The following is a 264,253-nucleotide window of genomic DNA, read 5'->3' as shown; positions in this document are numbered from 1 at the left end:
CTGACCAAACACGGTACTTGGAAGGACCTGGATATTACGTTGCAATGGCTCAAATCTCTGCCCCACCGGGCGAAGTTGTATGTCCACCGCGTCCTCATTGTGTCATACACACGCTGAATACACGTGTAGCGTCATAGCGGGTAACCATGATGTGGGCAAGGTTCTTCGTAGTATTCTCTCACATATGCTGAGCCCCGATTAGCTCTGCCTTGATGCCCAATACAAGGAAAACGGCTCTCTGCGTCCAATCAAACCTCGGCGTCTCGACGACAAGGTGACTTGCGGATACTGAATGCTATAAAATGTGAAGCTGAATCGTTGGGAGGGTATTAGGACATCACAACCGCGCAGACCCGCATTCGCAGCAGAGCTACGCGCAAAGCTGGAATTACCTACTTAGAGTATCAGTCTGCCACATATACTGCTCGAAGCGGGCGCACGTACACCATATACGGCTCACCGGTAAGTCATCTTTCCCCGTTGCTAGCATTCCTCCTCCTCATCACACCAGTGCAGGCTGCGCCGTTCTACTCGCTCGGGGCGTTCCAGTACGCCGACTCAGGAGCCCAGGTCGTCTGTGACCAAATTCCTGCAGGAACACATATTCTCATGACTCATACCCCTCCTCTTGGTATCTGCGACCTCACTAAACGCAACAAGAATGCTGGATGCCCTGTGCTCGCCGAACGCCTCACCCGCGACGATCTCAAAAGCTGCAGGCTACATGTTTTCGGTCACATTCACGAAGCACGCGGAGCCACGTTGATTGGACAGTCTGAAGACACTCCATGCAGGGTGTCGGTTAATGCATCACTCCCAGCCCTCCAACTTCCCATAATTGTCGACCTTCAAGATTGATTGTCTTCGTATATCTACATCATCTCATGTATCACGAACTCTCAGCGACCATATACCCCCATATACCCCCGCCACGATCAAGTGGTGAGCTTTTGTCACGTGTCCTCCCGGCATCTTCTTGAGTTGACGTGGGCACAGCCCTCCACAGGGTGCATATAATACCCGCACCCGGGACGCTTGCGTTGCAAGCCGCGATGGAAATACTCCCACCCGAGCTCCTCCTGTACATCTTCTCTCTCGCTGCCACTGATGGTGGTCCAACGTCACGCTCTCTCGCTTTGGTTTCTACATATATCCACGCTGCCTCTACGCCTGTTCGGTTTCATACTGTCGCACTCAATGGACATCCCGCGCAACTGAGGACGTTCTTCTCCCATCTAGACGCGGAACGCGCTCGTAGCCTCGACTCTCCTCCACTCGTTCGCGGCCTGTACGTCAAGTGCATCAACGGTCCCCATGAGCCCGTTCAGCGACAACAGGGTGTCATGTCCACACACGATCCGAAGCGGACGGATTTTACTCAAGCAGACGAAGAGCAGTACTGCGCTCTCATCACATCCCTCCTCAACGAGGTTGCGCCTACCCTCGACACTCTTACGATTTCATTTCAAACCCCCTTCCTCAGCACACGCGTCCCTCTGCCGACATTGTTCCCGAGGTTGCGGGAGCTCTCCGTGGTCGGCACCTATTCTTCATTCTTCGATACCACACACTTCCCTTCTCTCCAGCGCCTCTCCCATCGCGGCGTGACCGACCAAGTCCTCCGCCTACCATCCTTCATCGCGCTAGCTCCAAACCTCACCCATCTTCGTCTCTCCCACTTCCGCGCTGAGAGCGTGGAGGGCGTCTTCGATGCCGATCAACCAAGCCCGGAGTCCGGTGAGGCGCTTGCAATCTCGTTCTCCCCAACGTCACTGATCCTTCGGTACGGCAGCCCCCGAGACCAGGGCACCCCCGCGGTCGTGGAAGATGAAGAAGATCATCCTCCAACCCGACCCGCCCATAGGTCTGATGTGCGGGTTCGGGTTCGCGCAACGCCGAAGCTTCCTCGAGCAGCTCGAGCAGAAGATCGTGGGCGCAAGTGTGCCGGTGTACCTCGTCCCGCCCCCTCAAAGATGGAATACGGAACTGGACGCGGAGCAGATACTGCTGGAGTGGAAGGAGCGCATGGAAGGGGGCGTCGGCGGTTGGAGCATACGGAAGGCTTGGGCAGGGCCGCGTGGGCGACCTAAATGGGCTTGGTAGCGAGAGCCCGCTCGGATTCCCCGTCAAGACATTGCCAGAATTCATCCTGCACTGTCGGATTTCCGCTCATGGTTTATTTGCATGCCTCTCAGTACCTCTGTGAACGACGGCCATGTCTGCCCAATCTCGCGTTGATCCCCCTTGCGCCAACAGCGGAATTCGAAGTTCGCGCACACGCCCTTGTTCTGGCGTTTGTTGGTGTGCGTCTTCGCCTTCACGAGCTCAGAGTGGGTTCAACGTCGCAGCCAGCAACGTCAATATGCCCACACAGGTACTACAGAATACAGAGAATGCATACAAGTCTATAGATCCCATGAAGAATAAAAGGAGTACTCGACCCCCGTTCCACGTCCACATCTTCTCTCCGTGTCTCCCTCACAACATGAAAATTGGCTCACTCGTTATGGACGAACCTCTCCCCACACCGGCTCCACCCCAGAGCCTGCACTGGCAAAGGCACGCGCCAGAACTAGGCTGGCGACCTTGACTCATGTGTTGTATAGGAAGCCAGCGCTCGAGACATCATCAACCCACCCACGCCGTTCGCCATAATATGAATGGTGTAGATGTACGTGCCGTTACAACTCAGGTCCATGATCCTGACACTGGCTCTGGACAAATATCGGACACCGTCGCGGCCGTATGTAGCTTTACGTTTGGCCCCATGGACCATGCCTTGTCTCTTCGTGTGCGTCCGATATCACGGGCGGAACGACAGGAAGGAATGGACGGAGGAAGGAGGACGCAGGGGGCGAACTGGTGGGCGGGATCGTACTCCGCGATCGCCGCCGCCTGCATATGTCCTACCGTGTGGTCGCTATCTCGTGCTCGTCTCGCACGCCCGCTGCGACACGACATAATACAGATCTTGGATGCTTAAGAACCCGTAGTTGAAAAGGGAAGGCCATCGTGTGAGTTCCGTGCATGGTTTGGCGTCTGCACAGATGGAAGTCTTCACCAGCAACAGAGAGAGTGAAAGCTTTTTTTGAATAATAATGCAAAGAGTCATCGACCTACAAGTGGATAGCATAGCGTACGACGTGCAACGAGGGCCGTTCGAGAGCGCAGCGCAAAGCAGAGGAGCACACACCACCACCCACCCGGGTCCTCACGCCCATGGTCCCCGGTATGTCCGACAGCAACATGCACGCCTCCAGCCTGTCCCCATAGCGTGTATACGTCCCCGCCCACGCCTTCGCCCACAGCTCCATCTCCTCCCTAAACACCCCCCAAACTCCGCCCCGCGCCGCCTCGCGTTCGCCTCGAGCTCGCGCATCGGCACAAGCGCGTAGTTCTTGTTGTCCCGCGTGAACGGCTTGACCATCGTGTAGTGCACGACCCGGAGCTCGTCGCGGATGCCCTCCCAGAGCGCCCTGCTGCGCTTCTTGATCGCCAGGTTCCCGTTGTACGCGTACGGGAGCCGGAGGACGTCCTTGGCGTAGTAACGTTCAGGAACGCCTGCTCGGCCTCGTGCTTCGCGTACGGCGCGCTCGCGAGCATGCCCACGAACTCCCTGAAGCGCGCCGAGTCCGGGCGGAGGAGGAGCACGCCGGCGTTGAAGTGGATGCTGAACCCCTTGCGGTCCGGGTACACGTCCGGGACGGCGGCGAGGTCGTACGGGAGCGCGAAGAGCTCGTCGAAGTTGCGGAGCGCGAGGGTGTCGGCGTCGAGGTAGACGACGGCGTCGGCGCGGAGGGCGTCGAGCTCCCAGAGGCGGAGCTTGGTGTACTGGTCGAGGAAGTGGGGGAAGACGCCCTTGCCGTCGTTCGGGGGCGGGATGCGCGCGACGGGGTGTGGGGTGAAGCCGGTGGTGCGCGCGATGCAGAGGCCGCGCGGGGAGACCTGGGCGGGGATGTAGAGCATCAGCAGCCGGGCGGTGGTGTCGAGGCGGGAGAGCGAGTCGCCGAGGGCGGCGACGGCGGTGGCGAACTCGTCGGTGTAGAAACCGGTGGCTATGACGTTGCCCGAGGCGTGTATTGGGTCGTCTAACGCGAGGGCGGCGGCGTTCACGAGTGTGTGGTTGTGTCTGGACGCACGGGGTCAGCACATGTGCTGCGGTTCGGGGCCCTGGACGATGCACTTGCGAAACAAAGGCGCAAGAGCAGAGTGCGAGTACTTACAATGACGTCCAGTTGTCAAACACGAGGGGTTTTGGCCATGTTACGAGGGTGTAGATGAGGACGAAGGTATTTGACAAGACGGAGACGAGGATTATCCACACAAGCCATCCCCAATTCCGTGACCTGGAATCCACCCCGATGGTGTCCAGCGAGAGGCGAAGCTTGAGCTGCGCGGTGCGTTGCCAACTCCGCATTCGTGCGACGAGCGTGTCGTACGGACTGTGTCCGTGCATTCGTGGGCGTCCGTGATCGTGGGTGGACCGGGAGCGAGGGTGGGCGAACGGGCTCTCCGCGGGACCAGTGCGGGCCCGGGTGGAGAGAGAGGAGTGGGAATGAGTGGGGCTGGGCGAGGCCTGTGAAGCCGGGCTCAGTTAGGGGAGGGAGGAGAGGAAGGAGGACGGCGGACTGGGCGTGGTGGGGGCGGGACGAGGACGGGCGGAGGCGGGGGATCGCCATGGCAGGCCTGGCGGTGACCGCAGCGCAGCGCTGTCAATGAGCCGGGAGCGGTGTTGTGGGCGAAGCGAGGACGACGTCGGTGTTCAGTCCCCTTCTCCTCGATCCGGCACGCCATAGACGCCCATTCACGCACGGTCTCACTCGGCCAGGCCACTACCAAGCGACCGCCGTCCAATTAACACTGCTACCATGGGTTAGTCCGACTCGTCGTCATCTTCTTCCAACCCAACGCTCCCCACAACCTCGCTCCGCACCCCCTCCACCCCGCCGTATGGAGGTGGGTCCCGCGCCCACCGTCCCTCCAGCCAGTCGATCCGACAGAGCCCTGACGCAGTCCCAGACGCGACCAGCGACGCCCGCCCAAGCCCGTTTCCGTCGTTCCACACCACACGATGAACACCGACCTCGGGCGGCCAGGCCGAGGTGGTGTCTGCCCCGGGCGTCGCTCCGGCAGCGTGGCGAGCTTGCCGATTTTGAGTTTCCTGCGGACGCACGTGCCATCAGCACTCGGCGGTCGGTAATCGGGACAGAGAGAAACGGACTTGTGGCAGGAAGTTCTCGAGCATCCGGTACTCGCCCAGCGTGCGGCTGTAGTCCAGTTGGTAGATCTTGTGTTCCAAAAATGGCTATCGGCCGGGGATCAGGGCGACACAGCGGGAAGATGTACGTAGACTTACCACAAGACCACCTCTTCGAGTCGACCTCAGCGTGTTGGTAGTGAGCAGTGAGCCGTCGGTCGCGCCGATAGCAAGCTGTGGATGATGCTCGGAAGCCGCCAAGCTCTATCACGGCCGCAAGCATGAGCGTGACGCAAGACTCCACAGGCTTATTAGGACGTACCCATGCAGGCCCACCCGGTTCCAAGACAGTGTGTCCTCGCCCGAGCGTCACGGGCGAGAGCGAGTAGGCTTTGACCATGTTCTCGTGGTCTATAGTTATCGTGCTTCCCGAGTACGTCGAATAACACATCGCGGTGACCACATCTGTAAGGCGGTCGTCCATCAATCGCAGGTATAGAAGCGTCGAAGTGATGCTTACCGCGCGTCCGGTTGAGTACGACCCCAAGCATGTTCCGTATGTCGGTGACACTCTCCACACCATCGTATCCTCCGCTCGCGATGACAGTCGGGCTACCTCCTGTCACTTCTTTGCTGGCGTTGTATTCAGGGGTGCGAACCCAGGCGAGGCTACGAATTGCAGACTGGTGCGCGGTGAAATAATGAGTGGGGATTAGCGCTTCAATCAGCCAGTTGGACGTCAATGTTTGCTTTACTGCGGGCATGATGGCCAATGCTCACACCCAGTAAACCCAGGACCCATCCTCAGTGCCGCAGCGATATTGTAGACAGCAATGGAGCCTGTGAGAAGATGGCGTGGGGTTGTTAATGAAGTGAGTCTGTAAGAAGGGGCACACAAACCGTTGGCACAACCCGCAGCGACGAGTTCACTGTCAGCCCAGTCCATACACCACAGAGCAGTCTCCTCAAGCTCAATCCGAAGAATGGGTTGGGTGAGCTTGACTGTTGATCGCCGTCAATATCGAAAATTATTACACCAATGTGTAAACTCACCGAAAATCGGAGTATTGGCGGGATGATCGACCGCCAACTTGAGCGCGGTCGGGTCTGGAACGGTGTAAAACGAGAGAGAGCCGTCCCCGAAGGTTCCGGCAAGTATGCCCAACTTTCTCGGCGCGCCTTCGGGACCCTGAGGAAAAAGTGAGCCAGGTCTTCGCCAGGTAGATGTCCCACACCCACCGTGTTCGGATCTCCAGAAGGAAGAGGACACCACTTGACTTCAAAAGCTGGCCCACCGTCCACGCACAACACCATTTCACAGCACATCTCGCCACGATCGTCAGTAGAGCTCTGTCCGGCACTGTCTACGTCCATTGAATCGGTGTCTGTAGAGGGGCCTAGAGACCATATCTGGATGCACCCGGGACTTGGTCGCTGTATGCGCGAGCCAACGGTGGGGGAGTAGTCAACAGAGGGAAAGGGTGCGACAGCAATGAACTGTTTTTGACCATGATCTGCCCTATTGGTCAGGTCTATAATGGTGTGGCTTGGAAGGATGCCTCACGTTTTCGATCTTCTGGGTGTGTCGGGCACCAGTCAAGACCCCACACAGGACCTCCGGCGTTGAATACATGCGATTTGCTCTCCGAGAAGAAGTGCGCTGGAGATCAACCTTAGTATGCGAGCTCGCAAAGCATCCACTAGACGTACACATCTTGATTGCATCGAACACTTGTAGCTCTTGTCGCGCCTGCTTATTGAGTGGTCCAAATGAACATACAATTGGTGGCACAGGATTTCTGCCTTTATTTGGGAGAAATGGCAATGCATCCCTTGAGAAAGAGTGACCTGGTTAAACTCTCGCACATGTTGACTACATGGAACTTACTGCTGCGAGAGAACTTGGAACTCGCCCAGAGAGACGTCCGGATATACGCGTGGGCGTAGATCTGCTTCCGTGATTCGCGCGCCGCCGTGCGACTCCTTGAACCAACACCTGTCCTCGATTAGCTCCCAGAGAGGACCGGGGCCTGTGTTATACCCCCAAGACTTGTTGACGCGCTCCGCGATCAGGTTAGAGGCGCCCCATGCGCTAGTTTCCGCAAGATTTTCCGGTCCAAACACCGACGGCGGAGAGGCAAGCCGTTCGGCTCCGCCTTCTCTGCGATACAGTCCTGTAGAGCGATGTCGGTGATCCTTGTTGGGCAGCGGAGCATGGACTTGACGAGAGGAGGCGGATGCGAGGTTCGCAATCGACGGGGCTGCCTTCTTTGATGCCGCTTTCGTCCCCGCCTTCTTGCGTCGTGGAGCAGCGCTGATATATTCTTCATCGAGGACCGGTGCCTCGCGTGTCGACGCCTGGCGGCGCCGTTTTGAAGGGCCGGCTTCGTCATCCAACCCATCTTCCTCCGGGTCGAAGACCATTTCTTCATCTTCATCGTGGTGATCTTGCGCAGCTGCGTTATCGTCGAAGTCACTACCGCTGAGCTCGCTGTCAACATGATTCGAAGGACCGGCGTCGTCGTCGTCTTCTCCAAGACCTGCGAGCTCGGCGTAGTTCGGACGAGACTTCCTAGTCCGTAGTTGCCTAGACATCGTGACACATACAGAAGACCTAAAGATGTTCTGCGTTAAAGGTATGCATAAAGTGAGCATTAGTCCGCACCTAGGTGTATCACAGTCGCAACGAAGTTCGATCGGAGCTTTCACGGACTCTTTTTGTGAAGAAGACTGGAATTTCTCGGAAGCTGCGCCGTAGAAAAGCGCTGAAGAATCTCAAAAAAAACCTCTTCACTCCGCGCAGGCAAGGTCCGAAGTCTCGGGGGTGCTCGCCCTGTCCGATGGTGGTTGTGGTGAAAGTTGACCTTCTGGAAGCGCCCAGGATGACGGGGCCACGTGCGGTGCATGGCTCCGAGAAAGTCGGTGCTTGCCGGTCTTTCCCCACATCCCAGCAGACTGCGTTGACCAACATGACATTCGCTCCACTCTGTCGCAAGCAATGCCCCCTCCGCCACGGCTGCCCACCTCCGCGAAAGCTCTCGTAGTGCGCAAGTCTGCGAACCCCACAAAGCCCGTGTTCCACGACGCGGTGATCGAGACACGGCCCATCCCCGCGCTGAAGCCTGGAGAGCTACTGGTCAAGGTCAACGCTGTAGCGTTCAACCACAGAGACGTGAGTCCTTGTGCAGCGCTCGTCGAAAAGCTGTGAAGTTTGAACAGGCTACTTTGGGTCCGTTCCCCAGTCGTGGATCCGCAAGGGGCTGTATCCTGGCATTGGATTTGGAAACCCGTTCGGGACGGACGGTGCCGGTATGCTGCGCGCGACTTCGACGGCGGTTCTCCGAGCTCACGGGGGATTCTATGGCATGCGCCAGGTATTGTCGTCGCGGCAGCGGACGTGTCCGATCCCCTGCTCAACAAGCGCGTCTTCTTCAACCCCACGCGGGGCTGGATATCCGACCCCGACGCCCCGGAGACAACGCGAGTGGATCGTTCTCGCTTTTCGAGCCGTTCACTCACGCCATGGGGGGCAGCGTGACCGCGGTTGGGGCGTCCGCGTTCACGGCATTCGGCACGTTCGCCGAGTACGTCGTCGTCGAGCGCGAAGAGGTCCTCGAGACCCCGGCGCACCTCGACGACGTGCACGCTGCCGCGTGGCCGCTTGGAGGCCTCACTGCGTGGAGGTGCGTCTCTTCTCCCGACCGTGTGCAAGTTGGCGCAGCTCTCTCCGAACATGTGGACATCACTGGGCTTGAGTGTGAGGCCCGCACGCGCGTGGAGCTATCATGGTCTCCACTTGCTGTCTACGCCAGAAGGCGTGCTGCATCGGAGACTGTTGCGTCGAATGAAACAGATAGCACCGAATTATGCCCACTGACATCCGGAGGGCCCAGGGCAACGATGATCAACGGCGGCGTGGTGTCCGGGGACAACGTGCTCATAACGGGAGTCGGCGGCGGCGTCGCGCTGCTCGCCATGCAGCTCTGCGTCGCCCGCGGCGCAAACGTCTACGTGACGAGCGGGAGCCCGGAGAAGATCCGTCAAGCGGTCGAGCTCGGCGCGAAGGGCGGGGTGAGCTACAAAGACAGTGCGTCCCCATCCGCCTCTTCCGCCTCATCCGCGCGCGACGCTGACCGTCGCCGCGTGCAACGCAGACGGCTGGCCCACACACCTCCGGAAGCTGCTCGACCAGCACGGCGGCGGCCTGCTCAGCACCGTGATCGACTCCGCCGGCGGCGACATCATGACCAAGACCTCGCCCCTGCTCAAGCAAGGCGGTCGCGTCGTCGTCTACGGCATGTGCGTCCTATAGCTTCCCGGGCCTCATCCCTCCAGCTTCTCCATCCCTCCCCGCTCACCCAATCGCCCCCAGGCACGCGCACCCGGCGGTGACGATGACGATGCGCGAGGTGATGCGGAACCAGCGGATGCTCGGCTCGACGATGGGCTCCCGCGCGGACATGCGCGCCGCGACCGCCTTCCTCGCCGCGCACCGGCTCGTCCCCGCCGTCTCGCACGTGCTCGACGGGCTCGAGGCTGCCCGCGAAGGCTTCGACCTCCTCGAGCGCGGCGAGCAGTTTGGCAAGATCGTGCTCAGGATCGGGCGCGGCGCGGACGAAGCGAAGGCGATGTTGTAGGAGTGCGGCGTACGCCGTCGGGCGACGGTTCCACGCGGAATCCGGCATGCACAAGAGCGGTCCGTTCTAGTTGCATACGACGTATGTATGGCAAAACAAGAAGATATGTGCAGCGACAATGTGCAGACGAGGTAGATACATGATATCTGAGCAACATAAGGGTAGAGACCGTGGTCATGAAGTATGGAGGCATGTACAACGGATAAGATTGCAGGCATGGGGAATGACAACGGCAGACTTCGATCGAAGTGGTCCGTGAGACGGCCTTCCTTCTAGCCAACGCGAAACCAGACACGATTGCGGTCATACCAAACAAAGTCCCCGCAAGAGATGATTATAAGTAAAGGAGCACCCAAAAGTGCGTTGTCGAGCATCATGAGCACAGCAAGACGGAGCGACATGATAGGCGTGGCACCGCATCGTACGCGAGGAAGCATCCACAACGAGAGATCCCCGTGTGCGCGACCACCTCAGAACAGGTCACTCCCCGGGAACATCTGACTATCCCCTCCTTCCTCTTCGCTGTCCTCCAGATGGCGCTGGCTGAGCGGCATGCGCGACCCGGAGCTGGCGTACGGGTCGTGCTGAAGCAGAAAGCCCTGAGGCCCTACCTCCAGCTCCGACGGTGACGGGTCGGCCTCGAAAGGATCTGGGGTCGGCTCTCGCCTCTGAGGCGCAGGGGCCCGCTGAGGGGTGCGCTGATGCGGAAAGAATGGTGCGTCCTCTTCGTCCTCGTCCTCTGGTGGGGGCGATGTGGGGAGTGGTTGTCGCCTGCTTTCACGTGGATGAGGATGAGGGTATTGTGGCGCAGGTGGGGCACGAGATTGTGATGTCTGAGCTGCGCGGTGGCGATTCTCGTACTCGAACTAACGTGCTAAGTGTCACAGGTGATCGAGACGCTATAAGGATGTTAAAGACCACTTACAGATGCGAACACTTCTTCCCTGCGACGCTCGCCTGCCTCCTTGTCGATACAGTAACATATGTAGAGGGCATCCGCACTGGACATAAATTTGAGCACCGTGAATTCAACAAAAAGAATGAGCACGTACGTGTCTTTCACGAGACCTATACAGAAGACACCGACGAGAGCGGTGACACCGCCAGCAAGTAGTGACGCGGACAACGCAGAATCCGGAGCCCCAAGCGTATGCGCAACAAACAAGTATGTGATAAGCGCAAAAGGGAACGTCAACGTCAGCGGAGCAACTGTGAGCAGCGTTAAAGGAGCTATAGGAAGCAAATCAGCATGTTGTCAACATGGTGAGAGCTATTCAGTACTCACGCTCCGTCTTAAACCGCCGTCGGTAGTTAGCCAACGACGCGCTCTCCACCGCGCCCGTCAGCGCGTGCGACCTGCGTGCGCTTGGGAAGAATGCATCGCCTGTGAGACCGGTGTAGATGAGAGCATACGTGCTCAATGAGCTATTTGCTGATTCCAAGTAGCTGACTGCCATCCCAGCGCCAACCGTGACGATCCGCATGTATGGGGGGAGATACGCGGGAAGGGCACGAAGAGCCAAGATAAGAAGTCCCATGATGCGAATGCTGGTAACAATCAATGCGGAAAGCACGATCGTACCGATGGATGGTTGAGAGGAGCGCATTAACGCAGCATGGATGGTATGCGTGGACGCTGGAGGCGTAGGAGGTAGAGAAGGGCTGAAAGGCAAGTCAGACATAACAAACGCGGTGAAATCACAGGTACTCACTCGGAGAAGTACCATGCACCAATGACCCCCGCACAGGTAACGCGGAGCAGCCCAATCCCAACTCCCCATGTCCACAAACAGACTCCGATCGTGCCTGCTATGGCCCAATGCGCCCACTCTCTGACATGCCACGCCGACCGTGGGCCGTCTGAAGTAGTGAAGCCCACCAAGAGGAGCCGGAAAGCGAGAGTTATGAAAGGAATTGACAGCAAGAGCATAGCCAAGAGGACTGTGGGAGACAATGCGAGTAGGAATGGGTTCTCCATGAGCAGGCGAGTTGTGAGATTGAGCAACGAAGACGCAGTGTGGATGTCGCGGGGGAGGTTGAGGAGTCGCCGTCCGGTGAGAAGCGCAAGGACGAGCGGGACAAGGGAGAATAGTCGAAGTCTGTAGACGGACCGTCAGATGTGAGCGGTATTATCGGCGGAAGGATGTGACGGCTTACCCCCATGTCTCTCCCCAAGTGGGCGTCACGTTGTTGTCCCACATAAAGCTACCCACGAAGGCCCATACCGCGGATATGAGCAATGTCGCGGGAATGAAGACAGAGGTTGCGATCATGACAGGTTTGACAAAGACTCGGAGGAGGAATATATGCACATAGCATACAACAGCGCTCACGAAGGTCAGGATCGTGAGAAGTGGGACAGTGTGTAGTAGGGTGGTGTAGGGGAGCCTTGAAGAGTTGGCGGGGACACGGATGAGGAAGAGGCTGAGAATAGAGGAGAAGAGACAGATGCCGACGCCTGCCAGCCACACAGCGGTCCATGTAGAGTCATTGAATTTCCTGCGGTTGCGGGGAACATATCGCGGGTCGGGAAGGGAGAAGACATCTACAGGGCGCGTGCGGCCGTCCCGAGGGAGAAGGGACTCTGTGAGGGAGAGTGCTAGGGAGGTGCGAGGAGGCGGAAGAGGTTGATGAGACGTTGCTTGTGGTGGACGGGTGTGGTGGGGAGAGGGGGCGCGGGCGTGGAGGATGTCGGGGGGAGGGCCGGCAGAGTCGGAAGAAGAGTTGGAGGGGGACGGGGATGGTGAACGAAGAGGAGAGGCATGGGCGAGCCAGCCTTTGCTCGCACCTGCATCCGAGACCCCTAGGAGAGGGATAGAGGCAGCCTGGTGGCGAGAGAGACGTGGGTCGTCCTCGTCGAGGCGGAGATATGGGTCGTCCTCGTCGTCGCGGTGCGTATCGCGGTCCCTGCGGACTGTGGCTCGGCTCACGTTGCTGGTGTGTAGATGGGGGTCGTCGAGGTCGTCGAGATCGGCATCGCGGAGATTGCCTGCGTGAGAGCCATTGTCGGTCGAAAATGAGTAGAAGAGGGGCTGAGAGGAGGACAGACTTGATGCTCCGGTCTGCTGCCTGTTGAGAAACTGGGATGCATAGGCCGCGAACGAGGCGGCCATGGCAGGTGGACGTCCGTAGGCGAGCTCAGCCGGAGACGAAAAAATGGGCCAGCGTGGAGAACGCGTGAGCGAGTGGCCGCGGGGACGGACGTGGGGGTTGAGGTGAGGGTTACGTAGGCTTCGGTTGGGCTCTCGGACGCAGTCCTCATGGCACGCCATGCCACAACAGCACAGGCCGCCAAACTGACTCCCCTCCGCGCAAGCACGCCGACTTTGTCGAGCGGGCCCCTCCGGGCTAATGTACATTTATGTGATTTCGGTGGGCAATATGCTCGCCGAGGTCGAGGGGGCAATGCCAGTGCACAGATATATGCATTGATGAGCTCGCGGCCGCTGGGATTCGAACGCGTGGCGGTCGCATGGCGTCGAAAGCGGCCCAGGGGAGTGGAGCGCCGACGCCGGCGGCCAGACGCGTATTAGCCCTTGCAGGAACCTTTTGATCGTCTCGCCCTCGGCCCTCGTTTCGTGCCATGTCTCTCGTCCTCTGAGGCACCCTCCGCCTCACGCCTTTCTCTCCCTAACCTCCACCTTCCCCCTCCCCCCTCTCCCCGCTCGCCATGGCTCCTCGGCTGTGGAACGACGACGTCCTCCTCCACATCCTCGACTACCTCGCCCCCTCGTCGTTCCCCGCAACCCGTGAGGACCGCCCGGGGCTCACCGCCCTTGCCCGCTGCGCGAGGTCGAGCAAGGCCCTCTGCGACCCCGCCCTCCGCGTCCTGTGGCGCCAAGTCGACTCACTTTCCGTCGTCTTCGGCGTTATTCCCGCCTTCCGGCCCATTGTCCACGAAGACGGCTCGTTCATATACGTGCGTTCCTTCCTTCTAACCATATGTCTCCTCCGCTGCTTCCAGCGCCCAGTCGCGCCCACACTTCTTGCCCCTCTGTTTGCCACTCGGTGGCGTACCGCTCCGCCCCCCTCCTTGGCTTCCCCGTCGGTGTGACTGCTTATGTCCAGGTCACAAGTCGGGCAGCTGCTTTAACCTCAACGCTCGTGGCAGTCAAGAGTTGCCATAGGCTGACCCAGCTTCTCTTAACACAGGACCTCGTCGATGAGATTGAAGACTCACAGTTTTCCCGAGTGCGCTACTACGCTTCCTTCGTAAAGAAATTGTCCCATCGCGCCGACTTGGATCGAATCCCTCCCGCGGTTTTGGGCCGGTTCAACTACCTGTTAAAAGGCGCTGTGCTCTTTCACAGGCTCCTCAACTTCCACTGGCACCAACGGGTTCTGCTCGACTACGTAGATATGCTCTCCCTCGTTCCCCCAACACTCAGAGAGCTCACCCTCGGTGGCATCCTCTCCTCCGGCACCGACGCAATGGCGCTCCGAATGATTGACCACCACAGTGTCTTCGTAAACATCATAAACCAAGTCGCTCCCCAGTTGAACGCCCTCACCCTGTCCGGCTGTATCCCCTTCTCCTCCATCCTCGGTTTAGGCAGCCTTCGTAACCTCCAGTCTCTCCGCGTAATCAACTGCTCCTCCCATGTACTCCAGCCGACCCACGTTCCCTTTCTGCAGTCGTGCGCCCTCATGGACCTCAAGGAATTCTGCATCAACCTTACTGGGGATTCGGATGCATTCGAACCAGACACATTCGAATGCGGATACAGCACGCTGCGCACCCTCCGTGTGCACGGCAGTCTTTCTCTCATCACACGTTTCCTCTCCCACGTTTCCTCCCCCGACCTCGCCGCGTTCAGCGCGTTCGTCTCCCGCCCCGAGAACTGGCAAGAATTCCGCGACGTCTACTCCACCCTCACCACTCAGTTTTCGTCATCACTGCGCTCCATCAGTATCTCTGGACCATGGACGGGCTGTGCACAAACGCTGGAAAGCGTCGGCCCTCTGCTCACCCTCCCCCGGCTCGAAGTCATCAACCTCGTCGGCTGCGGCGTAGCGACGTCGCTCAGTGAACGGGACGTCCAGGCGATGGCGCACGCATGGCCACGACTCCAACGGCTCACTCTCCTATACAACGCGTTGTCGAGGTCCCTCCCCATCTGGTCCCTCCGTGCATTCGCCGAGCGTTGCCCCGACCTCCACACTCTCATCCTCTCTTCTATCGACCTCCGCACCGCCAGTTCACCGGCCCCCGTTGGCACCGACTCGTCACCGTTCACCTCGAACCACATGCTCAAGCACATGTGGCTCACCGGCGATGTCGAGGCCAACGGCGTGAACGCGATCCATGTCGCCCGCGCCATCGATAGCATTTTCCCGAGCCTCGAGCTCGGTCCGTTCGACTGCCCGTGGCATCCAACGTGGAACGCGCGCAGCTTCCGGCGGACGCTCGAGTGCCTGCAGACAGCCAAGGAGGAGCGGCGGCTGGAGCGGGCTGCGGGCGTCACGCGCGTCGCCGTCGCACCATCACTGTCCGCCCGGGTGCCCATCATCACGCCTCCTGTCGGGGTCTTGTCAGAGGTGCAGGGCTAAACGTACCCGAGCGCCACGGGATTCGCACCTTTTGGCATCGTGCCTCCTGGAGGTGGGACTCCCGCCGTGTCTCACCACATGCAGTCATCCATCGCACCGGTTTCTCGGCTTCTTAGATTCCCCGGGTTGCCTTCCGACCCACATCGGACCTCGGCTCGGTCCAGGTCGCGTACAACCCCCGCAGGTTCCAAAATCATCTATCGCAGGCACACAGCATCGCTCATGGTCATTATTGGCCATCATTCATTCATCTGCTCGTTTATCGCAATCATCCTCCTACCCCGCACAACCTATCTCATGCCAGCTCGTAATCGCAGTCTCCATCCACCTCTCGCATGGTCGAGCCCTCAGACCTCTTGTATCAACATACTCGTATTTTCCGCCGTCTCCGTACATGCCGTCCTGATTGCATCCTGAATTAGCCACCACCGCATACACACTCTCTTCGTTCTCGCTACTCACTCTCCCTGCTGTATATTGCGCATTTGTTTTCTCCTCTGCTCTAGCTCCTCGTTGTCTTACCCTATCCGCTCGTATTGCCCCCGCTGATTGAGTACACATACGATCTCGTATTGCTCCCGCTAACGTATATGCTGCTCACTTGTACATGACTCTTCCCGGCCGGACCGCTGTTTACTTACCACCTGCCAACGCTCTAGCATCGACCTATCCTTGGGACTGCACTGACGCTATATCTCGTACTCGCTGCCCCTCGAACCTCACATCGGACGTACGTAGCGCGGCACCTCGTCTCAAGTATTACTATCTTGTACGGCCGACCTCAGGTCGACTCTAATATAACATATCATCACGTCGCCTTCCGTCGCCTTGCCCTCTCGAGTCTCGATCAGCTCGGTGTCCGCGTCGAGATCAACATCAGTCCGTTAGACTCGCGCAAAGTTTAAGTCTAGCCGATTTCGTCGACCCGCCATTGCCCGATGCGGGCTAGCTGCACCCACTCGCTCCGCCGCCCGGCAGCTCGTCCCTGAAGCTACCAATCCACCATTCGTGCTTGAACGCCCAGTCGTCACGGTCTCGTTCTCCCCCTCGTCTCCCCGGCCGAGCCCTCAATTCGTGCCCGCAGCAGCAGAGGTGCTCAACAGGTCCTGCTCCATGATCGCCTGTATCATCGCGCTCCCGACCTTGGTCGCCTCCTCGAACCGGCTCTCGAAGAAGGCCGCGGTGTGCCCGAACCGCTGCCGGTAGAGCGCGAAGCTCCCGAAGCTGATGCACTGGCTCCACCCGCGCGCGGCGACGACGAACTCGAGGTCGTCCGCGCGGTGCGTCGTGTTGTGCAGCGCCGCCGCGAGCGCCGCGTCGAGCCGCGCGCGGCTCCGGAACAGGTGCGCCGCGACGCCGATCCAGAGCCGGAAGAGCGGCGTCGCCGCGAGCTCGAGGTGCTCGAGCGGGCGCGTGCCGAGCGCGGCCCAGCAGTCGACCATCGCGAGCAGGGAGAGGTGCGAGTTCGGGGGCGCGCCGCCCGCGGGGCTCGCGCGGCCGTCGGGGCCCGTGCGCGGCTCCCGCCCAGGGAGAAGCGGTCGAGGAGCGCCTCGGAGAGGAGGATGGGCGCGCGCGTGGAGGGCGTCGCGGGCTCGTCCCCGTCGTCGTCGGTGCCGGGGAAGACTTTGGCGCGGGCGTCGTAGATGCGGGCGCGGAGTGCCGCGGCGTCGCCGCGACCATCAGCTTGAAGATGTCCGTCGTCGAGCGCGCGTACTGGTCGATCTGCGTCCGGGCGGAGGGGTTGAGGATGGCGAGGCCGGCGTAGACGTGCCATTGGTTGCTGTAGATGCGGAGCATGATGTTCACCTTCACGGTCTCGATCCCGCCGACGTAGAGCCCGTGCTCCCAGGGGTAAGACGAGGAGGAGTGCCAGGCTGTACCCATACTGATAGGACAAAAGGAGTGAGACAGGCGAAGGGAGGTCAGACGAAGCAACGTACCTGAGGAATGCGGCGTGCGTTACAGCCTGGGTGTTTGCTGTGACGACGTCGTGGTCTTCGTACGAAAGATAGACGTAGCGCGACTTCAAGCAGGCGAAGATGCCCTCCACCAGTTTGAGATGATCATCAGAGGCTCGGTGTTTTATGAGGATCTACGTCGAACATGAGTTGCCTCTCTTCCTAAGAAGCTATCACACACACCAATGGCTGTCCAACGGTGGAGACAGTGGGGCCATGGAGAGAGTGGCAAGAGACGATGTGCACATCTTGAGGAAGGTATTTCTCGAACGCCTCCTTTTCAGGCGCCTTTACCGAAATCTGGCCAGACACGATCGCGCCCACTTTCGTTGCTGTGGAGTAAAGTGAGCCAAGCAAGCAACATGCGTGCGTATAACACACTGACACGGTCCGTATTCAGCCACGACACGGTCAATGAATTCAGCTTCAACGCTGTACATGATGAAGTCCGAAACACGGGACACCAAGTGCCCGTCTTTCAGGACATGCACCCCCGGGACGTCTGCACACGGCACGTATGAGTCCATTAGACTGACCAGGGACAGTCTCACATACCTGCGAACTTCGCTTGCAGCGCTTCGTACTTTGCCGGCAAGTCGCAGATGTAGATTCTACCAGTACCCAATCAGCCTCTCTGCGAAGTGACGCGATATGCAAACCACTCACTTTTTCCAGCCTGCTTCGGAAAGGCGGCGCGCATACATACTGCCCATGGCGCCGACGCCGATGAGCCCGATCGCGGGTTGCTCGTCCACGGGCGAGTCAGGGGTGACATCAGGGCGGATGGTAGTCATCCTGATACGGGAAGTAGTGCGCAGCAAAGGTGGTCAGCCGGTGATGAAGACTACATGATGACCGCGAAGGAGAACAGAAGACGTGGGTATAGTTGCCCATATGTGAGAGGGAAACGGGCCCTGTCATATCGTTGTTATGCTGTCTGAGAAGCTCGAGTCGAATAGCTACGACCAGCATCTTTTACACTGGCAGGCTCTGCATTCACCGCCGACAGGAAGCTGGCGTACCTGATGGTTGTTCAAGTCACTGTGACTCGACGGGATAGGGCGCCGAGTAAGTATCTAGACGGGTTAGATGTGCAACCCTACCGTCAGTGACGGTGGAAGTACGCTAATGCGGAGGAAAGGAGGTTGTGTTCGAAGAGAGAGAGAGAGAGGGCAGTGCGCGTGTGCCTCCATCGTCACCCAGGGCAAGATGACGATCGTAGATTAGTGCGACGTGTGTTCTCGGCGGAGGCCCCGCGTTTTCAAGCTCCGGCCGAGGAACGATACCCAGCTTCCCGCACCAGAATAACACTTCCCAGCTGCAGCTCGCCTTCGGGCCGGACAGTACTGGGACCGCAAAGACGTCCTCGCGTTCCCGCAGGTCATGAGACAACAAACACCGCTGGCCCCTCCGACCTTTTTCCAAATTGTGGTATTAGTAGATACAGGATGGACCCCAAGGGGACTTTTGCTTCTTCCCAAGGTAGATGGTGGAAACCAACAAATACATGTGCCCCGACGGAAACGACGTCAGGTTGGCGTATGGTAACTAGTGCGTGAAGCGTAGATAATGGTCAGTACGGACTGGTATCCCCCAAACGTGGGAAGGTTGAGTTTAAAGGTCGACAGCAAATGAGGTGCACAGAGCTCATTGCTTTTTAGAGGCAGCATACGCTTCACGCAACGTGGAGTGGAGGATCTGCTCGTGCAGGGCCTTGCCAGCGGGAACCTGCAGTAGGATCAGTACCGGGAACAGCACAGAACATGCGAGTGACATACCATAGGGAACACATGCTCATTCCGCTCAACCACGCATTCCATCAGAACGGGCTTCGAGTTATCATACTCCAGGAACTCCTTCATCTTCGCCGGGAGATCCTCAGCAAGCTCACAGCGGATGCCGTGGACGCCCATTGCCTTGGCGAGCGCGATGAAGTCGGGGTTCTTCATACGCGTGTGAGCATACCGCGCGTCATAGAATAGATCTGTCCAGCGCTCATGGTCAGCGCATAATCAATTTCGACGGCGTCGTTGGAGACAGACCTTGCCACTGGAGCACCATGCCCTGGAACTCGTTGTTCACCACAAGGAACTTCACACCGATTCCGTGCGTCGACGCCGTCTGGAGCTCCATCGCGGTCATGCTGAACGAAGCGTCGCCGTCGATGTCGATGACCGTCTTGTCGGGCGCACCGACCTTCGCACCGATGGCCGCAGGAACACCGAAACCCATGGTCTGCAACGCGTACTCGGGTCAGAACACGAAACATATACTGGAGAAAACATCCAACGTACGCCAAGACCGCCGGACGAAACGCAGGTGCGCGGATGCCTCCACCGGAAGTGCTGCGCGGCCCACATCTGATGCTGGCCGACGCCCGTGGCGATGATGATGTCCTCCTTGCGGTGCGCCGTCTGCGCGTCGAGCTCCTCGATCACCTCCTGCGGCTTCATCGGCGCGCCTGGCTTGCTCTTCTCGTACGTGAACGGATAATTGGCCTTCCAACCACGGATGTCGTCAAACCACGCCTTGCGCTCCGAGCCCTTGATCAGCGGCGCGAGCGCGGCCATGTTCGCGACGACGTCGCCGAGCACGGGGATTGACGCGTTCACGACCTTGTTGATGTTCTTCGGCTGGATTTCGAAGTGGATGATCCCGCCGCGGCCCTGAAGGGCGGCCGCGCGCGCCGCCGGGGCGAACATGTCCACCTTGCCCGTTACCCGATCGTCGAACCGCGCGCCGAGCGCGATGATCACGTCCGCCTCCTGCATTGCAATGTTTGCGTACGCGGAGCCGTGCATCCCGAGCATATGCAGACTCTTTTCGTCCATCTCGTCAAACGCGCCAAGGCCCTGCAGCGTCGTCGTAACCGGAATGTTGCCTTGGTCCGCAATCTGCTTAAGCAGCTTCGGACCGAGGGGGGAGGAGAGAACGCCGTTGCCGGCGTAGATGATCGGCCGCTTCGCCTGGTTAACGAGGTTCGCGGAGGCATGGATGAGGGCATGGTCGATGGCTTGATTAGCTGGCTGCAGCGGGTTTTGAGGAAGCCCGAGCGGCCTGCCCGGAGTGGTACTTTTGTAAGGAAGAGGGGTCTTCAGGACGGCGGCAGTGATGTCCTTGGGCAGATCGACGAGGACAGGACCCGGTCGTCCAGAGGTCGCGATCTTGAACGCCTCGTTGATGCGGCGAGGGAGCTCGGCAAGGTCCTTCACCAAGACATTCCACTTCGTGCATGGTCTTGAGATGCCGACCATGTCCGCCTCTTGGAACGCGTCGGAGCCGATGGCTGAGGTCGCCACCTGACCACAGAACACGACGAGAGGAATGCCATCACTGAGCGCGTCTTGCATCGGGGTCACGACGTTGGTCGCGCCGGGTCCGGAGGTGACGAGAACGACGCCCGGCTTGCCGGTCACGCGTGCGTAGCCCTCCGCCATGTGTCCTGCGCCCTGCTCGTGTCTTGGGAGCACGAAGTCGAACTGGGGCGAGTTGTAGATGGCGTCGAAGACGGGGAGGATGGCTCCGCCGGGGTATCCGAAGATGTGCTTGATGCCGTGACGGACCATCATCTCGTGGAAGATCTGGCCACCGGACATACCAACGAAGGAATGGTCGAGGTAACTTTCGGAGGGTGAGGGAAGGGACGGTGGGGGGTAAGGAGTGTTGTTTTTTGTGGGCAGCTGCTGGAAGCCTGGCGCAGGCTGCGGACGGCTACATGCGCATGCTTGCTTAACGCCGATGGACGAGGGAGCGTAGAAAAGAGACAAGGACGTACACGGAGCCGGTAGCAGTGGCCTCGCGGGGGCTTGACCTGCTTATGTTCCGTGCATGGGCTTGCACCCGCGACTTGGCGTCGAGCATGGAGGCACTGGAGCCAGCGACGGTGGAGCGTGCGCGCACGAGCTGCGCAGGCGTGGCCGCCTTCGAGGCGCACGACACGCGGATCCTGGAAGCGGGCAGAGACATGCTGGCAGCGGCGGCGACTAGGGCGGCGGCAGCGAGAGCAAGGCTGAGCAGTGGGGGAGCAGTCCAAGAAAAATCCGGGGCACGGCGGGCTCTTCGCAAAATGCACCTCACTATAAACGACCCCCGAGTCATTCCCTCCACCCGTCACCTGACCCGCTCCTCACTGCCCTTAGCCTAGGGTTAGGGCGACATCAGGTTTCCCGTTCGAGCGATGAACGCCGGGCCGAACTTCTTCCGTGATCTGGTCCGCAGCTTTCCTCGATGACCGGCTTTCGGGGCTCTTTTGGGGATCCTGCTCTTTGCAGAGGTACTATGTATGTTGTGTGGTGAACAAGAAAAGCAACGAGCACTCTGGGAACGACCCATAAGCGATCCTTCCCTCCGACGCACGACACCCGAATTGAATTGAAGCCCCCATGATGCATGGGCCCTCGGGCTTTTGTGTTCTGGCGACTATATCTAGATGCCGATGTGCCGGCGGCGCTTATCCCGGTTCTGACTCGCTCCTTATGTGCGTAACCATAAAGGGAACAGAGTGCACGGAGGGGCAAGACAAGACACTCTACGGAGGGTGTATATTCGTGCACATAATAGGGAAGCCCTTTATGTACTTTACGAGTACCCAAGCACGGCAGCTCCGGAAGAAGACTTCATGACATATATATATATACTTTGGGTGCCCGTCTAGTAACTGCGCTCATACGTACGAGCCATGCGAGTCGGTAGCAGTCCCACTCCGAAATTCCGCGGAACCCCCGAGTCTCCCGGCCCGAGCGTCCCCTTCATTACGATGTTCTTCTATGCGTGCCTGCGAGGTTGCAACTGCCGGCATAGGACGTGTACCGCGCGGAGTGGGTCGGCCAAAGAGTATTCCCAGTGCTAAGTACGCTGAGCACCGGCTGAGCGCGCCCAGCCACGCTCAAGCAGCGCTTCGATCGACGTCAGAACTCCCACGCCAACGATGCAACGGAGCCGATCGTCCGAGGCCCCTCCTGCCTCACAAATCCCGTCCTGTGGATTGGGAGTGCGCTTGGCTGTGGCAACGAACCAGAGCGCAGATCGGCCTGGGCGCGGGCATGTCGGAGAGCACGAGGATGTCCTCGTGTGATAAGATGAGTCTATGATACAGGTCATTAAATGAGATGGTAGTACAACAACACGAGCATGGTGAGCTCCCGCGGCGGGTGGGGGCGCCGACATTCGCCTGCAGTGGCGGAGGCCGAGCGGTTTCGTCGAGAAGCGCGGATGGCTCGCGCTTCGATGTGACGCGGCAAGGTTCTTCGACACGAAGGAGACCCGCGCAAACGCCCTTTCGTGAGATGCCGGCTCTAGGGCGGCAGTTCTGTGAGATTGAGGACTCGGGGGCTGGCAGATACGGGCGCAAGCGCGGTAGCAGAGCGACAGACAGCAGGCGGAACTGCGGACAACATTAGTACCGTACTGGCACCCCGAGAGTTGGAGGGCACTCACCCTTGTGCGCGCGCGTCGGCGTGTGGTCATTGGAGCGGACACATCGCCGAACAAGTCACTTGGCATCGCGGAGATGGGCTTGTGTGGGCTGAGCGTCATTCAGAAGCTGGCGTTAAAACATAACACGCAGGGTTGTATTTGCATGCACCCGACACTTACCGGTGAAGGGGACCGCGTGTACGATGCTCTAGAAGCATACGGACCTCTCCACTTGTGCTCGGGGTCGAGGGGCGGGTGACTGCGGGTCGAGGGGGCGACCTCGGGACGAGAGTGTACGAGCTCAGCGCGGCGGCGTCTTTGTCGCATCTTGATGAAGCAAACGATGGCGGCAACACCAGCAATCATGAGAGCTGAGGGAATGTGAACAGCAAGCCAGGCAACAAGATCCAGTGCGACGCACCCGACACGACCGCTACCGCGATAATCCAGCGCCCATCGAGATGTCCGTCGGGGCCCTGTTCCTCCTCCCCTGAATTTGAGGCACCTCTGCGGGGGGGCACGTTAGAGCAGGGGGTGTGGTTAACGAGGGCGACCTTACTCCTGAGGGCCCGCTCGTATATGTAGCGGTGCGGCAGAAGCGGTAATTGAGAAAAGGCATAGTAGCAGGATGTGTGCGCTCATTTTGCTGGTCGGCAGAGACACCACTTGGACGCGAGGAGAGGAAGCAGCGTGAGTGAGCAGAGGAGCGGTGGAGGTATGATACGGATGGAACGAGGAGAGGGCGAGCCCGGACGGAAGCAGGTTATAAGGCGAGGTCAAGCATCGAGAAGGCCCTTGGCGGAGGGCAACTATAAGAGCTGGAGGGGATTCCCATGCGCGCCAAGGGCCTCAGCGGTGGACAACTTGGCAAGCCAAGAGATCTCTCACCAGGCAGAGGACTCGCTGCCGTGCATGCCGCGCGGGCGCTCCCGGCCCAGGCCGCCCCTCCGAGCGCTCCGACGCCGCGACGTGTGCCCCATTCGGTACGCCACCGCACCAGACGAGCCGCCGAGTCTGTTGCCAAACCCTTGTCCGACTTACGGCGCGACGAACGCCACATAGAACGCGTCGCGGCGGTCTCTAGTGCTATGCGTTGCTGGGGCGAACGCCGCTGAAAATGTCTTTGCATGTGCTGAAGGTAAACCAGCGAAGACGGAATTCAAGAAAGCGCGGCGCCAAGGCGAGTACCTCTGTCCATTTCCCTCTTCAATGTAGGCGGCCAAGCAACTCGTGTATCTCCTTGAATTTTAGGATGACATCGGCTGGCCGTTTCTTTCACGCAGCCAACTGCTTCAAACCTTCCTCAGAGGCATATCCATAGTCGTCATCGTCTGGTAGGCGTCAGGTACAAGCAGTACTACAAATTGGTCAAAATCGGGTCACAACAAGAAAAAGGGAGCGTCCTCAAAATAGATGGCCTGGAGGGTGCTCAGAAGCATCTCAGAATGCTGACGCTGCTGGCATCGCGGGCTAAGTTGCAGACCAACACTTCGAGTAGCACGCTGCCAGACCAATGGTGCTCCATCGATACAATTGTGTCGAGTCGAAACATGACGGCATAGGAAGGGCTAAAGTAGGGACTCTTACAAAAACGAGGTATCTACTTGCATGCTTAGTACCAGTGCATGGGCAAATGGTGTAGTTGGTTATCACATCCGCTTAGCAGCATCGAAATACTGGATGCGGAAGGTGTTGGGTTCAATTCCCAATTTGTCCAGCTTTTGCATGTTCGATGCTTTTCTCTTTGTTTTCGACAACAATTCTATTGATCATCTGAGCTATTAGAGCTTTTTCCATGTTTGTTGTAGGCTGAGGAGCAGTAGTCGAGGTACAGAAAACCCCCAACATGCATCTGGTGATAAGCGCCCGTCACGCTCGTTGCGTGTAAATCGTCCACGTCGCCACCTTTATCCGGCCACTACCTTCAGGTTTGTGCGAGTGGGAGGCCAAAACATGTTTACGGCGACAGCACGTAGCACTCTCAGGACCACCCTTCGCGCTCCTGTTGCTCCTCACAGATCCTTCAGCCAGACAAGCTTCCGCATGGCTGCCGCGTCGTTCATCCAGCAAGGCAAGAAGGTTCGCCGTCTGTGATTCTAGCTTGCGCCGAGGACCTCCACGCTGACTCCGCGCCGTCCCCGCGCCAGATTGTGGCCATCGGCCGCAACTACGGCGAGCACGCCAAGGAGCTCAACAACGCCATCCCGAAGGAACCGATCATCTTCCTCAAGCCTACGACGAGCTACCTCGCCTCCGGCGGGAACGTCGAGATCCCCAACGGCGTCGTCGCGCACTACGAAGGTCCGTGCCTCGCTTCTGGCGCGGTCTTGTGCGATTTAACCGGCTCATGGCATTTTGCATTTGTATCCTATCGCAGTCGAGCTCGGCGTCGTCGTCAGCAAGCGCGGCCGGAACATCTCCGAGTCCGACGCAGAGAGCTACATCGCCGGCTACGGTTCGTCTCACGCTCTCCTGCCGCCGCCGTCGCCACCGAGCCCAGTTCGCTCATGATGCACCCACAGCGCTCGCGGTGGACATGACGGCACGAAACGTGCAGGAGGAAATCAAGGCCAAGCGTCTGCCCTGGACGATTGCCAAGGGCTTCGACACCTTTACGCCCATCAGGTATGCCGGCGCGCCCGCTTGGCCCGCTTTCTCGTCTGTCGTACGACCCTGCAGACGTCGGGACGCGCTGACCGTTGACGTGCAGCGCGTACGTGCCCAAGGACGCCGTGGCGGACGCCGCGAACCTCGGCCTGACTCTCAAGGTGCGCCCCGCGCCGCGACGTCGCGCTCTCCCGTGCGATGTTTCGGAGTCTTGGCCGGGCCCGCTGACGCGAGACGCATGTCGTCGTGGCATGTGCGCAGGTGAACGGGACAGTCCAGCAGGACGGGAACACCAAGGACATGCTCTTCCCAGTCCCGCGCCTTATCCAGCACATCTCTACGATCATGACGCTCGAGGTGCGGCCCCCGCTCCGGGCTGGCGAGCCACGCTCATCCGCTTGTCTGTTTCTGCAGGAAGGAGATCTCATCCTCACGGGCACGCCGTCCGGCGTCGGTCCTGTTGTTCCGGGCGACAAGGTCGCGTGCACCCTCACGGACAGCACGGGCAAGTTGCTGGCCACGCTCGACTTCAACGCCGTGCAGCGGGAGGGAGGCTATCTTTACAAGCCTGAGTAGAGTGCTCTGTGTCTGAATTTGCTCTATAACAAATCGTGGTACGCTACTTCGGGGCAGTGGACTTGGAGGTGCAACGTTCGACATGGCTCGACGGAGGTCTGACAGGTGGACGAAGGAACAAGTTCTACTACACGGAACACGAGGCGATAACACAGCGGCAGAGTACAAATGGTACAGGTGGTCTAGTTGTCGTGTCGTGCAGTCCGTTCGTGCTCGTCCTCTGAGATCGGGTCCTCCGTTCTCCGTTCAACTTCCTCCATTGACCCGGCGCTCGATACGCTCGCGAAACTCCAGCTATCCGCGCCAGTGGGCGTGAGAGTGCCTTCGTCTTCAAAGGAGCTCGTGCTGGCGCTTTGGAAGTCCCCAAAATCACCAAAGGATTCGAAGGCACTCTCGTTCATGAAGTCGTCAGAGGTTGTGGTCGCGAATGAGAATGGGTCGTTGCTTGGCGTGGCAGCAGTATCAGAAAAGGGTCCAAAGGCATCCTAGTGGGAGGCCGGCAGTTAGACACGTTGAGCATTCAGACAGCATTTACTGACGTCATCGAATGGATCTTGGAAGGGCGGCTGAGCGGATGGGCCTGGAGCAAACGAATCCTGCCATGGGATCTCAGCCGATGCGTGTAACAGATATCGCGGAAGACACTTATACCTCGAAACTACCACTTGCACTCAGCGGTTTGCGATCGCCGTCGTGCTGGCGCGCGGTGACTGGCGGAGGTCGTAACTCGAAGCGAGACTGCGCCAGCCAGCCTCCATCTTCGTCATCATCGGACCCATCGTCGGCAGACCCCAGGTGCTCAGACTGCATTTCGTGAACGAGGTAGTTAGCAAACTAAGCGCCACGACCGTGAGGTAAGAACGCGAAAAGAACCAGTGCAAGAGGAAACGCTTACCTGCTGCGGCGTTGAGCTGAAATCGTCGTCTAAAGGCATTGAGCTGAAGTCCGCGCTTCCTTCACGTCGCGAGGCGCCCCGCTTGAATTCGCCCTGGGGCTCTTCTGTCGACTGCTTCTGCTCTGCTCCGGACCGGCCAGGTGCGGATGTTGCAACATCAGCCTCGTCGACTTTCCACGACGCCGCGCCATTCCGTATTGACGGGGCCACCACGGGCTTCCCTCCACCGAGCAGACTGGTATCCTTTTTCTTCGTCTCTTTGTACCGGCCGGTGACATATTCGTCCCATTCGGGCTGGGGAGCATGTTGCGCAATCTGGAGTCGGAGGTCTGGAGGGAGATGTTCAAGGGCGCCAATTACGTCTTCTGAAATGAGAGTAAGGTGACCCATGTATCCCAGTCTGACCCCTTTTGGCTTTTCGCTACGGCCATCTCGTTAGGCTTGTTTCCCAAACAGACGCTTGACTTACCTCTCCACATCGTTTCGTTTTGACCCTTCGATGATGCGGTGCATCAAACGCGCGTCCCGGAAGAGCGAAACAGTGAGCTCTCGATTGGCACCGCCATCGACACGTCCTGTTAGAACCTGGTGTATGAGGTCGTACACAACGCTGTGAAGGAAGTTGTTCCAAGGGAACTCAAAGAACAGGTCCTGTAGTGACGCGTCAGAGATGACCCCATATTATACAAGAGCCGACTCACCAACAACGTTGACGCCATGTTAGCCTTTAAGAAACTCTGCTTCAATCTCTCTCCGAGCACTGGCTTTTCACCCTGTACCTCCCTCAACGACCGCCTGACACTTCTTCGGGAACTGCTCGATCGCGGCCGTTGTTGAGGCGTATCCGAGTCCGAACTCCATAGGTTCCGACGTTGAGGGAAGGAGTTGATATCACCAGGCGAAGTAGATGGAGGTGGACTGGGTGAAGGAGACATTGCCATAGGCGAAAGAGCTGACGCGGGAGAATCTCTGGGCGACTCCGAACCCTTGTGCTGTGAACCAGTCCCTGGAGGATCGTACATAGCGATCTCCTCCATAGCGTCGTCATCTGAGCTCCCGGGTTCATCCGCGCTCATGTCCTCATCAGAGTCTGTCAAATTCGAGGATGGGGCGTGCGAAACCGGGAACTCATGTGTTGACTCGTCGTCTTCCTCGTCATCCATACCGTCGTTGTCTCCACTACCGTTGCCGATGGCGATGACTTGAGCTAGCTCTTCCAGGCCCGACAAGCCACCTTGTAGGCGACCTTCAGAGTCGTACAGGTGATCGTACTCGGAGGGGCGATTGAGAAGAGACATGTTTGAGCAGTGGAGTAGTTCGGCGTAGAGTTCGCATATTCGATACCTCTCGAAGGTGAGAGGTGGGATCGAACCCAACGTCGTCAAGACGGGGCCTTGCTATATGCACGGTGAGCATCCACCGCAAGAAAGGACAAGACCAATCATACCACGGATCGGGGTTCCTTCAGGAACTTCTGGAGCTTACTGAGATGCTCACACATGAGGTCTAACACAGGCCCCAGGTGAACAACGCCCATGCGGTTCACCATTTCCTTCATGGCTGTCTCCAGGTTTTCACGCGCGCCATCCGGGTTCATTTGGATCTGTTGCTGGACCTGAATGAGGCGTGTGCGGAGGGTGTGGAAAAGGTAGGGCTCGAAATAGTCGGAGTTATTCTGTCGAATGAGCTCGATGATGATACATATTGATTGCACGACCGACGACGCTGCCGACTCTTGGGTAACTGCCGAGCCTTCTGAGGTGGCGGGGTCGCTCTTGAATTCGTACAGGATGAAGCTGACGAGCTTGGAGACGCTGTTTCGGTGTGCAAGTTCCCGGGCGAAGACATTTGACGCGGGAGGATGGGACAAGCCATCCGACATTCCTGCAGCGGGAGAATGCGCAGCCATGGAAATGATACCCTTGATGAGCTCAGCGACGACTGTATGCATGTCGGGACTATGCGCCGGGGACAAGAGGCTGATGAGGCGAGACATGAGGTTCTCTCTCGATAGCCACTGTGTGTCTAAAGGTAAGAGATATGCATAGGAGCGCACCGAGCAAGCATGAAACGACGTACTTCAAGGACGCCCGCCCCGGCCGGATGCTCGTCTAGTTGGATGATCCTCACGAGAAGATCTGCGAAAGGGGGGGACTCTATATGGTGAAGAATCCGCTCGACAATCTCTGATTGGGCTTGGATGAATGCCAGCATCTATAGGCACCTCCGCTCAGGACAGGACGGGGACGGGGACGAGGAGCGGTGGTAGCTACCTCTGCAGGCTTCTTGCTCAGGAACGCAACGTTAACCTTTGCGAAATGTGCCGCCATCATGACCTGGCTCCGCATCTCCTCCGGGGACTTGTCGAGAACTGTCTCCCAGAAAGGGACGAGCAGCTGCTCCTGGTTGGCGATGCACGTCTCGACGATGGACCATATTTCGCTGCACAAGACCTCGGTCGCAACATACGGGTACCTCCACGGAGGAGCACACTCCTCAGCCATCGCTCGCACCACGCCGACGCGCAAACGCAGAACTCACTTGAAGCCGCCCTTCTCGTCGCCCTCGATCTGCCCCGTCACGTAACCCAGGAGGCGGTGGAGGACGTCGACACGGGAAAAGTAATTGATAAGCTTTGCATTCTGCGCCTTGCACTCCTGCAAGAGGTCGTCCTCGTCGAGGATCGCCTCCAGCGAGACCTCGTCCTTAGCTAGAAGCTCGTCAATCGCAGAGGCATTGTGGAAGCCGAATCTGCTGACGGGCTCGATTCAGCGGGCTAACAGAGGGTGTGGCGCCGGTACCTCCAAAACATGCGGCGTCACGTCGAGCAAGAAAGACTCGGAGAACACGGGCGGTACCAGCAGGCAGCTCAAGGGTATGGTTGTGGCACAGACGGAGACAAGGCGAGGTGGGCGGGAGAGACAAGGCGGGGTCGGGCCACTTGCTGGGGGACTCGACCTGCCTATTTGGACAGGCGGGACTCCCCAGCGCGGTGCGTGCACTGCAGTCTGCGTGGCTCTGAATGGGCGCCCACGCGCACTGAGGACGAGGAGTGGATTGTACGTAACGACTACATGAAAGCGTGTCTACAACGACCTCAATGCAACGTCGATAGCGGTCGCACACTGCCCGATGAGATTGAGTGAACAAGATTGATCGACGATTGAGTTGTGGGACCCAGTGTGCCCTCGAACCCCCTCCTCAAATCTCCCGAGGCTACCGCACTCCGGTCAGAAGGGCAGCATGCACAGTGCGCGACGCTGCTCTTGGGGCGCTGCACAAGATGTTCATTGGGCTAGCTGGTTTCAAGAAGTGAGCCGGCGCCAAGACACCAGTCCTTGGAATACATGGCGAAGACTTGGCCTGCGCCGGTGACCGGCTGTGGTTCCTGGAATGTTACACGCATCCTGGAGTCATCGATACTATTGAGAGTGTAAGAGATTGCCATGTGTACCAAGAGAACGAACTGACCGATGAATTGTGGCAGCACTCGCTGAAGACCTCTGATATTGGATCGTCCCACGAAAGCCTTCCGCGTCCAGACCATGAGGTGGACAGTCCTCCCATATCCATTTCCAGTTGTCGACTATTGCAGTCTGGAACTTTAGTGACGGATGATCGCTGCGATACGTGGGTCACCGTGGTCAGCATACATATTGCAGACAAGTACTCACGATCGTGGAACAATATACAGTGCGTTCTTCTGTATATCCTTCTTGGCTACGAACATCGCGTGTTCTTGGCTGGCTAGGCGAGCACGTTGACCGATGGTGTGCGTGAACAAGCCCTGGTGCTGCCCGAGAACTTTACCAGTCTCAAGATGAATGAAAGGCCCTGGTTTCGGGACCAGATATTGAGCTGCCACGCACGATAATCAGTATGTGCGAGCTTTTCAATAACGATACACATGGCTCACACAAGAAGCTGTCGAATCTACGTTTCTTGCCGACAAAGCAGATCCCCCTGCTTTCATCTCTGGTGGCGGTGGGTAACTCCCATTTCCGTGCCATCTCGCGTACCTCCCCCTTCTTGTACTGGGCAAGGGGAAAGAGAGTACGCGCAAGACTTCGCTCGGGGATGGCCGTCAGGAAATAGGTTTGATCCCTACTCGCATCAACGGGACGACGGAGTTGCGGACGAGGTTCCATCTTGCTGTATGCAAGGAAATTGGCCATGTTTGGAGACGGGAGGGCCCACCTCTTGTCCGCGTAGTGGCCTGCGTACACGAATTTGGTGCTGGCACATTCGGGAGTGAGGTTATGACACTCACCTGTAGCTATCCACGCATCTTTGGGCTTGATGTGATCCATGAGCGCGCCGAACTTCACCTCTTGGTTGCACCACACGTCTGGATTTGGACTGAATCCCTTCTCCCAAAGTGCCAATGACGGCTCGAAAACGCGCGTCCAGTATTCGCGCGAGAGGTCGACCTAACGAAGAGAGTGCATACATGAAGCTTTAAGGTCCCCATGAACGCGGGCACGCACCATCTCGCACCGGATCCCAAGCAAGCGGCAAACGTCTCGCACGTCCTCCCAGTCTTTCTTCCATTCACAGCCATCATCCGTGCCCGACTCGTCTCGAGTATCCCAGTTGCGCATGAAGACCGCTGATAGGTCAAAGTCCTGAGCTCGAAGGTCAGTACCATCGAAGCAGCGTCTCGAAGAACATACTTGGTCTGCGAGAAGCTTAGCAGTCACAGACGAGTCTACGCCTCCAGACATGGCCACCACGACTGCGCGAGTACTAAGGTAAGCTTCCGCTACAGGACATAAGACAACAGAGCTTACCCCGGTCACCTTTCTTGGGTACTTGTCGCGTACCATATGTACGGAGAAGAGCCAAAGAGCGCAGTGCTGAGGCGGTCCATCCTGACATGGAGTGTCTGATAGTCACGAGCTCTCCTGCGAGATATTAGAGAAATATTAGGGTGGAGTAGGGGCACAGGTGCCCCCGGGAGTAGAGGAACCAGCTTGGAAGCGGGGTGACGGACCGGGAAAGGAACGGGTATGCCATGGGCGCCACGCGAGTCGGCTTCAGCTTTTCAGCTTGCCACCCCTCCTCCTCCACCACTTCCATCCTCGACCCCCCCGGCCCTTCTTGCCTCTGCTTCTCTGATATCCGGGACGCCAAATATCCACATATCCCTCTCTGCGAACCATGTTCAACAAGCCGCGGTCTCAGCGCAGTTCTGCTGCACCAGAAGACGGCATCTCTGGCTCGAATAGACGCGCACGACGAAAAGAGAAGCAGAAAGACGCAGAGAAAGACACCAACGCCGAAGCGGGCCCCTCGCGCTCAAACGCGGACGCACTCCCCAAGCCATCATCATCCTCCAGAACGTCTGACAAGACCGCAGATGGCCCACCGCATGCGAAACACGATCGCAATCGCTCCGCCACAACCGCGTTCGGCGAGGACGACTTCGTCCCCTTCGTGTTCCCCGACGATCCAACAGAAGGTCACCTTTCTGAGCGTGAAAGCTCGCCTCCAGAGCGCGAGTGGGACCGAGGCAAAGCGAAGGGGAAGGGGAGGGGGAAGGAGCGGTCGCGGTCGCGGGACAGAGGGCGCGAGGACGGCGCGGGCGCGAGCAGAAAGCGCAAAGCTGTCGAAGTCAGCAACGACGATGGGTACGCAAACAAGAAGGAGCGCGTCGCTGCCGCGTCACGACGATCTCCCTGGGCGCGGCTTGTAAACTGGGAGAAGTGCGTGAACGTCGCAGAGATGTATGTCGCGTTTGGACTGCGCGCTCGCGTTTCGCTACTGACCGTGCTGTGGTAGGCTTCACGAGGAAGTGCGGGCGTTTGTGGATTACATGTCACCAACGCCGCAGGAGGACGAGCTCCGTTCGCTCACGGTCGCAATCATCGCCAGGGCGGTCAAGCAACATTTTCCAGACGCGCAAGTCCTCCCTTTTGGCAGCTACGAGACGAAACTCTATTTGCCGTTAGGGTATGTCACCTTATGTTTCACACTCGCTGCGTCGATCTCATTCGTCGTGGGCTGTAGAGACATAGACTTGGTCATCTATGCAGATTCGATGGCCCGTTACGACAAGAACGCGTTGCTGCATTCTCTAGCAAACATCATGAAGAAGAACGGCATCACAGACCGAGTAACTATCATTGCGAAAGCTCGCGTACCTATCGTCAAATTTGTCACAAGGCATGGGCAATTCGCGGTCGATATCAGTGTCAACCAGGGGAACGGTGTCACCACGGGCAAAATGATCAAGCAATTTCTGCAAGAACTTCCCGCTCTCCGCAGCCTCGTCCTAGTCATCAAGAATTTCCTCAGCCAGCGCAGCATGAACGAGGTGTTCACGGGCGGCCTAGGCAGCTATTCGATCGTCTGTTTAGCCATCAGCTTCTTGCAGATGCATCCTAAGATCCGAAGAGGGGAGATTGATCCGTCACGGAACCTCGGAGTGCTCGTCATGGAGTACTTCGAGCTCTACGGCTCCTACTTCAACTACCAAGAAGTCGGGATCTCCCTGCGCGACGGCGGATCGTACTATAACAAGCGGGAGCGAGGCTGGTTCAATGTGTCAGAGCCCAGGCTCTTATCCATCGAGGATCCCGGCGACCCCAGTCTGTGGCTTGTCGTTCATCACAGATCGCGGGCGTAACTGACATGTTGTCTATCACAGCGAACGACATCTCACGCGGGTCGTACAACTTCGCGCGGGTACGGACGACCTTCGCTGGGGCGCACAACATCATGACCGCAGCGGCGTTCACAAAGGCGAGCATCGTTAGCGCACGGAGAGAGGGACGGATGTTTCACTTGCGGCCAGCGAGCTCGGCGGACTCCGAAGAGACGAGCATCTTAGGAAGTGTCATAGGCGTGACACAAGAGGTGAGCGGATGCCGGAAGGGATGATCAAAATCAGCATTGACCATCACTGCAGACGATCAACCATCGAAAGGTGGTCCAGGAGGTATACGACCGCCAGGTGTTACACCGGATACTGGGCGTGACACCAAAGGTGCGGGTGACGCTGACGGATGCAATTAAACCATCCGCGAAAACGAACTCGCGCACAGCAGAGGCACAGAGCGTCGAGTCGGCATGGGGCGAGGCGGACATGGATGTCTCATCAGACTCCGACTCGTCGTCGTTGTCGGACGAGGGGGAGGAAGAAGAGAGCCGATACGAGATAAAAAGCCGGAGACCGCCGAAGAAGCGTCGACGGACAGGAACACGGACGAACGACGCTCAGCCTGCGGTATACACCACGGATGACGACGACGAGGCGCGCTCGCCCGAGCTGCTTGTCTCGTATCGGCGGGCGGGAGATGCGGATGGCGTTTCGGATGAAGAAGAGGTGTACAATATCTCAAATCTGGATGCCGAGGGCAAGGGCGGCACACGGGCGGAAGCAGCTAACCGGCGGTCGTACTGGCTATCGAAGGGGATGGCATCTGCTGAGAACGAAAATGGGGATGATTGATTGTGTCGCGGTCACAAGACTGAAATGGAGTTGGATTGCGAGGACCGAAAAGGTCGCCGGCGACGGTTGACATGGCTGCTGAGGATGGTCTGCGAGGGTGAGAGGCACTCGCTGTACTGGCGTCGGGGCTGCGGCAAGAGGCCTCGAACGGGGAAAATGCGACGGCGCGATGGGATGGAAGGCAGTGCGAGTGATTGTCGGATGTCGGACAGACAGGTAGACGGAGGAGGGCGGAGCAAGCGAGGCGCCCGGGCCCTGACGGAGCGAGTGATGCCTCCAAGTTGCCACGGGCCAAGGGGGACGCTCGCCTACCGCCGTGCTTAGCCTTCATCACTTCTTCCACCATCACCTCCCTGCCGTTCTCTCAGCTCGACCTGTAGGCCATTGCAGTCGCGGGTCGCTCGTGGTCTTCGTCGTTGTCGTCGTTCTTGCGTTTTATTTCGCCCTTCTTTCAATGTGAGTTGTCCCACACTTTGTTTTCCCCGCGCGCCAGGCTCAGCGTCGCCCCGATCCCGGTCATCCAGGACTTCCACCAGAGCCCCCGTTCCCCCTGTCGATCTCAAAGCCCGCATCGCAGCCCTCCAGCAGCAGCAATCTTCCAAAGTCCAGGCCGGAGCGGAGAAGTCTGGCTCTCAAACCCTCCCTAAAGCCAATGCCGTGACTGGCCCGAATGCCTTCCGCGATAGGATAGCGTCGTTTGAGAAGCAGGGCGCGGTACCGAAGCCCAAAGGCAGATTTGGTTTTGCGCCCCCTCGCGAGCCGGATGCAGCCCCGTCCCGGGCAGGGGAGTTGTACGGTAACCGCGTCCCCGGCCTCTCTCGACCGCATATACCCGTCCCTGCCGCTGGAGGCAAACCCGACAAACCCAAGCCCAGGGATCGCAGCATGTCTCGCATGGAGCTTGATCGCTATGCCTCCATTCAAAGTCCTCCGGACTCTCCGTTCGTGGCCTCGGACACCGGCGACTCTGCGGGCGACATTCTGTCCGACGGCGATCCGGACTCGGCGGGTTACTCTTCCACGCAAGCTGATGCGCAGCAAATCAGTCTTGACGCTATGCTGGCGGAGGTCAATGCGGAGCGGGCGGCGGAGGCAGCAAGGGAGGAGGCATGGTTAGCAGAGGTCGCAGCGGCTCAGGCACAAGAGGTCAGCGAACCTGTCCCAGAACCAACACCCGAACCCCCTCGCGAGCCAACACCTCCCCCGCGCGAACCTACTCCAGAGCCGGAACCTAGCCCTGCTGCGCCTGAGATTGCGTCGCCTGCCATCGTAGTGTCGCCCACCTTCGACCTTCCTACCCGTACGTCCGATAAAGCAGCTTCTTCCACGGCATTCACCGACGACGACGATTCTATCTCAGCCGACCAACTGCAGGCGTCCCCAGGATTGGATCCTGCCGTCTTGGCTGTCATTGAAGTGCTTGATCGTGCCACACAGTCGGGAGATGAAGGTGCTGTTTTCGTTCCGTCTGCGGTCAAGGAGCAGCTGGCGTCAATGAACGTCTCGCAGGAGCACCAGAACACGATCGCCGATATGCTGGATCAACTGCTTCTCCAAGAAGACCTGCTCGATGTTGCTACCCCGGTCAAGCAGCGGTTCTCGCTCACGGCCTCGCTTTCCTCAATGGCCGTACGGAGCTATCTTGCGCAACAGACCGAACAAGCGGCCAATTTTGCTGATGCGAAGCCTGTTGTCGCTTCAAAGCAGACTGCTGTCGTCACTCAGTCGTCTAGTCAAAATCTGGATCCTAGCTCTCCCGTCAGCCCCGAGCCTGTGTCGCCCGCCAGCGATATCCTTTCCGCCTACATGATTTCAACCCCGGCAATTCCCTTTGCCCGCGCCCTCCCTGCCATTCCGGAGGCCCCGGATTCTCCAATTTCACGGCACCCTCGCCGTGGCACGTTCGGCATGGATTCAGACACTACTTCCCCTCCTTCCTCCGCACCCATTCAAACGCCCAGTGATGCTGGCAAAGGCATCCCCCCTAGCGCCATCGCCCTGAAGAAGGGCAGTTCTCCTCCACGAGTCGTCTCCCCTCCTCTTTCGGTTGTCATCCCGAAGCAATCTACTCCTAAACCTACACAGGATGATAATGCAAGGATTAACGCTCCATCAAACGTACCCTCTCTTGGCCAAGGCCGTCCTCTCCCTTCCATTGGCTCACGACCACTTCCTGCACCTGCACCTGCCCCTGCGCATGCCCTACCTCCCCCTCCTGCTCCCGCACCATCGCAAGCCCTGCCTCCCCCTCCTCCTGCTCCCGCGGTGCATTTGAACAACTCCGATGCTTCGTCTCCCCTTTCCAACTACTCCCCCAACTCTGCCTATTCCGACGGTACCTCCCCTTCGTCGAATGGTCCAGTGTCAAGGAAACCTTCCTCTCGGGGTCGCAAGACAAACATATCCCCGATCGTCAATGTACCATACGAAGAGCCGGTGCTCACACCCATCGAAGGTCGCAAAGGTTTCCACGCAGTTGTGCACGAGAAAGTCGTTGAGCCTACGATGAAGAGTCGTCCCGCTAGTGCTATCATGCAGTACACCGACATCCCATCCCCCACGCCTATGAATGCGAAGAACATGAGCGACCTGGCTGCTCTCTTCGTCGACGCTGCCATGCTTGAGAAGCAGCTTGAATCCGGCCGTACACCCAGGAAAGCGCTTCCGAAGCCGGCAGAAAGGCATAAGGCAACTCCGCCGCCGACCGCGGCTCGTGCTATGACGCCTGATCGACGAGGAACTCCCGAACGCCATGGTACCCCCGATCGACCCAGGCCCACCCAAGACCTGCCTGAGTCGCCGGAAGACCCATTCAGCTTCTCCCGCCTCTCGCAGGACCGCTCCTCGTCTTCGCGGACATCGTCGCAATTCAATCCCCATCAGTCTCAACATGAACCGCGATCTTCAACCTACGAGAGCCGACCTTTGCCTAGTCGCCCACCGTCGGACCGGACAATTAACAGCAAAGCCTCGCGTCCGTCTATGGACCACGCTCCCTCAAGAGACCGCACCCCCTCAAGACCGTCCGTGGACCAGTCAGGATCTGCGCGCCCATCGGCGGAGAGCTCCTCATCGTCACGGCCGCACCTGCAGCCAATGTTCCTGAACGCGGATCCTAATGCCGTGCGGATACCTCTACCCGCGCGGCCGAAGAGTGCAATGGCGACAAGCAGCCAGCGGAGTGCATCTTCTGCACCAGCTCCTGCGCCAAAAAGTCCTCCAAGCAACAAGCAGGGCAGCACCGGTTACCTGACGAACCTTCTTTCGCGAGCCAAGAGCTCAGGCAATCTTCGCGATAGTGCTGGCTCGTCCTCGGAAGACTCGGCCTTGCCGCCCACGCCGCCTTACGACGCGACAGAGACCGCATCCGTCAGGAGTTCAAAGATGTTCAAGAACAGCATTTCGCGCGCGTCCAACTTTGCGGACAGACTGTTGCACAGAAAGGATGGTAGCAATCAGAATGCGGACGTTGCCATCGCGAATGGAGGTTCATCGACAACACTCACATAGTATGATTTGTGCTCACGCCTTGTCATTTCACAGATGACGATGATGATCAGGAGTTCGGCACGCGTGGGTCCCGTACACTGCGGCCCCTTCCTCTGCCTCCCCGTCCAACGCCGCCCCGCGGACTGCCCCCTCCTGTTCCCGGTGGGCCGCCCAACCTTGCCTTGCCACCAATTCCAGGACAGCAGCAACCCTCCGGCCCTGGCCTGCAGCGTCGCGGCTCGTGGAGGTCCTTCGCGAGTGTGTCCACCACTGATATCAACGAGGCGCTCAACAACGTCACCGTGCATGATGGCGCATCCGAACGCACACCCATCGCCCCCATTCCCCGCGGACTGCCGCCCGGGCCCAACGCATACACCCAGCCTCGCCCCGCGCCGACACCCCCTCTTCCACCGCCGAACCAGCCCCTCCCTCCACCACCAGGCGAACCTCTCCGAGCACCGTCAAGAGGAGTGTCCGTGCGTGGGGTTTCCGGAGGTGGGTACGGCCTGCCGGCTAACCCTGCGTCTCGACCACGGCCGAAGCAGCAGGGCCAGCTGCGTTCGGGGATGATATGATTCCTGAGCGAGGTCCCCCGCTCCCTTCCCCTTCCCCTCCGTTAACGACTCTGCCTCCACTTCCCTCCACACGACCTGCCCTTCGTCACGCTCTCGCTCCCACGCTGCACCCACCCCGTCTCGCCGGATGGCCCACTTATCTATTATTGTCGGTCTCTTCCGTTTGGTTCCCTCGCTAGCTAGTCAACTGTCCGTTGTTCACCTCCCCACGTATATCTATCGTACCCCCACACCGCACCGCTCGTTGGAAGACTCCCCGCATCCTCATGATGATCTGTGTACAATGCCCGCCCGCGCCCGCGCCGTCTCGCATAGCACCCTCCGCCACTATGTAGAACCGGATACAACCCACTCGCCCCCCTGCGCCGCGCGAAGGGCCCGGGCGAGAGGGGACCTTAATGCGCGTCCGCCGCACGCGCCTTGCATGATATCGTCCCGTCGCATCACGAATAGCACTATATCTCGCCCTAATGCGCGGTCGCCCTCGGGGACGTGCCCATACGTCTCACGAGCGGCACCGGATATGATTGAATACACGCATCTTTGCTTCTCATCGCCGTGCGTCCCTGATCTGGCTGGCCCGGCTGACTCTTGCGAATCCGCCTCATGCTTCGGGATTTCCATCAGGTACTACGGTTTCGTGCTCCGGGTTTCGTGCGCGGTGCGCGTGCTGGCTTTGGGAGGCGGGCATATAGAATCCATGAATTGGCCAGGCTCAATTGCATAAAACTACGACTACGTGGATAGTATACACGGACTACGGTGCGAGGGCCAGGGTGCATGTGATAGACTGCGAAACGGTAGAAAGTACACGGGACTCGTACAGTTCAAAGAAATGCTGCAAATAAGGCGCTCAAGCGTGCCAGGCGTCGAAGGCCAACGCGCGGAGAAGGTGATAATCACGAGTTCGCTATTCTCTTCCGTTTCTTCGGCTCTGTCGAAGGCTCGGCTTCCTCATCGGATGCATGTGCGTCCTCCGGCGCAGACTTGGAGCGATCGCGGGACCCAGACTCCGACTCCACTTCCTCGTCGTCGGCCGCTTCTTCCGTCATCCTGCGGGCTTGGGCGAAGAAGAGCTTGGCGTCACGGTCGCATATGTTCTGGATGTAGTAGATATTTCCTAAGGGTCGAAACCCACTAGTGAGGATGCTGGACGAATGGCAAGTGTGGCGCACGTACCTCGAGGGACCAAGAACATGCCGCCAGTTGCGAGGATGAAGTTCGTCTGGTGAACACAGAACTTCACCGCACCCTGGATAACGTAGAAGACCTAGGACGGCCCATGTAGTGAGCGATAAGTACTCCGGTCTAAAGACAGACGCAACGTACGAAGGTGTTGTCCTTCGTGCTCTTGGTCGGTTTCGTGGAGCCTGGCGGGATAATCAACTGCCCAGCGGCGAGATGATCACAGTCGCTGAAGACCTTCTGGAAGAAGAAAGAGCCTTGTGCCGCAGCCTTCGGTGAAGTCATCTTGTCGGTGAAGGCGACCCCTGCAACATTCGTCTCATTCCCCAACTCCAGTGAGAATGAGTCCGAGGATAAACTTACGTCGTTTGACCTCCTTGCCTTCTTTGCCGTACTCGAGCACGGTGCAATGTGGGTCCGTCTCGTCGTCCCAGCCCTCCTCTGGATCGTAAACGAGGAACTGCTGAGGTTCCGCCTCGACGGTCTGGCTCTTCTTACGTATTATCTTCCGTCGTTTCGCGCCGAGAGGTTGGGGTTCAGGAACGGGCTCGCGATGAATTTCCTTGATGTTCGCCACGTAGCAAGGACCATTCTCTCGACGACCGTAGACGACCTTCTCAAGTCTCCACCACGCAAGAGGCGCATAGTGCCTGCGCTTGCTGCGACGCAACCCTGTCGCATCGGCGTCGTCCGGCGAAGCTGAGCCCACAGAGTGAGCTCGGCACGCATATAGAGGCAACACAGACGGACGCACCATCTCTCATAAGCTCCCTCGTCGTGCTCCGAGGCACCTCGTTCTCCTTCCGGTTCTTCTTCGATGCCCTCTCCTTTGTGGTCTTCTCCTTCGTGGTCTTCTCCTTTGAAGCCTTCCCCTTCCCTCCCTTCTTCTTAGGTGGAGAAGCAGGGGGTGGTGTCTCGTCCTCTTCCGGGATGGGCTCCAATTCCGCTTCCTGGAGCCCTCGAGAGATTCGGGTTCCATCTCGTCGTCGTCTTCTCCTTGGTACACGGCGCTTCCCTCTGCTTTCCCCGAGCCTTCGCACTAAGCGGACGGTCATCGTCGTCCATGTCGACATCTCTGGGCTCGTCCTCAAGCTCGGATGGCTCCCGAGCCAGGTTGCCAAAGCTCTTCCGACGAGGAGTCTCTTGGCCCTGGAACTGGTAGCGTGCCGCATGAGGAGTACGCAACGGTGGAGAGGGCTGTGGCGGATAGTCATCTTCCAACTCCATCGACGCCATCCCTCCATCATCGCCGTAGTCCGGCGCGGCAACTTCTGGACCCTCTTCCGAGCCCGGTGGATCCTCTTCCGAACCCTGTGGATCCTCTTCCGAGTCGGCAACAACAGACTGAGAAAGGCGCGAGGGGATAGAGGTTCGACTGTTCTTCATGTTGGATTGTGACCGCTTCGCGGCCATGAACGACGGAGATGCGCGTGGAGAGGGGACATCATCGTAGTTGACGTCGGACGAGTGGTTGACGGGCCTGGAGGATGAGCCCACGCGCGGAACGCTGGAGTTGAAGGAGTTCATGCGTGTATGCGCGAAATACGCGGACGGACCACGAGGGGTGCCTAACGCAACGCGTCAGGGGGTAAGGGGAACGACACAAGTGGGTGGCAATACGCACTCTCGTCCAGGTCCATCGACCGCTCGCCGTAGTCAGAGTCATCGTCAATCACTTCCTGCTGAACCACCGGGGTCTTGGTGACGCGTCTCTTGCGTGGGTTATGGATGCGGAAGGGGGTGCGCGCGTCGGCCTGGTCAAGGACCTTTTCGAAGGGCTCGAATTCGTCTGTGTGCTCGACGTAGTCGACGGCCATGCCGGTCTTCTTGCCATGCTGAAAGTCATCCGCGCGATACGGCACGTACTTCTTGGGACCATTGCGTGCGCCGAGGCTGCTCTTGCGTGCAGAGGGAGGCATGGCGGTCGTCCGTGGAGAGGGGTCGATGCCGTGACCAGTGACCACCCTGGCCGACGCGCTTTGTTTGGTTCGATTTGACATTGCGAAATCTAGGCGCCCGTGTACCCCGCCGCTGTCCTCTCCAGCGCTATCTCGATGAATACGTCCGATCTCCATCCATGTCAAACTTGCTGTCCGCATTGGATCCCGCCTGCGCAAGGTGCCTGCCAACTACTCGTCGAACCATCCAACCGCGACTTCCGAAAGGCCTTTTGTCCTCACTCTATCAGTCATCGACTACGATTGAGGGCCCAGCGGGTGCCCGAAGTGATTCAGGTCAACGAACACAACGATGGCCCATTTTTGCCATGAACTATCCCCAATAAATATATCGGCCTCTGGGCCTTTCAAACAGCTTTACCATCCGCCTGAAGCCTTTAGAACGACCCTGGGGTACTGCCACGTTCACATACAGGTAGCAAATAGGTAGATATCAGTAGAAGGTGTCTGCAGCATCCAGCAGAATGCATAATGTGCTATTCAGAACGTAAGACTCCCGTCAGAACCCTTACACGCCATCACCTCCCTCTCTCTTCTTAGTAAGAGTGCGTTCACTCGGAATATCAGTGTTCAAGTCAAACAGCAAGCCAAACCCACGGCATACGGTGGGTCCATGGCTTTGCCGACTTGCTTGAGCGTATAATAACAGCACCGTACGTTCATTGTGCAATGCATATGAGAGAAGTCACAGTAACATCGCAAAAGCTACTCACGTCCGCCTCTGGCTCCTCGAAGATCAGCAAGCATCCACGTCCTTGGTCAAGAACGCCATGGAAGACCTTATCGAGGATCCTTTGTGAAAGTTCGAACATCAAGAAGAGTACGTACTTGAGGTCCAGAGCTTGTCGACTTTGGCCGACCTGTTGCCCAACGTACTCAATCTCGACGACACAATGAGGCTCCACTGAGGTTCTGCTCGAGCAGAGTGCCGTCCAATCCTGACAGGTGTGTCCTAATCGGAGTGCTCAAGGAGAGCTGTGCGGTGTTCCTCGGCATCCAAGACACTCGTGCGTGCAAGGAGGTCGTCCGTACCCTATAGCTAGCAAAGTTCCGCTTCTGGCGGGCTCGTCCGATCGCGCGCATGCTCTCCGCATCGCACACCTGCGCATGTATGGACGTAAGCTCGATCACAGAAGCGATGTGATGTTTTCAGGCTATCGACGACAAGGTAGGTCCGCCCCAAGTGACACGAAAGGACCAAGTTGAGCAGGGGCGTGCACTTGATCGCACCCAGTGCACTCGGGCCGTCCTGTGTGCTCAAATCCTCGAACTTCTCGTAGAAGTGGGATCGTGCGGTGGTGTAGTCCTTGTTTTCTGCATAAAGAATGCCGGACTGAGGGCTTGGAGGTGTGGTGAGTAGTAGATCGCATTCCTCGCTGTCCGCGCAGAAGTCAGCTCCATCTGCGGAGCTGTGCACCAGTTCGCCGAGTTCAAGTACTAATAGTTGTATATGCGTACTTTTGATTTTACTAGGTTCCTAGTATGCGCGACTGTCTAGTAGATGGAGATTTCCGTAAGAACCATCATGTCGTCTAACAGCTTGAGCCGGCGAAGAGGATCTCAATCAAAGCGAGGGCAATTTTGTATTATGGCTGCGTGTCCAACTGTCTGGCGATGTGAGGCGTGAATATATGCGCTGAGTGAGGAGAGATGCGCACTCACAACAACCCGGCGCTTCCGACGCGTCCACTCAAACACCTGTCGGGATATGTTCACGTGTGCTATACTGTGACCCCTAGTAGCCTTCGCGTAACCAGCCAGCAGCAGAAGGAAAACAAACCAAATAGTTAGTTGTACACAATCAATGTCCTACGCACAGTACGTAAACGGTATCACTAAACTACAACCACGCCACGTATCTAGCGGGTCAGAACTGGAGAGGAGGATTAGCATGGGCGCGACCGCAGATGGAGAGCACCTCGACTCACCCGGACTTGGTATGAGCCGCTCGCCTTGGTCAGGTACCGGACCCATTTCACGCTTTGATAATTACTCTTCTCGAACACTTTCAAGAAGCGCACAATGAGCCCCGACGCCGTGAACATCAAAACCTGGAAATCGACGTCGATGGGTGGGCGCGCCCAAACTTGTCGGTTTGTGACACTAGTCAAGGCCGCATTACCGGTGAACGTCGCCTCTTGTCCACCTTGTATACGCGGGATCCTGGGGTGAGGAAGTATACCGTTAGCGAATCGCGTGACGAGCTCAACAGAGGCTGCCGCTCACTTCCAGACTACCACATTCTCCGCAGGCACGTACTTCGCCTTTCCAATAGCAACCTTGCAGTCGACGGTGGTTGTGTTCAGGGGTGTTGGTATCCTCACGACCACGTTCGTCGCCGACAGCTTGTTGTTGAAGTTGGTCTTGACGGTGACCACGTACGAAACCTGGGATGTGCCAATCTCGTTCACAGTGGGGATGACCCTGAGAGGGAGCTTGACGTTCGACGTTGACCGGTACTTCATGAGCTCGAACTCGCCGTCGGGCGGAACGAAGGAGATGGTGCGCGTGGAATCAAACTCGTCGAGCCGCACGCACTGGTGGAAGCGACAGTCGTCGAGCTCGACCGCATCACCTCCTCCACCGCGTTCGCTCTTGTCGATGACCAGCTTGTCATTCAATCCGAACTTGCACTCCGGCGTCCCAGTCAGATAGGCACGCATGAGGATATGTCCGTCAACGTCGGCACGAAGGACGGTACCTGGAACCAGTTGAACGCCAAGTCTTAACGCATGAGATAAACAAATGCCTCTTACCCTTTGCGCTCATGCTCAGGTTCACTGTCTCGACAACATCGACGAAAGCTTCGTTCTTCTTGTACTTGACGTCGCCTCTTCTCCAGCTCGTAACACCAGTCGCTTGCGTTGTAATCTTGGACGACTCTTCCTGCGCTGCCGTGAGCGAGAACGTCAAATGATTATGAAAAGCGGCATACCGCAGCAATGTTTGCAGACACAACACTCTCGGTGGTGATGTAGGTCTTCAGGGTATCCGCCTCGCTATTCTGTGGGTATCCGAAATCGATGATTTCTAGGAGGCAGAGAAGGGGGAGGAGGCCTTGTAGCTGATGTCTCAACGGAAACGTGACAAAGACTCACCATCAATGAGCTCGTAGATAAGAACAAAGTTGTTCTTGACCGCCTCCTCGTCCACCTTCCCGAAGTACGCCTTGGCAATTGAAATGAAACGGTAGCAGAATTCAAAAACGAGAGCGGCGTTGGCATTGCATCTATCGGGGAGCATGGTAAGGTTGAAGGAGAGGGGATGTGATGTCCGGGAAAACGTACTTCGTAACGGCGACGACATAGAGGTTGTTAATGCGCACATGGAAGAAGCTGGTAGAGCCTAGAGTGATGATGGGGGACCGAACGTCGCTGTTTGAGACGACTTGTATCCGAAAAACATCGGCAATTGATCGCCTAGAGTAAGGGCAACAAGCTTGAGCTGAAATTGCAAGGTAGGAAAGCGTGGAAATCGTTACTTCAAGTCTGTGCGGTAGAGGCGGGAAATGAGGACCTGGGCGGTGTAAGAAGGATGGTCCTCAGTTGGGGATTGGAGACCGTACCTCGCCCTTCTGGTTGAAGATGAAGAAGGCCTGATGGTTGCGTGAGCATTGCCTCTAGTAGGTGTGTGCATACGCCTACCGAGATCATGGTGAGGGATGTCCAAAGGACCAAAGCCTGGCTTCGTCCGCTGCCCACCCTCCGCGTTGCGTGGGGCTTTAGCGCTCAAGTTTTCGGCCCGGACGGGTCCGCTACAGTCCAGTCCGGCGCTTTGATCAAAGATCTTGAACTGCAACGACCATGTTCACCCCAGGCCCGCTATATTAGTCTCTACCAACGTATCAGGCTTCGTCCCATCGAACGAAGTATTAGCGGCATCTGTACAGCTGATCCAAATGATACTATTTAGCGTGGTCACTGCCGGATGACGGAACATTCTAACCTGTTAGGAAGGCGGTGGTGAGTCTTCAACTGCCCGAGATAGTTCCGCGTCTGGTATCTGACCATGCACACCGATGTCGGCATGCACCAGAAGCGAGAGTCATCAGATGCAGACGCATAGCCTCCGCGACATCCGCGCGGGCCCCAGGGCACGTGCGTATTTCAACCCTGACTCTCGTCCTTCTTCCGAGCTTACCGAACTTCTAGTGGCATTGTTCTGAGACTACAGCATCTGTTTCCCAGGTCTAATATTAAGCACAAGGCTTTCGGCCTTCGGCCTTTCATCGGAGTCTCTTGTCGGTGAGCAAGCTATAAGGATCAAGGCGGGCGCGATATTTACGTCTCGTACACCCCGCTCGAAAGTACGTGTTCACACACTTGCAGGATTGTAGCTGATTCAGAGAGATACTCACGTTTTCCTTCTAGCTTCTAGCGTAGGCCACCCGAGACTAGTCCCGCGCCACATTCGAAACGCCATGTTCTGGAAGGCTTCTATAGTCCTCGTGGCAGCGTCTGCGGCCACCGCAAAGCTTACCTGGGGCGAAACCAAGTTCCTGTTTACGTTCGGAGACTCATACACCACCGACGGCTTCAACATCTCGGCAGGCGTGAACTCGCCAACCCCGGGCTTTGTGGGTGCTGTCCCTGAGCTGTTCTCTCGCCGTGTTTCTCACGCCCATCGGGTCCCACTAGACGTCTTCCAATGGACCGAACTGGGTGGAATTCCTGGGTGAGCATCCCGCCATCTGGCCCAGCCAGCCCCTGACACCCACACGCGCCCTTCGTCCTGGCCAATCAGGTGGCACGTACAACGTGACAAACACGAAGGTGAGGGCCCTGCTTGCTGTGGTTTGCTGTGCGAGCTAGAAGCCGGACGGAGCTAACCGGGCGGCCATGCCACAACAAGGTGTTTAACCTCGCATACGGCGGTGCGACCATCGACGCCGCGCTCGTCGCCCCATACTTGCCTACCGTCCTGTACGTCCGCCACACCACGCGCACACGGAGCAGAACTCATTGAACTTTGGTTTGAACGCCCTGCGGCGTCCGGCGCTCCGCATCTGCTTCCCTGCACCCCTCGCCAGCTCAATCGTGGACCAGGTCGGGCAGTTCCACGACATCTTGGCGTCGAAGCCCGAGGGCGCCGAGTGGCAGAGCTCAGACAGTCTGTTTGCCTTCTGGATCGGCATCAACGACGTGGTAATGCCCCCTCGCTTTCCTTTCCTGCCTGGCGCCGTGCTCATCCGCCGCATCTCGATAGGGCAACTCTTACTCGTGGGTGTGTCTATGCCGTCCCGCACGGACATGAACCTCCGTCTGAAACCGCCACATCTGCCGCAGACGAATGTGACCCAGTCCTCGTTCCACGCGACCCTGATGAATAGGCTCTTCGGGCAGGTCTGCGCTATCACGCTTCCCAACTCTTCACAGACCTAACGTGCGACGTCATTGCCCGCAATGCGCGTCTTCCAGGTCGAGGAGCTGTACCAGGATGGTGCTCGTTCTTTCCTCTTCCTCACAGTTCCCCCGACGAACCGCGCCCCGCTCTTGATCGAGCAGGGCCGTTCGGCGGTGCAGACCATTGCCTCCTCGCTGGCCGACTATAACGCGCAGCTTCAAGCAGGCGTGAAGGCGTTCCAGAAGAAGCACCATGACCTCGACCAAGTCACGGTCTTCGACACCCGTCCGATTTTCAACACGCTGCTCGACAATGCCAAGACCTTGGGCTTCGTCAACTCCACCGGATTCTGCGACGCGTACCAGAATGGCACGCCCAACCAGACCACCCAGACTGCGCCTTGTGCACCCGTCTCGAGTTATTTGTGAGTCATTCCGTTAGGTTTACTGAGTCGCGGCCATTTCGCCTCAGCGAGCTATATGTCTCACTCTCCCCGCCCTGATGCGATTACTCATCCGAACGTTCCCATCGATCCAGCTGGCTGAACAGTCTCCACCCCCTGTTTACGGTGCACAAGTAAGTGAAAATTCCCGCTTGGTTTCACATCTCCGTTAACAACGCATGTCCCCATCGACTGAACAGCATCCTCGCGCACGCAATCTCCACCGTTCTTAGCGCTTAGGTCGCCGCAATACGCATCCCTGTCGTAGACACGCTGTGTCCAAAGTGAATGCACCCGCGTCCAAGAGAGCACACACGCTTTCCGAGATGTCCGTGCCATCCCGGGCCAGGCAGCCCAGAACCTCCCTTGGGATACTAGCATTTGATTCAGATCGCGCTTCTCCCGTCGGCGTGTTGAACGTTGAACGTTGAACCCTGTGTTCGCTGTCTGGAGATAAGGTGCGCTCTCCTCCCGAAGGCCGAGACTGCCGTCGCGCGTCCATCTCGCCTGTCACTGTGTGCGCACGCCAGCGCCCTCCCACAATATTCGACACACCGATGGTGGCCGTGGGTGTGCATGGGTTGGACGCCGCCGTCCAATCCGTCAGAGTTGGGGCCCCATCTCCGTGCGCAACACGCGGGCCCACATGCAGGTGCCGCCCGCCCACCGAGCATGTACCGCCCCGCCCCGAAGTCGCCACGCACGGGCGGGCTTGGAGGTCGCGTGGCCCCGTCTGGAGACGCTCCGCGTCCGAGCAGCGAGCCTGGTGGCTACACGCGCCGCCCACTGGTCCATTCAAACGCCGCCACCGTCGCCCTCGAGGCCGAGGCTGTCTGAACGTTCGAACACCCGCTTCGCCTTCGCCGCCCGTCAAGCCCGCGCCGGGAGGTTGGCGGGGGGGCCGCCCTGGGTGTTCGACGTCGACGTCGCCCGGTCGATGGCAGCGCGCTCGGGATCCCCGCGCGCTCGGAGCTTGTGGCTGAACACCGAGGCCCGAGGCCTGAGGCCTGAGGCACGCAGCGCGTGCGAGGTCCGAGTCGTCCGACAGTCGACTTGACGGCGCACGTAATAGGTGCAACCCCTCTGCTCAGCCTCGGGCGGCGAGATGTGCGTGTGCAGCCTTTATGTATATATTGCTTGCCCACACGCCGCGCCTACGTATGGACAGCGCTGATATGTGCATCATACATATACAGTGCCATGCGTGCCTGCGCACCTCCCCGCGCGCCTGCACCCCCACCGCACGAGGACCACGCGAAACAAGGTGGCGCGAGCCCCGGGACACCCTCCGATCTCGGACCAGCACCGCGCTACAGGCGCGGGGAGGGGAGGGACTGCCTTGCTGCCGTGCCCGGGCGCGAGCGCGAGCGCCGCCCTGGGCCGCAAAGCGCAGACACACGCATACGTGCCTGCAGCCTCGCGCCGCCCCCGGGCCCCGAGTCGGAGCGTGGGCGTATCAGGTGCGCGTCCGACGCAGGCCGGACCTGAAGCTTGAAAGTTGAAGGCCCGAATCCTCCTGAACGGCGAGCTTGGCTCGAGCGCGGCGGCGTGGCCGGTTGCCAACTCGACGGCTCGACTCCTTATTATTAAGTGCTCGACGTTGTCCGCACGGGTCCCGCGGAGCAGAGCACTTACGCGGGGAGCCGCCGCGGACCCGTCGGGCCCGGCCCTCGTTCGCATTCCCGTGGTGCGCGCGGCCTGGACGCGTCCGCGGGCGCCGGAGCTGATCACCGCGCGCAGGGTCGTTCTGGGAGACCGATGGGCATCTGCGGGACGGCGGGGCGGAGAGAGGATGCTTACCAGGCCGTCGTCGCCGCCGCCGCCGTGACGCGCCGGGCGGGCCGTGCAGGAGCCAAGTAAGCTCGAAAACACGCCGTGCATCAAGATCCGGAGCTGCGCAACGTCCATCGACTGGCCTGCTCTGCCGGGAGCACACAAGACCCCTCCGAAACCTCGCGCCCTGGCACACGACGGTCGGACGAGTGAATCGATCGCGCCGTGCCTCAAATTCTGTCTCATTTTTCGTACGTACGAAAATGGGCCTGCGCTAGCCCAGCGATGATCGCGCTCCCGAACTTTAGGCCTCAGGCTCGCCCGCTCGCAGAAAAAAAAACAGAACAGCGACGGAGACGCCGTGCATGGCCCATATCATCCAGGGCGACAGCGCCAAAGCGCTCGACCGAGCGCCTAACTGACACTCGCGGCGGCGGCGTCGTCGGGCACGGAGCTGCGACATGAACCTGGAAAAAGAAAAAAAGACACCGTACTTCGATCTGCGGCGTGCCCGAGAACGTCCACCCCGCGGTGGCCACCCGCTTCCGTGCGCGCCCCGAGACCCAGCGCGGCGAGCCCGCGGGGCGGCGCGCGCTGCGGGCGATTATCTCCACCCCAGCCCGCTTCCAGACCCGGCGGCGCACCCCACGCTTGTTTGGCATGCGGATTCGGAGTCGCGGTCGCCATGGCGGCACGCGCGGACGAGCGCGACACCACGGGCGGGTCGAGCGCATCCCCGCGGGCTTCGCGCGGCGGATCTGCGCGCGCGGAGCAGAGCAGGTGTCGCAGCAAGCTTACAACGTCCATGCGAGAAGCGTCCTCCGCGCACACCCGGGTGACGACGGCGGACGCGCCTGCGCCCGCCATCCGCCGCCGACTGCGGTCACCTGGGCAGGTCACACCCGGCGGGATGGGCGGGGCGAGCGCGAGCGCGCGGGCGGGCGTTCCGCTCACCGCGCGCGGTGGCCTCGCTCCTGCGTCCGACACGACCCGGAATGTCCATCGCGGCCCGGGCGGGCCTGCGACGCCACGCGCCACGCCACGCGACACCATCCGTCCAAACCGTCCTGCCTAAGTGCAGGCTAAGTACTCCGTCCGCCGCGCGCCATGCTTGCGTTTCGAATCTGAGTTCGGTGCCGAGCCCGCTCAGGGTGCACGGCTGATGTGCACAGGCCCCCCGTTCTCGCCACTCCGAACCCGACAGTGGACAGAAGTACGACTCCGGCGCAGAGCTAGCGCCGGGGACACCTTAGATCTATCCCTTCCGCCTGCACCAGCCCGCCCGCTTGCAACCACACGGCGCGCCAACCGGAACCAAGAGGCCACAACGCTCGCGTCCGCGGGCGCTATAGACGTCGTCCGTCGCACCGTTGCACTTCGTGTGCGTATATATTCCGCCCGCCCGCCCGCAGGCGGCGGCGGCGGCGACCTATAGCTCGCGCGCCCGTACCTGATCCCACAGGACGGAGAAGGAGGTGACGAGGGGCCGGGTCGGGTCGTGCGCGCGGCGCCGCCCTGTGGACACCTGTGGGCCCCGCTCGGGTCGATCGCGTCGGGAGGCGGGATGTGCTCTGCGAGAGGAGTTTGATTAACCCCCGGGTGAAGGGCGGGCGGGCGGGCGGCCAGGGCGTCAATCTCGAGCCTCGAGTCTGGACCCTGGCCGCCACCGCTCCCAGCTGGTGTGCTCGGACGCGCTGGCCGTCCGGGCACCTCTCAGCACGCCGGCGGGCTGCTGGGGCGTTGGGTGCGATCTGAGCGGAGGACTGACGGGGGCGCGGCGCGAGCGGACGGCCCGGAAGGGATATGTCGAGCCCCGTGGAGGTTGGCGAGGGAGTTGGGTGCCTTATGGAGCCAGGTTCGAGCACCGGCCTCGGAGAAATGTGGCTGGATATCACACCCGTACCATCGCGGTTCGCGAGGCAAACTGACCATGCTAAGAGCGTTGACGACCGCACGGACACCCCGTACGGTGCCCAAGGGCGAACATCTTCATTTCTCCCGAACGGAGGGTAAGTGGTTGGTCCTACGGGGGTTGACATGATTGATTGCGCGCAATCTGCACACCGAAAGTGACGTGCTCGGCGTGCGTCCGTACGTCGCACCTCCGATCCACGGCGGCAAAGCATCGTGGTCCTCGGACGAGGGCCCATGCGCGAGCCTGCCGCCTCCTCCAGCGGGGAAGAGGAAGACGAAGATTGGCGACCCAGGCGCCAGCATACGTACCAACGCTAGCCGTGCACGCAGCCCGCCCGAAGCAGCAGCCAAGCCTCCCACGAGAGGAGGTGCCCCGGGCGCCAGCGAAATCCGAGGACTTCGCTCGCCGTGCTAGACAACGCCTGCCCCCCGACATATCCGCCTTGTTCCTTCCGGGCCCGAGCGTCCTGCGGTGCGTGCCATGATCCGTCGCCATCGCCGCGAGATTCGCACCGTCTTCCTCACGGTCACTTCCGGCCTGGAGGGGCGCTGAGCAGCGCACACATCGGTTAGTCGGAACGAGCGCGGACGGTGGCCGCCCATCTGCCCAGCCACAGCGGAGCGGCCTGAGCGAACAGGCTCGTCGCCGCGTGCATGCACCGTCACAGCCGCCACGCTGCGCACACCTCATGGGGGAAGATGGGGGGAGCGAGAGCGAGATAGAAACATACATTGCGCACCAAAATTTACCCCCGCCGACCGTGAGGTGCGGAGTCAAACTGCAGGAGGCCTGCCACTTGAGGTCCCGGAGTTACCCCGATCAAGTCGGTCAGCCGGGACACCGCCATTTGCCGAAGGTACCGTTCACCCGGGCTCGGCTGGACTCACCCGGTTACCTCGGCAGAGTCGTTCGGCCGGACTCACCTGGTTTTCCCAGGGGAGTCGTTCGGCCGGACTCCCCTCGTTTTCCCAGGGGAGCCTTTCGGCCGGACCCGGTTGAAGTGGGTATGGTGTATAGTATGTGTAAAACATGTTGTAGGGTGTATGTAAGGCTTCAACTAGGTAGCTTGGTTTTATAAAGGGTGGGTAATGGGGTATAGTATACCACACAAGTAGGGCTGGGGTGTGCTACAGCACAGAACCCAGTCACCAGGGGCCAGCCGAACCCACCCAAGCACATAGCAGCTGCCTTTGTGACCTCTGAGATGAGGCAGGTACTATCTGACATAAGGTCTGGCACAGCGAGCAGGGTCCAATGCAAGCAGCAGACCACCAGGCAGTGGTGCAGGCCCGACACTACACCAGGTGGCAATGGACAGATGGCCGGCGATAAACAGATGGCCGGCATTAGACAGATGGCCGGCACTTGGCAGTGGATGGATGACCGCCGGCAAATAGACGGCTGGTGATGCGGCTTGAAGCGGACCGACTGTCGGCAGTGGAAGCCTCGGACCGGCCGCAGCGGAGCGCCGCCTGACAGCGGTCGTGCATAGCGCCGCCTGATGGCGGTCGTGCATAGCGCTGCCGCATCGGCGGCTGTGCACCGCCGCCCGCGCTCCGAGTGATCTGAAGTGGCCGCCCCCCCGACATGTTTGTATTCGTTCTCCGCCGTTATTCGTCGTAATAACGTGCGAAAGAGCGCGTTATGTGCGTATTGACGGCGCGAATAAAACGTACCCTGGAACGTTACGTTCCGTGCAGGCGCCGGCCCGTGACGTTATATGGAAGAATGAGGATGAGATGGAGTATGCTGACATTAATTTACATCGGATATATGTATGCATACCCAGATATTCTTCGCATCATCTGTGGCTAACGAAAGAAGCAAAAAGCGTGGATAGATAGCAGAAACTCGCGAAGATATACTGTTTTGACCAAAAGTGTGGTTCACATGTAGGTGGGCTTCCATATGTTGGGATGGAGGATAGATATTGCATATCTGTAAGCTTTAACATTGATTGTAGTGTACACAGACCAGGAATCTATGTTTTTGCGCAGACAGATTAATAATTGATGGTACAGTGCGATATGTCATTTTTCAATGACATACACAATATCGATACAACATGCGAGCTCATCACAGCACACAATAGCAGAACAGACTCGCCTTTACAGCAGCTTTCCAACGCAAAAAGAATCTCGAAATTCCGACAGGAACCCATGGAGATGTCACACATGGGCTCAGAATGCATGCAGTGGTCAAGTCGTACCAAATCACCAAGCACACGAAGCCACATTCTGAGCCCATGTGTGACATCTCCATGGGTTCCTGTCGGAATTTCGAGATTCTTTTTGCGTTGGAAAGCTGCTGTAAAGGCGAGTCTGTTCTGCTATTGTGTGCTGTGATGAGCTCGCATGTTGTATCGATATTGTGTATGTCATTGAAAAATGACATATCGCACTGTACCATCAATTATTAATCTGTCTGCGCAAAAACATAGATTCCTGGTCTGTGTACACTACAATCAATGTTAAAGCTTACAGATATGCAATATCTATCCTCCATCCCAACATATGGAAGCCCACCTACATGTGAACCACACTTTTGGTCAAAACAGTATATCTTCGCGAGTTTCTGCTATCTATCCACGCTTTTTGCTTCTTTCGTTAGCCACAGATGATGCGAAGAATATCTGGGTATGCATACATATATCCGATGTAAATTAATGTCAGCATACTCCATCTCATCCTCATTCTTCCATATAACGTCACGGGCCGGCGCCTGCACGGAACGTAACGTTCCAGGGTACGTTTTATTCGCGCCGTCAATACGCACATGACGCGCTCTTTCGCACGTTATTACGACGAATAACGGCGGAGAACGAATACAAACATGTCGGGGGGGCGGCCACTTCAGATCACTCGGAGCGCGGGCGGCGGTGCACAGCCGCCGATGCGGCAGCGCTATGCACGACCGCCATCAGGCGGCGCTATGCACGACCGCTGTCAGGCGGCGCTCCGCTGCGGCCGGTCCGAGGCTTCCACTGCCGACAGTCGGTCCGCTTCAAGCCGCATCACCAGCCGTCTATTTGCCGGCGGTCATCCATCCACTGCCAAGTGCCGGCCATCTGTCTAATGCCGGCCATCTGTTTATCACCGGCCATCCGTCCATTGCCACCTAGTGCAGTGTCGGGCCTGCACCACTGCCTGGCTGCATTGGACCCCAGTGCTCCCCGGTATGTCTGTCCTCGGACACCCACCTCCAAATATCAGAGGTCTTGAAGGTGGCTGCTACATGCTTGGGTGGGTTTGGCCAGACCTGGGTGACCAAGTTCTGTGCTACAGCGCTACCCATGCGGTGTATACTTCATAACTATCAAACCTGGAGGCCTAATTGATCATATGAAGCCCTACATACACCACACAGCATGTTTTATGCATGCTACACTGTATTCACTTCGACCAGGTCCGACCGGGCGGCTCCCCTGGGAAAACCAGGGGAGTCCGGCCGAACGACTCCCCTGGGAAAACCAGGTGAGTCCGGCCGAGCCCGGGTGAACGGTACCTTCGGCAAATGGCGGTGTCCCGGCTGACCGACTTTGCCGAGGAAAGCCGGGACATGCACTGGGCCTGCGCAACGCTGGCAGCCGGCGCTCGCCGTGTTCGGCCCTGGCCTGACGTCTGCGAACAGGCCGCTGCAGCGACCCCCCGCACCCTCCGGTGTTCGAGGAGCGAGCTGGTGGTGCCCCTGTGCGCGTGGAGGTTCCGCGCAGAGTCTGGTAAGAGGTCGAGTGTGGGGGAGACCTGAGTCCAGCCTTGAGGTCCGTCCGTCCGTCCGTTTGTCCGTCTAGGGGAGGCTGGGACGAAGAAGACCTGGAGAAGTCAGGGACGCCTCCGCCGCCAGAAAAGCACTCCTTGGCCTTGGCCCCGGGTTTGGACACTGCAGGGGGCCACAGAAGGGGGTGCGCGAAGCACTGGACGGTGGCGTGCAGCTCGGTGGCTTGCTGAGCACGCCCGGGTGGATGTGGCGTGGTACTTGGAAGGTGGTTCGGGTCGCGAGCGTGAGCGTCGGACGTGGCGTGCGGAATCGCAATAGGCGACAGATGCGCGGCCACGTCGAACCGCCGTCGAGAGCGCAGGGGATCAACCTGCGTCTGGCCCGTCCCTGAGCCTCGCCGCGTCGGTGTAACGGCCCGCAGGCGTTACATTGCCTCACGGACTCTGTCTCATGATTAGATTAGATATGTTCTGTTTGATGTACTTTGTTCCCTGATCTGGTATGTCTACTGCACGCCTCGTTTAGGTACTTTCTCGTTCGCATCACACCCGGCCTCGTGCTCTGATAGATCGTAGATAAGATACACTTGTACTCTGTCACTTATACCGGCGTCCGCGCAGTCTGGCTCCCCGCCGAATCAACTCCTCTTCTTCTGCTCCCCACGCTCCGCTTCGTCCCTCGGTCCCGACTGTCAACCCCGTCGTCCGGCCATTACAGTTTGATTCGGCCGCCTCTTACGACACCCCTTCGACCTCTACGTCCCACGACCTACGCTTCTTCGGCGCCCCGCACTCTTCGCTCGCCTCTCTAGCCGTCCCGTTTCATGTCCCGCGTCGGCAGGACAGATCGTCGAATCCGACTGCCACCCTCCGAACACTCCGAAGAAGAGTTCGAAGAGACCCACGAGCAAGCCATGGACACCGACAACCCTCCGGTCAACCCACCTCCTGATGGCGACAACCCTCCACCAGCCAACCCCGATGGAGAGGAGACAGCCGAGGATAACGGGCCTTCACCCGAAGAGGTGCTCGTGAGCATGCTCCAAGCGGTACGTACTCTCCAACGTGAATCGGTGCAGTCCCGCGACGGGTTCAAATCCGTCCTTTCCAAACTCGAATCCCTGTCCATCCGCCGCGAGAACACCTCCGGCGTCTCCTCAGGCGGCTCGATCAAGTTCCGCGACCCCCGCACATACAAGGGGAAGCAGGTTGAACTTGAGCCGTTCCTCGAGGAGATCGACATCGCTATTCGGTTGCAGCCCCGGCTCAACGATGGCGATGACGAAGTTAAGATTGATTATTTCATGCTTTATCTGGGCGAGATGCCGCGCAATTGGTTCTCTGCGCTGCTCAAAAAGAATTCCCATCTGCGCGATGATTGGGAAAGAGCACGCGAGGCGTTTAAGACGCGGTTCGAGGACCCCAACCTCGAGTCGAACTACCTTGCCAAGCTCGAGGCGCTCACGCAGACTGGTCCCTTCATGGACTACGCGAACAAGTTCGAGGAATACCTGCCGTACGCCAGTTGGGGCGACAGGTACGCCATGGACCGGTTCTATGCGGGCCTCGATGATACACTCGCTACACGTCTCGCGGGTGTTCCTCGCCCCGAGACTGTCGCTGAGTGGATCCCTTTCATTCACGACATTGACAAGGACCTCCGCGTCCATCTCAAGGCGCGCGAGCGTCGCAACAAGGCGCAGAAGCATGCGTCGAGCTCGAAGTCTTCGAGCTCTGCGTCCGGCGCTACAGCGTCCGGTTCTAAGTCGGCGCATGTTCAGAGTGTGCCCTATGTTCCTCCGCGCAACAACGACGTCGTCCCTATGGAGATCGACGCCGTTAGGACGCATTCCAGACCCAGCGCGGAGGAGCGCGAGCGGCGCCGCCGCGAAAACCTTTGCTTCTACTGTGGCCAAGGCCCTCACCAGCAGATAGACTGCCCGAACATGTCCCCCGAGAAAAAGGCCGCGCTCCGCGTAAGGCTGGACGCTCGCGCGAGGGAACGGGCTGCCACTGCGCCGCAGGGAAAAGCCTAGCCGGGAGACGTTCACCCGTCCCAGCCCTCTCGGCGAACTCAGGGACTCAGGCGCCCCCGCCGATGGCTGGCTCGCACATGCGGCTGGTTAACGGCGTGTGGGTTCCCAAAACGCCTGCTGGCGCACCTCATTTCCGTCTCTCTTCTCATGTCCATTCCAATCCCACGTCTCCCGACCATTTTTTCGTCTCCGTTTCCCTCCGTTTCCCTAACAGAAAACCCATAAACACTTATGCTCTCATCGATTCTGGTGCTACGACCTCCTGTATCTCGCTCGTATTTGCTAACCGTCACAGCCTTGCACGTCGTCTCAAGCCGACACCCATCCCAATCACGGCTGTGGACGATCGTCCGATCGCGTCTGGGCTCGTGACCCACGACGTGGTCACCAACCTCCATGTCCACGACCACTCCGAAACCCTTGCCCTCAATGTTGTCTCCGTGGCCTACCCCATCATCCTCGGAGCAGACTGGCTCGAACGCCACAACCCATCCATCGACTGGGCCCGCCGGCAGCTCTCACTGTCGTGTTGCGGCGCCGCCTCAGCACGGCCTGTCTCGCTGCGTCGTACAGGCATCCTCTCCCCTCCTACGCTCGCCTCTCCCCTCCAGTTCGTCGCTGCCGCCCGCGCCTCTTTGCGCGACGCTGCACGACTCTCCACGCTCAAGGACGAGCAACTACAGGACGCCGAACGGCCTGATCATCCGTCCCGTCCGCTCTCCTTCCAGAGCCCCTCCTACGTCTCCGCTACGACCATCCCATGGCACTCTCCACGCCCTACGACCCCGCCGTTCTCTCCTCGCTCGGCACGCAGCATCGGCTTAGGTCGTACTGCGCCTAGCGTCGACGCATCGGCCCCGCCTACCATGTCTACGCCCACGCCCACGCACTCCGGCATCGGCTTAGGTCGTACCGAACCCGCTCACGCTCATGCCCACGCTCCCGACTTCGGCAATGGCTTAGGTCGTACCGACTCCCCGTCTCCTACGACCCTCCGCATTTCCACGCTCTCCGCCTCCAGCTTCGCCGCTGAAGCCGCTGGTCAACCAGTCGGCGTCCTGTGGTACCACGAAGGCGGCTCACTTGGCTACCGTCTCGCCGCGTCCCGTCTCGCACCACCGCAACCACACCTGACGCCCTCAGACTTCGACGACCTCGGCTCCGCTGCAGACCCCGACACCGGCGACGACTACCTCAAGCATGTGCCCGAGAAGTACCGCGATTTCGCGTCGGTCTTCTCGCCGGTCGAGGTCGAACGTCTCCCACCTCACCGGCCCGACTTCGACATGAAGCTCGAACTCAAGCCTGGCAAGTCGCCGCCCAAGGGTCCCCTTTACCACCTTTCTCAAGAAGAACGTCGCGTTCTATTCAACTACGTTGAGGACGAGCTTCGCAAGGGGTTCATCCGTCGCTCGACGTCGCCCGCCGCTTCCCCTGTTCTTTTCGTCAAGAAGAAGACCGGCGAGCTCCGTCTTTGCGTCGACTACCGTGGCCTCAACGCAATCACGAAGAAGAACTCGTACCCCCTTCCCCTCATCGACGACATCCTCGACCGTGTTCAAGGTTGCAAGGTCTTCTCGGTCGTCGACCTCAAGAGTGCCTTCAACCTCATCCGCATACGTGAAGGCGATGAGTGGAAGACGGCGTTCCGCACGCACCTCGGACTTTTCGAGTATACTGTTATGCCCTTTGGTCTTTCTAACGCTCCAGGTGTCTTTCAAGGTTTTATTCAACACGTTCTCCGCGACCTTCTCGACGTCGTGTGTGTCGTCTACATAGACGACATACTGATCTTCTCCCGCACACAGGAAGAGCACGACCACCACGTTCGGCTGGTGCTCGAACGTCTCCGCGCGGCCGGTCTCTTCGCTAACGCCAAGAAATGCGAATTCGACCATGCGGAGGTCGAGTACCTCGGCTTTCTCCTTGGTGCGCGCGGTGTGCGCATGCATCCGCGCAAGCTAGAGCCGATCGCGGACTGGCCGCTGCCGCGCTCCGTCCGCGACATTCAGTCGTTCCTTGGGTTCACTAATTTCTATCGTCGTTTCATAGATGGCTACGCACGCATCTGCACGCTGCTTAACGCGCTCACCAAGAAGACCGCGCGCGACGTGCCGTTCGAGATGAACACTGCGGCCGTCAACGCGTTCGACGCGCTCAAGCAAGCGTTCACTACGTCTCCTTTGCTTCGCCACTATGACCCCTCTCGCCCTTGCACCCTTTCTACTGACGCTTCAGACTTCGCTATTGCAGGTGTTCTCCAGCAGCCAGACGACAACGGGCTCCTGCACCCGGTTGGCTACTTCTCGCGCAAGCTCACCCCCGCCGAAATCAACTACGAGATCTACGATAAAGAGCTCCTCGCTATCGTAGAATCGTTTCGCGACATGCGCGCATGGCTCATTGGTACGCCCTCTTCAATCTCTGTTGTCTCCGATCACAAGAATCTGGAGTATTTTATGTCTTCTCGCGTCCTCAACCGCCGTCAGGCGCGCTGGGCGACTTTTCTCTCCGAGTTTAATTTTGTTCTTGCTTACGCACCCGGGCTTAAAAACCCTGCGGATGCGCCCTCGAGGCGTGCGGACTTCGCGCCTCGAGAGGGGGATGACGTCCTCCAGGTCAACCGTAAAGTCCTACTGACGTCTCAGCACACACAGGGAATTTTCGCACTTTCAGACACCTCTGGCGCTCCGTCCGCTGTTCGAATCGCCGCTCTCAACACGCTCGAACAGTCGTGTCAAGCACGAATCGCTGCACTCACAGCTCTCTCCGTCGACAACACAGACTTCCTCAATCAGTACAAGTCCGCCTTGCGCGACGACGATGAGTGGCGTGCCGCTCAAGCTCGCGGTGATGAACGCTTCACCGTCGACGGTGCACTCGTTTACCATGATGGTTTGCTCTATGTCCCACGCTCTCTACGTGCTGATATCGTCTCGTCTCGCCATGACGCACCTACAGGTGGACACGCAGGTCGCACGCGCACGCTTGCTCGGCTGCGCGCCGACTTCTCGTGGCCCGGTATCGTGACCTACGTTCGCAGCTACGTTCGTGCATGCGACGTCTGCGGTAGAGTCAAGACGCCTCGCCACCGCCCTTTCGGTCTCCTCCGCCCCCTCGACATCCCCGACCGGCCTTGGAAGGGCATCACGATGGACCATATCGTGAAGCTCCCCTCGTCGCATGGATATGACTCCGTCTGGGTCGTGTGCGATCGCTTAACGCGATACGCGCATTTCATCCCGTGCAACGAGGCAGCCAGTGCGCGCGACCTCGCATGGCTGTTCCTTGACCGCATCTTCCGCTACCATGGCCTTCCGGACTCCATCGTCTCCGACCGCGGCGCAACGTTCGTGTCCCGCTTCTGGCGCGAGCTCAACCGCCTCCTTCAAGTCGACCTCAAGTTCTCGACCGCGTACCACCCGCAGACAGACGGTCTCACCGAACGCACGAACCAGACGCTCGAGGCCTACCTGCGCGCGTACGTCTCATACCAGCAAGACGACTGGGTCGACTACTTGCCCCTTGCCGAGTTCGCGTTCAACAGCCACCAGAACACGTCCACCAAGCAGACCCCGTTCTTCGCGAACTTCGGCTTCAACCCTGTCTTTGCTCCACGCCTTACCGACCCGGTGCTCGTCCCTTCTGCTGCCGATCTCGCAACGCGCCTTGCACGCATCCACACCGAACTGCGCGCTGAGCTCGCGCTCGCTCAAGATCGTCAAGCGCGCTACTACAACCAACGTGTCGCGGCCGCGCCCAAGTTCCAGCGCGACCAGCTTGTCTGGCTGCTGCGACGCAACGTCAAGACCACGCGTCCCTCTGGCAAGCTCGACCACCGACGCCTCGGCCCCTTCCCGGTCGAACGCGCGCTCTCGGACCTCACGTACCAACTCCGCCTCCCCTCGTACCTCTCTCGTCTCCACCCCGTCTTCCATGTATCCCTTCTCGAACCCTATGCCGACCCTTCCGAGTTCCATGCCCATGCCACGCCCTCTCCCTTCGGTCTTGATGACGAAACCCATGCTTCCCTTACTATACAATCCATTCTCGACGCTCGAAAGACTGGACAACGCTACGAATACTTAGTTCGATGGCACGGACTCTCTGACGACGACGATTCGTGGATTCCCCTTTCCGATATTCCTACGACTTCCAATGAACTCTTAGATAGATTCCATCGTCGCAATCCCCGCGCTCCTCGTCCCCCCGACTCCGTACTTAATGCGACCGCCCGTACCACGTTCGACGAGCCGCCCGTTGATGCTGACGCCCCCGCTTTGCCTTCTGCTCCACAGGTCCCGCCGCCCTCCGCTCCGCTCGCGTCCTCCGTTCCGCCCGTCCCTGCCCCTCCGCACCTCGCCCCCGCTGTCCCCACTGCCCGCGCTCGCCCTCCTTCGCCCGCTCCCATTCACGCGAACCCTCGCGTTGAATACGCGCCTCCGGCGCAGACCACGCTCCGTTCAGGACGTGTCTCCCGGCCGCCCCCTCGTCGCGACGCGTAGTAGCGATGTCCGGATGGCTGTTGGCCGGAATTGCGAACCGCTCGGACGCAGGACGCACGTTGCGGCGTGACTGCCTATACGCTAGGAGTCGCGCTCGACAACGTCGCGCTACTCCCTTGAGGAGGAGGTAGTGTAACGGCCCGCAGGCGTTACATTGCCTCACGGACTCTGTCTCATGATTAGATTAGATATGTTCTGTTTGATGTACTTTGTTCCCTGATCTGGTATGTCTACTGCACGCCTCGTTTAGGTACTTTCTCGTTCGCATCACACCCGGCCTCGTGCTCTGATAGATCGTAGATAAGATACACTTGTACTCTGTCACTTATACCGGCGTCCGCGCAGTCTGGCTCCCCGCCGAATCAACTCCTCTTCTTCTGCTCCCCACGCTCCGCTTCGTCCCTCGGTCCCGACTGTCAACCCCGTCGTCCGGCCATTACAGTCGGCTCCCGCCTTGCGGTAGGCAATTGCCCTGGGGCGTGATGGGTTGTTCGGTATGGGAGCAGCCAGCGGCGGTAAACGTGCGGATGGTGTGGCGTGTGCGGGTCGGGGCAGATGGCGGCGTGCGGCCGTCCTTGCTCGGTGGTGGTGCATTTTCCCGTGCCTCGTCGGAGTTCGCGGCCGCGCAGCTGTGACGTCCAGGGGGAGACAGTGCGAGGCAAGGCAGAGCCGCACGCTCGGTGGGGAGGGCAAGTCTGGCGCGGTGGTGGGGTTGGACGAAGTCCCGGGCGCAACGTGGCCAGCCTCGAGATGGAGGCAAATCAGAGGGTGAGCGCTGCCGCAAACGGCCGTGCCGTCCCGACGGGCTGCGCGGGAACGGCGCCAGTCGGGCCTCCCTGATTCTGGACGGAGATTGTGGACGTAGAAGGGCGGCCTGGGAGCGCGTTGGCAGGATGCGTCGACGCGATGGGGCGGTCGCTGCCACCCTCGCGCGCGGGGCCTGAGCTGGCCCGAGCGACGTGGATATGTTGGTGTGGGCGGCGGCCCTGGGCCTGGTCATTTGCGCCTGATGCATGACATTCCTGTCCTTGGCAAGAAGCTGCACCAAGGAGGCTGCAAAGGGGTGTGCTGTTAGTCAGCGTCGTCATCGGAAGACTAACGCACGAGGCGACGTCTGCAGGCCCAGTGACGTTACCCACCGCCCATTCTGATTGCTTAGCTTCTTGTCTCATGTGGGCGAGTCGGGAGGCAAGGTGTCGCTTCACTCGCCAATCCCAGGAGGGGGCTGAAGATGGATTGAGGCCGATGGTTACGTTAAGCGCTTGTGGAGGAGGAGTAATAGAGCTTGGGGCTCGGAACGTGGTGGCTCTGGTGCTGCTGCTGCTGGCCACAACGTCGGCGAGCGCATGGGAGAAGTCGGCGCTTTCCATCAAAGGGGGAGCCATGTGGTCTTTGATGTCTATCAGCGTGCGCAAGGCTGGAGGAGGCACACGATGGGGATAATGAATATCAGAAGAATGGAACATGGGAGGCTAGAACCATACCGCTTGTGCAGTCAGCTGCGTCTGACTCCGCCTTCTAGAGCGGGGAGAGAGGCGGCGAGAGGGAGGCGAGAAAGGCGGCGCCTCCGTGCATTAATTCTCTGTCCGACGGCGCAGCCTGGTGCTGCAGGTGCGCGGTGCGGATATGGAGTTCCTGTTCGGCAGAGCACACACCGCAGCCATGCCACTTTGGCTGCCGTCGTCGGAGAGACGGCGGTGACGGGAGATGTGAGAGCAAATCTGACTGCAATCTAACGTGAGAAATATTCCGTTAATTCCGACCGCGCCTGGACGGGACGGGGCGGGGCGGGGCGGGGCGGCGAGAGAAATTCCGGGAGGGAAATTGATGGAAATACGGCCGGATGGGTATGTCGCAATGGGTGATGCCGCCTGAAGGGGCCGTGTCGTGCGCTGTCGACGGGCGGAGGACGATGGTCGTGATGATGCGCCACCGTCGGCTCGGGAGGGGCGGGTTCGTGGGAGGAGCCGCGGGGGGTGGGCGTCGTGGGCGGTGGGAAGGACGGAGGGGGCAATGACGGCAGGGCCGGGGGTGGGGAACAGGCGTTATCCGGAGATCTGTGCGAGAGGGGGGGATGATCGCGATAGGTAGCGCGGAAGGTTAGCGGAATAAGCTACGCGACGCTGCAACGGGCGCAGCGGACCCCTGGCGTGCAACGGCAGGCACCACGGTCGCGGGAAGATGACGGGAGGCGTGCCGAGGATGCAGCCGCCGCACGACGTATCGGGCGAGTCAGCCTGGGAGGGTGCGGGCAGGCTGAGCACGAGCAGCACCCCGTGGACGGCTGGGCAGGCGCGGCGGAGGAGCGGGACGGGCAGAGCCCTGCTGAGCGCTGAGCCAGGCGGCGATTTGCTTCGAGTATCGGCGCCTGACACGGGCGCCTGTGGTGTGGCAGTCGCGGAGGAAGCCGCGCTTCGAATCGATCCCGGCACGGAGCAGCGGACGAGCATCTGCTCGGGGAAGCTTCTGTGCTGCAGCTTCTCTCTCGCCGATGCCGCCTGCGCTGAGCGGAGGTGCGCGGACTCTCTCCTCTGCACCCGGACGCGCGGGCAGGCCGGATCATGGGGGCCAGCGTTCATCGTTCACGCGGCTGCCGATGTGAGTGCGACGGAGCGTGGACGGAGCGCGTGCGGCAGGGACGGCGAAACGGGCTCTGTGCCCACGCGCGACTGCCCTCCACGGACGGTGGATCGCACAGAGGACGTGCAGACCGGACCGGGGTCGTTCGACAGCTGCCGTGGCCGTGGTGCGTGGAGAGCTGGCGCGGGTGGCGGAGATGATCGATGGGGACATACCAGGTGGCCTGCGCGCGCGAAGAGGTGTGCGCGGTGGCGGGGGACGTGCGGGAAACACATGCGCGGCCCTGGCGTGACGGAAGCGGAGGCTGATCGTCCACGACGGAGATATGGGCGGTGGCGCGACGCAGCGTGCGCGCGGGGCTGTAGGTCCGAGTGCGACGTCGCGGCATCGCGCGACCGGCCCTGAAGGCGTGCCCGGCGTTGGCGTTGGCGAGCGGCGAGGACGAGGAGCGGTGGACAGCCGAATCGATAGTCTGCAGCATCGACCGCGATCTATATCGTCCTCCATCGGCTGCTTCCCGCCTGCCCATCGACGGGCCCTGTCGTCCTCCCAGGGCTAGTGGCCCGCGTGGCGCCTACCGCGACTGCCTCCGCGGCCAGGACAGGCACGGACGTCGAGGATATCCCGTGACGCCCGCCAGCGCACGGAGTTCTCGGTCCCAGTCGGAGGCTGCTTGCGCGCCGGGAGCGCGGCGCAACGCGCGGCCGCGGGGTTCTGCTGGCTGCGCGCGCCCGGTGCCGTGCGCCGGCCGCGGACAGGTGGGAGGCCCCGGTGGCCGTATCCGGGCGACTCGCGATGGCGGGCGTGGGCGTGCTGGACGGAGATAGGGCGGATGAAGGCTCAGGTGGCCCGCCGTCGCGACTCGCGCGGGCCCTCGGTGGGCAGAGGATGCGGGCGGGCTTCGCGCGCGTGCAGCCGGCACGGGCCGAGGACTCAAAAGTTTAATTAATATCCAGGAATTCGAGCGCAGCCGGACACCGCCATCCCGATTCCCCACGTCCGCGAAGGAGAGGCCGGCGCGCGCTCCGCCGGTGGGCTGCCCGGGCGGGTCGTCAAGAGGCGCGAGAGGGGTTACGGAGTGCGCTCAGAGTGCGCGCAGTCGATAAGATGTTATCGACCTTCATTTCGGCCTGACACACTTGAGCTCCTCCCGCGCGTCCCCGCCCCTTCCGTCGCTCTCTCTGCACGAGGCCCGTCTACATGGGCGGTGCGAATACAAATATCCTTCTCCCGCCCCACCCCCGCCTTGACTCCTTGTACTCGACGTCTCTATGACCACCCTCCGCCGCCCGCTCCCCCCCGCTATTTGAGCGTGCTGCCCACACCACCTCTTCCTTTCGCCCGCCCAGAATGGACCAGGGCAGCTCCCCGCCCCGCCCCCCGGCCCGTCCTCCCCGCCGGCGCTCCCCCTCCCCGCCCCCGCCCCGCACGCAGCTGCAGACGACACTCCCTCCCATCCACCACCTCCACCCCGCCCTCGCCCATCCCTCTCATCCCCCCACCACCACCTCCCGCCTTCGCTCCCCCCGCCGTACATGCACGGCGCAACATACCCGCTCCCCTCCGCGAGCACCCTCGGTGCGCCCCCCTTCACACTCTCACCCACCCCGCCCGCTTATCCCCCTCCCTGCCCAGGCGTACGCTCCGCGCCCGATGATTCCGACCAGGAGACTGCCCAGGGCCGCCAGAAGCAGAAGCGCCGTCGCCAGGCCCTCAGCTGCACAGGTGCGCGTCCGCTCTCCGCCCTCCCGTTCCAGACGACCTCTGCTCACGCATACACCCATCTCGGCTCTGTCCGCGTCATCGTACGTACCATCCTCCGCGCTCGCCTCTTCCACACCCCCGACCACGCACGCGCTCCCGTCTCGTACGACCTCACGCTCGCCCCCCACCGCCGGCGCCAGAGTGCAAGCGGCGGAAGATCAAGTGCGACAGGTGAGACTCCCCCGTCCGCCCCCTCGCGTCCGCTCCCCCCTCATTTTGCGCCCCCTTGATCGCAGAGCAAACCCGTGCGGGCCCTGCGTCCGCCGCGGCGAGCAGTCCAAGTGCAAGTGGCACATCATCGAGCCCATGTAAGTCCGAGCCCGCGCCCCCCGGGGCGTGCCTCCCCCATCACCCGTACGCTGATCGAACGCGCGCTGTTGCCGCTGCGTTGCCAGGGAGAAGTATGTCACCAGGGCCGAGTTCGACGAGCTCATGGCCCGATTCCTCGGGCTCGAGGCGCTCGTCCTCCGCGGCGCTCACTCGGGTCACCCGCCCCCGCATCTCGCGTCCGGCTCGGGCTCTGCGTCAGCGAGCTCGCCCCCCAATCACGTCCGACATGCCAGTCCGCGCCCCTCCACCAGTGCGAGCATGTCCGCTCTCATGCCGCTCACCTCCGCAGGGCCGCCCCCGGAGCCTGTCCAGGGCACAGCGATCACACCGTACCACCAAGCGTACGGCGGGACGGGCGCAGGCCCGTCGTCGTACATGCGGCCCCCCTCCCCGCGCTCGCCCGTGCGCGAGCGCGAGCGCGAGCAGTTCCACCGCACCTCCATGTCCGGCCCCGCGTCCGCGTCAGGCACCACGCGGAGCCCGACCATCGCGTACCGGACACTGCCTCCCGCTGGTCCCAGCGGCAGCGGCAGCAGTCGTCCCGGTCCCAGCGCTTCACCACGCTCCCCACACCACCTCCCGCACGTGCACGCGCTCCCGCCCCCGCACGCACACCACCACCCGCACCCGCACCCGCACCCGCACTCACACTCGCACTCGCTCTCGAGCGCGTCACCCCGCTCCCCGCCGACGCAAGCTCTGTCGCCGCGCCTGAGCACCCTCCGCGGTAGCGCGGGCTCGTCCGGGCCCTCCGTCCGCAGACAGTCGATCTCCCTCGCGGACCTCACGACCCCGTACAACACCGAGCCGAAGGCCCCGCCCTCCGCTGCCCCTCTTCCTCCTCCGCCCAGATGCAGACCCCGACGCTGGCACAGCCACCACCCGTCCCCCCCGGCCCGCCAAAAAATTGCAGCGCGCAGACGGCAGCGACGCCGGGCCCTCGTCTGCGCCTCTCCCCCCCGCCGCGAGGCCCGGCCCCCGTCGAGGCGTCCCCTCGCCCCCCTATCCCGCTCGTCGCCCGCCAGGAGGTGCCGGTCTAGAGCCCCCGCCCCCGCCGTCCGCGTTCTCGATGCAGGCGCACCACGCGCGCCGGCTGTCCGATTCGGACGCCGCGTACGCGTCGTCCCTCGCGCACTCGCCCCCGCCCTCGTCCGACGGCTCGTCGCCCGGGCGGGGGGACGGGGACGGCGCTCGTCCCGGCCCCGGGGCTGGGGCATGACGCAGGTCGTTGCTACCGCTGCTGCTGCTGTGCACCATCAGCCTGCGTGCGCGCATCCCCATCTCATCCACCCGCTCGCCGGCCGAGTCTGCTGCTCGGTTTCCGGCTTCTGGTCTTCTCCCATCCCAGCTCCCCTGTGCGCCCATCTCGGCCCACCCGTCTACGCACCGCCCCGGCTGGACGACCCGCTGGCTTCGGCCTGTGCGCGTTCGGGGCCCCGCGTCGACCGCATCGCATCGCCCCGCATCCGATCTGACACCCCCTCGAGCACGCACGGACACGCACCGCACGCCGCCGCGCAGGCGTCTGGCGCTCCTGGGGCGCGGCCGCGGCCACTGAGGCCGTGCGGGGGGCCGTTCCCGAGGAACGCCAGGACGCGCTGGGACGCCACCGCTCGAACCCCGAACGCGCGCCCCTTTCTCTGTCTTTCCGCCGCAAGCGCACCGCGAGACACGACCGCTCCTGGTCCTGGGTTTCCTGTGCGCTCGATCCCGTCCCCACGCCCGATCCCGTCCCAGCTGCGCTGCCGCCTTTGTCGCCGTCCGTGCGGTTTCCTTTTTAGTGTACGATCCCGGTGGGTCCGTCCTTATTTATTCGAATGGAACGAGAGCGCGTCCGTGCACGAACCGAGAGGCAGCGAGCCGCCCTTTCGCGACCGGCCGCGCGTGTGATGTGAGCCCCCCGTACCGTACAACCCTAACGTATAACCCAGCCCCGCTCTCCGAGGACCCCGCCGCCCGCATACCGTACGAATCCCCGCGCCTATAACCAGTGTATTGATCACGCCCTCCCCCGCCCGTACTGTACGCCCACCCGCCCCGCCCGCACCTGTATCATATCTCCCCAAGGCCCCGGCCATGTACGTCATTAGGCACCCCCTGCACACGCACGCTAGTGCTACAGTACCCCGTCACGCCCTGTACATATACACACCGAACACCCATACGACCCGCATCTGCCCCCGGCGCGCCCGCCCAAGCCCCTCGCGGCAAGCCCCGGCCCCGCCGAGCCATTGACAATTAGCGACTAGTTGGCCGTCCGACGAGGAAGGAGGCCGCCCTGGTCGTTCAAGCCGACAACGGCCCACTGCGCCCTAACGTCCAAGGCCCCGATCTCGCGTGTCGCGGCTCGCGGCTCGGACCCGCGCGCGGCGGAGCTCAAAGCGCTGATCTCCCGCCATAATTGCGCTGGATCGGGTGCGCGCCCGGGCCCCCCCATCACGCGCGCGACGCGCGTGCCTGGCCTACCGACTCCTGGCCACTCGCACTAGCACCGTTGCACCGTTGTCGAGGAGGAGCGAACCTGCCAGACGCAGACAGTCGGTGGCGGGCGTGGGAAGACGCGGGCGCGGTTCCCGTTCGCGTGCGTTCGTCTCGACCGCGACCCCGCCGCGCGCACGGAGCGCGGCGGCGAAGGTGGACACTAGGATACGGGGGTGCGACGTGCGAGCTGCTGTGTGACTGCTTGGCTGGCGGACAGGTGGGTGACAAAGGCATGATGCATGATGATTCGTGATGGACACATATACGCATGAATACGTAGGGACTACGGAGCGGAAGGAAAAAGGCGAGAGAAAAAAGATGGAGTGGGTGATCGAGCTCTCGGGCGGCGGGGTGCGGTCGGTGCTCGGTGCATACGTCAGCCCCTGCTGCATCAATCACCGCGTCGGCCTACGTCGTGACACGAGGCGCGGACGCGGACGGACGAGGTGGCAGGTGGATACAAGGCGGGGGCACGAGGCGGGGCGGGGAACACAGCGGACAGAAGCACTTTTCCACCGCCTGCCGCTGGACAGGCTCTAGGCTCCGGCGGTGGGACGAAAGGCTTGGGATGGGCACAAGAGCACAGGAAGCGTGGCTGCACTTCCCGCCAGCTCGCAAGGCGCACGGGTGGCAAGTGACCACGCAGCACCGCGCCCTCGCGGACCGGGGTGGCGAGCGAGCTGCGCCATCGGCGCCACAACCGCAGCAGCCAATCGGCGCCGAGGCACGCGCGTGTCGACTGCACGGGGCAGATCCAATGGCGAGATGCATGGGAGGAGGGGTGAAGAGGCGGGCGGCACAGGCGCGGGGAGACGGACCCCGCGTCCGGAGGCTGTCAACCCGCGCCACCGTGGGGATTCGGGACTCGGAGCAGGTACAGCAGGCCATCAACTAGCGGAAGGCAGCCTGACGACGCGTCCCAGGATATGAGCCTAGAAAACGGTGACGCCGCTTTGAGTGCCCGTGTACTGCGACTTCATGTCGTCCAGGTCGGTGCCATCGTCCTGAGACTTGTAGTCGTATTGAGAGAGGCTGCCCATGTCCGACGTTCCAGCGGTGGACGAGAACGAGGAGCGGCGCTGCAATCTATCAGACTGCGAATATGCCATTCCGCCAGGGCGATCCGATGCGCTGACAGCACTGCCCACAACGCTGGCAGCGTCGGTCCCTGCGGGCCCAGCGTCCTGCGAGATGATTGAGCTCGCGTAGGAGCCGTACGTGCTCCGTTTCGCGCCATTCTGGCGGGGGGCACCCGGGCCGAATGGACCGGCGGCAGCGAACATGGGGAGACCGGAGGAGTAGGTGGCTTGGGAGCGCAGGGACTGGACGTCGGAGGGGATGTAGCCCAGGGCGTCGTGGGTGCGGTAGAAACTCGCGTCGAAGCGGCTGGGAGTTCCGGATCTCCGGCCTGGAATAAGGTTGCCATCAGTTGACGTCAACAGACACGGCCCACGCGCATTCAACCCACCGTCGCTCATCACGCTCCCGTTCCCGAGATAATCCCTCGCGCTCGTCTCGTGCCGGCGGAACTGGTCCATTGCCTTCACCAACGTGCGCCTCGGCTTGCTGAACTGGATCATGCTCGGCTGGAGATTATTGAGCGGACCTTCGACGAGGCAGTTTTTCTCCTTGTAGTGCGTCAGCAGGTAGTGCCACAGCGGATGCTATAGCGCGGTATCAGTACTGACAGCGCGGATTTAACGCATGCGAGCCACATGCCTTGCTGAGAACCTTCGGGTTCCCGAGGATAACGACTCCGTACTTGGCTCGCGTGAGTGCGACGTTCAGACGCCGCGGGTCGTTGAGGAATCCGATGCCCTGGTGCTCGTTGCTACGCACACAACTGAGGATGATGTAGTCCTTCTCGCGTCCCTGGAAGGCGTCCACGCTCGCGACCTCGATCTCCTTGTAGAGGTCCTTCTTGAGCGAGCCGTTGAACTGCATATAGTTGACGATGTACGACCGTTGTCCTTCATACGGTGTGATGACGCCGATCTGGCTGGGAACCACGCCGGACTTGAAGAACTTGGTCACGATCTTCTCGACATTAGACGCCTCGGTCCTGATGGCGACGTCAGCGCGCTGGCACACGTACGTAAGCACAAAATGAAAACGCACCTGTTTAGGAAAGATGTTCCACTCGATGAGATCTCCTCTTGGCCCAAGTTCTGATAGAAGAACATGGGCGTGTCCGGAACGGGCCACGGGAAATCGACGTTCTTCCTGAGCCGCTCGGGAGCAGTAACGCCGTTCTGGAGCGTGCCTTCGTAGAACATGTTCGACGGAAACTCCGACAGGCACGGATGCATCCGATACTGCACTTGCAGCCGGATCGGGCGGTTGTTGAGCACGACGAGACGCTCGAAGAGGGACTGCGTCAGGCCCGCCCGCGCTGCCTTCTTGTTCATGATGACAGGCCCGAGTTGCTATGTCACCACGGGTCAGCGCTCCGCCCGCCGCATGACGCCAGAACGGGAAGCGCACGCACCTGGTGATCACCGACGAGAACCACCTGCTTACAGCCGAGCACGAGCGGGATCATACACTCTGTGTCGCTTATTAGCCGAGGCGGCGTGACAAAAGCTTTAATCCCACGCACCTGGCTCCGCCGCTTGGGTTGCCTCGTCGATGAGCACCGTACGGAACTTGAGCTTGTTGAGGCGGGGGTCCCCAGCACCGACACATGTGCAGCAGATGACATCGGCCGCACCCAGGATCTCCTTCTCGCACTGACGGATGAGTGCCTTGTACTTGCGTTCGTCGTTAGAGCTCAGCTCGCCCTGCTCGTTCTTGAGCTGGATGAGCTTCTGGAGCTCCACGTGGGTGGTGTTGTTGGCGACTTGTTGATGGAGCGTGAGGAAGGAGACCGACGAGTCGAGCGCCTCGCGCGACTTGGCGCTCAGTCGCACGACCTTGAGACCTGTCGAATGGATCTTCTCCGTCAACTGGTCGACGGCGACGTTGGAAGGTGCGCAAACAAGGACCTGTCCCGGGTTCATCTTTGCGAGGTGATAGACGATGGAGGCGGAGGTAACCGTCTTCCCCGTGCCCGGAGGGCCCTGAATCAAGCTGAGGGGCTTCTGGAGGACGCTCTTAACGGCATACATCTGGGAATGGTTGAGCTCCGGCAGGCCAGGTGCCGAGAAGCGTTTGGGCATCTGTGTTCGCAGCACCTGCGGCTCCAGATCATGGCCAAGCAATTTGTGGTACTGCAAGATTGTCAGCTCGTCAACTCTACACCCCGTGGGGTAAAGATGTTGCTCACGATGTATCCGCTGACACTCTTCTCGTCAACAGCGAACGTCTTCATAGCGAGCTGCATGCGGTCAAAGCTCGTCGACTTCCAGACAAAGTCCGCAGTGAAGCCGTGCGTTATCTCCGTCGGCACTCCGTCGGACCGTCGTAACTCCAGGCCAATCTCATCCGAGACGTCTGCGCACGCATATAGTCGGCATGCGGCCGGTACGGATACAAGGTGGGGACTTACTGTTCGGAATCTTGATGACATGTCCATCTCCTTCCCATGTCTTGTGAAGAGTGCCGTTGTACTTTAGGCGTAGCTCGTCGCCAACTGCGAGCCGGACTTCCCCGCTCTCGAGCTTCGGCAGTCCAAACCACGCCACGCGCTTCTGGTTCAGCCCAAGATCCCACCGCACGTTGATGTCCGTCTGGGTCTGAGACTCCTTCAGACGCTTATCGTAGTCAGCCTCGATCTTGACAAGGGGGCCGAAGATGTTCTGGTACTGGTAAGCATCTTCATAGTGGGTGATTACGTGTTGCGGTTCGTCATCAATTCCGGGCTTCTCCAGGTCGTCCAGCGTCGCGTTCGCGTTCTCGCGCCACAGGTCCTCAAGCCGGTTGATTTGTTGGAACGAGATCTGGCGCGAGCGGAGCTGCTCCTGCTCGCTCGGAGGCTTGACGAGCCACGAGAGGAACGACCGGTCGTCGATGAGCGGGGCCCAGAGCGTGGGGTTCCACGAGATGTCTTTCGATACCGCAGCACAGGGCTGTCTGTGGGCCGGGCTCGAACTCTAACCCTCGCAGGAAGGGGCAAAAGAGGCGCGCGCGCCACTCACCGGCAAAGGAGAACGACGACGGTGTCGCTCTTGGCGGGGATGAAGCCGAGCATGAACACGTTCTTGCTCCCGCAGTTGTAGCACTCCGGGATCGTCTCCCCAAGCGGGCTCTCGGAGTGGAGGATGACCTCCTTGTGCTTCGCGCGCACGAGGTGGTTCACGATGTGCGACGCGGACGTGTTCCCGCGCGAGTTGCAGAACCACTTGGAGCATATCAGGCACTTGACCACCGACGCGGGCGAGTGGATGCCGCAGTAGCTGCCGTAGCGAGGGGCCCCGATGAGCCGCGCGGGGGCGCACGAAGGGGGGCCGAAGCTGACTCACCTGCAGGCGTGCGGCGGGAGGTCGACCTGGCCTTCGTCCTTGAGGTCGTCGAGCACGGCGTCGAAGTCCTCATCTAGCGCGCCGCGGCTGGAGGTGTGTGTGTGGCCCGCGCGCGAGCGGTTTGTAGGCGAGGAGGTGAAGGAGCGATCGTCTGTTATTGCCAGGCCGCCTAGGTCGACGGCTACGCGTTCCTGATTTGAGGTTGTAGCGGTGTAGACGGAAGAGTTGTCGTCGACGACACCCATGCCGCCGTATGACGAGGCGGAGTCGTACTGGAAGTTCTCAAAGGTGTCCATGGTGGAGGGGGAAAGGGATAGCGAGTAGATGAGAGAAGGACAAGGACAAGCCAGCTCCAAATCTCACAAAAGCGTTCCTCGTGAGAGAATATGTCACGTGTTGGACTGGATGGATATATCGCAGCGCCTCCGAGAGGGCTTTGCGCAACTTAGCGACAGCCACAGCTCAGTATGGCCGGATTGCGAAGCAACGGCAGGTTGACAGAGCCGAAGTTATTGTCAACGTTAGTCATCGTCAGACTCGGCTTGACGAAAGACTGACAGCTTATTTGTGCACAGTTCATCGACGGACAGTCGTACTCGAAGGGAAAGCTTGATGAAGCTTGCCGTGTACTCCGTCTCGATAAGCCTTACCCTAAACCTCCAAGGCAGTCCCAAGTACTCACAAGCAGAAGACTTGGATCTTATCGTGGGGGATCCTCCATCATCACGAAATTCACGCCATTAACGTGGTTGAACCTTCCAGGTCCAGGAATTTGAGGTCACTCGCGCACAGGCAGAGAAGATCCTCACGGACGCAAACGGCAGCGTGGCAGATGCACTCCAAAAGCTCCTCGCAGCATAGAATTACTAAATGGATGTATACTGAGTAGCGGTGAAAGCCATTTGTAGACTACATGTGCGCAAGACTGTTCAAGGTGTCCAGCAACATCCTCCCGTCGCGAGTCGGAGTCGGGTTGACTGGCTGCCTCACCCGGCTCCGCGTCATCGAGTTGACGGGTGCTGCAGACACGGGCCGGAGCCCGACATACGCCCTCGAGCCCGGCTTCATCCCCGCGAAGTTGCGACCCCGCTCGTTCATGTCGAACTCGAACGCCGAGATGTCCATCTCCGCCGCATCCAATCCTTCCTTCTCCTTTCCAACGACCTCCGGGGCGGCGATCAGAGCTGACTTTGCGAGACGGTAGGTCAAGGCGGATGCGTCTGTTGACGAACGGCGGTCGCCCTTGGCAAGCCTCGCAATCGTACCGGCAACGGAGACCAGGTGGCCCGAACGGCTGTCGGGGCCGTTGACGCGGCCGGGTATAGCCTTGGAGGTCGCCATGTTTTGGAGACCGGGGGTGTGCGCGTACGACAGCCCGGCGAACCGGTGCGGCTGGGGCTGGAGGGCGAAGGAGTGCAGCTTCTGGCGAGCGCGCTCCTGGAGGAAGGCGCGGAACTCGTCGCCGATCCTGAAGGACTGGCGGAAGAGGGGGGCGTCGTCGGTGCCACGGGCCTGGTGCCGCTTGGCGAGGAAGGCGCGGAACTGGGGGCGGAGGCGGCGCATGCTGGCGAGGTACTTTTCGAATTGCTCGTGGGTCATCGCTTCGAGGTTCTCCATGAGGCGCCGTCGCGCATAGACTGGTCGACGTCGTCCCTTCGCTCCGTGGAGACGAACTCGGAGTCGATGAGCCACGGGATATCCTTGCCCGACGTCCTTAGGCCTGCCTTCTCCCTCCACTGCCCGTCCCTGTCCTTTTTTGAGTAGGCTGGTGTTGAGTCCATCTCGTCCCACATCCTGATCCAGCGACTCTCCTTCTCCGCGCGATTCCAGTCGGTGTGACAGTCACGGTCGACCGCGTTGACGGTGATGCTGGCGTGCCGTGTTCGGAGGGCGAGAGGCGCTTCAGTCCAAATTGCCGCGTGCTGCATGGCCGTCGAAGGAGTATAGACTTGGCCGATGAGGGGATCAAAGGATGCGAATTTAGAGCGCCGGAGGAGGGCAGCGAACTGAGAGGGCGGAGGGGTGGCCATGGAGGCCTGCTCTGACGAGTGGATGGCGGCCGTGGCGCCCAGTCGCGTCGACGCGTGGCGGACTGTGAAGATTTCAGTCGGCGCTCCGGGTAACGCCGTGGGGGTATATAAGGGCCGGGGCTGGGCAAAAAAGAGCCCAACACCTCGCCGTCCAATTGCTGTCCTATCCCTGCTTGCCCTCACCGGCGCTGCTTTCCCGTGGGTTGGACGGTCCAGACAAACGGCGTAGAGAGAGGCAGGTGTCTCAAAAACAATCTTTGCTGAATGCCTCTCCCTCTGGTCGAGAGGTGAGGACGCTGGATTACCTGGAGCCACCCACATTCTTGTATCTAGGACGGACACGCGATCGGTTGGGTGGGCCTATCGCTTGGGTAGCAGAATATTTTTTTGTGAGTCTCCCTTTCGTTCGTTTGTGTCCGCTGGCCGCGGGGAGAGCCTATGAAGAAAAACCTGGTAACATCACGCACCCACGTGTGCGCACCGTGTCGCAGCACCCGACGTCCGCGTTCTGGGCCGCTGTGGCACGGATGGCACATCACTGGCTTGTCCAGAAATAAACCTTGTGCTGTTGGGTGCGAGTGCAGAGGTAAAGGCGAGACTGAGGCTCTCGTCAGCGCACCACGCGGACACGGGCTTGTCATCGGTTCCTGTTCTATTGAGCTGAATCTGATGTGTTGACAGGTACCACCGATCTGCCTGGACGGGACCGGGGCGCGAGGGACCGATGCGGGACGGAGGAGGAGGTGCAACGGCGATGGAGCCTCCGAGGAGTGCATCGAGTAGCAGTAGACACCATGGCAATGCATAGAACGTGCCAGCAATTTGAGCGACGAACACGCGATGACGAAAGGGGTGGCCGGATGAGGCAGAAAATTGATTGGCGGCGGGCGTCTGGAGTGCGGTTGGCTGCGGAGAGGCTGAAAGTGGCGGAGACGTTCGCGCGTCGCCCGACGGCTCGTTGGTTCGCTCCTGCCCACGCCCACCTCCTCGACGTCGCCCCAGCAGCCGTCGCCGACGCTCCCAGTGCCCCCCGGCCCCGTCGTCTCGCTGCCCGCGTCCCCGTCCACGCTCGGTCTCGGCCACCATGTCCGCTCCGCCCATCCAACGCAGACCCTCGCCTCTCGGCATCACGGCCCCGAATACACCAGAGATGTACCACAGGCTTTCCCGACCACTCGCACGAGCTCTACCGTCTCTGTAATCTCGCTCAACGATGACGACTTCCCCTCCCGGCCCTCGTCGCGGTCCGCCCCCGTCTCCCTCCCTCCTCCCCCCGCTGGCCACCGCCGTCCCACCATCCTCCAGCCCCCAGTCCCCGGACCTTGCCGGAGAGAGCGTGTCCCAGCCCACCATTTGTGGCCTTCCTCTCAAATACGTCTCGTGAGTCTGCGCTTTCGCACCGCTGTCATCTCCGTCACCCTGACCGCGTTCCCCTTCCCGCGCCAGCCTTGTCACCCTCGCTGTCCAGAATGCGGCCCTGTCGATCGTCATGCACTATTCCCGCGTGTCCATCCCCGCGGCGCAGTCATACTCTCCCGCAACTGCCGTTCTTCTCAACGAGCTCCTCAAGGGCTCGATATCCTTTGTCATCGCTTTTTTCCGCATTGCCCATGCCTCCGACGCCCCCGGCCTAGGTCTTGCAGGCTGGGCATTCGCCATGAAACGCGTCTGCAAGGAGGTCTTCAGTCTCGATTGCTGGAAACTTTCCATCCCCGCCATCCTCTATGTCATCCAGAACTCCCTTCAGTTCGTGGCCATCAGCAACCTCCCCGTCGCGACTTTCCAGGTGACATACCAGATGAAAATCCTTACCACCGCTGCTTTCTCCGTCGCCCTCCTCCGCAAGAAGCTCTCCTCCTCCAAGTGGATATCCCTCCTCTTCCTCGCCATTGGTGTCGGCATTGTTCAGCTCCAGACCATTGCCACGCGACATGTTCCTGCCAACACCCCTGTTGGGAGTGCACACGACTCCGCCCCCCTTCACATCCACATGATGAGCCCTCTCAAAGGCTTCGGTGCGGTGGCGGCGGCCTGCTTCACCTCTGGTCTGGCCGGGGTGTACTTCGAGATGGTCCTCAAAAATTCCAAGGCCGACCTCTGGGTCCGGAACGTGCAACTTTCATTGTTCTCTTTGGTCCCTGCTGTTCTTCCCCTCTTCTTTGAGACCCACCACCCTGCACACGGCGGCATTTGGGCCAACCTTCTCAGGAACTTCGGTGGTTGGGCGTGGGCGACGGTGGCCATCCAGGTGCTCGGCGGGCTGATCACGGCCGTGGTCATCAAGTACTCGGACAACATCCTCAAGGGTTTTGCCACCAGTCTTTCCATCGTCCTCTCCTTCCTCGCATCCGTCGCGCTCTTCGGTTTCCGCATCACACCGAGCTTCATCATCGGCTCCTCTGTCGTCCTCATTGCAACCTGGATGTACAATCAGCCACCGGGCAGGGAGCTCGTCGCGATCACGTCCGTCATTCCTGCAAAGCTCACCACCCCAGTGCCATCATTCCCCGGCACCCCCGTCGAGTCCGACGCGCCCATCCTCGGCCAGTTCCCGTCCGAGAAGCAGAAGGGCTCACCCTTCGCGAGCCCACGCGCTTTCGCGAGCGCACTTGGGATGATCGAGCGTCAGCAACAGGAGCTCACGCCCGGGTTCGGGGAGACGCTCGACACGGCGCGTTACCTCAACGCGCCATACGGCTCCCCGTTCCCCTCGCGTACGCCGTCTCCCATTCCTGCGCAGGCCCCGTTCCCCGGCGCGCGCCCGCAGACCACGCCGCCGAGCAGCGCACGATGGCAGTAGTCTGCCCGCCAGCTCTGGACGCTGGCCAGTTTGTCTGTAGTTCATAACCTACGATCGCCCCCGCATAGTACACGACAGTCTAGCTCTCCACTAGCTCACGACCCCCATATACCCCCTCACCCCGCGCCCCCATTCCTCCCTGCGGACCCGCGCAAAGACTCTGTTACAGATATAGCTGCAAGTTACTGACGCCTAGACATCCCCCGCCCCGCCCCCCGCCTGCAGGCGTAGCTGCTACATAGCCCCCTCCGCCCCTGGAGCGCGCCGCCGCGCCGCCGTCCGGGCGGCGCGCACACCTAGACTATTTACGATAGTGGTACTTCCTGTATAATCCTCTTTCGCACCGCACGTCGCCCCTTCGCATAGCTGCCGCCCACCCGCCCGTCGGTCGTCGTCGCGCGCGGCGTTGACGGGCATCGTACGCAAAAACCCCCCTCGGCGATCCCACGCACGCACGAATGTCGAGCTCAGGGAGGCCCTCGCGCGCGCGGGTCCCCCGTGATATACCCCCAGCGTCGTCCGAAAAAAAGAAACCCACCGGCTGTGCACGTGGTGCTTGCCGTGTCGATCATAACATATGTGCGGGGTGCGCGCACACGCCGCGTTGTGAGGCCCGGTAAGCGTAAGCAAACAATGGCACAATGCTGTCCTGTTGGTCCTGGACGAACGTTCGAGAATTCGTCGACACTCTGATGGACGGCGGCGTGTCGTTCTAGTGCTCCATCCGCGCTCGTGCGCGTGCTTCGCCCGACGGGAGCTGATTATTGGCCACTGGAGCACGCCAACGCACCTGGTGGGCGCAAGTGGGGCCAGGTGCGAGTCTCGCGATCGGGCGTGCTCCAGATAGAAGCAACGGGAGCTCCATCGCCATATAATCGCGCCGCTGTGCGCGATCGGGCCGTGCCATCCATAGTACAGTGCAGTGTGTACATACAAAAGTCGACGCAAGGTGTCTCCACAAGTACCGAGAGCGATCGCCGTCCGCTAACCACCCCTCCATCCGCCCCGCCCGGTCCTCCACTCGCCGCCGGTCACGCCTCGGGCTCGCCGAGGACGAAGGTCTGGAAGTTGGGGAACACGAGCTCCTCCTCGACCGTCTTCCGGATCACGTCCTGGATGAAGCGCTCCACGCGCCCGACGTTCTTCAGCACATGCTTGTCCGCCTGCCCGATCTCGCTCTCGATGTCGATCCGCGGGAGGAGCCGCTGGCCTATCGGCAGCGGCTTCCCGCCCCGCCCGGACGGCGTCGCGGGCGTCGGCGGCGGGTCGTCCCCGCCCGCTGCCGCTGCCGCGCCCGCGCCCCCGACCGCGGTCCCCGCGCCGGCGCTGACGTCGCCGGTGGACGAGCCCGCGGACGAGCTCGCGCCGGAGCCGCCGCGCGGGGAGGGCGTGCCGCGCGCGCGGCGGTCGCCCGCGCCGCCGAGGGGCCCGTACGGGTCGAGGTCGTCGACGACGCACAGGTGCACGCGGCGGCGGGCGCCCTCGTAGGCGACGACGAGCTCGCCGGCGAAGAGCAGGCCGGTGACGGAGAGCCGGATCGGGAGAGCCATGAACATCGGCGAGGGGTAGTTGATGAGCAGCGCGGTGGTGAGCGTGAGCCGGAGGTTGGACGCCCAGGTGATGTGCAGGTGCAGCTGGAGGTTCGGGTGCGGGGCCGGGCCGGGCCGGGGCGGCGAGGGGGCGGCGTCGGGGTCGGGCGCGGGGGACGCGCGGGAGTGCGGGGGGAGGGCCTCGTTCGAGGCTCCGGGGGAGATGCGCTCGGGCGTGCGCGCGGCGCCGATGCTGGACGGCGGCGCGGAGTTCACGGCGGAGAGCGCGGAGAGGTAGAGCGACGGCGACGGGCGGAGGTCGGGAGGCTCGCGAACGAGGGCGACCAGATGTCGCGCGGCGCGCGGAGGAAGGGCGTCGAGTGCAGCATGTCCATGCCCATCCCGCCCATGCCCAGGCTTGCCCCTGCTGCGGCGCCGTAGCGGACGTGTGGGGGAAGCAGGTGGTATGCGGGCCCTGCGTCGTCGCCGACGAGGCCCTTACCCCGTACGGCCTTGCGGGAGACCCACTCAAAGTCGTCGTCTTCGTCCTCGCCTTCTTCGCCGGGGAAGAGCCCGGCTCTCGAAGATGATGGCTCCGTACCGTGTTCAAGGGCCCCGTCATCCTCCTCCTCATCCTCGTCGTCCTCCAAGAAGTCCCGATAGATGTCGCGAAGGTCGACTAGCTCGACATCCGGAGCGTTAGCACCGAGGTCGAAGGAGGTAACCTCGATGGGCCCGATGAAAGATGGTCGCGTGGTCGATGCAAGCTGGCGGTTGATGAGGTCAACGAGGGTGGAGGCGAGAGACGAGTCGAGTCGATTCCATTCGAGGTCTATCGACATGGTCGCCGTCACAGTAGACCGCAGGCGCCGTTGTCCCCTCGCGACGCGACCTCACGTGATAATTGATATGTGCAAGACCGAGATTCTCGGAACACGATGTCGATTTGATTCCGCCTTTCACCTCAAGACTCCCCAAATAAATTACCGCAAACCATTAGCTTTGTTGTTTAAACCGTGTGCACTCACTGAAGGGCGACGATCTTAGGCGTATCGTGACCATCCCAATAACCTCGTGATCGTGGTGAACCAAGGTGAGCCCGCAGTCGAATATCTCGGCAAGCTGTCTCGTCCCAGCATTCAAAGGCAACGTAAAGATAGTCGATTACTGATACACATGTAAAACTAACGGCTACACAACAACACGTGTGACGGCGGGCTACAGGAGGGACTTGCTCATGTACGGCCCGTCGAGCTCGTACCCCAGTCGGCGGTAGTAATCTCTAGTCCCGACACCTGCAAGAAGCGGCGCGTTAGGTTCGAGTCTAAATCAGCGTGTTTCAGCCCATCTTGTCCGCACGCACCAGAGATGACGGCCAGTTTCACGCTTCCGTGCTCCTCGCGGGCAATGCGCTCCGCCTCCTCCATCAACAAGGTTCCGAATCCCTATCACCGCAGCAGCGGAAGGTCGGTTAGCATTCGAGCGGCCATAGCGTTGCAGTCCAGGGTCGGCGAGCGCAAGCGAACAAGAAAACGCACCTGATGCTGAAACTTGGTCGGGTCGCGTCCGTGGACGGGCACAGCCGTGCCGTACACATGCAGCTCGCGGACAATGCTGCAGCCACCCTCATCGCGACGGACCAGTTCCGGCCGGAACGTGCCCTCGTCGGAGCACTTGCGGAGACGCAGGAGCCCGATGAGGATATCCCGTTCCGGGTCTTCGTATGACAGGAACGTCTCCCAGCCTCCGTTGGCGGTGTAGTCCCTCCGCAGGAGCTCGACAGACTGCGGTCGGACCTTGTGGTGAATCTCATGAATCTATCAAGGGAAGGAGTGGGCGGGGCGGCCCCATGAGGTGCAAGAAGATGGCGCATGATGGCGTGAGCAACGTCGGCAACGCGGTGCGTGGCCGAGGGAACCGAAGTTTGAGTTTGAAGAACGGGCGACGTCGCGGGTGAAGAGAGCGCGTTGCCATTGCGGAGGCACGATTCCCAGCGGTCAGGAGATTCCGCGAGCAAGGCCCGAGAAGTTTGATCATTATCGGAACGTGTCGGTGGTCAGCACGGAGGATCAGGCGGCACGGAAACAGGAGACTGCGTACGCCTACTTCGCGGAAGCGCACATCACGGCACTCCGCCCCGAAGTCTTTCATCCGGTTCAGGGCCAGCTCACGGAGGTTCCCGGAGTTTTCGCAGCCGCTGGTAACGAGCGGAAGTGGGATGTCTCTGCCACCAGATTAATTTACGCCGAATCAGTCAAACAGACGGGCTTCTTACGCACCTTTGTACCCGATACACGCGTGTCCAGGGCGGAACCAATGCCAAGATGCGCGCGACCACGTCAACGAGCACATTGGGGGTATAGTTCTTGTAGCGCCCCGTGCGCCAAAGTTCGTACAGGCCCGTTCCTCGGATGACCAAAGTTGGGTAAATCTTCAGTCCGTCGCTCCGGAATGCAGGGTTCTCGAAGTACTCCTTGAATTGTTCGAGATCGCGCTCGACGCCCACGTTCGGGAGGTCAGGCATCATGTGGGCAACTACCTTGAAGCCTGCATCCTTCGCCAGGTGAAACGATTCCGACACCGCGCGCACGGTGTGGCCACGATTCGTGTCACGCGCCACGTCTTCGTAAACAGACTGCACGCCTATCTCGAGGCGGGTACAGCCATAGCGTAGCATCTGACTTTAGCGGCATTCAGCGGCATGCCATCGATAGGGTGAAACAGACACACCTCAGGTGGGGCCTCAAGCAATAGTCGGGGCGTGTTTCTATTGTGAATCCGATCGCCTTGGACTTGCTCAATTCCGAGTAGCTTGTGACAGAGCGCGGGTGAGGCGGAACATCAAATCCGGACAACGTGTGGCACGCACCGGACCGCTTCGTCTACGTCCAATCCGGTAAAGCCGGAAAGAGCATTGTGCAGCTGCGCGATAAACGCATTCCTGTACTCTTCGGGCATGCTCATGAACGTGCCCCCCATGATGATGAATTCGACCTGATATGCGGTTGAGTAAAGGATGATCCTGTGAAGACCACTGAATTGCCAACACCTTATCGACGCTATGTCCGAGGCTTTTGAGTTGTTCTACGCGTGCTCGCGTCTGTTCGTACGGATCGTATCGTGCACGGATCGCTCGCATGCTCGTCGGCTCGTAACCAGTGTAGCTTTGTGTGCTGTAATCGAAGTCGGAATCCGGACCTCCTGGGCAATATCTGAATGTCCGATTAGCTGGGACCAGACTGGGATGGCTCGGCTTACACGCAAATGTTTCCCGTCATGGCAATGTGAGGACAGCGATGGGGCTTGCACATTACGGCTACAACGGCGATCTTCCGCAGATGTCAGCTTGCTGATTTTCATCGGAAATGTCGTCCTTACCCCGCTAGCCGTTCGGATAGGCCGTGCGCGCAGTTTTGGCAGCAGTTCCTTCTTGTACTCGTCCGGAATCGCACTGATGATATCGACTAAGCGGGGGACCCCACCGAACCCGTACTTCTTGCTCATTTGCGTCCGAAGCTGGTTCAGGGAGACCGTCTTACTCGCGTCATGGGCCTTGATGAGCTCTGCGGCAATCCCTGAGGTGACGCGCAGCAAGATCTCTGCCTGCGAGGGGCCTGTACGAGGGAATATGAGTCGTCGAAGACCGCATACATTGATCCCAAGACGTACCCTCCACCCGGGTTTTTTGTACCATCGCAAATGAGCGCAGAGTCCAACTTATACTCTTTGGACTCCTGCAGACCACAGAACACGTAGCAGCAGCAGCAGCAGCAGCAGCAGCAGCAGCAGCAGCAAAGAATTGGTTCAGTGAGTGGGCAGATGAACGTTGGGAGCAATGAACCGGTGTCCTGTCCTGGTCCAGCCACAACGGAGACCGCGCCGGGGCTCGCCCGCCAGAGGCGCATCCTCGTCTCTGGTGAGTCCGTCCTCACGATACCCCACCACCACCACCACAACCGGTGCACGCACGTCCACCTTCGTCTTCCCTCCCCACCGGTTGCATGCACTTCTAGGCCTACTCCGAATTCTGCTCATGCTTGTCAATGCCCCCGCCTACGTCCGTCGATGCCTGGCTTGCTTCACGTCGCTTCGGAGTCGTCATAGACGCAGGCTCGTCTGGTTCGCGCCTCCAGATCTATAGCTGGAAGGATGCGCGCACCGTGCGCATGGAGCAGGGCGCAGATGCTCTTCGCAATCTCCCCCAGGTCCGGAAAGGGACGGAGAAAGGGGAGGAATGGTCCGTCAAGGTTGAACCGGGTGAGTGCTCTGTCCCGTGATGCTTCAATGCACTTGCTCAGCCAACGCTTCTGCGCAGGACTGTCCACGTTCGCGGATAACACGGAAGGCGTCCCCACATATCTCGCGCCTTTGCTCGAGCACGCGAGGTCTCACATTCCCCCCTCGATGCAACCCGAGACGCCCCTCTTCCTCCTGGCTACTGCCGGCATGCGTCTTCTGTCTTCAGAGAAGCAGGCAGAAGTTCTCCAGTCAACATGCGACTTTTTGAGGCTTCACTCGCACTTCAAGATCGAGAGTCCCTCAAGCGTTGGTCCCTGTGGCTCCAGCGTTCGTATCATCACCGGCGAAGAGGAGGGCTTGTTTGGGTGGATAGCAGTAAACTACCTCATGGACGGTTTCGGCGGGCCGAACGACAATCCCCTCACGTATGGTTTTCTGGACATGGGCGGTGCGTCTACGCAAATTGCGTTCGAGCCGAGCAAGGAGGAGCAGACGCGGGCACAAAACCTCATGGACGTCCGGTTACGACTGCTAAATGGCAACGACATTCAGCACAAAGTCTTTGTTACGACATGGCTGGGATATGGGACGAACCAGGCCCGAGAGCGCTATGTGGCCAAGCTCATCAACGACTACGAAGCGAACCGCGACGCGTCCAACGCACCAGAATATATCGAAGACCCATGTCTTCCGAAGGACCTCACTCTCACAAACACTCCCCTCCAGCCAGACGGTGCCTCCACCCATTCAAAAAGACCACACAAGTTCATTGGTACTGGGAACTGGGAACAATGTCTATCGAAGTCGCATCCACTTCTGAACAAGGATGCGCCTTGCCCTGACTCACATTGTCTCTTCAACGGTGTATACGTCCCGCCCATCGACTTCAGCGCGTCCCACTTCATCGGTGTATCAGAATATTGGTACTCAACGGAGCAGAGCTTTCGATTAGGCGGAGCGTACGATGTCGTGCAATACGAGCGTGCCGCGTCGGACTTCTGCGCACAAGACTGGACACACATACTAGAGGAACACACCAACGCGCGAAATAAGGGTCACTTAGGCGGCGACGGTGAGGTAGAGCAAGACGGCGTCATTGTCGAGACAGGAAAATGGGGCCCGGACGTCGAGATTCCACGGCTACAGCTACAGTGTTTCAAGGCGGCTTGGATCGTCAACGTACTCCACGAAGGCATCGGCATGCCGCGTATCGTCGACGCTGGCGGAAACGGCACCACGTCCGGTGACAAAGTCGCAGCCCAGGCACAGAACAAGGGTCTCGGGCGGCCGTCCTTCCAATCGATGGACACTGTTGGAGACATTGCTATTTCCTGGACGCTCGGGAAGATGGTCCTCGAGGCTAGTCGAGAAGTGGCTCCAGCGTCCGCCCTGGCGCGCCCGATAGTTGACCCTATCGACGACATCCCGGACCTGGCTTCGTCTCCCGTCAAGCCGATCCGCCCGTTCCTGGACTTCGACGCCGTCGAAGACAAGATCATTCACCACCTACCCCACTCCTTCACCCGACACTCGCTCGGCTTCTCCCCGGTCGGCTTCGTCTTCTACCTCTCCGTCTGCGCCTTCTGCGTCGCGACATTCTGGCGCATGCGCCACCGCATCCGGAGCACCGTCCGGCGGTTCGTCTCCAAGCGTGACCGCCCGTCCATCGCCGAGGGTTACATGCTGGAGGAGGGCCTCGCCCTCGCCAGCTCCCGCCCCGCCTCCCCGCGCCATTCCGCAATCTTTCCCCCGTCCATCCAGCGAATCGCCTCCTCGCTCAGCGCTCGCACCGGCCGGCCGTCGCCGCTCTCCGTCGGGCGCGACGCCCCTCGCCGCCCGGGGCAGCACTCCCCCGGGCTCGTCACCCGCTCGTACTCGTACCCCACCATGAAGAGCAGCGGCAGCGGCGGGAACGGGAACGCTGCGCTCGCCGCGCCCGACGAGCCGAACGGGACTGCGACGGCGTACGTGCCGAGCTCGCCGCGGCTGCCGGACGGGACGATGATGTCGAACGGGAGCTTGTCCTCGCTCCAGTCGCGCTCCCGCAACTCATCCCACATCAGTCTGTCCTCGCTCGCGCCGCGGCAGGCCGTCGGACGGACCGGGCTCGGTGCCGCGTACCACGCGCCTGCGGCGTCGTATTACGACGAGTGATTCAGACTCGGACGGATTGTTTAGTGGGGTGGCGGTAGCACTGTACGGGGGCAAGCAGCAGGCAAACATGTGACTGGGTTGCGTACTTTATTAGTTCACGGACCGCTCAGCTCCACTTATAGGAATATGTCAGGATGTAGAGTACGCCCGCGTGTTTAAAATGTCCCGTAATCGAACCGCTTCTCGTCTCCCGAAACCCTCCCTCTCGCATTTCCACCGCGGCCCGCCCCGGACGAACGCTGTGTGGTTTGGACGCGCGCAGGACGTGCGAGCACACGCCCAGCTGGCGGATTAAGTTCAGCCCTACTCCACTAGTATTCATCGGGCTCGCAGATAACGGCGAACGTACGACCGCACGGACGCACCACCCTGAACGCACCCCGCGGCCCCATGTGTCCTAGCAACGGCCATGGCGGTGGCGTGAGCCTGTTGGTTCTTGAAGGTGCATGTCGTAGACGTAGGCGACGGCGCGCGATAAGCCCACGGATGGCAGGGGCGCGGCTGGGCGCGGTGCACAGGACGGAAGGGGCGCAGGCACACCCTGGGGAGCATATGGTGCACGAAGCCGAACGGGCCCTGAGCGTGGCGGACGTGAGAGCGTGGCGGACGGGTGCGCTTGCGGATCTGGCGTGCACCGCGTGCGCGAACGGGGGCGGGGCGGGGGGTGGGCGGTCCCGGGATGTGGGACGCAGCTGGGGAGCTGGCGGGGGTAAGGGGCCGGAGACCATGGCGCAAATCGCGCGCACGGCTGTTGGCAGTGCAGGTCTCGACGAGCTTCAGCGACAGGATGCAGGGCTGTGGGAGGAGGGTGACCATAAAAGGGTTTCGGGCGCACGGGGCGGGACACTGGTTGGAGCTATACTCGTCTTGGAGGAGTGGGATGCGGGGTTGGTCGACTGTACGGACCGCGTCGAGGTCCGCACGGGCGTCCGTGCGGTGTGCATCCGAGGGCGGATCTGAGTGCAAGTGTTGCTGATGACGCAACGCCGAGGGATGCATCTCGAGCAAACCGGGATGCCCGAGGCAGGGTGCGCGGACCGACGGCGCACACACGACGTGTCGTAACGCGAAGCCGATATCCGCGCAGCGTGGGCAGATCTCAGCCCCGAGTCGCGTAGCCGCCAAAGTTCGGGGACAGGCTCCGGATAGCCTCTGACTGCGCAGGGATCCCTTGCTTGGAGATATCAAGACAATCGCGCAAATAGCGGGCGAGTGACGCTGCGAGGGCTGCGAACGACCGCCATATATCAGCGCAACAACATTCGTAACAAGCATAGAGCATGGGTGAATAGCAATGTGCATCCAATACGTTCGAAAACTTCGGGATCCAAGTCTGGGCATGCCGTCACATGCCTCTTCTGCGTCCACGCTTCCCCCGCACAAACAGGTGCCTCGCTAGCAACGATCTGGAGGTAAGTTACCGACCCCTGCGTTGAAATGGTTCAGAGCTTACCGTCCATCGTTCCCTCAGACCCGCCGCCGCGTGCGTCCCCGCGTGCCGGCATCACCTCCCTTCGCCCTCGCCTTCCCCTTTGCAGTTGACTTTCCGGACGGGAGCATTGTCTTCTCCTTCGCCTGACGCAGACGAATGACATCGTGCACCCAGTTCGACTTCAGGCTCTCTTCCATCGCCACGGCATGGAGCCGCTGTTCCTCTTCAGGGGAGAGCAGTCCCATGACAGTGCGTTGCCCCGTGCGCCAAAGAAGTATCTGCAAGATTGCTTCTTGCAACAGAATGTTGTTGCAATACTGCACAGGCTTTCAGGTAAGAAAGAGAGCACTCCAAACCGGATTGGATATTTTTCTAACCGTTATCTTTTCGACCGGGTCGAGGTCGCTGAAAGTCATCTTCGGTGGCGCCCGTTCGGGAATCCCTTCTGTGGCTTGACCGTTGGTACCGGTCTCGGCCGTCAGCTTCTCAGGTTGTATGGCAGCCTGGGAGATAAGTCAAATCACAGCCGCACATCACGCTGAGCCCAGTGAACCCACCTCCGACGGTTCTCCCTCCGCCGCCGTGAGATTTCCATTCGCAGTGTTCTGCGAAGCCATTCTCTGCGCCACGCAATTCAGACACCGGTCAGAAAGATGAATGGGTGTCCTCACCTGGTGCGAGGTGTCCAACTTTGGCGATGGATGCTGCTCTTCCTGGAGTGCGACCATCGGCAACTCGAACTCTGTCCGGTGCGAGAGGAAAAAACTTACATCGCTCTCAATCTCTGTGAGAATCGTAGACGGCGGCGGTGCGTCAACGTCAGACATTGCCTGTATTGAGAAACACCGGTCAGTCACGTCACAGGCCGCTGACAGCCAAGGTCGCCGTACCTCGCCGTCCCCTGCTGAGAGCTCTGATGTTTGGCTGAGTACGCTCGTGTCCGAGTCCTGCGCCTGTCTGGGCCGTCAACGGTTTCCTCGAACCTTATGTGGACTGTGACACTCACGCGCGGTATCCTCTTCTTTCCGCGTCCAGAACCGCGTCCAGTGGTCGGCTTGTTCGGCAGGTACAACAGCGACTGGGGATAGTCCACCGGCAGTCCGAATGCCTGACGCCACTCTCGTCTTCGTGCCCACGAACGTATGTGATAAGCGAGCTCTTCTTTGTCCCGCGCCCCCAGACTTCCACGGAGAGGAACCTGATCGAGCACCCGTTGCCGGGCCCCACTCCCTCTCATGAAGTCGTCAGAGCGTCGTAGGGCGGGTCCGTACTTGCGGTCCATGATGCCGGCTAGAATTGGCTTGACGTATTCGAACTCCTCGTGAATCTCGAGCTCATACTGGAACTCTTCTGGTCGAGGCGCGGGGAGCAGAGGTACAGGACTAGATGCACGCAAGCTCCGTTCATCGTCCGGCCTGAAAGGGGCGCTGAAGTTCTCCATGCCTTCCAGTTCCTCCAACTCGTCTTTATCCGGGTCCAAGCCGTAGTTTCCCGTCGTGTCGCCAATCTGCGGGCGTATGAGGTCAGACTCAGAGGACGATGCAGGGCACGTTTACGTACAAATACGGTCGAAAATTCATCGTCAGTAGTCGTATAGAACCAGTCCGCTTCGATCGTCTTGATGCTCCCATCGAAAAACAACACTTTGTACTTTGGCCTCTGGTTCGGTTTCTTGGGTTTCATGTACTCAAGGAGCTTAGCCGGCCAGTACTGCGTTCGCTTCTTGCCCTCCTTCGCCAGTACAAGCTCCCCAGGTAGTTCCAGCAACGGGTCTGCGGATGGTGCTCGCCAGCGGCGCTCGGGGATAGATCCAAAGTCAAACAAGGCTTGTTCAACCTCTTCCAGCTCCGTAGACTCCTTCCCCTTGCTACCGGATGAGGACGATTCGGCGTAATAAGAGTGAGGATCTCCGCCATTCTCCTGACGTTCGTACTCTTGAACCATTCGGTCACGGGCTTCTCGCCACGACTCTTCCATGTCCAGTTTACGCTTCTTTCGTGGAGACGCTTGGGAGGGATCGCTACGCACGGTCCTGTAATTGTTCGTGTTGAAGCGGATGCGACCGTCAAGTGCCATAGGGCGTACGTTGGACACAGAAGGGCTGGGGACGTTCAACCGTCGCTCCCCTGATGCACCCATATGTCCCGGCGGATTTCCAAACAGCACGACGCGCATGGCTGGTTGCGGCAAGTCTATCTACGGGGAGAGCAACGAGGTTAGTGAGGGCAAGAAGACGCACGTCGGGTCTCAAAAACCTTGGCCGGCCACCACACGAGGTCCTCGTTGCTTCCCTTCCCTTCATCCGCCAGACGGCTCTCCATGTCAAGGCACACCCAGACCAGCTTCCCGATGCCTCTATCATCCTCGCTTTCCTCGTCCGTAGAGTCCAGCGGCGCGAAGTAGCTGTCGATGGATTCCGTGAGGCTCACGTTCTTGGGTTTGGAAGGCGCGGGGTCGGGGGTGTGCGCTTTTGCTTGGACGCGCATGAACTGTCGCGCAAGGCGCGGGGCGATGTTGGATGGAGCAGGAAAGATAGGTTTAGGGCGTACTTCGGCGGGCGACGTGAGCGGAGTGAGGCTGCTCTCTTTTCCGGAGAGCGACGACGACGGAGAGCGCGGCCGCTTGTTGCCCTTGTTGCCTGGTTGTTGTTGATACCCGTCCTTTTCCTCCTCCGCGCGGGCGCCGAGCGTGGGGGTTGACGAGCCGCCTTCCGCGTTGGACGATGAGGAAGGCGATCTCGCGCGCCCCACCCGCTTGCCTTGTCCTATAATTCTTCCCCCACGCCCGCGACGTCTTCCTCCGCGGGGCTTGGTCGGAGTGGTCTCCGCACGCGCCCTCACATGGGACTTCGTGCGTGATGAACTTGCGTCTGAGCCCGGAGAGGGTCAGAAAAGGTGCCACAGAGGCCCGCAGTCAACGCTGCGTGTGCGACAGATAACGCGCAGGAGTCAAAATGGTGGGACGCTTACCATTTGTGCGTCGCCTCCTAGCGCCTTCGGCCTCCACCGACGGCGCAACTTGAGGCTCCTGAGGGGGCTCAACGGTAGGCTGAGAGTCGGACTTTGACGGCGCGCGTAGGGACATGGGTACAGCGAGAGCGCGAGGGGTGCAGGAGGTGGGTATATGCGCGGAGGAAAGATGATGGCGGATGGAAAGAGAGGAGCGGGCGCACCGGAACGGGTGCGTGTCAGACGCGACGCGAATGGTCACGCTGTGACCACTGACGTCTTCGAATTCTTCTCCCCGACTGGCTTGTCCTTGCTCTGCCACCACCACTGCCACCAAGACCGTCTCTCTTATGCCACCATGTTCATGCGCCCCGAGGTCCGCGCATATCTCCTCCGTTGCTTGTGCAAGTGAGCGGCATTCATAAACAGTCTGCATAGGAACGGTAGCTTTGTGGCGTTGGCGTTATTGGTGACGGACCCCAGTGAGTACGACTCTACGGTCACAAGGAGATCAAATACCATGCTCGGCATCATTTTTCTCTCGCAATCCCTTGGTGAGCACCCAGACCTCGCATGTTGTATTGCGAAAGCCTTTGTGACCGAGCAATGAATTTTTGCCATGGTTTGTACTCTGAATCGATGGCAATCTCTTGACGTTTGCATCGCATTTTCCAAAGGATTTTGCATGCTTTTACATCGCACAATACAAACCTCCATGGCGCTCACGCTATCAGGCTTGAAAGCGCTCCAGTCTCCACGGCAATCGATTTCATGACGTTTACCAGTATATATCTTCCAGGCCGAATTGACTAACAACTCCTCCGTTTACATCAGACCGATAATGAACAATACTACAAACGCCATTAACACAATGTCTCGGGACCGGCATGGATGGAGACCACCGGATAGTCTCGTGGTCTCAACATAGTCGGCAGGCACCGTACGCGTGGATATGAACTCTCAGGTACTGTTCTTGTAATAGCCCACGCACGTCCGTGGGAGAGAGGCACAGGAAGGGCGAAGCTGCGGGACACAGTTCTGTTCCTCTCGACCACATTAATATCCGCGCGGACGTTGGCCCGGGCACTATCGAAACAAACATAGATGGGAGCTACGACCCCCGACGAGGTCCACCTTCAAGGATCTAAGCTCAAGATGTAAGACTGTAGACGTAAGACGTGCCGTGCCGTGTGGGGGTGCTCACGGCAGAGCAAGTACCTTTCAACACGCCAAACATGGTGACTCTAGAAGAGCCTCGTACCGGGGCCATTCGAACTCAAGTGCACTGCCGAACCACTGCCGCTGTGAACACGCACGACACAATTGGAGTGGTGACGATAAAAGAAGATGGAACGACGTCATTAACATGTGCACAAGGTGAGTTTTGACAAAAGCAAATCATCCCAAAGAACTACCTTCCAAAAACAAACCAAATCCCTGAGCCTTCCGATTTACTACAACACCACTATGCGCGACTCGACCAGTCCAGGGAGGGAGTTGGAGTCGAAGTGGGGTTTGCGCGGGGCTGCTCGTGGGGAGGGTCAGAAACGCTGTCGTGTTCCCCTGAACCTCGAACCGAACCGCGACCTCAGTGAAGACCGTGCTCTGCGGCATGTTCCGACGGCGCAGGAAGCCGTGGTGTTGTTGTATATGAGGTGTGTTTTAGATGGGTTTTTGTTGAGTGTTGTTGTAATTTTTGAGTGAGTGGAGAAGTAGGAGAGGGGCCTGGGGACTCACTTATGGACTCGTGGAGGAGAGTGTTGGACTTGACGACGCCACTGGTGGCGGCGCCGGGCGGTGAGTCGTCAGTATTCGCGCCCACAACGGCGAATGGCACGAAGGTGTCGACCACTCCCAGAATATAGTGAGATTGACACGACGGCGGGTGCAGCGGCGGCTACATAGAGCGACGTGTAGTATAGCGTTGAATGTCCCGCTCAGCTCCAATTGTTGCCCACCAGCAAGTGCACGGCAAGCGCGGCGGCGGCGAAGGACTTCATTTTTGAGAACGTAAAAAGATTTGTTCAAGGAAAAGGGACCGTCGTCTCGACACCCCCATGATTTCACACCACTGTCTGCGATAGTTGTACGCGGTCCTGCAACTCTTTCGCTCGGCCGCCTCCCCGAGCGCACGCGTCGCCTCGGCAATCATTCTCAACCTCATAGCTGTCAGTTGTGAGTCAATCAACTGCATGATCATCGACAACGTTGTCCTCCGAACGCGCCTCGCGCCTCGAAGCATGATCGGTCGGAAGTCAGTCAACACCAAAGGCTCAAAGAGACAGCGGCGATCTTCCTATTCGACCTCGCGATGTCCAGTCCAACACAGCACGTCTGCGAAACCCACGTATGAACCTCAGCTGAACCCCCGACATATCGCTAGACCAACAAAACGCCTTCAAAGAGACAGGAACGACACCAAGCCGGCTCCCACAAGCGCAAGCGCAACCGAAGCCTCGCGCCCACCCACCCCGTTGTCCTTCCCGGTCGGCTTCGCAGTGGACCCGGTGCTCGTGGTGCCGGTGCTCGACGCACCGGAGGACGCATGCGAGCCAGCGGTCGCCGACGCCGGACTGCCCGTGGTCGACGCCCCGGTCGTGGCGGCGGCGGCGGTCGGGTTGCCCTGGACGATGAACTCGGACGCGGTCTCGGTGACAATGACGCCGGTCTGGACGTCGCCACCCTCGACGGAGGCGTTAACGGTGCAGACGGCGACGCCGTTCGCGATAGCGCAGTCCTCGGAGAGCGAGATCCCGATGGTGGGGTTGTTGTAGACGAGGTGCGCGTCGGTGGCGTCCGCGACGAGCGTCGCTGTGCATGCATGTCAGCGGAGGCGCGAGGGTGTATGCGATCGAGCAGAGCGAACCGTCGCTTACCAGAGCCAATGATGCCGGGCTCGTCCTCAAAGGAGCCGCTAGTCACGCCGGGACCGATGCGCCAGGTGGTGTGGCCGTCGGCGGCGATGCCCTCAATGTCGGCGGTGATCTGCTGGGGGTCGAAGCCCGGGATGTAGAGAGAGGTAGACTGAGCAGCGGCAACTGAAAGTGGGAGGGTTGGCGCTTCGTCTTTCGACTCTAAATCAAGGAAACGCAGAGCACTGACCGGAAAAGCAGAGCGCAAGCGCGCTAGCAGCAACAGTTGCTTTCATTTTGTGAAAGCGGAATCTTAAATGAGAAAGAGAGGGTCTGAGGGAGACGTCGTGGGGGATTGGAGGGGGGCGGAGAGGGTCTTAAGACCAAACGGATGCAATCAGGGTCATGTTTGATGACCGAACGGAGAAATGATCGGACGTGCCTCCGCACGCGAATTTTATGGATCGTGAATGCGAATACACGAAAGCATTAGGCTTGTCGTTCAGGATGCGGTCTGGACGCCGAAGAAATTTACGCCTGCAATACCCAACATGTCCAGGCGGAAACGCAGCGCACCTTTCCGATATTTTCTGTCCGCCGTGTACCTATACAATGCGTGGCATAGGTCAGAGCGAGGGAGCCAGATCTAACGGGGAAAGGCCAGGCTGCAGAGGCTGGTGCTCGGAAATCGACACTCACACCTAACCCGAGACACGCCGGGCTTTGTCACAGGGACTCACCCGACAAGGCCCCACGTGGCTGTCCGCCAGGCACCTCGATCGGCGGCCCCGCCACTGCCGGGCAGTGCGCCCCGTGCACTGGCTTCAACATGTTTAATCCGGGGTCACCAACTGGTGACATGAACACCTCTACTCTGTGCTAAAGACGCACATCCTATCACATACGCATCCACCCCCGCATCTCATTGGGAAGCCAAACGACGCTTAAGGGACGATAGCCCCAACATCACGCGCCGAGTTTAATGTTCCGAACACTTGCCTCGACGCTCGGAGTCGACGGCCCACCACGTTGGGATTGATGTCTTCTCCCCTCAAAATAAATGTCTACACGACCCCACATAGGCTCGAGACCACCAGCATAAATAGTTCATGCTACATCCTCATACCGGATCAACGACGGAGGTCAACGCGGGCCGCTAGCGCGGTGACGGGCCCCGATGTAAAGCGCCTACGACTTATAAGTCGCTAGAAGAGACCCGGCGTCATCAACCCAGGAGGTCCACACAGCCCAGAAGTGATTCGAGAACCAGGGGAGGCGGCCCTCGAGGCCACTTGGGGCTCCCGGTCGCCACCGTGACGCGGCAAAAGCTTAAACGGCTATCGGCGTTCGCGGTCGCGATCTCCTTCCAAGCGCAACCACTTGGCACGCACGCTTTCGTAAAGGACTTCTGAAGCCTATGAGACTCCAGGGTGTTCCGCGCGTTATCGCTCTGCACTATTCGTTTTGTTGACCCGAAGTGAGTCACATGGAGATTCGCACGGCTTCCCACCGCCGTACTCCGTACTCACCTTCGAGAAGACACACGGTAATATACACAGGAAAAGGGTCCACAGTGCACACAGCCGCACGGCCTATCAGAGAAGGCACATAACTACACTGTGCAGTGCGCTGTGGCTGTATAGGACAAGACCAGGTCGCGCGGGACCGTGGACGCGCCAAGCCCTGCGTGCCCCGGGTCCGCGGCCTGGAATAGACGGGCCCAAATGGGACATATGTGGTTCGAGGTTTTGGTGGAACGAAGGGGATGTGGCCAGACGCGTGGCCAGGGACGCAGCTGTGGGCCGGTCCAGAGGGTAACGGTCGTAGGGCTACATGTGTGCCACTCCCAAATCATTTCGCATTATGCACGGATATCACCTTGGGTACCGGGCCTCACATATGTTTGCACGATGCAATAATCGAGAGATGGGAAGAGAGAGAGATATCTAGTCAGGGCAAGAAAAACGATCGGAAGGCAAAAGACACCGCTAGCAAGGACCGGGCGAGAGCTGGGGAGGGAGTAGCGAGGAACGACATGAGACAACAGATCCAGCCGTACATACGACACTAACATACAAGTCCATATTTATGTAGATGCAACTTCAACGTAAGATCGACCCCGGAGCGTATCATACCACACCTATACAGCATATACAACACTACCCACGGCATGGCGCGGGAGGCATGTCACAGACCCATCCACGAGGAGAAGAAGCGAGGTTACGCAGGGCGCGGGGCGCGGGGAGCGGGGGAGCGTGGAGGATGGTGGAGAGGATTCCAAGAGTCTGTCGCATGCGATATGCACGCACCCGCGCGGATGCGACGGGCGCGTGCTCCCAGGGTCCAGCGCCGCGCACCACATGATGGATGGGATGTGCGACGCGGGCACATTTCGGGCTGTCTACGAGGAAGCGCGTCGAACGGAAGCGCGACGTGCGCCGAATGCGGAATCGGTCTCACGCGCCGACGCCGACGCCGATGGGCGACGTGAGCTGTTGACCCTCCATCTGCACGTCACCGCCGTCGTGGTGCGCGTTCGCGTTGCGGACGGGCGACGTCGCGCCGGATGGGAGCGGCGACATCCACATGCCAGGGGTGATGAATCCGCTGCCACCGGCGCCGTAAACGAAGCCGCCGCTGAGGCTCTCCATCGTGTTCGATGAGCCTGAGGTGACACGTCAACGTCATGCGCAGTGTACACGGGAGTGAAAGGACATACCCGGTACGAGCACGCTGTCCCAGAAGTCAGCGCTGAGGATGCTGTCCATAGAGAGCATGTTCATCTCCGCGTTTTGTGGGTGCGGCGCCATCGTCGGTGGGAAGGTAGACATGTCCGCGACGGGACCCATTTCGCTGGTGTACGAGAAGGCTTCGAGCAGGTCCGCACCGAGGGAGTTGACCTGCCGCGGTGCCTGTGCGAAGGATGGAGCTAACGGGTCGGCGGAGGAACTTGCGGTAGTGCCGTCGGCCGTGTGCTCTGTGCTGTTGACTGAAGCGGTGTCCGTCCGGGCGCTGACGAGGGCGCGAAGGAAGCAGCTGTACAGCGCAGGCGTGTGCATAGGGCTGACGGCGATCTGATCGAAGGTGTTGGCAACCTGGGTGACAATGGCAATCGTCTTTTGCTCGTGGTTCAAAAACGCCTGGAACTCCGGGCGGATGAGCTGTAAAAGGGGTGCATCAGAACTGCAGGCTGAAGAGACGACATGTTACGAACTTTCAATAGACTGAGCACAGCGTATGAGCCCATAACGAAGTGCGAATCAGGCGCATATCTGAACCATCCCGACGGGCCCAGCTCCTCTGCCATGACGGTGGCACAGCTGACTGCCGACGAGTGGCAGCGCGCAAAGAAGTGGCCGATGTCGACGGCAGAGCGCTCGAGCGCGTTTTGAAGTCCGAACGCGTTGATAGTGAGCATCGCGTAATGGAAGTAGAACCCGGCCATCGCCTTCCGGAAGCGGGCCACGTTCTCGCTTAGGCCTGGCGGAGCAAGCGGGGCGATATCCATGGTTAGACCGGCTGGAGATGAGGCGCTCGAGCCGGGCGGCATACTAGAAGTAATCCGCGTGTGGAGCCACTCATGCTGCCAGGCGAGCAGCTGCGTCTCCATGGTCTTGATCACCAGTAGGAAGTCGCAGTCAATCTGAAGGCCTGACGAGTTGGTGGTGCCGAGTAGAGCAAGTCGAGGCTGCGGGTTAAGATACGTTGCAAGTCCTGTGTTCCGTGGAATGCGCACAACGTCCGCCGTTAAAAGTCAGCGTCGGCGTCTAGGGGCGTGGGTCCACCGTCGCTTGTAGGGCGGGCCCGAAGTTAAGCCACGTACCGCGTAAGCCGCAAGCGCGCCATCGCAGGGAATAGATCCCGGCAAGCGAGCCCATTGCGAGGCGTTCCGGATCATGTAACTATGTTCAAGCAATCAAGGACGAAATCTCGGTAAGTGTGTTGGGGATCAAGTAGCCGTGTCACGTACTCTTCCTTGATCGAGTATGGCTTGCCCATCTGCGCACTAAATGAGCGGTCGAGGCAGAAGCAGATGATCCATGTTCGTCCCGGTTCCGCACTTCACGGTCGCGGGCGCGGCCCGCGTCCGTGTCGGGACTGGGCCCTGTTGACCGTCGATGAAGGTTGAGGTCGGTTGCCATCCTGCACAAGTACGATATTGTCAATGTGGCGTGAACAGGGAAAGGGAATCCAGGTAGACGCGTGACCCCGACCGCATGCTCACAATGATCGATGGATCATGCGAACCGCCGCATAAAAACCAAGGCCCGAGAAGAGTGAAGGACAGAAATGGCCACACACCTTATCGCCATCCCGAGGAGCAACCATGTCTGGTCCTGCTCATAGCGCTGCACGGGGCCGCTTCCCCACAGCACGTTGATGAGGTAAGCCTGGACGATTTCGACAGACTTGTACCCGCGCGCGGGTACCTGGAATGCCAAGGTCCTCGCGAGTTCCGACAGCTTGGGGTGAAGGTCCTCCCGAGCTTCGTAGAATCGCGAAGCCACCGCGCATACTATCGGGCACACACGCATCAGCGGAGAGTCTAGAGAGATACCGCCGATCGACCACTCACTGGAGGTCAGGAGGAAGGGCGACCGTGAGCAGACTAGAGACGGCGTATGAAATTCAGGGTCGAGGAACGGTGCTTGTACCTACGTCCGTGGGTAAGCAGGGGAATATTCGGGGACACTCATGAAAGCTTACATTCATGTGGTCGAAGTAACTACAATAGCAAGGACCCAATTGAGTTGTCAGCATACAGTCACATTGGGACACGTGTATTGGCGGTAAACCCATGAGAACGAGTACGCACATTTTGAACAGTGCAACAACCTCTTCCGTGGATACGAAGCTCAGCATTTCAGGCTGTATTTGCCGCTCGATGTAGAGCCTCCGCAAAGGCAAAATCGTCATAGGGCCTGCCAATACGTCACCTTAGCTGAGTCCCAGTTGTATGGACAATTCACTCACCAGGTTTGAAGTAAACATCACTGGCGACGCCCACTCTGGCAGAATCATCCGCACCCTCAGCCAAGGCGTTGGACTTGGCTTGTGCACGGCGGTTGGCCAAGCTCGCTTCAGCCAGCAGACCCAGCGGATTGAGCGCGTTGTCGGGTAGGGAGTGCATCTTCGGCGAGGGTGGGGCATGCGACGTCGACGCATGTTGAGGGGCATGGTGTTGAACCTGCTGCTCCAGAGACGGTGAAGGAGAAGGCGAGTTCAGCAGAGCGTGCATGGTTTGGGATTGCACACTCGGCGAGGGCGATCGGGACATGATGCCCGCAGCCAGCGACGGGTTACCGAGCGATCGAAGGACGGTGTCCAAAGTCCGCTCCATCTTCCTTAATGAGCGTGTCAAAATCTCGTGTTTCCTACGGAAACTGTCAGTATCTGACCGCGGCGGGGAATAGGATGCGCACTGACTTGGTGGAGCGCTTGCCGCGGTTGGACTCCTCGAAGATGCACTCGTGATTGCCTTGCTGACAGCGCTTGCAGGGTGGGCCGTTCTCTGCATTGACGCACTTCATCTTCAGGCGGCGGCAGACGGTGCAAGCTCTGCCGACGCGTCGGGGTGACGCGTTAGCGGGCCGGAGGGGAGCAAGACGCGCAAAATGAATGCGTACCGAGAGCCACGGGTAGGCTTCGCCTTGGGCTCATCGCCCTTCTCCGTGCTCGGACTTTGGGCTTCGTCATCATCTTGACGGGGGCGTTTGTTGCGACCGTCGTTAGTCATGCTGGCTGAAGAAGCCGGCCTCTTGCCGTTGGCGTTTGAGCTGAAGGAGATGGTGTCATTCGGCGGGGTGCCGATAGTCTCGGAGCCGTGGGACGAGGGGGAGGAGAGGGAGGCGGAGAGAGTGAGATGAGGTGGAGGCATGTGTTGGTGTTGCTGGTAGGAGCCGTAGTACTGGGGCTGGTAGAGCGCCAGGGCGGGATCTATGGGGACGGGAGGGGAAGGCGGAGGCTGCATTTGGTGTGCCAAAGAGAGCTCGTGTGGGTGGTGAAGGGTGATGGACTGGGCGGGGTAGATGGGCTGCTGGTGGTGGGGGTGGAAGGCGTGCTGCTGTTGGTGGTGGTGAGGATTGTGGTGAGCATGAGGATAGAAGAAGTCAGGGTATTGGGAAGACATGGAGAGAAGAGAGGAGGGGAGAGGAAGGGGGGCGGGAACTGACATTGGGGCACAAGGACTGAAAGCAGCGGGCGGGCGAGCTTAATAGTGGCGGATCGTCCTTGCTTGCGTAGTTCACGTGGAGAGGACGCCGAGGGAGCGGTACGACGGACGATTGGAGATGGGAACGAGGAGAGTCGGGAGAGTGAGAGAGTTGGGAAGAGGACCGGTTGAGGACAGACAGAAAAATTGGTTCGCAAGCGGAGGAGGAGGCTGGCTGTCACGGCCCTGGATGCGGATCGGGCGTGCGCAGGCGGGTGGGGGTGGGAACCCGCGACGAATTCGCGAGCTCGTCCGGACGGTGACGGTGACCGGGCAGCAGTGACGAGACGGGCAGCGGTGACTGGGGAGGATGTGGGGTCGCGCAAGTCGCACAGACGCCCACCCCGGACTGGGACCTGGGGTAGGCGCACGCGTCGCACGGCCGATCCCGCCGTCCGATCTCCCTCCCCCGCCCTTATCGCCTCCGGCCCGCTGCCCCAGCCTGCGCCCGCATCCTCGACAATGACAAGCGTCCGCGATGAGCGCGCACCCGGTCACGACGGCGGCGGGGCCGAGCGCGGCGGCGACCTGCGTTGGGCACTGCCCTCAAGTCTGTCCCCGCCTGGGGTCACGCCGCATTGAATTTGAGACCCGCCCGCATATGGCGTCGTCGTTCGCACCACCAGCGCGCCCTCTCAGGAACACCCATCCCCACCTCCCCCAACAGGCTCCTCGCGCATTCCAGCGTAGTCTCGGTCTCGGTCACATCGCCCTCGTTTCTCAAGCTAGTCGCACGCGCGCTCGTCATGCCATCATCCTCTCACAAGCCGTCCACTCCCTTCGAGAAAGGCAATCAACCGCCGTCCGCCCTTCGCTCTCCAACTCTTCTCCGCCGCGTCAACATGCCCCAATCCCGCCCCCGCTTGCTCCTTGTTATCATTCGCGTCGCCATCGCCTCTCGCTTTCTTCACCTCTGCTCCGGTCCGAGTGCTCTCCATCCTCTTCGTTCCCATGTCTGTCGCTTCAGCCCATGCTTATCTGATGCGAATTCCGTTCCTACCCTCTTTCCTGCAGTTGCGCAATCGACTTGCATGAATCGCGCGTCTTCCTTGCGTAATACGCTTGTCTTCCAATGAAAATACTCGCATCTTTTGGTGCAGCTCTCCATTGTCTGTGGCAGCAGCACCGCGGTGTTTGTCCCAGTTCATCTCGGCGCTGATCTCATCTCAGGTGGAGTCCTCCTCGTGACTCCTCAGCTCAGACTGCAATAAGCCCATGTCCAGGCTTTCTACAGCCTCCGCACATCCACCGCAATCATAGCAACAAACCGACCCCGTGTGCAGTCGCGTCCAGCTCGAACGGACGCACTTGGTCCCCGGCGCGGCCCTGCTGTCCCACGCCGCGTCCCGTCCGCCCGTGATGGTCCGACGACCCGCGCCCTTGGGCAGCCCGAACCAAATCGACATCCATTCGGGGCTCTGTCCACGCTTCCGCCCTCCCGTTCCGCCCGCTTCTCGCACCGAATCTCGACTGACCGCCGCCGCACGCTCGCGCACACTCCCTTCGCCCTCGCCTCCTCCGCGCTCGGCCACGCGCTACCCATCGCCCGTGTACCCGCGCGCGATCGCCCCTCCGCCCGGGCCATTCAGCCACACACTCCCACTCGCCCGGCGCCGTCCCGGGCGATGGGCACCCTCCTCGTCCCGGTGTCTAAACTTGTCCTGCCCAGGCGGCGCCGAGCCTCGCGCGCGCGCGCGCACCCTCCCTCCCTCCCGCAAGGCCCCCGTCGCGATCAGAACACAGCCCACCGCCGCGTCTCTTCTCTGCCACGGCGACGGCGAACGCGGACGCTGCAGCTGCAGCTGCACGCCCCAGTGAGCGAGCGAGCCTGGCGCGCAACGTGCGCGGGGACCACACCCACCCACGGCTCCAAACCGCTCTGGACGCCGCGCGCGCCGCCGCCGCTCCAACCGTCCGCCCGAGGCATGCTCTCACGTCGTCGCACGTCTTCCGAACGGGGCTCCGCGCGCAGGTGCGGGCGAGCGGTGGGGGGCCTGCGGAGCAGCGCTACGCGCGTGCGCGGGCCCAAGCGCACTGGGGTTAACCCCCTTCCTTCCTTCCCTAGTACTCGCCCATCGTGTCATCTCCGGCGGCACCCCCACGCGCCGCCACCGAGCATCCGCCGTGCTGGGGCACCCGCTCGCCTGGGCGGACGTCCCAGCGGGACGGGCGTGCACCCGCAGATGCACTCGATGGCGAGAAGTGCGAAGTGCGAAGTGTGAGGGGGGGCACAGAGAAGGGCCCCGCTGGGGAGCCCGGCGGCATCGAGACCAGCCCGCATCGCCGGGGCGTCCCCCTCCCTCGTCCCCTCGTCCTCCCCTCCCTCTCCCTCTCCCCCTCCCCTTCGCCCATCGCCCATCGCCCATCACCATCTCAATGGCTGAGAGCGCACGCAAATTGCGCCGCTCCGCTCGCTGGGGGCCGTCCCGCACAGCGGGAACCGTTACGTGAACGCGGGGCCCACGGGGGGCTCTGCGGGCGCGGTCCGCATATAGCCCGCGCTGGGCATACCCAGGTTGGGGAAGCGTTAAGCACGGCGTGTGGTTTACCGGGCGCGACCGGCGCTCCAGCCGGGCGAGCGGGCGGCGGAGGGGGCCCGTTCGCGAGGGCCCGGTGCGGCGGGTGCGTCTTCGACGAGACCCACGGGGGCCCCAGGCGGCGTCACACAGGCTTTCCCAGTCCATGGCGAAGACGAGAAGGGGGCCCAGATCATGAGGAGAAGCGAGAGGGTGATCGGTCCACCCGACCGGGGGAACGGGAGGAGCACGAAGGAGAAGAAGGCGGCGGGGACCAAGCCGTTTGCGACGCTCCGAGTGCGAATGCGTCGCACACGCCGGGCCCACCCTGCGCTCGAGGACGTCATGCACCCGCCGAGCACGCGCGGCGAGCCCACCGCTGTCACGCCCGAGATTCTCGCCCGACGCTGCCCGCAAACGACCGCTGTGGGAGCCCGCGATCCGTCGAGGCCGCTGGGCCCCGGCGACGGCGCGATCGTACCCGTGCCTCCGCGGGCTCTCAGCCGGCCACCCAGCTCGCTCGCGGCGCTGGACGCTCGCCGGCATTCATCTCACACAAATTTCGCGACGAGTCCGGCGGCGCGCCTTCGCGTTCTACTTCGAACGCGCCAGCCGTCCTGCCTCGAATCGCTCCTTCCGGCCTAGCACCCCGCCCGCTGCGCCCTCCCGCCCCTCCCCAGCCGTCCCGCGACCCACACACCGCATCCAAGGCCGCCCCCCAGGCCCCACCGGCGGCCGCGACCGCGCGGGCTTACCGCGGCCGGAGCGGACGCGCTGCATTCCGCTACATTGCACCGGCCCCAGCCTACTAGCCGCGCGCCCCACGGCCGCGACGTCTGGTAGCACGCGGCCCGACCGGCGCCTCCCGCGAAGCCGCGAAGGCGAATCTGGATTCTGGTGATCCAGTCAGCTCACCACTAGCGCCGTGCCTGCCGGCCCCCTTGGGCTTGGCGCAGGGCCCGTTCCTCCGTTGCCGTGGCCAGGTTTCCCGCCGGGAGGGGTCCCGCGTCGACCGCAGACTCCAGAGGGCGGGTCGGGTTCCTCGCGCGCGCGCCCACGCCCGCCTCGGGCTCGCGAGGTCCTTCGCACTCGACACCCCTCGCGCGCACGTGTGGGAGCGCCAGCGTCGGGCAGCGACCGACTGCGCTCTATCACGTCCCGCGGCGGCCCCCCCTTCTCGCGAGTGCCCCGTCGCCCTCAGAGTCAGAAGGCCGAACGTAGACGGCGAACGTGGAACGCGGAACGTCGCGCGCGCGGGGTCGGCGGGGCATCCTGCGCCTCTCCGCCTTCGTCGGTCGGTCACGCGCGCGGGGGACTCTCGTAACGCAGAAGGTGCGCTCCACCGTCCCGACGACCGTCGGGAGGGCGGCTGGCACATCCTGCCAAGCCGGCTGAATGGGCGGCGCCCTCCCCCGCCCGCGCATCCCACGCACTCTGACGTGCGGGAGTGCGCGCGCGCGCGCGAGGGCGGCGGGGCGTCCGGGGACGGCTAAATGAAATGCGACTGCGGGCGACGCGCGAAGGCAAAGGCGAAGGGGGCTCGCAGAAGCCCATCCAGGTCGTCGTCAACGTACACGGTCGCCAGTGCGCGCTCGGCGTTCATCGACGGACGATTGAAAGAAGAGACCGGACTCCCGAGCGCGGCGCGCGGCCCGGACGCCCTCCCGCCCTCCCGCGCCGATCTCGCCCGGCGTTTGCGAGGGGCGTGGGCGTCGTCCGGGACGGGACGCGCGAGCTCGCCGCGGGTCGGGACAAGTGCGCGGTCGAGTTGCCGTGGCGCGGCGTGTGCGCGTCCGGTGGGTGCGTTCCCCGCTGCAGCCCGGCACCGCCACCACAAGAGGAGGGAGCGCGCGGGCCGGGACGGTGGCCCGTGGGGCCTTCTCGGCATCATCAGCTCAGAGATTCTGATCTCCACGGGTTGAGTGCGACTGTGTGGGCGGAGGGCGAAGGGCGTTCGCGAGATGGGGATCATGGAATCAAAGGAGATGTCGCCGCCGATGCGCACATGCGAAGGGCCCGGCGGGGGCGGGCCAGGTGTGGGTTTGGAGATGGGCAAGGTTCCGGCGGGGCGGAGGGGGTGCGCCCGCTCGTGCCGGTTACGTGGGCTCCAGCGACGCGAGAATGGAATAGGGATATTGCATGGTTCCGTCACTGCGGGAAGAAGGTGGAGAAGCGCAGCTCGGCCGCGTCGATCGAACGTCATCAGTCACCTCAGCGACGTTGGAAGGTGTTCTGACGTTTTGGCTTGTGCGTACGATGGAATCCATGACTCGGAGAAAGATCGGTCGTGTTCCTGACCCGGCGTTAGGATGATCAAGAGAGCTCACAAAGGACCTGCCTGGGTAGGCAAGGCGTCGGTGGCATAGGTCGCTGGGACTGCGCATAGCGACAGGTGGTGTCTGCTCATGGACGAGAAAGAATTAATTAAAAGTCAGGTGTCCAGAGAAAGGAATTCATTGCAATGATCCGGTGTTTATTCACTGGCGTTCCTGGCACCCACGCAGGAGTGCAGTCCGAGGACGACCGCGGGCTACTAGTGCAGCTGTGGTGCGTGATGCTAGGACATATGAGATTTGCAGGCAGCACTTGCACGCCACCGGAGGCTTTGTGTGGGAGGAACTCATGTGCGGACGGAGGAAGGGAGAGATTCGTTCTTGGAGACCTACCAAAACCGGACGAGACCCTTGACGGGCGATAGGGACGGTGCACAGCCGTGCGATCACTTTCCCCTTGCTTTCCCCGGCCATTTGTGGGCGTTTCTTTGGCCGGGCGCCTGTGCTCGCGTGGCAGGCTGCGCCGGACGTCTGTCGCCACCTCTGGCGAGTACGCTACGTACGTCGTACGCAACTAGTGTGTACCCGTGGCGTTGCCACGATATGTGCGGGCCTTCGGCCCTTGAGACGCTTCAATCAAATCAAGTGTTCATTTGTATACTCACTACAATAAGTTAATCAAGAGGGCTCAGCCAGATTGAAGTCTATTTGAGCCTGCCCTAAAGTCAGGCAAATAAAATATAATACAGTATCAGTGATACATAAATAAAAGAAGTGAAACTGGAACAGAGTTGTAGACATAGTGATTATAATACATGACTTGCATAGCAATGGAAAGACAGTACAGCACAACACAGTAGCATTGTTACTCTGGTGGAATAACCTCTCGATAGACAATATTGACTGTTGTCATGTCCTCTTTGCCATCTTCAAGCAACACTTTGATTCGTGAAGGTGAAGTGCAGCGAGAAAGAGCGACATAGAGTTGTCCATGGGTGAACACTCCGGTACGCAAATCTAAGCCAACATGTGTCACTGATTGCCCCTGAGCTTTGTTGATTGTCATTGCAAATGCCAATCGCACAGGGAATTGGCGGCGGCGTAGCTTCAAAGGGAGATCTTCCGTGTTAGGCTCAAGAGTAAGCCTCGGAATACATACTTCCCTTCCAGCATGCTCACCACCAAGGATTCTACATAAGAGGACTCGTGGCTGAATCACTATTAACACCAATCGTGTGCCATTGCAAAGCCCATTTCGTGGATCAATATTTCTGAGCAACATTAATGGACAGCCTGGTTTCAATGCAAGATGAGCGAGAGGGAGTCCTGGGACATTTATAGACTGTAAGAACTCAGTTGTATATTGTGCACTCTCATCGTTCTCTACACTGTCTGCAGAGTGTAGAATGCATTGTTCACCTGGGAACTGTCCTAGAATGATGTGGTTTAGGTCATCCACTGAATCATTCTTTGCCGACAATATGGTGCGGTCCAAGAAGTATTGATCAGGCTTGTTAGGGGCATTGACATTAGGATATGTGGAAGAAATAAGGCATTCAACAGTTTGCTGAGGTAAACGCATAGACTCAGGAAGTGTTACGATACTATCAGCAGTGGCATTGGCCCCTTGTCCAACTTGTAGCAGCCATTGTGCAAATTGAGTGCTTTCGGGCGACTGCTCTAAGCGCATGTTTTGAGACAAATGCATCACTTGAACGTGCTCCCATAAATATGATCGGCATAGTGTAGCTCCCACAATCTGAGGTCTTCCCCCTCGTGGAACGACAGGCAGAGTTTGACGAAAGTCGCCTCCAAACAGAACAGTAATCCCTCCAAATGGGCACTGATTGTGAAGCGCACGTTGAAGGGACCGGCTCACAGCTTCAACAGCAAATCGATGCTGCATAGGAACTTCATCCCAAATAATGAGCTTGGTATGACGAAGCATTTCTTGATAGCCATCCTGAAACAATCTATTACAGACAGAGTCATCAAAGCAAGGAATAGGAATGCCAAAACGTGAGTGTGCTGTACGTCCTCCCTCCAAAAGTAAAGCTGCAATACCTGAGGAGGCCACAGTTAGTACAACCGTATTTAAAGCACGCACTGCTGCTGCAATTGTGTTACACAGAAATGTTTTACCACAGCCGCCAGCACTGTGAACAAATATGATCTTTCCCTGATTATTTGTCACAGAGCTCATTACAGTATTGAACACTGTTGTTTGTGCGGCATTGAAGCGCTCACAGTTTGTGGTAACACGTTCTTGTAAAACATTGTGATCATAGTTCAACTCCTCTGCTACTAAGCTATTATTCTGAATGCCAAACCGAGCATCTGGAACAGGCTCAGGTAGCTTGAACAGGTCATATCTCTTTCCACGTTGAATCAGTAATTCTTTGAGCAGAAATAGTCCATAATTGAAGACTTGCTCTGGTGAAGGCTCTGAGAAACCTAGAGTAGTAAGCCTGTGACCCAAATCATCACAAAGGTGTGCCTTAAACCTCTCCCAAAGAGATAAGGGATCAGATGGATGATTCTCAGCCAGAATAACAGTGAACAGCTGGCGCATTGCAGCTCCAGTTCGCATATGTGAGGCTTCCTCTAAGCAATCTTCCCATTCACCATCTGCTTCAAGAAGACCACGTGCCAGGCAAGCAGCCTGAAATGATTCAAAAGATTGACCGTTCACAGTTCTTAGATCTAAATAGCTTGTTGCACCTCGTACAACTGTTAGGAGTAAGCGAAGATAGAACCGATCTCCAGCAGATGGGTGCACTGAGTGTAGCCGTCCAATAGCAAACCCTTCTTTCCTTTTCGTCCATCTATGTGTGTTTTTATTCCACACATAAGCCTCAGGGAAATCTTGATAGAGATAAGTATGAGCTGTAGGGTCGTTCTGATTGGTTGCAAACCACTCTGTAAGCATAGTTCGCTCCACATTTGCACGGTTCAAAACTTGTCCAGCAGTGTCCACTTCAGGGTTGAAATATAACATGTGCTCATTCTCAATATGCACAGGAAGTCTGTACACATGAGGCAGTTCTGCATGCATCGGCCATTCCTGCAAATGCCACATTGCTTCTGGTGGACCAATATATCGAGCATCTAGAAACCGTTTAATCTCGTCCTTTTCATTGCTGACCTCCACTGTGGCACGGTCTGGGCCTTTGTACACGTACTTATGAATGTACTTGATGGATTGAATTGAAGTACATATTTCCACATTGATGTGGCAGTCAAACTCTGCAGAGAGCTCAGGATTGTACGGTACAACATGCTGATTAGTGAACACTTCGCCTGTATGTGAAGTATAGGTACGACCATTGTTTGGCCGGGCATACACTGGATAGCCATTCTCTCCAAACACTGTCTCCTCACAGAAGTCGCGAGGAAACCGTTTAGAGCATGATCCATTGTCTGCCTTGCACCTGTCCCCACAACTATGAAGCATGCACGTAGTAATGGTATGATATAGCATAGGATGAGTTTGAGGATCTGGAATCTGTGCTGATACAATAGAATCCACCATACTTGCATCTCTGATCTTGTCTTGGTTTTGAAGAAAGATCAAGAGATGCATATGTGGTAGGCCTCTTTTTGGAACTCGATCGTGTAAACATGTGCAACTGCACTTCCAAAAAAAGCCGTCTTTGATCTTCTTGAGTAATGCCTGTTTTTTCAAGTGAAAAACTCTTGCTACAATGTCCGGACGATCTGCAGGTGATTGCATACGTGTTCTATCACCGCCAGCTAATTCCAGCAAAGCTGCTTCAACCTCTGGCCACCGTGGATTTGCCGTCATGGTAAGAAATATATCTGGCTTTCGGAACCGTCTACAAATAGCCATTGAATCCATAAATAGTTGATGCATATGACGGGGACTTCCAAGGTGAGTAGAGGGAAGAATAACAGGATGCCCTTGCTGGCCCATATCAACAGTATCAGCATGATTGTCAGCTTCTACCATTGCATCACGCACACTGCGGTAAAGGTCAGCACGGATCTCTTTTTGATGGTGGCGATACCAATTAAGTGCACTGGCTTCAACTGAGGCCCATGCATCCACCATATATTGCTGGAATAAGCGACCACCACGAAATAGATAATCAACTTCAGTACCGTTGATATATCTAGGGTACAGAACATAGGCATAGTAGCACCTTTGGCTGATTATTTCTGCACGTGCTTTTTGTCCTGGCTCAAGACGTATTGGAATGCGAGTATGCCATCCAGATGGTGCTGTAGGAAACAATAGCACATAATGCAAGGACGTGTACATTGCATGGCAATTAGACACTCGCTCCAAAGGACCATCTTTCAAGCGCAGAATGATTTCTCGATGTTTATCGATCACCTCGCCAGCTCCAGATCCAGGGATAATTGCTGCAACTTCATCTGCAGTAGGTAGATTATACCTACGTAGATCTGTAGTTGCTTGCAACACAATGCGAGCACGCACATCAACCTGTTGCTCTGGGGGCTTCTCTTGAAGTATCGTATATGCACGTTTATATAATAGCACCAAAGGATTGCACAGGTCCAGCATTCCCCCAATGTCCCGTAGCACTGAATGATTTAATCTGCTCTGATTATTTTGATGGCGAACCGTAGCAGCATCAAAATCAGGATCAAAAATGTACAGTTGAGCATAGCGCTGGGGATTGTTTTCAGAGGGAAGCAGTGAGCCCATTTTATGATGAAGCTCTCCACTCATTCGGAAGGAATAAGGACCTGGAGTTTCTAACACTGCAGTATCAAGATTTACTGAGACAGATGTGAATGCAAATGCAGCGTTATATGAGCGAATGTTTCGAAGGAATTCACCTGAGCGTGGATCAGAACCGTTCATTAGACTTTTGAGTGGTTCGGGGGGAAGTACAGGTAAAGGGAGTATAATCTGCCCATTGAGACAGCAAGTGCTGAATCGAGGATCACGTAGTGATGACTTAGTCAAACGTTCATCTATAAAGTGCAGTGCCATGCATTTTGAGCACACAATATTCATTTGGCCTAATGAGTGGCGAGCAAGTGGCTCAACATATGTACGACGGCCAGGAGGTAATGTGCGTTGCTGCTGATTTATAGTCTGCTGTACAGCATTTCGTTGTGCATTACGCTCCCGTCGGCTACGAACAGAAAGATTATTATATACACGATTTGTACCATCCTGGCGAGCATTTTGCCTCTGGATCTCTCTATGCTCATGTTCATAAGCCGATTGCTGCCGTTGTATATCTTGGCGATTATTTAATTGCTCTTGTGCATCCGCCTCACGTTGCCGTTGAGTCAGGAGTTGATGCTGACTATACTGCCACTCATTCATATCAAGTTGCCTTTGAGACACTTGTTGAAACTCTCTTTGTCGCTGCTGATTTGATTCCTGCCTCCGTCGAGACTGTCGTTCAAATTGTCTGTTTGCACGCTCTTCAGCCTCTTGTTGCCGCCGTGCAGCAACAGCTTCAGCAACTGTAGATCCACGGTTTCTTCCACGATTGGCACGACGATTTTGTTGTCGTTGCACAAAATTAGCCTCAAGTCCACCTACATAGTTCCCCTGCTGTGCATTTGGATTAGGATTCCAATCTAAACTGCCAGGGAACCGAGAGCCAGAAGGCTGGTTCATTTGTGGCCTATTGTGTTCCCCACCAAACATGTTCAATGGCTGAATATTACTTCCACCAAGATATTGTTCACCAAATTGTCCATATGCACCGTATGGCCCTGCAAGCCCCCCATTGCCAGCATCAAAAGTGGGACCAAGATTAGATCCCTCAGGAATATCCAAATTTTGGTTAGGCTGCCCAAAATTAGGCTGCCGAGGAATCTGATAAGATTCCTGTCTCCGTTCTCGCCGCACTGATGGGGAAGTCATTTGACGACCCTCTCTTTCCCTCTCTCTCTCCTCCTCTCGATCACGTTCAGGTGTTGTCCTAAGGCAGAGGTTAATTTGACAGTCAAACAATCAATTATGCGGGCACTTACGGATTGTTTGTGTAGGAAGGATCCATTGTCTTTTGTAAGGATGTATTGTGGGTAATGGAGTTGGGACTATTATCATTCAATTAGCAGTGCACTTCAGCCTCATCACTACTGAGCACACACTTATACCGTAGTATAATGAGGGAGGGTGTGCACAGGGTTGAATAGTAGGCTGGTAGAGCTCAACACCTCTGGAGGGTGTGGGGGAGCTTGAAAGTGGCAATATTAGGCCTTATTAGATGGTTTTATGGCTCTATCAACTCACTTTGATGGGGTGTAGAGCGTGTTGTTATGTGGCTGTGCTATGAGGCGCTAATGCAGAGCTGAAAGCTACCATTAGAGTGTCATTCACACCATTATCAGAGCTTGTAAACTCACTTTGATGGGGTGTAAAGCGCGTCGTTATGTGGCTGTGCTATGAAGCGCTAAAGCCGGCAATAGTATGAGCTGAAAGCCACCATTAGAGTGCCATTCACACCACTATCCAACCTTTGAAACTCACTTTGATGGAGTGTAGAGCGGATTGTTGTGTGGCTGTGCTATGAGGCGCTAAGGCGCGATAGTATGAGCTGAAAGGAACTGTAGATAAGCCATCAATGCGGGATAGAAGCAAAAGGTAACTTACTTGAGAGCGAGATAAGCAGAGGGGAGATAAGCACTTGATATGTGGAGTAGGTGGTGTGCTTAGTGGAGGCTGTAAGGACCCTGTGAGCATGCTTATCAGGGATTTGAAATGGGGGATAAGCTCACCTGATAGATGCTTGCCCCTCCACATAGTAGGTGAGACAGGACGGGAGGCGCCTATCGGACCCTGGATGCGTGAGGCGTGAAAAGTACTGTCCACAATATCGCGTTCGGATAGGCGCCCATCGCGCAAAATCATTTGTTTTAGGAGCATGAACCATGCAAGAAGTACACGATTTTGAAGACATGTGCTAATTGTACTTATACAGCTTGCTGCCAAAACTCTAAGGAAACGGGCAAGAGGGCGGGGCAGGGCGAGACATCCACGGAATAGGCGCTGGCGCGCGGACTGGGGACGTTTGGACTTGGAACGGGGCAGCCCCTCGCAGGCCCGGCCAGATGCGGGACCGGCCTCGCAGGCTCGGCCAGATGCGGGCGGCCTCGCAGGCTCGGCCGAAACAGGGGGCAGGCCTCGCAAGCTCGGCCTACCGGCGCACATGGCAGCCACATGGCAAAAGCTCGGTTAGCTTCGCTTATTTCGCCAACTTCGCTAACTTCGCGTATCGCTGCAAGCGACGTACGCGGCTTACTAACACCACCGCTCCCTTCTTTATAGAATAGATATAGAATAGATCGGCGTGGGCGGCACGAGGAGGTTGAGAAAAGCGCCGGAGCGCCCAGACGGGCCGCGACTCTGTACATGTTGCCGAACAGTGGGTCTTGGTCCTCTTGGACCGGTACGCCAAGGACTTCTAGCCACATTGGGGATACATGTCTCCTCTATGGGAATTTCAGTGATTGCAGTGGTCGTTGACGACTTGATGTCGAGGCCACAATCCCCGTACAGCGACTGCTAGTGCGTTGGTTTCGACAAGATGGAGTTGTTGCATGGTTCCAGCCGCTGCTGGAGTGCCCATCGCATCGTTAGTGACGTCGCCAGGGAATGCGCAGCGCGGTCGGAGAAAGTGCACCGCGGAAATGAATGCTCGCGACTGCCGGCGATCATGGACGCGCCCAGAAAGCTATACTTGCTCTTGACGAATGCGAGAAGTTTTGTCGAAGGCGAGATGAAGCTGCGCAGCGCTCGGCCAGTGTGTTGTAATCTAACCATCTGGTCAGTGCGATATCTTCGAGAATCGCGAGGGAAGTGTTGTCGAAGACGACGAGAATAACCTGCTGCCACATTGTCATCATGATCAACATAATGCATGGAGTAGAACATACGTGTGGGCGGTGAGCGTCCCAGGGATACCGAATGGTGCAGGTGGTGTGATGCCAGCACAGGCGGAGCGCGAACCAGGATCGCTAGCGGACTGGTGCGGCGACAGAGGCCGATTGGACCGAGCTTGGCGCGGGGCGATGCATGCGACGCGACGCGGGGGCGCTCGAAGCTTCCCTTCTTCTGCACAGAGGCTCGGCGGGCGGCGGAGGCTGCTTACGAGGCGGACGTTGGCGGACGTTGACAGTGGTGTCGTGCGAGGCCACAGCGGGCGCGCCGCAGAGCGTTTGGCAGCGGGCTCGATGGACGATAAATGCGCGCGGGCCTGCCACGGGGCCCCGAAACACCCCGCCCGCCCGCGATCACTGACGGCTTCCTGCAAGCGTAGTTGTGGTTCCCGACCAAGCAGCAGCAGGCCCAAGCAGAGCAATCGAAAGCCCGACACTTCCAGAGGGGACTAGGCACAAGTTCGACCACGTGCACCGGACCTCGCCTGCGCACCCGAAATGGCAAGACGCCTCGTTTCTCTCTTCCTCCGCCGCGTCCAGCGATCACCGCTGGGCCTCATCTCCCTCTCCATGGTCAACCTCCTCCTCCTCCTCGTGCTCTCCGCCCTCCTCAACCAGTCCCGCTGCCACCCCGTCGACTGGCTCCGCCGCTTCTCCCCCACCCCCCGCGACGACGGCAGCGGTTGGCTCTGGGGCTGGGTCTGGGCCGCAGACGGCACCGTCTCCGTCGTCGACCGTTCTCCCCCTGTCACCTTCCCCGCCCGCCCTGCTTCATTCGGCGCAGAGCTCACCGACCCGCTCTTGGGCTATGTCATTCCTCTCTCCTCCTTCTCCGCCCCGTGCCCCCGTGATCCCCACAACCAGACCGAGCCCGGCCGCCCGTTCGACCCGGACCCCGTCCTCGGTTGCCCGGACCTCTGCATAACTGGACCCCATGAGCCAGAGGATGCGGATACGTGGATTGCCCTTGTGCAGCGCGGGGGATGCCCTTTTGTGGAAAAGGCACGCCAGGCCCAGAAGCTCGGAGCGAAGGCTATCGTGGTAGGAGGAGATCGAGACAGCCCGGACGCGCTGCTCAATATGTTCAGCGAGAGTGAGTGTCCAGTACCCGGTTCATATGCTCTGTTTCCTCATGTCTCTCGATGTTCAGCCGACGCGTCCGACGTGACGATCGCGGCGACGTACATCAAGTACTGGGACTACCTCCAGCTTTCGTCCATGATCGCCACCTCGAATACCACCCACAATGGGCTGAAGACCTTGTCGCTACTCATTAACACGGAGTACTCGGCTTGGGAGTGGTATTCGTGCGTACTGTGATCCTATATCGCCTCTTACCAGACGGCTAAAGTGTCTTCCACCCACCAGGCCCATCATCACCTTTATTATCATCCTACTCCTACCGTCATGCCTCACGTTTCTCACTCTCCTCATCCATCGGATTCGCGCTGCACGCGCGGCCCAGCGCGACCGAGCACCCGAGAGCGTGGTCTTCAATCTTCCCTCCCGCGTCTGGACCGGTCACGGCTGGGAGAAGCCGCCCCCGACGACCTTCGTTCCTGCCGACACCGTCACCACAGAAGGCGAACCTATCGTTGAACAAAGCTCCGAAGAGCCCACAGCATCGACTTCGCATGGAGAGAATGTGCCCGCATGGGTAGACGAGCAGACGGAATGTGCGATCTGCCTGGAGATGTTCGTCAAGGGCGATCGCGTCCGCGTTCTGCCCTGCTATCACTTCTTCCACATCGACGAGATTGACCAGTGGCTCATTCACAAGAAGAAGCTGGTGCGCCTATCCTGTGCGGAGCTCTGAGTTGTTTGACTGATTGATGGTGCGCAGTGCCCGATCTGCAAGGCCGACGTAACGCAGTCGCACGCTGCTCCGGAGGTTCCAGACGCTGTGGAGGTCCACCCTCACGACGAGGTGGCATCACCTGCGGTCGCATCACCTGCAGACGCATCGTCTTCACGGACGCCCTCTGCTTCTGCAAATCCTACGGAACGTACACCACTTCTACAGGCTCCAGACGCGTCGGTGGCCTCCTAGTCCCCAGACAGTGCGGTCAGAGGCTTGGAGCGTGCTGGTCCGCGCTTGGGACTTGTTCACGACCCGTATGACGAATACCAGGGCTCGGACTAGGCGCTGTCGGGACGCCTCTACGCTACTCCCGATCAGCCATCGGGTACTGTACGACACTGACGATGTACGCTGTAGGTTAAATATTGCGCAATGAGGGGGGCAGTCTGTTTGTAATCGATACGTGTATAATCGCTGAATCGCATCGCAAGGTCATTTTATTTCCGCTCAGTGCACGTCGTGTCTGACAATTGTCGTCTGCCAGCTTTTGTCTCATGACCGCTGCGGGGACGCATGCTGTACGGTGCGCGCGTGCTCCGTAGACGCGGTATTAGATGGTGTCCAGCAAGCGTTGCATCTCCGCGCCGCGAGGCAGCGCGTCATCCCCCACCCAAAACGCGGGCGGCAGCATCGGGGACCCGGGCCGGGGGATACCAGGCGAACAAGGAACCGTCTTACCTGATGTGGGCGACCGGTCTTGTCTGCAGGCGATCAGCGGAGGCCGAGAAGGGCGGCGATGGCGGGAGAGACAAGACGTCGCACCCGCCGCCCCGCCCAATATCTCAGCCTGCAGACCCCGCGCACGGCCCGCAATCCACCCCAATTGTTGTCTGCAACGCGTGCCCTGCCCCTTCGCGCGCTCGCTATTGTCTCCCCCATCTTCGATCGCAGGCCGCCCTCCCCCGCGCCTCCTCCCTGCACTCGCCCCCGCCCCCAGGACAAAAGGCCCCCGCGCCTCGCTACAAACTCGTCGATGACTAAGCCCCTCCTGGCCCGCCGAAGGACATTGTTCGACAGTCTAGCAGCGCGCACGACAAGACCCCGCGCTGCCGCCTGGGAGGCGAGGAGGCGCAGATGGGAGACGGATCCAGGAGTGAAGCGCATAAGACGCCATCAGTGGTAGACGGCGAGGCTACGCCCTGGCCTTGTTGCGGATGCGGGCCCGAGCGCCAGACGGAAACTAACCCGCTTTTCTCAACGTCTTCTATAGGAGCGCGAGGCTGGTGCTCAGACAGGCGTTCTCGGACCTCAACGTACACTTGCAGGGTCAAGCGGCCTTGATCGGATCTCATCGCAAGGCGTGTCTGCCACTCGTGCAACATTCGAGTCTCCGTCCCCTCGGTGGCAGTGGCACAAACAATAAATCTTTCCGGATGCGCCAGTGTCCAGGTGAGCGACCCCGTCCCGAGTCTTGTTCATCACCTCGCGTACTTATACCCCTCCCCGGAAGCAGTTTTGGCGGTTTGTTGCATTCGCTCCCGCCTGCCTTTCCCCCTCCCTTGCCTCTGCCTGGCCTTTGTCGCGCATACACATCCCTCGACCGTACTTCAGCACTGCTGCAACTTGTCGTTGACAACCCGCCCCAAGCGTTTTCCCCATCCCCATCCCCATCAGATCGACGGCATGCACGACTACGGCTACGCCGGCATGGTGGCTCCCGCCGAGGACTACCAGCCTACCTCTCCACCAAAGTATCGCAGTACGTCCATACCTTCGCACCCCCATCTCGGTCCGATGTGTACTCATGCTCACTCCGCATGTTGCAGCGAAACTGTGCCGCAACTTCCCGCTCGGCGCCTGCCGCTACGGCGACCAGTGCTCCTTCCTGCATGTCCCACCGAGCGCGTCCCCCACCGCGCACTTCTCCTACGCCTCCGCTCCTCCCATCCTCCATCCTTCGACACCCTCATCCTCCCGCCCTTCGCCCACGATTGACCATGCATCCGGCTCATCGCACGCTCCGCGGCGCGAGCAACGCCCTTCTCGGAATAGCATGGACCTCTGGCGGGCGCGCATGGAGGGCGCGTGCCCGCCCCCACCCCCCGGCACGCCGATGACCGTGACGGGCACGTTCATGCCTCTGCCCGGGTCTCCCAGCACGCGCTCCGACTGGGCCCTGGCTCCGCAGGAGTGCGGGTACGGCGACACTGAGGCGATGCCGATGCGCGCGAAGGGCGCCGCGCGCCAGGGGTCGTCGCCGCGCGATACGGGGGACCGGAACGCTCGCCACAGGAACACCTTTTTTAAGAGTGCGTACTGAACGTTGAGGTTATGCGCGGGGGGTTCTGATCCTGGATATGGAATGCAGCGAAGCCGTGTAGGTTCTACAGGGAGCCGGCGGGGTGCATCAAGGGCAACCGCTGCAACTTGTGAGTCCATATTTTCGAGCGCGAAGAGACACAATTTTGACGGAGCGTACGCTGCAGCATCCACGAGAGCCCAGATGAAGATCGGCAGCACCACCGTCCTCGCGGTCTAGCCGCCCCCACGCCACTGGAGCTCATCGACGACAACGAGCACGAGCTCGAGGAGGACTCGAGTACCCCGAGCGAGCCGTCCCCGTGCTCCGCGACGACCGTATCCTCATCCGACAGCGAGCAGGACCACAACCACGACCTCGAACAAGAACAAGAATACAGCGGCTCCAGCTCCGGCTCGCACGAGTCCACCCCACGCAAGCGCGGTCAGAACTTCTTCCCCGTCACCTGGCGCGTCGTCGGCGGTGGAGTGATGATGAGCGGCTCGCGCGAGATCTGCGAGAGCTTCATGGCCGGCCATTGCACCGACGGTGTGGACTGCCGGTTCGCGCATCCGTACGACACGTGTGAGTGCTCGAGCTTATTGTCTTTCGCCCCTCCCCGCCTTCTGCTCTCCCATCGCCGGCTTCTCTTCGTTGATTCCCGATGCTGACTTCCGCCTCGTTGCACGCTTCTCGCGCGTCGGCCCCGCACGCCACGCAGACGACGAGCAGTCGTACGCGGTTCCGCACGTCGAGCCCCCGCCGATGTACAGCCCGCTCTCGCCCGTGTCCCCGATGTCCCCCGTCGTGTTCGCGTATCCGGTCATGTACGGCCCCGCCGCGCTCTCGCCGCCGCTGCCCTTCGCGCTCCCCGCGGCCCCCACGGAGTGCTTCGCCAAGGGCGTCCCCGCGAGCGCACCCGCCCCCTTGCCGTACGGGACCTACGCGCCCCACCGCGTGGTCGACGGGAGCACGCTCGCCGACCGCAACGCGTACTACATGCAGGTGGGCCCGTGCGCCCACGCGGGCATGTACGCGGACTACGCCGCCGGCGCGGGAGCGGAGTACGGGATCGGCGTCGGCGTCGGCGTCGTGATGGAGGAGGGCGCGGGCGCGGTCGCCGCGCGTGGGGTGGTGCGACCGGTGTCGACGCCGCCGACGCCGCTGCAGGGCGAGGCTCCGAGCAGCGTGCACAGAGTGCGTGGTTTCCTCTGCGTATGGGGATGTGGACGTTGGCGCTGACGCTCGTTTCGCCTGTAGCTCTTTGCCGCGGAGATGCCCTGAGGCACCTCAGGGCAACGATTCTCCACCCCTCCAAGGCTCTAAGGACCATGTAGACGTTCATCCACACGCACCCACACGCGCGCGGCATTTGCGACATTCGCGCTGTCTCTCATCATCTCACATTTCGTGCCTCAATTCTTCCCTTCGATAGTTCCGTCCCTCCGTCTCTTTACCTCAGGTTACACCACGTTTTGAACCCTCTCCCACTGGTTCCTTGCACGGATTTGGTGCACTCCACCGCACTTACCACCTCCTGTTTATTCCACGCGGCCGCCTCGTGACCGCAGTGTGACCTTCGAGGCCTCCTACGTTATAGCTCTGTGTTTCCGCAACGGTTATACCTAAAGATCAACATGTTCTTCGATCCATTGTACTACATGATATGACCGGTGCCAGTGGGCACGTGTATAGTATGTGTGTATACATCTGTCCATGGGCCTGGAAATTTCGGTAGCACGTGCGAATGGTAAGAGCGTAGTGTCCCCGCGATCTGTCATTGATCGGGCATATTTTGAACCATGAACCCGACATGTAGCGGAGCTTGAGCAGAGCACAATTCCGATGGACGATCACAACCCACGTGACTTCAGCCGCACAGTTCGCGCGTCACATCGATATCTGGGACTCGACTGAGTTGATAATAGAGCCGTTTGGAAACTTGTTACGATAGTGAACCGTAGTAATCGTGAGTTGGAGCGTTGGAGTCCCTGCTCCACGCTCGGACTGCCCGGCGGGTGTTTGGCCAGCGGGCCGATCTGCCGTGGAGCAGTGGAGGCACCGAAGTGGCGTCAGGTTCGTGCACTATAGTGCATTTCCAAACAGCTCTAATGATGTTCTCTTTGCTGCATCCACGCTTGACTGAGCTCGTCTCTTCTCACTGACGCTGTTTGTTCCAACTCATACACTCCGACATGCCTGAAGCCTCTGTACCTCCCGTCCCCGGCTACTATAATGCTTCCGTAGCAAGCAACTTCAAAATCCCTTCAGCGCATCCTTCCGACCCTCGCCTTTATATCGACTCGGGGCTCCGAAGACACATGCAGGATAGTACCAAGTATACCGTGGGGCCTGCACCCTTCATGAAATTCATCACATCGTTCTTACAACCCTGGGAGGTACACCACGAAGAGCAAGGGGAGGGACTGCGTGATATTTGCATGAGATCACTCCCACTTGACATCACGAAACGCCTCTCCCCCCGCAACGCATGGAGAGCCGTTCCTGAAGTAGCGGATAATCTCGAGGAAATATTGGACCTCTGGTGAGCACACTACATCCCAATCTGGGGCTCCACTTCATGCGTCTTCAGTTAGGAGCCCTGAACAAGGGGTCCAACAAGTCTCGCTGCGAGGGTCTCACATTCCGGTCGTCCCAAAGCCTGGAGTCCTACATCCGCTGCTATACCCTAGAGAATCTGCAAGTCGTAGAGCGTCTTCCTCCAACTTCCCGCATGGACCTGGCACATACGAGATCCTCATTCAAGTGAACACTGACCCTTTCACGACCTTTCTCCGATCCTCCCGAAGAGCCCGAGAGAGCTCGCGAGGTTCCTGAAGACTGGAAATTCATGAACACCCGCGGCAACGACGACCTCTACACCTTGCGGCGCAAGCTGCACGGTCACCATGTCGCCGCCGTTACCGAGATCTTCGCCGCCAGCATCGCACCTGTCTCTTCACAGCCGTTGTGTCGGGTTCCCGTGTTAGGCTGTACCGCTGGGATCGAGAGGGGTGTATCGTTTCGCGGCCATCAGACATCCGACAGGATCCTGAACCGTTCTGCGACTTCCTTTGGATGTTCTCCCAGCTAACACAGTCAAGGCGCGGCTTCGATGTGACTGTCGAGCGGGCGTCGCTCGATGACGAGAAAATTTCCGCGAGATGATAAAGCATCACATCCAGACGCAACTCCCCGAGCTCACAGGCAAAGACCTCGATCAAGCGATCACAGATCATTATCAGCCGGCAACGTTTTTTTTTTTTTTTTTTCTTTACGTCGAGGCAGATATGTAGCGTACGTACAAAGCAATCTACGCGATCAGCTGAGTCTCGACCGGGGGAGCGCGTCAACACAAGTGAGGGCAACGTCAAAATCCTCCCCATCCTCGGGCGTGGACTGCCAGCTGTCCCGGAAAATGTTCGACGCTACATCGTGTCTCGGCCCGTCATCGGTCCGGCTTACTTGCAAGGTCGAGGCACAAGAGGCTATTGGGCGGTCGACATGTCTACACATAACATCGTATTTCTCAAGGACACGTGGTGGTCTCTGGAACGATGCAGTCCGGAGGGCACAATCCTAGAAGAGCTCCTTGCCGATGGTGTCGAACATGTGCCTGGATTAGTCTGGCATGGTGTTATCCCTAGCACACTTCCAGATCAAGACCCCTGCGTTCTGACGGGTAAGCGATGCGAGTACAAGTTCCGAAAGTTATCTCATCACTGCAACCAGACGACGACTTCGAAATCCAAGTCACTATGTACTGCGACTATGTCCAAGAACCATGGGCATATTCAATGAGAGGGAACAGTCTTTTGACGGGCCGCAGGTCTCATTATCGGCTTGTGGTCGATACAGTCGGCTACCCTTTGGAGTCCTTCTCGGGAACCGCGGAGTTACTCCACGCGACATACAATGTTTTTCACGGTACGCGACACATCCTTGTCACCGACGGTCTGGCTGATAGTGTTTGTCTCAGCTCTGCGGCAAGCTTTCACCAAATCGTCGCGTCTGCATCGCGATGTCAGTCTCGCGAACATTATCCTTGTCCGTGAAGGCGATGCCGCGGTGCGTCGGGGGGTCCTCATCGATTGGGACGCGTCAGCACCGGTCAATGAGACAGGTCGGTCAGTAGTGCTCGGTGTCGCGGTAAGTGACTCCATGCCTGCATTCGCCTACCCGCTGACGTAGTTCAACATAGGGGACCTACCCATTCATATCTCTAGCTATGATTCAATCTTCCAACGATCGAGCGCAAACGCTGCTCGACGATATCGAATCTCTTATCTACGTGGTGATATACTGCGCCTATCTCTGGCTCCCCCACGATCGCAACAAAGAGGATCTGGAATACTGCGTATACCAAATGTTTGATGCCAGGTTTCCCCCCTCTGAGTACAGGCTGATCCACGGCCGGGGCAAGGCAATCAATCTCGAAGATCAGCGTTACACCAGTGACTTCCACTGGCCTCAGCTCTTCCGCGACTGGTTGAGCACAGTTCTCAACTACCGTGCTCCTCCTTTCCCCCTTATCGCAGAGTTCGAGGGAAAATGGGAAGACCCAGAGCATCTGGACGTCTTCTGGCGCGACTTTTTGGATACACATTGCGATTCTCTGCCCACAGGAGATCGCACTGAGAACGACCATCCTCGTGCTCGCTCAAAGAAACCTATACCGAAGCCATATAAAAGCCCCTCTTCTCCCGGCGATCGCTCTGGTCTACACCCCTCGCCCGCCGCAGAGCCCGGGGCAGCTATTGGATTAATCCCACGTGACAGTCAAAACAACATCAAGACTTGCATGTCCTTGTTCCCGAGCACTGGGCTATGAAATCTTTACGACGCAGCGAGCGACTCCGACGAAAAGCGGTATCTGCGCTGCCCGTCAACTAACCGAATACGTCGAGGATATTTGCGCCGCAGCCGTTGCGGTGCTTCTCGTTGCCAACGTGCACGCAGGAAGATAGCCCGTACGTAGAATGACATGTAATTACCACAGTGTATTATACAGTTCCATCGCTTTCATTTACGATATTCCTCTGGCTCGTTCGTCGCGCTCGCTCCACGGTCACCGAAACATCCGAGAATGGGCCGATCACGTTGCTTCCCATCCTGCGATTAACGAAATGGGCGTTGAGAACTTGCTGGACTACTGGTATGAGTTTCTGGACAAGCATGAGGACGAGTTCCTACGTTGTACAAGACCACCTGGCGGCCGCCACTGGCAGATCCGAGTTCGACGATGACGAACTGTTTCAAGCGCTCCGGGCGTGGGATGTCTTTGGGGATATTTAATTCAGTAGATCCGCGGTGGCTTGTTGTGAACATGTTGCGAGCCGGTGGAGAGGCTAGGGCGGGATCGAACGCCAAGACTGGGGTTATCAGATAAGATGTCGGCAGTCCGGCCGGGTCATCACGACCGCCTCCCAGATCGCGAGAACACTCCCCCGCTGGCGACGCTTACCCCCTTGCCACCTTCCCTCTGTCGTCCTTGGTTTCCTCTTACGGCTCATCGCCTCCTGCGGAGGCTTTTATATCCTCATTTATACCATATATATATACTTTCCGCTTGCTCCCTCCGAGCTTTCTCCCTTCTGTCCCCCGTCCCTGCCCAGCAAGCAACCTTCGCCAACCGCCACTGCCTCGCGTCCGCTTTCGCTCGCCCCTCGAATTCTTTCCCCCGACCCTTCGACCCTCAATGTCCGTCGATTACTCACAACCTGTCACCGACCTCCTCAGGGAGGGCACGCGGGAGGCCCATGAACGTGCAGAGAAGAGTACGGGAGCGCAGTACTTGGTCACTGGCGGGCTCAGCAAGCAGGAGTATATCCGCTTTCTCATGATGTTATGGCATGTCTACGAGTAAGTCGCCGTCTTTTTGTCCCCACCCAAGTCCTGTGCTTTCCAGGGGTGCCCGGAAGTTTCACGGGACCCTTTGTCGTACTCGGACGTCCTCAAAGCGTTTGCTGCTCCCTCATGTAATCTGACTTCCCGAAAGCCACTTCCGTGTGTAGAGCCAATATTGACTCTTTTCTCCTAGTGCCTTCGAGAACGCGCTCGAGCAGCACGCCACCCATCCCGTACTTGCTCCGACTCACAATCCTGGACTCTTCGCGCGTTCTGAGAACCTCGCGGCGGACATCAGTACCCTCCTCGAAGTCCCGGAGACATCCTGGAAGGCGCACCCAGTCCATCTTGCTCTCGAGAAGAAGACCCCTGCCGCGCTCAAGCGCTATGTCGGCCGCCTCCGCGAGCTCGCCGCAAGCTCCGATCCCTCGCGTCTCCTTTCGCATGCCTACGTCCGCTACCTGGGCGACCTTTCGGGCGGACAGTTCATCAAGCGGCGCATCGGCAAAGCATACGGACTCGAAGACGGTGCCGGGCTCTCTTTCTACGCCTTCCGCCCGCTCGAGGGCGGCCTTGTCACGGGGGGTGCGGGCCTCGGAGAGATGAAGCGGATCAAGGAGTGGTTCCGGGACGGGATGAATGCTGGGGTCGGCGATGATGCCAAACTCAAAGGTGCGTCGCAACTGCTCGATTGTCGTTGCGCGATGATGGCGCTGACATGTGTGGCGTCCTCTCTGGCAGCGGCGGTCCTGGACGAGGCGGTACGCGCGTTCGAGTTCAACACTGCGTTATTCGACGTGCTGCGGGTGCCCGAACAGCTGTTCGTGAGCTCGACGACCGTGCAGGTGCCGTCGCCGCTGTCGTCACCGACGAACGCACCGTTGTCGCCGGCGCAGCCGGTGTACGAGGACATGGGGAACTCGCCGCTGCTGGAAGCAATCAAGAAGAGCGGGGAGTCGAAGACGGTGTTCGAGGCGGAGGAGCCGCCGAAGCAAGAGTGGGTGGTCCAGGTGACGTCGGTGATAGCTATAATCGCGGCGTTCGGGATCGCGCACTTCGTGCTCGTTGTCGGTGGGTTCACTGGCTCGCGCGGCTACGATAAGCTATACACTCTCCAGCAGTGGCTCGACGGCGTTCTGGGCACGACCGTCTAGACGTAGTTGGTCCCAGCCGCCAGAGACCACTTGCTGTCTGTGTTCAGAGAAACCTATCGTCCGGGTTTCGACGCACAGATGTACCGAAGATGTACCCTTCTGCCGCATACCAGACAGTCACCAGCTTCTACTTGCTCTCAATATTCCCAGCCGTGCGCATTTGTGCTATCATCCTCCCATTCGTTTCCCCTAATTGGCATATACCGAACTTCGAAGAACAAGATCCGAGATCTGAGCATTTGGGCAGTGTTTACACCGGTCGTCTGGAGACTCTGTCGTTGGGCTGCATGCTCTAGAAATGAGACAAGGCGATGGCAATTGTTCACTGCGAACCGTCGCAGCGCCCACAGTGACAATAATAGGCAGGCAAGAAATGTTGCTATTGGTGCATGAGTGTGGCGGAAGCTGACGTCTAATACAAAAGAGACAGTGTCTGCAGTGGCGAACGACTTCTCCTCTCCTCTTGTCACACAACTCCACTCTTCAACAACTGCCACCCGCCTCAGCTCTCATCCCATGACTCAGACTGGATACTACAACACACCCGTGGCCCTTGATCACCGTCTCGACCTCGCCGATCCTGACCTTCAACATTATGCCCAAGGGAGTTCGAAGTACACTATAGGATCTCTGCCATTCGGACGTTTCTACCAAGAATTCATGACTCCGATAGAGGAGCAAGAGGCAGAGGTAGACGGGAGAATAGTTCATCGCTACGTCCAAGCTGAAGCCCTGGAGATAGAAGGTCAGCTTTCGACTCGGAATGCGTTCAAAGCCGTTCCCAAGGCCGCTACTTCGTCTGAAGAGATCTACAGACCTCTCGTAAGTGTTGAAAATTTCCCTCGGGTATGCGGATTAATGAGCCCTCGCTGTAGCTAATGGCGTTAAACGAGGCGACCAAGCATAAATCCCGCTGTCCAGGCTTCGTTTTCCAGCTCACTCTGGATGATTCAACCGACGCGAAATCCTATATTCATTGTTTCGCCAGAGACAACGCGCATCTCTTCAAAAAGTCCCCCATATCTTTCCATGACGAGCTCGCATACACTGAAATGTTCATCCAAGTCAACAGCGACTCCTCTCACGACCTCTTCGTTGATCCGCCCGGATTGAACGACGAATCGATCGCGTCACCTCCGGGATGGAATTTCATGGCATCCACAGACGACAAAGAGCTTGACACCCTTCGGCGTAGGTTACATGGCCAGCACGTCGCCTTCGCCATCGAAACCCTTGCCCGTCAACATCGTATCTGCTTATTCACGGCCGTGCTTTGCGGCGCAAACCTTCGGCTCTTCCGCTGGGAACGTGAGGGATGCATCGTCTCCGGATCGATCAACATCATCGAGGCATCCCGCAACGGTCTGCGACTTTCTCTGGCACTTCGCTCATCTCGCCCCCGAGAGACGAGGTTCGATACCACGGTCTCACTAGCTACGCACGATCATGAAGTTTTATTCAAATCTGTCATCACCGCACACGTTCGGCCCAGCTGGACGTCGCTGGTGATGCCCTCGACAAGGCCGTAGCGCAACATTATGAACCCGGCAATGTCAAAGTGCTTGGCGTCCTCGGATACAAGCTCCCAACGGTCCCGGAGAACGTCCGTCAATTCATCGTTTCTCGACCGGTGGTCTCTCCCACAAGCATGCGCGGAAGGGGTACACGAGGATACTGGGCTGTCGATGTTTCACATATGTCTCGTCTTCGTGAAGGATACATGGACATGCCTCAGAGGAGACGGCGTCGAAGGGACTGTCATCGAAGACCTCACGACGCAAGGCGTCGATCATGTGCCATCGTTGTATGGCACGGCGTGATACCGTCCCGTCTTCCAAAGGATGCTTGCATTCTGGAGGTAAGCCCTCTATTACATCGCTGACCGCTCTGCTGACGTGGCTTGCTTAGATGCAAGCCTTGAAGTGCATACTACGTGGATGTCGGAGATGATTAATGACCCGTGGGTCACCACGATGAAAGGCCGGGAGATCTCCACGCTCAGGCAAGCACACTATCGCCTCGTACTTGGGACTGTGGGGTACGGATTGCAACACTTCAACGGAACCGATGAGCTGCTTCACGCTATGTACGACGTATTGCATGGTGTGTGAATTCGTCATCATCCTGAATATCGGTTACTCAAGTCGACACAGCGATGAAGCAAGCACACTCTAAGGTTCGCGCTTGCATCGGGATATTAGTCTGGGAAATATCGTCCTCGTCCGGGAACCAGGTAGTCAATCACCAAGGGGGTACCTCATTGACTGGGATGCGTCTTCACCAGTAATCGACGGGAAAGCCACGCACCCTGGTCTTGCGGTGAGTTATATTGTGTATTACCATCAGTCAGAGTTCTGAAAGATCGCTCCTCAGGGAACAACTTTGTTTGCTTCTCGCGAGTTGCATTCCGGGCCCAACGACAAGAAAGCTACGCTGTTAGACGACATAGAGTCCCTACTTTATGTTGGTTTGTACTGCGCCTTTCTATGGCTTCCCCATACTGCATCTCCGACGGAGCTGGACAATTCCTTGTACAATTTGTTCGAGCGGACCGACTTCTCGCCAACGCACAAGAAGTATATGCGTGGCGAAGGCAAGAGATTCAACGCCATAGATCGCCGTTTCACAAACTTCGACTGGTCACACGGTTTTCGTATGTGGCTAAACATCACGATGGATGTCATCACGCCGCTTCGCCACCGTATGGTGCGAACGGAGAACAGCACGCCTCGATGTCTTGGACGAAGCCTGGGAGGAACACCTGAACATCAGTAAAGACACTCTACTCGTACCGTACATATGCGCCAACGCGTCGCCAGGCCGCCTCGCCGTCGAACTGAATCCATGATTCAGACGTATGATTCGCCACTCAGCATTCCACCACCTCCGCTTCCTTCACCCAGTCCCCCACCACCCAAGCATCCGATCGGTATCGAACCTTCGTCGTCACGAGTTCATCGCCCTCGCCCTTTCTCACCTGCGGTCAAGCAGTCTCCGGTCGCTGATCTCGCGCGTAAGCGTGCTCGGCGCCACGAACGCTCTCCTTCTGCTGCTCCGCCTCGACGCAGCGCGAGGCTCCATAACAAGCTCCGCCCTTCCACCGCGCCTGCAGATAGGTGCGATGCTGGCAGGCGAAATTTTCGGTGACTGCAGCGATATGGGGACCGTGCAGCTTGCGCCGTAAGTTTTCAAGGTCGTCATCGCCACTAGTGTCCATAAGTTTCCAGTCCCTGGACATCTCGCGAGCTTTCCCGGGTACATGGGGTGGATCAATGAAGAGGTCGTACGAAGGAGAGGTGTTGACTTGAATGAGCATCTCGGTATACGCCAAGTCTGCGCGGGAAGTTGGGGGAAGGCTCTCGACGACTTGAAGGTTCTCTGGGGTATAGCAGCAAATGTAGGAGTCCAGGCTTCGGGAGGACCAGACGTAAATCCCTGACAGCGAGACTCGTGTTTCGTCGCCTTATTCAAGGCTTTTAACTGAAGAGACATGAAGCGGATCTAGCTATTTTGAAGCGCAACGTGCTCACCAGAGGTTCCAAAAATTCGCCGAGAGTGCTCGCTGGTCAGGAACGGTTTCCAAGCGTTCCGGGGGACATACGTTTCCTCTCATCCACTGGGGCCAATCTGACGCCAATGTCATGGAGCCCGTCTCCATGGTCTGCATGGTACACATCCCAAGGACCGAAAACTGTTTGGAAAGGGAAGAAACGGCGCGGGCCTCACAGTGTACTTGGTGCTTTCCTTGACGTTTCTGAGAAGCGAGGCGTCGATGTAATGGTGCAGTTTTGAAGGGAAATGGGTGGGCTCCCGAAGTTACGTGCTATACAAGCGTCATAATAGGCGTTCGGAGATATATCATACATATCCCAGGCTTGGCGGATGGAGAGGACTGAGTGAGAGTAGGCAGGGAGTGGCGCGTCGAGGGTACTGAGCAGAAGAATAAGTCGGGCTTGTGTTGTTGTCTCAAAATCCCAGTACTTCTTGTGTGTCCCTGGGTGACGTATGGTGGCATGTTAAAGGCATGTGAAGATTCGGAGCAATAGGGATTAGGAAAGATTGTGGATCTGAAGTCTGAGTCTGAGTCGTCGTGACGCGCCGAAGCCGACCGTCCTCGACCGAGGCACGCGAACGGCCCGGTCCTCCGCGGTGGACTGAATGCATGGCAAGCCCAGCGCAGCAAAGCCTGCCATCCACCCTTGTGTCCCCCTCCCTCCGTTTCCTCCTGACTCTCACGGCTGCCCAGACTGCGCAACTCACCGAAGGATGGTTACTCAAGATTCGCTACTACCGCCCTCGGTTTGAGTCAAACACTCACGGCTCTCGAGCTTATGGCTACTCTTGGCAAACACCCTTCGGCTTCCGCGGTATATCGGGGTTGGGAACTCTAGAGAATCTAGAATAGCTACGCCGCGCAGATCAAGGCGATATTTTTTGGACCTTATGGTGCAAACCGGGCTGCCGTACTCCAAGTGAGTCAAAATTCTCGATTCCCATAGTACAACTGCCTGATGTACGTATATGCAGGAAGTTGTCAGCACATACTTCGTGCGTGAACTCGTTGGCATTCTCGAAGGAAGGGAGGTGGCTTGCGAGTGCAGGAGACGGTGAGTATTTTGTTCTTGAGGGAGTGACCCCAGCGACTGATCCCATCTCCCGCTCTCCAACGATTCTCCAGATCCATACATCCACTTGTGGGACTTCAACCAAAAAGCGTGGATATTCCTACATGGAGCTTCACTGGCCCACGTGTGAGTCTCTTGCCCTCAGGCCAAAGTTATCGTAGAATGTTGAGACCTCGACCGACAGTCTAACGTCTTTACCGTGGCATTTTCGGCATCCGGGCAGTATCTCTATTCGCAAGTGCACTTCTTTTCTTGACTGCGCCCCATGCCCACCTCCAAACAGAGGTGACACGCAAGACATAATCTATCAATACGATCTCTTGCACATGTCCTCGCCTGTTGCCCATGGCCCTCGCACTCCAAGCTGGCGTGATACTCGGCATGAAGTGAGCACTGTCTCTTTTTCTTTCCTCATACTACTTCCATTTGATTTCGTTTAGGATAGCATTCGTGCTATCTCTTGTCATCCCGAGACTGATAATCTGTTCTTGAGCGGAGCGTGAGAGCGGTCTAACACCCGCTCATTTCACTCACTAATCTCCCTCTTGCATACCCCAGAGAGGACGGAAAGGTCATCTTGCATGACATGCGTACCCAGCTAAAATACAGCCACGCGCAGAGTCTTCTCCAGCATACAGCTGAGATCACATGCGTACAGTACCATCCTACGATGACGCACATCTTTGCAACGAGCGACAATCGGGGACAAGTTTGTTTGCGCGATGTGCGGATGGCATTCGGGCCCCTGTCACAGCGCTCCAATGCGGGAATTGTGCACGAAGTGAGTAGGCTCGACATGTCTGCTCGAGACGACTGACTGTTGACTTTCAGTATGTTACCACAATAGCAAAACAAGGGACGGCGAGAATGGCGCGGCCGGAGGCAAGTAGCTTGACCTTCGATCGCGATGGTACTTTTTTGCTCTTCGCCTGTATCCGGTACCTGACGAGTGATCCAGGACGTAGACTCGGCGTTACGATGTTGGTGAGCTCATTTTGTATTTAGCTGAAGCTTCTGTATATTTTGACACGCCCATTAGCACCACATCCCAACATTGTACTCTCTTAACGACCCGTATCCCATCGCGACTTTCAGCGATCGTTTTAATGCCAACAGAATACCCGGATCGTCTTGGAAGGATATGTACTCTAATAGCTGCACAATGAAGGTGGTCCTGCGTCTCATATTGCGTTCGTAGAGGAGTTTGCTGATGAAATTTACATTAGCATGGTACCTTCGGCGGATTGGGATCAGACAGAGACATGTTCTACGCACAAGGATCGGATGATTTTCGGACGTACATCTGGAAGATACCTGACGATGCGGAACTTCTTGCGCAACGAGCGATCCTCGACGACTCCGAATGGCACAACTGCCCCAGACCTGGAGAGATTGGTGAGCCACAAGCTATGTTGATAGACGAAAAGAGTTGTCGTACTTAATGCGCCTCTGATTGACGCAGGATACGCCTCTTCACTCGCAGGCTCTCGATATGTTCCATTCGAGGTCTCTCGGCCTTTTACCCGACTCGGAGGCACGTCCCGTTCCCCGGCGTTCTCTCCTCCGCTGTCTAATATGTTTTAATAGGGCACGGCTCGATTGTAAACACCGCCCTCTTCCACCCCCATCGCCCCCTGCTCCTCACCGCCGGGATCGAACGCTTCACTCGACTGCACAGTCCCACCCCGACCACCCCATGTACCGAACGCTTGGAAGCCACTCCCCTCGAAGTGCGCTTGGCTGCCTCCTCAAACCCTGGTTCGCGCGAGGTGTTACTGCGCGCGATGGGCATGGTCGATGACTCCGACACGGAGGAAGCGGAGGACGACAGTCAGGCTATTGCCATGTTCGATCAGTGAGTCCAACGCGTCTTCGCGCTACTCCTGGCTTACGCGTCTTTGTAGCATATTGCGACAGGAAGGCAACGGAGACGTGTTCTCTATAAATCCTTGGACGCCTGGAAGCGACGACGAAACGGACTCGGATTCGATCGATGATCACGAGGGTGTCTCGTTGCAGTGACTGACAAATGCGGACCGTGTTCTTTCTTCCCTGTATGTACGGCCTTGTGCGAAGAATTGAGTCGCGGACAAACCCTTTCACCGCTTGGAGCTCCAAGGTTGTATGAGGTCCGGAAAGAACGGCCTTTCGTGACAGTTGTTTTAACTAGCCCTATCACCGATATCAAAGGTACATTGTGATAGCACAATACATGTCTACATAGTACACAAGACGGTCATAGCATGATATATGCCCATCCGACCAGACCTCTCCGCACCAATTCCGTTTACAGTGATGCTCACATACCAATCGCCACACGGAACGCATCGGTTTCCTGCCCCTCTGCCATTCTGACGATATGCGTCGCCAGCGCGGCGCGCCCGCTCTGCGCCCGGTGCGCGTACAAGAATCTCTGGCCGTACTGCAACGCGAGGCGGCGCTCGGTGAGCGACGCCCCTGCGCCGACCCAGACGTACACCGCGGGCGCGGCGGCGTCCGCGCTCGCGTCGAGTACAAATGCGTCGTCGGAAGTGAGCGAGGACGCCGTAGCTGGCGCGACCTCGTCAAAGACGACCTCGCCCGAGGCGTCGGAGAGGCGGAAGAGGGCGTGCGGGGAGGTGACGGTCGCCGCGGCGGAGGGCCCGAGGGCACGTCGCTGAGATCGAGCTCGGAGAGGAAGGTGCCGGCGCCCTGCCCGTGCTCATCTGCGAGACGGTCGGGCATGAGAACGCGGCGAATGACAACGCAGGACGAAGGGCCGGAAAGGGCACGCACCGTACACGGTTGCGTCGCACTGGCTCTGCCTCTCGCTCACGAGCGACTGGACGAACTCCGCGGCCTTGAACTTGCCTTCCCGACGGCGTGCTCCGTGTTGAACTGCCAGACGCGTGGGCCCATGTCCAGCACGAACACGCTGCCCTGGACGACGCTCGCGCCCGCGGCGGGCACCTCGCGCACCTGGACGTGCGCGATGCCCGCGTGCGGCGCGCTGATGCGGTACAGGCGGCGGGTGTTGTCCGGGGGCGGCTCCGAGACGTGGTGGAAGCCAGAGGCGACGCCGCCGTGGAGGGAGGTGAACTTGGGGAAGTAGGAGAGGAACCGCGGGGACTCGTAGCCTTGTACCTCGCGGTACTGCACTGGCTTCCCGCCTAGATCTAGACGGGGATTTGCATAAGCATCGTGGAACCGGTGCGGGACAGATGCGACGTACGATCGTCGAGCTCGACGGTCTTGTATGCTGCGGTCCCAGCCTCGTCCTGACTGGTCTCTTCGCCGAGCCAGAAGTGGAGGTCGTAGGAGATATCTTCGTTGTCGGGGTCCTTCTTGTACGTCTGCACAAACAACCGTCTGCCTTGGTATATGCCGACATATGAGAGATAGGCTTACGTGCAAGACAATGTACGAGTCACCGTCGTAGAAGCGGCCGTAGTTGGTCTTGGGCCACTCCTTGACGGTGAACTTCTCAATCCTCCATATTTGCGTGCCGGGCACCTTCCCGGCTTCATCCCAAGCCACCTCCCTATCACCGGCATGGGCCCGCACGTTCTTCTCGAGCTGCGCAAGTACGGCGGCAGATGGAAGGGGGCTTGGGGGCTGTCGAGAGCTAAATACTCACATCGGACCCCAGCAGCGCGATATTCGAGTCCTCGATGTTGTACTGAGTCGCCTTTGTGAGATGAGCCATGGTAGGGTGACGGGGATGCGATTTTGGGTGTGCGATGTGGGCTGTCAACCGGAGATGGGTGAGGTACAAGCAGCTTGGCTCGTCGCGCACTCGAAAGAGGCGGAGTGACCTACGGGCGGTTACTTGATCACGTACTGCTCGCCACAGCACAAACGAATCGGATACGAACTCAAGCTACCGCCATTGGCCATCCATGTGTGCAGCAGTATTAATGTGTGATAATGTACAGATTACAGGAGGATTTGTATGATTCTACGCATCGCCGCCACCAGAGGAAGCAGACGGCTCGGATCGCACGGCGCCGACGATCTCCCTGCACCAAGACGTATCCGCTTGCTAGGCCGCTCGTCTTCGTCTTCATCATCTGCGTGCGGGTCGGGTTCGCGTGCCCTTTTCGGCGCCATGGCTGGAGGAGACAAACAATGTGGCTCATCCCCGTCGGCGCCGGAAGCGTGACCCGGTTCACAGGCGTCGTTTGTGGGCAACGCGTCCCCGTGTTGCCTCAGGAATGACCACCAGAACACATTAAGGTCGTTCACGTATGGCCAGCCCCTTTCGTTCTCGCTGGCATGAGCGTCAGTCGCATTTGGCTGCGACGAGGCGTAGTCCAGCCATTCACGAAAGAGGGTTGGCCAGGTGAAGCCTTTGATGTAGTGACCGGTCTGCTCGTTGCGGATCTTGCCCCAAGGAGCAGGGGAATCGCCGTCCAAGTCGGGATCTGTCGCCAGCTGAAAGAGATTGTAGAACGAGTGTCGTTCGATGGCTTGTGGCGCATGGTGGGGCAAGAACAGGAAGGCGTAATAGAGGATCACATAGAACAGCGAGGCGACGTCGTCTTGCAGCGTGCCGGCCCTTTCAACCGGATCGAGTAGCATTTTGCTGGATGCAAACTCATATGTACACTGGAGGAAAGCGACGTCATTTCCAGCCCCAATGAGAGGAGTTCAGGGTACGAACCGTGAGTCCGAGGTCAAGCGATCCACCTTTACTATCGGTCGGATACGAAGCTTCCCAGTCAATCAGGTAGCCGCGTCTGAACTTGCGTCCGGGTTCTCGAACAAGGATGATATTCCCAATGCTCACGTCGCGGTGCAGAATGCCAGCATTGGCGTGGGCTTCTCTCAGGGCTATGAAAGGATGCCCCGTCAGGGCAGGACGTGCATCACAACACTCATAACGACAGACCTTGCATTACATCGTAACCCGCATGGAGCAGTTCCCCTGAGCCGGTGAGGCATGCCAAGGAGTACCCAACCGTGCCTACCACTATCCGGTAGTGCGGCTGCATGGGCATTGCAATCCATTCTCCTGTTGTCATCGTCGATACCCAGTCCGAAAACGCGAGCTGTTCTGCCTGTGTACTTTGGACAATCGCTTCATCGTCTGGACATCGTGTTTGTCATAATGCAATCTTGGGACGCATATACACTCACCAGCTAGTATGCCCCCCTCTAGATCTAGGGTGTACGGCACGATGCCGTGCCAGATGAGCGACGGCGCTGACCGCACTCCAGCTCTGTTGATCCGTCGTAGAAGCTCACCCTCCACATCGAACGTATCGCGTATGTAAGGCCAGGTGTCCTTGATGAAGACGATGTCGTGGGTGCCGATGTCGACTGCCCAGTATCCCCGAGTACCTTTGCCACAGAGACTGATGGGATGCGTGACTGGCCTGGACACGACATAGCGCCGGACGTTTCTCTCGTCGACCGGGAGTTGATGACCCAAAACAGGAAGTACTACGGCGTTGCCGGGTTCGTAGTGCTCCGATATCGCTTTCCTGAGGTCTTCATCCTCAAGCTGGAGCTGTGCTTTGACGTGCGCGGTTACAACTTGGAGAAAAAGCGCCTCTTCCGCCCCCGCCGGCCTCTCGAGGGTGGTGTCGAAACCGCGCTCCATCGCGGACAGGCAGTGAAAGTGCAAGAGGAAGTTGGCAAAGTTGGGGGTCTGGCAGATATCGAACGACTCTGTGACTACGCATCCGCTTCTATCCCAGCGATACAGCCGAGCCTGTGAGCCTGACACCACGGCGGTGTAGAGGCAGGTGCGATGCTGGCGCGCGAGGATCTCTTCGACAAGAGCAATGTGGCGTCCGTGTGCGAGACGCCTGAGGAGTTGGAGCTTGTTGTCGCCGCCGGTCGCCGTAAACATCCAGTTGGTTGCTTTAGGGTCGACTCCAGCCGGCGGATCAACAAATATGTCATAGGAGGAGTGAGCGTTCACTTGGATGAACATCTCTAGAAGTCCGAGTTCAAGGCGACTGGACGGAGGAAGCCGAAGAGCTTCCTTGTGTTCGAAATTGGCTTTGGTGTAGCAGAGAATATCAGGCTTGTACGGTCCCACTCGCCGCACCACATCCCGATAAGACCCCGCATCTCTGAATATGCAAGTGGTTTTGGGCAGCGCCTCGAGCTTCACAGAGAAGGCTGAGTGCCAGTGAATTCACAGGGTGGGAGACACTCACCAGCGCATCGCACTTCTCGTCGGCGTTGGCAGCCTTGGCAGCAGTTTCGAAGTCTGCGGGAGCAACCAAGCACTTTGTTGGATCAAGACGTGAGGGACTGGGAGTATAGGCGTGAATGGCGATGTTGCCGCTCCCTCGTCCACACACACGCTTCTCCGACGGGGTCAGGAATTTGTTGAGGAAATCATCGAAAGGCATGGGACCGAGGGTACGGCCCATCAACTTGTCTGCACGAGTGCCAAGGTGTTCGAGGCTGTGATCGGGAGGGTCGAAACTCAACTCTTTGGCTTGCGCCAATGAAGCATTGTAGTATGCTGGTAGAGGGTATCGAGCCGAGGTTGCCATGGGTGGATGTATCGAAGTAGGAGGCGAAGGGTTACGAGTTGGGGCGGTTTTGTCCGCGGGTCGAAATACTTAAGGCAACCCGTTTCAGCGAGGACAACGCTTGGACGCGGGCGGGTGCCACTGGGAGGAGAAAACAAGAGCACAATAGTGAGTGCCTGGACCGTAACCTGGTTCGCAGGACCAAAATCAATACTATCTCCAAGCAACCAGCCACTGAGTGCGTGCCTTTGTCTCCTTGTACCGTGGTGGATGGCTTCGCAATAGTGACATGAGCGAAGAGAACCAACATGCGTCGTCGAAGATTGGAGACCAAGAGGAGCTGGGCCCTTGCGGACGGCAGAGAAAGTGAAAACAGAGGGTAAGGTTTAGAAGAGATGAAGCAGCAGCCGGTCCCCCGATAAATGGCGGGAATTGGATCAAGGACATGGATGGGCGAGACAACGCAGTCTCTGAGTCGCAGCAAAGCGCACTCAAGCAGACTCAAGCCACCCATGAAGCGCCCACGCGGCGGGCCGCCGGCGCTGTGATCGTGATCGAGGATAGGGTACCGAACATCGAGATGAATTCGAGAAGCGAAATGGACATTGGGCATATCCTGCTGGTCTTCAGCTGCTCAACTTGTCACCCTTTCAACCATGGCCGGCTGGTCGGCGCGCCTGTCCCGGGTGTTGCGAATCTCGCAAGAGGCAGTGATCTCGAGCACAGGTCGACCGCGCTCACTCAGCACATCCGTTATCAGGACTGGGCCCTGAACGCGATGTTGCCCACGACTCCTCGCGTTTGTCTCTCGGCTGCTTCCACACTGTTACGCCCTCCCTCTTCAGCATGACACGCATCACGGTCAAGCTCAATGATGGCAACGAGGTGACGACCTCCATGCTCGCGTGTGGATCCGCCAACGTCTGACAAGAGCACTATCGCAGATGCCCGCCATTGCATTCGGCACCGGGTCCAAGTGGAAGGGTCAGGTGCGTTCGTGCGCCTCCATCTTAACACCTTTTAAACCCCATCCTCCTGCATAGGACGTGACGGACTACGTGAGCCAGGCCATTGAGGCCGGGTTCTCGCACATCGACTCCGCACAATGTATGTTCCTTCTTTCCGATCCTAGCCTCATTCATCCGAACACGTGGTGGCATTGTCAGGGTACAAGACCGAGGACAGCGTCGGTCGCGCCATCCATGAGAGTGGGCTCGGCCGTTCTGACCTTTATCTCACCACCAAATGGTCGGGTCTCACCACCATTCCCGAGGCCATCCAAGACAGTCTGAAGAACGTATGCCCATCTCATTCGGCTATACTTCCTGCACAACACGTCAACATTTTTATCCGTAGCTCGGTGTCAAGCAAGTTGACCTTTACCTGATTCACAACCCAATGGTTATCACCGATTTGGAGGTCAACTGGCGGGACTTCGAGAAGATCAAGGAGGACGGGCTCTCCAGGTACGTCGCACATGCCTCATTCCTTGCCCTTCCGTGACGTTTTTTCAGGAGCATCGGGGTCAGCAACTTCGACTTGAAGCTCATGCAAGATCTTCTCAAGATTGCCAAAGTCAAACCTGCTGTGAATCAGGTGCGTTTCTCTCTACCTTACCGGTAATTTCCTCGTTTGCCGACATTCAAGTGCAAGATCTTGTTCCATCCGTACAACTACGCTCAGATGAAGGAGCTAGTGGAGTTCAGCGCGGAGCACGGTATCGTCACAGAAGCATACAGCAGCTTGCAGTACGTACTTTTTTTGGCTTATTCATTCAATGCTCTCATGTGTCGCGCTGGCAGACCCATAACGAAATACCCGGGCGGCCCTGTCGATAAGCCTGTCGAAGCAGCAGCAAAACGATTGGGGGCGTCCACTACGCAAGTTCTCTTGTCTTGGGTCAAGAGCAAGGGCGTTGCCATTGTGACGTGCGTACTCTCGCCCCTCCGCTCGCTCTCGTGCGTCTCACCAATTCACACCGTAGCACGAGCTCAAACAAGGGGCGGTTGCAAGAGTACCTGGCGGTCGCTGAGCTTCGTGCGTTCTCTGATCATCTGCCCATTCATATCTGTAACCAGTGCTGTTAGCCCCGCTTACGGATGAAGAGATTTCTGCCATCGACGAGGCCGGCGCGAAGGGTCCTTCTACCTCTATTATGACGTCGGAGAAGGCTAACGTCAGAAAATGGTTCAAGATCGCATCGATCACCCTTCAACTGATATTTCAGCTGTGTTTCTTGGTTCGTTTCGCCTATCGTTGGATGTATGTGTGGTAGTAGGTCGTCTACTCGTATAATACCGTCGAGCTTGAGCTTCGGTTGCTTCTTACATTACCACATACGGAAAGTCAGCGAAATGAGACCACTATTGCCACTCATACTGATTCTATGTGTAGAACAAGGATTAACTGTACAGATTCAGAAATGTTACCGAAATACATCCGAGCTCGTTCTCCATTCAAGATGCTCGAGAAGCAACTTTCGCAAAGGCAGTCAGATAGTGCCCAGACGAGTTTGCAAATGATACACATGTTGCTCTCGAACCTTGAAGCTTCGCGCCTTAAACGAATCTGCTGCGTACTCGGACAATGACGACAAGACAACGACCTTCCACACCGCGATTCCCGCACGCGCCTGCACTCACTCTGCGTACGTCACTTCCAGTGGACCTCACCGACGTCTCTTCCGGGGGCGACGATCCGCAGAGAAAACTTAGCACCTCGTGCCCGCGTACTAGATGCACCTGGCCGAGGCCATTAACCGGGCGGTCGGCGACCGCATCCTCGTCGCGGTGGGATCACGACTGGGACGCTGGCGGAGGAAGCTGAAGAACCAGCTCTCAACGTCATAGAGATCGCTCTGAGATGGACTTCTGGAGTATAGGAATGCATTGGTGTCTACGTATGGAAACATCTAGTGAACGGGCGTTAGCGTCAAGGACTGGGTGTAGAACAACATGGCCGAAACTCACCTGAATACAAGGGTCACCAAGCGACCTTCTTGCCAGCAGCGGGAGCAGGGAGACCACATCGCAGGATATGAAATCCCCGTCCGAAATGCTTTAAAACACTCCGCGCTCTCAGCTCGACGACGCGCTTCTCTCGAGGCTTCAGATCCCTACAGCCCTTGCTCGAGGACTCGGACCGTCTGGGCCACGACGAGTCATTCGAATCCTCCTCGGGTATGTACCCGGTGAAGCCCTGGGTGAACGGCCGCAGCCGGCGGTGCATGTTCCACGTCATGCGCACCCTGTCGCCCATGGCGCACAGCTCCCACTCCTGTATCCAGAACGAGGGGACCTCGCAGAGCGCCGTGCGGAACTCAGCGAGCGAGAGGCGCTCGGCGGGGTCCACCGCGAGCACGCGTGCCAGCAGGCTGACGCACGCAGGGGAGAGGGGGAACGTCCGCCGGAGGGACATTGGGTTGCGGATGAACTGGCGGAAGGTCGCGTGTGCGGTGGTGGCTTCCTCCCACATGGTGCAGCCGCAAACGAGCTCGAGCAAGATGATACCGAGCGCCCAGATGTCGTTTTGTTGTCGATCAAAAGACAAAGCCGGGTAGCCCAGGCCCTCTGTCGGACATGGCGAGGTGTGAGCGTCTTGATACTGCTGTGATTCCACTGCTGACAACCACTTGCCTGGACAGATATAGCGATACGTTCCGTGTCTGAACTCCTTGCTCTCCCGGATGTCCGACGCCATCCCGAAGTCCGCGAGAAACATTTGCGTCATCAATAGGTCCGTCAAGATGTTCGACGGCTTCAGGTCCCCGTGGTAGATCCCCTTCTCGTGGCACGCCGCGACGGCGTCGATGATTTGGAGCATGATGCGCTTCACTTCCACCGGCCGGTCCGCGAGGCACATCCGTTCGCGCACCGCGTGCCGCAGGTTTCCCCCAGAGACGTAGTCCATGACGATGTACGCGTACTTGTCGCTGTACATGCACCGCCGGAGCGTGACCACGTTCGGGTGCCCCGACGCGCGCTCGTGCAGGGACATCTCCCGGTCTTGCATCGTCGCGACCGCTCGCTCCTTCGCTTCCTTCGCGTTTGCGCCGTACGGGCCGCCGGTGTGGAGGAAGGGCATGACCTTGATCGCACGGACGATGGTTTCGTCGCTGCCTGGGACCCGCTCCAGCGCGCGGTAGACGACGCCGAAGCTTCCGGACCCGATGCGGTTGAGGATTTCGTAGCGGCCTGCATCCACGAGGAAGCCGCAGGGCAGGTCGGGGAGATAAGGGCTAGAGAGACGTCCTGAGCTGTAGCGAGACATGGTGTGTGTTTGTGGAGAACGGAGGGGAGGTAGAAATGCTCGAAGGGCGGCGACCGTGCTCTTTATGCATACCGGAGAGGGCCTCCTGAGGCCGAGTAGTAGAATGCGCCTGCGCAAACCGATCGTGTGTCCGTTCCACCGCGGACGGGGTCGTCGAACCCGCGATGCAGCGGATGAGCGGAGTCGGCGCGCAGCGGGGCTCCGACAGCCGAGCGGATGTAGGAAGGTTAGGATCTCGACATCCGAGAACGCAGAGCGGGCCGTCCGTCGGAATTGGTGCGACGAGCCTTCCGGGGTCGTGAGGGAGGTGAAAGTAGTGGTGGAGCTGCAATGCGAACCGCAGTCTAGAAATGATCTCTTCAGCGACGTGGTGAGCATTCAGCTGAGATTTCGTCACGTACCGCGTTGAGCAACGTTGCAGGCAGTCAAAAACAAGACAGCGGTTCAGGGCCACTCGCAACGATATCCGACATCCGCTGTGCGGGTCGTTCAGGCGCTGCGATGCAAATATCCGTGCGGGTACCCTGACGGAACCTATAGCGCACCCCTCAATGGATGACTTGCCTAGATGGTCCATGGTCCTGTTCTGCTCAACGAGAGATGGATCGGTTGTGTATGGGATGGAAGGGATAAGGGAGGAAGGTGCTGCAGACCAACGGACTCTGACGGAGGGGTTAGAGGGTTGGTTTTAGGCACGGCGCATCGCCGAATGCCTTGTGCTGAGAACTCCCATAGGTATCGGTGTCTTTGAAGTATTTCTACTGTGCCTGCCTGCTAGATGTGTACACGCAAGTACCGGTATCGGACGCACGAAAAACTGATGGCTGGTTATGCTCTGGGCCGCACAATCGGGCTTGCGAGAGGGTGTACTGGCAATTGGTGGACGTACGGGCGCTGCTGTTGTGACTTGCCAGAGCCTGATGTGAACGGCAAGCGTTGTTCCGAAGATTGAACATGGCTGTGAGACTATCTTGCAATAGATTGCGCGTGATGCTGCTAGATGACAGGCGAGCGAGGAGTGGTTGCGGAAATAGGCCGGACGATGGAGATCATGGTGGCAAGGAACGACGTGAGCTAAACACTCGGGAGCGCGCGAGGAAATCTTGTCTTGACTGCATGCCACCTTACGGCCACGGGCACATTTTTGTTGCCGTGGTGGCTTATTCTGCTGCTGCTACTCTTAACTCTGTGCACTGCTCCTTGATACGCGTCCTCCTCTCGCTCAACTATCTCCACCCGCCAGCCTGGGCTACTTATGTATGTCTCGAACGCGTGCTAGCCTGGGTGGCATCCAACTTTGAAACCACACCATTACATGGACGCGTCGTTCTCGTGGCCTGTAGTTTCTCTCCTTCTCACATCCTCGCGGCGGACTGTCGGCGTTTGAACGTTCAGTGTTCAACCCTCCTGGGCGGTCGTATGGAGAAAGACGATGGAGGCCATAGCATACGACGGGACGACGTCATTAGCGAGGATCCAATTTCGCCGGACCCTCGAATTTCGCCCATGAATAGTGTAAGTGCTGCTCAGCGCTGCTCGGTTCTTAGTCTCCCCAACACCTGCTCCTCAATTTGCAAGTCATGCCCCCCTTCGTCCTCATTTCTCCCGCCACGCGCGGACTGTCCCTCGCTCTTGCTCGCCACACTCTCCGTACCACCCACCACCCTGTGTTCGCGACCTACCGCCCTTCTCCGACGACCCGCTCTGCCAGTCACTCAGACGAACCCAGGTCGCCCGAGTCCGTCCGCGCCCACATCCTCCGTCCGCTCGCCAGGGAACAAGTCGATCGGTCTCGTCTTCACGTCCTCCCTCTCGACCTCCTGTCCGAAGACAGCATCGCGACCGCGGCGGCCGACCTCTCACGCACCCTCTCCAGCCTCCAATCTCCCCCTCGCACCTCGCTCTCGCGTTCTTCGCCGGGGGCATCCTTCATCCAGAGCGGCAGCCGGCGGACCTCGACCTCGCCACCATCGACGAGACGTTCCGGCTGAATGTGATCTCCCACCTACTCCTCATCAAGCACTTCTCCCGCTTCCTTCCGCCGCCCTCCGTCGGGCGCGCAAGCGAAGAAGCCGCCCTGGCGAAGTGGGTGCACGTCTCGGCGCGGGTGGGCTCGGTGTCGGACAACCGGCTCGGGGGCTGGTACTCGTACCGGGCGTCGAAGGCAGCGCTCAATCAGGTCGTGCGGACGTTCGACCTGCACTTGCAGGCGAAGCGCGTGCCCGCGATCTGTGTGGGCGTCCATCCGGGAACGGTGAAGACGGAGCTCAGCAAGGCGTTCTGGAAGGGGTTCCCGCGGAGAAGCTACTCGAGCCAGAAGATGTGGCAGCGAAGTTGGTTGGGGTCGTCGAGAAGCTTGGGACGGCCGAGAGAGGACGGATATGGGACTGGAAGGGCGACGAAGTGCCACCATGAGGAGGTATGTGGGCCCGAAGGAGCTGTTCGAAGCATCGCCTTATTGTCATGTTCTTATGCTAGACGTTCAGAGAGTCGCACATGTGCATGGGCCGATATGAGTGTCTGTTGTGTTCGGTTTGGGAGTGGTCTGTGCTTATGTGCACGAGTGGTGACATATCACAGCCACGCCCTCTCCTTTATAAAAGGTCCCCTGCTCGAGCACGGTCTATCGTACAGCCCACTCAAGCTTCGCTCTGGCACTAGTTTTGCGCCACTCCCCCGCCACTCCCATTATTGCTGTTCTTTCGCCGTTGCCAACATCGCAATGTCTTTCCACCATCCTGCTGGTTACTACAATGCTTCTCTGTCTTCAAGCACCTGCGCAATATGCCCGCTACAAAACCTCCAGTCGGCGACGAGGCTTGCATCATACGCCAGACAAAGCATTCGGAATACAATAGGACCGGCCCCCCAATCTAACTTCCTAGACCGTTTCATACGTCCATACGAGCTCTACTACATGGAGCCCTCACACCGCTCTCGTCGCGACATCCCCATTGACGAAAGCAATCGCCTGTCTTCCGACGACGCTTGGGCCGCGGTCCCCAAGGCCGCTGCCGTTTGCGAAGACATATGCGGCCCCCTGGCAAGTTGTCGTTATACGCTATGTGTACTACTTCTGACCGCCGCTGCAGGTGCAGGCATTGAACAAGACCACGGGGAATAAGATGCGTTGCCCTGGCCTTGTGTTTGAGTGTTCGCAGGAGCACCCGTCCCTCATATGCTGCTACACGGACGAAAACTCAGAACTTGTGAAACAGCAACCTCCGTCATCTCGCGCGGAACTAGGATACGTCGAGATGTTCATCCAGGTGAACAGCAATCCGTCGCACGACATGTTCGTCGACCCACCCCAAAAACCTTTCGGCCGCTCGATGGGCACGAACGTGCACGGCACCATAGACGATCTAAGCTTACGGCACAGGCTTCACGGCAAGCACTCCGCCTTCGTCTCCGAGGTGTTCACGCGACAGCATCGAACCTGCCTCTACACTGTCATCTTGTCCGGCTCGAGCGCGAGGATGTACCGCTGGGACAGAGAAGGTTGTGTTCTTTCAGAGTCCGTAGACGTGCACGAATCTCCGGCAGCGCTCTGCGACTTCCTCTGGCTGTTCTCTCACGCCTCTCCGTCGAGACGTGGCTTCGATACCACTGTCGAGCGGGCATCACAACAGGAGGAGATCCTTTTCCGCAACGTCGTCACTCAACACGTTCAACTCCAACTGGACCTTGCAGGCCAAGATCTCGAACAGGCCGTCAGCGAACACTACCAACCGGGCAACGTCATCGTCCTGCCCGTTGTCGGCCATCCAAAGCCGGTGGATGCGTCAAACACTCGTCGCTTCATCGTGTCAAGACCCGTCCTTGGCTCGACTCGCTGGCACAGTCGAGGAACGCGCGGATACTGGGCGGTCGACACCGTGACACGGCGCATCGCCTTTCTCAAAGATACTTGGAGAATCCTGTTTCCGGGGAGCATTCCAGAAGGCCTCATTCTCGAGCAACTCAACACTGGTGGTGTGGACCATGTACCCAAACTGGTCTGTCACAGCGTAGTCCCGGACGGCACCCCTATCGCACCTTGTATTCTGCCCGGTAAGCGTTTTATGCTACGTCCACAGGCGCGTCTAACTTCTGTATACAGATCATGATCTCGAGGCTCAGTGCACGTGCTTGTCAAGTGCCTCGATGAGGACTGGGCGGCTAAGGCTGGTCAACTTGTCATCCTGGGCACGAGGTCTCATTATCGACTTGTCGTCGACATGGTTGGGTATCCCCTAAACCATTTCTCTGGAACGGCGGAATTACTTCACGCATCTTGCGACGCCTTTCACGGTAAGCACTGGCGTGCGCCACCATCATAAACAATCGTGCTGACACAACCATCTTTCAGCTCTCCGTCAAGCGTTCACCAAGACGGCGCGCCTGCACCGTAACATTGGTCTAGAGAACATCATTGTCGTGCGCGAAGGCAGTAGTCCTATCCGCCGGGGCTACGTCATCGGCTGGGATTTTTCCCTTCCAGTGACCACATACAGTCCGCCATTACGGTCAGTGGCTGCGCATCCAAATGACTAAAGTGGCTCCTGATGTGATCCATCTAGGGATCGTGCACATTCATGTCGAGACGAATGGTTCGGCAGGTCGGCTTGGGTAAACCACACAGGGTGCAAGACGACATCGAGTCCCTCTTCTATGTGGTCCTGTACTGCGCCTTCCTCTGGCTCCCCCACGGCGCGTCCAAAGACGCCCTAGAGGTCTCGCTGCGCCGGATGTTCGACGACGAGGGCCCCTCGGGCAAGGAAGAGAACCTGATAGACCGTCGTTACACAAACGGATTCGGGTGGTCACCGCCCCTCCGCGAATGGGTGGACACGATGTCGCACTACATGGGTCCTTGCCCTCCGATGGCTGACGGCACGTCTGAGGACAAATGGAGCGATCCTGAGCACCTGGACGTCTTCTGGCGCGAACTCCTGGACAAGTACCATGGCGTCCTTCCCTCGGGAGATCGCGTCGAGCACGACAACCCGCGTGGCAATAAGTTGACCAAGAAATTGAAGTGTCGGCATGGAGCGTCGTCCGGATCCGATTCACACCCACAACCACCCAAACGTCGGCCGACTGTTCCCGACGTCGACGGAAGCACTGGCGAGCGCCCGCACAAACGACCTCGGTACTGATCGTGGTGCCAGGCAGAGCGAGCGACTTCGAGGGGCGTAGGGCATGAATGTCGCAAGCAGTTGTTAGTCCTGTAAAAATGTCGTTACTCAACCGTTTACCTGTCTTTTATTGATGCAAATATCATCTGACGATTATGAGTTGCTTCTTGTCCACGAATGCCTCGATCTCGATTTGTGCAGTGCACCCCGGGCCGGTCCGAAGGAGTGACTTGGGGAGTGGAGAGGGTACGGCGCCCGCTGGGGCTCGCCGCGATAATTGGACCGGACGCGGCCACGGTGAGCAGTACGCGCGGAAAGGGTTACGAGGGACTCCCTCGATCGACATCAATGTGCGGCAGTACTAGCAAAGGAGGAGAGCGCGCTCAAATGGGCGTAGCGCCCAGTCGCGGGGTTTGGTCGGACACCGCGCTCGCTCTCGCGTGGGCCGCTGCCACTCACCCAATTATATACTCTCTTTCTCTCCTCCCCATGTCGCCCTCCTGAACCTACCCACTACGCCCTCACGCAGCGCTGCTGCCAGCCCTTCGACGCGTTCGTTCTCCTTGGCGCCGTCTTCGACCCGGCATATCGCCGATCGCCACCGGCACAGTTATCTGTCAAAGTGTCTTTGTAGCAACGTCTCGGTTTGCAGCCTTACTTCTGCGACCAACTCTTCGCCAGCACACGCTCCGTCCACTCTGCGTAGCCCTCGCCCATGGCTCAGCACGCCCATCCGCCCTTCCGCCTAGTCCGCTCATGAACATGACCAACTCATTCCTCAACGACGGCATGCTCATGCTCTCTATACCCGGTCCCAGCAGGGATCCCACGTACTACATCCACGATGGAAACAGCGTCCTTTTGGTGGAGAACACGCTTTTCAAGGTGCGCTTCGGTTCTGGGCTTCCCTGGTGGGCAGAAAGCCGTGCGGGGTTCGTTAGCGCAACAGCTTTGATGGAGATGACGTCGATAGAGCGTTCAGGCTGGTGGATACGCGACTGCTTCCGGCTCGCCAAAAGGCTCATAATGCATAGCGTCAGTAATCGCCCCGGCCTATGCACTATGAGCATATATGCACTATGGGATGGTTGTCGGGGCGGCTTGCACCTACACGACCCAAGCTATGCATTGTGAACTATATGCGCTAACGCTCTTCCGTCCAGGTTCATCGCTCTGTTCTCACCAAGGACAAGTCCGCTTTCGAGACCATGTTCCAGCTCTCAGCAGAAACAGACTCAGCACGGTCGGACTCGAGCATGACGGTCGCGCAAGAGGGCGAGAGCGACGACAACCCCATCCGCCTCCAAGGTGATACTGCGGACGAGTTCCGCGCACTTCTCTGGGCCCTCTACTCCCTGTGAGTCCGCTCTCCATGCTTCTGCGCGCTCGCCCTCACAAGTCGGCATCTCTGCGGTAGGCCCCACGAACTCTCCGTGGCCATGTCAGCCGACGCCAACAGCACGCAGCTCGCGAACCTCGTCCGCATCACCCACAAGTACCAGTTCCGCAGTATCATGACATGGGCGTTGTCCGCACTACACGCCTACTGTTCACGGCCGGGCGCGTTCGACGACATCCTCACCACGACATCTTCCGCCCCCACCCCGCCCATACCTGTCAATCACCCTCCTACCCTCCCAGGTATCCCCTCGACGTCTACCTCCAGCCCGCCAACTCTCGAACAGCTCACCGAGCTCGCGGCGCTCTGCGAACGTGGAGACCTCCTAGATGCGACGCTCACCCGCTGGAAGCGGCTCATCGGCGAAGGCCGCGACCTCGCGCTCGCGGTGACCATCGGCGAACGCTTCAACCTGCGGCCCATCGTCGGCCTCGCCTACCACGCGCTCATGCTGCGCGGGCAGGGCGCGTGGGCGCCGCTCACGCGCGCCCAGCGCGTCCGCATCCTCGCCGGCTTCTACGCGCTCTCGAAGCTCTGGGACGCGCTGCCGGGCCAGGCGCCGCCGCTGACGCACACCGCGCGTTGCACGAGCCAGCAGCGGTGCGCGAAGGCGTGGGGCGCGCTCTGGCGGACCGTGCTCGAGACGGGGACGCAGGTGATGCCCGGGCTCGCGCGCGAGGACGTGCTCGGGAAGACGATGCTGGCGGAGAGCATGATGAAGGCGCTCGTGGATCGCGAGATCCCGAGCCAGGGCTTCCTGGACGGGATGCCGCATTGCAGGGAGAGCGCGTTGCTGGCGACGAGCATGCGCGTGCGGGAGATCAAGGAGTCGCTTGCGGACTACTTTTCGGATGAGTTTTAGGATTTGGTTTTCTCGGGGATGGATACACGTCCTCTTATGAATGGCATTGTTCGGTGTGTGAAGCTGTATGCCTTTCCCTTTGTGTCGCTTATTTATTGCTTAATGCGCGCTTTATACCTGTAGTTCTCGTCAACTCAATCACGACATATGTATTTGTACGTGAAGATGAATGGCCTTTGGATGCGTTTCTCATAGGACGCTTCGTCGTTGCCGACGTGACAATTCGTGACGAAGAAATTTCTGGCCTTTGCACAACTTCTCCGTTCGCTCCGAAAAAATAAACAAGTCATTTCAAGACTGTCTACCAAAGCCGAGAGAAATCGAGGAGGGAACGGACAAGATACAGCACGACTCCACAGGAGCCGTTTTGCACAACCGATGCAATCCTATCATTTGGGTACTCCCGATCTCGCGCGCACCACGGCATGCACCACGGCATGCACTCCAAATCCGCTGCACCTATGACCACAACAACATCTGTGAGCTGCGCGCGTGGGACCGCCGCGCGCACATTGGGCGCGCCGTTCGCCAATAGATCAAGTTGACAGCGTCATGCTAGGGGATTTAGCTTCGAATACATCAGTATCTACTCGTTGACCTCCTTGAAAGCATCCAACCCTCGTTTCCTGATTACGTCGCTAACGGCACGCTCTGATTCCACCTCTTCAGCGACATACGCAACACCGCCTTCTCTCAGTTGCGTGTCTGCCGCCCGCCGCGTTACGCACAGGCTCTTCAGAGGCAGTCCAGGCACATGGATCCCCACCCACACCAGCGTTGGGGACCCTTTCACGGCGATCTCGGCGTGCTCAACGGGGTCACCCAGTGCTTCTGTGGCGTCGTTGGGGAGATACCGGCTTTCATACTTGAGCAGAAGGTGCGTCGCCGTGTCCAGGATGCCCACCTCCACCAACAGCCCCTTGCAGACCGAACGACAGATCAGCTACCACTTCACCGACGCACGCGAGCAACCCACCAAGACATCGCGCCGATCCACGATCGCCATCCGGACGACCACGTTCCGCACCGACGCGTACGACTCCCGGACGTCCATCCCACGCGCGCCCGCCCGCCGCCGGGCACCCGTACGCGTCGACGCGGAGCTCGAGCGTCCGCGCCCGCGCGCCCGCGACGACGGCCGGGAGCATCCACGCGCGGTGCTTGTCGAGCGGGAGCGAGAGGCGCGGCACGCGCCGCGGCCACGCGAGCGAGTAGAGCACGCAGAGGTCGTCCGTCCACAGCGCGCCCAGCTCCGCCCACGCGTCTCCGACCGTCGAGCCGGCCGATCGAGCCCAGTGCCGCTCCGCGTCGCGGCGGGCGGCGGGGCACGCGTCGCGGCAGCCGGTGTGCGCGCGGGCGCCGCGGAGGACGAGGCGGGCCGCGCGGGGGAACGCGGCGGGGAGCTCGAGGAAGCCCGCGGCGCGGCGCTTGGCGAAGACGTCCGCGGCGCGCACGCGCGGGAAGGGGCGGCGAAGGGGCCGCAGCGCGCGACGGCGAGCGCGGAGAGCCGCTCGGCGAGCGGCTGCAGCGCGGAGAGCGCGTCGTCGGAGAGGGGGACGGCGCGGAGGTCGAGCGCGCGGAGGGCGGGGAGGCGGGCGAGCCGGCGGAGGCTGTCGGGGTCGACAGGCCTGTCGTGCGGAGGGCGAGCGCTTCCAGGCGGGGGAGGGAGGCGGAGATGATCTGGAAGAGCAGTGGCGGGTGGAGGATGTAGTCCCAGGAGGCGAGGTGGAGGGTGGTGAGGTGGCCGCAGTTCTGTAGGATGCTGGTAAACGCGTGCCTGACCTGCGCCGTGGCCGTCAGCTCTGACTTGATCTTTACTTCAGGAGCGTCGATGGATAGCTCCTTGATCAGGGTCACTCGAGAAGAGCCCGTTGTTGAGACGAAGGAAGGCGAAAAATGACAGCAACCTGCTCGGGTCGGTAAGTGCTTTGGATTCCGGGCGCGAGAGTAATGGAAGGAGGGCGAGGTCTTGGAAAAAGTGACATGTGCACATAAGGCGGGATAGATCGCGTCGAGTGAGCATTGAGAGGATGATACGAGCACATCGTAATTGAGCGTTCTCAAACTGATCGCAGCTGTGAATCCATGCTGAAGACCCCCACATCTAGAGTTAGCCTAGAGTGAACCAGTCCTGAATATTCCACACCTACGGATAGCACTCTTCCTGAAGAGCAGAACGGATGATACAAAGCAGGTCGACGTCGAACCCGTTCGCGCAAGAGCCGCCACATACGTGGAGATGTGATGGTCTCGGGACCGAGATATACTGTGGAGTCACGTCATCCCGGAGTTGTGGGAGTTTGATCAGGCAAGCGCCTTGTGCGTCGTTGCACGAAGAACGGCAATAACACCGGATGTTTAGACACATTGTACATTGCGTGTTTCGTAATCACATTCCTTGTCCATGGTTCAGTAGTCCATCACATCCTGCCTTTCGTCAATCAACTCAGTTCGTCTCAGCGTCCGTGAACGCGGTCGTGGCCAGGCCGACCTGGCTGTTGCCGGTGTCGTACACGCTGTAGAAGCGCTGCAAGAAAGCAAAACCGTCTGCCAAAACGACCCGGCGATCAGCGTTCCCGCGCAGATCGAAGGCAACCACGTCCACGCACTGATGAAGTCGAGGCCCTGCCCGCTCTGCGAGCCGAGGTCCGCCGCGACGAGGTAGATCTTGCCCTCCTCGCCGCCGATCGTCGAGTTGAGCGAGCGCGGCCAGATCTGCGCGTTCGGCGTCATCTCGAACGTCGTGCCGCCGATGCTGAAGAACAGGCTCTGCAGGTCGCTGAACTGGCTCTCGGACAGCGTCAGCAGGCCCGTCGTCTGGTCTATCGTCGCCCCGGTCGCCTTCTGGTACGCCTGGAACGCGTCCGTCGCGAGCAGGAGGAGCGTCGTGCCGGTGTCGACGATCCCCGCCGAGCCGGAGAGCAGGCTCGTGCTCTGCCCGTACGTCACTTCCTGGTCGATGCCCCAGTAGTGTGACGCAGGCGAGGTCGAGGTGATGGGTACGAAGGTGACGTCGCTGGTGATCTTGGAGGAGTCGGAGCCGCCAAACGTGAGCTCGCCGTTCATGTCGCCGTTCGCGGACGTGCTCGGCTGGTAGAAGATCCCCAGCGAGTTGTTCGGGATAAGGCCCTGCGCGAAGAGGTTGTCCGTCACCGTGGGCACGGAGTCCGTGCCGGAGACGGTGCTCGAGGTGAGGTCGACGGGGCCGACGCCGAGAATGCCGTCGACGTCGTTGAAGCCCTGAGCGGTGCTGGCGACGCCGATGCTCTGGTTCTGAATCACAAGGTCGGACGAGATGGTGACCGTGTCGGTGACTGATAGCGACGTCAGCGTGGGTACGCACTGAGTTACGCAAGGAACTTACACTCGGTACCGGAGAAGGACCCGGAGCCGTAGCTGACGTTCTGGAAGAACCGGCGCGTATCAGCAGGTCTTCTACGCTAGTGAAGCAACGAGAAGCGACATACCACCGACTTGCTGGTGCTCTTGCTAGTGTTGGTCTTGACATACTTCTTGTCAGCGCCGAGCCAAGTGTTCGAACTCCCTTTTGTGGACGCCCCAAGTCAGTGCACGACGCTGGACATCAGACAAGACGAACTCACCCGTGTCAATGAGGAGAGTGTAGTCCGTCGCCGGGTTTCCAACGCCAACGGACGCGGTGTATGTGACGCCAGCGTCGGTGACGTCGACTCCGCTGCAGAGCTAGTCGCCCAGAGCCCCCAGTCGAGGGTGTCGTGCCGCTGCCGGAGTGGTAGTCGCGGAGCCAGAGCCGTGGTGGTGGCCGTGGTGGCGCGGCGGCGACGGCCTCGTGGAAGGCAGCGGGGCCGTGGGGGTTCATGCCCTGCATGATCTTGCGGGCACGAGCAAGGTCGCGGGCGACGATCTCCTTGCCGCTGCCACGGCAGCTGAGGCGGGCCACGAAGGGGACTGCAGCGATGGACATAAGGGGTTGTGTGTGTTGTGTGTGGTAGGAAAGAGAGAAGGGGACGTCGAAGGGAGGATGATGTCAACCGAGGATGCGGGGTGGCCTTATATCCCAGGCGAGGGGTGGGGAGACAGGCTGTATTTAGACGCGGGGGCGAGGGTCGGTGAGGGGCGGCAAGTCGCGGTGCCTTCCTTGAACAGGACCCTGCAACGACCGCGGAGGTGGTGACGCGAGCGGGTTCGTGGCGCGCAGCGGAGTCGGACGGCCTGAAGGCCAGAAATAAGTAATATGGTTGCATGCGAGCCCGCGCGTACAATGGAAGCATCAGTCCCGCGGCTCCGCAAGGGTACGTTGAACAGCCATCGTTCCGTGTGCGGTGACGAGACAGACAGGCCTTGATCGGGTGGGTGTGGGCAAGGAAGTGTCGTCCAAGGGGCCCGCTGGAGGCCATCCGGCATCCTACGCTCCGTCTGCGCACGAGAAAGGAAGCCACGAGGATGTCGTTGTGCGCAGTCGGTGGATCACAACAGCCGAGGGCGTTGTGGCAACTCGTCGCGAGATTTGCGGGGGACGCTCCAAGGGGCGACGAGCGTCGATGACGCAGCGGCCCTGTTGGCCCCGGCAACACGGCCCCGCGGGGTCGTGGTGTTGGAACTGGCCATATCCAACGTGCATGTGCTCGGTGTACCGCCAGCGGCCACGAGATAAGCCATTCCGGGCAGCTCGTGCCCGACAATGGTCTCCATCCCGCCCTGCTTCTTGCCCCCCTTCCGGGGCCGGGGGGCTATTTATATCACACCGCATGTCGTCTCTGCTGAAATTGCTTGGCTCGTTGCTCCGTCTGTGTCCTGTGGAAAGCATAAGCCCCCATGTCTCTGGAGAATGCGGAGACATCGCAGAATGGTGAAGCGGGTTGATGGCCTTGCGGTGACGTGCAAGGTTTTCGCTCAAGCAAAAGCAGCCATGACGCACCCGCGTCCCCTTCTCTGCGTCATCTCCCGTACAACTCTCACCACGAGCGAAGTTCGCGCTCACCTTGTTCCTTGTCTGGATGTGAGCCCGTTCACCGCATCAGGCATGACCAACACACGCCCTGGGCGAGATAACTGAGCTCTTCTCCGAGTTCTTCAAGCGGCGTTCGACGCTCGAGCCAAACGTAGTCCAGGCCATCACACCTATGCTTGTAGGCCTCGTCAGACCACGAGAAAGATACGCTGGTGGTGCATAGTCGTCCCACCTGGGCCACCGGCGAAGAACGGCAATGGAAGCCGAGGCAATGCTCTCCTCCCCTGCTGCGCAGTGTCCCGCCCACATGGCTTCGCGACTTCTCGGTTGGCACGCACAGCAACAATGTGAACCGACCCGCAGCGAACGCGGGGAAGTCAGCAAAGCAACTGAGAACGCAGCACGCGCCTTCACGGAGGGTGGCAATCGCCGGAGTAGTCGTTGGTATAACAGATAAGCTGATCGTCGGTCTTGCGTCGGTCAATCGTGTTTTCCGCCAGCACTGCATTTTCATTGTGGCTCTTCCATCAGCCGACCTGATAACGGCCGGGCACAATTTGAGGAGCTAGAGAGGGTAGACGAATAATGCAGCAGAAGGTAGTTCAAGAAAAATCTACAGAGTGTCGGGGATAGAGGGGAAGTACAAAGGGATGGCCCTGAGTACTGCCCCATACGGATCAGACCCAGACGAAAGCATACGAAATCCGCGACGAGAATGTGCTTACCGTAGAGACCAAGAATAGACAGTATTTCTTTCACCATATGACAGTACGCGACCGTCACCTATCGCGATCATGCCCTTCAGTTGGTCTCCTCTTTTGTGAAGACCGTGGGCGCGAGCCTGATCCGGCTGTTGGCAGTGTCGTACTTGCTATAGAACCATTGGAGGAAGGTAAAGCCATCTGTGACCACCTAGCCAGGTAGGCCATTGGTAGGCGGGAAAGGAAAGGACACCGACTGATGAATTCAAGCCCACTCCCGCCGTTGTGTGCGAAGTCGCCGATGACGACGTAGATCTTGTCCGCACTTCCGCCGAGCATTGCGTTGAGCGACCGCGGTCAGATCTGGGCATTCGGCACCATCTTGAATACGCCATCGCCTGAACAATGCGTCGACGTCGACGCCAGCTAAAGGAGGAAACCCGGACCACACCTACCAATCTTGAAGAAGGGCAGCAGAACTCGAATTCGGAGCACTGGAACTCGCGAGCCTGGTGAACGGTCTGTGGCGGTGGATATGCGGCTCGTGGTGAAGATGGTAGAGGTGGACGTGACGGAAATGCTCGCGCAGCTGACATAGTTGTACGAGCGCGATCGCGCGCGTGATGCACATTGAGCAGTGCGGAGAAGCATGGGGGTTTCTGTCAAACGTCGCCCTGCATGGTCACTGCTTGAGACTGTAGTGCGGTAAGTGAGTGAGTGGAGCACACACAAGTAGAAAGCAAATTATATACTTTCAGCCCTCAGACCGTGGGGAGGCCCGTCATCGGCATTAAACGAATGCGCCCCGGCGTGAAGCAGTGACAGTTATGTTTTTCTTCCGGTTGAATGGTCGGAAAACACGCTTGAATGGTGCGAAACCTAGGTCATGGATGTCGGTCGCAGACCTGACGCCGGTGTCCGGTCTTTGACGTTGGCCAGTGCGATGTACCTACTGGTGGGACAAACGAACGGGCTGGGCGGCGGGTCCGAATCGTAAACTCCGACATGACTCCGCCACCGAATTTGTGGCGGAGACTATGATTGTCGCCTTGGCGCTACATGAACGCTGGCACCTTTGCTTATCGGCGGTGTCAACGTTAGTGCTTCTCCTTGGCTGAAACCTGCCACTTGCTTAACTTCACCACACAGCACACCCTGGAAATGGACACTGGGAAACCTTAGCACAGACGAAAATCCTCAAGGCCGTGTCACCGTCGCTCACTCGCAGCATTCCACCAGTTTCGACGAACTTGGGGTGGAGACACACAATACTATCACACCGTTTTCAGTACTTCAGGGTTCGTTAAATTGATCCTGATGGTATACTCTTTATTGTTTACTTCTCTCAGTATAAGCTTTCAGACCCAGGGTTCACGCTGCCTTGAGTCCTTGACATCACTGTCGCAAGAGTTAGCAAGCATACCTCGGCGCACGTTCTGGTCGACGTATCTCTCACCCCGTCTTTTACTGCACAATTACCATGAACAGCAGGTCTTACCTCGCTGAGCTGTTTTCCAATGTCTCGACCTCAGAGTCCTGGCGGTCCAAATTGAGAGTGGTTGGGAAAGTCTTGATGGAGATTCCTTCTCGGACATCAACGAAAGGAATGATTACTGATATGCGTGACATTGTCAGCGACCATGTCAGCATTGGTAAGTTGTCCACACTTTTCCGTCATCGGCCGGGGTCTGACACACAGACCAGCCTTCGGGACCGAAATTGTGACTGGGATCCTTCCCCACAAAGGTTCAATCACCGCACCTGAAGATATTGGACGTTGATGATGGACGCTAAGGAATGGATTTTGGGCGTGCGTGTCCCGATGGGGAAACCGCCCTTTCGGAAAGCCCTTGGCCGAGTGGCTTGCTGTCGTAAGTGTGAGTAAATTCGAAGTTGGACTCAGTTCACACATCACTGATATTGCCATAACAGTCCCAGCCTTGGTGCTTGGGACTGAGTGGTGGCACTCGCAAGATGCGTCAGCTGTGCATCCCACAGGCGGTAAGGTGCTTCGTTGCTGACTGTCGGCAGAGATTTTCTCCCAGTGGCCAGTGAACGGTGCCATGTCTGGCCGGGCCCGTGGAAGCTTGTGAACTTCTGACCGAGGGCTTTCGGAGTTGGCGCCCGTGGTCCACACGTTCGCCAACGTTGGCCCTGGGGGGGTGAAGTGAGAGGGCACGGGAGGCCACGTTCGCGGGAGGAGGAGGCGCATCGCTCTCCGGTTGACGTACATGCCCCGATCGTCATGGGGGGTCATACCAGGCGCTCGCGGCACAGACTGGCAATCGTCATACTTACCGCGGGTCGGGCGCGCACCCAGGCGCACCCCGAGCGCCCAGAGTCGAGGTTCCCCAGACCCGGTAGGAAACGCCGCTGGGACACGCGCCCAGCGACACACGGGTCAAGTGATGATGCGAAGAAAGACGAGGGTCTTTCTGGTGAACTAGACAAGGCCTGAGCAAGCAAGAGAGGTAAGCAGGAACAGAGGCGTCGCTGACGTAAGCTGACGCCCCCACTGCAGGCAATGCAATGCCACTCGCCCGCCTCCGTGCTGCCATCCACCATACTGTATATATACAGCTTCCGCCATGGCACTCTCCCTCCTCTCTCCGTCCGTTCTGTACCCTCCTCTCATTCATGGCTCTCGACCTCTCTAACCGTGTCGATATCATCGACATGCGTGCCCGCCAAACTCCTTCCTCCGCCTCCGTGCGCGACGACATCCTCGCCGGCCTCAACAAGCCCGTGGGCGAAAAGCAACTCCCCACGCTCCTCCTTTACGATGAGGTTGGCCTCCAGATCTACGATGAGATCACTACCAATGCCAAAGAGTACTACCTCTTTCCCGCCGAGGAGGAGATCCTCAAGAACAAGGCGGATACCATCGTGAAGGTCATGCACTCTGCAAACCCCGCGCAAGATTCGCTCGAGGAGAATGTAGTCGAGCTGGGAGCCGGGTGAGTCTTCATCTTGATGTCGCGAACCACTCGTGCTCTTTCTGGCAACTGGCTTCAATCCCTTCCGCGCTCACTGTCTTTCGTGTTATCACATGAGCTGGGTTATCTCTATCCCTACTTCCGCTCTTCTTCCCGCGGAGTCCCATTTTGACTATCCACATCTGTCACGCGGAGTATAGCTTCTGTATCTTATCAGCGCGCCTTCGCCGAGTCTCAAGTACGGCGTATATAAAGCGTGCATTCTGATAGCTCGTACAGTGCGCTCAGGAAGACCTCCCTCATTCTCCGTGCACTATCACGTCAAGTGCCCGAGCCTTTCAACACCCCTCCTATCAACTACTACGCTCTCGACCTTGAAAAACGTGAACTCGAACGCGTACTCATGGAGGTCAACCACTCGGATATGGGACCCGAACTGCAGGGCAAGGTCTCCACCAACGGTCTCTGCGGCACCTACGACGAGGGCCTCAAGTTCATTGAGGATGGCGGCCTTTACGCTCGTACTAGTCTGAATGACATCGACACTTCGTTTACTGCGAAGTATCCCCTCGAGCCAGTTGCGCGCGACGTCTCACCCAGCTCCGACTCGTCGGATCGGAGTCGCACCGTCCCAACCGAGGGTACGGAGGCTACACCCCCATTAACCCCTAGCGTCCAAACGCCTCTCCACATCCTATTCCTGGGGTCTTCACTTGGCAACTTCACGCGCGGGGAAGATGCGCGGTTCCTCAAGTCTTTGCCCCTTCGTCCGGGCTCTGGCAACACCTTGCTGCTCGGCCTCGACCACGGCAGTGACGGAAAGCAGATCGAGGCCGCATACAACGACTCCAACGGCATTACGCGCAAGTTCATCATGAACGGGTTAACATGCGCCGGCCGAGCGCTCGGCGACGAGAAGCTTTTTGAACAAGACAAGTGGGAATACGTGGGGCGTTACAATGAGGAGCTCCGTAAGCCCCCCTTCTTCGATGTTTCGCCATGACGCAGTTCTGATGTGCATACGCACGCTAGGCCGTCACGAGGCATATTACAGGTCCACATGCGATCAGACGGTCGTTGACCCCGGGAGCAAAGCATCCTTCCCATTCGTAAAAGGGGAGCTTGTACGTGTCGAGGTTTCCAACAAGGTGCGCCGGTCGCCTAGTGTGTGTTCGCCGGGCACCATTTTGACCAGCATGTAGTTCTCTGAGCGCGATGCCTATGCGCTCTTTACGGAAGCAAACCTTCGCCCGGTGCATCGCTGGACGGACAGCTCCTCCCAGTACTCTCTATGGCTCCTGGAACGCCCACGCTTTTCGTTCCCGCTACTCACCTCCCCTGGCCGCACCCAGGATGCCTCGCGTTCTCCATTCTCTCTCCCCACTATTGACGAGTGGCGGCACATGTGGGCTGCCTGGGACTTCATCACACGCGAGATGATTCCTCAGTCGATGATGTTCGAGAAGCCTATCGACCTTCGGCACATCTGCTTGTTCTACTGTGGACATATACCCACGTTCCTGTCTATCCACCTGGCGAGACTGCTCAAGGAACCTGGTACCGAGCCTGTGGAATTCAAGGTGCGTTTATCTGACTTGGATCACGTACAAATGCCTGATCACGGGTTTCCCCATTCAGTACATCTTTGAGGTTTGTCCTGATTGTGCATTGCTCGGCATCGCGCCCGCCTTCTAATCCCTATCGCAGCGCGGCATCGATCCTATCGTCGATGATCCGACACAATGTCATGTAGGTCTTCATTTCCGCGACAAAAAGCGCCCTATTGATGAGATGGTCAATTCCTTTAGCCTCATTCCGAGGTGCCTCTGCACGACGAGGACTGGCCCTCCCTGCGCAGCATCTGGGAGTTCCAGGCCCGCGTGCGGACTCGAGTACACGACCTCTACGATGATATTGAGTCTGGGAAAGTAACGCTCACTCGCAAGATCGCCCGTGTACTTTACATGACCTTGGAGCACGAAGCATTTCACGCCGAGGTAGCTGGCATTCTCCTCGTTATACGCACGACGTTTCTGATGAGGGCAATCGCAGACACTCCTTTACATGCTCCTCCAGCGTGCCGGCACCGGCACGATCCTCCCACTGGCTTTGTATCTCCTCCCTGGGAATCCTCGCTGAGGCTTGGGATACGCATCCCCAGCCGGAGACCCCAGCCGTCACTCTCGGCCCGGCCACGCTTTCCATGGGCCACGACGACGACGAAGCCGACGATGACTCGACGGAAGTGCTCAGCCACGACTTCGGCTGGGACAACGAGCACCCGAAGCGCACCGTGCAAGTCGAACGGTTCCGCATCGAATGGCGACCTGTTACCAACGGACAGTTCTTCGACTTCTATGTGAAGGAGGGTGGCAAGGACCTCGTCCAGCTCCCGAAGAGCTGGGTGGAGATCGACGGGGAGATCTTGGTGCGAGCCGTGTTGCTTTTGCTTCACCCTGGTGATTTGAAGTTGACTCGGTGTTCAAGGTGCGACGCTGTACGGCCCAGTCCCGATGAAGATCGCTAGGAACTGGCCGTTCGCGTCGTCGTACGACCACCTCTCCAAGTACGCGACCGTCAAGGGTGGACGTATCCCCACCGAGCCTGAGCTCCGTCTCTTCATGGACAAGTTCGAGTGCGGCTACGAGGGAGGCGCGAACATCGGGTTCCGCAACTGGCATCCAATTCCGTACGTTGGGCCTCGACCACTGAGCCGAGAATGTTTCTCTGACCTCAAAGCTTTGAATTGGACAGACCTACAGCCGGTGGCACAAGGACGGAGGGAAGGGTCACAATGGCGGGTTGTGGGAATGGACGTCGTCCGTTCTCGAGAAGTATGACGGGTTCGTGCCGTCGAAGCTGTACCCTGGGTGCGTTTGTTTCCCTAGGGCTCGCGTATGACGCTGACAGCTGGTGCAGGTACTCGACCGATTTCTTTGATACCCATCACCAGGTTGTGGTACGTCGATGCCTCTCCGCGTTCACGGCTGCCCCTGATGGAGAATCGCAGATCGGCGGATCGTACGCAACGATTCCTCGTCTGGCAGAGAGGCGCACGGTGCGCAACTACTACCAGCACAATACCCCTACGCGTGGGTCACCGCGCGCATCGCGTACACATCTGAGATATCTTGGTATTGGAAGACGGGAGAATGGCAAAGGAAGCTATACCAATGTACATCTACGGAAAGGTTTTTGGATATGTTTCAAACGACCTTGCACATGTTGTCTTGTATTAAGCAAGCAAATCGCATAATCGTTGCTCCGTACACAAGGTGCTACTATACAACATGCGAGGAGGCGATCGTCAGTCTGCTGCCACAAGTTGCGCCAACCTGACTTCCGAGTTCATCACTGACCGGACGCGACGCGGTCGTGCCGCGAATACGTCAATGGATTACTCTATGCACCCCTCCATACATCCCTTCTTTGCTCGCTCGCATGAATGCAGAAAGTACGCACCGTCGCGTTCATGGTCTCGACGATTGCCAATGCATCGACGCGTTTGCGGGATATCCCCACTGTGGCGTCACAGTTCTGACCTGGAGTTGAAGAACATGCTTGACCCGTCCAGGTGCAGCATGTTGGAGAGGAGGCGACACGTTCATAAGGCCCGACATGATAACGTCGATGTCATCGCTCGACGGCGGGGGGTCTTCCAGCGCGGCGGCCGCGGACTTGACCCGGGTGTGGTCGAAGAGCTCGTCCTCCTCCAGCTTCTTCACCGCCGCGCGGAGGTTGTTCATCACTTGCTCAAACATTCTGCAAGCACGCGCACAGCGTCGTCAGAACTCCGGCGTGCGTAGAAACGAGAGCCAGAAAGAAGACGTACGATTCTCCTCAGCGGGGGTCAGCTTGTGGCGCGAGGACGGGCGCGGGAGGACGAGCGGGTCGCGGCTCGCCTCCTCCTCTTCCGCGCGGGGGTTGTGCAGGCCGATCGCGTCTTCGCACTTGCGCTCGAACTCGCTTTCGGAGAGCTCGGCGTCGACCATGGTCGTCTCGTCCGGCCCGTAGTCTGTGCCGATGGTGCTTGAGGGCGAGGGCGCGCGCATGACGGTTGGTGCATATTGGAGGTCGGTGGGATGTACGACGTAGAGTTGGGGAGGCATGGCCGGAGACTGGATAGCGTCGCAACAAGGTGACCGGTGAATGTGGCTCCGGAATGGTGGCGCCCAGTTGATTCTGGCTTGCAAGGATACCTAATTAGAAAACGCGTGACAAGACCCTAGCTAATGACGCGACGCGTCGAAATACATGGACAAATAACGCGTCGGTTGAAGATGAGAAACGCGTCCATTAGTCAGGCGCGCCGCGCCAATTATAAGAGCGCGCGTCGGGACGCGTTCTCTCTTTCCTGCAGACCACCACCTCCCTCCCCTCCTCCACCTCCCGTTCCCTCTCCTCCGACCTTAACATTTGCCTTGCGTGCCTCCTCACTCATGGCCTTTGTCTACAAGCGAGGTTAGCCTTCCTTCCTGTTATTTTCTGGTCCGCCCACTGAAGCTGGCTTCACTCTTTTCCGCCCTCAGACGGGTAAGTCGCGTCTTAACGCGTTCCAAACTCACCACAGAGCGGCCAACTGATCATATACACTTCTCTAGTCGCAAGGAGCGCGTCCAGTTTGATAAGGTGCGTGTTTCGACGCGTGTCTCGCCTTGTGCATCACTCATGGACGTTGCAGATCACGGCTCGGATAGCTAAGCTTTGCTACGGCCTCGACAAGGATCATGTGGACCCGATCGGGTATGTCTCTCGCATTTCATGCTTTCAGAAAACTAATCATCGCCTGCAGCATCACCCAAAAGGTCATTGCTGGCGTTTACCCTGGTGTCACGACGGTAGAGCTCGACGTGAGTGTTCTCTGTCTATTTGCGCGAGACTCCAATCTCAGAGAGGAATAGAATCTCGCCGCCGAGACGTCCGCATACCTCACTACCAAGCACCCCGACTACGCCATTCTCGCCGCTCGCATCGCTGTATCAAACCTTCATAAGGAGACGAAGAAGAACTTCTCCGCTGTAATCCACGACCTGTATCATTATGTCAACCCCAAGAACGGCAAACCCGCTGGTATGATATCGGACGAGACGTACGAGATTGTACAGAAGAACGCGGAGATGCTTGACTCAGCGATCATCTATGATCGCGACTTCAACTACAACTAGTGAGTGCTTCTGTCCTCGACCTTGGGCGCTTAGATTTACTTTTTCTTAGCTTTGGTTTCAAGACTATGGAGCGCTCGTACCTGCTGAAGATCAATGGCCGTGTTGCGGAGCGGCCACAACACTTGATCATGCGTGTCGCCGTTGGTATCCACGGTGCTGACATCGAGCGTGCCCTGGAGACCTACAACCTCATGTCCGAGCGCTACTTCACTCACGCATCTCCTACCCTCTTCAACGCCGGCACGCCGAACCCTCAAATGAGCTCATGCTTCCTCGTCTGTATGAAGGACGACTCTATCGAAGGCATTTACGACACTCTCAAGGACTGCGCTATGATCAGCAAGACTGCGGGTGGTATTGGTATCAACATCCACAACATCCGTGCGACCGGGTCGTACATCTCCGGTACCAACGGCTACTCCAACGGTATCGTCCCTATGCTTCGTGCCTACGACTCCACTGCCCGCTACGTCGACCAGGGAGGCAACAAGCGTCCGGGGGCTTTCGCCATTTACCTCGAGCCGTGGCACGCCGATGTCTTCGAATTCCTCGACCTCCGCAAGAACCACGGCAAGGAGGAAGTGCGTGCTCGCGATCTGTTCTACGCCTTGTGGATTCCGGATCTCTTGTGAGTCTTATCCTTTCGTAACGGCGAATTATGAGGCTGAGATGCCCCGTAGCATGAAGCGTGTTGAGGCTGGTGGCAAGTGGTCGCTGTTCTGCCCCAACGAGGCGCCGAATCTTCACGAGGTCTGGGGTGAGGAGTTCGAGGCGCTTTATGAGCGATACGAGCGCGAAGGCCGTGCTCGCAAGACCATTGAGGCCCAGAAGCTCTGGTACGCCATGCTGGAGGCGCAAATCGAGACCGGCGGTCCCTTTATGCTCTACAAGGATGCCGCAAACAGTACGTTGCGCCAACTTTGCTTCTGTCGATCATCTGCTCATTCTACTCGAAGGGAAATCCAACCAGCAGAATCTCGGCACGATCAAGTCCTCCAATCTATGCACGGAAATCATAGAGTACTCTTCGCCTGACGAGACCGCTGTGTGCAACCTGGCATCGATCGCTCTTCCTTCGTTCATCGAGAGCGGGAAGTACAACTTCCAGAGGCTTCACGACGTCACCAAGGTTGTTGCCTTCAACCTCAACCGTGTCATCGACGCCAACTACTACCCCATTCCCGAGGCCCGCAAGTCCAACATGCGCCACCGTCCCATTGGTATCGGCGTGCAGGGCCTCGCCGATGCCTTCATGGCCCTCCGTCTGCCCTTCGACTCCGCCGAGGCCCGCAAGCTCAACCTGCGGATCTTCGAGACCATCTACCACGCCGCGGTTGAGGCCAGTTGCGAGATGGCTCAAGCCCATGGTACCTACGAGACGTACGAAGGCAGCCCGGCGTCGCAGGGCAAACTCCAGTTCGATCTCTGGGGTGTGACGCCGACTGATCTCTGGGATTGGACGAGCCTCAAGGCCAAGGTGGCGCAGCACGGTCTCCGCAACTCCCTGCTTCTGGCTCCTATGCCGACGGCTTCGACGAGCCAGATCCTCGGCAACAACGAGTGCTTCGAGCCGTACACGAGGTGGGTATTCGTGACGTCTTCGCAGCTTCCGTGGCTGACATCCTTTGCAGCAACATTTACACTCGCCGTGTCCTTGCTGGGGAGTTCCAGGTCGTCTGCCCATGGCTACTTCGTGAGCTGGTGGAGCTGGGTCTCTGGAATGACGACATGAAGAACATGATCATCGCCAACAATGGCTCCATCCAGAACATCGACATCATCCCCGATGACGTCAAGGCCATCTACAAGACCGTCTGGGAGATCTCGCAGAAGAAGGTCATCGACATGGCCGCGGATCGTGGCGCTTTCATCTGCCAGTCGCAGTCGCTGAACGTCCACCTTCAATCGCCAACCACTGGTCAGCTCACAAGCATGCACTTTTACGGCTGGAAGAAGGGTCTCAAGACGGGCATGTACTACTTGCGCACTCGCCCCGCGGCTCAAGCGATCAAGTTCACTGTCGATAGCTCCTTCCTGAAAGCCGCCGCCAAGAAGTCTGCGCAGAAGGCGAACGGCATCACCAATGGCACCGTTGACGACGTAGTCTCCACCGGCCTCCCTCACTCTTCGACCCCCTCCCCCCCGGCGCCCTCAACACCCATCAAGCAGGAGCCTGTGACACCTTCTCTGAGCACCCCCGTTACCAATGGCGTGTCGACACCCACACCGGCCTCCCCATCTCCTGCCCCTACCGCCGATTCAGCGCTGGCCAGTGCGACTGCCTCGTTGACTCTCGACGAGCGCATGGCGAAGGCGGCCGCGCAGGACCCCGAGTTCGCCGCTGCGCTACAACGCGCGCGTGACCTCGAGCTCGAGCAGGCGAAGCTCGCGTGCTCGATCGAGAACAAGGAGGCTTGTCTCATGTGCTCTGGTTGAGCGCGCTCCCCAGGGCGCGCCCCGATCTCGCTTCCGGTGTCATACGTCGTGGTGGACTCGCATGTACGCAGCTGTGTATTGTTTTGATCATGTTCTCGGTGTATCCATGTCTATCTGTTCCTTGTCTATGGCTCTCCTCACATAGCCTCTCATCTTGTACCGTTATGACACCCGCATATCTAATAGACTGGCATGAACTCTCGTTTATTGACCGTGCGCCGAAAAAGCTCGATCTGGACGAGACCAATTTGTTCCGCGGGATTCGGGAATTAAAGTTGGCGAGCGTGGGAAGGATGCGGTCAAGCCCACGGCGGACCCCTCTCGACCTCCTCCCTCCCCCTCGTCAGCGGCGGCCATGTCGACGACGGCACTCGCAGTGCACCCACAGCCGTCCCCTGTGTGCCGGCTTCCCCCAGAGCTGCTCATTCACATCTTCGTCCACTGCTCCGACCCCCCCTCCGACCAACTCACCCTCCTCGTCCTGGGCCAAGTCTGCCGCCACTGGAGAGAAGTCAGTCACATATCACCGCGCATATGGCAGCACATCTATCTATGCGAGAGCAACGGCACCAGCCTTTCTCACAACCAGGCCCTTCGATGGATGCAAAATGCCAGTCCCCTCCCTGTCGACGCTCATATATGCACGTCCACCACGGACATGATCCTCCCCCTTATGTCCCCCCTTATGTCCGACATGCGGCGGCTCGAGCGGTGTGTCATTTCAGGCCGCCACGAAGAAGAGTTCAAGTTCTTCGAGCACGCTTTCGACCCCGCACGCACATGCCTCGTCGACGAGCTCGGCCTCCTCATCAAGGGGTCCTCTGCTCTCGATCCCCTCGGCCTCAACGCCAATTCCGATACCGCGGACGACCGGCCCTTCCCAAACATCTTTCAGGTACACTGCCCATCGGAGGGGCCTCCGGAGCTCGCCTTCCACTTCTCCCTGTACGCCCTCCCCCTTCCTTTCTCCATGTACCCGATCCCCGTCAAGTCGCTCTCCATCACCGAGTTTTCTCTGGATGTCACGACCGACATTCCGCGCATGCTCGCCTTCCTCCGCTGCACCCCCGCGCTCGAGATTCTCCACTTCGCCGGCTGGCCTCAAGAGGGCGATCCGATCCAGCCCGGGAAATCCACCCTGTCACACTGTCTTACCTGCATACCCTCCGCATCCGGAGCACAGTCTCCGTGCGCGCCATCCTCGCGCACCTCCACGCCCCTGCGCTCCGGGAACTCTACCTCGAGCACACAAACGTGGACTTCGAGCTCCGCACGGAGCCGTACGTGCACGCACAGGCGCCACCCGAGGACGGCGAGTCGGACGACGAGGCACACGACTTTTCGCAGTCCCCATGGTCAGACCACGCGACGGGCATGGGGCTCCGCGCGCTTCTCCGCCGCAGCCAGCCGCCGCTCGAGGTCCTCCACATGGACTACACCGATCTGCGGACGAAGGACTTCCGGTGGGTGTTCGAGCATCTCCCCCTCCTCCGCGAGTTCCGCATCGTCGGCTCGGACATGTCCGACCGCGTCGTCGCGATGCTCGCACCCTTCCGCCTGCGCCTCGCCGGGGACGGCCTCCGCATCGACGACAACGACGGTGTGTGGAAGAAGGAGGGCGAGAGCGCGTGCGAGTTTGGACCGTGCGCGTCCCGCGACTCCAGAGGCTCGAGGTGTGGCACTGTCAACGCATCTCGGGCGACGCGGTCGTCCGCGCACTGCGCGCGCGAGTTGCGTTCACGGATCTCGCGGCGCAAGAGGGCTGGGGCAACACTCTGGAGAACATCACGATCGTCGGGTGCGCCGATTTCGTGTTCCAGCACGCGGAGGCGTTGGAGGCATCGCTTGGGCAGCGGCTGAGGCTCTCATGAGTCGTCAGTCGTAACTGGGCGTGATGAACGTCGTCACCTATCTCTCCCATCGGGTTCGAGGACTTGGGGCTGCGCCCGTGTATAATACTCATCTCTGTACGATAGTGCTCTCTCCTCGCTGCGTTTTGCGCTCCGAAACTTTGTGCTGAATGCTCGCTCGTTTTCTTGTGGACTCCTCATTTGTAATGGTACTAATCGTCCTTCTGACTCACCGCAGTTCATTCACTCGTACATAGCACGTTACGGAACACGAACACATCACAATACATCGTACAGATGTGCAGGGTCGTTGGCGGTCTTCACGTTGCCGTTTCGTCTCCATCTGTCCGCTTAGATCTATCTTCATCTCTTAGTCGGCGTAGGCTCGCGAAACAACATCATCGTCGCATCCCTCGTCGTCGGTTTATATACCTATCAGATCTATTCGTTTTCACACTGAAATACTCTGAGTCGGTGCTGCATGTATGTCATCGCACGCCTCCCTTGCACGTACATGTGGAATCACCATGACACAACCATTCAGCATGCCGCCCAGTAAATAATTGCAAGGTCGCGATGCAGTCTCATGTAGAATCACAGGTTTGTGGGTATAGCAAGATGTGCGCCAGTGCCATGCTACCGATGACCTTGGCCTGACGTCCTCGTGCGCTGCTCGGAACTGCGGAAGTTACAATCAGCGGACGAGAGCCACATGTGCGAGGCCCACCTCATGCTCCTGGTGGGCTCGCGACGCGGGGCGCGGGCGGCGTACTAGGTGACGGGGATTGGGTATGGGAGGTGAAGTAGGCGAACTGTGAAGGAGAGTTGTAAACCCACACGCACAGTTGTCCAGCAGGTAATTGATGTGTACGGGTCGCTCACTAGCAATACATAACAACCCAGCCAAATCTGGTGAAATACCAGTTAAACGGTACAGCTACAAATAGTAATTTATTGCTACAACAATCTCGGCCACACATGAGAAAAAAAACAGCAACTCGCGAGTCCATCACCTCGGGGCCCAAACTCCACTCCTAAGTGCTCGCTGAAAAATGTACGCCTGTGAGTCCACGCTCCGCTTCGTGCGGATCACCCTCAGCTCCTCGAGTAGCGTCTGTCGGCGGTACTCCAGGCGCAAGTTCGGCACGTTTGTCTGTGTAGCCAGCCCCGTGTCGTCATTATCAACGCAGCAACTGCGGGGTACAAAGACCGACACACCTTGTTGATCTCGTTACCCGCCGCGCCGGGTAGATACCACTTCTGCCCGAGCCAGTGGCGCTTGACCTCCATCTCGAATCCGCTTGGATGACGGAGTTGCGGGCGAGCTCGGCGAGGGAGCTCTGCGGGAGCTTGTAAATCTGCGCGAAGGGCGGGCCAAGCGGAGTGGGGGAAAGGTGTGTGAGTAGTGCAAAGAGACATGGAGGCGGATGGCTCACATGGCGGCCACGCTGTACTCCTCCAGGAGCGGTTCCTGTGAGCGTTGGGGTCAGCCTCTCCCGTCTTCTCGACTGCGCCGCACCACGGGACAATGCGATACCTTTGTGAAGTGGAACTGGAGTGGATCGTCCGTGCTCAGGCTGACGTTGAGCCCGACATGGAAAAATTGCGGCAGCGGGTTGCGCTCGTAGGTGAGGAAGAGTGCGTTGTTGCTCAGCGGGCTCATCGCGATGCCGATCTGCTTCAGGTAGAAGAGTACTGGAGCGCGGGGACCTTGCGCAGCAAGATGCCATGCGAGATCGAGTGCGCGGTAAGGAATGCCGACGCGAGATGGTCCGGGTCGCCCGCTTCGCCGCAGTGGGGACGGAAGACGAAGGTGCCTACAGCCCAACTTGGGTTAAATTCGTGAACGGCCAGATGTGTGCGCGGACACTCACAAAATCCTCGCGCGCGACGCCAGTGATTGAGGCTGGCGATGTTTGCGTACATGTAATAGACCCTGGAATGACGTTGGCTCCGCGGAGTAGTTCGACACAACGCATGACCCACCAGTACGAGTAAGGTGGTGACTCCTTTGCGGACCACAAGCGGGGATAGGGGAACTTCTTGTGGAAGCGGCGCTCAGTCTTGGACTCATCGTCCACGGTGTCAAAGCCGATGACGCGTTGAAGGAAAACATGGAGTTCTGGGTGAGACGAGGGGTCTTTTGTGACCTCGAACAGCGGCTGGAAAACGTCTGAGACACGTTATAAGCAACTGAGTGGAGATGAGAATGTCACTGACGTACTGCGCACGATGTCCTCGAAGTTTGGACCGATCCGTTGGCCTTGTACACGTCGTAAAGACGGGGCACCTGGATCAGCCAGCGCACATTGTGAGAATACAGCTTGTGGTTCACGATCCACTTCGCCAGCTTGTCCCACTCGTCGTAGCTCCTTCCGTAGATGCTAAGACGCCACTCGCAGTTCTGACAGGCGTGACATCAGACCGCGATATCGTTCCCACTCAACGAGGCGCTCACCTGGTACTTGCTCTGCTCGAGATCGTTCATGACCTCTATCGCTTCCATGAGCACTTGATAACCACGCAGAAACACCCTGCACTCACCCTTGGTCAATTCCGCGAGATACCGGCCATGGATGTAATTGTCCGTCTTGAGGAAGATCTCGCGCAGGCGCGACTCCCCGATTGGGTTGTACTTCAGGTTGAACTTGTCGAACCGGTGGAACGAGTCCTGGTGCGCGTGCATGTCCAGGGTGTCGATCGAGAGGTCGTACGCGGTCAGGTTCAGAGATTGGAACACCTGCTCGAGCGTGAGCTCCTTCCCGTCGCGGAAGATCACGACATCCTGCAGAAAAGGCGCTTCAGATCGTGTGTTGAGGCTCGCGGTCGCTGGGGCTCACTTGCGGGCTGCGCTTCATTTTTGACTTGATGAAGCGCAGCAGGTGTTTTGGTTCATACTGCTTGAGTGATGGACGTGGGTGTCCACCTTGCGGACATTGTAGAAGTCGCTGGTGGCCACCGTCTTCGTCAGCGCGGACGGCGCAAGAGGTGGAAGAAGACCTCGCACCGGTGCGGAATGCCCTTCATCTCGGCCAGCTCATACTGCTCGTTCAGGAGGGAGTACATCGTGAATTTGCTCGCGAGGTAGTTCAGGCGGCGGAACGCGAAGCTCTTGGTGGGGCCGTCGCAGATAACGGCGAGCACCTTCTCCAGGTCGACGAAGTACTCGCGGATAGTAGGTATATCGAAGTGTGGCGTTTTTTCTGACGCGACGTGAGAGACGGTTGGACGGGATAGTAGTATGCATTGCTGCAGCGCCGTGTATGCCACACTGCAGGGGAGATGTCTGCTCGGGGCGACACTCCGAGGCAGCGCAAACAATCTATGAAGCTACCAACATACATGGTCTACTGGAATGTCCGCCTGAGCGGGCATTCGAAGTGACCAGGATGTCCTCCATCGTCACTTCGTCCTCTGGCCCTCCAACTGCCCGCTCAGGCGGACCTGCGAAGAAAGCACGCACCTTCTCCCTTGTAGACCTGGAACACGCCCTTCTCGTCGATGGCGAAGTTCCACTCGTGCGCCCCCGGAATGTCGCACGCGGTGAAGTCGAACTCTTCATCTTCGTCGGGTGCGGCACCGAGGTGTCTCGGCACAGCGGTGTCGTGCCCTTTCCAGTGCCAGTGAGGCGGAGGCGGGCGAGGGTAGAGGCGCCACGGCGAGAAGGGGCTCTTAGGCGGCTTGCGTGACGCGTAAACGACGTCCGGGCAGACGCCAGATACGCCTATGATGTCGTCGTCGAGCCCGGTGAAGACACCGTCGTGGTCGCGCGGGTTGAAGCCGAGCTTTTGGCCAGAGCGCGACATGAACTTGTCGCGGAGGTCGAGACATTCGTCGAGCGACTGGAAGATCGGGACGAACTCCGACGGGACGGGAGGTTCTGCGAGCAGACAGCGAATGCGCGAACGAGTCAGCGAGATCGAAATACGGGACCGGGGAGCTGGAGGGCGACTGGTAGGCTCTGGGGGCGCGAGTGCGCTCCTTGAATTTGAAGAGAACCTGCGCGGCGCAGCAGTCTCGACATTCTCCCTGATCGTGCCCGCGCGCCCCGGAAAACCGACTGGCGCGAATGGACAGTGAACGTGCAACGCACCTGGTGGCCTCGCCTGCCCTTCGCATCCCCAGGACTGCCCGGTACCATGGCCTCTGGTAGCGCCCACTCGTTCGCGGGCTCTGGGATCGACGAGAGCCTCGCGGCCAGGAACGGACTCTCGCGAGGACGCTGCGAGCCCGACGGCATATTCGGGGAGTTTAGCAGGGAGCTCGGTCGCCCCGTCGCGTTCGTATCGGACCCTCGGCGGTGGGCGAGCAACTTTTCTTCGATCTGTCACAGCGCGCTGAGGGTCAGCCGTGAGGATGCGAGACTGCGAGCGCGGAGGCCCGGGAAGGGGACTGGGGAACGTACTTGATGCAAGTTTTTCTCCTCGGAGTAGTCGAAGAATCCGCCTGTCGGATCGAATTTGGGCACCGGGGGCGAGTGCAGCTCAGGCCGGGAGTCGGAGGAACGACGGGAGGAGCTGCTGGAATCATCGTCCTGGATCTGGAGGGCGGAGATGGAAGGCAGCTGAGACATGGCGGGGGGAGACAAGGCGTGCGTCGACCCTGGGCGTGCACAGACGAAGAGCGCGGGGGCGGGGACGATGCGGGGACGAGCAGAGGTCGAGGGCGCGTCGAGGCAATGTATAAAAAGGCGGCAGTCGGAGCGGGCGCCGCATCGCGCGCCTCTCGTTCTGCCACCAGATGTATGCGTTTCGTTCGCCGGCCGACAAGCCCTCTCGCACCCGCCGATCTGAGCCAAAAGGCAGGCAACGTGTAGCACACGACGCAGAATACAGGTATCGTTACAGCTACTATATGGCGCAAGCAACAACACGACTCGTACAGCACCCCACGACCGACCGACAAACCCCCGTCCGATCGCCACGCAGGCAACCACGTTGCCACTAGGATGGTCTCGAAAGCCAGATGCAAAAGACCATTCACTCCTCGATCTCCAGGTCCCCATACGGCTTTGAGCGGAAGTAGCTCTCGTCGAAGTGGTGCACGCGGACAAACCCATCCTCGCCTCCAGACGCGTAGCAATCCCCCTTAGGAGACACGGCGATCCTGCCACACCGTAAGAACAGAAGCGCATGGTGCTTGAAGGGAGAATGAGTACGCACGTGTTGACAGGACCGAAGTGGCCTTTCACGCGGCCAACCTCTTCTTCGAACAGTTTGTGCCAGAACCGCGTCTCGAACTTGCCTTGCCGCAGGGAGGTTGTCGTGACGCTCATCGCATCCTGCCCGCCACCAAGGAGTACGTACGGCTTGCTCGGCGACAGGGCCGCACTGTTGAGGGGTGTTTCCGTGACATAGGTCTTGAGTACAGTGAGACTTTTGGTCTCGTGCAGCTATTCAAGAAGAGACGTTAGGGACTCCGAGGAAACGACGTCGAACGTGCGCACCCTGGCGGTCTTGTCCTTGCTGCTGGTAATGAAGTACGACCGGTCCGGAGCGAGCTGCAGATCCGTCACGACGTCACGGTGCGCATGCTCGTTTAGCATGACTTCATCGCCAGTTTTTGCGTCGAAGAGGGCAATCTTTCCGGATTCGTGGCCAGTGATGATCATATCTGGCCGGTGGGCGAATGCGCATACAACGGCTTTGGAGCCGATGGGGTGGAACATGGATGTAGGCTCTTTCGGTTCTGGGTGCATCACGGCACATGTTAGCACATGCACCTGCGAGGCACACGGTAGTAGGGGGAAGAAGCAGAGGAGGAAGAAGAGGAGGCTGGTGAAAGCGATGCAATTGGTGGGCGGAACTCACGATCCGTGCCATCTCCGTCCCGGTTAATCGTGAATATCCGAACAGCACCCTGGTAGCCCATACGCTGTTCCGTAATGCAGACAATCTGGTCGTCATCTTCGCTAAAGGCGACCCGTTTGACCGCAGTGGGGAATTCCCATTTGAAGAGACATTTTCCAGTTTGTACCGACCACAACCGCAAGGTGTTGTCGGCCGAGCCGCTCACGAGGAAATGCGACTGGGCTGGAAACGACCGGTATGCGAGTGGATCATACCGAAAGGACGTGTCAAGGAGGAAATCGTTCAAGACGCCGAATGAGCGGTTGTGAGACCACGGCAGGGAAAACAACGCACAGTCAACGTCGATCGTCCATACAGTGCCGTTGTGTCCATCATAGGTCCCAAGTCGTTCTCCATTATGGGTGTACCACACGTTGATGACGTGATCTTTTGAGCATGAAAACAAGAGATCTCCCTCGGGGTTGAACTTGATTTGAGTGAGTGAACGTTCGTGTCCTGTGGCATATGTAGATCAGCCTTCCGGAGCCGCAATTGAGATGGAATGCATAGAGACCTTGCAACAAGATGGGCCGCTAGGAGCTGCGTTAGTACCGGGGGATGAAGAAGTGGCTTCGACGTACCATTTTGAACGGCTTTGGGGGAGCAAGAGCGGTGGGAACGAATGGGAGTGAGATGGAAGGGTGTATGCGGGGAGCCTGACTCTCGCTAAGTTTTCGACGGGCTCAGGACCGCAACCCAATATAGAAATGTAAGCGCCAGAGCGCGACGGCTCGTGCATGGCGACACATCTCGCTTTCGAAGTTGCTGCATCCTCTCCGATCTGTCCTTGATCTGCATCCACCTCCATCTGTGTCCTGCTCTGCCCTCCTTTGCTCCTAGATCTGTTCCAACGAACTCCATCTGACGACATCTCTCCTCGGGCTCTAACCGACAACCTAGACCCTCGTCCTAACGTAACTCGCTCGTACGGCTCGTCATTGGCTGCGTCAGAAGTAAAGCCTACTGCGGTCCTTCATTTCGCCACTCACGTCGATGACTCTCTATACTGCAATATAGGCCCTCTCCCTTCCCTCGGTCATGTCCGCCTCCACGCAGGCCGCCTCGCAAGCGCCAACGAATCGCGGAGCGCGAAACCCGCTCGTCCGCATCGCCCGACAACGGTGCGGAGCTACCCTTGACGCCCCCTCGTGCTTTTGACTCGCACCCCCGCGTCGGAACATCCTTAGACGCATACACAAGCGATACAGCCCCTTCGCACACGTCGGACGTGGACGCAGGCCTGTGCGCCGACGACGGCGCCATGGCTGGCGAAGGCGCTGCTGACGAAGGCCCGAGCGGTGCGACGTGTCGGAGAGCATCAGCGGGCAGCGAGCGCGGGCCCGGCGGGGGCGGGAGTGGCAGGACGAGCGTCGCGGGGACGGATATGAAAGGCAAAGGGCGGGTGGGTCGGGCGGGGAAGAAGCACCCCACCCGCGCAGGGACCCCGACGTCGTCATCGCCAGCAGCCGCCCACGCCCACGTGTTGGAGGAAGAAGGGATGGCCTCGCACCCCGAGGGTGCGTCCCCCATTGATCGCCGCGCAAACGGAACCGAGGACAAGGATGATGCAAGTGGAGCGGGGTGCGTCCCGCAGAGCTTCGACGCCGGCAGCGCTCTGCCGACAACACCGCGGAGCCCCCGCGCTGCACCCACGGCGGTGCACGATGGCGAGTACTACATGGACAGCGCGGACTGCGTCGTCCGCGTGGGGGACACGCTCTTCAGGGTGAGTCCTGCTTTCTGTCTCGCCCACGCGCCGTCCTCTCCGCCTGAGTGCGCCCCAGACCGGCATGCTCGAATGACGTGCACGCTTGTGGGCATCGTTTGGCTCTCGTCCAGTTGATCCCGATGCTGATCTCGAGCCCTCCTCTCCCGATCGCCTGTGGTTGCCGCGCACGTTGTAGGTCCACCGCTACTTTCTGGGCGCGACTCGTCCGCGTTCCAGCACATGTTCGCCATGCCCCCGCCGACATACCGCCGCTCTCGTCGAGGGCTCATCAGATGACAACCCAATCTGGCTCTATGGAGAGTCGCGGAGCGCTTTCGGGCCCTACTCTCCGTCATCTACGCTCTGTACGTGTTCCTCTCGTTCAGGCCACACACTAGTCTAGTGTGCCCCGATTCCCCCCTCAGAGAAGTACAGCTGACTGGGTTCCCGCCACGCAGCCCGCTCCAGCTCCAAGCGTACAACACCCCGGCGGGAGACGTCGACCGTTTACTGACGATCGCAGAGATGACCAACAAGTACCACTTCGCGTCGATTGAGAAGTGGGCGGTCGACGCCCTCTACAACGTTATTTCCGGACTCCACGGTGCCCCCCAGGAACAGTACGCACTCGCCACATGCACCTCGGCGTGGATGAAGCGTCTCCTCGAGGTGGCCATGCTCTGCGACCACCCGCGTCTTAGGGACCTCGTCGCAGAGAGCTGGATGGTCCGGATCATCGCGCTCGACCTCCGCCCCGTCCACGCCCTCGATGTCGCCGACCATAGCGGCCTGCGCCATCTCAGGCTGCGCGTACTACGTCCAGCTCCAAGAGATGGGCGACGACTTCGACCCCGGCGTCGTCGAAGACGGCCCCGCCTTCTCCCGCGCGCGCTCCGACTCGCGCCATCCTCACCCGACCCGGGCGAGACGGACGGGCCCCGCCCCGCAGCGCCCACCCGCGCGACGCTCTCCCGCACGCAGCGGCAGCGGCTGCTCTCCGGGCACTGGTCCCTCTCCCGGCTCTGGGCGCGCCTGCGCGCCGCGCCGCCGCGGTTCGACCGCCCCGACGGGTGCACGTACCACCAGCAGGGCTGCGTGCGCACCTGGGCGCTCGTGTGGGCCGAGGTCGCGCGCACGGAGGCGACGCTGAGGCGCCCGGCCGTGGACGTCCTCGCGCGGCTGCAGGCGATAGAGGAGCAGCTGCTCGTGCACGCGGACCTCGCGTGCGCGCTTACGCCGGCGTGCAAGCGCGCGGCGTTTGCGGCACTGAGGGAGGTCGTGCTCGGCGTGCGGGTGGGGCTGGCGGACCACTTTGTGGACCTCACGGCGGAGGACGAGCCGGGTGGCGAAGGGCGAGAGGAGGAAGGCGTGGCGACGTGACGTGCTAGGATCCTGTTCTGAGTAGGCCGGACCGGATATCTTTATTCACATGGACATATGGACAGTATCTTTATTGCTGCAGTGGGTTCGGCATCAATGGCGAAAGGAATCACAAGTCGCAAGCCATCAGGTACGTTGTACTAATACCTCGGATTTGTCATCGGTTTTGCGGGATGATGGCCAGGGACGTCGGCCGCCGTCAGAATCCGGTCCTCGCCAATTTTACGCAGGTCGGTGCATATGTCGCCGAAGTGCTGTCAGATAGTTTGGGGGTGCTTTGCTTACGCGTAAGAAGGACAACGGATCATGGTGCCGTGGGGGCGCATGAGAAGGCGCACCAAAGCTTGTTGGGCAAGTGCCCGCCAGGCAAGGGTCACACATGAGCGAGAAAGATGTGAGTCAGTAAAACAGCCGAAGAAACAAAATCGGAAGTGGGCGCAGACGTCATGATGGCAGCCACCGATAACGTTGCAGGGTGAATGCATGTTCAAGATTTCGTGCGCGGAAGCGAGAGGCGGGCTAAACACGATCTTGCACACAGATCCTGAGGGCCAGCCGCGACCCTTAGCTCGCGAGGCGTTACCCGAGCCTCCATACCCTCTGCCGACGCGGGGGTGCCTGGTATTGGTGGTGAACGTTAATGTGAACTCCCATGTCGGCGCTCGGCGTACCTCTGCTGTTCGGATGCGGATCAGATGGCAGTGGCACATAGCCGCCTGGGGTGCTCGCGCGGCGCGCGCGAGCGGCTGGAGAGCGGGGGGAGGGGGAGATCGGCCAGCGGTTCCACCGCAAATACAAATTCGGGTGGGGATCGTGAACGAAGAAGGAGCTCGCGCGGCGTACGCGCGAGGGCGCGTCCTCGGGCTAAGCGGGAGAGCGCCGACTGCGAGCTTCCTGGGGATGCTCGAACGGCGTAGAGGATGAGGCTGTGGCGAGCGGGGACCTGTGGGCGGGCCGGAAGCAGGCCGGGCGTGGGTGTAGCAGAAGACTATGACGTCATGGGAGGTGAGTATGCCGGATCGAAAGAATCTGGGAGCCAGATCTCGCTGGAGATGCTTGCCCTTGCCCGTTGGCGCTGCGGGGGTCCCTGACATCATCCGAGGGACACACAGCGACCAAACAAGAGAGTCCGCATGCGGCTGCTTGCATCCTCGCGCGCGCAGGCTCCTGCCTCGGGCCGGTACCTGCACGGCAGAGCGCAATGCCCTGCAGGGCTGCAGGGCTGCCTGCGCACAGGACAGCATGCGCGGTGAGCGTGGAATGACGTCATCGGATTGGCGGGGGCAGGGACCATGAGGGCGGTGTGGCGCGCGTCGCGAAGCTGTGCCGCCTTGACTTCGCTCCGCTCGCAGCTGAAGAACCCTCTGGTAGAGGCCACCTGGCCGCGACGCCTGCCTGGGATGGTAGCGCGCTCGGATGGCGCAATGGCACACCCCTCCTTTCTCCACCCCATTGCGCTCGTGACCACTGCTGCTGTTCCCCTGTCCGCCGGCCTACTTCTCCCACCGTCGCCTCATAAGCATCTTCGCCTCGCCGTACTCCGTCTACACTGACACCCCCCGCCCCACACCTCGCCACCCCGACTCCCCCTTCCCCTCGCGCTACCACCTTCGCCAAAGCACATCCCCGCCCCGCCCTCCAAATCTCAAAAGTGTTCAAAGGCACCATGCGCGCGACCTTTCCGACATCGTCCCCTGCCCGGGACTTGGCTCCGAAGCCCGAAGCACAGCAGACACTCGCCGTGTCTACAGACGACCCATCCCGGCCCCCGCTCAACAGCCATCACGAACCCTCGCCACGCCCGCCTGCGCTTGGCGCCACTTCGCTCGCGCGGCACTCGTATTCTCCGACGACTGCGACCGGTGAGTCTCCCTAATCCTTCTCGCGTGCACCACCACGGGCATCGAATCGCCGGGCTATTCGTAGGACGTGGCAGACAAGGCCAGGGTGAAGCAAGGGCTAGCCGGCTACCTCTGGGTCTCTGGGCCCAGGGAGAGACCGCGCGACGCGCGGGGCACGTGACGGACACTGCGCGGGCCGGAGTTTGAATCTGGCTCTGGCAAACGGCCGCGGGACTATTTTCTTCACGCTGGACACCGCGCCAAACGCGCTGCCCTCGCCGCGCGCCCACCCCGCCAGACGGCCCTGGTCCCGTTACTCTCTCCGGAGCTGGCTGTAGTGCCCTCCGCCCGCTCTGCCTGTCCTTCCTTTCCCCCCGGCTTTTTTCTTTTCTTTTTGCCATGCCGATTTACTCTTATGCCCTTGCCCTCCACTAGTCGACCCGGCCGCCACCCCCACCCAGCATTCCTCCGGCCTTCCTCCCTGTAAATATCTCCTCCTGCCGCGCCTCGCTTCTGACACGTCCCACAGTCCTCGCTCCCGTGCTTGAGCTGCCCTCTCCCGAAGACCCTGACGCGCTTCCCCAGTTCGAGAACACTCCAGAAGGTTTCGTCGACCTCCTGCGCGTCACCGACGACAACACCATCTATAATCGGGCAATGTACCGCGCGCGGATGAGCTAAATATGCCAGATTCACGCTCCAATGGTTCTTCTTCCGACCCTGGACGACCCCCTCCCCGTGCAGAGGTGGTCGTTCCCTGGCCAGCCTCGTCGTCCTCCCGCGCGCCAGTCATTCCCGGCGCCGTTCTCCGCACCTCATTTCCCGCCCGCTCTCCAGAACCCGCTCCAGGACGCCCGGCCGCCCACCTCTGCCACCGCTCCTCCCTTCCAGGGCCACCCTCACCAGTACGCATACGGACAACGCGGAGCGTTCGTCGGACAATATACGATGTCCGGCCAACCCATGGGCATGGTGCACCAGCCGCCCCCGCATTTTGGGTACCCTCCCCCACACCCGGGTCTCCACGCTCACGACCATTCCATGCACGCGTCCCCGCTAAACCAGCACCTGGGCTACTCCCCAAGCACCCTCATGCCCATGATGCAGGCACACTCGCCCGTGTACTCGTATCCTGGACACTCGTCACCGGAGCACAGTTCGTCTTCCAGTCACTCCTTTGCGAGCAACCCGCAATTGTTCACGTCGCATCCGCGGTCGCAAACGCTCCCCTCCCCTCCCCCTCAATCTCCGCATTCCCCTCCGACCTCCGGCCCGCCTCCTCACGGTATTCCTGTTTCGATGGCGCCCCCACACCCCTCGTCATACGCTGGTCAGGCGCCGTTCTCGCCCATGCGCTATTCGACTCCACCGTTTTCATACCCCGCCCACTCATTTGCGCCCTCGCCCTCCCTATATGCGTCTCAGTACCACTCGTCCTACCCCCGGACGTATCCGCAGGCGAGCACGGATCAGGATGGTCATGGGACTTGGTGGTATCTTCCTCCACAACCTGGATCGAACCAGTTTGGGTCGTTCCAGAGTCCGTTCGCCATGTCATATGGCTCAGTCAACACACACGACGCTGAGCAACACCCGTACGGACAAGCGACCGCATCCCCGATAACATCCACCGCGTTCCCTTCTCCGGCGTCCATGTCGGGGCCTGACGCTACCACTACCTCCATGGGCCCAACCGCGCTCTGCTCGCCCTCCGTCCAGTCTCCTGCGCTTCCTTCCTATGGCCATATCACGCCAGACGAACCACCGCCGTTACAGCGAGGGCGGCCGCCTGATACTAAGACCTCACCACCTCTGTCTCCTCTTAGTGTCGCAAGTAGCCACCCAGGCGCTGAACGGCCCGAACAAGCGCCTCGAAGAGCGTATCATCCCAACCCGCCAGCGCAACGCTCGGAATGGGTCGCATGGGCAGGGAATGTCCCCTCCGACGCGACACACGACGAGCTCTGGCGCTTCTTCAACTCCCCGCCCAGCCCTGGATCGACAAGCGCACTCTCCGCTGGGGCTCAGTCCACTCAGAGCGCACCGGCTGGCCTGGCCCCTCCCTCGCTCACCGGCTCCTCGGCATCGACTGAGTCCCTGCACGGCGGCGTATCGTCCATCTTTCTCATCACCCGCTCAAATTGCGCGTTCATCAACTTCCAGACCGAAGCGCACCTCCATGCCGCGATCAAGCATTTCAACGGCGTGCCGTTACGGCCGAACGACCCACGTTGTCCGCGCCTCGTGTGCCGCATCCGTGGTCGTGACGACGACCTCAAGGCCGGGGTCGGGGGTCAAAGAGGTGCCGGCGTGCACGTCCGCTGGGTCAAAGAGAAGCGCGAACGAGAGAAAGAGGCCCTACGCCGGCTATCGAGCGCTTCTGGTACGTCGACGTCGTCCGCCGACCGCATCACATCGGCCTCGATGTCGCCTACCGATGCCCTACACGTACAAGGCCTGTCACTCTCGAGCGACGATGAGGCGGGTCTGGGCCGGCGTAGGAGGCCAGACCCTCACTCGAGCAGCTCCGGCTCGTACGCGTCGACGAACTCGAGCATCCTCACCACGAACTTCCCGAAGCGATATTTCATCCTCAAATCGCTTACGCAGGCGAGTGGCGTGCACTGCACGGTTTTGTGGTTTCTCGAGCTGACGTGTGCGCCAATCTCTAACAGTTCGATCTCGATCTGAGCGTCGAGAAAGGCCTTTGGGCTACGCAGCGTCACAACGAGGGGATCTGGAACAAGCTTACCGGACGAGCAAGGAGGTGTACCTCATCTTCAGTGTCAACAAGAGCGGCGAGTTCTATGGCTACGCAAAGTAGGTGATTCCACCTTCCATTCCTGGACTATTCCAACGACCTCGATATTAGGATGGCAGGCCACATCTCTCGCGGAGAACAGCAAGTTTTCTGGGCCTCACGCACCTCTCGAGACAGCCCCACGACGAAAGGGAAGGAGAAGGAGGCGACGTTCTTCTCGCCCAGCGAACAGCGTTTCGACGAATCGCCCTTCCCGATGTCACCGGAGAGTAGGTCCATGCTTGGTTCAACCCCGGCCTCGTCGGCGCCGCTAACGGAGCGCAAGGGAAGGAGCAGAACTCTGCCCCCGCTGAGATGTTCCAGCCTCACCATCGACTCAGCCAAGCGACGGAAGGACCGCATACGGCGGCGCAAGCCAGCTTCGACATTCACGCCCTGAGGCCCGTCGCAGCTCTCATCGCAACCCAGCACAAGTCGCAGTCCGTTCCTCGACCTGAGATTGAACTCGACAAGTCGGCACCGTTTCGGGCGATGCGAAATCCAGAAACCGTGGAATCCGTTCGTCCGTTGGGAGCTCCCCCTTGCGGTCCGTCCCCGAACAGGAGGAGCGCAGTCCAGGTGGAGGCCGCGACACAGGCAAGGCCATCGACACCTCGGCCGCCGCGACGCCCATTGCGATTTCCCCGCGTCCTGTTCCAGACCGGGACGGCCAGCCGGTGGGCGAACGTTCCCGTGCCCAGGACGACGGTCCCACCTGGGGCGAGTCTTTCCGCATCGAGTGGATCCGCACCGACCGCCTTCCGTTCACGCGCACCCGGCACCTGCGCAACCCGTGGAACCACGACCGGGAGGTCAAGGTTTCGCGCGACGGGACCGAGTTGGAGCCTGGTGTCGGGCAAGCGCTCCTCGACGAGTGGGACAAGCCCGAACCGCCGCCCCCAGCAGCCAGCGCCTCTGTCGACGTCGGCCGACGTCTAACTGGCCGCGGGTCGATCTCTGCGGATGTGCTCTCTCCACAGGCGCACTCTCGGTCTGAGAATCAAAAGAAAGAGGGTGCCAGGTAATGGACGCCGGATATTCGCTTGACACGGACGATACATCGCCGCTTGTTCCCTCCCCCTCCCGCTCTTTCACGCAGACTTCCGTTCGCTCCCCCGAGCTTTGCATGCCCGCCCTGCTTCATATCCCTTCCGTCGCCATCCATGCCAAGGGCTCTGGGTTGGTTTAACTCCCTGGGCCCACCGATCCCGGTGCCGATCATCATCCCCCCTCATCTACGAAACTGCTGCCTCGGCAGCGCTTACGGCACCGCACGCACGCACATACACGATGGCACGCACGCACTGCACGCTCACGTTATAACCTAAATCTTACCATACTCATCCCCTCGTCCGCGCGTCCGATCACACACGTATTGGAACTTGTAGAACCCGGGGATCTTTTGTTGCTGTCCGGGATCGTTCGTCCGCCATCTTGGCTATCGCACTCGCTTCTCAATGTTTTCGCGTTCCGTCACACATCTGTCTGTTCCTCCATCCTCACTGCCAGGGTTGTCTGTAGGGTCCACTTGTCGCTCTCTTTTCTTTTGGGTTGGCTGCTGTTGTCCGTCGTCGTCCTCGCACACGTTTCCGCTCGTTCGTTCGTCCGTCGCCCCCACATACGCATACACATTGGCACACGCACCGAACGCACACGCACACGCACCCTGCATCTCTGTCCCGTCCCGTCCCCGCTCCGATCGTTTGGTTGCTCTGTGGATCCCTCGCTCTAGCACCATTCCTTCCTCCCCGCCCCCGTCCCCGTCCCCCCGCGCATCGCTACTCCCTCCCCCCCCTTCGCCCGAATCATTGCACACGCATCCTCCCGCGACCCCATCTGGTGTATCCATAGTAGATCTGTCTCTCGTCGCTCTATCGCATACTGTAATCCCTCGCTCGTATCATGTGGCATTATACACGACACTGGATGCGCCGATGTGCGCCAGGCTTCTTGCGTGCCGTCCACGCTGGCTGAAACAACTTGTTCGATGGCTCGCTGAATGGCTGAAGTCTGCAGCCGCTCCATTCCGTGTACGTGGCGTGTCGGCGCACTTTACGTTTCGGATGCTCGTCGTCCGCCCGACCGCATCGCGGCGTGTTGCGACTGGGCGGAAATCACTACCGCAGCAGTTCCTTGTGCGCTCAGCGAGCGAACTTCACCTAGGGCGAGTCGCACTCCGATTGGTCCGCGCCCAGCTGATGATTACCGTCGGGTCTCCCTGGACGCTCTAGAGCTCCGTGCCGGCTCAGGCTCTTATCGCCGCAGTTCATCGACATCGACTGTTGTTGGAGCTCCACCGCTCTCGTGGAGACCTCCTAAGGGCCGTCGTACGGGGAACGGTCGAGTTGTCGGCATTGCGCGGGTCCGACGCCAGAACCAGTGGCGGTGCTCATAAGAAGGAGCGGCGACTCGCGGCAGCCCTGGCTGACGTCCCTGGCTTGTGGTGTCCGCACAGGTACGCGGCGGTTCATGGAAAAAGGTTAAACAAGAACCACTGACAGGTTACTGCGCGAATATGTGACGACGCTGTGATACGCACCAGAATGAAAATTGATCGCGTGGATACACACTGGCCTCGGGGATTGCGGGGCCGGGGAGGCTCATGTCTGGAACATGAACGGCGGTAAAACTTATGTTTTGGCGGATCCCAGGAGGGCGCGCTATTGCGGAGCTGGCGGAGTTCAATCTGAGGGGGAAGTGCGGGCCGCCTCGGCTCAAATGGAGAGCACGCGAGTCGCGTCGCGACGGTCATGTGATCGCGTTACCTCATGTTCGACTTGACGCGACCGCGTGTTCGATCCCTCCCAAGCCAACCTCACTGCAAACACCTTTCCTAGGCTCTAGCCGACGCGGAGCTCCCCACGTCGCCTTCCTCTCACTACACTCTTTGAACCACCGCGACACCCATCGACGAACGCTCCGCACAAACATCTATAACAGGACACATCGTCCATACCTTGCTACATCCTCACGTTAACCCTCAAACTATTTCGGGTCCAAGTCAACCATGACGGGACAGACCAAACAACAGTATCCCAGGTTCATCAAAAACTGGAAGCTGGGCCAGAAGCTGGGTGCCGGCTTTTCAGGTGTGTGCAGCGCATGTGTCCATCAAGGTCGCTCGTTTAATTCCGGGATCTGCAGGCGCCATCTTCGTCGCAGACCACGTCCACACCGGCCAGCGCGCCGCCATCAAGCTCCAGCCCGTCGATGAGCCAACCCCGACGAACCGCTACGAGCGTGCCTTCTACCCCGCCATGCAGGGTGGGACCGGCATCCCGACGCTGTGGGCATCAGGACAGGCTGGGACGTGGGACTACCTCGTCATCGATCTCCTCGGGCGCAGCCTGGACTCGCTGCACCGAGAGCTCATGCTCAAGCAGGACGTGTGGGACCTCCGGAGCGTGTGCAGCGTGGCCATCCAAACTGTGAGCCCCTCGTCCTTGTCCCGTCTCCCGCCCCGTGCGCGCGCGGGCAACTCCTAAAGGAGCCAAGATGTTCGACGTCATGTCCTTCTCCTTCCCCCCTTCCCGTGCTCTGGATACCACCGTTGTCCCGCTCTCCCGCCCCCTGCTAGAGACATGTTGACGCTCGGTGTGCGTTCGTCGGCGCACAAAGATCGACAGGATGCGGTGGATACACAGTCGTGGGATCCTCCACCGGGACATCCAGCTCGGTAACTTCGTGGTGGGCCCGTCGCCGAACCACGAGACGCTGTACATGATCGACTTCGGCTTCTCCAAGTTCTACATCGACCCCGCCACCCGACGGCACATCCCCGACAGCAAGGCGCCCCGCGACTTCATCGGCAACTACTGGTTTTCGTCCGTGCGCGTGCACTGCCAAGGCAGGGGTGAGTGGTTTGCTCTGTGCCCGCTCTCCTGCGTCTCTTTTTTTTTTTTTCGCGTAAGCTTTCGTGCAGACACGAGGCCCCGAAGCGGGAAACGTGCCTGTGCGCGATGTCTTCGCGCGCCTTGCGGCTACATTTGTTACGACACGCCACGTCGTGCAGCCCCAACGAAGTTTCCATGATGCACGGTGTCGGTTATCAACACGACCCTTGCACTGTGTACATATATGCGCTATGTTCAGGCTGCGCTCCTGCTTCTTCATGATGCACCACACATATGTGCATTATGAGCTTTTCATCTGAAGCTGGGCCGTGAGGAGTTGTTACCGGAACACATTGAAGTTTCACTGCAGAGTGATGGTGCGAAAAAACCACTATTGCGATGAAGCTGTTTTTGATTTCACTGAATTTGACACGACTTGACGTTTGCATTATCTAGTACCGTCACGAAGGGATGACATGGAGGCGCTTGCACTCATGCTCATCCACCTGCTCACACCTTACGGACTAAGTTGGACGCGGAACGGTATCCCAATGACGAATGAGGCGCACGAGCGGCTGAAGAAAGAAAAACGGCTAGCTCGCCCCGAAGACCTCTGTCATGGTCTCCCACCCGTGTTCGAGGAGCTCCTGCGCGCATCACGCAAGCACGATTTCCAGGGCTGCCCCGACTACGAGTACTGGATCGAGGAGTTCCGTGCGCTCGCGGACGAGTACGGCTTCGAGGAGATCGACCGCTTCATCTGGCCATCGCCATGCCCCAAGGTACGTAACGAGCAGTACGCGACCCTGTGCCACACGCTGATGTACCCCGTCACGCCACCCTTGCTCTTTTGTCTCGGTCGTGTTTGCAGCCGACGGTGCGCGTACGGGCAGCGCCCAAGCAGGCGGCGAAGAAGAAGGCGGCCACGGCGGAACTCGAAGGCGTCCTGCAGGACCTCGCGGAGCTGAAACTCGGCGAAAGCTCGCGCCAAGCGCTCGGCGAGCGCCCGCACCTTGTCAACCGCGGCTCGAACGGGGACGGGAAGAGCAAGGACAAAGTGAAGGACTCGATGGGCAAAAAGCCCGCCGCTGGCGCTGCGGGAGGCAGCGACTCGGACGAGAACGCGCCCACACGGGGTTCCGGGGCGGGCGTGGGGCGGGCGAAGGCGACGCGGCTGGCGCAGCTCGCGCGTGCGGCCGGCGCCGCGTCGGACAACCGGGGGCTCGCGGCGGTCTTGCGCGAGTTCACGCAGGTGATGCAGGAGAACCGGTCGCGCACGTTGACGAAGGAGGGCTTCGCGGTGCTCGACGCGCTGCACAAGCAGCTCGCGGACCCGTCGGTGTTCGTGGCGCCGGCCCCGCGCCGACCTCGCGCGAGCGGAGGAGGCAGCGTGGGGACTGCGGGGACGGCGGACAGCGCGAGGGAAACGCGGTCAGGGAAGATGAACAAGCTGTGGCGGCTCGGGGTCGAGGCCAAGACGGCGGGAGACAACGGGCAGCTGGCGCGGCTGGTGAGCGAGTTCGGGCAGGTGATCTACAAGAGCGGGGGGCGGACGGTCACCAAGGACGGCTTTGGGTTCTTGAACGCACTGACGACCCGGCTCGAGGCATTGGCGTGAGCTCGGGCGGGGAGCTGATATCTATTGCTTTGTATGTTGTGAATATTGTTGTTGTGTACGTGCGCTCTCTGTCCGTGCGCTCTCGCCTGTCGTTGCCGGGGCGGACGATTGTCGTTGTATGTAGCAGATCTCCGGTGTACATTGTGTGCAGCCCGTGATGCAGATGCGCTTCGCTGGATGGATCATCGTGCATCATGACAAGGGGTGCTGAGGACAGGCGAGGGCATGTGGCATTCGCTCCGCAAACTGGGGTACCGTGATTTGGACGGCAGGTGCTCAGTTATCGCCTCAGACCCGCACCGGGACCGACTGAAGCGTGGAAGAGGAGGAGAAGAAACGAAGGAAGAAACATAAGTAACTCCTAGTGGAACCGGATCCGCGGAACACCGGAGCGCCAGCACGTTTGGAAGCTTCGCTAGAGCGCCTGTGAATGTCACCGAGCCCGCAGGTATGGCAGGAGGCGCGCGAACGTTTGTTGTCCGACGTCTGTCCAAGGACTTGGCGCGGTGCTGCCACTTCCGAAGATCTGACCCCGCGCGACCCCGCCTCGTTGTCTGCGCGCGCCCCATTTTTCGTGGCGTGGCCGGCGTGCTGCTCCGGGAACGTACACAACTGCTGGAGGTGGTGTGCGTGCTTGAGAGCCCAACCGTGGATGCGTGTGATGTTCGCAATATATCGGCGCGCGAGGATGCCTGGAGCTCAGATCTCAGAGCTGGGGGTCGCCCGACGAGCGCGGGTGGGGAGAGCGGCGAGCGGTCCCCAGCCTGGACAGATTTTGGATAGGAGGCCGGGGCCCCAGGTGGGGATCGAGCTCTCCATCGGCCTTGGAGCGAGCCGGACGGGAGCGCGGCAATGGGGAAATAAAAAATAATCGCAGACGTGGCGTTGGCGGTTGGGACCCCAACGCAAGACGCGAAGCGGAAGAAGCCGCCGCTCCCCATAAAACGCCTCCGCCCCAACATTTCCCCCCGTCCTCCTGCTCTCTCCCTAGACGGCCCTTAGACGGTTCCCGCTTCCATAGACGTCTCGCTCTCTAGTCTCTCCTTTGTCCCCCCACCGGCCGACCCACCATGGCCCCCAAGGACCCATCCGCCAGGACGACCATCCAGCAGGCACCGGTCGTCATTCCCGACATCCCTATGAAGGACATCCTCGGCGCCATCCCGTGAGTCTTCATTGTTCCTCACCGCACCCGCATACATTCAATGTTGCGTCGCGCAAAGTGCCCACTGCTTTCAGCGGTCCGCGCTCAGGTCGTCCCTCTACATGTGAGTGTGCTCTTGCACGCGTCTTTGACGTGTCATCACGCGTCTTTCTCATCGTCCTCCTCAGCGTCATGGACGCCGTGGTCATCGGCTGCGTTTACACTGCGACACGCTACCTCGATCCTCTCATCACCCCCGAGCACATCGAGCTCCCCCATCCGTACCTCTACACCGCGTTGAGCTTCTCCCTCTGGGCGCTGTACACGTTCTTTGTCGGCCTCTTCGCCACCGGCCTCTGGGTTATCGCCCACGAGTGCGGCCACCAGGCGTTCTCCGAGAGCAAGACGATCAACAACGCGGTCGGTTGGGTCCTCCACTCGGCGTGAGTAGCTGTTCTACGGGTGATACCCCAACCTTCCCGTACTTAGACGCTGACATGTGAAATTCCGCCTTCTCTTTCTCAATTCACTTGGAACCGTCGCTTCTGCCGCATCTCTTCACTTCACATAGACTTGGTGTCCCCTACCATGCATGGCGGATAACCCACGGGCAGCACCACGCTTCGACTGCTCACATGACCCAGGACCAGGTCTTCGTCCCTCGCACCCGGTCCCAGATGGGACTCCCGGAGTTCGACCCCAACGGCGAGGACCTCGCGGGCAGTAGCATTTCGATCAAGGTCATGGACGAGCTTTACGAGGCCCTCGGTGACTCGCCCATTGGCACTATCGTCGACTGCCTCCGGTACTTGGTGTGTGCTGCTTCTGAACATCTTCGCACTAATGTCGCTTACGATTATAACGCAGCTTGGTGGGTGGCCCGCGTACATCACTATGAACGCGTCCGGCCAGACCCATTTCCCTAAGGGCACCAACCGTGAGCCTGACTCTCGATGTCTGTGCGAATACCTCCGCTGACTATGTCACAGACTTCGACCCTACCGCAGTGATGTTCCGCCCTGACCACCGCAGCCAGATCATCGTCTCTAACGTGGGGATCCTGCTGTGGTTGGGTGCGGTCGGGTATTCGATCTCTCAATGGGGCTTCTTCGAGGTGTTCCGCGTTTACCTCATCCCTTACCTCTGGTATGCTAGTCGTCACCGAGTTGTTTATTTTGGCTCATGTGCTTCGTAGGGTCAACCACTGGCTCGTCCTCATCACCTTCCTCCAGCACACCGACCCAATTGTGCCCCACTACCGCGCTTCCGAGTTCACCTTCGCTCGCGGCGCAATGTCAACGCTTGACCGCTCGCTCCTCGGGGACCTCGGCAGTGTTATGGGCTGGCTTGGCGCGGTCTCCACGCACGGTATCGCGGAGACGCACGTCGCGCACCACATCTCGAGCAAAATCCCTCACTACCACGCCTGGGAGGCGACCTATGCGCTCCGCAAGCTCCTTGCCAAGCACAACATGAACCTCCAGGGCAACCCGGTCGGCTGGCGTGAGATCTTCCGCGTCATGAGCCAGTGCCGCTTCGTTGAGGACGAGGGCGAGATCATCTTCTACAAGAACTCGCGCGGTTTCGCGGCTGCTAAGACCGCTTTCAACGACAACACCGCGAGCGACTCGGGTGTGGAGCTCTTCGACAAGGAGGCGTAAATCACGTCTAGTGCGTGTCTTCGTCTTGTCATCAGTCTCATCGCCCTGGTCTCGTTCATCGCCTCCCGTTGCTGTCAAACCCCACGCTTGTAATTTCCCTTGTACGAACTGTTACCCTCGTCTCGGATAATCCTCCCGTCGGTCACGCATTCACCACCGTTCCCCCACATTATACGGCACACACCGATCGCGGTAAAACATGGCCACGTCATGTCACCTTCCTTTTCTTGTAGGAGAGGTCACGCTGCCTCCGTTGCTCGTCGCTCCTCGCCACCGGTCGACCGGGCGAGCGCAGCGGACGCACGCTTACACGAAGTAGAACGAGCTAGAGACGTCTTTAACGGTCGATAGGCTAGAGAGCAATAATGGATCGGAAGTTTCGCAGAACTCTAATGCCGTGTAGAATCGATGCTTCAGGTCCCCACCAAGGCCAGACAAACGGCCGTCGGTCGGCATGTATTGACAGTTTCCATGGGGCGTAACGAATGTACACTGCGCCGTGCATTTTTATACACGCAATGTGATCACGCGTGGATGAGAGTGTTTAGTGGAATTTGCCATGGAATGATACAGTGTACTGCCTAAGTTTTGGGGGTGGCATGCGGCATACGTCGGTCATCCTGTGAGGGCTAAGGCGAGGGTGGTTCGTACAACAAAGCGTAAGAAGGGGAGAGTATGCTCAAAATACCAGCAGGACCAACCGGACCTCCGCACGCTAAAGTACGAAGGGAGACACGGGGAGAAGGGAGAGCGGCTGGTGCGCTCACCGCCTACTCCTCCTCTTCCTCCTCTTCCTCTTCCTCCGCCTCCGCCTCCGCCTCTTCCTCCTCCTCATCCTCCTCCTCCTCGCGCGCGGCCTCTACGACGGCGGTCGCGATGCGGTCGAGGTCGCGCTGGCCGTCCTGGGAGATGCGGCGGCCGCCGTTGTCGGTCTGCTCGAGGACGCCGATCTTCTCGAGCGACTGGCAGATCTTGCGCTGCACGGACGCGGAGCAGTCGGCGTGGTGCGAGGGGCGGTTCCCGCGGCGGTTGCGGCCGCCGTGAAGCTTGGCGAGCGCACCGATGCCGACGTCTTTCCGGAGGTAGATGTGGCGCGCGACCGCGGCTGGAGGTGGGCAGGTGGGCAGATAGAGGGTTTTGGACGGAGCGAGAGGGACACCAGGGATCCGAGAAGAGAGGGCGGGGAAGGAGGAGGGGAGGTTTTTCGTTTTGGATTGTAGATGCAGGAAGGGAGAGATCGGGATGGGGATGAGGAACAGACAAAAAGATAGCTGGGACGGACGACACGCACCTGCGCGGACATAGTACCAGTCGGGGTCGTACGGCGCAAGCTCCTTAAAGGAGCCGGTTTTGACGAGGTCTACCCAGGTGGGTACCTCGAGCTTGCCAGACCGCTTGAGGTGGGAGGCGTATGCAGAGATGAAGGACTCCGCGCTGCACAAGCAAAGGGCGACGACAACGACTCCATCAGCACCGGTTCCGTACGCGGTGAATACGGACGCACCTGATGTCTCGTACGTTGGGCATTTTGAGGGGGGCGGCGGGGGCGGGAGACGGTTAACCTTGAAGAGTGCGGCGGGCGCGGCGTTGGCGACGGTTCTGTGGACGGGGCTGAGGGCGGCAAAATTGAGTTCGAAGCCAGCCAGCCGGACTATGCAGTTCTGCGCTTAGTCAGCAGCCATCTGCTGACAGACGCCCGCAACCGCTTCAGGACGCAAGCAGTGCCCGCCGTCGGTGGTCTGTTCTCTTCAGATATCACTTGACCTGCGCGGAAGGACACCGTTTGAAGCTAGGATGACCGCCTCAATCGCATGTCTCATCGCATGCATAAACTTTTCCGGCTCCGTCAGCTCTGCTGCGGTCCGTCATCGCCCACGGCCGGTGCTTGTCAACTACTCCGTGTCCAGAACCAGTGGCGGACCATAGCAGTAAGTGACGTCTGTCCATCCCAGGACAGACGTGGGAGCCGACAGACGTGCCTGTGCAGGCAGAGTCTGATAGAAGGTCGAGCACCAGCATGGTCTGACGTAGACGGTATCCGATTCCTAGGACGCTCGGGAGTCGGTCCCTTCAAAAGGGTACGTCGGCATTGCTCGCACACCCTCGTCGTCGGCGTACTCCCAGCCGCCGCCAAGTCGGCTCACACCATGGCATTACCTGAAAAATCCCCTCAAATTGTGAGCACAATACCGTTCTCTTTCTCGGATGTGCACTCATCTTCGGACTCAAAGTTCCCTCTCGAGGCAGGTGGGCCAGCGAGACCCCGGAATGCTGCTCCGACCACGATCCCCATCACAAGCTCCTTCACTGAACATGAGATATTTCAAGCCTGGGAGAAGTGTGGATCCACCGTACAAGACCATTGCGACCAGATGGTGAAGCGCTGGAAGGAGGAGATTGATATGTTTTTGGTTTTCGTGAGTGCCAGAACGCCTTAGTTTGTTATGTCAACAAGATAATCACTCACATGGTGCAGGCTGGTCTTTTCTCTGCAGTACTCACGGCGTTCAACGTCCAGTCATATGCGCTCCTCCCACAGGACAACTCCGATGTCACAGCAAACGCCCTCGTTCAAATCTCGGCTCAGCTCAGCAGTCTCACGATATCCGGGACATCCACCACCTTCTCCGCTCCGAAGTTTGACCCCTCGAATTCTCCCGCTCCTCGCTATGCAATCTGGATCAACACCGTCTGGTTTTCGTCGCTCATCTGCACCCTTTCTGCATCCTCCATCGCCATCATGGTCAAACAATGGCTACAGCAGTACGAACAAAGGCTCTCCGGAAATTCTCGAGATATCGCTCGGCTTAGGCAGTATCGATACGAATCTCTTCTCAAATGGCGTGTCGTCGAGATCATATGGATACTCCCCGTTCTCCTCCAACTATCTCTGTTCTTGTTCCTTGCTGGACTCCTCATCCTTCTCTGGAACCTTCACCACGTAGTTGCTGGTGTCGCTACATTCCTCGTTTCCTTGCTGGTCGTCTTCAGTTCAACAACCACCGTTATTCCAACGTTCAAAGCCAACTGTTTCTACCAATCACCACAAGCCTTCGGAGTTCTGCTCACCTTCCAAGCATTACGCAAGCTTTTCCGTCGCGGAGGGCACGACGTTTTTCGTGACTGGAATGCACGCGAGAAGGCCGAAGTCAACTTAGCACGCGACGATCTCGACTGCGGTTTGGCAATCAAGACTTACGAGATCACCTTGGACGAAGGGATGCTCAAGAGCGCCGTTATTCCTTGCATGTGGGATATCAGTACCGATCAACTCTCCTCCCTCGTAGAAAACATCCTTCGTACCTCAAATCGCTTTGAGCCCGTCATCCCGTGCATCCTTCATTTCTTCATCCTTGCCTCCCGAGATCCAGAGCCCAACCGACGAATGGTCAGCAAGCTCTTGAAAGGGTCGTTCTGGCCCCGCTTCGAAGCCAACTCGGAGCTCGGCGAGCTCTTTCTTCGTGCCATGGCCACTCTCGTGTCTCGGAACTTCGAGCGGGAGCTCGCTTTCTACCGGATGACCTGCTCGCTGTCGTTCTATCCCCTCGACTTGAGTCTCCGAGTCAATCAAGATACTATAGACCACAGTACGTCCCCTCGAGTCTGCACTCACCCCATCTGACCCGTTCTCCACATCGCCAGTCCTCACCGTCCTCCCCCGCCCCGAAAACGGCACCCAGTTCACCGCCCTCACGCGCCCCGGGCCTGACGACCTCCCACTTGCATACGCGTACCTGCTCGCCGTCCCGCGGCTCGTCCGCTTCCTCGCGCAGCTCCCCGTCGGCGCGGACCCGCACGCGCAAGTCCGCGTCCACATGCACATCGACGCCGTCTTCCACGCGCTCCAGTGCTTCCTCCTCCACGCCTCGCTCTCCGAGAACGTCGCCGCGCTCGCGACGACGCTCTGGGCGCTCCGCGCCGCGCGCCACCTCGAGCAGGTCGTCGCGCTCAAGACGGACGCGCGCTGCTCGCCGCTCGTCCCGCCCGACCTCGTCGAGCTCTACGCGGACGCGCTGGACGCGATTCAGAGTGCGGTGCAGCGGAGCGGGACGGGCTTTGCGGCGTATTTCGGGAGGCACAGGCCGGGGTTGGTGGGCGGCGGCCCGCGTGGGCTACGCGTTGAGCCGGCGGGCCTGGTCGAGTCGCTGAGGAGCGACTTGGGCGTGCTTAGGAGGCTGTTTTTCATGGTACCGTGGCAGCTTGGCGCGCGGCGCGCGGCGACGAGTGCGTGTCTCCCGGTCGCCCCGCGGGTCGGTACTGAACTGATGTCTTACAGGATCTTCCAATGCGCAGGTTGCAGGATCGCCATCCCCCACGCCTATAGTGGTCCCTCCGTCGTCTCTCGGAGAAGACAGTGGTGCGTCTGGGAGGGGGCGTTCAGCCAGTCCACGAGGTGAGCTTGTCTCCTCATCCCTGAACTGCGCGCAAGGATGATCCCATGCTCACGAAGATGGATACCACAGCACTATCTATCCACATCCCCTCCAGGCGCCCCTCCGAGCGGTACGGCCTGCGCACCCCACAGACAAGCGAGCGCGTGCCCAGCAGCTGCGACGCGCGCCGCTCATCGTCGACGTCCCCAACACCCACCCCGCGGCCCTCGCGTCCGCCCGAGCGCGCGGCGCCCCCAGCCCACGCAGGCCATTCTCCGCGAGAACGCAGCGCGGGCCCTCCCGCCCTCCCGCCGCCCTCGGAAGGCTTCCGCCGGACCCGGCCGCGACTCCGCGTCCCGCCCCCGATCGCGGTGGGCGACCCCGGCCGCTTCATCGCGGCCGGGGTCCGGAGTCGCGCCCACGTCCGCGTCTCCTCCGATCCGGCAGACTACCCCGGCTCTCTCGCCGCGGACAACACGTCGATCACGACGCCGCTCAGGCTGTCGCTGTCGGGGACCTCGCGTGCGCAGGTGACGCTCGGGGACGACGAACGGCCGGAGTCGGACACGGAGAGCGTCTTGCCCTTCCTGGACCAGTTTCTCCAATGACCGGGGTTTTGAACGAACATTGTGTACGCATAAAATCGCCTCCAAACCTTCCGCACGTGGCTAGCCCTCCTCCTACGTCCCTACTGGGAACATCCTGTTCGACTACCTGCCGGAGCACATCTGTACGCAATCGAGAAGGAGAGGTGCAGACTCCAAGGGTTAATATACCTCAGCATTCAGTTTCTGCAGGACGGACGAGCACGAGACTGAGCTCCACATGCTCCCGTAATGCGAAGGCGAAATGCTGGCATCACGACGAGATGGCACGCTGGTACTTATTGAAGTCGAAGGTAACGGAGAGCTCCTCACGGCGTGGATATGGCACGACTCACTGGTCCCCCCACGTCCTTATACCCGGTTCCCTCGCAGACGAACATCGTCAGAATGGCAGAGGGACAGGAGGCGGATGCGTTCCGTGCGGCGGTTGGGACAGTGTGAGCACCGGGCACCGATGCGAGCACAACTGGACGGCAGATATTAAAATGCCGAGCCGGCGAAAGTTTTTACGTGTATGTACATTTCGCAGTGCATCCATCTAGACAATCGTGTTGAGAAGCATGCACTGGCGCTGGAATGTAATATAGGATCATCGATTGCGCCCGTGCGGGCGAGACAACATAATGTACCAATGCGGGGGATTACAAGAGGGATGCGGAGCACAAGTGATCAAGCGGGAGATTGCACCCAAGTGAGATGGAACGAAACGACATGAGACTGGCTGGCATAATCCGATTACGCAACTAACGACCTCCCTTCCGGCGAGTGACCGCGCGCCGGCGTGAGGTACCGGCTGCGATCTTGCGGCCGCTAGTAACTTCCTGTTGGGGAGCGGCAGTAGCGAGCTCTTTCATTTCGCGAAGCCGCATACTACGCCGAGGCGATGGTGGTGGAACAGGACCAGCACCAGCACAGGTAGTTTTGTCAACGGCGTCGATAGGAGACTGGGTCGTTCGGGGTAAGGCTTGGCAAGGTAATTCGGTGGCTACGTCGCCAGCTTGAACGGCAGAAGAAGATGGGGTGGTCGCTGAAGCTGAACTGCTGGCGGAAGACGGCAAGAACGGGCTGCTGTGAGCGTGCCTTTCAATGGCGCTTGGGACACGTCTGATTGTGCGAGCACGGGGGTGATCGTGTTCCACGCGATCATCTACGGGCAAGGTGCCCCCATGCTTCCGCAATAGCTCGCGCCAGAAGGCGTCCAAGTGTTCAGGATCAGTCCATTTGTCCTCGTAGTCGCACTCCTCAGCGCGAGGAGGGGTCATATAGAGCATAACCGTCTCCAACCATTCACGGAGAGGAGCTGGCCAGTTGAACCCTCTGGTGTAGCGCTGGTCCCGGAGGTTCATCGTCTTTGCCGTGCCGTGGAGCCTTTTGTCGCCGTAATAGGACGCCTTGTGATCAAACATTTGGTACATTGAAGTTGCAAGGCGGTTCTTGGATGCGTCATGGGGAAGCCAAAGGTAGGCACAATATAGGATCACGTAGAAGAGAGACTCGATGTCGTCTTGCAGTGTTTGTGCAGTATTTTTGGACGCTTGATGCATACGAATAGATAAGAATGGGAATGTCCCCTGTAGGGACAATGCGGTGAGCAACACGGTAGTTTCACGCGGAATCACTCACCACCAGCCCGTGCTCTATCGATCGACCATGGTCATCCACTGCGACTGCTGTATCCCAGTCGATAACATAGCCTCGACGGAACTGGGCGTCGCTTTCGTCGCGGACCAGAATGATGTTCCCTAGACTGACGTCTCGGTGCAAGCGCGACGTCTTGGTGAATGCATCACGCAAAGCTTTACACCTGTATTAGCGTGGTCCCTTCTGACAGTACACTGAAACCCACCGTGAAAGGCATCGTAGGACGCATATAGTAACTCCCCTGTCCCAAGAAAACGTTGCAGTCCATAGCCGACCGTGTCAGTTACAAGTCGATAATGGGAAAGCCGCCGTGTCTTGATCTTCTTTCCCGTCATCGTGCTTGTCCAATCCATGCTGTAATAATCCCAAAATGATGTACGCTGGACCTCGAAATCATCATCTAAGTGACGTAGTCAGACACATCGATATTTGGATGAAATACTGCTTACCCTCTAGTACACAAGGTTCTATGGGAGGGCCGTTTGGGACAAGACCGTGACAGACAAGACTGCAGGTACGTTCTCCACACCACCAGTGCGAAGTTCTTCAAGAGTGATACCCTCCGGACGGCGTCCTGTTAGTATCCACCAAGTATCTTTTAGAAAGACGATGCGACGAGTGATGGTATCGACTGCCCAGTATCCTCGGGTGCCTCGGCTACGCAAACAGGTGGGAGTGATGACGGGCCTGGAGACAATGGAGCGACGTGTGTTTGACGCATCTACCAGCTGTCGATATCCCACGACGGGGAGAATGGTTACATTGCCCGGTTGATAGTGCTCGCTGACCGCGCGGCTGAGTTCTTCATCTGCAAGGCCTAGTTGAGCCCGAACGTGCTTCGTGACCACTTCGTGGAAGAGGGCCTCCTCTGCTTGTGACGCCCGTTCGACGGTGACATCAATCCTCGGCGTGATGGTGTTAGCTTTGAGAATTGCCAGAGGAAGTTGCAGAATGCGTCCGGGAATTCATGCACATTCACGGCTTCTGTAACGATACACCCTTCCCTGTCCCACTGTATACCCTCATCCAGCAGCCGAAAAAGACAACGCTGAACAAGTGAGCGCGATGCTGGCGTGCGAAAACCTCGGCGACGTTGGCGATGTGCCGACCGTGTAGTCTGGCTCGATGCCTGCATCTACGCTCGCTGCCGTCCGTGTTCTTGAACTTCCAGCCGGGAGGTTTGACATAAGGTCCGTGGTCATCGTCGGGCGGGTCCAAGAAGATGTCGTGGGACGAGTTTCTGTTCACTTGAATAAAAGTCTCGGTGTATCCTAGCTCCGCTCGAGAGCCTGGATGGAGCTGCTTCACGACTTCGAAATTCTCTGTTGTGAAGCAGCAGATGAGGGACTGGTCGTTTTGGGAGGGCGAAAAAACCATCCCGGAGCAACGCGACTTGTACTTGGTGCTCTTGTTTAATGCTCGCACCTACAGCACTGTTCAAGACCAGCGCACAAAGAGACCACTAGTCACTCACCAGTGGGTCACATATCTCTTCAACAGTAGCAGCCGCCGCAGGAACGGCGGCCCATGCGTTGCGAGATGAAAGTCGTTTACTGACGTCAAATGGAACCACCCGGCATGCGTTCTCGTGAGCCATCTTCGAGCTCCTCGTAGTACAGCTCGGATGGATATACGAATTCCTCTATGAAGGGAGGATAAGGGGAGGGTCCGACCGTATATTGGGCACTCTCCTCGCCCATTTGTTCCAGTGTCGGGTGGGTGTAGTGTGGCGGATTGAAGTCGCGAGTGACAGCAGCTGCGGGGTCAAAGGCAAGGGCAGCATGATAATAGCCGGGGGCTGAGATGAGAGACGTTCAGACATGATAGAGCGACAGAGGCGACCGCTCTAATGAGGGGAGGCGATACAGCAGGGGTCGTATATGGGAGACTGAGACTAAGTGTCCGGACTCCGAGACTCCGCTAGTCGGTGGTGTCACTGTGCGGTCACATGATGCATCGGGTTTTGGTTTGACCGCCACAGCCGCTAAGTTCTAACGAGTTTCTCCCCGTGCCCTAACTCGCGATTTTTATCATCCACTATCCAAACGACGCATAAGGCTCCCTCTCCGCCACATTCCTGACGCACCAACTGCAAGACGCTAATAAAACAGGAGCAAAGTCGCTGATGATTATACACAGACGGAGTCTATTATATGGTGGTACATGAATGCTACATCTTCACATGTACTTCATAAGTCCATGTCTTGCGTATTCAAATTCAAACCCGATCCTACATGCCTCAAATGCGCGTCTACCACCGCTCAGGCGGAGCTGTACTTGTTCGTCTGCCCGCTGAACTCGGCCTGCATCTTGAGCGAGCGCGGGGCGTCGTGCATCTCCATGATGAGCTCGACGAGCTGGATCGTCTCGGCCGCGTTGAACTTGGGGTCATCGAGCAGCGCCGAGAGCTCGTCCTTGGTGCGAACGGTGCACGACTTCGCGTTTACACCCTCTTCGCCACCGAGCGTGTCGAGCAACTTGGTCCATTTCCTGTGAGGCGAGCGTGAGGTTAGAGTTGTGAGCGCGAAGGAGCGGGGCTCGAATTAGAGACGCACCAGTTGGAGATGTCGTTGTACTTGCGCGTCTTGCCGTGCAGGAAGCGCTCGATCGTGTATCCGCTGTTGTTGAGCACGAAGATGATCGGCTTGAGGTCGTGGCGCATCATGACCGAGAACTCTTGTACGGTCAGTTGGCTGTATCATAAGTATGCGCGTCAGCGTGAAACGCGGCTGAGCGGAGGAAGACACGTACAGCGAGCCATCACCGACGAAGAGGATCGTGCGGCCCATCCCGCGGTCCTTCGCCGCGAAAGCCGCACCGAGAGTGGACCCGACGCTCCATCCGATGCTGCCCCAAAGGATTTGGGCGAGGAAGACGGCGCCGGACGGGAAGGGCACGTCGAGGACGCCGAAGTTGGAGGTACCGGTCTCGGCGACGATGACGTCATTCGGGCGGAAGAACTGCGCGACGCGCGGCCAGAGGAATGCCTGCGAGATGATGTCGTTGTCTTCCTGCGGGACCGGGTGGACGAACTTGGGGACGGAGACCTGCACGGTGCCCTCCTTGAGCCCCCGCAGGCGCGCGGTGAGTTTGGGCAGGAGACGCTTCATGCCTATCCCAGGGAATGCGGCGTATTGGACGCGGGTGTTGTCCGAGTGGAGCTCGACGGTGCGGCTGGTGGGGATGTGGTAGGTGAAGTTGCCGGTGTTGAAGTCGCTCTTCAAACCGCCGACGGAGATGATGAGTTTCGCGTTCTCGACCTTCTCTTTGACTTCATCACTCGAGATTGAGCCAACGTAGATCTGAGCAGGCAGGTGAGTGCCTCGGAAGAACAGTGAGAAAAAAAGAGGGGGTGCTTACACCACCATAGCGCTCATATGTTTCGTCTACGGCGGTCTTGCCCATGGGCGCCGCATACACCGGGAATCCGGTGCGTTTGTAGAGCTCCTCGACCTCTTTCTTGACCCCGTGACGGACGGCGCACGCATCTACGAGGATGATCGCGTCATTCTCAGCTTCGTCCACGAGTTTCGCAATCTCGTCTAGAACGAATGCTTCCGTCTCCGGCTCGTTTTCTGGCGCTTCCAGATTGAGGGGGGTCTTCAGCCGCGCGGATGAGATACGTTCATACGCAAGATCCGTCGGCATCATGAGATATGTTGGCCGGGCAGTGACTACGCATTGGGTGATGATGCGATCGATCTCGGCCGCAGCAGTGTCCTTGGAGGTCAGCGAAGCCTGCGCGATCGTGATCTGCTTCGCGGCTTGAATGTACGCGTCAAAGCTAGATGATCGTGAGCGCTTGTTGGAACGCACGCGTGCTCGAGGACATACCGGCCGTCGCCGAGGGTGTGATGGAGCATCGGCTTTGACTTCTGTTGGCTGGTGCTTGGGACACCGGCGATATGGAGGACAGGTACGTGTTCAGAGAAGGCTGTGGAGATGTATGAGCTCGGTCGGGCGCTTCAAAATGAAGACTGAAGTGCTTACCTCCGGCAATACCGTTCATCGCGCTCAGTTCGCCGACGCCGAATCTATACAGGCTGTGAGTATATGCGCTCCCGTCACAAGCTGGCAGAACGCACGTTGTAGTAATGACACCAAGCGAACCTTCATTGACTCGCGCATAGCCGTCAGCAGCATACGCGGCGTTGAGTTCGTTGCTGGTATGTACATCGCGCGATTAGCGCTGTTCGCCACGGCAGACATGTGAAAACTGTGCGCACCAATTGCCAACCCAGTCGATCTTGGGATGGTCTTCGACGAAGTCCTATGCAAGATGACGTTAGTGTAAGGTCGTCGTGGGGACGACAGGTGCCAAGCGTACGAGGAAGCCTAGGAGCGGGAGAAAGAGGTTAGCTCGAGCGTCGCGGGCGGGAGGGGTAGGCATTACATACCGAGGTTGAAGTCTCCGGGGACACCAAACATTTTCTGAATATCGCGATGAGCATGCGTACAAATGCAACCCGGTGAAAGGAGGGCGCACCGTGACGCCGAGCTGAACGAGACGCTCGATGAGATACTGGCCGACGAAGACGGTGTCGTGGGCGATGGCAGAGCTGGATGCTCCCTTGAGAGTCTGCAGCTCGTTGCGGAGCTGAGAGACTTCCGCCTGGAGTTCCGCGACGGCCTTGGTGGTCTGCATCGTCGCGATGGATGGGGGGCGAGGATGTAGGAATGAGGGGGGTGTTGTGAGTGTGCTGAGATGTATGCTGAGGAGAGAAGGCTGGGTGGCAGGATGCAGCCGGCTTTATAGTCGCGTCGATGGGCGGGCGAGGAGAGGGCGGGAGAAGAAGGAAGCGAAGGTTGAGCGAGGTTGGGGCTCGTGCGGGACTAGAACAGGGCAGCCCGTGCGCGGCCTGGCCGCGTCCCCAATCTCCGAGTCCTTGCACGCGCACCAATGACGTCCTTCCGAGCCAATCGCGCCTCTCGATCATCCGTTTCCCCCGCCTCAATCGGCGCTCTCTGCCACGGAATCTAATCTCTTCACTAGGCGCCTGCGCGTGCCCGCTCCCTCCTCCTTCTCTTTCGCCTAGCAGACGAGATTAGCGAGTCATGTGCAGGATCAGTGCACATCCTACCCGTAGAATGCCGCTTCAATGGGATTTGGTACGCGGGAGCCGTCTACAGCTGAGCGACATCATAGTCTCGACCCGGGTCCGCCGGGCCGCCCTTCATGCCGAGGCCGTTCCATCTGCGTGCTCCAGGTCTCCGTCGGCCGTCGTACTTTCGCACTCGACAGCGACACCCGCAGGTTCGAGCCTAGAAGTGCGAACGATCCCAAATACCCGCAGTTGGTCCGCACAGCGAGGCCCGCCGTATCTCTTCATACACGGGGCTCGACTTGCATCGGATAAAGACTGAACTTTCGGCCAGTCCAGACGCGCGATGTCCAATCACTCCACGAGACACAAGGGCGCTCCAGGTTACCAGTGCAGTGGTGAGCAAGCCCAGCGCCTCCAATATCCACCACATGATGACCGGGTTGGCAGGTATTTTCGGCGGGGCCCTTTGCTATATTGCCGAAAGCCGATGAAGCGGGAACCGCAGGTGGATGAAAATAGATGGTATGAGGTGCATCCTGCGAGCCGGGAGTGTTGACCTTGTGTTCAGTCGGGGACACGGTGGGAAACGCTGCTGGAACACTCACTAATTGAATTGAGGCTGAGTGTGATGGACGCCGATACGTGCGAATAAGTCAGCAGCCAATATGCCGGAGACTGTCTGATCTACGCACTCACCTCCGGCTACGCAGACTTGAACCCGAGATGCACGCATGTGCCAGCCGCGAACGCCATTCTGTCGCGCCGGACCACCGTATCAGCAACAACTCGCAGGAGGCGACGGCGTGAAGGCCAGATGGGCGTTTGACGGGCCTTGTAATCCCACTTGTATCCGGAAAGTATGCTGGGGCTTGTGTCTCCCTGAAAGGAGAAGGCCCAGGACCAGATGACGAAGCTTGAAACGAAGCGAGGTCAATCTATTATTGAGCAGATCCGTTGCATACTCATGAGCCTGTGGACAATCCTGTGCGAGTCTGTGAAGCGTGAAGGCGAGGACATGCTCTATATCGACGTAGATAATGCTAGAGACCCGAAAAGAAGAGCAGTCACAAGTAACCAGGTTGGTCTTGCGAGCGGGTACGCCGCGCGGCTGGTTTTTCGTATTCTCAGTAGATAGCGAATCGGTGGTGGAAAACGAGGCTCACGTATCGGATGAAGACGGTGTTGCAGTGATCTTCACAGTTAGCACAGCGACGAGGCCGTCTACCGGAGACATGGAGTCCGTGCCGACGCTGAACGCGTGATTCACGCCGTTTGAGCTGTTCTGGAGGATGCCGGAGAGGTATATCGCTTCTGTGTAGTACGTGTAGTTGTTGTATGAGATGCTGCCCGCGTACGTGGTGCCGTTCGTGAGGTTGAGGGTGGGTATAACTGATGACTGAGCAGTAGCGTTTCCGACCAGCCAATCTCTTGAGGTTGCGTAGAGTCAGCATTAAAAGCGTGTCGTGAGCTTTGCAAACGGCTTACCGCCCGACGTTGTATCTACATGAGTGCCTCCCATGAGCGCCGAATGCAGAGAACGTTTGAATCTTACGCTCACCCGTTGAAAACGATATCGTGCCCGACTGCGAAGGCCACCATTAGGATCCGTCTCGCGTGCCTTAAAACGGGAATGTTTGTAACTCACAGTTGATAGACTTCTCCTCGGAGGTCGCGAGGAAGTACGCTCCACTGATAACCAACATCACATATCAGTCTGGGGACCAGCTCGACCGAAAGCAGGGCACACCTGTTTCTCTCCGCACCCTCCTGGGCCCAGTAGCGGAAATGGTTGCCTCCCTGGATCGACTCTTTGCATGTCCCAAGCACCGGGTCGCCATAATGATATCTGAGCACTGCCGTCTCATTCTCTATTTAACGACCTTCCTGTCAACATTCGAGTAGTGGTCGCATCGGTGTCAAGACGCACGCATGCCGTCTCCATCGCCCAAATTTGCAGTTTGTGGGTTTCCCGAATGCTGGCCCAGACACTCCGACGCAAACCCGACAGCTCTGACCGCCGGAGCCCCACAGCATAAGAGAGAGACGTGCCACGGATGACAAGGTGCTCACACCATGTAGCTCCTAAACCCTCTGCCGATCTCTTGATCCACCAGGACGGCCTCATCGGAGTGGCCTGAGACGATGACGTTCAAAGGCTCCCCAAGTCCCCCAGTGTTCGGAGCGATCTGGGCCAGGACCAAAGCCGGTCAGTCGGGGAACTATCCTGACCGTTTGCCACAGGCGCAAGGTGGCAAGGTGCACTCACCGCAAGCATGCTCCCACCATAGTCGTTCGGGTTGTGGAAGCCCGCAGCGGGAACGTTCCGCTCCTCATCGTCACGGCTCCAAAAGGAGGTCCAAGAGAACTTGAAGGAACGAAGATGCGGCATCTCAGTTCCGCGGGAGCTTCAAGCTTGTCGGCCGAGGCGTGATGGACCGAGCGAGGGCTGGTGGGGTATGTGCGAGGGGACGAGGAGGACTCGAAGAGGAGAGCACCTCACTTCCCGCACCGCACCTCAGAGAACAACGGGCCAAGGAATCTGAGCGCGGTGCATGCTTGGCTATTGAAATCTTGAGACTGTGCAACGCTTGGCGCGTTAAGGCCAAGGTAGGAAGCGACTTGGGTTGCTTGTTTCTGCTGGGTACTTAGTTGAAATAGCGTCGAAGTAGGGATAGCTCGGGGTGAGCGAAACTCCGAGGAAGTCCACCAGCGCCACGGCTGCAGGTAGAGAGCTGTTCTGGGGTTGCCCTGAGACGTCCAGGAGCCAGAGAACTGAGGATTTCGGTGCTGCAACATGACTGGAGATTCCATTATGTAGCAGGGAAAAGGGAGATGTTTCGAAGTTCATGTCCACGGGGAGAGTTTAGAGGATCTGCAGCCTGCAGTCTGATCTTTGGATGGTTCGCTGGCACGTGGCCTTCAGGTGTGACGTCAATGCCCAGCCATGAGATCTTGAGATCGAACCCGGACGGTCATGTCTTTCATCAAGCAGGCAAGTAGTCTAGGTGTGCAAAGATACAGAGGTTGTCAGTCAAAGCAAGCGAAGTGGCATCGAGAGCCTAAGTACGTCATAAGAGGTCGTGGCGTGGTAGCAAGCAGGCCGATGTCTCGGAACCTATCGTGCACGAGCCGAGAACGGGAACAAGGCAGTACGAATGTACATGGGGCCGGAGCACGGTGTATTGCGAACTAAATACTGGTGTCCGGGTATAGCAGAAGCCAAAGTAAGCGGGGGCGCATCGGACGTAACTGTCCAACAAAGCAAAGGTCATGACACAACTGGAGCCCTGAGCGTCCGCAGACAAGGATCGACGATGTCCGCACGCCTCCAGGGCAGCGGCGAGGATACTTCTGTGTGGTCTAGGGGGCTCGGCCGTATTCTCTATGTCGATAATGATACGGCGAGGGAGGCGAAGAGTACTGCGGTCCACGAGAGCCATGTGGGACTCGAGAACGAGTGGAGCGCGCTATGGGAAGATTCATTGGCCGGCGTAACGTCGCATGAGTAAAAGTAGCGCACCTGGATGCTGCTGCTGGTACGGAGGTTATTGTGACCGTGAGGACGGCTACGAGACCATCCACGGCTTGAACACCATTTCCACCGACAGAGCCAGCGTGGTTGAGCCCATCCGTGCTATTGGACAGGATGCCTGACAGGTAGAGCACGTCCGTCTTGTATGTGTAATTACTAAAAGATACTGAACCTGACACGGTTGTGCCGTTCGTGATGTTCAGTGTCGGGAGAATTGATGACTGTGCTGTGGCGTTTCCGACGAGCCAATCGCTGTGAGCGTGTCAATGATCATCGAAGTGATGGATCCAGGTGGAATGGACTGACCGGCCAAGATTGTAACTGTGCAGACACATTTAGCTCAACCGGTTTGACACAATGACAGAAGGTGCTCACCCATTGAAGATGATATCGTGGCCGACTGAGGGAGAACATCCTATGAATACACTGCTCCCACTGATTCTGCGACAGATGCTTTACTCACAATCAATCGACTTCTCGTAGGACGTTGCGAGGAAATACGCGCCACTAAAATAACCCTCGTTACAAGTGCGTCACGGGGCGGGCCGTAGGACCAGAGCTCACCTGTCTGCGCCGTCTCCGTCTTGGACCCAATACCGGAAGTGGTTACCGCCCTTAATAGTCTCCTGGCACGTTCCTAGTTGCGGGTCTCCGTAGTCCCACCGTAGCTCTGACGTCTCGTTGACTGCAGCGCAAGACAAGAGGCAGGGTTGAGGCAGGGAGGAATGGATGATAGAAAACTGACGCACGGGAACCATGGCCGTCTCCAAGATTCGCAACTTGCGCGTCGCCGGCATGCTGTCCTAGACACTCGGTGGCAAAGCCGACGGCTCTATGCGCGCAGTAGAATGCGACTTGAGGGAAGTGGGGGACGCGAGGGACGGGGTGCTCACAGCATGTAATTCCGGAATCCACCGTTCTCTTCTGAATCGACCAGGACAGCGCTGCTAGACTTGCCAGAAACGATGACATTCAGAGGCTCTCCGAGGCCACCCGTGTTGGGCGCGATCTGTGTGAAACGCAAGGAAAGTGGTGAGTCTCTGGTACCATGAAGTAGTGCAACGGATACGCAGGAAGAATGACTGACCGTGAGCATGGAGCCACCACTGTCTTTTGGGTTGTAGAAGCCCAGGTCTGGTACAGAGGCTCCGCGGCGCCATAGAGGGCTTCGACGTTGAGAAACGCGGGGATTGTGGGAGAGCGAGAGGGCAGGAGCACAGAGCATGAGAACGAGGAAAGCCGTCACTGGGGACGGTGTTGTCAAGGATGGAGCCATATTGGCAGGCGGGCGTGGGGAGGGGAAGGGAGACGTAGCACGGGAGGGAGGGCAGAGGGAAGAGTAAAGGACAGGAAGGTGGAGTGTCCGTCGGCACAGACGCGAGCGAGCTCTTCAGAGCAGCCTGAGCGAAGCCTGAGCGAGAGATTGGACTTTTCCGGATTCGGCGCGAGAGTCGCCGTCCTTTGTTACGTCAGCGAACAATTGATATAGTCCGCCCGGCAACGTCTCCTCCGTTCCCCGCGCCTTCCCCGCCGATCTGCTCACACTCGCCCCGCGCGCACCATACACACCCGACGTCGTTGGCCAGCAAGCGGGCCCCACAGGCCTCGCACGCGACGCCCACTCGACCACTTACTCCTCCGCAACCTCCTGCTTCCCTGGCATATGCTTCGCGCCAATTCAAGCACGCACGGGCGCAGCGGCGGGCGCCCTCCTTGAATCCGTAATCCGTCGGCGCGGGGCGGCCCACAGCGCGGAGGACAATGGCCGCCGCGCCCGCAGCCCTCGGCGCAGCGCTGGCGAGGCTGTACGTGTCGGACGCACGCTCGAGTACGTCCTTGTTCTTGTCCTCGACGAAGAACAATACCACTCTTCACTTTCCTCCTCCTCTGCTCTACCGGTCACGATTCGGTGGCGCCGTTTCTATACCACCCGGGAACGTCGCCTGTGGGATGCTTGTTCGACGAGGGGTTGGTGAAACCAGGTCTTGTGAAGCCAACTAGTGATTGCGCGCGCATGTGGTACGCTTTCTCTCTTGACATTGTCTTCTATTTTTCCGCCTGTCAGGCGGTCGTTACTGCGCCTTCGGCCATGTCTGGATCTCACAATGCAGGCTGCGGGTAGTGGCTACACCGTAAATGGCTTTGAATATTACCTCGGTGGTCGGAGACAGCAACAAATTACGACGTGCACGAACGGAGATTGCATGGATAGACTGGGCGAGGTCATGTACAGTATGGTCCGATATCAGTTAATGCATCTGCACTACACTACCATAAAATCTCCGCCAGTAGACATCACTTGCGAAGGTACATCAGCTAATGTTAATACTACGGACAGCAATCGGTCATGGTGGTGGAGATTGGATTTAAGCCCATAGGTTTGCAGCCAAGCCAAGTGTCCGTAGGCTACTGAACGCCCGGTTTGCAGCCCCAGGTGATCCCAGGAATGCTTACTTGCATGACCAACGCAAGCACTCAGTACTCAGTACTTGGACCAGTTGTCCGCGCGCACTATCACCGCGGAGGACGTCGAATTCGACAAGAACGAGGCGAAGGCCGAGATGATGCGCGAGAGCGCGAGCAGGTGCGTCTGAGGTTGCGCGCGTCGTCGGCCGCAGAGGGGTCACTTGCCACTCAAGTACTCACGCTTGGGATAGGACTCACATTGGCCACGTCCCGCATGATTACTCGGACAGCGCAAGGGCGCGGTGTTGCGCAAGGGATTGAGTGGGGTATCACCTCAACAAACGAAACGGTAGCGCCATGGTCAAAACCAGGTGTACATTTCGGCCGGTCTCCCAGATTGAAAGTCTCCCGCGCGGCTCATCGGCGTGTACTTAGAACGCCGCAAGAGTTCATTCAATTACACCTCGCAGCTCCACTGTCCCCAAGCTGACGTGACATTGCACGCCAAAGGTCGATCTATCGTGGTACATTCAACTCACACTTCCACATCGGTCGCGCTCGCTGTCGAAAACATTGGTTTGAAACCCGATGAACGCATGCACTACTGTACAATGTGATGTTCTACCGCCTCAATCTGACGAACGCACTCCGCCAACGCGCCCCCCACTCACGCGTACTGGGCCACGTCCTCGGCGGTAGGCCCCACCGGCTCGTCGGACGCAGCGAGGTTGCACTGGTGGAACGCGCGGACCTGGTCCGGCTTGAACGCGCCGACGACCGAGTGGAGCACGCCGCGGTTGTGGAACAGCACCAAGTCGTTCTCGCGCCAGTCGTGGGGGTAGACCATCTGCCGTGGCACAGAATCGGGTCAGCGCGACTCGAAAAGAACAAGAAGCCAGCGTACCGAGGGCGCGATCGCAGGGCGCTGCATCTTGTACAGCAGGTCCCGGACCTCCTTCAGGTCCGTCAGGTGGGCGCCGTCGGGATAGAGCGCGCCGTCGCGCGAGGCGCCTGCCGGGAGCGGATCGATGAAGAGCTCGCGCACACCGCACGGGTGGACCTGGAAGTGCAGCTCGCCCGTGACGGGGTTCTTCCACAGCTGTCGAGCGCGCGCACCCGGCGCATCAGCATGCCGATCGGGACGGAGGGGGGACAACGCGACGAGCAGAAAGCCCGAAAGGAGCGGACACGCACGATCGGATAGACCTTGATCTTGGCCTCCTCCCAGGGCGGGAGGTCGTCGTTCGGCATTTCGAGGCCCTCGGACATGATGCCGAGCCCGGTGGGGAGCGCGTGCGCGGGAGCCATCCACACGTACGGGTGCGGGTTGTACTTGACGCGGGCGCGGACGACGACGCTCTTGAGCTCGGGGGGCAGGAGGTTGAACATCGTCCGGCCGCTGACGAACGCGGTCGTGCCGAGGGGGACCTCGAGCTCGTCGCCGGTGCCGTCGTCGTAGCGCACGGTCTGGTGCGGGCCCTTGGGCACGATCTTGCCGTACAGCGTCGTCACGCGCGGCGGGCTGAGGTTGTAGAGCGCGGCGTCGATGTGCCAACGGTAGAAGCGCGTGAAGCCTTTCTCAGTGTCTTCCTCGGAAACGCGCGTCTTGTGGAAGGTGATGTGCGAGGGGTGCTTGAGCTTGGCCTCGGCGAGCCCCTCGTGGTTGTAGACGGTGCCGTTGCCGATGAGTTGTACCTGGGGCACGCGGGGGATGGTCTTGAGGTCGGGGTGGAGGATGGACTTCTTGTCGGCTTCGGTCTTGTTGTTCCCGTGCCCATAGTTCTCAGAGGACGGATCGAAGGCCTATAGAGATCACATTAGAGGCGCGGTAAATGAAGTAAACGCCCATATACACGCCTTGGTCAAAGCGTATTGCTGCTCGGGAGTGAGTTCCACGTCCCGGAAAAGGAGCACGCTGTGCTGTTGACCTATGATTGAGAGACCATCTTATGATCGTTGACAACAGCATAGGCGCACCTTGTACAAGAGATCATGGATCTCCTTGAGTTGTTCATCTGACATCTCGCCAGGGTGGACACCCTTGACCTCCCTCCCAAATTCGTTGAACTTGCTTGCATCGGCGGAGGGGGGAAGGGGAAGGGGGTCAATTCGATGGCCATGATGAAGTGCGAGAGTGTCGTCTATGGGATGTGCTGTGGATGGAGGGGAACGGATGGAGAGCATGGAATTGAGGAGCATACAGTATATGTATGTGCGCGAGGACGTGCTCGGAACTCGGGGGATGTCCATTACTGGGCGGTTCTCCCACGCTTCTGCGCCGCTGGCACGCGGGGACGCAGACACTGGGTCCGTTATGATCAGTATCAAGAAGCCGCAGACGGGCCGGGGCGAGACACGTTGGGGCGAGTCCTTCGTCGAATTCGGCTAAGTCCCGAGCTGCCTAGACGAGCGAAGGGATGAGTAGATACCATATGCAGACCCGAGGGTGCTCGGCAGAATCGCTGTGACTGAGGGCGTGGCAGATGGGGAGCTATGGAAGCAGGAACCTCGGCGGAACACGCCTGCTTGGCCGCATGCGCGCTGTTTCCTGCAAAACGAGTGACTGCGCGCGTGACTGGCGAGACAAGCGCTCTGTGGCCGTGACCGTCCTTGCCGAGAAACTTCATCCGTGACGAGTGACACAAACTCAAGGTTGAAATGAACCCTGTTCAGGTCCTCGAAAGCCGCGACTGAAACGCGGATGCCACGACTCTGCATCTTCTCTCCTCTGATCCAGGAGCGGTTCTGTGGGTTCTCACCTCGATTCACCAACCGACAATACGTCGAGCAGATCGAACGTTGACGCCGCACCAGCATGTACGACTCACGAGGTGCGACCAGGGCTTGTCTATCTTGACATTCATTCACGCCCCCCGCCACACAGCCCTCCTTCGCATGGGAACACCCGTCCCACACCCGCTCCGACCCAACCTTCTCCCGCAGCCCGTCCCCCGACCACTCTTTGGGCGCTCTTCCCGAACGCGCAATCTGTGCCACGAAGCCGCCGATTTCCCATTGCACCGGAGTTCCCATGCCCAGAACCAGCGGCGCCCCGCGTGGATCCGGAAGTACTTATAGACTGCGCGTGTTCTAGAGCGCTGCTGTAGTCGCCGTCTCCAGCCAGAGTGCCCGCGCCCCCAGCTGCACTTGCACCACCGCGCGCAACCATGGCTAACCAGACCGCCCTTCCCGCGATCCCATCCGACATTGCGTTCATGTGAGTGACACGTTTCTGTGCGCTTACCCGCCACGACCTGACGCCGTGCATCATAGAACGGGGCCGACGGTGAATCGTCAACGTACCGGTTCTATGCACGCTCTAATGCCTCGTTGCCTATCATTAGATGCTCGGGATTTGCCTCAACTGGGGATTCATGGGCATTCTGCTGGTGCAGACGTGTAAGCAGGGCCGCTAACCGTTAATTCGATCCTTATCGCCGCCCTTCTCAGATTTCTACCATTTGACCTTCAAGGACACGGACCAGCGGGCGATCAGGTTTCTAGGTAGCCTCAATAACCTGTCTGATTACCTGAATGACCTTGACGTAACCCTTCTAGTGTACGGCCTTTTCCTGCTGGACGTGCTGCAGACCGCGCTGGTTACCGCCGACGCGTTCCATTGGTTCGTCTTCGGATTTGGGAACTGGCGACGCTCGACGACACCTTCATCAATTCGTGGGATGTGCCCTTCCTCGACGCCGTCATAGCCACGGTTGTCCAGACATTCTACTGCTGGCGCATCTGGATCCTGTCCAAGTCCCTCATTTTCCCTGTCTTTATTTTCTTGGTGCGCCAACTTCTGCCTCGGCACTTGCGATCGACTCATCATCCACGAATATTAGGTCTCTCTCACCCAGTGCGGTGCCGGAATCGCTACTGCGGTCAAGGTGCGCTGACAGCACGCTCTGTACTCGTCCAATACTTATGACGACGATAGGCGTTCAAAGGTCACAAGCTCTCGTTGATCGGCATTGAAGAGGTGGCAGAACAGACAGTCAGTCCTCGAAACTATACACACGGATCCCACTTGCGCTAACGAGAGTGATATTAGACTTGGCTCGTTGCCAGCGTCGTCGCCGATATTCTGATTACCGCAGTCATGAGCTTCACGGTACTGAGTCTAGCTGTTTTTGTGTGTGATATGCACTGACTGTTTTCCTCCGAGCAGCTCATTCGTTCGCGCTCGAGAACTATATCCGCAAAGAGCACCATCGATCGCATCGTGCGGATCACAGTCGAGACCAACATGCTCACTGGTACGCGGCTCAACTTACCGGGCTGAATTGCTACCCACCCTGTTGCAACAGCTGGCGTCGCGATCATCGCACTGGGCCTTTACCTTGGTTTTCCCGTACGTTGACGACTGCCAGTACGCGTGCCTTGAGCCTCATGCTCCCCACCCACAGAACCACTCCACATTCGTTGTACCTCCGTACGTGTCCATCTCCCCACGTCCAGCACCACGCGCTGACCCGTTCCACGCCGCACAGTACCGCTATCTTCGGGAAGCTGTGAGTCATCTTCTCCCGTCGCACCGCGCGGCGCTTGCTGATGCGCCATCTCTCGAAACCGCAGCTATTCAAACTGCCTGGTCGCCGTCCTCAACAACCGCCGGCTCCCGTCCGGCGGCAAAACCTCCTCATCCGCCCACGTCACGAGCGGCAGCTCGAACGCGCACTCCTTCCGGCTCCCCGCCACCTCCCAGACCGATACCATCCGGGTCGAGGTCCTCCGGCAGACGGACAAAGACACCGACCTGGAGCTCGACGACCTGCCGGTGCGTGTTGTTCAGTCCGCCCGTTGATAGATCGTACCTGGGGCTGACGGTTCTGACACGGCCGCGTCCCCTGCAGAGGCCTTCCGACTCGAAGCAGAAGCAGTTCGACAACAGCATGCGGGTCTAGCTGACTGCTGACCGCTGACCGCTGACTGACGGCGGCGCGGCGATACCGGGATCTCTGACACGGTCGCGCTGTCCGTCGGGCTCCGGGGCGGTGGAGGCCGCGTGTTATGGTAACTTATTGAATGCGCGTGTCGGCGGGGAGCCGGCCCGCGCCGCACCATGACTGCGTTGACGGTCGGGTCCCCTCGCCAGACTCCGGTCTTCTGGTGGGAGATGTACTATGCTATTCTCGGAAGGGACTTTGCTTGACTGTATCGGGGCGTTCTGTAGATCTATGTGTACCGCTCATCACTCTTCTTGTATGTAGATCACCTGCTCTGAAAACATCATCATGATAATAGTCGACCTAACTTCTTCCGTCGTCCGTCTTCGCTCTTCGCAGGCGCCGAGCGCAAGTGAGCTGCCGCCGCGAAGGTTGTGGTTCGTCGAGCGCCGGGTGTGCCGGATCTCTCCGAGCTCGAGGTTTCCGTTCCCGCGCGGCGCTTCTGCCTATTGCAGCCTCCGTTTTCTCTCTCCCGGTATTATGTGATCCCCGTGGGGGCCGTCGGCTATCAATATATCACGGTCTGGCCAAGTTAGAGCACGGCGCCTTCTAGCGAACATCATGAGAAATGGTGTGTGCACGCGGTCGCGTGTTTCCCCCCGAGATTGCGATCATTGAATACAGTCGCGCTGCGCAGTGCGCAAGTCGCCACTCGCGACGAAGGGCAACGGGGACGTGATTAGTAGTGGAGGTCCCTGACGCGTTGGGTTTCCCCAGGTCTCTCCCCGGACCCCTCGTCGAGCCGTCGCGCGCGCGTCACCACGAGACTCGCCTACATAGGGTAAGGACTAGGCTGCGGCGGGCGAGGCACGAGGAATGGGCGAGAAGGCGCGGCGAGGTGTGCCGACCCAGTCCTGCGAGAAGCCTCGAAATCTTTCGGGAAAACTGCAGGCCTGTGCCCCCTCGAGACAAGAAGCACCGGGTCATCCACCAGGGTGCGCTCCTGCGGGCCACCTATCGCAACCAGTGCGAGCGGGCACGCTGTATAGACATTCAAATTGCTTCAGGGGCGTGCGGTATGATGTTCCGAAAGAATACTGCTAGCTTCGGATGATCTTTCTCTGGCAGCTTGATTCCACGCCCTTTACAAACGTTGATGGCTGACACATTGGGCAGGGCTGATTGTATGGAGTTCCGTGAGAAGGGAAACCCTGGTGAGATGGGAACAAGTAGAGAGGTTACCACTTGAAATACCCGCATGTGCGTGGCCCGACAGCTTCATTCTGCCAAAGCTGGCTATGAACTGTCGCCCACGCATTCCGACTGAGCAACCTAAGCGCTCGGAGGTGAGTTACGTTGGCACATCGTGGCGTTCGATTGCAATCTCGGCAGGACTTCGGCGCTCTCTGGTTTCGATCTCCGCCATAACGGTTCTCCTCCGGATGTGCAGAGTGATCCTCTCTTCGTTCCCGCTTGCGATTGCGAAAGCAGCGTGCGCATGTCCGGGATGCGGTAAGATGGAGCCCTGAAGAAGCCTGTCACTTGTACATATGTAAGCCCGAAGCTGATCGGATGTGACCTTTTGCCAGCTTCTGCACACTTATATCGATGTGCGCCTCGGAGTGGTCGGGGGCCTGGACGCTCTTGCCACCTCCGCCGCCCCCGCCGCCTCTCCGCCGGTCGCTGTCTCGCCATCGGAACGATCATGCTGCGCTGTCTCTGTCTAGCTCTGCCCAACTCTCCAGGGCCACACTGACACGCCCGGGGGTTGGTCGCTGCAGCAGATCCGCCATATGGGGCGGCGAGGCCGGTCACGCCGCGCGGCGTCTCACAGATGGCACGACGTGGGTAACGCCCTGGGCCCACCCTCGCGGGTGTGCTTCGCGGGCGTGGGCGGATCACGTCCACCCTTAAGTATTCCACGCAGCTCGAAGCTCGAAGCTGCTGCCGCCCCTGCATCTCTCCTCGCCGCCCAGCCGCGGCGCCCTCCGACGCCATGAACGACTCCCAGCCCAAGGCGACCTCCTCACCAGACTCCTCCTCACCCAAGCAAGGCCTTCGGTCTCGCGCCGCCCTTGCCAAGCGCAAGCTCACCACTCGACACGGGTGGATCGGAGATTACGACTACGCCTGGCTGTGCCTCCCCTCCCTCCCGTTCTCCAAGCGCTCCCGGCGCCCCCCGCCCTTCTATGCACTGGATGCAGAACTCCCCCTTCTCTTGGCAATCTTCACCGGCTTCCAACATGCACTTGCCATGCTCGCTGGTACGAACGATACCCTGCCTTGAGGTGCGGTGTGAGCGATGGCTCACTCTATCGGACAGGTCTCATTACCCCGCCCATCATCTTCGCAAGCGCCCTCAGCCTCGATAGTGCGACGTCGGCGTATATGATCTCGGCGTCTCTGATCGGAGCTGGTAGGCGGTTCTTTGTTTGCCCTCGCAATTACGTCCTGAATACACGGCCCAGGCATTTTGAGTTTGGTGCAGCTCTCGCGCATCCCGCTCTTCGGTGGATACTACCTCGGAACAGGGCTCATTTCAGGTGCGCATCTTCCATAGCGCCGTTTCCCCTTCGCCTTCTGACGATGGGTGCAGTTGTCGGGACGAGTTTCTCTACTCTATCCACCGCGAATGCCGTAAGCTCGTTTTATGTCGCCATCTCTCATTTGCTGAATATCATGCAAGATCTTCGACGCCATGTATTCCGACGGCACTTGTTCGTCTACCACCGCTTCAGACGGGACCGTCACTCGGGACGCATGCCCGGATGCATACGGAAAACTCCTGGGTCCGTGGAGCCTCTCGTTGTCCGTCGAGTTTGCGCTCACGAATGCAACTGCATACAGGAACGTCTCTCATCTGTGCCTTCCTCGAAATCGGTCTAGCCTTCGTCCCCCCGCGTATTCTCAAGCGCATATTCCCTCCCATCGTAACGGGTACGCATGACCCATCCTTTCCATCGTAGAACATGCGTTGATATGATCTACAGGCACTGTCATTCTGCTCATCGGCGCCTCGCTTGTGGGCAGCTCAGGCGTCCCCAACTGGGGCGGCGGCTCGAACGGGTGCCAGAACTTCCCCACCAGCGGCATCTTCGAGCTCTGCCCGACGACCCTCGCCCCGCGGCCGCTCCCCTGGGGCTCGCCGGAGTTCATCGGCCTCGGTTTCCTGTCCTTCATCAGCATCATCCTCACGGAACTCTTCGGCTCGCCTTTCTTGAAGAACATCAGCATCATCGTCGGCCTCGCCGTCGGCTGCATCGTCTCGGGCGCGGCGGGGTACATCGACGGGTCGAGCATTAAGACGTCCCCGGTGATCACGTTCCTATGGTCAGTGTGTTGTGTTTGGTCTTACGGCCTTCGGGGCTCATGCCGCCGAACAGGGTACACACATTTAAGATCTCGGTCTACCCGCCTGCTATCCTACCCAGTGAGTCTCGTCGCCTTCTCGATTCCTGATGTCCTGTATCTCATGTCTATTTGCAACAGTGCTCGCGGTCTACGGTATGCGCCCGGTCGTTGTTATGCGGGCAAACCCTAACTCTGCTTCACAGTATCCTTGGCAATGGAAGCCACGGGTGACATCACGGCCTCGGCTGAAGTTTCGCGTTTGCCAGTAGACGGCATCGAGTTTGACTCGCGCGTCCAAGGAGGGATTCTGGTCAGTGCTTATCATCTTTTGCCTATGTTTCGATGTAACAGGCTAACATGTGCGTTGTAGAGCGACGGTGTTGGCGGGTTCCTCTCTGCACTCTTTACAGTCACGCCTCTCTCCATCTTCGCTCAGGTTCGCTATCCGTCTTTGCTTTACATCTTGCGTACATGATGTCTGACGCGTTCCACCTCAGAACAACGGGGTTATTGCCATCACCCGGTGTGCGAACCGCTCGGCAGGGCGCTGGTGCTGCGCCTTCCTCATCCTCTTCGGCGTTCTCGGCAAGATTTCCGGGTTCTTCCTCGCCAGTACGTGCTTCCTTCTGTCTATCCGTTGCGCATATACTCACGTCCCCTCTCCCAATGCAGTCCCGAACCCAGTCCTTGGCGGTGTCACGACCTTCCTCTTTGCCACCGTCGCGGTACGCCCAGCGTGTGACCGTTCTCACTCCATGCATCAGAACTGACCCCTGAACGACAGGTGTCGGGCGTACGCGTGCTTTCCTACGCCGAGTTCACCCGCAGGGACCGGTTCGTGCTCGCCGCGGCGCTCTCCTTCGGCCTCGGGGACCTGCTCGTGCCCGGCATCTTCACGCACCTCTTCGACGGCGTGGACAACCCGAGCAGCGGCCTGCAGGGCCTCTTCAACTCGATCACGATCATCCTGAGCACCCCCTGTGCGTCTTCCTCTCCTCCCCGCCTCTGCCCCGTGAGCTGACGAGACTGCCCTCGGCCGTGTTTCGGCTGCAGTCCTGGCCGCGGGCATCGTCGCGTCGCTGCTCAACGTCATCCTCCCGCGGGAGGACGAGGCCGCCGCCGTCGAGGACGGGTACGATTCCGAGGCCCGAGAGTCCAGCGAACTCGAGGCGCAGAGGAATGGTAGGGGCTCGAGCGAGGGCAAGATGGAGGAGGCATAGAAAAACACGACCGGTGCACGACGTTGAACATGCTTCGCGACGAGGGTTTCGTTTCATGGCTTAATTACTTGTGGCTCTTTAATCGGACGCTCCTCCTTCGGCGTGCGCTCGTAGGGGCGCATTCCGTGAAGGGGGACTGGGAAGTGAGGCTGTTCCCGCCTAGGGGCGGAGGTTCGGTACATACTATCTGGTTTGAGTTGTGATGATTATCCTGTATCATTGGCTGCACGACATCGAGTGGGCAGGCAGCTATTCGACCCCACTCAGTCCCATCCGCCTCACGACTTGATCGCCTTCACGAACAGCCGCATCTCGGGCTTGTCGCTGTCGTAGCCCATCGTGGGGTACAGGACGGCCGACGCGTTCCACGTGACCTCCTTGTCCGTCAGCGCGAAGGAGAACACGGGCAGGAGCGTCGCCAGGATGACCTCTGCGGAACGGACGCAAGAACACGCGTAAGAAAAGGGCGCGAGGTTCACCGACACACACGGCGCACGCACTCATCTCGGCCTGGGAGAACTTGAACCCACTGTGCGCGCGACGCCGTCAGCGGACGCTCCTCCCTCTGCGAGAGACCGGCGGACACTCACATGCACGACGTCGACCCGGCCGAGAACGTCATCCTGCGAAACGAACGCCGGCGCGCCGTCAGTCCGATTCCCGAGGGACGCGGGAAAGCGCTCACAGGTGCGCGTACACGCCCGGCACGCGCGCGCCTTCGAGCGCGGCGGGCAGCGCGGCAAGCCAGCGCTCGGGGCGCCACGCGGCGGCGTCGTCGCCCCAGAGCGCGCGGTCGACGTTGCTCGCCTGGAGGTTCAGGAGGACGAGCGTGCCGCGGGAGACGGCGAGCTCGTGGACGGGCCGGCCGTCGCGCGCGCGGAGCGGCTGCGCGAGCGGGATCGCGGTGTCCGTGCTCGCCCTGTCGCGCGCGCGCGGGAAGCGGGAGGGGGGTCAGCATCGATGGTCGAGAGTGAGGAGAGCGGGCGGGGCGAGGAGGGGGGGAGAGACGCACATGCGGCCGGTGATGGGCACGGGCGCGTGCAGGCGGAGGGTCTCGCGGCAGACGGCGTCGAGGTAGGGGAGCTTGACGAGGTCCTCGTACGAGAGGTCGGAGCGGTCGGCGCCTTGGGCTTCGACGAGCTCCTTCCGGAGCTTGTCCTGCACGTCTGGGTGGCCCGCGAGGAGGAGGAGGATGCGGGAGAGCGCGTTCGAGGTCGTGTCCATGCCCGCGAGGATGAACGTCCTAGAACGGCAACAGCGCTTGAGTATCGGAGTGCGCAACACGGGAAAGGGGCTTCGTACGAGACCTGCGCGATGATCTCGTCGTCGCTCATCTTCTCGTGCTCGGTGGCGGCCATGTTCGCCTTGACTGCGTCGCGCGCTCGTCAGTCCTTCGTGCATGACGCGCTGCACTACTACTCACGGCAGATGCTCATGATATCCTTGCCCTCGCCGATCTCGTGCGCGAGCGCTTCGTCACCCCCCTCGAGGGCGCGCTTCTTCTCCGCAATGATCTCCCGCGAGCGGCGCTCCATAGTTTCGCTTATGTCAAGCAGCTTGTTCGTGTCCGGAAGAGGGAGCATACGCCACAAGCGGCGCATGGCGGATGTGGAGAGATACTCGGACATCTTCTGGGTGGAAAGCTGGAGAACGTTGCACCGCATGAGCACGGGGCTGGAGGGTGTGGGGGTGTCAAAATAAGCATGCGGGATCGAGTGGAGTGATAGAACACGGGACGAGGAAAGTAGAACTAACAAGAACAGCTTCACAGATTCTGCGAACTCGTCCGTGGAGTCCTCGGAGAAGTTATCAAACGAATACCCGAGACCGGCTTGACCGAGCATTTCGAGAGTGGTGCGGGCCATCCAGGCGTTGACGTCCATACCTTTGACGGGATCAGCCTCAGGGACGCGTTTGCCCATAGCGTCGTTCAACTACGTGGGACCCTCGTTAGTATGATTCCTGGCTTCGCAAGAGACCAAGTGTAACATACCCTGTGCGCAACCATGTAGAAAATATGGGTCATGTCGCGGAGATGTGCTGAAGAAAAGACAGGGTTGAGGAGCTTCCGTTGCCGCTTGTGCTGGTCGCCAAGAGTGGTGAGGACCCCCGGACCGAGAAGGAAAGGCAATTCGCTGTGGTATTTCGTGAGCGCGTTCGCCCCATGACGTAAGCAGAGCACGCACGCTGAGGGGGTGATGAACTTGGGGAAATTGTCCATGTCCTTGATGAGCATATGGTGTATAGCCTTGGGGTCGTGGGTGACAATCACTGGTCGCTGCAAGGAAGATAAATGAAGTCATTGCGGACCGCAGATCGGGACGGCGGACCTCGATGGGGAACTTGATAAGATATGCAGAGCCATAGGTGGTCGCCCAGTCAGTCCATGCCTTCCAGCTATGACGTGTGGAGATGGAAGGCATATGTCCTGAAGGAAATCAGGAGGTGAATTCGGAAGCGGCTGAAACGGGCGTACCCATGAACCAGTGGTCAGCTGGGGGGCCTGGGATGTTGTCTTCGGGGAGCCGGGCGAGGCATGTGCGGTAGATGGCACGGAGAACGAAAGCAGCCACGAGCACTGCCGCAGCCTGGAACGGTGACGGAGAAAGCGGCATGGCGGGGCAGGAGACGATGAGCGGACTCAGCAAAGGTCTATACCAACTTCGGGCGCTCCAGAATGGTGCCACGACCCAGACCCGTGCGCGGAGTGACGAGAACGGACGCCACGCCCGTGATTGTGCAGGTCAATATTGAATTGTCGTTGAGCGTGTCAACTGCGCGTGCAAGCGAGACGAGCGACGTACGTACGTAATCCCAGACAACCAATCGGTCGCCGCAGGTGGGCCACCTTATGTCAGCCATGGCAGTTCGCGCAGTAGCCAGGGGTCAGTCCAGCCCCAGGCCGTGGCTTAGGACCACACTTGGTTCACAACAAGGCGAATATCCGGTTTCGTGCTCTCGTACGCCATGGACCATGGTCGGATTCATACAGGACGCCCGATGCATTCCACCAGTCTGCCCACGCTTGCCAGCCACGGCGGCTGGAGATAGACGGGACATGTCCCGAAAAGCACTGGAGGTCAGCGCTTGAGGGAAGATGAGGGCGAAGCGGCGAAAGGGGTGCAATCCTCACGTGCCCATGGACCAGTAACCAGTTGTCCGCAAGTCAAACTCCGAAAGTCGAGCGAGGGAAGTGCAGGAGATCTGCCGGAAGGCGCCGCCACGCGTCGTTGGAGCAAGTGGTACGGTCGGCGAGAGCTCCATCGTCTGCAAGATGTCTTCGGTTGGGGGACAGGTCATTCGACTCCCGGTCATGCAAGGGGACCTTTGTTAAGCACAACGGATACCAGCATTGGCGCCAAACTCCAACTGGTGATGGTGCAGGGCATCGAGCACTCGGAAAGACGTCCCATCATCCCTCACGCTGGTATTAATGTTTTCGGCCACTGTGCAACAGAAAGTCAGCCGAAAGCGCTAAGTAAAATCCAGGAAAAGGAACAAACAGACCAACAGAACAAGCGCACATGGCGCATGCTCCTCTTCACTAGTCATGTTTTGAAAAGCTTCGTCGGGGATCTGGACTCCGATGGAGCGATATATTTCAGATCTCACAGGGGGCGTGGCGATTTTCGCACCGCCTGTACTACTTGCAGTACTTGAGCCGTGGGATTAACGTATCGGGTGTATTGGCGACGATGTACCGAGCACATCTTAAGCGTATACAGCACATCACTTGCGTGGACATGCAATTTTCACTCCCTGAACATAAGGCCTAGGGTTTCGGAACGGATCCCCTGCCACTGTGTTCGCTTGAAAAGGGGTCTTCTTACGTGGTCACTGGTCGACGATGACGCGTGCGAATAAATGTGGCATAAATCAAGAGTTGAGAAACTACGAAGACTTACAGAGTGCATTAGATGGGTCGCAAGCCTGAAATCGGTGAATGACTCTGAGTGAGCGCCGTGGAAGCGCCGGGTTTTCGTGTGCTGACATAACATAGGCGCTAAATACGCACCACTGGCCAGCGCAGCGACCTTCAAAGACTCCACCCAACCGCGCCGCGATGCTCTGTGTCGACACATCTACTCATACTAATGAGAATTTTTTAAAAGTATGCTGTTGCTGTCGTGTGACGTTACACTGAATAATTGCAGATCAATTGCATTGTTGAATAACATCGGACGTTCAACTTCTCAGCCTGCTCGCCGCAGAAAAGATATACATATGTCTGACCGCAGCCGTGCATAGCTGCATCTTTACATCACACTTTTTAAGTTGTCTAGACTACACGCGGTCTCAACAGCCCACTATCATACGACTTTTTCCGCCAAGCTCTAAGTAACTCCAGCTTGGACGCCGTTTGCCAGGACGCCGCCGCAGTCCAGTGATCATCGTACGCCGTCATCAGCTTGACCATCCAGGTGCGCACTCCTCATCTGCTGCGGACATACAATGCAATTTTGTCTTGACACCGCGCAGCGTAGCTTCTACCACATTTGCAAATACGAGAACGCGGCGTGTGTACTCAGATGTCCCGCCGGTCTTAATACACCGTCTCACTAACCTCCCATGCACATCACACGAGGGTCACCAGTCTCTTTCAAATACCTCCAGACGTCTCACCAAGCCTTCCATGCCACGGGGCTAACACCTAGTCCTCTGGGTTCGTTATCCGCAGCCCAGGGCATCGAGCATATAAGCCTTCCGAGCACCCCCGCCGACCCTCCGCTCGCTCGCCCAAGTAGCGACTGGTGATCTGCTCCCCCCGCTACCCTATTTCAGCCCTGGTGCTCTCCTTTATCGTCATCACAACATGAGCAGCGAAGTGAGCTCGTTCTTCACTCAAACTGGTATCGCGCCCACCAGCGTAGCGACTGGTACGGCGGCGGTAGCGTCCTCGATGTCCACCCCCTTCGCGGAGTCGGGTTCCTCCGATGCCGGCCCTTCTGTCGCCAGCTTCTCGGATGCGACGGGCCTTGACACAGACCTCCGTGCGGTGCAGTTCGTGTCCGTGCTGGCTTCTCTGTGAGTCATTCCCTGACCATGTTATGTAAAACAATTCACTCAAGACGTGCTATGTTAGCACATTCGGCATCGCGGTGACCAAGGCCTGGGCCTACTTTCGTTCGAGGGGTGGATACAGCGCGGCCAAGAAGGGAACGGTACGTATCGTGCACTTCTTGACGCCTCATGTATCTCATCAACTTGCGATGGCCCGTAGATTGCGAGCCTGGTGTATGCCCATATCGTCATTACTCCATGACAGATTCTCATAAGAATCGCAGCATTGTCAACCTCATCCAGTGGATCGCCTCGGTGTATGGCGCCTACCATTCCGTCACATCAATCACCAACGACAACAGCGACGAGTGGTGAGCATTGTGATAGATTTCACGCCTACCGAGCCTGACATAACATTGGTCAGGGCCATCATGGTATCTCTGCCGCGAGTGCCAATTGCGGAATTAAGTGGCTGACCGAACGTATTCTGCCTGCAATAGGTTCAGATCGGGTTGGCCGTAAGTCGACACACGATGTCTGTCTTTTTTAATATTCTAAGAATGCGTTGTACTAGACCCTTGCCGCGGTGATTGCTCAGAGGTAATCTCATCTTTCAGCGTGTATGGGGTTCCATAGCTGACGGCACTCTCACCGCAGCTACTTCGCAGTCCAGCTGTATGCTTGTGAGTACCAGTATTGTCCCTTCGAACGTCACCTTGTTGACGAAGGCGTATAGCCAAGAGGAACTCCAGCTTGTTCATGACCATTGTACGTGTATTCATCTGGCAGGATTCCAGGATGCTCATTGGTCTCTCCACTGCAGCTGTTCTTCGCGCTGCTTCAGCTCGGTGGGTGTTGTTTTTGATCCTCGTGAGCATGTTGGATTATTGACCCGCTTTTCAGTATTGTCTTGGGGTAAGCCATTCTGGACCTAGTCTTGAAACCGACTCATTGACCTGGTTTAATCGACAAAGTTGCTGTGGGAATCATGTAGGAAATCGTCCGTTCCCTGTGTCAATGCTTGCTCAGGAGTTATGCCAGGTTCACGCAGGGTTTCATCGAGACCTCCACTGTCACAACTACCAACCAGGCAAGGTTTTACGGCTATATATATGCCCATCTCGCTCACCGTTCTTTGGGCCGTGACAGTGGGATCAAATCATGACTTTGGGGATCACTTGCGGAGTGGACCTCGTCATCGCCGTCCTGACCTACGTGTGGCTCGAGAGACCCCTCTACCTCCAACAGTAAGTATTTCCTTCCAATCCCATTAACCCTTCGTTCACCGCTCTCGCAGGCGTGGAGCAACCCGGTTCCTGAACGAGGCGACCTTTTGGTCTTTCGGCGGTCTCTTCGGGTGCTCGTGCGTGCTGCTCGTACCTCTTCCACCCCCCGCGTGTTTCGCTCACCGGCGCATTGCAGCCTCGTCGCCTTGTTCGCTGCTGTCTGTGATTCGATCGCTGCCCGTTCCCTGGTCTGGCTCGTCGCTGTCTCCGCTCTTGGGAACCGTGCGTGCTCCTTCTTTGCCCTCCCACACGCGCCGCCCTTTTGACGCCTCCATGACCCGCAGTGCACACCATCAGCGTCCTGTCTAGGTTCGCCACCCACCATCCTGTGGGACGGAGCACACCCTCTGACCACATCTCCTCCCTCCAGCCTCGACGTCCGCGCGCCCATGGTCGTGACTACCGCCGCGCCCGCGCCCGCCTCCACCTCCACGCGCTCGTCCGTGGCGACCCTGACGGCCGACGACGCCTCGTTCCGCAAGGACCTCGAGAAGGCGCAGCTCGCGAAGGCGACCGAGGCCTCGCTCGACCGCGTGCGTCCCGTCCCGCTCCCGCTCCTCCCTCCCTTCGTCCCTTCACGCCACCGGTGACGCGTCCACGCAGGACCCGGAGACGGAGGTCCCGCCCCCGCCGCGGTACGTCCCGCAGGAGAAGTCCGCGTTCGACCTCGGCTACCTCGCCGGAGGCGCCCCCGCGGTGAGCCTCCGTCCTTTCCGGACTTCGACAGGGGCTTGCGCACTGACGTCGGTGACCATTCTTATGCAGGTCTGAATGTGTCCTCGGACAGGTTGTGCAACGGATGACATTGGACACGACTTGCTGGATACGTCGTCTCGGGCTTCCCACTCTCCAGGCCTTCGGGGTTGGGCGGTGTGTGTCTGAGGACGGTGATGAATCGATACGTACGAAGTTTGGACGTTACATGAAATATTAGGTCAGGTTCGGTTGTTTGTTGTATGTTTGACATCCTTGTACTACATCCGCGTCGTTCCCGCATGGCCTGTGATGCACCTCGCCCATTATTTGATCAAGACCTGGCTCTTTGAAACAAGTTGGAGCTGGACTGGACCTAAGCAACCTGAACGAAGACCGTGTGACGTTTGGATTTAACGGTTGCTGCACGGCAGACACGAACGTATCGTCACACCAACAATCTAATCCACGATACCACCCCTGGAATCTGGATACATGATCACGTCCGCCCCCGAGCATCTACAGCTACTACAACGGCACACAATTCCACCAGTACATCACCACCAAAACACAGGACAGAAGGAAAAGAGAGGAAGAAAATAATGTCGGCCCCACATACTACTCCAATTTCCGGCACGGTCCTCGCGGCGGCAGGAGTCCCCACAGGGGCATGGTCATGAAACCACTCGACCACGCATTCGCTCTCGCCCTTCCCTGCGCCCGCGGGCGCGCCGGGATCCAGCGCGGATGAGGCCCCAGCTGGGGGACCCCGCCCCGCGCGGCTCCGACGGGGCGCGGTCGCGGCCTGCAGGTGGCATGGGTGCCTGCGGGCGCGACCGGCCGGAGGGCTGTCGTGCAGAAGAGAAAGAGAAAGAGGGAGGAGGCAGTACGTACCTACGCGAGGGAACCTGCGGTGGGGAGACGGGTAGGGAAGCTTGAGGACATACGATTACAGCTCTGTGCCCGCACCAGCAGAGGTGGGGCGGCGGGCGAGATTAAAGGGGGAAACTAGTGTACAAGATAAGGGGAGTGGGGGCCTGAACAACATGACAACGGTGTACACAAAGACAATGACGGCGTGAACGAAACAGTGACGGAGCCGGAGGAGGAAGGGGGTAGAGGGGTAGGCGACAGGGCGGCGGTGGGACGGGGACGGGAGCACTGAAAGCAAGAGACATGGAGCGGTGAGCAGAGCAGTTACATGAAGGCCTTGGACGGGAGAGACGACCAGGGGCGGGAGAGAGGGGACCATGGACGGCGAAGTGGGTACAACGGGGGGGACAACAATGACGATGAAGAGATTCCGAACCGTATCCAACCTCCGGGGCAGGCAATCGTATGTATGCGTTGTCCATGCATTTACGACGGGAGACGCGGCGAGAGTTTAAAATCCGACCGGGGAGATGTTGAGACGTCCACACCCATGCGAAGAGGAACGAGCCGGTATTGCTACCGCTCGTCGCGAGGGGGATACGCAGCGTGGCCATTCCTCCGAACACCATTCGCGTATACGCTGCTTTCACTCGCAGGCGGGCTACCCATACGTGGAGGCGGATTCGGGTAAGCATTCATGATGCTCGCGAAGGTCGCGGGGACGGCCGGGCCTGGGGGTGGCGGCGGAGGCGGCGAGCGACCCCTGTCTCTGTCATAGTGTTCGCGATAGTCACCGCCGTTGGCATGCGGGACATACCGATGGTGGGGAGACGGAGGCGGAATTGACCCATGCGAGCGCGAAAGTGAATGTGAGTGAGCCAAAGGTGGAGGAGGCGGGAGCTGGTGGGGCGGAGAGTAGTGACCGTCTCGTTCGCGCTCCCGATGCATCACTGGCGAGTGTGACGCCGTGCGCGAGTGTGGTGAATCCACGTGCATCGGTGGGTAGTCGTCGTAATTGCTAGCTCGTGATCCGCGCCGTCCGCGCTGTCCGTGGTCGGAGGGAGGAGCGTTCGGATACTCCTGGTGGAACGTAATGGGCTTCATTGCGGTGGGAGAATGGGTAGGAGGAGGGCCGTTGCGCCCGCGTAAGGAAGGATCTTCGATGATTTGCAATTCGCCATGCCGGCCGAGCACAGCTTGGGTTGGACCGGCGCCGGGGTTGTGGGTGGGTGAGTGAAGCTCTTGCTCGCCATCCACCACATCCATGTATCCGTTGCTGCTAGAGTCGGCGGTGGGGGATGGCGGGTCCATGTCATCCGGAAGTGCTGGAACGACAGGCGCATGCCGGCCGCCAAGAGGTCTGTACAAACCAGAGTAAAGCATTTGTCAGAAAACGACAAACTGCGGGCGCCCATTTGCAGCGCCCCCTCCGCACAGCGATACCACCAAGGGTGAAGGCGTGCATCGCGAGCATAACACGAAAGCTAACTCACCCTCCTTCCCTGAAGTCCTGCCACACGTAATCCCTCAGCTGGTTCGCATGTGGAAGCTCCTGTATGAGGTACTTGATCGTGTTCTGCCCTAACCCAAAGAAATCCGGTCCCGACACCGAGTTCGAATGTGCGCGATTCCGGATGTGGTTCGCCGCACGGACGATAACCGACCACGCGCCCGTCGCAGTCCCCGCCACGATGGGTTTGTCGGGCGCGTCGGCAGCGATGATCTGGAACTTAGGCCCGTCGCCGCCGTCCAGGATTTTGCAGTGGTACGTTACCTCCGCGTTGGGGTCCATGGTCGAAGAGTAGCGCCTGTATGCGTCACATGCGCATTTAATACAAGAAGGAAGACAAGCTCGAGACACGCACCGGGTCACCTCGTAGCCCACCGGGAAGATGTACCTCTCCGTGTGAAAATGCTCCCTCATGCACACCTCGCCCAGGTGCAATACCGTCATGATGCCCACCGTCAGCGGTAGTATCGGGCGTCCGTCCCTGTCGCGGGGAATGAGTGGGATGTTTGCGGTCCGGGTGGTCACTGTGTGCGCCTTGAGTCGTTTTGGCTTTGTGTGTCGTTGGATGTCGGATGGGCGGGAGGAGGCAGACGACGTCCGGAGCGTCATCTGCATCTGCGCCTGGGAAGGGGGAGCTCCGTGTTGGTATGGTGGAGACATTCCCTCAACCTGGATTGCTGACACATACTCATCTTGGGGCGACAGGTCCGGGGACATCGATTGAGAGTGCCTGTGCACAGACGTGTGCGGGGGCAGTGGTAAATGCCCACTTGGGTGAGACTGAGGTCCAGGGTGCGATGGAGGAGGACCCTGGGGGTGCCCTGGAGGGGTGCCCTCATGTGCGGGGGGTGCGGGGCCCTTGATGCGCAATCTGAAGCCAGAACTTGAGAGGACAGTGGGGGAAGACGGGCCCCCTTCACCATAGCCCACAGTGACGGCTGCGGATGGGAGCGGGGAGAGCACGCCGTGAACAGGGGCAGGTGCGTACGTTAGAGGGGCACCGATGTCTTTGCCCTTCGTCGGCAGGGTGCGTAGTTTCCTGACCGGAGGTCTTTTGGCAGCCTCTCGCGCCTCCTCCTCCTGGCGCTCGCGCATCTCGATCTCTTGTCGCTTGCGTGCGGCAGGCCCAATATGACGCGACAGGAGGTGAGGGTCGATTTCAGGGTCCTCGCGGTCGATCTCTTCAATTGCTTGGCGGAGGTTGGCGACGAACAGCTTCTGGTTCTTGTCGTTCAGGAGAACGCGGGGGAAGGCTGTGAATGGAGGCTGGGGAAGAGTGACACCTGGGTTGGTGGCGGGGTTGGTCTCCAGCTCGCTGATGCGTTCCAGCAAAAGTCTGCACAAGGGGGGATATGGAACGAGGAAAACAAGGAGAAGGAGAAGGACGCACTGTCGTTCAGCCCGCCACTTTATGTTGCGCTCTCCAGAGGTCTTGAGCTGAACCATGGCTTCTTTGTGTTTCTGGAGAAGTCGGCCAGGTCATACGCGTCGCGGGAGGGCAATCGAGCAAGGAAGGTACACGGGCGTTGATGACGGGGGACGTTGAGTGGAAGAGCGGGGCGCGCGAAGGGGTGGTCGAGCTCACCTCTTCAAGCTCGAAGTACTTGCGCTTGAGCCTGCTGTACTTTGTGGTGACGTCGGAGTCCTTCTCCTTGGAAAACTTTCCGGCGAGCGGGACGGGAGCCTGGCCGGGGACAGGAGGGGGCCCCATCACGACATCCTGCGGGGGACCCATGGGGGTCCTGGGCGGCAGGGACATGGAGGGAGAGGGAGGAAGGAAGGGGAGGGAGGTGATGGGCGCGGGAGAGAGGCCGGCGCGGGGCGATAGGCTATATAGGTGTGCTGGCCAGGGGAAGCGGCCAGCTGTTTGGTCCGATCCCACATTTGCTCGCTCGCGCACCGCGTCTGGGGCGCGACTCTGGCCTCGCGCGGGGCGCGGGCGCTGCCGGAGGGCCGCGGGCACGGGTTCGGACTCGGATGGACAGCAGAAACAATCAGTCTGGATACCGCCTCGGCGCCTGCCCCGGACGGCCGATGGGGAGCGATACGGGGCGTTGAGTGGCGGAAATGGAGGGCGGGTTTGCTTCCACCAGGCGCCCGTGCCCTCCCACTCGTCCAAGACGCCCGAGTCCTCGCCGTCCCTGTCCGCGGAGGCCCTTCCCCGCCTCCTTCGCCTGTTCCATGCCAACGCCCACCGTCCCGCCCCGCCCCGCCCACTGCGCCGACACCCTCGCGCGGCGGGGGAACATCCATCATCTGTCAGCCTGCCGGAACGGGCTGCCAGACTTCCTGGAGCGCAGCACACGCTACGCTTCGGCGATTCTCCACACAGAGATCCTCTCTCGCCCCCGTCCGGCCCCCGCGTCCGCCCCTCGTCTCTCGCCGTCTTCCCGCGCACGCCCGCTGGCTGTGCCCGCGGCACCCAATCGCCCGACGTGCCCACGTTCTCCGCTACTCAACGCCCTTCGCTTCGGTGGATTATCTTTCCCATTTAGGTATGTACGTTCCCCCACTCCGGGAGAGCGCCAGTTGATCCGCACTCGGCGCCCTCAGCCCTCAGGCCTCAGGGCGACAAGGCACGGCCGGCCGTCCACGTGACGCTTGCTCAACGCCCTCCGTGACGACGCCGGCCGGCCGTCCGTCCTGCGGGTCTCCCATGTCGCCGCACCCGCAGCCCCCGTTCCGGCCGGGTACTCTATTCAACGCCTCCGTGCCTCCGTGGCGCCATTGTCGCCCGTTCGTCTCACGGCGCCCTGTCCTGCGCTCGCTTCAACCCTTCGCAGGACAGACACGGCCTCAGTGACGTCGGTGGACTGGTCTCATGCAGAGCCTGCACGCACCGCACAAGTACACCTCCGAGTGACGTCCAAGAACCGTCATCCGGCTAGCGGTGACAGGATACTCCGCGACGACCTAGCGTAGATCTTGGTGACGTCCGCCGCCTGTTCTTCCACGACCCGTGCCGAAACAAGGCGCCGATCGCCGAGAGCGTGCGACATTTCGGCTTAGAGCGGCCACCACCTGGCATTCCTGAACGAGAGCCCACATAAAGAGCCCGGCGTCCTGCAGGAGAGAGAGATATGCATAAGCCGTGTAACCCGACGGGTGGCCGTTCATATGAACTGCCTCGGCTCAGCATCGGAGGTCGAGAGGGCGACTGGTGGAAACGCAACAGCAGAGATATCGTGGCCCTCACGGATTTGTCCACCATGCGGATCGAGATACAAAGCTGAGCCATCCATGGGGACAGGAAGCCAGTATCCCCTCATGCATCCGACAAAAGTGCGAGCCTCATCAGGACTGATTTGGCTCAGATACCTCTGAAGCCCCCCTCCTCCCCAAAGCGGACGCCTGGCCCGAGATGACCTATCGGGCGCATATGAGCAACCTGACTATATCCGAGGCAGGATATTCAAGAAGCCTCCTAGTGCGGCCTCCGGTGGATTACTCTGGATTACTGCGCCAACACTATGTTGTCATCACTCGAATGGCAGTGTAGGTCAGCCGGACAGACAGTAGCCTAAATCCAGTTAACAGGGAAAGCACCGAGACATCCAGATGAACTTTGTCCTAGATCGACAACAACCGCGCAGCCCCTGGGTTCCATAATGTACTCACACTCCGCAGACCTGTGTCCAAATATGGCACTACACTTCCGAATTGGGAACCGTCCAAATCTCCACGCCCTCTTGGCGTCGTGTCATATGGTGAAGCACCTTCGGACGTCCGACGCCTGGCGCGAGGTTGAACATCGTTGACGATCCAGCAAACAGGACATCTGTCCCAAAGAAGTGAGCGCATGAGTGTTGGGGGCCGGCATGCACACAAAACATAGACGCACTATTCTCTTCTCCACAGCGATTACAGACGACTGCGATCACTTCGTCGCCAACTTTACGCGCCCCCTGCCCGCCCGTTCCGTCCACAATGTTGTCTTCGTCTTCGAACGCGTCGTCGTCCTCTTCTAAACTAGCTTCTTCTTGGACCTTCGCCCACAGCGGTCGTAGCCGCATCGCCCAATAGTTGACCGTCTGCCAGTCCGTGTCGTCGTCCTCGAGGCGGTTCTTCGAGTCCAGCCACGCGTTCAGGAGCACGAGCACCTTCGTGCGCTCCCGCACGCAGTACTCCGCGACCTCGAACGGCCCGCTCTCGAGCGAGGTCCACACCGCCGGCGGCCGCACGTTGAGGTCCATGCAGATCGCGAGCGACAGCGCCCCCAGTGGTGGCGGGAGGCGGAACGTCGCGAAGCCGGGCGTCTCCCCGTGTCCTTCCACCGTCTCGCCCGTCGCAGGGGAGCCTTGGCCCTTGCCGCCCCGCGCCCACGTCATGTCCGTGTCGTACAGGTTTGACTTGTGATAGATCCCGACGGGCTCTCCGGCGGGCCCGTATAGCGCCGCGGCGTTCGCGCCGACGATCGTGACTTCCTTGGGCGCAGCGTCGCCAACTGTGACTGTGGTGGTGTGCACGTCCGCCGCAGGGAGGCGCTCGGGGTAGCCCGCGACGACGTAGCAGCGCAGGCGCCGGGCGAGGTCGGAGCAGAAGCGCGAGGTCGGGCCCGTGTGCGGCTCCTCGAGGAAGGGAGTGATGGACTGGGAGTCCGGGAAGACGTAACCTGGCGCGTCCGTGAGTCGGGGTACGATGGCCTTGCAGCGTCCGGACCAAGGGCGCACCGGAGAAGATCATCTCAGGGAGACACACGAGGTCGACCGAGTCGGGCTGCAGGCTGGAGTCGTGATGTGCTCGTTATATGCTAGCTTCACGTCTGCCAAGCTCGACATGGGGCAGACGCACGTCTCGCAGAGCTTGTTGGCCTTTGTGAGGTTGGCCTCGACCTCGCCGATCTTCGAGATAAGGTCAGAACCCAAATTTTTTTGAGTAGAGTCGAGTTACCTTGGGGTCGAACTGGACGACTGCAATGCGCATCGCAGCGATCGGTTGACGGAAAACGCGGCGGGATGAAGGTGCGGCTAGAAGCCTAGGAAGCCGCAAATCTAAAGGTGCAGTAGATTGCCGAAGTCGCCGAGGCTGGTGCTGGAGGCACGCCGTATGCGCCTGGAGCGAGGGTCTGAGGACGAGTCTAGGCGTGATCGTGGTGGCGAGATAGAGCAGATGGTGGAGGATGCCGGCACTTCATTACGGGCTATCGGAGTGTGCTCGGTTTGAACTCCGATTAGTGGGACGTTAGGCGCGGGCGGATCGCCGTCTCGCTGCCCACGGCTGTAGGCTCGAGGCCTGCTTCACTCCTGCCTCCACCTCTCTCACCGCCGCCCACGAAGTGCCCAGGTCTGCTGTCTGCCGTCGCCGAGCACAGGCCCTCTCTCGCACGACACGCCTGGGAGAAGAGGAGGGAGCGTCGGAGGTGAGCGGTGGATTGATTTGTCAGAATCGCCGGCCTGACTGGCGCAGACGAGCGCGAGCGAAAAGGCCCCTTTTGCGCCCGTGCTCGAGAGGAGCCTCCGCCGCGCTTCTCTCCCGCCGCTGATCCTCTCGATTCCCCGTCCCCACCTGTGCCCTTATTGCCCGCGCCGCCCGCCGAGGATGGGCAACACGTCCTCGAACCCGACCTCGCCCCACGCCCGCGTCGACTCCCCCGCGCGCACCGTCTCGTCCCCCCGCGGCAGCCCCAGCCCCGCCTCCGCCTCCCGCCGCGTCCACCACTCCCTCCGCTACAAGAAGAAGTCGCTCGAGCTCCCCGATCTGGCGTCCCTCACCCTCACCCCCGCCGCGTCCCCCGCGTCGGTCTCTCCCCATCCCGCCCACCGGCGCCCCCGCGCGTCGTCCCCGATCCCAATCCCGACCCCGGCCAATCCGCCCCAGCAGACGTTCCGCGTCCAGCACAACCTCGCCTCCGGCGCGCGTCTCAACCGCATGGGCGATGGCTCGCGCTATCGCTCCTCCCTCTCCGCCTTCAACTCCACCCGCTCCCTCCTCTCTGCCATCCAGGACTCCCCTCCCCGCTCCGACGTCGCCCCCATCAGGCCCGAGTTCGTCCCCGAGGTGATCTATTCCACCATCCCCCTCGCTCTAGAGGTCAAACCGCAGGACGAAGACCGCAAGCCGGACCATGTCAACACCAAGATCGCTTGGAAGGAGGGCGGCAAGAAAGTCGTCTTGATCCGTGCAGGGCACGACAATTGGCAGGGCCGCCAGCCGATGGAGTACGAGTGAGTGGCCGTTCCTACTCCCCTCTGGCGTTTCTTTCAATCGGCCCGTGTTCCACCCCCGCTGACTTCTATCGCAGCTCACAAACGAACTCGTGGTACACTATCGTGCCTCTGCGCCCTGGCACCCATCATTTCAAGTTCATCGTCGATGACCAGATCCGGCTCACGAACGACTATCAGCGGGCGGTTGACGACATGGACGGCACCCTAGCCAACTACGTCGCCGTCGCCGCCCCTACGGCACCCAGTTCTCCCAACCAAGGACAACTAGTCACTCCCCTCGCGAGCCCGAACCACGCACACCCCAATCAGTTCAATTCTTTCTGGTCAGACTCGACTGCCGCAGGAGGGACGGGCGGGAAAGGGAAGGAGGCGGAGTGGACGTCGGAGATCCCCTCGCAGCTCACCGCTGCCGCCGCCGAAGAGGAAACGTACTTGGCGAGTGCCGACTCCCCTACCTCATCCGCGAGCGGCGTCCCGACGCCCAACATTCCGCCCGCGCCCGCGCTGCCCCGCCATCTTGACAAACTCATCCTCAACGTTCGCCCGCCGACCATGCCTCCCAGTGCGGCCGCAGCGAACGGGGATCGCGATAGGAGGCGTAGCGGGCGACAACGGCGGGAGCGTGAGAGAAAGGAGAACAGGCAACAGACGATAGGCATGACCGCGGCTGAGCTCGCCGAGCAGGACGGCATCGGCGTGCAACTCCCCGTCGTCACTGCAGGAGGCACCGAGGTCGCCCCGGGCACCCCAGTCCCACCCTCGTCGATCCAGAACCGGCCCTGGGATGGCCCTGGGATCTCAGACGACGCAAGTGTGCTCCCTGTGCCATCACATGTCGTCCTTCATCACCTCAGTACGAGCGCAATCCGGAATGGAGTCCTGGCAGTGGCGAACACGACGCGCTACCGCAAGAAGGTAAGCCTGTTCGCCTCTGCCACCAGGCTCTTCCCTGGAGAGAGCCAACTGACACAGCGTCATTGCTATCAGTACATCACGACCGTTTACTACAAGCCGACATGACGCGCACCACGGGCATCCTCGCCCCGACCCTCGTCTTCACCCCTGGTCCCGACGCCACGTGTCCGCGCCATGCTGACGCAAAACGCAAAACACGGCGGCCGCCTTCTACCTTTCCCCAGTGTGCTCGCGCCTCCGTCATCCCTTGCCTCGTTCGTACCGCTTGTTCTGCGTTTCTGGTTGGCTCATAGACACTTCACATGCTCTCATCTGTAGGCCCATTCTCGTCCCCGTTCCGTCCGCATCCATCATCTCTCCGATTCTTGCAGCCCGGTTCTTTCTGTCACGCCATAGAGGAGACCGCGCCTTCGCCCGCGCACCGGTCTAGCCCCCGTGGGTATGCAGGAGTTATCTATCGCCCAGGTATCCCATCATAGACAGACCGCCTCCCACCACCTTGTTGTACCGTGCATCCCCAGTCCCCATATCCGCCCACGCACCATCACCCCCATCCGCCTTCTCGTCCTTCCCATCCACCCTCGCATTCCGCCCGCCTCACCCACACGTCCCGCTATACCACCCTACCGCTCGCCCCTCACTGTGTACGTATCCCACGCTCGGACCGCGACTCGTAAAACGAAAACATGCCTGTATTGATACGCACCCGCCGCCCACGCGCACATCCCTCGTCGTCGCTTCGTCTCTCCGTATATCCATGGGGTTCTCGGATACCACGTGTCGTTGGTCGTCGTCAAGGGCTCTGCGCTCTGGGCAATCAGCAATCTTCAGCAATGTTGCAATATTCATGAAGTGCCTGATCGTCCCCGCTGCTCGGCCGACGCTCGCAGATCGTAGTCGCGTAAGTGTGTTGTTTTTTCTCCGTCGAGGAGACACTGTCACAGCACTGAGCAGGTCCCCCACGCAGATGTCCGGCAGAGTGTCATGGCTTCATGCTTCCATTGGTACATAGACCCGGCGGAAGTCGTCCAAATGGCGTCGGCACCCTTGGCCGGTTCCACTGGCGTCGCTTAGGCCTCGGTCCGAGCAGCGTCCGTCGGACCACAAGACGCCGGGTCGACGTCGTTGCGAACTGCGACAAGAGCGGTCGGCATTCACAGTCTCACCTACTCCTCCTCCGATGGCCCGAAGCCGTAGCAACGCGCCAGCCGCATCATCCCCGTCTTTAGGACGGCGACGTGCTCGGGAGGCGTGATGCGGCATGACTAGTTGCCGATTGAAGACCGCCTGATTCGTCAGGTCTCAGACCCGCGTCACGCGGTATCGGTCCGTAGAACTTCCGTCGGAGCGTCGAGTAGCCTCGTGTCGCGTCCGGTGCGCCTCTGCCGACTCGCTGCCGGCGGCTTCCACGAGGAACTGAGCAACTAGCGTCTGGACTCTGATCGCGCGGAACTCGACCAGGATCTGTGAGTCCTCTTAATTAGGCGCATATTTGCATATAAAGATGGAGTCGTTCTGCGAGGACGTCCGCATCTGCGAAACTTGAGCTGGATAAGGTCATCTTTTTTGCCTGCTACTCGCACATGTCTGATCAGAAACGTGTCTTGCCCAAGAAAGTGTTTTTTTTCGATCCGCGACGCGAGCAAGAAACACAATCTTTCCTGGAAACGAGTCGCCGAGCACCTCCAGAAGGATATTTGCTTATCAGGGATGCACAATCTTGAATCAGAGCCCGCTCGCGCGCTACTCCGAGTCCGCGGGTGGAGGCGGCTCAGTGACAGTGTGTCCACAGATCCCATGTAAGCTGCACCCTGTGGACACAGGTTGCATTACGACACTGTATATATATCCGCAGACATCGTGTCTGTAATGTATAACAGCCACACATTACCAGACTGAATGATATGGTGGAAAATGTGGGAATCAAGGTACGTTACTTGGTGTTGCTGAGCTCCGCAACCCATGGCAGCTCGAAGAACTTATGTAAGAAGGCCATGCGCAAGCGCAGGTCCTCAAATGACGTCCTCCCAGACACACACTGCCAGTTCTGACAACTCCAAGGACCAAAACATTCCTGGACAAAGCCCACAGAACACCCTGGTCCACTGCCACTCCGCTCCGAACTTGGTATCCTTCCGCTGCCATGCACCCGATCAGAGTTGGTGGTGACCCTCCTCGAGCTCATCCACCTGGTGCGACAGATTGTCCAGAGTACTCAGACACAAAGTCTAGGTTCCGCTCGTGAAGGCAAGCGGAGCGAGCTTCGGCAATGTGTACACGCGTCGTTTCAAAGCCTCCACAATGCTCACCAGAGCAGCATTCGTGGCGAGGACCCGAGCCAGAAGTGCACAATGTTCCTCCATGGGTGAAAGAATGCTGCTGCATGGAGAACACCAGCACATGTTTTGATGTTGGCGGAGAAGCTACTGAGTGTATTTTGGTTCGATGGGGCCGGCTGTGATGGAGGAATCCCGCTGCTCGTAGTATGCTGTTGAGTGGAGACAACTTGGTGTAGCGCATAAGCAGCACATATATATTCAAATCTAGGTGTGGTTGCTGAGCGCTGAGTCGGATCAGCGCCTGCCCAGTCTGGGCTCGAGACCTCCAGGTGACAGTTGTTCGTGGGCTGTTTGTTTTGTTTGACGTGTTCTATCATTAGTCTCAATCACACAGGTGTCTATTACCAATGTTTGTCTCCTTAGTCCGCAGACAGTGTCGTGATAGAATCGGTGTCCACAGCTAGCGCTCAACTGTGACCACAGGGTGCGGCTTACATAGGATCTGTGGACACACTGTCATTGAGGTGTATTGCTGTTCCCTCGCGCGGTTTGAGGACGCGGCCGGGGGTGCGATCGGCGACATCCCGCACACGGCCGCAATCCCATGCACGCCGCCTGACGTTCAACAGGACGACGTGCAGCGTGCAGCGCCCACTGCGCCAGCGTGCTGGACGTCGATCGAGTCGACGGGTCGCGCGTACACCCGGGATGCGCGCCCGCTTGGCCGTCGCGACCGCCTGCAGCCTGCGCCGATTGGCACGCCCGTCAACGTCGAACGCCGAGGTTCGGACGCACGATCTCGCGGTGCGCGCGACGGGACTCGGGAGGCTCGGAATCAGGCTGAACGTGCGGGAGAGGGGGCGGCTACGTGTTACATTTTGGACGGGACGATGAGAGCCGTGCCGCGCCGGGCGCGCGGGCGCACGAGGAGTACAGTGTAGTACATGTATTTTCCAGCCCCGACCGACGCAAGGGTCCGGACGGGGCCGGTACCGAGAGTACTGTAAAACGAAAAAAAGCTCAGGCGCAAGCATGGGTATGTGCGTGTGAAGAGGGAGCGAATGGTATACGATCGAAGCCGTCCCGGGCCCGTCCCCAGCCAGGTGCGCGCGCGGAGACGTGCGCATCGGGGGTGGGGTGCAAAGCAAGAAAGAGATAGGCGGGACGGTGATTATAGTATGTGCGTGCCAAAAACGGGGGCAGGGCCCGGATATGCAAGATGAACGGACAGCAAAAGCGTCGAGCATGGACGTGGACGCGAGGCGAACGCAATTAGGCCGTAACTGATGCAAGGGAAGGGGGGACAAACGGGTGTATGTGCATCCAGGAAAGTATTCAAGATAGGGACGAGGGGGGCCTGCTGGCCGTCTAGACCAGGCCTCAGTAAAGAGCTGTCTACGCCAGCCGAACGGGCGCATACAGCGACCTGGGATGAGGGATATGCTACTGGAATATGCAGCATATGAGAGCAACAACAATAACGGATCCATTACAATCTGAGTGTCGACCAATCAATACGAAGCCAAGGTCAACACAAGGGCAAAGAAAACGCGACTCACAACTCCACCAGCAAAGCAAGATGGTACACAATCCGCATCTCACAGCGCGGCGCCGACCATCGAGCCGTTGATCGTGCTCGCCCGGACGCCTGCGTGGTAGCTCGAGATGCGCTTCTTGGCGAGGAACGCCGGGAGCTCCTCCTCGGGCGCACGCAGGCAGTCTATGGGGATCAGGCCCTGCGCCCCGTGCGCGATGTGCTCCGCGATCGCCCAGCCGTCGTCGAAGCGCTTCACGATCCGGACCTCGTCCCCGACCCGGACCGCGAGCTCGTCGGTCATCGACGGTGCGAACGCACGCTGGATCGTCTCGACGGCGGCGAAGTGCAGAGCGGTGGTGCCCGTGCTGTGCGTCACGACCGAGGACTCGTCCGCGTCCGCGCCCCCGAAGTCCGCGAACGGGTTCTCGGACTCGGGGAGCGCGCCCCTGGGGCCGACGCCGGTGCCCGCGCCGGGGGTGCTGTTCTGCGACGTGGGGGGCTTGGGGAACGACCACTTCTCGGTGGGCGAGAACGGCCGGACGGTGAAGGGCGAGGGGGCGGGAGATCCGTGGAGGGTCGCGCTCGGGGGCTCCGCGATCAAGTACTGGCTGTTCTGGCTCGAGGGGCGGCTGCCGCTGCTGGACAGGCTGTTGCGGTCGCTGTCGCCGCTGCGCATCGTCGCCGTCGCGAAGCTGTCCACCGAGTGCGAGGCTGGGGGGAACGTGACCAGTTGTGCGTGCAGTTCGGTCGTCCAGCTGTTGGAAACGGGTTCGAAGACGTTGGTGGCGAAGGGCCCAATCGAGGCACGGCTCCCATCGTAGACACGGGAGGAGGCATGGGCTTGCGAATGGGTCCGCGGGCGGAGGGCTGGTCATGAAGCCACGATCGTATGAAGTGGCGAAGCTCGAGCGTGCGGAACGGTTCCCAGGAGAGCCGCGGCAGCGAGACCGTCCTTGTCGCTGTACTCATCGGCTGAGACGGGCCCACCGCGGGCCCACTGCTTGCGGCGGGACACGCGAGCCGCAATGGCGCGCCGGCGCAGGCAGCAGACGACGAGTAGGCCCAGAGGAAGAGCGCGCCGATGACAATGCCAACGATGGCGCCGGTAGAGATGCCTGAAGCAGAGGAAGCATCGACGGCGGGTTTGGACGGGTTGCCGTCGGTGTTGCCCGTCGGGGACGAGCCAACGACTGTTGTGGAAGAATGACCTGCCGGATGGGTACCTGTAATAGTGGCGCCTGGGAGGACGGTGGACCCGCTGGTGGCGAAGTGACCGGAGCCGACGTTGATGATGACACCCTGCGAAGAGGTGCCCGAGGTGTTGCTCGCGTTGGAGGGCGAGCTAGAGTCGGAGTTGCTGTGGGGGGAAGAGGAGTCGCGGGAGGAAGAGCTGGGAGTAGACGCGTTTGAGCCGGAAGTGGGAGTGCTATTGTCTCCACTGCTCCCGGAGTCGTTGTTGTTGCCAGTGCTGGGGTTGTCGTTGCCGCTGCTCCCGTTGTTGCCAGAGCCGGTGTTAGACCCGGTGTCAGGGGAGGAGGTTGTGGTGGGGTTGGATCCTGTGGAGGCGGGGAGGGCTGAGTATGAGCAGCAGCGGTGGTGGTTGTCGCTTGCTTGGCGGAGGTGGTAGTGGCTTGGGCGCCGTCAATGATAGGAGTGAGGATGGGGCCGAGGATGGAGCCGAGGACGGGGATGGTGGGGAGGGTGACGGGAGGTTGATGAGCGCAGGAGCGCGGGCGTGGTGATCGTCCACCCGCCTGCGTCGGTGTTCCATCGCAAGACGTTGGCCGTGCATTGAAGCGAGGGCGCGCGCAGGGCGCGGTCGGGTCTGGGCGCTAGGGAGGAGAAAAGAGCGTGGAGGAAAAGAGCGTGGGGTCGGCCAGCGCGAGACTGGCGGCGAGAGAGGAGGGAGCAGACCGTCGAGGGAGGAGAAGAGCAAGCGACCCGCCAGATGAGGGCCCCGCTCCTGGAATATTGCCACCGGCCCGCCTATCACGCGCCCAGAACCCCGATCTCATTGACCCAATTATCCTCAGCGAACAGCGGTTGGCATCATGGATCACCCCTTCAAAGCGACCACGACGTCTCGTCGCTATGCACGCACTCCTCCACCACGGCGCCTCATGCGGATCACGACAGCGCCCACCAGGACCTGTGGACTGGCAGGCGCGCCGCATGAGTACTTATGGCTCCCTCTACCCGTCTTCGGGGCGGCAACCTCCATCAGAACGACCGAACTCTGAGCACGCCGCGGCATGCACAGACCACCATCGCGACTCCGGAGATCACCCGGGGATGTTTCGGAGCACTTACTGCAGACGCGGCCCAACGACCTCGGGAGATGATGTGCTTGCGCGCGCCGCACACCCTTCGCGGATCCAAACAGAGCGGGCTCGTCCGACCAACCCGGTTCCGCGCCCGCACAGTCTCAAAACGCGTGTACGTACACGGCACTCACCGCTGTGAACGTCTGCTCCCGCTGCGATCGCTCTCGCGCGCGGAGCGTCGAAGCCTCTTCATTCGGTGGCTTCGCGGCTGCGACCACAGCACCCAGTCCTGGGTCGTTCCGCACAGGCCGTGGAAGTCCGCCGACGCGGTGAACCTGCGTGTTATACTTTGGGTGCCATTGGACGGGCGTTCCTCGTCCACGAGGCGCGCTTCTCAGGCGGTGGAGCCACAGTAGCCGACAGTGGGAAGCCAGGATCAGAGAGGGATTGCGGACAAGTACATCGTAAGCGAGGAGGTGGAGCCAGGAGCAAAAGGCCAGCAACGACGTCGAGCACCGTGCGCTATATAACAGGCCGTCGTCAGGGGTGGGCACTTGATGGTACCTCCCAATTCACTCTTTCGCTCTCAGCACTCCGTCCAAAACGGAGGCCCTAACATTCCCTCTGCGGAGATATCGTTCGGCTTCTAACGCTATGCAGCGGAACAAGGATCCCAGCCAGGTATTCTGGACTACATACTATGGTGCAGTGTTACCCAGCTTCTCTCTGTCATGTCCACCACATTTACGTTTGTCGACATCATCCGTACGTCTGCATTCACCTCTTCTACCTCTCACCTCTGATACATATATCGGTACAGCTTGTTCAAACATCATCCCATTACACTGCTATACCTAATTAGCAAGGCGTACTCTGGGTCGGCTCGTCATATCATGCATGAAGCCCATAAACATACGTGCGTCTTCTTGTCGCAATACAGGTTGGATCGGGGAGGGAGGAGGGAGAGGCGATATAAAAACACGGGGAACGAGACACAGCCAATGTCGGGAGACCGAGGCGTTCGGGAACCTACTCGCGGCGCGCGAGACCTGATATCTACACGCGTGCGAACTGAAAAATGGGACATGGAAAAGGAAAGTAGTCTTATGGCGCTATAAAAGGGGTAGGTCGGCGGCGAAGGGGGGAGTGTATGCAGCAGGAAGGAGGAAGCGGAACACGGGTGGACCAATGTGCATGTCTCCGAAGGGTCGAAGTGGTGGGCCGGGCGGCCGGTGTAACGGATTCACATCCGCAGTCTTCAAATGAAGGCGTCAGCCTTATATTCTAGAGCTCAGCAGCCTGCATAACACTCACCCAAAAATCGTACGCGCACTCAGCGCGCTCACATCTCGTCTCATCGTTGCGTAAAAATCTCGGTGATCGTCCGGCGCCGCTCCTTCCTCGCCGCCGAGTACGACACCGTCGTCGCCAGACTCCTCCGCACCGCGTCCACCGGACTCTCATCGCCCCGACTGCTCTCCAGGCTGGCCCGTGGTCGGGAGCTGATCGTCCGCGAGCGCGCGCCGTCGCGTTCGCGCTCGGACTCTGACCCGGAGCGGACAAAGAGTTGGGAACGGGGGGCGACTCGAGCGACACGCCCTCGTCAGCGAACGCCGAGCGCATGGACACGTTCCGGCTGCGCGACCCGCCGTTGCGATCCTGCTGGGCCTTGAGACCGTGGACGGCGGACGACATCGTCGCGCGCGAGAAGGTGACGCCGCCATTCGAGCGCGCGGAGGAGCCAGAGTCGTTGCGAAGCATGGGGAACGGCTTCGCGGCGGTGGAGTTCTCGGGCGACGTGGATACCGTCGTGTGAGTGAGCGCGGTTGTAGGATTCGAAGGTTTGATGGAGGAGAACGGAGAGGGCTCTGCTCGCACGGTCTGTGTGGAGCTCACGGAAATCTTGCGCGCCTTGCTCTTGTCCGAGCCAGAATGGCTGCCGGTCGCGATGAGGGACTCCGAAGGTAGGGTCGAGAGGCTAGGTGGTACGGCGATAGAGGGGAAGGCGCGGCGATTGGAAACGTTCATACCTTGTCGTGTCGAAGGTGTGGGAGACGGCTCGTAGTCAGGGGGTTCCATTCGGTCAGGACTGAATGTGCTGACGACCGAGTCCACGCGTTCGCGCGGCGTGTACAACCTGCGAGCGACTGAGGTCGGACCAGAGATGGGTGCCGACTGCCGGACAGTGGCAGGAGTGCCATCATTTGCGCCCGCATTGCTTCGCTCCTCACTGCTGGATGTGGTTGCTGAGCTGCGCCCGAGATTCAACGCAGATCCTGGCCGCAATCGCATGGAGCCATTGGCCCGCTCGAGGCTGGTCAGCCGCGCGCGCAACCGCGCCGATTCGTTGTCAGGTTCCCAGCTATGCCTGATCTCCCTGCTCCTCCGTGAATCTGAGTCGTGACCGTTGAACGCTTGGACATCGGGTGTCATCCTCCGTGTGATGTCTTCGTCTAAGCTCATCGTCCGCAGATGTTGGTTGGAAGAGGTCGTGTCGCGGAGAATTTTGCCCACGCCCAGGAGGAAGCCAGTCATATTACGCACCACCTCGTCGCTAATGCGGAGGTTCTCCCTGTGGTCCGCGCCAACCTCTCGCCACAGTTCCGAGAGATCCACTCCGCCCTGACCGTCAGCGAGTTCCGCGTCGATCTGAGCGTCCAAAGCCTTGTTTGTCCCTTCTTTGAGCATCGCATTGAGTTTGTCGAGAGAATGAACGAGGTGTTGGGCGCTCTGGAAGACTTCTGGGATTGTAGACGTCGTGGTCTGACCCATGGGCGGAAAGCGAGAGAGCTGCGACTCGAACATGGTCAAAGCCTCCATCATCAACCTTCGGTGGTCGCTGCTGCCATCTCGAGCTCCACTCTGTGCAGTAGAGGAGCGAACGGTGCTGAAAGGAGAGGAACGGCCGATTGGGGTCGGCTGTGCCAGTTCGGCGACGCGATCGGGGAGGGCGTATGAAGACTTGTAGGAGCGAAGAGCGGGAGGAGCGGTTCGAGGGGGAGCATCGTCGCCGTTGAGGGCCGCCATGGACGTCCCTGGTCGGGTACCTATGGTACTTGAGGGCCTGAGTCGGTGGCTCGCATTGATCGGAGTTTTGGGATTGAGTGGAAGACCGACACCTTCAACGCGGGTTCCTTCATCATACTCGAAGCTGACGTCGTCTTCTCCAGCGAACGATTTGTGTGATGAACGATTTCGCCGTGACGACGGGCCGCTGCCATTTGAAGAGAAGACGTCGTCGTCGCGCCGTTTTGCGAGACCTGCTGCCTTGAGCCCCTCGCCCACTACGCTCCTGCCCATAGTGCCAGACATGCCTTCCCCGCTACCACTGCGCTGACCATTTCGCCTCCCGACCCCGGATTCCAAAGCGAAATCTTGGGAGGGTGAGCTGAGGTCCTCGGACATCCAACGTATTTGATGCTTACGAGTAAGCTCTCGAACAGTGGAATATCTCGCCTGGCCCAATCTCCTAGGAGAACCGGGTGGATCTGAAGTGGAAATGCGGGTTTTCCTTGGCGATGGGGAAGCTCGACCAAGTTCACTGCGATTTGTCACTCGATGAGGTGTGGCGGGTTCAACCATGGGAGACTGGGAACTTTCATGTCGGTCGACTGTGACGTACTTTGATGATCATGATACGCACCTTTTCGTCCGATATCTTCCTTTCCCTAAACTCCCTGGGTAGGGGCTGTCTTCCCTTCTTCTGTGTCGGGCTTCGCCGTGACGAAGCGACCGCCTCAAGAGCAGCCGCAGTGACATCGTCATCGTCTGGACGATTCGCGTAACCTTCATCCACAGATAGTGTGACTGAGACGCGCTTGGTGCGAGGCGTTCTTGAAGGACCTGGTGATCCGCGCTCCCTCTCCCGAGCGGCCGCAGCCGTCCTCGCTTTACCGGGGGAAGCCGGAGCGGATATGCGTCTTTGCCGAACTGACAGTGTGCCACGGGGTTCTGGCGGTGTGAACAGTGGTGGGGGTGTGGTGTTGCCATCTGAGGAGGCCGAATATGTAGAGGTGGTCTGACCTTCCCGCTCGGTCTCTGAGCCAGAAAGCTGAGTGCTGCGCCGTCGGGCGTTCGTTGATGACGTTAGGGCCGATGGAGGTCTGGGTTGCGTCCCCGATACTACACGTGAGGATGAAGATGTTGCGGAGGAAGAGGAAGACCCAAGCGGCGGGGAAAGGGGGGACCGCGAAGCGCTTGACGGTGCCGGAGAGCCAATGCGCGAGATGGAAGAAAGCTTATCCAGTACCTAAAGTGGTGGAGGTAAAAGTGAGAGGATGTATGATGGATGGGTGGACATTGATCGTATGTCATTGCGATAGCATACATGTCGCCGTAGATGTATCGGTGGAATCGCCATGATCGGCCACATGAACAGTCAGTATATGCGCCTTAGCAATGCATGATAGGGCGCACCATGCGATTTCGTTGGGTAAGGCTCTTCACCCGCAGCAACGCATCCTGGTTATCCCCCTTGCCATTGGACTTCCTCCTGTCGTCCGATAGCCGCGCCGTGTGATCCTCATCGTTCTCATTGTCGTCTGGATTATCGTCGTCTTCTATAACGGATGATCTCTTCCTGTGGTGGGTCTTGTCACCTAGACCGCCCGACATGCTGGGGGTTGGTTTGGAGCCGGGGGTTCGGTGACGGATACTGCCGGCGCTTGTACTTCGGTCTCCAACGCTGCCGCTCCCGGTGGAGTTTGTGGCGGGAGGCGATGGTAAGCCGGAGGCGTTGGATGAAGTACTTGGGCTTGGAGGTTCGGGTAAGTCTGGGAGCGTGGGGGGCGTCGAACCAGCAGAGCCAATAAAAATTGCCGACAAAGGACGAGACCGACGAGCCTGCAGGGGGCGAGGGATCATCGGACGAGGCTGAGGAGACGAACGAGCATGAGAAAGGAGAGGCGGGCTGAAGGAAGGTCGAGGGGGGCGCCGTCGGCGTCGCAGACGGCGGGCGGGGACGTGAAGACGAGGAGGATGGTGAAGAGAAGAGAGATGCTACGCACCACCGGCGTCATCACCCACGCCTTTACCTCGTTTCCATGCCTTCTCCCACCCCCGTCCGTTGCGTTGTCTGCCTCCCTCTGCGTTCCGCCCTCCGCGCCAGCGACGTCCTTCATCGTTGCGCTCGTGGCGGGCTCCGGTGGCATTTACGTCCGCCATTCTTCCTTCCTTGAGCCCTGAAGGCCTCCAAGCTCGCCGCTACAAACGCCCGACTTGCTCAATCGAGCGATGTCGGGTCGGGGCTGTGCGTCTGTAATAGACACTGCAGCTCAAACCGCACTATGCCCACTGAAACAGACCGTCCAAAAGTCCAGGTTGCCTCGTGGCTTGCAGCTTATCGGTAGTGCCATTTCAGAGGTTGCGTACCACCAAGTAGTACATACCAGCCTCCCAAGTTTGATCTAAGCGGCGCATTCCCTGACGCCACTTAGGTTCCGGCCCGCTGTAGATCCGATGTTACACTAGTGCCGCTCTCAGCTCTACGATGTCTTTGTCAACACGAGCCTTTTAACCCCCTACGGCTTGGCCGCTTTTTCGGTTCAAACTGTGACTACCCCAGGGGCCAGGGCCCAGATTGCCCCAGACGATATCTCACGCAGATATCTCCGGAACGCAGAATTTACAACCGGCTCGTCCATCCACACCCAATTGCAACCCTTGAACCCGATTGAATGCAGCTCGTCTATCGCCATTCTTATGATCATTGTCTCGCTAGACATGCCGAGTCCTCTTGCACGATACCCGTAAATCGCTTCGACTTGGCTCTGATCAGCGGGTTCCGATGAGAGGATTTAACTCGGACGCCTCGTTGTTTGGCTACATCATGTACACTACTTAATCGTGGTTTGGAGCGCGACAGCTTCAGTCCTGAACGAACTCTCATGCAAGTACAACCGAAGCGCCAGGGTCGTGGACGAGCAGAAGCGCCGGGGGGAGGCGCGTGTGGCTGAGAATCTTGGAGGGAAAACTGCACATGTACAGCGACTGTACAGTCCCTGCAGCCTCCCGCTCCATGCCAGGCGCGAGTGAGCCCCCGCCCGTGGCGGCCTCTCCCGCACCTTCTCAGTCAGGTGTGTTCCCCCCTCATACACCTTACCCGTCAATGTTCATCTTTGTGCAGCCAATGCTACCCCTCATACTGGACACACACCCGTCCCGTCCGTCATCAACCGAAAGAAAGCATACCTTGGCCTCCTCCCTCTCGAGCAGATCATCGAAATATGCTTGCTTTTCGAGCCTCATGTCCCACTACACGTCCTGACGACCGTTTGGCCCGTCGATCTCGACGCTGCCATCCTCGAACTCAGAAAAAAAGCCGATGCTCTCCCTCGCTCCCGACATGGCACCCCAGTCCCCCAGTCCCCCATAGCTAACGGTGCTCCGCAGACATCCAGATCAAGCGTTCCCTTCCAGCAGGTACATCCTCCGGGAAAGAATACACTAACAGGAGAGGAACCTCCCATGGGATCTCTGAGAGACCCCGCGGAAGAGAACAGGGAAAAGGCGAGTGCATCTACTGCTGCTCCTCCACCGCGCCGTACCGCATCCCCAGCTCCGCAAGCCAACGGAACCCATACTGCCGAAGGACAGTCTCCTCACTCACCTGACGCCTCCAAGTCGCATACCGGTACTCCACAACCTACCGGACATCCTCAGCATGCGACTCTCCATCCTCCTACCCCGTACCCGTACCCTCCTTATGGCTACCCCATGCCTCATCCATCTCAAGGCCAACAAGCTGCATACCCCCACACGCCTTACTATCCTCCTCCTGGTGCTTACCCATCGCACTACCCATACCCTCCATATCCCCCGCCTCCCGGGTACCCTCCACCTCCACCCCCACCTCACACCCACTCCTCGCCGCCACCTTCACATCCTCCGGGGAATCCACCACTATTTAACTCGACCCCACTGGTGCGTCCGCCAGTACATCCACCGGTTCCTCCGCCCCCGCAACCGCCACCTCCGACTGGCGAAGACTTACCGTCGTATGAAGAGATGATTGTGGAGGCATTGCTGGATCTTGGGGATGGTGAAACCGGCGAAGGTACGGCACCGAAAGACGTTTTCACGTGGATGGCGTCAAAGTACCCCCTACAAACCAACTTTCGACCGAGTGCGAGCCAGGCACTGCAGAAGGCATACAAGCGAGGTCGGTTGGAGAAGCTACCTGGGGGTAAATACCGACTGAATGCAACGTGGGAAGGTGGCGCGGTACGACGTCCGTTGCGTTCGGTGTGGGGTTCACTTGGCTGATAGCACCATGCGCCCGCAGACCTCCAAGCGCACTACACGGCGGCCTCAGACATTAGCGCAGACGACATACGCAATCCATCACTCGTCCCAGGCCTCTTCTCCCTTTACACATGCTCCGCTTCAGCCTCCCCAAGGACAGCAGTCGCAACCTCCACAACAGCAACCCAATGGCTACCCGTTCCCATATCCTTATGCTCACTACCCAGGCTATCCTCCACCTGCTGGGAACAGGTCGGACCAAAAGACAACAGCTACCGCACAGGTCGCAAAGTTAGGAGACGGAAAGGCCACCGACAGCGCCGAAAACAACGATGCCTGGGAAGCCGCCCAGCATATCTTCCAGGCAATAAACTTCGGCGACCTGGCGACCCGCGCTGCTCCCGAGGACGCAGCGGAAGACCTCACCGCCGTTCTCACAGCGCTGGCCAACGCAGCCGCCGCGGCGGAACAGCAGCAGCAGCAGTCGCGCTCGACGCTCTCCGACGACGAGCGCGCGGCGCTGCAGGCACAGCTCGCGCTCCTCGCCGCCCAGTTGACCGAGATCGCGGACTCGGAGGAGGAAGACCCCCCGCCGCCACCGCCAACCGTGACTCAGGCTCCTTCGGACCCGCACGTGTCGCCAGCTCAGCCCCTCGCCGCAAGGCCAGAGCTTGAAACAGCAGTGACTTCTGTACCACCCCCAGCGTCGGGACCGACGCCAGCCTCCACCGCACCTGCTCCGACGGACTCCGAGATGGAGCAGGCGGCTCCGTCGTCCGCTCCTCGCGCACCACCGCCGAAACCAGTCCCGCAAGCGCACCCGCCGCCTATCGCGGCCTACCCTGGGACACATATCATGTTGGACATCAATGCCTTTCCGGAGATATTTCCGCCGAGCGCGCCCTTGCATGGGACGCCCAACGGAGCGCAGGCCGAGGCCGAGGCGGATGGGGAGGGCGAGAGCGATGAGGACGAGGACATGGAGGACGTCGTCGTGCCACCTTTGGCCGCGGACGCGCTACGGACATGAGCCGAGGCCATAGGGTTCTCTTGTTCGATCTTGTGGGGGAGTGTGCGCTGTGCTGTATTTGATGTCATGTACACGGACTGAGTGCTGAGTAGTTTTCACTAAGCGCGATCTGGCATTGCCTGCGTGGCCGTGCATATGTACATTCGCACAAGTTTCGTTGGCACGCTGCGTAGCCCGGTGTGTCGTGAGATTTTATTGTCAGAGGTATCATCCGGCGTCCTGAGCTCTCATGATCGTGGAGTGGTGGGCTCAGTTTATTGACTCACCCACCCTCTGAATCAAACATATGCATAGGCTTTTGAGCCGGCGACGACCTTCAACTATCACCGCCGTCGCCGAATGTGGATACTCGTGCTCTTCTGAGGCACCATCGACAGAAACCACGCCTATTACCGTCCGAACGCAGGCATCATCTCATATGCGCGTTCTGCGGTATAACGAGACCACGTGCAGCGTTCCGCGTACGGCCTTTAGCTTTGACTCACCCCCCTTCGTCTCAAGGCGGTTAATCTTCTACGTATTCTGTTACAATATGGAAACTGGCGACGGCACAGCCTGGCCGGGGGCGTTGAACCGTGACGATGAATCTACGAACGACGTCGAATCTGAGATGCAGTCATGGTCACTCAATAAGTGACGATTAACTTGCGATTAACGCCTCATCCCCGACAACCGTTGATTGATGATTCCAGCGGTCGACCACTCCGCTGCTCCGTTATCCACGGAGTAAGGTCTCGATTGCTACTGAGACGGGAGCCGAACGTTGTATCATCATCCAAGGATCGGCTGCACGGCGGTTCAATGCGCGAATATTGACCGTACCCCGAATGTTTGTATCGAAGAGTTTATTGCCGAGATAAGTTACGCCTACATGTGACGAAACCGAAGTCGAGGGCATGTGCACTCATAGGTTATGTAATCTCCCACTTTTGAAGTAGCTTCTAAGCTCTCCCGAGCCCGTAAAAATCCATCAAATTATCCAAACCTCAGAAAAGATGCCTGACTTGATATTACGCATCAAACGCACGGACGACGTCCCTGGACGACTGTCGGTATTCGTCTGATCAAGGCACCGAGGGAGGTTTGAGTACGCCTTAGCGCAGAATGCTGTGCGATGCTGCGGAGGTTACGTCGCAGACGCAGCACAGCTGTTGCGGTACTCGGCAGCAGTGGGGAACGAGCCTACTGCCTGACTGAGGCGGCCCGGTCGGCCGTGCGCCCGACTGTCCTGCACCCTCCGGGGGATGGGGGACGAGTGAATGCACGGAATTTGAGTCTTTTGAGTGCGAAGCTGGTATTCAAAGGACTCCGCAGAGACTAGAGGAAAATATGGGGGGCGGCGGAGGAAGAACTCGAACTCGCCACCGTCGTCTTCGAACACATCCAACTCACTCCACGCTTCAGGACGCCCCGTCGTTGTACTCTGGCTGCCGCATTCTGATGGATATCACCGTCCAGGCTATGTCTTACACCACCTCCCCGCGCATCGCTATAATTGGCGTTGGCCTCCCGGGCTCGTGCTCCTCTTCACCCCCACACGCGCGGCATCGCCGCGACTTTGTACGAGCGCGACCCCGACTTCCACTCCTGCGTGCACCTCGGCGACGCTCTGGACCTCAGCTGGACCTCCGGCCAGCGCGCACCAGAACGCGCTCCAAGACGCGTTCAACGCCCACTCCAACGCCGAGGGCGAAAACTACCGCCTCGGCGGCGCCGACACCCACACACGCTTCCACAAGACGGGCTCGGGCCACATGGGCATCGATAATGCGCGCCCCGAGATCGACCGCACCGTCCTCCGCCGGCTGCTCACCAAGTGGGGCCACGCGTTCGTTTCCGCCACGTCGCGCGGCGACGGCGCGCGTGCGTTCGCGTTCGCCAACGGGGCTGTCGTGGAGTGCGCCGTCGTCGGCGGCGCCTACTCGTTTCCCCCGTGCAGGCGGAGTATGCGGCCCATAGGCGTGAATGGCGTCAAGATCTCGCTTGCGCCCGCGCCCGCGGGCCGCGCCGACATGGCGGATATGTGTGCGCTCGTTGAGCAGGAGATGCTCATGAACCTCGAGCGCGGAAGCGCGTTCGGGGCTCAAAGGAACGGCGACAGGCGCATCCGCGCGTACGCGTGCTTTCGCGGCCCCGAGAAGTGGACGGTCCCCGCGACGCCTGACGACGTGCGCGCGGAGCTGCAAAAGCGGTCCAGCGACTACGCGCCGGTGCTGCTCAAGCTCGTTGACCACTGCGACGACGCGGCGATCTACCAGCGGGCGTTTTACGCGCTGCTGATAGGCCGCCGCTGGGCGCACGTCGATGGGGTGACGACCCTAGGGGACGCAGCGCACCTTATGCCGCCGTTCGCGGGTGCGGGTGCGAATCTCGCGATGCTGGATTCGGACTCGCTCTGGCGGAGGCGTTAAAGGCAGGGGCGTTGACGGCGAGGCGGCGATAATAGAGTGGGAGACGAGGATGACGGCGTCGGCGGCGAAGTGGGCGCAGGCGACGATGGACAACGCAGAGGCATTCACCAACCCGAACGCACCGCAGAAAGCTCTGGAGCCACTCTAGACGTTCACAGCTGGATCGAACAGGAGGGAGGAGTACTAGGCTGGAGTGTCTGTGATTTACAATATTGTAAATTGTGGATGGACCGTGGTTGAGATCTTGAGAATTGAGCTGGAGATCACCTTGAATCGATCGTACCACTAGTGACGCTTTATCCGCACGGCAAGAGAAGACGCAGATGGGATGGCATGATGGAGGTGGGAGGCAACGGCAAAGGGCCCGCCAGTTCAACGAGCTCGAAGCCTAGGACCGGGCCGGACGAAAACCGCCGCGGCCGCTTAGGTAATCCATGCCACTGGAGCCAATTTTGATTAGCGTGGACGGCCCGTACGCGTAAGTTATGATTCAGCTGAATCTCTCTCTCAATCTGCCCGGATCCCAAGTACTCTGTCACAGCCAGTCAGCAGCTGGACGCCGCTATCCCTCCGCGTTGATTCTGGCCCTGCAATGCTGCGATTGGGTGGGTCACGCACGTCAGGCTTTGGATCGCTTTATGAGGGGAACCCCAGCGGATCGGCTTTCACTTCCCACCTCGCTCAGCAATGTCAGGTCAGTTGCATCACGAAGACACGTCGATTGTGGCACGCTCACCTTGTTTATGTAAATATTCGACTCTGCTTGATTGTCCGCGAACGCTGATGCTATTGTCGTCATATCGCAATTGAATGTCCATGACTTGACGAACACGGGACGCCGTACGGTAGCCGTCTTATGACAGGTGAGAAAGTTTGATTTCTGTGTCGCGACCAGCCACTGGCTACAGGAAAAATATATCCCAGTGTGATCCTGACCGGGGGAGAAACCTCCGATCCGTCTCACGGACACACAGATGCTCCCCGCAGGCATTATAGTGCCTTTAGGGAAGGGGATATATAGCTACCTCGAGCGGTGGAGTATGACAACACCAAGGTGCATGCCTTCATTCCGTACGATCTCCCTTCTCCGCAAATCCATGTCCCCGTTGACCGGATAGTCAATCAGGAAGCTTAGCCCACGGGATCCGTCGCAAATTGGCTTTTGTCAATTGTCTGACCGTCACGCCGCATTTGCACCGGCTCTCACATGATGCTGAATCAGACGAGTTCGCGCCCATCCGAGGTCGGATCCTAGTAGCCTGGCGTACGATGCGGGTTGCGACTTCCTCGCAGAAGAGTACATCATACCAGGCACTAGAGATGATATGAGCTGGTAAGGGCTCAGAAGCAATCAACTCTCTACCTCTGAGTCTACAGACTACGTATGTCCCCGCGGTTCGACCCTGTCATCGGGGCAAGCTCACGTGCCTGTCCAGAACCCGCGTCATCTACCATGGGCTCCTCTGAACAGCGTCGAGTGCTCGCTCGCGCCAGAGGTCGCGAACGACCCAGAGATGATCGATATCCTCGGGCTCACCGGCAAGGGCATTCTCATGGCGATCGAAACGACCGCGAGCTTCTCCCGCAGCTCAACAGCGACGGCCAGATCCGCACGCTCGCCTTCTGGTGCGAGCCCGCACGTGACGAGAACCAGGACATTCCCAAGGGCGGGATCGAGGAGGCGCAGAAGGAGCCCTTGGGGATCCGCCACGACGGCTGGTCGTTGATATTTCTCAAACCCATCGACCTCTGCGACCCGGCGGCGGGGCACAAGCGCATGCCCCTGGGCGCACGTCCTTCATCGGAGACGCCGCGCACCTGATGACGTCGTTCGTGGGCGCAGGCGCGAACATGGCGATGCTCGACGGGCTCGAGCGCGCTCGTGGGGGCGGTCAACTCGGGCATGGTGTCCGCCGGGAGAAGAAGATGTTCGTGTCGGCGAAGATTTGGGCGCAGGTCACGCACGACAACATGATGGACATGGTCGGAACGCGCCCGTGACGGTCGTCCCCCGCTGGGAGATATCCACTGCGAGCGGCAGGCGAGAGGACCGCACAGATGGTGACTAGTATAGGCAGGTGTTGTGCGTCGACGTCTGTCGGACGGGCTGGCGGGGCTGGGGAGGCGGCGGCGTGGGGTGTGCCCACTGCGAGGGCGGGCGCCCGGCGCCCGGCGGTAAATGTGCTTGTGCTATGGTGCAGTGTGTACCCTAATCTGTACTTGTTTCTCGGTCCTTACGCGACTTATCTTGCTCTCATGTGGGTAGAAGCTGCTGAACCCGGCCGCCTTAGGTTCAGCAGGCTGGATCGATTCCTTATTCAGCACGATCCCGCGTTACCTGCGGTCGTCACTTGCAGACCGGTCGCTCATGAAGCCATGCCTTCAGCGTCGCCATCGTAGTTCATGAGCGTTCAAACGTTCGAGCTCGCCTCGAATGCCGGCCGTGGGTGTGTGAAGAGCAAGCGGCGCTAATAGAAGCATGCGCGGGCTGAACACGGGATGGCCTGTTGTGTTTCGGGGGCTCGGACGGTATAGTAAACCACCGATGCTGAGCAACGGCGTTTTCGGGCGCAAAGCTGTGTCTTCCTGATCTTGCTTTTGTGACACTGTTGGGACGTGAGGTGTGTCGCATCATAGTGGGGACGAGCGCCTGTGCAATAGGTAGTCTCGTGGGTCCTGGGAGACATCTGACACGTGGCTTTGCCTTTCCACCAGGGGCCGTTCGTCACGGACCCGTGGTTGACTCTGCGACTCTCACACCCTCCCAAGTACTGCCCACCACCACTGCCAGGCCGCAGCCGTCAGCGCGATGGCTCTCCCTCAGCTCACTGACGCTCCTCAAGTCAACCGGTCGCACAATCATACTCAATCAGCTCGTGTGGTGCGATGACGACGAGTCGGAGTTCCCTGCTCGAGCCTGCGGTGAGACACACTGCTCGTGCTCGTCCGTTTAGGCCGTTCTCTCTTGCCACCAGAAATTATGTCTTGGTCGGCCCCACAACACGGGCTGTGAACCATCTCAATACGATCATCAAATTGACCGACATGTGGTGATAGACAATTGGCGCTCAACGCACTGCAGAACCCCGAACTTTTGACCCACAGTGACCCTGAAACGTTCACATCTTGTTCGCATCGAGTGACCGTCGTTGTGGAAGCCAGAACGGAGCGTTTAGTTGAGTATTTTTCGAATTTTCTGTTACTCCGTAGCAAACCTCTACGTTCTAGAATCTAGGGCGTAATGACTCCTTTACGCCACCTCCTGGCCCCGCAGCGGTCATTATCCAGCATAGCCCTGCTAAAAGCCGCGCCCACCAGCACCCATCAGCGCCATCCGGACGGCGGGGAGCGAGTTCGGATCACCTCGGAGGACGACAACAGCCCTGGGCGCACGCGCGCACAAATTCACGCGTGTCCGTCATCATTCTAGGAAGCATCACTCTCCCTCGCCTTCCGCTATTAGCCCGAGAACAAGTCCAGCACACGATTAACCAGCCCTCTCGGCTATCATGGCCCCGTCGCTCCGCTTCTCCTCCTGCGCTCCGCGCTCGTGCTCCGCCTTCTGAGTCCCCATCGCTCTTGGGGCTTGTTGTGCTGCCCACCGCTGATCTGGTGCGGACACAGGCTCGCGTGGGCTCCGTCCGCCGGCGCGCTTCGTGTCGCTCTGGTCCACCGCTCGGGTCTCGCGCGCCTTACCTCAGTCTCCCACCTAGGCCCCAACTGTACGTGGATGGAGGGGCCGCGCCGGCCAGGGCGACTCCGCCCACCTCCTTCGATCCGGCCACGGGCGCCCAGCGATACGGGCTCTACTCACCACAGTGCACAGCGCGATGATACTACGTCTGCTCTCTGCGAGTATAAGGACAGGCCCGCGTCGATGGGGAAGGCCATCCCACCGCCCTCGGTTCTCTCTCTCTCTCTTTCGTATTCTACTTCTACGTTCATCCTTTTAATCCTCTTCGATTACCTTCGACTTCGGCTTCTTCTTTTCCAAGATCTTTCAGAACCGTATCAGACCACGATGACGCAGCACGTGAAGGAGAGGTACGCCCTCACCCTCTCCTGCATAACCGCGGGCGGCGCTGATCCATACGGCCGCGCCTCAAGCGATGTCGTCGCCATGTCCCAGCCTGGTCTCTACAGGTGCAACGCCGGCGGCCACCCGACATGCGGGAAGCCGATGGACGGCTCCAGGCTGCAGTCGCACCTGCTCTCCGTGCACGGCGCGAAGTGAGTGCTCTCGCCTCCCCCCTTCCTGTGCGCGCCGTTGACTTTCGCGCGATGCGGCGGGGGCGGCGACAGCGGCGCCACGGTCTACACATGCGGCGAGTGCGGGTGGCGCCTCAACGGGCTCGGCGCCCTCATCAACCACAAGCCGGTCCAGTGCGTCTTGCCGTCGTCGCCTCTCCCTCCGTCCAGAGAGCGCTGACCGCCGCCCGTGCGCAGCGTTTTGACCACGGCCTGCCAGACGTGCGGCCTGCAGTTCGCCTCCGCCGGGCAGCGGTTCGACCACCTTCGCCAGCACCACGGGCTCTCCCCCGGGCGCTCGTGAAGTGCTACGACTCCTCGACGACTATCTTACCCTCGCTTGCCTATAATCCTCTTGCCTCGCGCTCCTAAGCTTACTTTATCCACCACTAGTAGTATCTTGTATCGGCCGCACGCGCCGTAATGATCGACCCGCTCCATCACCTGTAGCGTATATTCCATCCCTTCTAGGCACCCGTACCTCTATATCTAATTAATATCCCCTGGACTCCTCTACTGTATCCATACCACAGACTGGAACCCCATGTATCCTACCACCAACATATCTATTTCTACGCTCCCCTCACGCCCACGTCCACCTTCGCCCGCCCGCCCACTCTCAGCCGTCCGTCCGAACTTCGACCACCGGGCCGGGCCCTCCCCCGCTTGCTCCGTGCGCACGCCCTCAAGCGAGCCGACGGCGCAGTCCGCGCGCGCCCACCGCATGCGCGCCCCCGCCAGCGCGCGGGAGATAGGCTGCAGTTGCGGTCAGGCTCGCGTGGTGGCGAACGTGCGGGGGGCGGACGAGATCCGAGAGAGGCGCCGAGTCGAGCGGAGCGGTACTGTCGTGCTAGTGGGATCCCGCAGCGAGGTGCTACTCCGGCGGGATCGCGGTCGACGTATTTGTGTACAGCAGGTCTCGCGGCCTGGGGTTTCGCGCGTCCGGGAGGGCGTGGGGTCGAGAGGTCGGCGTATACACGGCCGCGGCTGCCACGAGCGGGCGGGTCGGCGCCGGCGGACTCGGAGTCGAGGAAGATCGGGAAGCGCTCGTCTTCGTTCCGCTTTTTCAAGTTGTCCCAAGTACCATCTCGCACCTTCCTCCGCGCTGAGGGTGCTATCTTCACTCCCTTCTCATCCCCTTGAAGCTCTCCTCCGGGTTTACATGGTCGCTTCATCTCCCTGTTGGAATCTGCCCGCATACTCAGCAAGCTCGGTCGGTACCAGCGCTTAGTCATCGCGTAGATAGCCGCCGTCCCTCGTCTCGCACTCGCCTCACGCGTTTGCCCTTCACCACCACCTCGTTCTCCCCCGCGTCCGTCTGTACTCGCCTCCCGGTGCCCATAGGGACCAACCGCGTGGTATCGATTGCCTTTACCCCCTCGTCCGAGCCGCAACACTCCCCTCTCCCTCTCCACCCCTCTGCTCCGCGAGGTCGCAACTTCCTCTGTACAGGGCGCCAATGCATGACGTGCACGCTCGCCGCCCCGCCGGGCCCTGCAGGCCTGCGACGTGCATCGACACGTAAATGCCACCAATTGAAGGCGTGTGCAGCATTGTGGATACTTTTGTAAGTACACGTCGAAGTTGATTCAGGGTGAACGTCGTTCAGGACGTGCATTAGTCGCACAAGCCTTGCAAGGTTCTGTGAGCTCCAAGTCTATATCACAACCCCGCCAAGACCCTCCCCAAACCACACACGGCCATCAGCCACGCGTCTTACGTGGGGGGAACGCAGGACGGCCCCCGGACCCATAAGGATACACAACTGCGGACGGGCCGCGTAGAGGGGGTCAGCTGCCCCCCTCGGACGGCCCAGGCTCGAGTCGCTCCGTCCGCTTGCGCGCTCCCATTCGCCCGTTCGCTCCGCCGCGGGACACGGATAGATCTCGGACCCGCCTCCCGTCTGCGTCAAGTGGCCGGGCGGGGCTCGACGCCACCACGCCGGTGGGCTGCTCGTCCTACGGTGAATGCCCATGCGCCTCGCGACGCGGAGGTGCTGCCTCCCTCCCACCGTGCGTACGTACCCCCGCGCACCCCCAGATCAGCCCCCAAACGCGCGGGAAGGCCGCGCTCGGGCCCCCATCTCCCCGGCCGGCATCCCACCCTCCCCTCAAGCGGAAGAGAGCCCCTTTCGAAGGCGCAAGCGCTCCGCTCGGCCCAGCGCATCCGCGAGGGCGATGACGACAGGGATCTGTAGGGGGGACGGTGACGACACGGTTTACGTCCGAGCGTGCGAAAGGCATCGGCAGGCGGGAGGAGGACGGCGATGACGTCGCGCCGCGTTCTGCGACCTCGCGTTCGCGTGCTTGCCGACGGGAGGCGGGAGACGGCGAACGACGTCAACGACGCCCGATCCGGGCATGCGCGACGCCTGTTCCCGCAGTGGGACGCGTGGCGGCCCCACCGGGGTTGCGCGGGACGGCTTCGCGAAGATGGGCGCGAGAACGGGGTGTGTCCGGCTGGGGCACAAAAGGAGGCGAGGGATGGTTAGGCGAGGCGCCGAGGCTTCGGCCAGATGTCTCGGAAGAGTGGAGCACGTTCGAACCCGGCCCCCGGCCCCATCGTGGCGAGCATGCAATCTGGGGCGAGCATTGGCGAATTGCTCAGAGTGGTCGTTTGCTCCGTATGTCGGTGAGCGTTGGCCATAGAGGTTGTAGGTCGACGACGACGTGCTCGACGTGGCACCGTCGCAGAGGCCGAGAAGCGCGGAAGGGAAGACAAGTGCTTGTGGTGATGGTTCGAGGGGCGTGCTTTCCGAGCGCAGTGGAGGGCTGCGAAGCTCATCGCGCGCTCCGCCTCAAGTCCCTTTCCAAACGCCAGTCCAAACGAGAGCCATCGATAAGGGACGTCCCGACCGACGGGGTTGACGTTGCGTACTCTGCTGTGCGCTCGTAGCCGATATTCGTCCTCGGTGGCGGCGGCCAGCGCAGAAAGCGAGCGTGCGAGATGACGGCACGCGCAATTTCGGTCCTAGGTGCCATGCCAACGCATACACAATGCCAACGTTCGTGCAGCGAGTACTTGCTACGTTCGAGAGCGGGCCGCCCATGGTGGGGTCGCCGTAAAAAACAGCGGCGAACGTGCAAAGGAGGAAGGCGCGGTGGGTGGACGGAGGGAGGACGAGGATGAAGACATATGGCGCATGGGGCGCCTGCCTGCCTGGTGGTTCGGTGGGGCCTCCCGTGCATCGCGAAGCCCGCCGCCGATGCCGAGCGTCGGCGGGCCATGTCTGTGATGTCGGTCGCGCGACAGCAACGACGAGCACCTGGGCATGAGGCCTTGAAACGCGCTCCTGAAGCGTGCACAAGCCTGTGTATGGGTGCGATTAAGAGACCGATGTGGCGCGTTTGGGAGTTAACTTGGTGACAACACCGGCGTCGGCCACAGAGCGCAGCGGGTGCGATCGCCTCCACGGAAGGGGAGGGGTCGATGAGCGGGGAGCTGGGGCGCTCCGGCGCGGGCCAGCATCCGCTGAGGGGTGATTTGGGGTGACTGAGCCGTCCGCCTGCCGGGAATGCAGCGCGTAGTGTGGCGGCTGTGGGGCGGCCTCCCGAACGAGCGCGCGATCGCGAGGCGTTGTCCGAGGCCAGCGCCACTCGAATCAGGGAGCGATCCCGAGCGCTCCTTGTCGTCCGCCAACCCGGGGCGCGGTCCACTTCCCTTTTCCGCACTCAACGCCCATCGATGCCCTGGCTTTCCGCGTCCCGCACCCGAATCAGGCAGCCCGCGCGCCGGCGTGCGTTGTCAACCTCCGCCCCTAGCGCCTCTTCCGGACGAATTCCCTGCCCGCCCGTCTGACGTCACGCCGACCGTCCGACTTATAACTGCCCGTGATGCACCCACCGTCCTCACCAAACCACCAGTCCCTCTCTCGACTGTCGACAGCCCTCATACCCTACTAGACTCATACCGCCTCCTCCATCACTCTCAACATGTCTACGACCACCCACTTCTACGCCGACGCCGTCCTCTTTGACATGGTGCGCATCCTTTTTCTCCTCCGCACCCGCAGGTCGACTGACCGTGTGTACAGGACGGCACGCTCACCGACTCCATCGCTGCCGTCGAGGCCGCCTGGGGCAAGGTGGCCAAGGACATCGGCCGCGACCCCGAATACGTGATCGCCGCCACCCACGGCAAGCGCGCCGTCGACAACCTCGCCCAGTTCAAGCCCCACATCAAGGCGCACGAGATGGACGGCGAGGTCCAAGCCTTCGAGGAGTCCATCCTCTACTTCGCCGACGCCTACCACAAGCACGGCCCCGGCTCGCTCCCCACCTCCCCCGTCTCCTCCGGCGCCGCCACCCCCGCGCTCTCCTCCGCCAGCGGCTCCACCCCGTCCTCCCGCACGAGCTCGCGCGCGCCCTCCTTCGCCGGCAACCTCGCCCAGCTCGCCGCCATCCGCCGCCCGTCCTTCCTCTCCCGCGTCTCGAGCCTGCTCTCCATGGCCCCCGCGATCCCCGAGGGCGACGCCGCGACGTTTGAGGACCCGATCATCGAGGAGGGCGACGAGGAGACTGAGTGCCAGGAGTGGCGCGAGCGCGCGGTCAAGCAGCACCAGCTCGAGGCGTGGCAACTCGAGGCGTGCGCCGTCGACCGCTCCGTGCGCATCCTGCCCAGCGTGAAGCGCATCATGGACTCGATCCCGAAGGGACGCTACGCCGTCGCGACTTCCGGTGCCAAGACCTATGGTGAGCTGCTCTGCGCCATCCTATGTTTCGCGCAGCATGTGCTGAACTCGACTCCTTTCAGCTTACGGCTGCATGACCCGCGTCGGCATCACCCCACCTCCCGTCACCATCACCGCGGACGACAAGCGCCTCAAGGCTGGCAAGCCTGCGCCGGACCCGTTCCTGCTCGCCGCGAAGGAGCTTGGCTTTGACGCGAAGAAGTGCGTCGTCTTCGAGGACTCCCCCTCGGGTATCCGCGCAGGCGTCGCTTCGGGCGCGACAGTCATCGCTGTTTGCACCAGTCACGAGCGCTCGAAGATCGAGAACTGCGGCGCGCACTACATCGTCGACACCATGGACAAGATCAAGATCGAGACTGAGGGCGACCGCCTCAAGTTCGTCGTCTCGCAGTGACCGCTGTGCGCCGCTGTCAGCCCCGTTCTTCCTATATGTCTCCCACACTGCTCCCTCTCCACACCACCGATCTAAGCTAGAAGCCAGAAAAGCGCCATGTTGCCCGTCCACTCCACGCTCCACATTCGCGTCTCGTCCTCGCTCTGCACTATCTCGCATCTCGCATGTCCCACATCTTGTTTTCCACGCCTCGCATGCACCATCCCTTGTACCACCAATGTAATATAACATACTTTAGACGACCACGTAGCATCTCCACACGCGCCCATATATTCTTTGCTCCGCACCTACCGCCCGCTGCCCGTTACGTCGACGATTCAATGCAACCGGTTTGGATTGCACGCTCATCTGCCTCTGCGTGCCTCTGCTGTGTTCTGCTCGCAACGTGCGACAACGACGAGCTCCAAATCAGATAGTATCCGGTCCTGCTAACAATGGTATCTCCCTCACTCCACAGCCACCTCGCTAACGCGCCCAAGCTCAGTAAGTATGATCAGCCTCTGCCAGTCCTGCACGCCGCCGCATACGCCCGCCGAACGACCTCCGCGACCTCGCGCCCCTCCTCGACGTCCTCGTCCCCGCCGTCTCCGCCCAGTGCCAACGCGCCCGCGGCGGCCCACGCGGCGCCGTCCGCCCGAGCGAGCGCGGCGACGGCGCGCGCCTTGGCCGCGCCGCGGTCGCGGTAGCCGCCCGCGGAGCGCACGTGCTGGTGCACGTCGAACTCGAGGTCGCGCGCGGCGCGGGCGAGCGCTTTGTTCCTGCCGGGTGAGCGGATGAGCGGGGGGTGGGTGGAAGCGGGCGAACGAGGGGAGGGGCGAACGGGGAGAGGGAACGAGGGGAGGGAACGGGGGGAGGAAAGGAAAGTAAAAGCGTCGCGGACGCACTTGACGTCCGTCGAGGCCGAGGCGGCGAGGTCGCCGACGCGCGCCCAGGCGGCGTAGCCCCGCGCGCCCGTCGGGAGCGCTTTGTGCAGCGCGCGGTGGAGGGCGGCGAATTGGGCCTCGCGGACCGCGAGCTGCGGCGGGGGCAGGGCAGGGTGAGCGCGTGTGCGTGCGGGAGCAAGGAAGGAAGGAAGGAAGGAAGGAAGGAAGGAAGGAAGGAAGGAAGGGTGGGACGCACGGGGATCTTGGTCGAGTACGGGGCGTCGAGCTCGATATCTGTGGGGGGCACCTGTATTTGCGTCGGGGACGGCGGTCCTTGGGGGAGTGAGTGAGCGAGGCCGCCGCATGAAGATCCTGGGTTGAGACGTACGAGGGGCGGGTTCGCGGTCGTGCGACTGTGCCGGGAGCGCCGCGTCCCCGTCTGCGACGTCGACGTCGACGGCCCGCGACGAGCTCGAGCCGGCGGACCCGACGCTCCCCGTCTTCTGCAGCCCGCGCGGCGCGCCCATCAGCGCCGAGACGTCCGTCCCGCGGTGCGCGCTGCCCGCCGCCCACGGAGTCTTGAACGCCTTCCCGAGAGACCGCTTCAGGCCCTTGGCTGCGCGCAAGTGCATCGTCAGTCCCTCCCTGAGACCTGCTCCCGGACGACGCGCGCGCAGCGGCGACTCACAAACGGGCAGCTGCACCGGCGGCGGCCCCGACGGTTTCGCCTTCTTTGACGGCCCAGGCCGCGGGCCCACATCCTCTCCGTCGTCCCCGCCCTCACCGCGCTTCACTCCCGTCGACGCCCTGCGCTCCCCCGGCGCCGCGGTTCTCGTCGAGTTCGCGTTCGAACTTGCCGTCGCAGAGGCTCTCGACGGCCCTTCGGCGCTCGCACCGGCGGGGCGCGGGGCGGCGGCAACGGAGGCGAGCGAGTTCGCGCGCGAGACGGGCTTCGGCCGTCATGCGTGCGCGTCGACGTCCTCCTGCGCGGTCAGCCGCTGCCGGCGCTGGCAGACCTTGGCCGGGTACTTGCAGACGTCGCACATGTTCGCGCAGTAGGCGGCGGCGGCGGCGGGGTCGCTCGCGTCGATGTGCTCGCCGAAGTAGCGGCAGACGAGCTGCGTCGGAGAGGACGGACGGGAGTCAGCGCCAAGCGGTCGGCGGGTGGGAGGTGAGGGACGGCGTACGATGTGGCGGCAGGTCGTCGTGTTCTCTGCGAACTTGAGCAGCTGTAAATCGAGGGACGCGTGGAGGGGGGTTATATGTGCGTGAGGCGAGGACGGTGCGCGGGGACGTACGGACGTGAGGCTGTCCGCGGCACGTTGGCTGGGCTCTGGGCCGTTGCGCTCTTCTGCGCGGACGACGCGTTTCGAGTGCGAGTCTGAGACGAAGTGCTTCACTCTTGATGCATCTTCTCGTGCTGGAGTGCAGAGGTGAACGATACGAGCCTAAGTAGACGTCACCGAACAGGGACGCACAATAGAAGAGAACACATTTCGCTGGCTGTGGCAGGTTCGTTTGAGTAGATAAGGCTCGTATGGACATGGATCGCTCACCAGGCCGTCCCTCCCTGCCCTTCCGGTTTCTTGATAGTAGCCTAAGGAAATGTTTCGGTACGGGATCGACTGTATGCGAGGACCATAGACGTACCCTCGAAGCTTTTCGGAAGGTCGAAATGTATGACATAGCTGCCACCCGGGATCAGAGCTGAGCTATCTTGTGACATGACGTGTACTCACCGTACATCTGGCTTGTCGATACCCATCCCAAAAGCGATGGTGGCACATACCTGTTGCTAGCGGTGTGAGAGAATGCACGCACCGACGCTGACATGCGCTCGCACCACATCAGCACTGCAAGGTGCTTCGCTGCTGCCCTGTCCCCATTCTCGCAACGTCTTGTCAAGGACAGAGTTACTGAAACAATGAAAGCGTGGGTAAATGCGCGTCACACGAGCTGGGTATCGCCTCACGTCAAACCTCGGTGGTACGCTTTCGCCTGGATGCCCTTTCCTCGCAAGTAGTTGGCAAGCTCATCGCAAACCGCCCGCGTGCGGCAGTACACAATACCAGACGAAGGGCGACCACGACGTCTGTGGAGTGTGTCAATGTACTCGTAGACGTCTGTCATGTGCGCATTGGGGTTCGGAGACGACATGTATCGGACCTGAATGGTGCGTCAGAGGAAGCGTGCGAAGGGATTCGACGTCATTGGTTACCTCGTAGAAAAGGTTTTCTCGATTGAACGGGTGCAGGACCATATGGAGACGGTCGCTTGAGAGCCGGAGGCTGGTGATGATGTCTTGTCGTACACTGATTTGATGTCGTGTCAGTTTCGGTGTGGTCCACAAGACAAACCGGGGACAGACGTTGGAGTCGCCGTTGCCGTAAGAGCCATTATTGGTATGTCGACGAACTTGTCTCTGAATGACCCAAGTCTCCTATACTCTTCACGGAAGTCATGGCCCCATTCCTATCACTCGCGATTCAGTTAGTCAGTGTCGGACGGCAATGTACCTACCCACCGAAATACAGTGGGCCTACAAAACGTTAGCTGACGCAGACTATATGCGCACGGCAATTCACTTGCCTCGTCCACAACCAGCCTATTCAGCAGCTTGCGACGATGCAGGTCGGCCATGATCGAACTGATTTCCGTCGTGCAGAATTTCTCAGGGCTGACTACAGCACAAGTCAGTACTAAACGAGAGAGCATATCACCCCGAAACTCACCATAGAGAAGCCGAATGCTCGGGTCCTCAGAGCGGAAGTCCGTAATGATCTTGTCATCATAGTCAGAAGATATATTCCCAGCTGAGCACGCAAGTTTCTATACCGCAGTCTTCTCCTTGAATGACGTCTCGGATGTCAGAGACGCGACGGCGATGGCCAAAAATCGAAGCTTCGAGATCTCTACATTGCTGTCAGAACGCCGGCGTGCGACTGTCACCATTACACTCACGGTTCTTCATCAAGGCTGACATCGTTCATTTTGGTTAGTCCAGAAGCACTGCAACATACTTACACACCTAATAAAGGGGATACGACGATAGTTACACCCTGCTGGAGCACGCGAATGAGCGGCATGTCTTACACAGTATATGGCCACACTCACATTTTCTGCGACCGCCGGAACTTGGAAGCACAGGCTCTATGAAAGAATTGTCAATCATGCCATTCACCAATGACCAAGAGGACTCGTGACTTGCTTTGCCCATCCCGGTTGGTGCAATAACCAGGACGTCAGTCCCTGTGGGCATCTTCAGTTCTTCTGACGTATAGATCCGTTGAGGCGACGTGCCTTGCATAGCCAACTCCACTATCTCTTCTTGTTTACCTCTGAACTTGGTATGTCCGAATGCTGCGAGAGTGGTTCAGCGAGTTTTCCAATTTAGACAAGTAGTGACTGACTGTCCCGAAGAATCCTGGGGCAGCATCAGTAAGCGAAGTGGTAATCGAGGGTAGAAAGCATTGATAGTATACCTTCTACAATCATCCATTCCGTGACACGAATCGGAAAGAGACGCGACAAAGTTTCAGCTCTGACTGTATTGCCAGTCAAAACTGCGTCGAGATTGTTTTGTATTGCAACCAGTCTCCTGTATGCTGCGTCTGTGCTGAGAGAAAGTGGTGGTGGTGAACTGGTCAGACTTGGGAAGCGGGAGCCAAGGCTGGAAGCGCGACGCGTTTGTGGCACTGCCAACACGCTCATCACATGACTGATTCACACGAAGGACATTCCAGGTTGAAGTTCCAGGGCGTTTAGTTTCCAATGTCACTACCGGGACAGCTGGGTCCAGCTACGGTCCGTGGCGTGCTTGTCCCCACTAAAGTAGGATCCAGTGTGTTGACGCGGCTGGTTTTTGTGAATAGCAGAGGTGTGTGTAACACTCCGGGTGTTTGATCTGTGACTTCACTCACGTGAATCAGTCACAGCGCGTCATGCATCATGGTTTCAATGACGCCTCAGCATTTGCATTTCGTTCCATCGTTTACCCCGACTTTCCACCGACACTTGCACGCTTTCACATCTCGTCATTCCCGCGAGTCAAGCCGGCGCAGCGCATGCAATTCACATACAGGCTTCCTGGCGCCTTCACTTAAGCTCAGGCTCGCACTCGCACCCTCCGGCGGGTATATCACGCCGGCCCTCATGTGGAACGGGCTCCGACCAAACGTCAAGATCACTTCCACCCGGAGATAACACAGAAGTCCATCCCAACACTGCTCACACCGTCGCTGCAGCCTGAGAGATTGCGCCCAGGGCCCGGATCTCGCGTCCTCCGCGCCCACGGACAGGCCCCGCGTTGCCCGCATGGCACGGCGATGCGCCAGGGGGGGTCGCTGAGATTGGCTGCCCTCGCTTGGATCTCGCGTCCGCCGAGCAGGAGTTGTGTGCGTCCATGTCTCATGATCAGATGCTGCGATCCTGGGCACAGTGGGCAGGTCGCCCTCCACGTCTGTGCGTGTTCATGATGCCCGTTCTGCACCTGCCATCGTCGCTGACCGCCTCTGTTGCCCGCCGTGCACGGATCCGATCATACGCCACCGCGCGCTGAGCTGCAGCTGGGCAGATGCGTGTGCGCGAGCCCCATCTGGGATCGCAGATGGGCTCGGGCCGTTCGTGCGCAAGCGAACACGGCCGCATTCACGCATCCTGGCATCCCGCCTCAAGCGCCGGGAAACATGAGAGAGCCAAGACGCCCAGACGACGAACCACATACACATTACACAGGTTCGCCTCAACTTCCTGCTCGACCACAGCCAAAGCCGCACTTTGCTGGGTGGAGTACCCGTGCACCGAACACGCGCGGTCTGCACGCTTCCTAGTTGCGTGGTGGGAACCTTGTGGCAAGCCGGCAGTGAGGGGAAACGATGGCCGAGGGGCGCTCTGGTCACTGTAGCGCCCCACGTGTTCGGTCTTGGTCTGCGGGAGGGAAAAGCGGAGCGCCCGTCCGGGAAGGTCGGGCCCGATGCTGGGCAGAACGCGAGTGTGAGTCGCGATCCCGGACGGTCCGCTTGAGCGCGAGGCCGGAGTGCGACGCGTTCTGCGCCACTCTCACAACCAAAGCGCTGGGAGTGGTGGGTGGGTGCGCTTTGAGCTGCGTGGGTGCGATGCGGGAGGAGACGAGAGGCGATAGCCTTTAGCGCGCTAGCGCGCGTCTCCCTCATCCGGCAACCACCGGCAACCCACGCCTAGAAAGCACCCGATCGGCCGAGGCGCTCGTTCCTCGCGCCTCGTTCGAACCTCACGCTTCCTAGTTGCGTGGTGGGAACCTTGTGGCAAGCCGGCAGTGAGGGGAAACGATGGCCGAGGGGCGCTCTGGTCACTGTAGCGCCCCACGTGTTCGGTCTTGGTCTGCGGGAGGGAAAAGCGGAGCGCCCGTCCGGGAAGGTCGGGCCCGATGCTGGGCAGAACGCGAGTGTGAGTCGCGATCCCTCCCGGTCCTTCCCACCCCCGCTCGATTGCAACCAATCGATCCGCTTCCCACGGATACGCTCCCGCCCGCGCGAGGGATGCCGCGACTAACCCAACGCGAACACCAACAGTCGCGGAAACCGAGCCGCGGCTCACCCAAACAGTGAGCGTGACAGTATGAATTACAGTTTTTTGGCCTTAGTCCACTTTTTCATGGAGTCTGCCGCTGTTAGTACCCTCGCCGAGTTCGACGCCTGGGACAGGAATAGTGGTACAATGCACTCGATACTACGCCAATACTTGAGGAAAGCGCGCGACTGCCAGCTGCCCAGCGCCGCCACAATGTCCGGATTTGTCCCCCTCATGAGCCACTCCGTCGTGCCGCCGATCCGGAAGCAGTGCCCGGTCAGAGGCGGGAGGCCCTCGTCTCTCCAAGCGGCTTGGCATCTCGCTAAGAACCAGTCGCGCGTCATTGGTGCCCAGGTCCCCCCGGGGGTCTCAAACGCGAAGAGTGGGGCGTCCGTCGGCACTGCGCTGTTGAGGTGGAGGTGGTGCGTGAGCGCCTTCACTGGTGATGGCTCTACATCAGTCTCCCGAAGGATGACGTCCGCCCCTTGCCGCTTGGTTGACTTCGTCCACGGAATGTGGAAAGACGCGAAGGCGCCACCTGTCGTGGCTGTGCCTCGCTTGACTGCCACCCCGCGCGCGACGTGCCTGTCCGCGCGGAATGCTCCCGCTGACGGAATGGTCAGCTCTCCTAGCCTGTGTGTGTGTGTTAGCCCGCGATCTTCGCGCGTCGTCTGCGCTTACCGTCTGCACCCCCAGAACGCGCAGCTCGCCACTGCCAGGACCGCGGCGTCGAACGTGTCAGTCAGGTCCAGCCGCCGGAGCAGCGCTTGCATGTGCGCGACGGTAACCGGTGGCCGCGGGTCCTTTCCCCGGGGCGCGCATTTTGTTGCCCCCTCGCATACTGCCTTCAACAGCCGCATGTCGGTGTATTTCCAGGTCGCGCCGTTCATGGTGTGCCAGTACCCGATCCCCGCAACCCAGTTGTCGATGGTAGACCGGGACTTCTGACCCGCGTGACTCGCGACGAAACAGGCCATCAAGATGTCTGATGCTGGGAAACGCGCGTCTTCGGCTATCTCGCGGTCGTCGCAGTATTGATGGTACCTCAGCAGGCCGGCTCCGTAGCATTTCCGTGTCGCGGGCTCCAGTCGATTCAACACTAGCATGAATACTTTTTCGATGTCTTTCTGCGGTACAATCCCCAATAGGTTCTGCCGCGAAGCTATCGCGTTCGGTGCGGTCCACAAGGCTAATCGGTCATCTGCTCGTACGAAAGGTCGGTAGGGGGATGGTCTTAGTTCGTTTTCGGCTCTCGGTTTTCTCGGAGTTCGCCCGGTCTGGGCTCGCGGTGAGGGGGCGTGCGCGCTGGTTCCGACGCCACGCGTGTCCGCGTCCCTCCCCTTGCCGGGCGCGCCCGCACGCGCGGGCGCGTTTTTGACTCGCGCCGTCTTAGGCATGTGGCACGAGGAAGAGCGCCAACTCGGGCGGGAGCGCGAAGCTCGGTTTGAAGGTCGGGTTGCCGGTCCAGGCGCCGCGAGACACCGGATCTGCGAGGTTGATTTTCGTGTCCACGTACTCCAGCCGGAGCGTCACGTTCCTGGCCATGCAGACCGCTTCGATCCTCTGGATCACTAGATTCACCTGAAAGTTCCTGCTCTTGCCGTTCTCGATGGCGCCGATGACCCCTTGATTGTCGCTCCGGATCCACGCGTCGGCGTCCCTCACGTCCTTCCCCTCCAGCCATAGCACCGCGAGCTCGATTGCCACCGCTTCCGCCCAGCCGATGTCCCTTCCCGCAGTTCGCCACTCCGCCAGGGGGACCCTCCACCGCCAGGCGGCCTCCGCGCCCTCCGCGACGAGTCCCACGCCCCACTCTGAGGACGCGTCCACCCAGATGCCGAAGTCCACGGGCGGGCCGCGCGCAACGAGCTGGCGCGTGATGCCCTCGCGTCCCAGAGTCTCGGTCCACCACTTGATGTCGGTGACTACCGACTTCTGCGGGTAGCGCTCGGCCTCCGGACGCGGGTTGGCCCCGAACTTCGCGATAAAGGCCTGTAGGCTGGGCAAACGCGAGCGGCCCGTCACGTAGACGAAGGTGATGTGTTGAAGCGTGCCCAGGAGACTCTGCGCGTCCTTGAAGCGGAGGCGCGCCTTCTTCTCGCAAACGAGCGCCCTCGTCGCCTCTGTCTTGGCGAGGTACTTGGCCCGCTTCTCGTCGGAGAGGCCGACGCGCTTCGCCGCGATCCACCAGCGGAAACCCGTGTAGTCGATTATGTCGCCGTGGGGGAAGCATTTCGGCGCGCTCCACCGCACCCCGAGCCGGGCTGTAAGCTCGATGATGTCCATGATGTCGTGCCCGTACTTGTAGACGCCTGGCGCGATCTCCTGGAGTGGGTAGCGCAGATTGGCGAGGTCGTCCACCCACTTGTGGTTCCGGCCCATCCCCACGGCCTCGATGACGTCCACGACTGCGTCCATCACTTTCCCTTGCTCGCCTGTGCCTGACGAGACACCGAATGGGACCCCATGGTCGATCTCGTACTTGCCCTTCCGCCCTTGAATGACGATGTACGCTTTGTGGCCAGGGTATACTGGTATGTTTCTGAAAGCCGACTCGATGTCCATCGTCGCCCCCTGAGTCCCCGGCGGTGCCGCGATGATCTAGTCACGTCGTTTGGTTAGCCTTCTGGCTCTCGGGTTTGAATCATGCTCCCGCGCCCGACTTGCGCTCTCGCGCACGGCTCGCGCTCTCGCGCCCGACTCATGCTCTCGCGCCTGGTTCTCGCTCTCGCGCTCGCGCTCCTGCCTTGCGCTCCCCGCATCCGCCTCGCGCTCCTCGCATCCGCCTCGCGCTCCTCGCGTCTGCCTCGCGCTCCCCGCGCCTGCCTCGCGCTCCCAGCGCCTGCCCCGCGCTCCCGTGCTCGACTCGCGCTCCTCGCGCCC

General features: G+C 59.5%; 73 protein-coding genes and 1 non-coding gene across 74 annotated transcripts in view; 38 read left to right on the top strand and 36 right to left on the bottom strand.

The window, feature by feature from the left end:
• The window catches only part of BXZ73DRAFT_47100 (Metallo-dependent phosphatase), a gene marked incomplete at both ends in the record, with an annotated part of 1,092 nt that extends 234 nt beyond the window's left edge, over nt 1-858 (top strand). Inside the window, 5 exons of the mRNA XM_048019813.1 lie at nt 1-77; nt 130-151; nt 203-274; nt 334-462; nt 517-858. The exon at nt 1-77 is cut by the window's left edge and continues 234 nt beyond it. Of these exons, the coding sequence (XP_047877776.1) occupies nt 1-77; nt 130-151; nt 203-274; nt 334-462; nt 517-858 (642 nt within the window). The remainder of the gene's footprint in view (nt 78-129; nt 152-202; nt 275-333; nt 463-516) is intronic.
• A 194-nt stretch (nt 859-1,052) lies between these two features.
• On the top strand, nt 1,053-2,103 carry BXZ73DRAFT_47141 (uncharacterized protein; the record flags this gene model as incomplete). Its single annotated transcript, XM_048019821.1, has 2 exons — nt 1,053-1,737; nt 1,793-2,103. 2 exons carry the CDS (start codon nt 1,053-1,055, stop codon nt 2,101-2,103), a joined length of 996 nt encoding a protein of 331 aa, XP_047877775.1.
• Nucleotides 2,104-3,116: 1,013 nt separating this feature from the next.
• BXZ73DRAFT_101621 (nucleotide-diphospho-sugar transferase) lies at nt 3,117-4,679 on the bottom strand (the record flags this gene model as incomplete). The annotated part of the gene is made up of 6 exons (XM_048014962.1): nt 3,117-3,261; nt 3,330-3,535; nt 3,610-4,129; nt 4,224-4,390; nt 4,444-4,576; nt 4,630-4,679. The coding sequence occupies 6 exons, from the start codon at nt 4,677-4,679 to the stop codon at nt 3,117-3,119; spliced, it is 1,221 nt and encodes a 406-aa protein (XP_047877774.1).
• Nucleotides 4,680-4,873: 194 nt separating this feature from the next.
• On the bottom strand, nt 4,874-7,792 carry BXZ73DRAFT_90130 (uncharacterized protein; the record flags this gene model as incomplete). Its single annotated transcript, XM_048025516.1, has 12 exons — nt 4,874-5,161; nt 5,222-5,305; nt 5,357-5,461; nt 5,520-5,662; nt 5,718-5,951; nt 5,978-6,037; nt 6,098-6,199; nt 6,251-6,386; nt 6,437-6,711; nt 6,762-6,857; nt 6,908-7,029; nt 7,086-7,792. The coding sequence occupies 12 exons, from the start codon at nt 7,790-7,792 to the stop codon at nt 4,874-4,876; spliced, it is 2,352 nt and encodes a 783-aa protein (XP_047877773.1).
• A 403-nt stretch (nt 7,793-8,195) lies between these two features.
• Nucleotides 8,196-9,834, top strand: BXZ73DRAFT_101619 (NAD(P)-binding protein; the record flags this gene model as incomplete). Its single annotated transcript, XM_048014961.1, has 7 exons — nt 8,196-8,369; nt 8,440-8,506; nt 8,572-8,681; nt 8,705-8,880; nt 9,091-9,284; nt 9,352-9,496; nt 9,570-9,834. 7 exons carry the CDS (start codon nt 8,196-8,198, stop codon nt 9,832-9,834), a joined length of 1,131 nt encoding a protein of 376 aa, XP_047877772.1.
• Nucleotides 9,835-10,304: 470 nt separating this feature from the next.
• Nucleotides 10,305-12,947, bottom strand: BXZ73DRAFT_101618 (plasma-membrane choline transporter-domain-containing protein; the record flags this gene model as incomplete). Its single annotated transcript, XM_048014960.1, has 6 exons — nt 10,305-10,700; nt 10,760-10,835; nt 10,887-11,064; nt 11,120-11,496; nt 11,547-11,933; nt 11,992-12,947. 6 exons carry the CDS (start codon nt 12,945-12,947, stop codon nt 10,305-10,307), a joined length of 2,370 nt encoding a protein of 789 aa, XP_047877771.1.
• A 557-nt stretch (nt 12,948-13,504) lies between these two features.
• Nucleotides 13,505-15,384, top strand: BXZ73DRAFT_47098 (uncharacterized protein; the record flags this gene model as incomplete). Its single annotated transcript, XM_048019812.1, has 2 exons — nt 13,505-13,693; nt 13,903-15,384. 2 exons carry the CDS (start codon nt 13,505-13,507, stop codon nt 15,382-15,384), a joined length of 1,671 nt encoding a protein of 556 aa, XP_047877770.1.
• A 1,067-nt stretch (nt 15,385-16,451) lies between these two features.
• Nucleotides 16,452-18,136, bottom strand: BXZ73DRAFT_90126 (Prephenate dehydrogenase; the record flags this gene model as incomplete). The annotated part of the gene is made up of 7 exons (XM_048025515.1): nt 16,452-16,901; nt 17,062-17,269; nt 17,325-17,476; nt 17,526-17,674; nt 17,728-17,844; nt 17,898-17,953; nt 18,009-18,136. 7 exons carry the CDS (start codon nt 18,134-18,136, stop codon nt 16,452-16,454), a joined length of 1,260 nt encoding a protein of 419 aa, XP_047877769.1.
• An 853-nt stretch (nt 18,137-18,989) lies between these two features.
• BXZ73DRAFT_47161 (acetolactate synthase) lies at nt 18,990-21,308 on the bottom strand (the record flags this gene model as incomplete). Its single annotated transcript, XM_048019829.1, has 5 exons — nt 18,990-19,070; nt 19,121-19,326; nt 19,385-19,577; nt 19,637-21,053; nt 21,118-21,308. The coding sequence occupies 5 exons, from the start codon at nt 21,306-21,308 to the stop codon at nt 18,990-18,992; spliced, it is 2,088 nt and encodes a 695-aa protein (XP_047877768.1).
• A 3,076-nt stretch (nt 21,309-24,384) lies between these two features.
• Nucleotides 24,385-24,474, top strand: BXZ73DRAFT_t106. Its single transcript has one exon. It is a non-coding gene; the product is annotated as a tRNA-Ala (tRNA).
• A 326-nt stretch (nt 24,475-24,800) lies between these two features.
• Nucleotides 24,801-25,940, top strand: BXZ73DRAFT_47291 (uncharacterized protein; the record flags this gene model as incomplete). Its single annotated transcript, XM_048019849.1, has 7 exons — nt 24,801-24,836; nt 24,905-25,058; nt 25,135-25,212; nt 25,280-25,382; nt 25,468-25,525; nt 25,626-25,721; nt 25,779-25,940. The coding sequence occupies 7 exons, from the start codon at nt 24,801-24,803 to the stop codon at nt 25,938-25,940; spliced, it is 687 nt and encodes a 228-aa protein (XP_047877767.1).
• A 182-nt stretch (nt 25,941-26,122) lies between these two features.
• Nucleotides 26,123-29,647, bottom strand: BXZ73DRAFT_90123 (SAPS-domain-containing protein; the record flags this gene model as incomplete). Its single annotated transcript, XM_048025514.1, has 11 exons — nt 26,123-26,425; nt 26,450-26,493; nt 26,603-26,774; nt 26,836-27,256; nt 27,305-27,486; nt 27,537-28,232; nt 28,283-28,852; nt 28,915-29,049; nt 29,109-29,310; nt 29,377-29,586; nt 29,637-29,647. The coding sequence occupies 11 exons, from the start codon at nt 29,645-29,647 to the stop codon at nt 26,123-26,125; spliced, it is 2,946 nt and encodes a 981-aa protein (XP_047877766.1).
• A 483-nt stretch (nt 29,648-30,130) lies between these two features.
• Nucleotides 30,131-31,559, bottom strand: BXZ73DRAFT_47206 (5-methylaminomethyl-2-thiouridylate-methyltransferase; the record flags this gene model as incomplete). The annotated part of the gene is made up of 7 exons (XM_048019835.1): nt 30,131-30,257; nt 30,307-30,456; nt 30,510-30,693; nt 30,752-31,051; nt 31,106-31,265; nt 31,323-31,460; nt 31,509-31,559. 7 exons carry the CDS (start codon nt 31,557-31,559, stop codon nt 30,131-30,133), a joined length of 1,110 nt encoding a protein of 369 aa, XP_047877765.1.
• Nucleotides 31,560-31,995: 436 nt separating this feature from the next.
• Nucleotides 31,996-34,288, top strand: BXZ73DRAFT_90121 (uncharacterized protein; the record flags this gene model as incomplete). Its single annotated transcript, XM_048025513.1, has 5 exons — nt 31,996-32,561; nt 32,617-32,787; nt 32,845-33,425; nt 33,485-33,693; nt 33,746-34,288. 5 exons carry the CDS (start codon nt 31,996-31,998, stop codon nt 34,286-34,288), a joined length of 2,070 nt encoding a protein of 689 aa, XP_047877764.1.
• A 525-nt stretch (nt 34,289-34,813) lies between these two features.
• BXZ73DRAFT_3370 (uncharacterized protein) lies at nt 34,814-38,259 on the top strand (the record flags this gene model as incomplete). The annotated part of the gene is made up of 2 exons (XM_048017833.1): nt 34,814-37,775; nt 37,832-38,259. Coding segments are annotated over 2 exons (3,390 nt in total), but the record flags the coding sequence as incomplete, so codon positions are not given.
• Nucleotides 38,260-39,254: 995 nt separating this feature from the next.
• On the bottom strand, nt 39,255-41,459 carry BXZ73DRAFT_90119 (Mif2/CENP-C like-domain-containing protein; the record flags this gene model as incomplete). The annotated part of the gene is made up of 7 exons (XM_048025512.1): nt 39,255-39,475; nt 39,535-39,625; nt 39,685-39,845; nt 39,904-40,239; nt 40,295-40,519; nt 40,545-41,108; nt 41,165-41,459. The coding sequence occupies 7 exons, from the start codon at nt 41,457-41,459 to the stop codon at nt 39,255-39,257; spliced, it is 1,893 nt and encodes a 630-aa protein (XP_047877762.1).
• A 1,874-nt stretch (nt 41,460-43,333) lies between these two features.
• Nucleotides 43,334-45,151, bottom strand: BXZ73DRAFT_101611 (clathrin adaptor mu subunit; the record flags this gene model as incomplete). The annotated part of the gene is made up of 10 exons (XM_048014959.1): nt 43,334-43,357; nt 43,427-43,661; nt 43,725-44,199; nt 44,255-44,384; nt 44,434-44,528; nt 44,597-44,727; nt 44,786-44,917; nt 44,980-45,014; nt 45,064-45,093; nt 45,143-45,151. The coding sequence occupies 10 exons, from the start codon at nt 45,149-45,151 to the stop codon at nt 43,334-43,336; spliced, it is 1,296 nt and encodes a 431-aa protein (XP_047877761.1).
• A 767-nt stretch (nt 45,152-45,918) lies between these two features.
• Nucleotides 45,919-47,523, top strand: BXZ73DRAFT_47227 (GDSL lipase/esterase; the record flags this gene model as incomplete). Its single annotated transcript, XM_048019839.1, has 10 exons — nt 45,919-46,074; nt 46,136-46,172; nt 46,242-46,270; nt 46,350-46,420; nt 46,528-46,642; nt 46,704-46,721; nt 46,784-46,840; nt 46,916-47,265; nt 47,379-47,417; nt 47,484-47,523. The coding sequence occupies 10 exons, from the start codon at nt 45,919-45,921 to the stop codon at nt 47,521-47,523; spliced, it is 912 nt and encodes a 303-aa protein (XP_047877760.1).
• A 17,820-nt stretch (nt 47,524-65,343) lies between these two features.
• BXZ73DRAFT_101608 (uncharacterized protein) lies at nt 65,344-67,121 on the top strand (the record flags this gene model as incomplete). Its single annotated transcript, XM_048014958.1, has 6 exons — nt 65,344-65,386; nt 65,444-65,533; nt 65,713-65,743; nt 65,809-65,880; nt 65,968-66,629; nt 66,928-67,121. 6 exons carry the CDS (start codon nt 65,344-65,346, stop codon nt 67,119-67,121), a joined length of 1,092 nt encoding a protein of 363 aa, XP_047877759.1.
• Nucleotides 67,122-73,692: 6,571 nt separating this feature from the next.
• On the bottom strand, nt 73,693-74,813 carry BXZ73DRAFT_101606 (uncharacterized protein; the record flags this gene model as incomplete). The annotated part of the gene is made up of 2 exons (XM_048014957.1): nt 73,693-74,394; nt 74,454-74,813. 2 exons carry the CDS (start codon nt 74,811-74,813, stop codon nt 73,693-73,695), a joined length of 1,062 nt encoding a protein of 353 aa, XP_047877758.1.
• A 168-nt stretch (nt 74,814-74,981) lies between these two features.
• On the bottom strand, nt 74,982-75,134 carry BXZ73DRAFT_47135 (uncharacterized protein; the record flags this gene model as incomplete). Its single annotated transcript, XM_048019819.1, has 1 exon — nt 74,982-75,134. A coding segment is annotated over one exon (153 nt), but the record flags the coding sequence as incomplete, so codon positions are not given.
• An 892-nt stretch (nt 75,135-76,026) lies between these two features.
• BXZ73DRAFT_47115 (nucleotide-sugar transporter-domain-containing protein) lies at nt 76,027-77,613 on the top strand (the record flags this gene model as incomplete). The annotated part of the gene is made up of 2 exons (XM_048019815.1): nt 76,027-76,193; nt 76,260-77,613. 2 exons carry the CDS (start codon nt 76,027-76,029, stop codon nt 77,611-77,613), a joined length of 1,521 nt encoding a protein of 506 aa, XP_047877756.1.
• A 1,031-nt stretch (nt 77,614-78,644) lies between these two features.
• On the bottom strand, nt 78,645-79,984 carry BXZ73DRAFT_47147 (uncharacterized protein; the record flags this gene model as incomplete). Its single annotated transcript, XM_048019824.1, has 3 exons — nt 78,645-78,836; nt 78,945-79,354; nt 79,453-79,984. The coding sequence occupies 3 exons, from the start codon at nt 79,982-79,984 to the stop codon at nt 78,645-78,647; spliced, it is 1,134 nt and encodes a 377-aa protein (XP_047877755.1).
• A 376-nt stretch (nt 79,985-80,360) lies between these two features.
• On the bottom strand, nt 80,361-82,836 carry BXZ73DRAFT_47167 (histone acetyltransferase ELP3; the record flags this gene model as incomplete). The annotated part of the gene is made up of 11 exons (XM_048019830.1): nt 80,361-80,437; nt 80,506-80,587; nt 80,681-80,959; nt 81,243-81,366; nt 81,422-81,823; nt 81,873-81,953; nt 82,012-82,136; nt 82,192-82,354; nt 82,401-82,471; nt 82,521-82,756; nt 82,812-82,836. The coding sequence occupies 11 exons, from the start codon at nt 82,834-82,836 to the stop codon at nt 80,361-80,363; spliced, it is 1,665 nt and encodes a 554-aa protein (XP_047877754.1).
• A 349-nt stretch (nt 82,837-83,185) lies between these two features.
• BXZ73DRAFT_47086 (nucleoside phosphatase family-domain-containing protein) lies at nt 83,186-85,535 on the top strand (the record flags this gene model as incomplete). The annotated part of the gene is made up of 2 exons (XM_048019809.1): nt 83,186-83,399; nt 83,458-85,535. 2 exons carry the CDS (start codon nt 83,186-83,188, stop codon nt 85,533-85,535), a joined length of 2,292 nt encoding a protein of 763 aa, XP_047877753.1.
• A 1,467-nt stretch (nt 85,536-87,002) lies between these two features.
• BXZ73DRAFT_101601 (uncharacterized protein) lies at nt 87,003-90,051 on the bottom strand (the record flags this gene model as incomplete). Its single annotated transcript, XM_048014956.1, has 10 exons — nt 87,003-87,284; nt 87,345-87,470; nt 87,525-87,587; nt 87,639-87,680; nt 87,738-87,797; nt 87,858-87,920; nt 87,974-88,474; nt 88,528-89,163; nt 89,223-89,674; nt 89,937-90,051. The coding sequence occupies 10 exons, from the start codon at nt 90,049-90,051 to the stop codon at nt 87,003-87,005; spliced, it is 2,340 nt and encodes a 779-aa protein (XP_047877752.1).
• A 2,262-nt stretch (nt 90,052-92,313) lies between these two features.
• BXZ73DRAFT_90110 (uncharacterized protein) lies at nt 92,314-93,063 on the bottom strand (the record flags this gene model as incomplete). Its single annotated transcript, XM_048025511.1, has 3 exons — nt 92,314-92,726; nt 92,792-92,953; nt 93,018-93,063. 3 exons carry the CDS (start codon nt 93,061-93,063, stop codon nt 92,314-92,316), a joined length of 621 nt encoding a protein of 206 aa, XP_047877751.1.
• A 2,160-nt stretch (nt 93,064-95,223) lies between these two features.
• BXZ73DRAFT_90131 (uncharacterized protein) lies at nt 95,224-98,645 on the bottom strand (the record flags this gene model as incomplete). Its single annotated transcript, XM_048025517.1, has 12 exons — nt 95,224-95,432; nt 95,487-95,928; nt 95,982-96,455; nt 96,591-96,669; nt 96,738-96,766; nt 96,829-96,910; nt 97,070-97,283; nt 97,344-97,422; nt 97,580-97,689; nt 97,742-98,142; nt 98,195-98,326; nt 98,395-98,645. The coding sequence occupies 12 exons, from the start codon at nt 98,643-98,645 to the stop codon at nt 95,224-95,226; spliced, it is 2,502 nt and encodes an 833-aa protein (XP_047877750.1).
• A 968-nt stretch (nt 98,646-99,613) lies between these two features.
• Nucleotides 99,614-103,697, bottom strand: BXZ73DRAFT_77712 (uncharacterized protein; the record flags this gene model as incomplete). The annotated part of the gene is made up of 11 exons (XM_048022723.1): nt 99,614-99,703; nt 99,743-99,919; nt 99,979-100,089; nt 100,247-100,513; nt 100,679-100,780; nt 100,840-100,985; nt 101,014-102,029; nt 102,093-102,381; nt 102,410-102,983; nt 103,069-103,371; nt 103,500-103,697. 11 exons carry the CDS (start codon nt 103,695-103,697, stop codon nt 99,614-99,616), a joined length of 3,273 nt encoding a protein of 1,090 aa, XP_047877749.1.
• Nucleotides 103,698-112,230: 8,533 nt separating this feature from the next.
• Nucleotides 112,231-113,710, top strand: BXZ73DRAFT_47204 (uncharacterized protein; the record flags this gene model as incomplete). Its single annotated transcript, XM_048019834.1, has 4 exons — nt 112,231-112,753; nt 112,811-112,967; nt 113,029-113,449; nt 113,504-113,710. The coding sequence occupies 4 exons, from the start codon at nt 112,231-112,233 to the stop codon at nt 113,708-113,710; spliced, it is 1,308 nt and encodes a 435-aa protein (XP_047877748.1).
• Nucleotides 113,711-114,232: 522 nt separating this feature from the next.
• On the bottom strand, nt 114,233-114,625 carry BXZ73DRAFT_77710 (uncharacterized protein; the record flags this gene model as incomplete). Its single annotated transcript, XM_048022722.1, has 1 exon — nt 114,233-114,625. The coding sequence occupies one exon, from the start codon at nt 114,623-114,625 to the stop codon at nt 114,233-114,235; it is 393 nt and encodes a 130-aa protein (XP_047877747.1).
• Nucleotides 114,626-115,144: 519 nt separating this feature from the next.
• On the top strand, nt 115,145-117,044 carry BXZ73DRAFT_77709 (uncharacterized protein; the record flags this gene model as incomplete). Its single annotated transcript, XM_048022721.1, has 6 exons — nt 115,145-115,220; nt 115,288-115,770; nt 115,830-115,890; nt 115,948-116,345; nt 116,482-116,957; nt 117,021-117,044. 6 exons carry the CDS (start codon nt 115,145-115,147, stop codon nt 117,042-117,044), a joined length of 1,518 nt encoding a protein of 505 aa, XP_047877746.1.
• Nucleotides 117,045-119,264: 2,220 nt separating this feature from the next.
• Nucleotides 119,265-120,526, top strand: BXZ73DRAFT_101596 (uncharacterized protein; the record flags this gene model as incomplete). Its single annotated transcript, XM_048014955.1, has 5 exons — nt 119,265-119,442; nt 119,493-119,687; nt 119,740-119,909; nt 119,962-120,336; nt 120,386-120,526. 5 exons carry the CDS (start codon nt 119,265-119,267, stop codon nt 120,524-120,526), a joined length of 1,059 nt encoding a protein of 352 aa, XP_047877745.1.
• A 932-nt stretch (nt 120,527-121,458) lies between these two features.
• BXZ73DRAFT_47246 (uncharacterized protein) lies at nt 121,459-122,761 on the top strand (the record flags this gene model as incomplete). Its single annotated transcript, XM_048019846.1, has 3 exons — nt 121,459-121,622; nt 121,801-122,279; nt 122,349-122,761. 3 exons carry the CDS (start codon nt 121,459-121,461, stop codon nt 122,759-122,761), a joined length of 1,056 nt encoding a protein of 351 aa, XP_047877744.1.
• Nucleotides 122,762-127,204: 4,443 nt separating this feature from the next.
• On the top strand, nt 127,205-129,408 carry BXZ73DRAFT_90106 (WD40 repeat-like protein; the record flags this gene model as incomplete). The annotated part of the gene is made up of 14 exons (XM_048025510.1): nt 127,205-127,233; nt 127,289-127,368; nt 127,440-127,476; nt 127,497-127,512; nt 127,571-127,620; nt 127,670-127,772; nt 127,827-127,885; nt 127,945-128,167; nt 128,218-128,358; nt 128,426-128,554; nt 128,613-128,781; nt 128,849-128,920; nt 128,974-129,241; nt 129,291-129,408. 14 exons carry the CDS (start codon nt 127,205-127,207, stop codon nt 129,406-129,408), a joined length of 1,494 nt encoding a protein of 497 aa, XP_047877743.1.
• Nucleotides 129,409-129,685: 277 nt separating this feature from the next.
• On the bottom strand, nt 129,686-131,071 carry BXZ73DRAFT_90105 (fragmin60; the record flags this gene model as incomplete). Its single annotated transcript, XM_048025509.1, has 6 exons — nt 129,686-130,042; nt 130,139-130,225; nt 130,246-130,541; nt 130,598-130,718; nt 130,774-130,941; nt 131,003-131,071. The coding sequence occupies 6 exons, from the start codon at nt 131,069-131,071 to the stop codon at nt 129,686-129,688; spliced, it is 1,098 nt and encodes a 365-aa protein (XP_047877742.1).
• Nucleotides 131,072-131,301: 230 nt separating this feature from the next.
• On the bottom strand, nt 131,302-133,880 carry BXZ73DRAFT_101592 (uncharacterized protein; the record flags this gene model as incomplete). Its single annotated transcript, XM_048014954.1, has 5 exons — nt 131,302-131,973; nt 132,029-132,198; nt 132,257-132,454; nt 132,505-133,483; nt 133,536-133,880. 5 exons carry the CDS (start codon nt 133,878-133,880, stop codon nt 131,302-131,304), a joined length of 2,364 nt encoding a protein of 787 aa, XP_047877741.1.
• Nucleotides 133,881-134,803: 923 nt separating this feature from the next.
• Nucleotides 134,804-136,134, top strand: BXZ73DRAFT_47095 (Aldo/keto reductase; the record flags this gene model as incomplete). The annotated part of the gene is made up of 9 exons (XM_048019811.1): nt 134,804-134,848; nt 134,903-134,966; nt 135,026-135,156; nt 135,216-135,325; nt 135,374-135,455; nt 135,513-135,607; nt 135,662-135,787; nt 135,844-135,896; nt 135,947-136,134. 9 exons carry the CDS (start codon nt 134,804-134,806, stop codon nt 136,132-136,134), a joined length of 894 nt encoding a protein of 297 aa, XP_047877740.1.
• An 840-nt stretch (nt 136,135-136,974) lies between these two features.
• Nucleotides 136,975-138,128, bottom strand: BXZ73DRAFT_77702 (kinase-like domain-containing protein; the record flags this gene model as incomplete). The annotated part of the gene is made up of 2 exons (XM_048022720.1): nt 136,975-137,004; nt 137,106-138,128. 2 exons carry the CDS (start codon nt 138,126-138,128, stop codon nt 136,975-136,977), a joined length of 1,053 nt encoding a protein of 350 aa, XP_047877739.1.
• Nucleotides 138,129-139,708: 1,580 nt separating this feature from the next.
• BXZ73DRAFT_90102 (NAD-P-binding protein) lies at nt 139,709-140,543 on the top strand (the record flags this gene model as incomplete). The annotated part of the gene is made up of 3 exons (XM_048025508.1): nt 139,709-140,036; nt 140,066-140,359; nt 140,416-140,543. The coding sequence occupies 3 exons, from the start codon at nt 139,709-139,711 to the stop codon at nt 140,541-140,543; spliced, it is 750 nt and encodes a 249-aa protein (XP_047877738.1).
• A 683-nt stretch (nt 140,544-141,226) lies between these two features.
• Nucleotides 141,227-143,269, top strand: BXZ73DRAFT_47185 (uncharacterized protein; the record flags this gene model as incomplete). The annotated part of the gene is made up of 4 exons (XM_048019833.1): nt 141,227-142,222; nt 142,280-142,421; nt 142,480-142,640; nt 142,691-143,269. Coding segments are annotated over 4 exons (1,878 nt in total), but the record flags the coding sequence as incomplete, so codon positions are not given.
• A 741-nt stretch (nt 143,270-144,010) lies between these two features.
• BXZ73DRAFT_47214 (uncharacterized protein) lies at nt 144,011-145,509 on the top strand (the record flags this gene model as incomplete). The annotated part of the gene is made up of 3 exons (XM_048019836.1): nt 144,011-144,133; nt 144,412-144,605; nt 144,666-145,509. 3 exons carry the CDS (start codon nt 144,011-144,013, stop codon nt 145,507-145,509), a joined length of 1,161 nt encoding a protein of 386 aa, XP_047877736.1.
• Nucleotides 145,510-147,955: 2,446 nt separating this feature from the next.
• Nucleotides 147,956-149,452, bottom strand: BXZ73DRAFT_90100 (acid protease; the record flags this gene model as incomplete). The annotated part of the gene is made up of 5 exons (XM_048025507.1): nt 147,956-148,056; nt 148,119-148,851; nt 148,977-149,053; nt 149,112-149,211; nt 149,312-149,452. The coding sequence occupies 5 exons, from the start codon at nt 149,450-149,452 to the stop codon at nt 147,956-147,958; spliced, it is 1,152 nt and encodes a 383-aa protein (XP_047877735.1).
• A 1,788-nt stretch (nt 149,453-151,240) lies between these two features.
• On the bottom strand, nt 151,241-151,479 carry BXZ73DRAFT_101586 (uncharacterized protein; the record flags this gene model as incomplete). The annotated part of the gene is made up of 2 exons (XM_048014953.1): nt 151,241-151,341; nt 151,398-151,479. The coding sequence occupies 2 exons, from the start codon at nt 151,477-151,479 to the stop codon at nt 151,241-151,243; spliced, it is 183 nt and encodes a 60-aa protein (XP_047877734.1).
• Nucleotides 151,480-153,777: 2,298 nt separating this feature from the next.
• Nucleotides 153,778-158,090, top strand: BXZ73DRAFT_77696 (histidine-specific methyltransferase; the record flags this gene model as incomplete). Its single annotated transcript, XM_048022719.1, has 12 exons — nt 153,778-154,097; nt 154,356-155,047; nt 155,109-155,224; nt 155,279-155,656; nt 155,784-155,825; nt 155,885-156,073; nt 156,238-156,535; nt 156,564-156,765; nt 156,839-156,946; nt 156,996-157,035; nt 157,087-157,168; nt 157,651-158,090. The coding sequence occupies 12 exons, from the start codon at nt 153,778-153,780 to the stop codon at nt 158,088-158,090; spliced, it is 2,907 nt and encodes a 968-aa protein (XP_047877733.1).
• A 425-nt stretch (nt 158,091-158,515) lies between these two features.
• Nucleotides 158,516-161,677, top strand: BXZ73DRAFT_90098 (ribonucleotide reductase; the record flags this gene model as incomplete). The annotated part of the gene is made up of 10 exons (XM_048025506.1): nt 158,516-158,537; nt 158,606-158,609; nt 158,678-158,705; nt 158,758-158,819; nt 158,869-158,926; nt 158,978-159,240; nt 159,291-159,869; nt 159,922-160,145; nt 160,198-160,822; nt 160,873-161,677. 10 exons carry the CDS (start codon nt 158,516-158,518, stop codon nt 161,675-161,677), a joined length of 2,670 nt encoding a protein of 889 aa, XP_047877732.1.
• Nucleotides 161,678-162,032: 355 nt separating this feature from the next.
• BXZ73DRAFT_90097 (uncharacterized protein) lies at nt 162,033-163,548 on the top strand (the record flags this gene model as incomplete). Its single annotated transcript, XM_048025505.1, has 3 exons — nt 162,033-162,817; nt 162,856-163,277; nt 163,313-163,548. 3 exons carry the CDS (start codon nt 162,033-162,035, stop codon nt 163,546-163,548), a joined length of 1,443 nt encoding a protein of 480 aa, XP_047877731.1.
• A 988-nt stretch (nt 163,549-164,536) lies between these two features.
• Nucleotides 164,537-169,225, bottom strand: BXZ73DRAFT_90096 (AMP deaminase; the record flags this gene model as incomplete). The annotated part of the gene is made up of 17 exons (XM_048025504.1): nt 164,537-164,680; nt 164,746-164,817; nt 164,838-164,885; nt 164,975-164,998; nt 165,065-165,202; nt 165,238-165,344; nt 165,402-165,463; nt 165,514-165,700; nt 165,748-165,931; nt 165,986-166,020; nt 166,072-166,312; nt 166,442-166,475; nt 166,535-166,730; nt 166,991-167,508; nt 167,688-167,851; nt 167,933-168,044; nt 169,194-169,225. 17 exons carry the CDS (start codon nt 169,223-169,225, stop codon nt 164,537-164,539), a joined length of 2,298 nt encoding a protein of 765 aa, XP_047877730.1.
• A 1,412-nt stretch (nt 169,226-170,637) lies between these two features.
• On the top strand, nt 170,638-172,847 carry BXZ73DRAFT_77692 (uncharacterized protein; the record flags this gene model as incomplete). The annotated part of the gene is made up of 5 exons (XM_048022718.1): nt 170,638-171,102; nt 171,281-171,449; nt 171,488-172,460; nt 172,547-172,594; nt 172,649-172,847. 5 exons carry the CDS (start codon nt 170,638-170,640, stop codon nt 172,845-172,847), a joined length of 1,854 nt encoding a protein of 617 aa, XP_047877729.1.
• Nucleotides 172,848-175,856: 3,009 nt separating this feature from the next.
• On the top strand, nt 175,857-178,130 carry BXZ73DRAFT_90094 (YT521-B-like domain-containing protein; the record flags this gene model as incomplete). Its single annotated transcript, XM_048025503.1, has 6 exons — nt 175,857-176,915; nt 176,998-177,125; nt 177,178-177,350; nt 177,392-177,624; nt 177,669-177,758; nt 177,780-178,130. The coding sequence occupies 6 exons, from the start codon at nt 175,857-175,859 to the stop codon at nt 178,128-178,130; spliced, it is 2,034 nt and encodes a 677-aa protein (XP_047877728.1).
• A 1,982-nt stretch (nt 178,131-180,112) lies between these two features.
• Nucleotides 180,113-182,556, top strand: BXZ73DRAFT_47244 (CK1/CK1 protein kinase; the record flags this gene model as incomplete). The annotated part of the gene is made up of 5 exons (XM_048019845.1): nt 180,113-180,194; nt 180,250-180,533; nt 180,724-180,958; nt 181,395-181,724; nt 181,832-182,556. 5 exons carry the CDS (start codon nt 180,113-180,115, stop codon nt 182,554-182,556), a joined length of 1,656 nt encoding a protein of 551 aa, XP_047877727.1.
• Nucleotides 182,557-183,626: 1,070 nt separating this feature from the next.
• On the top strand, nt 183,627-185,361 carry BXZ73DRAFT_90092 (fatty acid desaturase-domain-containing protein; the record flags this gene model as incomplete). Its single annotated transcript, XM_048025502.1, has 7 exons — nt 183,627-183,721; nt 183,780-183,824; nt 183,889-184,143; nt 184,272-184,512; nt 184,568-184,637; nt 184,690-184,846; nt 184,896-185,361. The coding sequence occupies 7 exons, from the start codon at nt 183,627-183,629 to the stop codon at nt 185,359-185,361; spliced, it is 1,329 nt and encodes a 442-aa protein (XP_047877726.1).
• Nucleotides 185,362-186,131: 770 nt separating this feature from the next.
• Nucleotides 186,132-186,888, bottom strand: BXZ73DRAFT_101573 (ribosomal protein S19e; the record flags this gene model as incomplete). Its single annotated transcript, XM_048014952.1, has 3 exons — nt 186,132-186,466; nt 186,653-186,795; nt 186,866-186,888. 3 exons carry the CDS (start codon nt 186,886-186,888, stop codon nt 186,132-186,134), a joined length of 501 nt encoding a protein of 166 aa, XP_047877725.1.
• Nucleotides 186,889-187,508: 620 nt separating this feature from the next.
• Nucleotides 187,509-189,758, top strand: BXZ73DRAFT_47105 (uncharacterized protein; the record flags this gene model as incomplete). Its single annotated transcript, XM_048019814.1, has 4 exons — nt 187,509-187,778; nt 187,838-187,878; nt 187,954-188,948; nt 189,004-189,758. The coding sequence occupies 4 exons, from the start codon at nt 187,509-187,511 to the stop codon at nt 189,756-189,758; spliced, it is 2,061 nt and encodes a 686-aa protein (XP_047877724.1).
• Nucleotides 189,759-191,082: 1,324 nt separating this feature from the next.
• Nucleotides 191,083-193,577, bottom strand: BXZ73DRAFT_77686 (uncharacterized protein; the record flags this gene model as incomplete). Its single annotated transcript, XM_048022717.1, has 6 exons — nt 191,083-191,910; nt 191,963-192,143; nt 192,499-192,554; nt 192,742-192,902; nt 193,120-193,405; nt 193,455-193,577. The coding sequence occupies 6 exons, from the start codon at nt 193,575-193,577 to the stop codon at nt 191,083-191,085; spliced, it is 1,635 nt and encodes a 544-aa protein (XP_047877723.1).
• Nucleotides 193,578-194,241: 664 nt separating this feature from the next.
• BXZ73DRAFT_77685 (pyruvate decarboxylase) lies at nt 194,242-196,625 on the bottom strand (the record flags this gene model as incomplete). Its single annotated transcript, XM_048022716.1, has 11 exons — nt 194,242-194,470; nt 194,536-194,673; nt 194,732-195,282; nt 195,341-195,764; nt 195,815-195,914; nt 195,971-196,014; nt 196,066-196,143; nt 196,207-196,250; nt 196,308-196,315; nt 196,378-196,411; nt 196,467-196,625. The coding sequence occupies 11 exons, from the start codon at nt 196,623-196,625 to the stop codon at nt 194,242-194,244; spliced, it is 1,809 nt and encodes a 602-aa protein (XP_047877722.1).
• A 1,559-nt stretch (nt 196,626-198,184) lies between these two features.
• On the bottom strand, nt 198,185-199,414 carry BXZ73DRAFT_101570 (uncharacterized protein; the record flags this gene model as incomplete). Its single annotated transcript, XM_048014951.1, has 8 exons — nt 198,185-198,452; nt 198,511-198,525; nt 198,584-198,608; nt 198,671-198,714; nt 198,773-198,893; nt 198,953-199,035; nt 199,096-199,211; nt 199,292-199,414. 8 exons carry the CDS (start codon nt 199,412-199,414, stop codon nt 198,185-198,187), a joined length of 795 nt encoding a protein of 264 aa, XP_047877721.1.
• A 993-nt stretch (nt 199,415-200,407) lies between these two features.
• Nucleotides 200,408-201,833, bottom strand: BXZ73DRAFT_47154 (uncharacterized protein; the record flags this gene model as incomplete). The annotated part of the gene is made up of 9 exons (XM_048019827.1): nt 200,408-200,492; nt 200,546-200,809; nt 200,864-200,878; nt 200,933-200,957; nt 201,021-201,064; nt 201,122-201,242; nt 201,307-201,389; nt 201,451-201,566; nt 201,645-201,833. The coding sequence occupies 9 exons, from the start codon at nt 201,831-201,833 to the stop codon at nt 200,408-200,410; spliced, it is 942 nt and encodes a 313-aa protein (XP_047877720.1).
• Nucleotides 201,834-202,318: 485 nt separating this feature from the next.
• BXZ73DRAFT_77683 (uncharacterized protein) lies at nt 202,319-203,284 on the top strand (the record flags this gene model as incomplete). The annotated part of the gene is made up of 4 exons (XM_048022715.1): nt 202,319-202,362; nt 202,623-202,864; nt 203,030-203,141; nt 203,215-203,284. 4 exons carry the CDS (start codon nt 202,319-202,321, stop codon nt 203,282-203,284), a joined length of 468 nt encoding a protein of 155 aa, XP_047877719.1.
• A 346-nt stretch (nt 203,285-203,630) lies between these two features.
• BXZ73DRAFT_90088 (Clavaminate synthase-like protein) lies at nt 203,631-205,147 on the bottom strand (the record flags this gene model as incomplete). Its single annotated transcript, XM_048025501.1, has 5 exons — nt 203,631-203,810; nt 203,868-204,062; nt 204,158-204,766; nt 204,821-204,883; nt 204,941-205,147. The coding sequence occupies 5 exons, from the start codon at nt 205,145-205,147 to the stop codon at nt 203,631-203,633; spliced, it is 1,254 nt and encodes a 417-aa protein (XP_047877718.1).
• Nucleotides 205,148-206,130: 983 nt separating this feature from the next.
• Nucleotides 206,131-207,867, top strand: BXZ73DRAFT_101567 (uncharacterized protein; the record flags this gene model as incomplete). The annotated part of the gene is made up of 14 exons (XM_048014950.1): nt 206,131-206,180; nt 206,237-206,249; nt 206,308-206,362; nt 206,414-206,467; nt 206,554-206,750; nt 206,806-206,850; nt 206,901-206,957; nt 207,015-207,074; nt 207,132-207,219; nt 207,271-207,314; nt 207,370-207,395; nt 207,454-207,474; nt 207,539-207,740; nt 207,817-207,867. 14 exons carry the CDS (start codon nt 206,131-206,133, stop codon nt 207,865-207,867), a joined length of 963 nt encoding a protein of 320 aa, XP_047877717.1.
• A 1,978-nt stretch (nt 207,868-209,845) lies between these two features.
• Nucleotides 209,846-212,420, top strand: BXZ73DRAFT_101566 (xanthine/uracil permease; the record flags this gene model as incomplete). The annotated part of the gene is made up of 15 exons (XM_048014949.1): nt 209,846-210,113; nt 210,173-210,265; nt 210,318-210,392; nt 210,446-210,486; nt 210,536-210,638; nt 210,697-210,786; nt 210,840-211,179; nt 211,233-211,279; nt 211,339-211,353; nt 211,404-211,510; nt 211,571-211,636; nt 211,698-211,812; nt 211,873-211,925; nt 211,985-212,180; nt 212,254-212,420. 15 exons carry the CDS (start codon nt 209,846-209,848, stop codon nt 212,418-212,420), a joined length of 1,776 nt encoding a protein of 591 aa, XP_047877716.1.
• A 278-nt stretch (nt 212,421-212,698) lies between these two features.
• On the bottom strand, nt 212,699-215,035 carry BXZ73DRAFT_101565 (cytochrome P450; the record flags this gene model as incomplete). The annotated part of the gene is made up of 12 exons (XM_048014948.1): nt 212,699-212,850; nt 212,921-212,949; nt 213,011-213,043; nt 213,106-213,339; nt 213,433-213,663; nt 213,723-213,789; nt 213,844-214,094; nt 214,176-214,354; nt 214,414-214,555; nt 214,607-214,698; nt 214,751-214,848; nt 214,897-215,035. 12 exons carry the CDS (start codon nt 215,033-215,035, stop codon nt 212,699-212,701), a joined length of 1,647 nt encoding a protein of 548 aa, XP_047877715.1.
• Nucleotides 215,036-217,233: 2,198 nt separating this feature from the next.
• Nucleotides 217,234-219,478, top strand: BXZ73DRAFT_101564 (uncharacterized protein; the record flags this gene model as incomplete). Its single annotated transcript, XM_048014947.1, has 19 exons — nt 217,234-217,445; nt 217,504-217,582; nt 217,642-217,655; nt 217,706-217,792; nt 217,846-217,855; nt 217,922-217,939; nt 217,996-218,021; nt 218,079-218,104; nt 218,158-218,189; nt 218,245-218,269; nt 218,325-218,336; nt 218,396-218,411; nt 218,463-218,493; nt 218,571-218,668; nt 218,719-218,784; nt 218,844-218,929; nt 218,992-219,016; nt 219,078-219,240; nt 219,311-219,478. The coding sequence occupies 19 exons, from the start codon at nt 217,234-217,236 to the stop codon at nt 219,476-219,478; spliced, it is 1,194 nt and encodes a 397-aa protein (XP_047877714.1).
• Nucleotides 219,479-220,849: 1,371 nt separating this feature from the next.
• Nucleotides 220,850-223,542, bottom strand: BXZ73DRAFT_77677 (uncharacterized protein; the record flags this gene model as incomplete). The annotated part of the gene is made up of 5 exons (XM_048022714.1): nt 220,850-221,633; nt 221,767-222,081; nt 222,139-223,119; nt 223,174-223,244; nt 223,369-223,542. The coding sequence occupies 5 exons, from the start codon at nt 223,540-223,542 to the stop codon at nt 220,850-220,852; spliced, it is 2,325 nt and encodes a 774-aa protein (XP_047877713.1).
• A 1,888-nt stretch (nt 223,543-225,430) lies between these two features.
• On the bottom strand, nt 225,431-226,706 carry BXZ73DRAFT_101562 (carbon-nitrogen hydrolase; the record flags this gene model as incomplete). Its single annotated transcript, XM_048014946.1, has 5 exons — nt 225,431-225,561; nt 225,625-226,395; nt 226,454-226,506; nt 226,575-226,624; nt 226,674-226,706. 5 exons carry the CDS (start codon nt 226,704-226,706, stop codon nt 225,431-225,433), a joined length of 1,038 nt encoding a protein of 345 aa, XP_047877712.1.
• Nucleotides 226,707-227,321: 615 nt separating this feature from the next.
• On the top strand, nt 227,322-228,970 carry BXZ73DRAFT_47225 (5'-AMP-activated protein kinase beta subunit, interation domain-containing protein; the record flags this gene model as incomplete). Its single annotated transcript, XM_048019838.1, has 3 exons — nt 227,322-227,947; nt 228,025-228,865; nt 228,923-228,970. 3 exons carry the CDS (start codon nt 227,322-227,324, stop codon nt 228,968-228,970), a joined length of 1,515 nt encoding a protein of 504 aa, XP_047877711.1.
• A 3,772-nt stretch (nt 228,971-232,742) lies between these two features.
• BXZ73DRAFT_47143 (uncharacterized protein) lies at nt 232,743-233,357 on the bottom strand (the record flags this gene model as incomplete). Its single annotated transcript, XM_048019822.1, has 1 exon — nt 232,743-233,357. One exon carries the CDS (start codon nt 233,355-233,357, stop codon nt 232,743-232,745), a length of 615 nt encoding a protein of 204 aa, XP_047877710.1.
• Nucleotides 233,358-236,299: 2,942 nt separating this feature from the next.
• Nucleotides 236,300-239,808, bottom strand: BXZ73DRAFT_47155 (uncharacterized protein; the record flags this gene model as incomplete). Its single annotated transcript, XM_048019828.1, has 4 exons — nt 236,300-236,447; nt 236,540-238,533; nt 238,568-239,194; nt 239,362-239,808. The coding sequence occupies 4 exons, from the start codon at nt 239,806-239,808 to the stop codon at nt 236,300-236,302; spliced, it is 3,216 nt and encodes a 1,071-aa protein (XP_047877709.1).
• A 2,142-nt stretch (nt 239,809-241,950) lies between these two features.
• Nucleotides 241,951-243,217, top strand: BXZ73DRAFT_90081 (uncharacterized protein; the record flags this gene model as incomplete). The annotated part of the gene is made up of 2 exons (XM_048025500.1): nt 241,951-242,166; nt 242,228-243,217. The coding sequence occupies 2 exons, from the start codon at nt 241,951-241,953 to the stop codon at nt 243,215-243,217; spliced, it is 1,206 nt and encodes a 401-aa protein (XP_047877708.1).
• A 1,461-nt stretch (nt 243,218-244,678) lies between these two features.
• On the top strand, nt 244,679-245,776 carry BXZ73DRAFT_90080 (FAD/NAD(P)-binding domain-containing protein; the record flags this gene model as incomplete). The annotated part of the gene is made up of 3 exons (XM_048025499.1): nt 244,679-244,717; nt 244,864-245,578; nt 245,631-245,776. The coding sequence occupies 3 exons, from the start codon at nt 244,679-244,681 to the stop codon at nt 245,774-245,776; spliced, it is 900 nt and encodes a 299-aa protein (XP_047877707.1).
• A 3,873-nt stretch (nt 245,777-249,649) lies between these two features.
• Nucleotides 249,650-250,180, top strand: BXZ73DRAFT_101556 (uncharacterized protein; the record flags this gene model as incomplete). The annotated part of the gene is made up of 3 exons (XM_048014945.1): nt 249,650-249,858; nt 249,931-250,011; nt 250,075-250,180. 3 exons carry the CDS (start codon nt 249,650-249,652, stop codon nt 250,178-250,180), a joined length of 396 nt encoding a protein of 131 aa, XP_047877706.1.
• Nucleotides 250,181-253,808: 3,628 nt separating this feature from the next.
• Nucleotides 253,809-254,960, top strand: BXZ73DRAFT_47148 (HAD-like protein; the record flags this gene model as incomplete). The annotated part of the gene is made up of 3 exons (XM_048019825.1): nt 253,809-253,856; nt 253,910-254,567; nt 254,629-254,960. The coding sequence occupies 3 exons, from the start codon at nt 253,809-253,811 to the stop codon at nt 254,958-254,960; spliced, it is 1,038 nt and encodes a 345-aa protein (XP_047877705.1).
• A 493-nt stretch (nt 254,961-255,453) lies between these two features.
• Nucleotides 255,454-259,322, bottom strand: BXZ73DRAFT_90078 (ATP-dependent DNA helicase; the record flags this gene model as incomplete). Its single annotated transcript, XM_048025498.1, has 23 exons — nt 255,454-255,718; nt 255,845-255,975; nt 256,080-256,156; nt 256,212-256,434; nt 256,476-256,506; nt 256,562-256,773; nt 256,801-256,941; nt 257,011-257,052; nt 257,122-257,243; nt 257,302-257,326; nt 257,380-257,420; nt 257,474-257,511; nt 257,563-257,612; nt 257,667-257,739; nt 257,796-257,989; nt 258,042-258,135; nt 258,192-258,295; nt 258,348-258,362; nt 258,413-258,504; nt 258,556-258,604; nt 258,659-258,788; nt 259,021-259,183; nt 259,313-259,322. 23 exons carry the CDS (start codon nt 259,320-259,322, stop codon nt 255,454-255,456), a joined length of 2,322 nt encoding a protein of 773 aa, XP_047877704.1.
• Between the last annotated feature and the right edge of the window lie 4,931 nt (nt 259,323-264,253).

This window comes from Epithele typhae (genome assembly GCF_022376455.1).
Source record: "Epithele typhae strain CBS 203.58 chromosome Unknown BXZ73scaffold_25, whole genome shotgun sequence".
Taxonomy (NCBI): Eukaryota; Fungi; Basidiomycota; class Agaricomycetes; order Polyporales; family Epitheliaceae; genus Epithele; species Epithele typhae.
The sequence above is the reverse complement of the archived record's forward strand: the minus strand, read 5'-3'. Positions and strand labels throughout refer to the sequence as shown.